We start from the raw sequence: 246,105 nt of genomic DNA on the forward strand, positions 1-246,105 counted from the left end.
CAGAGTTATTTCTTCTTCCCGAGAAGGGGCCTGGTGCTGTTCCCCCGTTTCCAGAGTGTTTCCTATCATTGTCCTCACCACACTCAGAAGGGATCGGTCATCCCCTCTTTTTCTGAGATCAGTCCCTTCCTCCTTTCCAGTTTAAGGTCGACCCCTGCAAGGCTTCGGTGACCCCCATAGATAGAAGTACCAAAGACCCCCTGTGTCCCTTGCCCCCAGCTGAGCAGAGGGGAAGGCAAAAGACTCAGCTCACACCGCGAAGATGGGGAGAAACCGAAACTAGCTGTTAAAGGAACCCACTATGTCACATGAGAAAATCATTTAGGGCCGGTCGCGGTGGCTCATGCTCGTAATCCCAGAACTTTGGGAGGCCGAGGTGGGTTATCATATGAGATGAGAAGTTCGAGACCAGCCTGGCCAACATGGTGAAAACCCGCCTCTACTAAAAAACACAAAAATGAGCCGGGAGTGGCGGTATGCGCCTGTAATCCCAGCTACTCCAGAGGCCGAGGTAGGAGAACGGCTTGAATCCCGGAGGTGGAGGTTGCAGTGAGCTGAGATCACACCACTGTATTCCAGCCTGGGCAACAGAGTGAGACTCCATCACAAAAAAAAAGAAAAGAAAAAGAATTTGCCAGTTAACTACAAAATTTTTAAACAACTTTTATATATACTCAGTTAAGGCAGACAAAACAAATCTCTGATTATTTCATTCACTGAGCCAATATTAATTTTATTTATTTATTTATTTATTTTTTGAGAGGGAGTCTGGCTCTGTGGCCCAGGCTGGAGTGCAGTGGCCTGATCTCGGCTCACTCTAAGCTCCACCTCCCGGGTTCACGCCATTCTCCCGCCTCAGCCTCCTGCAATATTAATTTTTTGAGACACTTCCACACAGATTTACATTTTTAAAAAATTGTCAGGTGTGGTGGCTCACGCCTGTAATCCCAGCACTTTGGTAGCCTGAGGTGGGTGGATCACCGGAGGTCAGGTGTTCGAGACCAGCCTGGCCAACATGGTGAAACTATGTCTCTACTAAAAATAGAAAAATTAGCCAGGCACGGTGGTGGGTGCCTGTAATTCCAGCTACTTGGGAGACTGAGGCAAGAGAATCGCTTGAACCCGGGAGGCAAAGGTTGCAATGAGCCAAGATTGTACCATTGCACTTCACCTGGGGGACAAGAGTAAAACTCCCTCTCAAAAAAAAAAAAAAAAAGAAAGAAAGAAAGAAAGAAAAGAAAAAAATTATTAAGGTGATATTAACATAACATGTATCAGCTAATATTTCTTGAGGGGCTTTATGCTAATGATGCACAAAACAAATATAGACCCTGCTCTCATGGTGCTTATAGCTTAACTGGAAAGTTGAACATTAACATTACAACTACAAAATGAATACCTCATACATTGTTGTGGTATGAGGAATGGTGAGGTGGAGGCTAATTTACACTAAAGGGTCAGGAAGGCTTTGAGGATGTACCATTTAAAAGGAAACTTAAGAGTTGGGCACGGTGGCTCACGCCTGTAATCCCAGCACTTTGGGAGGCTAAGGCAGGCAGATCACAAGGTCAGGAATTCAAGACCAGCCTGACCAATATGGTGAAACCCTGCCACTACCAAAAATACAAAAATTAGCCAGACATGGTGGTACATGCCTGTAGTCCCAGCTACTTGGGAGTCTGAGGCAGGAGAATCGCTTGAACCCAGGAGGCGGAGGTTGCAGGGAGTCAAGATCACACCACTGCACTCCAGCCTGGGCGACAAAGCGAGATTCTGTCAAAAAAAAAAAAAAAAAAAAAAAAAAGATTGCGCCATAAAATCAGTTACAACCCTGAGCAGGGGATAGGGTGCTGGTGCTCACAGGAGGGCTTGTCCTTTAAATAGGGAACTTCCTCAAAGCATGTGCACTTTTATTTGATTTATAAGAAATATCATTTAGTCCGAAGTTTTAAAGAATGCTCTTTTTTTTTTTTTTTTTAAACAGAGGTTTGCTTTTGTTGCCCAGGCTGGAGTGCAATGGTGAGATCTCGGCTTACCACAACCTCCACCTCCTGGGTTCAAGCTATTCTCCTGCCTCAGCCTCCCAAGTAACTGGGATCACAGGCATGTACCACTACGCCCAGCTAATTTTGTATTTTTAGTAGAGATGGGGTTTCTCCATGTTAGTCAGGCTAGTCTAGAACTCCCCAGCTTAGGTGATCCACCCACCTCAGCCTCCCAAATTGCTGGTATTACAGGCGTGAGCCACCCCACCTGGCCCACAGAATGCTACCTTTAAAACTAGGAACAAGCCAGGAGCTCATCCACTCTTATTCCTTTTCTAACTTTTTCTCTGGAAATAGTTCCTCTTTCACCCAGAGGCCCACAAGAGGGTGCTGTCTGCCTTTTAGATGGAACTTCCTGACTCTGCCCTGAGGGTATTCATCTCTGAGCTATACCTCCCGGGTTCAAGTGATTCTCCTGCCTCAGCCTCCCGAGTAGCTGGGATTACAGGCACACGCCACCATGGCCAGCTAATTTTTGTATTTTTAATTAAGATCGGGTTTTGCTATATTGGCCAAGCTGGTCTCGAACTCCTGACCTCAAGTGATCCACCTGCCTCAGCCTCCCAAAATGCCAGGATTGCAGGCATGAGCCACTCCCCCAGCCTATTTATTTATTTATTTATTTTAAGACAGTCTTGCTCTGTCACACAGGCTGGAGTGCAGTGTTGCAATCTTGGCTTACTGCAACCTCTGTCTCCTGGGTTCAAGTGATTCTTCTGCTTCAGCCTCCTGAGTAGCTGGGATTACAAGCATGTGCAACCGCACCTGGCTAATTTTTGTATTTTTAGTAGAGATGGGGTTTCACCATGTTGGCCAGGCTTGTCTTAAACTCCTGACCTCAGGTTATTTGCCTGCCTCAATGTCCCAAAGTGCTGGGATTACAGGCTTGAGCCACTGCACCCAGCCTTATTTTATTTTAGAGTCAGGGGTGGCTGGGCGCGGTGGCTCAAGCCTGTAATCCCAGCACTTTGGAAGGCTGAGGCAGGCGGATCATGAGGTCAGGAGATCGAGACCATCCTGGCTAATACGGTGAAACTCTGTCTCTACTAAAAATACAAAACATTAGCCGGGCGTGGTGGCGGGCGCCTGTAGTCCCAGCTACTCAGGAGACTGAGGCAGGAGAATGGCGTGAACCCAGGAAGTGGAGCTTGCAGTGAGCCGAGATCGCGCCACTGCTATCCAGCCTGGGCGGCTGAGTGAGACTCTGTCTCAAAAAAAAAAAAAAAAAGAGAGAGAGAGTCAGGGGTATCGCTGTGTTGCCCAGGCTAGAGTACAGTGGTGCAATCATAGCTCAATGCAGCCTCAAACTCCTGGGCTCAAGTGATCTCCTGCCTCAGCCTCCCAAAGAGCTGTGATTACCAGCATGAGCCATTGTACCTGGACAGCCTGTGAATTTTACTGATTTATTATTTTTATTTTTGAGGCGGAGTCTTACTCTGCTGCCCAGGATAGAGTGCAGTGGTGTGATCTTGGCTCACCGCAACCTCTGCCTTTCGAGTTCAAGTGATTCTCGTGCCTCAGCCTCCTGAGTAGCTGGAATTACAGGCATGTGCCACCACCCCCGGATAATTTTTGTATTTTTTGGTAGAGACAAGGTCTCACTACATTGCCCAGACTGGTCTCCCAACTCCTGAACTCAAACTATCTGTGCATCTCGGCCTCCCAAAGTGTTGGGATTACAGGCAGGAGCCACCGCATCTGGCCCAGCCTATGAATTTTATTTATTTATTTTTTATTATTTTTATTTATTTATTTATTTTTTGAGACGGAGTCTCGCTTGGTCGCCCAGGCTAGAGTGCAGTGGCGCGATCTCCGCTCACTGAAAGCTCCGCCTCCCAGGTTCATGCCATTCTCCTGCCCCAGCCTCTCGAGTAGCTGGGACTACAAGTGCCCACCACTAGGCCCGGCTAATTTTTTTGTGTGTGTTTTTAGTAGAGATTGGGTTTCACCATGTTAGCCAGGATGGTCTTGATCTCCTGACCTCGTGATCCTCCCGTCTCGGCCAAGGTGTGTGTCAAGGTGACACACACCTGTAATCCCAGCACTTTGGGAGGCCGAGTCAGGGGATCCCTTGAGCCCAGGAGTTCAAGACCAACCTGGGCAATATGGCAAAACCTCATTTCTATAAAAAATACAAAAATTAGCTGGGCATAGGGGCACACATCTGTAGTCTCAGCTACTCAGGAGGCTGAGGTGGGAGGATCACTTGAGCCCAGGAATTCAGCGTTGAAGTGAGCTGCTATCTCTCCACTTCAGCCAGGGCAACAGTGTAAGACTTTGTCTCTGAAATAAAAAAGAAAAGAAAAGAAAAATCGAAAGAGAACTATTAAGGAAGTAAAAGATACATTTGGTTGTGTCTAAATTTACGAGGCCGCACGCGGTGACTCACGCCTATAATCCCAGCACTTTGGGAGGCTGAGGTGGTTGGATCACTTGAGGTCAGGAGTTTGAGACCAGCCTGGACAATATGGTGAAACCCTGTTTCTACTAAAAATACAAAAATTAGCTGGGTGTGTTGGTGCTTGCCTGTAATCCTAGCTATTCGAGAGAGGCTGAGGCAGGAGAATTGCTTGAACCCTGGAGGAGGAGGTTGCAAAGCTCCATCTTGAAAAAAAAAAAAAAAAAAGTAGGCTAGGCACGGTGGCTCATGCCTGTAATCCCAGCACTTTGGGAGGCCGAGGCGGGCGGATCACCTGAGGTTGGGAGTTGAGACCAGCCTCACCAACATGGAGAAACTCTGTCTCTACTGAAAATACAAAATTAGCCAGGTGTGGTGGCACATGCCTGTAATTCCAGCTACTCGGGAGGTTGAGGCAGGAGAATTACTTGAACCCAGGAGGCAGAGGTTGCTGTGAGCCCAGATCCTGCTATTGCACTCCTGCCTGGGCAACAAGAGCAAAACTCTGTCTCAAAAGAAAGGAAAAAAAAATGAGCTTGGGGAGCCCTGGGAGATGTGACTAGGAATTAGCTCCTTGTCTTCCAAGGCAGCTGAAACTGAAGGACAACTGTGTGGCTTGCCTATGGGGAGAAAGATGCCCTACATATCAAAACGCGATGGGCAAAGATTACAAACTGGTTTCAAATGCCAGCCCTAAGTCAAAGAGGAGTGTGTTTCAGGAGAAGAGCCCTTTCTGGCCCCAGGTTTCAGGCCTCCAGCCCAGAGCCAGGGTGAAAGACACTAGTTAGTCTGTTCTTTATTTTCCTTGGAAAGTTACAGGGTTACTTATCAACAAAATAACTGTCCATCCGGTGGGGAAGTGCCATCCGGTGGCTTCTATGTACAGGCCATCCCTGGGAACCACATTTCCAGAGGGGGCCTCCCCCTGAGGCCCCCATTGGCCCCCCTCCCAGGTATCCAAGAACAAATCACAAGGTGAGGGCTGCCAGCGTGGCTGGGTGGGTGGGACCCAGGCCTGCTACCAGGCCAGAGGGTTTGGGGGCCTCTCTCCTGGAAGCCTGCTCTTTCCACACCCCCTTTCCCAGCCAGGCTGTCTTGGACACTCCTGGGGCTCCGCTGAGAGGCACATGATTCCCGCTTTGGACTTCTTTGGGAGATGTCATGTTAACACTGAGGCATCGCGGCCTCCCTTCCCGGAAGATGGGTTATTTGCAGTGCTGTCTTTTCTTTTAGTCCCGGTTTTTGTACAAAAACAACGATACTCCCCATTGGACTGTATTTTTGCCCAAGAAACAAAAGTGCCTCAACAGGTACAGTTCTGTTGGTCGATCTGCTTCCGGCAGGGCTCCATGGTGACAGCCACGCCCACCCCGCTCCGGCCCGATGTCATTCGGGTCACCTCGCTCCAGGTGTCTGTATCTGGGTCGTAACACTCCACACTGTCCAGGAACGTGTGACCATCATAGCCTCCTGCAGGAAGAACAGAAGGGACAGTCACCACCTGTCACACCACATCCAAGAGCAGGGGACAGAAAGAGGGAGAAGCAGCTGTGAGATGCAAAAGCAGGCCGGGCGCGGTGGCTCACGCCTATAATCCTAGCACTTTGCAGGGCTGAGGCGGGAGGATGGCTTGAGGCCAGGAGTTCGAGGACAGGCTGGGCAACATAGCAAAACTCTAGTCTCTTACTGAAGAAAAAAAAAGAAGGCCAGGCGCAGTAGCTCACACCTGTAATCCCAGCACTTTGGGAGACTGAGGTGGGTGGATCACTTGAGTCCAGAAATTTGAGACCAGCCTGGGCAACATGGTGAAACCCCATCTCTACCAAAAGAAACATAACAATTTAGCCAGGTGTGGTGGTGCGCGCCTGTAGTCCCAGCTACTAGGGAGGCTGAGACAGGAGAATCACTGGAACCTGGGAGGCAGAGGTTGCAGTGAGCCAAGATTGCACCATTGCACTTCAGCCTGGGCAACACCAGCAAAACTCTGTCTCAAAAAAGTAAAATAAAAATAAATAAAAACAGCCGGGCGCGGTGGCTCACGCCTGTAATCCCAACACTTTGGGAGGCCGAGGTGGGCGGATCACAAGGTCAGGAGATTGAGACCATCCTGGCTAACATGGTGAAACCCCGTCTCTACTAAAAATACAAAAAAAAAAAAAAATTAGCGGGGCGTAGTGGCAGGTGCCTATAATCCCAGCTACTCGGGAGGCTGAGTGAGGAGAATGGCATGAACCTGGGAGGTGGAGCTTGCAGTAAGCTGAGAGTGCGCCACTGCACTGGTGCTCCAGCCTGAGCGACAGAGCCAGACTCCGTTTCAAAAATAAATAAATACATAAATAACATTAAGCCGAGTGTGGTGGCTCACGCCTGTAATCCCAGCACTTTGGGAGGCTGACGTGGGCAGATCACCTGAGGTCAGGAGTTCAAGACCAGCCTGACCAGCATGGTGAAACCCCATCTCTACTAAAATACAAAAATTAGCAAGGCATAGTGGTGGGCACCTGTAATCTCAGCTACTTGGGAGGCTGAGGGGGGAGAATCACTTGAAACCAGGAGGCGGATGTTGCAGTGAGCCGAGATCGCGCCATTGCACTCCAACCTGGCAACAGAGCGAGACTCCTGTCTCAAAAAAAGAAAAAGCCCTGGTGCGGTGGCTTAGGCCTGTAATCCCAGCACTTTGGAAGGCTGAGGCAGGTGGATCACGAGGTCAGGAGTTGGAGACCAGCCTGACTAACATGGTGAAACCCCGTCTCTACTAAAATACAAAAAATTAGCCAGGTGCGGCGGCACGTAGTCCCAGCTACTCAGGAGGCTAAGACAGGAGAATCACTTGAACCCAGGAGGCGGAGGTTGCAGTGCGCTGAGATCATGCCATTGCACCCCAGCCTGGGCAACATTGTAAGACTCCATCTCTTTTTTTTTTTTTTTTTTTTTTTTTTTGAGACTCAGTCTGGCTCTGTCGCCCAGGCTGGAGTGCAGTGGCCGGATCTCAGCTCACTGCAAGCTCCGCCTCCCGGGTTTACGCCATTCTCCTGCCTCAGCCTCCCGAGTAGCTGGGACTACAGGCGCCCGCCACCTCACCCGGCTAGCTTTTTGTATTTTTTAGTAGAGACGGGGTTTCACCATATTAGCCAGGATAGTCTCGATCTCCTGACCTCGTGATCCGCCCGTCTCGGCCTCCCAAAGTGCTGGGATTATAGGCTTGAGCCACCGCGCCCGGCCGGCTCCATCTCAGAAAAACAAACATTAGCCGGGTGTGGTGGTGCGTGCGTGTGGTCCCTGCTACTTGGGAAGTTGAGGCAGGAGGATGGCTGGAGCCCAGGCGGTTGAGGCTCCAGCGAGCTGTGATCGCACCACTGCACTCAGCCTGGGCAACAAAGCGAGACCCTGTTTCTAAGAAAAAAAAAAAAGGAAAGCAAAAAAGCAAAAGCAGCCACAGTCCACAAGAGATGGGGCTAGTCAGGACTCTTCCCCGCCCCCAGGGCCTCACCAAGGACGTAGATTCTCCCCTGGTGGACAGTGATCCCCAGGGCACTTCGCCGGTGCTTCATGGGGGCTACGAAAGTCCACGTCTCTGTTTCCACATCATAGCGCTCCACGCTGTTCAGCTGGTCCTGACCATCATAGCCCCCGGCAGCATAGATACAGTTGTGCAGGACGCAGACGCCTAAAGGGCACCGTGCAGAGAAGGTGACTCTGGAGGACTGGCTTTGGGAGCCCCAGCCATCACCTCCTTGAGGGAGACCTTTCCTCTCTCCTCTCCCTTCTCACCCTCAGAAATGAAGCAGGGAGAGAGAGAAGCTTGGACTCTATCAGAATCCAGTGCTTCTGTGGTTGCCCCAGGGTGAGGGCTGCAACAGGGGGTCTCTCCCAGGCCTGGCTCAGCTTCACCCCAGGATGGTGGGGTGTTCCTGGATGCTCCTCCCCACCACCCCACCCACCTGCCCCGCTTCGGATGGTGTTCATCGCTGCGATCATTCGCCACTCGTTCCTCTCTGGGTAGTACCGCTCAGCTGAATTCAGGCGGTTTGTCCCATCAAAGCCCCCCACGGCATAAAGCAGACGATTGAGGACGGCCACGCCCACCCCGATCCTTCGTGTCAGCATTGGGGCCACCAAGTGCCACTCATCCCGCTCTGGCTCATACCTGCAAGGGCGTAAGAAAAATGGGGACAATGGCCATTATAGCTGACCTTCGTGGAATACTTAAGGGTCTGATACCCCTTTTTTCCCTTTTTTTCTCCCTTTAAAGAGACAGGGTCACCAGGCGCAGTGGCTCGTGTCTGTAATTCCAGCACTTTGGGAGGCCGAGGAGGGCGGATCACCTGAGGTCAGGAGTTTAAGACCAGCCTGGCCAATATGGTAAAACCCTGTCTCTATTAAAAACACAAAAATTAGCTGGGTGTGATCTCGGGTGCCTGTAATCCCAGCTACTCGGGACGCTGAGGTGAGATAATTGTTTGAACCTGGGAGATGGAGGTTGCAGTGTGCTGAGATCGTGCCACTGTACTCCAGCCTAGGCGATAGAGACTCCGTCTCAAAAAAAAAAAAAAAAAACCGAAACAAAACAAAAAAAAGAGACAGGGTCTTGCTCTGTTGCCCAGGCTGGGGTGCAGTGGCACAATCACAGCTCACTGAAGTTTCAAACATTTTTTTTTTTGAGGTGGAGTGCAATGGTGAGAGCATGGCTCACTGCAACCTCCGTCTCCTGGGTTCAATCAGTTATCCAGCCTCAGCCTCACAAGTAGCTGGGATAACAGGCACCCGCCACCATGCCTGGCTAATTTTTGTATTTTTAGTAGAAATTGGGTTTCTCCATGTTGGCCAGGCTGGTCTCGAACACCTGACCTCAAGTGATCTGCCTGCCTCAGCTTTCCAAAGGGCTGGGATTACAGGCATGAGCCACCACGCCCAGCCTGCAGCTTCAAACTCTTGAGCTCAAGAAACCCTCCTGGCTCAGCCTCCTAAGTAGCTGGGACTACAGGTGCACACCACTGTGCCCACCTCCACTAGAACTCTAGTGCTCGCAGTCATTCTCTAAGGACTAAGGTATCAGCAACTCCATTTTCCAAATGAGGAAACTGGGCATCCTAGCCATCAATTGCTCAAGTTCAAAAACACATCTGATGGCCAGGCGCGGTGGCTCACGCCTGTAATCCCAGCACTTTGGGAGGCCGAGGCGGGCGGATCGCGAGGTCAGGAGATGGAGACCATCCTGGCGAACACGGTGAAACCCCATCTCTACCAAAAATACAAAAAAATTAGCCGGGTGTGTTGGCGGGCGCCTGTAGTCCCAGCTACTCGGGAGGCTGAGGCAGAAGAATGGTGTGAACCCCGGGGGCGGAGCTTGCAGTGCGCGGAGATGGCGCCACTTCACTCCAGCCTGGGCAACAGAGCAAGTCCGTCTCAAAACAACAACAACAACAAAAACAAAAAAACAAAAAAACAAAAAAACCCACATCTGATAAACCCCTAGTGGCTCAGCCATATCCCCCACTTCACAGATGACAAGATAACATCTCAGAAAGGAGAAATCACACATTCAGCATCACTCTTTAATGCTCAAATAGTCCTTGAGGTCCGGCACAGTGGCTCACGTCTGTAATCTCAGCACTTTGGGAGGCTGAGGTGGGAGAATCTCTAGAGGTCAGGAGTTTGAGACCAGCCTGGCCAACATGGTGAAACCCCATTTCTACAAAAAAAAAAAAAAAAAAAAAAAAAAAAAAAAAAAAAAAATTAGCCAGGCGTGGTGGAAGGCACCTATAGTCCCAGCTACTCCGGGGGCTGAGGCAGGAGAATCACTGGGAGGTGTGGTTGCAGTGACCCAAGATGGAACCAGTGCACTCCAGCCTGGGCAGCACAGCAAGAGAGACAGGGTCTTACTCTATTGCCCAGGCTAGTCTCCTGGACTCAAGCAATTCTCCCACCTCAACTTCCCAAAGTCCTGGATTACAGGTATGGGCCACGGCTCGTGCCCAACAATTTCAAACTGATGAAACTTTTTCCAAATCTGCACAAAGGAACCGTATGGGTTTATGACAGTCCCCTAAGCATTTCCCAGCTCCAGGCACAGAATCTAAGGTCACGGACTAGAGCTCTCCAAGGAGCTTAGCTTCGTCCTGAGGCCTCCACTCAGGAAGAATCCTCGGATCTCAGTGTCTTAGGACTTGCCAGGAGCAGGACCCTCAGAGCCCACGCCCAGGACCTGCCACTCACCTCTCCACACTGTTGTGGTGGATGCAGCCGTGGGAGCCGCCGACTGCATAGATGTGCCCATCGATGACCCCCACCCCGATGCGGTTGCGCGGCACGCTCATGGGGGCGCAGGGTGACCACTGATTGGTCATGGGGTTGTAACAATCCAGGGCGCTGGAGTCGGTGTTGCCGTCGGGGGAGTTGTTCCTGCCGCCCACGGCGTACAACAGCCCGCCCACCACGCAGCCAGCTAGGCCGCTCCGTGGCACCTGCAGGTCCGCCAACCGGAGCCAGGTGCCGTCACTGGGGTTGTAAGCCTCCAGGTAGCTGAGCGACTGTCGGAAGTAGCCGCCCGCGGTGTAGATCAGGCGGCCCACCTTGGGCGCCCGGCAGGGCATCACCTGCGTGGGCTTGTGCAGGGTGAGCTCCTCAAAGATCTTGACCAGGTAGTCCTTGCAGCGGGAGTCGGACTGCAGGATCTCACACTTCTGCAGCTGCATCTGCAGAAAGTTAGGCGTCAACGAGTGGCAGCGCACGGCCCGCAGCAGCGCCTGGACATAGAACCGTCGCTGTTCGCAGTCGTACTTGACCCAGTTGATGCAGGCGTGGAAGACCTCGGACTCGCAGCGCACATTCAGGTCGTCACGGCTGATGAGAGTCACCAGTTGGCAGTGGGACAGGTTGAAGAACTCCTCTTGCTTGGCCACCTGCAGAGGGCGACAGTGGGAAGGGCTGACTCCCGAGTCGCCCCCACACCTCACCAAGCAGGACAGGGATGAGTAACTCACCACTGCGGCTGACAGTCTCAGCTTCCTCATCTGCTAAATGGGGATTCAAATAATAGGAACCGCATACATTGTGATGACTAAATGAGTTAATACTGCTGGGCGCGGTGGCTCAGGCCTGTAATGCTAGCACTTAGGGAGGCTGAGGCTGGCGGATCACGAGGTCAGGAGTTGAGAGATCAGCCTGGCCAATATGGTGACACTCCATCTCTACTAAAAATATAAAAATTACCTGGGTGTCGTGGCACACGGGTGCCTCCCAGCTACTGGGGAGGCTGAAGCAGAAGAATCGCTTGAACCCGGGAGGCGGGAAGTGGAGGTTGCAGTGAGCCGATATTGCACCACTGCACTCCAGCCTGGGCGACAGAGCAAGACTCCGTCTCAAAAAAAAAAAAAGAAAAAAAAAAAGGTTAATACTATGCACCAGGTATGTCATTAGGACTCAGGGAAATGGGCAAAGACTCAATAGATCGTGTATCCTGGGTTATCATTTGGTTTTGGTTTTTGTTTGTTTTTTGAGAGGGAGTCTCTCTCTGTCACCCAGGCTGGAGTGCAGTGGTGTGATCTAGGCTCACTGCAACCTCCGCCTTCCAGGTTCAAGCGATTCTCCTGCTTCAGCCTCTCAAGTAGTTGGCATTACAGGCGCCCACCACCATGCCCAGTTAATTTTTTATTTTATTTATTTATTTTGATATGGGGTCTTACTCTGTTGCCCAAGCTAGAGTGCAGTGGTGAGATCTTGATTCACTGCAACCTCCACCTCCAGGGTTCAAGTGATTCTCCTGCCTCAGCCTCCCAAGTAGCTGAGATTACAGGGGTGTGCCTCCACAGTGGCTAATTTTTTTGTATTTACTTTTAGTAGAGACGGGGTTTCACTATGTTGGCCAGGCTGGAATTTTTATATTTAGTAGAGATGGGGTTTCTTCACGTTGGCCAGGCTGGTCTTGAACGCTTGACTTTAGGTGATTCATCCATCTCAGCGTCCCTAAGTGCTGGGATTACAGGTGTGAGCCACCGGACCTGGACTGTTTTTGCTTTTGAGACAGGCTCTGTCACCTAGGCTGGAGTGCAGTGGCACGATCATAGCTCACTGCAGCCTTGAACTCCTGGGCTCAAACAATCTTCCCACCTCAGCTTCTTGAGTCGCTGGGGCTACAGGTGTGTGCCACCATGTACAGCCAATTTTCATATTTTATGGTAGAGACGGGGTTTCACCATATTGGTCTGGAACTCCTGACCTCAAGTGGTCCACTCCCCTTGCCTTCCAAAGTGCTGGGATTACAGGCATGAGCCACTGCACCCAGCACTGGTCTTAAAATCTTTTTTTTTTTTTTTTTGAGATGGAGTCTCGCTCTGTCGCCCAGGCTGGAGTGCAGTGGCACAATCTCTGCTCACCGCAAGCTCCGCCTCCCAGGTTTACACCATTCTCCTGCCTCAGTCTCCCAAGTAGCTGGGACTACAGGCGCCCGCCACTACGCCCGGCTAATTTTTTGTGTTTTTAGTAGAGACGGGGTTTCACTGTGTTAGCCAGGATGGTCTCGATTTCCTGACCTCATGATCCACCCGCCTTGGCCTCCCAAAGTGCTGGGATTACAGGCGTGAGCCGCCGTGCCCAGCCAGTCTTAAACTCTCAAGCTCAAATGATTCTCCTACTTCAGCCTCCTGAGGATTACAGGTGTGCATTATCATACCTGGCTTGGTTTTTGAACTCTAAGAATATGTTACTTATTTTCTCTGAGTTTATTTTTATTTTATTGTGTGTGTGTGTGTGTTTTGACAGAGTCTTGCTCTGTTGCCCAGGCTGAAGTGCAATGGCGCGATCTTGGATCACTGCAACCTCTGCCTCCCAGGTTCAAGCGATTCTCCCACCTCAGCCTCCTGAGTAGCTGCTATTACAGGCACCCGCCATCATGCTCAGCTAATTTTTTTTTTTTTTTTTTTTTTTTTTGTATTTTTGTAGAGACAGGGTTTCCCTAGGTTGGTCAGGCTGGTCTTGAACTCCTGACCTCAGGTGATCCACCCACCTCGGCCTCCCAAATTGCTGAGATTACAGGCGTGAGCCACCGCACCCGGCCTCTGAGTTTTTTGTTTGTTTCTTTCTTCTTTCTTTTTTTTTTTTTTTTGAGATGGAGTCTCGCTCTGTTGCCTAGACTGGAGTGTAGTGGTGCGATCTTAGCTCACTGCAAGCTCCAACACCTGGGTTCACACCATTCTCCTGCCTCAGCCTTCCGAGTAGCTGGGACTACAGGTGCCTGCCACCACATCCGGCTAATTTTTTGTATTTTTAGTAGAGATGGATTTTTACCGTGTTAGGGAGGATGGTCTCGATCTCCTGACCTTGTGATCCACCTGCCTGGGCCGCCCAAAGTGCTGGGATTACAGGTGTAGCCACCACGTCCGGCCTCTTTTTTTTTTTTTTTGAGATGGAGTCTCACTCTGTCATCAGACTGGAATACAGTAGCACAATCTCGGCTCACTGCAACCTCTGCCTCCTGGGTTCAAATGATTCTCCTGCCTCAGCCTCCCAAGTAGCTGGGACTACAGGCGCGCACCACCACACCTGGCTAATTTTTATATTTTTGGTGGAGACGGGGTGTCTGAGTTCATTTTTTAAGAGACAGGGTATTGCTCTGTCACCCATGCTGGAGTGCAGAGGTGCCACTGTAACCTTGAATTCCTGGGCTCATGTCATTCTCCTACCTCAGCCTCCCAAAGCTCTGAGATTATATGCACGAGCCACCTCACCCATCTTGTTTTTTAAAATGAAATCATTTTCTAAAATGGCAAATGGACTAAAAAAGGAAAAAATAAGCCATTAGGAGAGAATGTTGTGGAAAAAAACAAGTGGCAGGTCTGGGCCAGCACAGTTGTTCCTGCCTGTAATCCCAGCACTTTGGGAGGCCCAGGCAGGCGGATCACCTGAGGTCAGAAGTCCGAGACCAGTCTGGCCAACATGGTGAAACCCTGTCTCTACTAAAAACAAAAAAATTAACCAGGTGTGGTGGTGGGCACCTATAATCCCAGTTACTGGGGAGGCTGAGGCAGAAGAATCGCTTGAACCCAGGAGGCAGAGATTGTAGTGAGCTGAGATTGTGCCACTGCACTCCAGCTTGGGCAACGTAATGAGACTCCATCTCAGGAAAAAAAAAAAAAAAAAAGTGGAAGCTCTGAAGAAACCAGCATGAGTTGATGAGTTGGAATTTTGATCCGATCACTTTATAGGTGTGTGACTTGGGCAAATCTCTGAAATGCTCCATGCCTTGGTTTTCCTCCTCTGTAAAATGGGATTATATTAATGGCCACCTCAAAGTAAGGCTACTCCTAGGGTATACAAAGCCCTGGATAAATCTTTCTTGTAGCCAGGTGTGGTGGCTTATGCCTGTAATCCTAGTACTTTGGGAGGCCGCGGTGGGGAGACTACTTGAGTCCAGGAGTTTAAGACCAGCCTGGGCAACATAGTGAGACCTCATGTCTACCAAGAAAAGATACAAAAATTAGCCAAGCATGGTAGCTCACACCTGTAGTCCCAGCTACTCAGGAGGCTGAGGTGGAGGGATCACTTGAGTCCAGGAGCTGGAGTTTGTAATAAGCAGAGATCCTGCCACTGAACTCCAGCCTGGGTGACAGAGCAAGACCCTGTCTCCATTTAAAAAAAAAAAGGGGCCAGGTGCGGGGGCTCACACCTGTAATCCCAGCACTTTGGGAAGCCAAGTTGGGCAGATCACTTGAGATCAGGAGTTCCAGACCAGCCTGGCCAACATGGTGAAACCATGTCTCTACTAAAAATATAAAAAGTAGCCAGCATGGTGGTGCACGCCTGTAATCCCAGCTACTTGGGAGGCTGAGGCATGAGAATCTCTTGAACCCAGGAGGTGGAGGCTGCAATGAGCCGAAATCTTGCCACTGCACTCCAGCCTGAGCAATAGAGCCAGATTCAGTCTCAAAACAAAGGGGGGGGTAGGGGCCGGGCGTGGTATCTCGTGCCTGTAATCCCAGCACACTTCAGAAGGCCAAGGCAGGCAGATCACCTGAGCTTAGGGATTAGAGACCAGCCTGGCCAACATGGTGAAACCCCGTCTCTACTAAAAATATTTTTTAAAATTAGCCGGGCTTAGTGGTAGGTGCCTGTAATCCCAGCTACTCAGGAGGCTGAGGCAGGAGAATTGCTTGAACCCAGGAGACAGAAGTTACAGTGAGCTGATATGGTGCTACTGCATGCCAGCCTGAGTGACAGAGTGAGACTCCATCTCAAAAAAAAAAAAAAGTTGTCAGGCACTAGTCTATATGACCAATTTTAATCTAGTACCCCATGCTCATACAAACACAAGAAACACCATATATGTTTCTCTTACTCTACAGACCACTTTTCTAGAAGTTCTAGTGCGGGCCCTAGAACTAATGCCTGAGAGCCCTGGGGCATCTGATCAATCCCACATGTAACATAGAGGGTAGGAAAGAATCTATCCCTGAAGGAGAGAAATGCAGACCAGTGTAACATCCATCCCCAGCTGGTACCAGCCAATGGGGGACTTAGAAAATTTCCAGGAAGGGCCGGGTGCAGTGGCTCAAGCCTGTAATCCCAGCACTTTGGGAGGCCGAGACGGGCGGATCACGAGGTCAGGAGATCAAGACCATCCTGGCTAACACGGTGAAACCCTGTCTCTACTAAAAACTACAAAAAACTAGCCAGGCGAGGTGGCAGGCGCCTGTAGTCCCAGCTACTCGGGAGGCTGAGGCAGGAGAATGGCGTGAGCCCGGGAAGCGGAGCTTGCAGTGAGCTGAGATCCGGCCACTGCACTCCAGCCTGGGCGACAGAGCGAGACCCCGTCTCAAAAAAAAAAAAAAAAAAAAAAAAAATTTCCAGGAAGGAACGCCAACACATGGAACTCCCGAAGGGTTGGGGCCTGGGGCACTGCCCTGCTTGCCTAGGCCAAAGGGTAGTACTGCCTCGTAGGATGGTTGGGAACAGTCAATGATGCAAAGGATGTAAATCACTTAGAAAAGGGGCTGGCCCACAGTAAGGGCTGAATAGCCACTTCTTGGCCTGGTGCTGCTACGGTGCTTCATACCTGTAATCCCAACACTGTGGGAGGCCAAAGTCAGAGGATTGTTCAAAGCCAGGAGGTTCGAGATCAGTCTCAGCAACATAGCAAGACCCTGTCTCTACAAAAAAATTTAAAAACTAAAAAAATTAGCCACGCGTGGTGCTGCATACCTATAGTCCCAGCTACACAGGAGGCTGAGGTAGGAAGGCCCCCTTGAGCCCAGGAGTTGGAGGCTACAGTGAGCTATGATGGCACCACTGTACTCCAGCCTAGGGACAGAGCAAGACCTCATCTCTTCAAAAACTTTTTTTTTTTTTTGAGACAGAGTTTCGCTCTTATTGCCCAGGCTGGAGTACAATGGTGCAATCTCAGCTCACTGCAACCTCCACCTCCTGGGTTCAAGTGATTCTCCTGCCTCAGTCTCCCGAGTAGCTGGGATTACAGGCATGTGCCACCACGCCTGGCTAATTTTGCATTTTTAGTAGAGATGGGGCTTCTCCATGTTGGTCAGGCTGATCTTGAACTCCTGATCTCAGGTGATCTGCCCACCTCAGCCTTCCAAAGTGCTGGGATTATAGGCATGAGCCACTGCACCAGGGCTTTTTTTTTTTTTTTTTTTTTTTTTGAGACAGAGTCTCGCTCTGGAGTGCAATGGTGCAATCTCAGCTCACTGCAACCTCCACCTCCCCGGTTCAAGCGATTCTCCTGTCTCAGCCTCTCAAGTAGCAGGGACTATAGTCATATGTTACCACATCTGGCTAGTTTTCTTTCTTCGTATTTTTTTTTTTTTTTTTTGAGACGGAGTCTCGCTCTGTCGCCCGGGCTGGAGTGCAGTGGCCGGATCTCAGCTCACTGCAAGCTCCGCCTCCGGGTTTACGCCATTCTCCTGCCTCAGCCTCCCGAGTAGCTGGGACTACAGGCGCCCGCCACCTCACCCGGCTAGTTTTTTTTTTTTTTGTATTTTTTAGTAGAGACGGGGTTTCACCATGTTAGCCAGGATGGTCTCGATCTTCTGACCTCGTGATCCGCCCGTCTCGGCCTCCCAAAGCGCTGGGATTACAGGCTTGAGCCACCACGCCCGGCCTGTATTTTTAATAGAGATGGGATTTCACCATATTGGGTCAGGCTGGTCTCAAACTCCTGACCTCAGGTGATCCACCCGCCTCAGCCTCCCAAAGTGCTGGGATTACAGGCGTGAGCCACGGGGCCCTACCCTCTCTTGTCAATTTCTATAGATAATTTCCTTCAGAGAAACGAAAATGAAACCAAAAACGGTATAAGGATATTGCGTGGACCAAAGAAAACATGACTAAGGTTCGGGCTTACAGCTTGCAGCCTGTCACGGGTGTCCAATAAACATTTGCTGACTGTCCGAAAGGCTGGGCTGCCCCAGGATTTGGCTGCTGTTCACTGCACTCTGTCCCTACCTTTGACCCCAGAGAAACCAGGGAGCCCAGGGACACATGAAGACCTCACCTTCCCTAGCTGTTCACCAGTGTCCCCACATGTGTAGACAAGGAACTCAGAACCCCAGTTGTTTTTTAATTTTTTTTTTTTTTTTTGAAACTGAGTATCACTCTGTCGCGCAGGCTGGAGTGCAGTGGCCTAATCTCGGCTCACTGCAACCTCCGCCTCTCGGGTTCAAGTGATTCTCCTGCCTCAGCCTCCTGAGCAGCTGGGACTACAGGCGCTCACCATCAGGCCTGGCAACTTTTTATATTTTTAGTAGAGATGGGTTTTCGCTATGTTGGCCAGGCTGGTCTCAAACTCTTTACCTCAGCTGATCCACCCGCCTCAGCCTCCCAAAATGCTGGGATTACAGGCGTGAGCCACCACGGCTGGCCCCAGTTGTTTTTTTTTTTTTTTTAGACTGAGTTTCGCTCTTGTTGCCCAGGCTGGAGTGCAATGGTGTGATCTTGACTCACAGCAACCTCCGCCTCCCGGGTTCAAGCGATTCTCCTGCCTCAGCCTCCCGAGTAGCTGACATTACAGGCATGCGCCACCATACCCAGCTAATGTTTTTGTATTTGTAGTAGAGACAGGGTTTCTCCATGGTGGTCAGGCTGGTCTCAAACTCCCAATCTCAGGTGATCCGCCCGCCTCGGCCTCCCAAAGTGCTGGGATTACAGGCTTGAGCCACCGCGCCCGGCCCCCCGTTGTTTTTTGTTTATTTGTTTGTTTGTTTAGAGACAGGGTCTCATTATGTTGCCTGGGTTGGTCTTGAACTTTTGGCTTCAAGCAATCCTCCCACCTAGGCCCCCCAAACTGTGAGGACTACACCACCGTGCCCAGCCCAGAACCTCCTTTTTCTCCAGGTTCCTGCCTTCACATCTCAAGGGGAGACAGTGATGAGCACTCGTCCATCCCTGGTCCTCCTGACACTGCCCCCAGCCCCACCTCCCCGCTCACCTCCCCAAAATGCATGTAGATGTACTCCCGGGCACGCTGGTGCAACTCCACACAGCCAATCTGCTCGGCGAAGTTGGCGATGCCGATGGCATTGCTGGGGTCCAGCTGCTGCACTAGGAAGTCACTGCAGGCGCGGACAACGCTGTCGATCTGGTACATGACAGCGCCATTCATGACGTGAAGGACACACTTCTCGCCCATGGAGATGGAGGCCGTGTAGGCGAATTCGATGAGGCGCTCCATGACCTTGGGGTGGATACCCTCAATGGACACCACCTCCATGCCCTGCTCCCGCAGCCCGTTGGTGAACATGGCCTTGAAGACGGGGCTGGATGAGGCTAGCACCACCTTGTGGGCCATGAACTGGGCAGCAGGCGCGTCCTGGTACTTGACCTGCAGTGTGACGTCACACAGCTGCTGGCTGAGCCGCAACTCGTTCATGATGCCGAAGGCCTGTTTGGTATGATCCTCCAGGGTGTAGCTGAAGGTGCGGTTGCCATGCTGGGAGGGCGTCACCTCCGCCTTGCACTCAGTGGAGGCATACATCACCGCGTCCCCTGCCCCCTCAGGGCACTGTGACCGCAGGGGCAGGAATCGGCTGCAGGCCCCAGCCCTGCTAGGCTTGGGATCTGGCTGCATGGGGTTCCAGAAGATAAGCAACACCACCACCTCTGGCACTCAGGGGCCTGGAGGGAAGAGAGCACAGGGTAGGGGCAGGGGTTGGGGCTGGGCCAGCACCTGCAGGGTCTCCTTTTGTAAGATAAAGCAATTCCTAGGTCAGTTTTCCTGCAGAGTAGGTGAAGCAGAGTCCATTTGCAAATTTGCAAACATCCCCCTGACCTGACCAGCCCAAGAGCCCATCTTAAAACATAGGTGAGGTCATGTCTCTCCCCTGCTCTGGATCCTCCAATGCCTCCCACAGTACCTAGTAAAACTGAACTCCTCAACAGCCTTCGAAGCCCTACACAATTAGCCCCTGACACCTCTTCCCATTGATCACTCTGTTTCAGTAATCTGGTGGCCTTTCCCTTTCTAGAGCATGTCGGGCTCATTCCTTCATTTGCCTCACCATTTATTGGGCACCTACTGTATGCCAGGCACTGATCTGGGTGCTGAAGACACAGCAGTGAGCAAAACACACAAAAATCCTACCCTGCTGGAGCTGACACCTGCAGGGAGGAACAATCATAAACTAAAATAAGCAAGACCTGGAAAATCAGCTTCATGAAGAAAATTACAACAGCATTGTGACAATGTGAGAATCAGGTGCAGTTTTTTGTTGTTGTTGTTGTTGAGATGGAGTCTCACTCTGTCACCCTGGCTGGAGTGCATTGGCTCGATCTTGGCTCACTGCAACCTCTACCTCCCGGGTTCAAGCGATCCTCCTGCCTCAGCCTCCTGAGTAGCTAGGACTACAGGCGCCCGCCACCACACCCAGCTAGTTTTTACATTTTTAGTAGAGACTGGGTTTCACCATGTTGGCCAGGCTGGTCTCAAACTGCTGACCTCAAGTGATCCGCCTGCCTTGGCCTCCCAAAGTGCTGGGATTATAGGCGTAAGCCACCGTGCCTGGCCCTGGGTGCAGTTTTTTAAAATCTGACAGACCAAGTTTCTTTGAGAAGGTGAGGTTAGAGCTGAGACAAGGATGAAAATTATTATAAAGTGGGAGGCTGGGGAATAGTTTTCCAGGCAGAGGAAATAGCAAGTGCAGTGGCTCAGAGGCTGAGACAGTCAATCTGGAGAATTGAGAAGGAGTGCAGTGAGAGCTAAGGACTTAAGGAAGGGTTTCATGGAAACCCCTGGAGCCTGGAGGGCCAGGAGATGAGTTATGTGTTTTGTGTTTTGTTTTTCAAGACAGAGTCTCACTCTGTTGCCCAGGCTGGAGTACAGTGGTGCGATCTTGGCTCACTGCAACCTCTGCCTCCCAGGTTCAAGATATTCTCAGCCGGGTGCGGTGGCTCACGCCTGTAATCACAGCACTTTGGGAGGCTGAGGTTGGCAGATCATGAGACCATCCTGGCTAACATGGTGAAACCTCGTCTCTACTAAAAAATACAAAAAATTAGCCGGGCATGGCGGAGGGCGCCTGTAGTCCCAGCTACAGGGGAGGCTGAGGCAGGAGAATGGTGTGAACCCGGGAGGCGGAGCTTGCAGTGAGCAGAGATAGCGCCACTGCACTCCAGCTTGGGCAACAGAACAAGACTTGGTCTCAAAAAAAAAAAAAAAAGATATTCTCATACCTTGGCCTCCTGAGCAGCTGGGATTACAGGCACCAGCCACCATGATGGGCTAATTTTTTGTATTTTTAGTAGAGATGGGTTTCACCATATTGGCCAGGGTGGTCTCCACCTCCTGGCCTCAAGTGATCCCCCTCCTCGACCTCACAAAATGCTGGGATTACAGGAATAGGCTGCTGTGCGCAGACCTGAGTTATGTTTTGAAAGGAGTGGGGGATCTCCAAGTGGTTCCCCACAAGTGGATCTGCAAGTTCTCACTCCCCTCTTTCTGGCGCTCCACTCAGAGTCCCCTCTTCCCTGTTCTATTGTCATCACTGCGCTTGTCAGGAACTGAAATGACCTCCTTTGCTTGTTTGTTGATCGACTGTCTCTCGTCCCCGGCCCCAGCGCCTCAAATGGCAGGGAACCCTATGTAGGTTGGCGTCGGGCCAACCCTCTCCTGTGCCTCCCGCCTGGGGCCTGGCACTGCGCAGGGGTCAGTACACGGGTGGTTGGCTAAATGCCCGTGCCACCGTGCCTGCCAGAGCGGCCTCCTCCACCCTCCCTGGGTGCCACTCGGCCCCCCCTCCGGTGCCAAGGCCCTGGGCTTGCGTCTTGGTCTTTGGCCAATCGGTCAACAATGCCCCTTGGGCATCGGGCACTTCCCCCACCCTACAAAGAGACAAGTGGGCGACTGCGCATGCCCCTCCTGAGCCGCCACCAGGCCCAGAGAGGCGAGGAAGTGACCCCGCCGCGGCGTCTCGGCTGCCAACCCCAGAACGCAGATCGAGCCCCCAACGCCTCGGAGCCCCCAGGCCTCTGTCTGCTCCTCGCCTCCGGGTTCTCTCGCTCGGTTTCCGCCGCTCCCGGGCCACCCCGAGAGTTGCACAGTCCAACAAAAAGATTGGACCCAGGCCTCGCCCTCCTGGCCCTCCGAGTCCTGGCGGGGAACTCAGAGGCTCCCTGGGCCGTGGCGCCCTGTTTCCTGGTCTCCGGGCACGACGGCAGGGGCGCTCGCGGCCCGCGATGCCCGCAGCCCGGGCACATCCCGCCTCACTCACCCCGCCATGGCCGCGCTCCGGCTCCGCCTCCACCGCCGAGCCTCGGCGCCTCCATCGCTGCGCGTGGGGGAGGCGCGGAGCGCGCGCAGGTCACCATGACTAAGCAGAGCCGGGCGCCCGCCTTGTCACAATAAAAGTCCCCGGGCCCTGGCCTCGGGCGGTAGGGACCGCGGAGGGCCGCTCCCCAGCCCCCGCCCACGCCTGCGGTCGCCGAGCTGCGCGGCCACCACTGCTCCCAGCATGGCCGCGGGGCGGGGGCATGCGGCCCTGGGCGCGCTCAGCCGCGTGGTCCGAGTCGCGGGGAGTCTGAACCCCGAGTTCCAGATCCGCGCGTCCTGGCCCGCACCGGGGATGGGGTGGACACCCCTCCCCGTCGCTGCTGCCGGAGCGCTCACCTCGGCCACCGGGTCGCCTCCGTAGGGGGTCCCTCAGGGTGGGGATGCCCGGGGCGCGCAGGGGCTCCGGGTAAGGCGATGCCACCCGCACACTTCGCTTCCGGGAAGCCCGGGGTCCATGGCCCGGTCCGGGCGATTCCTTCCTTACCTTGGCTGTAGGAGACCCGCGGGCGCCTCCGCCGTCGGGGGACCTCGGCGCCAGGGCTGCGTGGCCTGCGGGGTCTCGGTTGTCGGTTGGGGAGAGGCCTCGGGACGCCCGAAAAGGAGGCGGGGAGAGGGCGGAGAGGGCGCGGCGGGGAAGGAGCGGCGATTCTCCCGCCCTTCCCGCAGGTGCCCGGCGCCCGTCGGCGAGGAGTGGGGCATCGGGCGGGGACGCACAGCCAGGCCCCCCTTCTCACTGTCTCTTCCATCTCCTGGTTTCGTCGCCGGGCGTCTCCTGGCGGGGCTGCGCGCCACCACCTGCTATTTTAACGACGCACAGCGCCTGCCTCGTAGTCTGGCGGCCACAGGATCTAGGGAAAATTGTCTACCTCGCTGGGTCTGTCTGTCTGTCTGTCTGCCTGCCTGCCTGCCTGCCTGCCTTCCTTCTTTCTTTCCTTCCTTCCTTCCTTCTTTCCTTCCTTCCTTCCTTCCTTCCTTCCTTTCTTTTTTTCCTTTCTCTCCCTCTCTCTCTCTTCCGTTAGAGACAAGGTCTCGCTCCGATCTGCACGCCCAGGCTGGAGTGCAATGACCATCGCGGCTCACTGCAGCCTCCAGCTCCTGCCCTCAAGCAATCCTCCCACCTCAGCCTCCTGAGTAGCTGGGACCACAGACACGGGCCACCACACCCGGCCAATTTTTAGGGTTTTTTTGTTTTGTTTTGTTTTGTTTTGTTTTCTGTAGAGAGGGGGGTCTCCCGATGTTGCCCAGCCTGGTCTTGAACACCTGGGTTTAAGAGATTCTCCCTCCATCGGCCTCCCAAAGTTCTGGGATTATAGGTGTGAGGTGTTGGGTCCAAGCCCCAGGTTTTCCGTGTGTGTGTGTGTGTGTGTGTGTGTGTGTGTGTGTGTGTGTGTGTGTTTAATTGACACTGAGTCTCACACTGTCGCCTGGGCTGGAGTGCAGTAGCTTGATCTTGGCTCACTACAACCTCTGCCTCCCAGGTTCAAACAATTCTTCTGCCTCAGCCTCCCGAGTAGCTGGGATTACAGGTGCCCGCCACCATGCCCAGCTAATTTTTTGTATTTTTAGTACCGATGGGGTTTCACCATGTTGGCCAGGCCGGTCTCCAACTCCTGATCTCGTGATCCGCCCACCTCTACCTCCTAAAGTGTTGGGATTACAGGCGTGAGCCACCACACTCGGCCTTCCTTGTCTTTATTTTTGATTTACTTCCTATCAAGAGGCATGTGGCACCTGTCTTTGGGGGGCGGGTTCAAACCCTGGATCTGCCTCTTGCCAGTTCAGTGCCAGTGGGCGCTTACTTAGTTCTCTGTGGTTCAGTTTCCTCTCTGTAAAAGGTAATAATATAATAGCACCTACCTACCAGATTATCATTAAGACTAAATGCGGGGCCGGGCGCGGTGGCTCACGCCTGTAATCCCAGCATTTTGGGAGACCGAGGTGGGTGGGTCACGAGATCAGGAGATCAAGACCATCCTGGTCTTATCTTATAGCAGGGCATGGTGGCGGGCGCCTGTAATCCCAGCTACTCAGGAGGCTAAAGCAGATAACTGCTTGAACCCGGGAGGCAGAGGTTACAGTGAGCAGAGATCGTGCCACCGCACTCCAGCCTGGGCAACAGAGTGAGACTCCGTCTCAAAAAAAAAGGAAAAAAAAATTCATCTAAATGTCATCTAAATTATCATTACTTTAAAAAGATAGAGAGGCCAGGTGCAGTGGCTCATGCTTGTAATCCCAGCACTTTGGTAGGCCAAGACGGGTAGATCACCTGAGGTCAGGAGTTCGAGACCAGCCTGACCAACATGGTGAGACCCCCCCCCCCATCTCTACTAAATACAAAAAATTAACCGGGTGTGGTGGTGGGTAGGCAGAGGTTGCAGTGAGCCGAAATCCTGCCATTGCACTCCAGGCTGAACAACAGAGAGAGACTCCCTCTCAAAATGGAAAAAAAAAAAAAAAAGATAGATGGGGTTTCACCATGTAAGTGAATAATAAATGGAAACTCTAGGTCCCTGGAGCCTCCAGGGTGAATTTGAAAAACTGAACGTCCTGGCTCAGGATCTGGAAGGACTCACGTGTAGGGCTATGTTAGAGTTACCCCGCTACCCGAAATCCTTGTTGCGTGTAGTTGCGTGTAGCTGCAGTTCCAGACAGCTCCTCAGGGGGGCGCCCCAGATAGTCCGTGAAGACGTTGAGCGGCCAAGGTTGTAACCAGCACCCTCCTGGCACGTTGCAGAAAACAACCTCTCTAATATCTCTCAAAATCAAACCTACAGGTCCGGTGAGCCAGGTGCTTGTAGAGATTTATCCAAGGTGCATTCGCACATATACAGGAGGAAGCATGTGCACACACATTTATTGCATTATAATGCATATCATGGCAAAAGGACTGGATCCCATTCACATGTCCCTCTGTAGAGTCCTGGCTTAATCAGTGGTGGCACCTCCTTGCTAAGAAATACTATGCAGCCAGTTAAAAGGAGCAACACATTTACTGTATGGATATGTACCTAGATCTTCTATTTTTTCTTTTCTCTTTTTCTTTTTTGATTTTTTTTTTTTTTTTTTTTTTTTTTGAGACGGAGTATCACACTGTCACCCGGGCTGGTGTGCAGTGGTGCGATCTCAGCTTGCTGCAACCTCCGAGTCCCAGGTTCAAGCGATTCTCCTACCTCAGCCTCCCGAGCGGCTAGGATTACAGGGTTGAGCCACCACGCCCAGCTAATTTTTTGTATTTTTAGTAGGGACAGCGTTTCACCATGTTGGTCAGTCTAGTCTTGAACTCCTGACCTCGTGATTCGCCCGCTTCGGCTTCCCAAAGTGCTGGGATTACCAATGTGAGCCACCTCACCCGGACTCCTCTTTTATTTTATTTATTTTTTGAGACAGGGTCTTGCTCTGTCACCCAGGCTGGAGTGCGGTGGCACAATCATAGCTCACTTCAGCCTTGACCTCCTGGGCTCAAGTGATCCTGCTGCCCCAGCCTCCCAAGTATCTGAGACTACAGTCACTTACTACCACACCCAGCTAACTTTTTCTTTCCCCTGCTTTTTTTTCTTTCTTTTGTAGAGCTGGGGCTTCACCATGTTGCCCAGGCTGATCTCGAACTCCTGGGCTCAAGCGATCCTCCCTACTTGGCCTCCCAGAGTTCTGGGATTACAGGTGTAAGCCACCTTGCCCCACCTCTTTTTTTTTTTTTTTTTTTGAGACGGAGTCTGGCTGTGTTGCCCAGGCTGGAGTGCAGTGGCCTGATCTCGTCTCACTGCAAGCTCCGCCTCCCGGGTTGACGCCATTCTCCTGCCTCATCCTCTGGAGTAGCTGGGACTACAGGCGCCCGCCACCTTGCCCAGCTAATTTTTTTGTATTTTTAGTAGAGATGGGGTTTCACCATGTTAGCCAGGATGGTCTTGATCTCCTGACCTTGTGATCCACCCGCCTCAGCCTCCCAAAGTGCTGGGATTACAGGCGTGAGCCACCGCGCCCAGCCTTTTTTTTTTTTTTTAACAGGGTCTTGCTGTCACCCAGGCTGGTATGCAGCAGTGCAATCACGGCTCATTGCAGCCTCGAACTCCTGGCTCAAGCGATCCTCCTGCCTCAGTCTCCCAAGTAGCTGGGACCACAGGTGTATGCCACCACACTTAGCAAAGTTTTTTATTTTTTGTAGAGATGGTGTCTCACTATGTTGCCCAGTTTGGTCTCAAACTCCTGGGCTCAAGTGATCCTCCTGCTTCGGCCCTGCAAAGTGCTGGGATTACAGGCATGAGTCACCGTACCTGACCAGGCCTCCATTTTTCAAATGTAAAAAACCAGCCAGGCCCGGTGGCTCACGCCAGTAATCCCAGCACTTTGGGAGGCCGAGGAGAGCGGATCACCTGAGGTCAGGAGTTGAAGACCAGCCTGACCAACATGGTGAAACTTCATCTATACTAAAAATACAGAATTAGTGAGGCATGGTGGCGCATGCCTGTAATCCCAGCTACTCAGGAGGCTGAGGCAGGAGAATCACTTGAACCAGGAGGCGGAGGTTGCGGTGAGCCGAGATCACGCCATTGCACTCCAGTCTGGGCAACAAGAGCAAAACTCTGTCTCAAAAAAAAAAAAAAAAAAAAGAAGTGCTATGGACCGAATTATGCACCCCCACCCCCTTTTAGTGTGTTGTAGCCCTAACCCTCAATGGGATGGTATTTGGAGGTGAGGCCTCTGGGAAGTGATTAGGTCTAGATGAGGTCGTGAAGGTGGGAACCTCATGATAGGCTTAGTGTCCTTATAGGAAGACCACACTAGAGAGTGCTCTTTCTTTTCTTTTTCCTTTTTCTCTTTTTCTTGAGACAGGCTGGAGTGCAGTCGTGCGATCTCCCCGCTCACTGCAACCTCTGCCTCCCGGGTTCAAGCGATTCTCCTGCCCCAGCCTCCCGAGTAGCTGGAATTACAGATGTGTGCCATCGCACCCAGATAATTTTTGTATTTTTAGTAGAGATGGGGTTTCAACATGTTGGCCATGCTGGTCTTGAACTCTTGGTCTCAGCTGATCCACCTGCCTCGGTCTCCCAAAGTGTTGGGGATTACAGGCGTGAGCTACCTCGCCCAATCTGCTCCCCATTTCTTTCCCCAACATGTGGGAACACAGTGAGAAAGTGGCTGTCTGCAAGCTCAGAAGAGAGTCCTCGCTAGAACACAGCCATGCTGACATTCTGTTTTTTTGAGACGATGTCTTGCCCTGTCACCCAGGCTGGAGTGCAGTGGTGCGATCTCCACTCACTGCAACCTCTGCCTCCCAGGTTCAAGCAATTCTCCTGCCCCAGCCTCCCAAGTAGCTGGGATTACATATGTACGCCGCCACGCCCAGGTAATTTTTTGTATCTTTAGTAGCATCAGGGTTTCACCATGTTGGTCAGGCTCATCTCGAACTCCTGACCTTGTGATCCACATGCTTCAGCCTCCCAATGTGCTGGGATTACAGGCATAAGCCAAGACACCCAGCCCTTTTTTTTTTTTTTTTTTTTTGAGACCGAGTCTCACTCTGTCACCCAGGCTGGAGTGCAATGTCGCCATCTCAGCTCACTGCAACCTCCACCTTCCGGGTTCAAGTGTTTCTCCTGCCTTAGCCTCCCCAGTAGCTGGGATTACAGGCACCTGCCACCATACCCAGCTAATTTTTTTTTGTATTTTTGGTAGAGACAGGTGTTTCACCATGTTGGCCAGGCTGGTCTCAAACTCCTGACCTCAGGTGATCCACCTGCCTGGACCTCCCAAAGTGCTGGGATTACAGGGATGAGCCACAGTGTCCGGCCCCAGGCTGGCATTCTGATATTGGACTTCCTACCCTCCAGAACTATGCAAAAGTAATTACTGGAACTTAAGCCACCCCATCTATGATATTTGTTATGCAGTCTAAGCTGACTAAAAGCAAGATGTTACAAAATGTGTGGGTATTGCCAGGTGCTGTGGCTCAGATCTGTAATCCCAGTACTTAGGAGTCTGAGGCAGGTGGATCACTTGAGCTCAGGAGTTTGAGATCAGCCTCAAAAAAAAATTAGCTGTGTGTGGTTGTGAGCTGTGTTGTGGTTGTGAGCTCTGTGTTTGTGAGCCAGGTGTGGTGTGGGACATGTGGTCCCAGCTACTACATAGGAGGCTGAGGCAGGAGGAGTATTGCTTCAGCCCAAGAGGTGGAGGCTGCAGTGGGCCGTAATTGTGTTGCCCAGGCACTCCAGCCTGGGCAACACAGCAAGACCCGATCTCAAAAAACAAACAAAAAAATGTGTGGGTGTGCAATATTTTAGAAGATATACTTTTTTTTTTTTTTTTTTGACAGGTCTTGCGGTATCACCCAGGCTGGAGTGCAGTTGTGCAATCATAGCTCACTGCAGCCTCAACCTCTCAGGCTCAGGTGATCCTCCCACTCCAGCCTCCCCAGTGTCTGGGACCATAGGCATGTGCCACTATGCCCGGGTGATTTTTTTTTTTTTTTTTTTTTTGAGACGGAGTCTGGCTCTGTCGCCCAGGCTGGAGTGCGGTGGCCGGATCTCAGCTCACTGCAAGCTCCGCCTCCCAGGTTCACGCCATTCTCCTGCCTCCGCCTCCCAAGTAGCTGGGACTACAGGCGCCCGCCTCGTCGCCCGGCTGGTTTTTTGTATTCTTTAGTAGAGACGGGGTTTCACCGTATTAGCCAGGATGGTCTCGATCTCCTGACCTTGTGATCCGCCCGTCTCGGCCTCCCAAAGTGCTGGGATTACAGGCTTGAGCCACCGCGCCCGGCCAGCCCGGGTGATTTTTTTTTTTTTTTTTTTTTTAGACAGTCTCGCTCTGCTACCCAGATTGGAGTGCAGTGGCATGATCTCAGCTCCCTGGAACCTCTGCCTCCCAGGTTCAAGCAATTCTCATGCCTCAGTCTCTTGAGTAACTAGGATTACAGGCACCTGCCACAACACCCGGCTTTTTTTTTTTTTTTTTTTTTTGCATTTTTAGTAGAGATGGGGTTTCACTGTGTTGGCTAGGCTGGTCTCTAACTCCTGGCCTCAAGTAATTCTCCCGCCTCGGCCTCCCAAAGTGCTGGGATTACAGGCATAAGTCACCATGCCCAGCTCACCGGGATGATTTTTAAATCATTTCTAGAAACTGAGTCTCCCTATGTTGTGTGGGCCCGTCTCCAACAGCTGGGCTCAAAAGATCCTCCTGCCTCAGCCCCCCAAAATGCTAGGATTACAGGCGTGAGCCAACATGCCCAGCCAAGACATACTATTAAGTCAACAAAGCAACGTGCAGAACAGTGATAAATTTGTGCAAAAAGACAGGAGGTGTATTTACATTTCATTTTGGCAAGGCGAATCCACAGACTAGCTCTGGAGGGTCCCCAGGAGTCCCACCGTGATCGCCACAAGGAAGGGGAACTGGGTGTTTTTTTTTTTTTTTTTTTTTTTTTTTTTTTTTTTTGTGGGGGGATGGAGTTTCCCTCTTTTTGCCCAGGCCGAAGAGCAATGGCATGATCTCGGCTCACTGCCACCTCTGCCTCCTGGGTTCAAGGGATTCTCCTGCTTCAGCCTCCCTAGTAGCTGGGATTACGGGTGCACGCCACCATGCCAGGCTAATTTTGTATTTTAAGTAGAGACGGGGTTTCCCCGTGATGGCCAGACTGGTCTCAAATTCCTGACCTCAGGTGATCCGCCCGCCTCAGCCTCCCAAAGTGCTGGGATTACAGGTATGAGCCCACTGCGCCTGGCCGAACTGGGTGCTTTTTAAATTTTGAAGAAAACTCATAAGAGAGTGTGCCTGTGTTCCAACTGGTTGGTTTCCTGTGCGTGTGGCCTCCAGGGGCACTCTGAGCGTGGCCAGCAGGGACTCGGGGTCCCCCCAGTCTGGGGTAGCTGTCCCCAAAACATCGCTTTTTTTGTGGCTGCCTGCAGTTCCAAGGTTTCCCGGAAGGTGGAGCGCTGCAGTCTGAACCCAAAGCCAGACACCCCCCAACCCGGCCCCGGGGCCCATCCAGCCTTTCAGGGGTCAAGAATGCGCCTGGGGACATGCCCGGGCCCGGGGCCAGCACGTCTGGAGCCTTTTATGGGCACAAACGGCACCCTGGCATCGTTCCAGCCACGAATGCAGACCCCTGTGGGAGGGACTGTGCCTGGCCTTGCCAGACTCGTCTGGAGGGGTCAGATACCAAGCCGGTTTCTCCTGGGGCCTGAAGCTTAGGCTAATGTCCTGGCTCAGACACTGAGACAAGGTACTCCCTGCCTGGAATTTCCTCATCTGTCTAATGCAGATTAGGAAACCTACCTTGCAAGGTTGCTATAAGGCTGAAAAATAGGTGTGTCCCAGAACTATGCAGAGAACTAAGCAGGCAAAATGAACTCTTATTTTAGGCCGGGTGTGGAGGCTCACACCTGTATCCCAGCGCTTCGATTTTGTTGTTTTGTTTTCTGAGACGGAGTCTTGCTCTGTTACCCAGGCTGGAGTGCAGCGGCGCGATCTCAACTTACTGCAACCTCCAGCCTACCGGGTTCCAGTGATTCTCCCTCCTCAGCCTCCCGAGTAGCTGGGACTACAGGCGCGCAGCACCATGCCTGGCTAATTTTTTTTTTTTTTTTTTTTTTTTTTTTTTTTTTTTTAGTAGACGCGGAGTTTCACCATGTTGGCCAGGCTGGTCTCCAGCTCCTGACCTCTAGAGATCCGCCTGCCTCAGCCTCCCAAAGTGCTGGGATTACAGGTGAGAGTCACCGTGCCCAGCCTATATCCCAGCACTTTAGGAGGCCAAGGCGGGTTGCTTGAGCCCAGGAGTTTGAGACCAGCCTGGGTAACATGGTGAGAAATCATCTCTCAAAAAAAATTCAAAACATGTTTGGTGTGGTGCACCAGTAGCCCCAACTACTCGGGTGAGGGGTTGAGGCAAGAGGATCACTTGAGCTCAGGAGATGAGCCGTGATTATGTCAGTGTACTCCAGGCTGGGCGACAGAGCAAGATCCTGTCTCAAAAAGAAACAAAGAAACGGGCGGGCGCAGTGGCTCATGCCTGTAATCCCAACACTTTGGGAGGCTAAGGCGGGCAGATCATGAGGTCAGGAATTTAAGACCAGCCTGATCAATATGTGAAACCCCATCTCTACTAAAAATACCAAAAATTAGCCGGGGTGTGGTGACGGGTGCCTGTAATCCCAGCTACTCAGGAGGCTGAGGTAGGAGAATCTCTTGAACCCAGGAGTCGGAGGTTGTAGTGAGCCAATATTGTGGCACTGCACTCCAGCCTGGGTGACAAAGTGAGACTCCATCTCAAAAAAAAAAAAAAGAAAGAAAGAAAGAAAAAAGACTGTGTGCAGTGGCTCATGCCTGTAATTCCAGCACTTTGGGAGGCCGAGGTGGGTGGATCACGAGGTCAGGAGATCAAGACCATCCCGGCTAACACTGTAAAAACCCGTCTCTACTAAAAATACAAAAAAAAAAATTAGCCAGGTGTGGTGGCGGGCACCTGTAGTCCCAGCTACTCAGGAGCCTGAGGCAGGAGAATGGTGTGAACCCAGGAGGCGGAGCTTGCAGTGAGCCGAGATCATGCCACTGCACTCCAGCCTGGGTGACAGAGCAAGACTCTGTCTCAAAAAAAAAAAAAAAAAAAAAAAAAAAAGAGAGAAACCAAACAAACCTCTTATGTTTACCTAAAAGACATGATTTCATCACACAGGCTGAAGTGCAGTGATGCAAAAATAGCTCACTGCAGCCCTGAGCTCCTGGGTTCTGGAAATCCTCCTTCTTCAGCCTCCCCAGTAGCTGTGACTATAGGCATGTGTAACCACAACTGCCTAATTTTTGTAGAAATGGGGTCTCACTATGTTGCCCAGGCTGGTCTCAAACTCCTAGCCTCAATTGATCCTCCTGCCTCATCCTCCCAAAGTGTTGGGATTTGCAGGCATAAGCCACTGTGTCTGGCCTTATTTTGTTATCTTTTTTTTTTTTAGACCGAGTCTCACTTTGTTGCCCAGGTTGGAGTGTAGCTCATTGCAACCTCCGCCTCCCAGGTTCAAGGGATTCTCCTGCCTCAGCCTCCCAAGTAGCTGGGATTATAGGCGTGAGCCATCACACCTGGCTAATTTTTGTATTTTTGGTAGAGATGGGGTTTCATCATATTGGCCAGGCTGGTCTCAAACTCCCAACGTCAAGTGATCTGCCCACCTCGGCCTCCCAAACTGCTGGGATTAGAGGTGTGAGCCACCGCACCCAGTCTATTATTATTATTTCTTTTAATGAAGGGTCTGACACTGCGTTTGAAGAAATTTTATTAACTGGGCATGGTGGTGCACTCCTGTAGTCCCATCTACTAGGGAGGCTGAAGCAGGAACTCCAGGCTTGATCCTAGGAGTTCCAGGCTGCAGTGAGCTATAATTGTGCCCATGGAACTCCAGCCTGGGTGACAGAGCACAAGATCCCAACTCAAAAAAGAAAAGAAAAGAAAAATAAAAAAGAAATTTTATTATCACATAGGATTTGGCTGAGTCTCCCAGAGTCAAATGTGGGGATACCCTGCCCTTGGCATTGTCCTTGACAACTTTATTCCACTCTTACACTCAATTCCTCAGTAATTCTGTCTGCTGCCTCCAAAATCTATCTAGAATCCACCGGGTCTGGGCTTAACTGGAATCTCCATCGTTGTTCCTATGGCTCAGTGCAGCCCCCCTTCACCTTCTCTGGCTTTCACCCTCCGATGGAGGCCACAAGACGCCTGTGATCATCTGAATCAGGGCAAGTCCCTCCTCAGCTTAGAACCTTCTATGGCTCCCACCTTACTCAGAGCAACAGTGAAGTCCTCCATGTCACCCACAAGGTCCTTCCGGAACTTCTCCTTCAGCTCCTTGTCTCTTCCCATTCTCCCCTTCCATCCCTGCTCCCGGCACACGGGCATCCCTGCATTTCTTAGAACACACGGGCACATTTCAGCCTCACCGCCTTTGTGCATGCCATTCCCTCATCCTGAAATGCTTTTTCTTTTGGTCTTCCCAGGACAGAAGCCTCAGCTCACATCACAAGTCACTAGCTCTGCAGAGAGGCCTTCCCTGGCCACCATTGCCATCTCTGTCGTGTGTCACTGGAATCATCTCCATTATTTCATCACCGAGTTCTTTTCTGTGATCCCAAGCAGAACGTCAATTCCACGAGGACACAGATTTTTTTCTGTTTGTTCACTTTTGTGGGGTGTCGCTCCATAAATACATTTCCCTGCATCTTTTCCGACTGCACCTTCAGCTGCATTTCCTACAAATTCCTTTACGTAAAAAGAACAAGTGTGTAAAACTTGGGAGAACAGTCGTGGGCCAAGGATGTCAGTCTGCAGCCGGTGCTGGTACCAGAGTCCGGGCGGCTGTTGGTGCATCAGGGCTGCCTGTGATGCCGCTGGTGTCCCGCCCGTCGTGCTGGGGCGACGAGCGCTCCGAGCGGCTGAAGCTTCCATCCAGGCCCGGGGGCAGGCAGTCGCGCAGGCCCCCGGAAGCCTCAGCCGCGCTTCCCGACTTCTGGGAGCCACCCAGGCCTCTGCCGCAGGAGTGGCGGCCGCAGCAGAGGAGGCGCAGGATCGCGTAGCGCAGGTCGCGGTTGGTGAGCGTGTAGATGATGGGGTTCAGAAGTGAGTTGGCCATGGCCAGTCCCAGGAAGGGATCAGCCTGCAGGAGTACAGGACAGGCGCGCGCCGGGCACGCCACGTCAAGTAACAGCAGCAGGAAGAGCGGACCCCAACATGCCACAAAGGCCAGGAGCACCACGCTGAGCGTGCGCAGCAAGGCCAGCGAGCGCGGCTTGCGACGCGCCCGGGTCGAGGTGGTCCCTGCAGTACTGGGCCGCGTCGGTAGGCGCCGCGCGTTGGCGCGCACCTGGCAGTAGATGCGCGCGTAGAGCGCACAGATGGCGGCCAGGATGCCCACGAAGGCGAGCACACAGAAAAGCACGTAGGCCTTGGCGTACAGCGGCAGGACAGTGGAGCAGGCGTCCAGGCGACCCAGGCAGTTCCAGCCCATCGCTGGCAGAAGCCCGAGGAGCAGCGACACGCCCCAGGCCGCGGCCGCCATCGCCATCGTGCGCCCCCGACTGGAGACCGGCGCGGGCCCCCTGCGCGCCATGGTGAGGCTGCGCTCCAGCGCGATGGCCAGGAGGCTCAGCACCGACGCGGTGAGTGCCACGAAGACGCCTCCCTCCCGTGCGAACCAGAGCGCGGGCGACAGTCGCAGCGTGAGCGGCCCTGACAGTAGGATGTTGGCGGCGTAGGCGGCGCCTGCCAGCAGATCCGACAACGTGAGGCTGCCCAGGAGCAGGAACATGGGCGCGTGGAAGCGCGGGTGGCGTCCGAGCACCAACAGCACGGCCAGATTCTCTAGCACGATGAAGGCGCACACCGCCAGGCACACCACGGCGTCGGCGCGTAGGCCCGCACCGGGCTGGTAGCGCGCACCGCGGAGCTTGCCGGTGTAGTTGTAATGCAGGACGATGACCTCGCTCACCGGCGCCGGCCGCAGCAGCCCCGACTCCATGGGCCGCGCGCCCTAAGGCTGTTGGAGAGGCAGGATACCGTGTCAGGCCGGCTAAGCCGTAGGAAAGGGGCCCTATCCCCTGACTGTCACCCCACACACATGGGGTCCAAGGGGAGTTCAGGATGGAGGGATAGTGTCCGTGGAGACAGACATAAACACAAATAATATAACGAGGGCACAAGGTGACATACCAAAAAAAGGGATATTAATAACACATGCAGGCCGGGCGCGGTGGCTCACGCCTGTAATCCCAGCACTTTGGGAGGCCGAGACGGGCGGATCACAAGGTCAGGAGATCGAGACCATGGTGAAACCCCGTCTCTACTAAAAATACAAAAAATTAGCCGGGCGCGGTGGCGGGCGCCTGTAGTCCCAGCTACTCTGGAGGCTGAGGCAGGAGAATGGCGTGAACCCGAGAGGCGGAGCTTGCAGTGAGCCGAGATCGCGCCACTGCACTCCAGCCTGGGCGACAGAGCGAGACTCCGTCTCAAAAAAAAAAAAAAAAAAAAAAAAAAAAAAAAAAAAATAACACATGCATGGCTGGGTGCGGTGGCTTACGCCTGTAATCCCCTCCTGTAATCCCCGCCACGCACAGCCTGAGGCAGTGGCTCACGAGGTCAGGAGATCGAGACCATCCTGGCTAACACGGTGAAACCGCCCCCCCCCCCCGTCTCTAGTAAAAACACAAAAAATTAGCCAGGCGTGGTGGCACGCGCCTGTAGTCCCAGCTACTCGGGAGGCTGAGGCAGGAGAATCGTTTGAACCCAGGAGGCGGAGGTTGCAGTGAGCCGAGATCGCACCACTGCACTCCAGCCTGGGTGGCAGAGCAAGACTCTGTCTCAAAACACACACACCCCATCCACACACACACACACACGGCTGCGTGTGGTGGCTCACTCCTGTAATTCCAACACTTTGGGAGGCTGAGGCCCAGGAGTTCGAGATTAGCCTGGACAACATAGGAGGACCCTGTTTCTACAAAAAAATACAAAAATTAGCCGGGCGTGGTGGTGTGTGCCTGTAATCCCAGCTACTCAGTAGGAGTTTCAGCTGAGGTGGGAGGATCACTTCAGCCCGGGAGATCAAGGCTGCAGTCAGTGTTGATTGTGCTACTGTACTCCAGCCAGGGCAACAGAGCAAGACCCTGTCTCAAACACACACATAAAAGCAGGGAGTTCCAGAGACACACAGAATGCACACAAACACAACACACACAGAAAGAGATGCACAAATACAGCGACACACTACAAGGGCAAAACACACAGTCACACACCATCAGGGAAACTAAAAAATACATCATACAGGGACAGAGCGACACAGGCAGAAAAACACAGCGACCAAAATTCAGTCACACAAATACGGGGTCTCCCACCCAGTGGCACAGGCCACAGTTTCACAACCTCCACTCACACTAGCCTGGGGCCCAGTGCACCACACTCCACATTCTTGTCTCACTGCACACAAAGCTTTTTCCTGCCAGAACCCCCTCATCCACCCAAAAACCCCATGAGAAAGTTGCACCTTGGCCAGGCACAATGGCTTTCACCTGTAATCCCAGCACTTTGGGAAGCCGAGGTGGGAGGATCACTTGAGCCCAGGAGTTTGACACCAGCCTGGGCAAGACTTCATCTCTACAAAAAAAATTTAAAAATTAGCCAGGTGTGGTGTTATGCCCCTATAGTCCCAGCTACTCAAGAGACTGAGGTGGGAGGATCACTTGAGCCTTGGAGGCCGAGGCTGCCATGAGCCATGATCGCACCCCTGTTCTCCAGCCTGGGCAACAAGAGCGAAACTCCGTCTCAAAAGAAAAAAAAAAAAAAGCCTGATTCTATTCACTCATTTTACTAAGGTAGAGCCTGCGGACAGAAGAAAGGATCAACAAGAGGCAGACAGACTCTTACAGAGCGGCACACATGTCATTAAACTATAATAACATTCCTCACCTGCCTCTGTGCCTTTATTAATCCCCACTTCCTTTAGTCCTAATTTACAGATGAGAAAAGTGAGGCTCAAAAGAAATGCTTCGTGTCCAAGCAGGCGCAAAGGTTTCCATGCTCCCACACAAACATCCACCCACAAACAGTCCCCACGCAAGCCCCGATGAGAAAACCAAGGCATGGGGAGGGGAATGGATCTCTTTTGCACAAAGCAGGGACGCTGACATCCCAGAGAGCTTCAGTCACACACACACAATCAAGGCAGGCAAATATAGACGGGCAGGAAGTCGCTGGCTCACCCATGCTTGAGGTGGAGAGCCCAAATACAGGGAGACAGTTACACATGCTCTGATGGGTAGGCCACCCCCATAGGCCCAGCATGTCCGGCAGCAGGACTGAAGTATGGAAACTTGTAGGGGTCCGGCCAGGAGCGCGTAGCCAGGGGATTCCAGCCACCTTCACCCCGTATCCCAGGTTCTGCACCCAGCTGGGGAGCTCCCAGCTTCCCTCTCCCCAGAGGCCTCCAGAAAAAGTTCGAGGAACTCCCTGAAAGGAGTGATGCGCCTTTTTAGACCGGGAAAGTGGCCCCCAGGGCGACCCTCTCCAGGTCAGGCCCAGCCCCGCGCCCCCAACGGCCCCCAAGGGTCCAGTGCCGTCCACTCACTCTGAGCCCTGGTCGTGCGCCCCCCGCAGTCGCGCTGCCTTGAGCCGAGTGAGCGGACGCCGCTCAGGGGGCAGGGCTGGAGCTGGCAGGCGACAGGGCGGGTCAGCGAAGCAAAGGGCCGGCGGTCGCCAAGAGTTGCCCCCTCCCCTTGGGGCCCGGGCGCTCAGCCCATGACTGCCAGCCTGTGCCACTCGCCGCGGCACCGGAGCGCGCCCCGGCGGCGACTGGCACAGGCGAGCCCTCAGCTGCCCCCTCCGGGCCTGGGCTGTCCTCCCAGGGACGCTCCATCACGGTGGGAGGACACGGAGAGGCGGGAAAGGAGGGTTCTGCAGCAGGGCGGTCGCAGCCTGAGCCTCTTCTCCCCAGCAGAGGGGCCTCCTCTGTCCTGGGTGTCCGGGTACTGCGGCCTCCCCATTGCCCACCCACCTTTGAACTGAGCTCCCTGGGCTGCACGCCAAGGACGTCCCGTCGATGGTTCGGAGGGGTCTTCAGTGGGTTGCTTAGCAGGAGTCTTCAGTGGGGGCCACCTTAGCCTGAGTCCTCTTCCACCAGCAGATAGGTCCCCGCTGCTCCCGGGCACAGGCCCCTCCCAATTTCCCGCTCCCGCCCTCGGCTCAGGGCGAGTGGGGGTGGGGCAGGCGCGGGCAGGATTGTGATGGGAACTTGCCGCTCCTCAGATAAGGAGGGTCTGTCTCGCCCCACCCCCTGGATTCCGTGTTCCCCCGACCGATTCTTTCCCACTCTTACCGCTGACGACAAAGTGATTTACTCATTAATGGTGTTTCTGGGCTGTGTCCTTATCAGACAGTAAACCCCACCAGCGTAAGAATTTTTTTTCTTTTTTTTTTTTGAGACAAGATCTTGCTCTGTCGCCCAGAGTGTAGTGCAGTGGCATCATCATAACTCACTGCAGTCTCGACCTCCCCGGCTCAAGCCATCCTCCCATCTCAAGCCATCCTCCCATCGCAGCCGGCTGAACATAGCTGCTGGGACTCCAGTCGCTTGCCACCATGCCCAGATAATGAATGAGTGTCTCCCTCACTTCCTCTGTATCTCTCTCAGGAGGATCTCAGAGTCTCTCGTCTGCGTGTCTCTTTGTCTCTGCGTGTCTCTTTGTTGCTGTTTGTGGTGCTCTCCCACGCCTCTCCCAGGCCACTGCTCCTCCAAGGACCAGTCCTGCTGGCCCCGAAACGCCCCCACCCCCACTTCCCAGGAGCTTCCAGACGGTCCCAGCTCTTCCACCCTGAGATTCAGGAAGGGAGGCTAGGTCCTGCTGCTGCGACCTTCTCCAGGACTGTGCCTTTGCCCGTGATGCTTCAGGCCCTACTGGCCATGGGGTGGGGGGGCGGGGGTTGAGGGCGGCCCAAGAGAGATGAGCCAGAGGCTGAGAATAAGAGTGGATCGGGGATGCCCTCGTGGGAGGAAACTCAGGGGTCACTCAGGCCAGGTCAGGCCCCCATGTAGCCCCTTGGGGGTCCCAGCCCTCCCGCCCCCGCTGTTCACTGGGTAGGCAGAACCTTTCCTGCCTGCTCTGCTCAAAGACACAGCCAATGGGACATGCAGGGTGGGATGGTGTTCACCCTTCGGTGCCAGGTTCGCCACAGTCCTGTGAACCAAGTCAACTCCAGTAGTGCCCACTGGGATGAGCCCTGAAGATCTCCCAACATGGCTGTGCCTGGCACCCAGTAGGTGCTCAATAAATGACCTCCTTCTGTAAAGGGGAAACCGCACCCCAGGGTGGGGAGGTGGCTGCTTCACACCTCCCAGGCGCCAATCTCACCTCTCTCGAAAATGAGGCTCTTCCGGCTGTGGGTCCCGGGCGCAGCAACCTGCCTCTCCCGCTGCCTCCCTGTGCTTTCTTCCCACGAGTTGGGACCTTGGGGACTCAGGCTCCAGGATCTCAACAGATACTGGGAGTCCCATCCCTAACTGCCAGTCCACAATCCTGGCCACCGTTCTTAAAACTCAGATCACGTTTCTCTCCTGCTCCAAAACTCAGATCACGTTTCTCTCCTGCTCCAAACCCTCCAGTGGCTCCCTGTGTTTCTCAGAGTAAGTGATCAAGTCCTCAGTGAAGACCCCACAGAGACAAGGCCATGTGCGGTCCTGATCCGTCTCTTTCTTTTACTTCTGTGCCTCTCTCTGCTTCACTCTTCTTCTCCTGCCGGGCTCCTCCGAGCTCCACACACACTTCAAGACTTTTGAACTTGGGGGCCAGGTGGCCTAGAGCACCCTTCTCCCTTCCCCTTTACAGCTGGTCAGCTGGTCACTTCCTCAGAGAGGCCTTCCCTGATCTGTCCTTCATCTCAAATGGCAGTTGGCATTATCTGAAATCACTTTGCTTTATTTTTTTTTTTTTTATTTTTGAGTCGTAATCTCTCTCTATTGCCCAGGCTGGAGCACAGTGGCGTGATTTGGGCTCACTGCAAACTCCACCTCTGCAACCTCCGCCTCCTGGCTTCAAGCAATTCTCCTGCCTCAGCCTCTAGAGTAGCTGGGATTACAGGCATGCACCACCACGCCCAACTAATTTTTGTATTTTTAGTAGAGGCGGGGTTTCACCGTGTTGGCCAGGCTGGTCTCCAACTCCTGACTTCAGATGAACCTCCCACTTCCACCTCCCAAAGTTCTGGGATTACAGTCATGAGCCACCATGCCCGGCCACCTTGTTCATTTCATTTATTTATTCATATTTACTAATGTGTGTCTCTGACCTAGACCCTCAGCTCCAGGAAGGCAGGTCTGTCCCTGTGCCCAGATTCCTAAAGGTTAGGGGCTCACAGTCTTTTTGATCTCTCTTTTTTGAGACAGCGCCTCACTCTGTCATCCAGGCTGGGGCGCAGTGCCATGATCAGAGCTCCCTGCAGCCTTGACTTTCTAGGATTCAAGCAATCCTCTGCCCAGCTTCTGGAGTAGCTGGGACCACAGGTGTGAGCCACTGCCAAGGCGGGCGGATCATGAGGTCAGGAGATCGAAACCATCCTGGCCAACACGGTGAAATCCCATCTCTACTGAAAAAATACAAAAATAAATAAAAACAAAAATAAAATTGAGATAACTGCACCCACTCCAAGGTTGTTGTTGAAGAAGAAATGAAGAGCTGGAACAGAGCCAAGGTACACAATGAGAGCTCCACAAATGTTAGTGAAGGTATTATTGGTCACCACTGTATCCCCAAATAAGAACTAGGGCAATGGGCTCACAAGGAATCAGCCCCAGGCATTGCCACCACCTGCCCCCCCGATCCCTCCTCCCACACCCCACAGGCCAAACTGTCTCTTCCCGGGTGCAGGGTACTCCCGGCCTCTATGTTCCTGCCATACCTTGCAGCAGCCCGCCCGCCTGAAGCATGCCTAGGCCGGCACACCCGCTGGGCCGGTTCTGCTGCCAGCACCCTCACCCACAGGGGCAGCTCCACCCCCTGCTTGCTCTTGCAGAGCTGGGTCTGCACTTTCGAGAGTGCAAACTGCCTTCCATGGTACCCTCAGATCCCCTTCATCCACTTCCATTCCCACCCTCCCCACTCTCCCCACCTTTTTTTTTTTTTTTTTTTTTTTGAGACGGAGTCTTACTCTGTCACCCAGGCTGGAGTGCAATGGCACGATCTCGGCTCACTGCAACCTCCACCTCCTGGGTTCAAGCAATTCTCCCGCCTCAGCCTCCTGAGTAGTTGGGATTACAGGTGCACGCCACAATGCCCTGCTAATTTTTATATTTTTAGTAGAGACACGGTTTCACCATATTGGTCAGGCTTGTCTTGAATTCCTGACCTCGTGATCCACCCACCTTGGTCTCACAAAGTGCTAGGATTATAGGCGTGAGCCACCCCACCGGGTCTTTTTTTTTTTTTTTCTCTCTTGAGATAGGGTCTGGCTCTGCCACCCAGGCTGGAGTGCAGTGTGCAGTGATCTTGGCTCAGTGCAACCTCCGCCCGCTGAGTTCACCACCACAGCCTCCCAAGTAGCATGCACCACCATGCCCACCTACTTTTTTTTTTTTTTTTTTTGAGCTGGAGTCTCGCTCTGTCTCCCAGGCTGGAGTGCAGTAGCATGATCTCGGCTCACTGCAAGCTCCGCCTCCTGGGTTCACGCCATTCTCCTGCCTCAGCCTCCCAAGTAGCTGGGACTACAGGCACCCGCTGCCACGCCTGGCTAATTTTTTCATTTTTAGTAGAGACGGGGTTTCGCCGTGTTAGCCAGGATGGTCTCGATCTCCTGACCTCGTGATCCGCCCACCTCGGCCTCCCAAAGTGCTGGGATTACAGGCGTGAGCCACCGCACCCGGCCCCTTTTTTTGTATTTTTGTAGAGACAGAGTTTCGCGGTGTTGCCCAGACTGGTCTTAAACTACTGGACTCAAGCGATCCTGCTGCCTCAGCTTCCCAAAGGGCTGGGATTACAGGCATGAGCCACTGCACCCGGCCCACATTCCCTTTTCACAGTCCTGAAACTTAAATGTGACTGCAGGGAGGTGTGAACTGACAACTTTCCCACAGCCAGAGACCAGAGAGGCAGGGTTTGGGGGGCTCCAACTGGAGGCCGGAGGGTTAACTCCAAGTCACATGCAAAAGGCTTGTTTGTACAGCTCAGTGAGGTTTCACACTCAAACAGCTATCTGAACTGGACAGAAATGCTGTACTCTAGCCAGTAAATTTGTTTCTCTTAGAAGTACAAGGCAACAGGCTGGACGCAGTGGCTCGCACCTCTAATCCCAGAACTTTGGGAGGCCGAAGTGGGTGGATCACCTGAGGTCAGGAGTTCGAGACAAGCCTGACCAACATGGTGAAACCCCATCTCTACTAAAAATACAAAAATCAGCGGGACATGGTGGCTCACGCCTGTAATCTGAGGCAGGAGAATTGCTTGAACCGGGGAGGCAGAGGTTGCAGTGAGCCAAGATCGTGCCACTGAGCTCCAGCCTGGGTGACAGAGCGAGACTCCATCTCAAAAAACAAAAAGAAAAAGAAGTACAAGGGCAACGATTCTGAAAATGCTTTCATGGCAACAGTGAACAGATAAGTACATGTGCTGTGGATATGAATAACAGGTTTCATACTGTTGGGGGAAAAAGTGACAAATAAGTCAGGTGCTGCTGCACTGAGGTTATCAGTATGAGCTCAAGTTTATTTTAATAAATGGATAAGAAAATAAATACAGATATGTGACCAGGCACTGTGGCTCACACCTGTAATCCCAGCACTTTGAGAGGCCAAGTGGGAGGATCATGAGGTCAGGAGATCGAGACCATCCTGGCCAACGTGGTGAACGCTGTCTCTACTAAAAATACAAAAATTAACTGGGCGTGGTGGCACATACCTGTAATCCCATCTACTTGGGAGGTTAAGGCAGGAGAATCGCTTGAACCAGGGAATCAGAGGTTGCAGTGAGCCAAGATCATGCCACTGCACTCCAGCCTGGTGACAGAGTGAGACTCTGTCTCAAAAAAAAAAAAAAAAAAAAAAAAAGTTGGGCACTATGGCTCACGCCTGTAATCCCAGCACTTTGGGAGGCCAAGGCAGGAGGATCACGAGGTTAGGAGTTGGAGACCAGCCTGGCCAATATGGTGAAACCCCGTCTCTACTAAAAATACAAAAAAAATTAGCCAGGCAAAGTGGTGCATGCCTGTAGTCTCAGCTACTCAGGAGGTTGAGGCAGGAGAATCGCTTGAATCCAGGAGGCAGAGGTTGCAGTCTGCTGAGATCATGCCACTGACTCCAGCCTGGGCAACAGAGCAAGACTCCGTTTCAAAAAAAAATTCTTTTTTAATTAGAATGTAGTGATGGTTGCACCACTCTGTAAAATACACTAAAAACCGGCCGGGCGTGGTGGGTCACGCCTGTAATCCCAGCACTTTGGGAGGCCGAGGCGGGCGGATCATGAGGTCAGGAGATCGAGACCATCCTGGCTAACATGGTGAAACCCCATCTCTACTAAAAAAAATACAAAAAACTAGCCGGGCGTGGTGGTGGGCGCCTGTAGTCCCAGCTACTTGGGAGGCTGAGACAGTAGAATGGCATAAACCCAGGAGGCGGAGCTTGCAGTGAGCTGAGATCTGGCCACTGCACTCCAGCCTGGGTGACAGAGCGAGACTCTGTCTCAAAAAAAAAAAAAATTTTTTTTTAATTAGAATGTGGTGATGGTTGCACCACTCTGTAAAATACACTAAAAACCACAGTTGTATATTTCAAATGTGTGAACTTGATGACATCTGAATTATACCTCAATAAAGCTGTTAAAATTATATTTGACATTTGTCAAGTGGTTAGTTCAAGGCAGAGCAATGTGCTGATCTTTCTACACCACGTTACATTCCCACCCACAACATCATGTGAGAAGGAAAGGGACTTTTATGTCTCCATTTTATAGATGTCCCGGATTGAGATCTGAGAAGTTAAGCAAGTTGTCCACAGTCACAAAGTGATGGGGTGAACAAACTACAAAGGTCTGGCATTGGAGGCCTGAGGCCTGGCCACCTCGGGCTTCCCCTCCAGTCCCTTGCTCCTTCCTTGTCCTAAGCTCAGCTCACGGCACACTGCAATGATTTTAGTTTCTGCCACACAAACGTTCTTTCCAGCCTCCAGGCATCTGGATTTGGATTTGCTGGTTCAATCCTTCTGCCTGGCTGTTTTCCTTTTCCTTTTTTTTTTTTTTTTTCTTTTCTTTGTTTTCCTTTTTTTTTTCTTTCTTTTTTTTTTTTTTTTTTTTTTGAGAGGGAGTTTCTCTCTTGTTGCCCAGACTGGAGTGCAATGGTGAGATCTCGGCTCACCACAACCTCCGCCTCCCGGGTTCAAGCAAATCTCCTGCCTCAGCCTCCCAAGTAGCTGGGATTACAGGCGTGTGCCACCACACCTGGCCTGTTTCCCCTTTTCTTCCCATGCAGCCTGTGAAATGAATGTCTAAGTGTGAGGGCACAAGAGAGAGATGCAGAAAGAGACAGAGATAGAGGAAAGGTGCCGAGTCCAGAGCTCCACATCTTGGCCTGGGAGGTGAGGGGTGCCAGGGGCACCTGGAAGGGTTGCTTGGTGGGAACTATCTAGGAAATGCTTGGCCACCGACCCCCATCTATAGCATTTAAAGCCATCTCTCTTCCTGGGCCTGGAGTTTAAGCCGAGCTATAATTTAGGACACTCCTAGGAGGATGAGGTCTGATTTTCTCCAGGAGAATTCACCAGGCCTGGGGGTGAGCAGGTGGCAGGAGAGAAGCATGGCCCTGCCAGAGTCCCCTCACCACCTTGGGACAAGGTGGTCCCCTTCCCTCACTACCTTGCTGCTTTCTCTTCCTTTCTCCTTCCCAACTCAGAGCATCATCTCAGAGCCTTTTAGAACTTCTGATAGGCTGGACACGGTGGCTCATGCCTGTAATCCCAGCAACTTTGTGAGGCTGAGGCGGGCGGATCACCTGAGGTCGGGAGTTTGAAACCAGCCTGGTCAACATGGAGAAACCCCATCTCTACTAAAAAATACAAAATTAGCCAGGCATGGTGGCACACGCCTGTAATCCCAGCTACTTGGGAGGCTGAGGTGGGAGAATTGCTTGAACCTGGGAGGCGGAGGTTGTGGTGAGCCGAGATCACACCATTGTACTCCAGCCTGGGCAAAAAGAGCGAAACTCTGTCTCAAAAAAAAAAGAATCTCTGATAAAACGTACACTAGGGGCTGGGTGCAGTGGCTCACATCTGTAATTCTATCCCTTTGGGAGGCCAAGGTGGGTGGATTGGTTGAGGCCAGGAGTGCAAGGCCAGTCTGGGCAACGTGGCAAGACCCTTTCTCTACAAAATAAAAATAAATATTTTATATATATTCACTCGGCCTCCAAAAGTGCTGGGGTTACATGTGTGAGCCACTGCGCCTGGCCTTTTTTTGTATGTTTAGTAGAGACTGGGTTTCGCCATCTTGTCTAGGCTGGTCTTGAACTCCTGACCTGGTGATCCACCTGCCTCGGTCTCCCAAAGTGCTGGGATTACAGTTGTGACCCAGCACACCCAGCTATTATTATTATTTTTTAGAGACAGGGCCTTGCCTTGCCGACCAGGCTGGAGTACAGCAGTGTGATCCTAGCTCACTACAGCCTCCAACTCCTGGGCTCAAGCAATCTTCCTCCCTCAGCCTCCTGAGTAGTTGGGACTACTCCCTATGCTTGGCTGGGCACAGCAGCTCATGCCTATAATCCCACTATTTTGGGAAGCCAGGTGAGAAGATCACTGGAGCCCAGGAATTGGAGACTAGCCTGGGCAACATAGTGGGACCTCATTTCTACAAAAATACTAAAGAATTAGCCAGGCGTGATGGGGAGCGCCTGTGGACCCAGTTACTCAGGGGGATAAGGTGGGAGAATTGCTTGAGCCCGGGAGGCAGAGGCTGCAGTGAGCCAAGATCATACCACTGTACTCCAGAGTGGCTGACTGAGCAAGACCATGTCTCAAAATAAATAAATAAATAAATAAACAAACAAAGGAAAAAATAAAACCCATACTCGTTTAGCAGTCACTCCCATTCCCCCACCTCCCAACTCATGGCAAGTGTGAATCTGCTTTCTGTCTCTATGGATTTGCCTTTTTTTTTTTTTTTTTTTTTTGAGACAGACTCTTTTTTTTTTGAGTCAGAGTCTCGCTCTGTCGCCCAGGCTGGAGTACAGTGGCATGATCTCGGCTCACTGCAAGCTCCGCCTCCTGGGTTCACGCCATTCTCCTGCCTCAGCCTCCTGGATAGCTGGGACTACAGGTGCCCGCCACCATGCCCAGCTAATTTTTTTTTTTTTTTTTTTTTTTTTTTTTTTAGTAGAGATAGGGTTTCACCGTGTTAGCCAGGATGGTCTCTATCTCCTGACCTCATGATCCACCTGCCTCGGCCTCCCAAAGTGTTGGGATTACAGGCGTGAGCCACCGCGCCTGGCCGAGACAGACTCTTACTCTGTCCCCCAGACTGGAGTGCAGTGGTGTGATCTCGGCTCACTGCAACCTCCGCCTCCCAGGTTCGAGCAATTTTCCTGCCCCAGCCTCCCGAGTAACTGGGACTACAGGCACCCACCACCATGCCCGGCTAATTTTTGTATTTTTAAAAAAGTGAAGATGGGGTTTCACCAAGTTGGCCAGGCTAGTCTCGAAAGCCTGGCCTCAAGTGATCTGGCCGCCTCAGCCTCCCAAAGTGCTGGGATTACAGGAGTGAACCACTGCACCCGGCCAAGGATTTGCCTATTTTCAACATTTTATATCAGTGGAATCATATAATTTATTGTATTCTGTGACTAGCTTCTTCCACTAAGCATAATTATTGAAGGTCAACTCACATTGTAGAATGAATCAGTACTTCATTCCTTTTTCTTTTTGAGATGGAGTCTCATTCTTGTTGCCCAGGCTGGAGTGCAGTGGCACGGCGGGATCTCAGCTCACTGCAACCTCTGCCTCCTAGTTTCAAGTGATTCTCCCTGCCCCAGTCTTCCGAGTAGCTGGGACTACAGGCACACACCACCACACCCGGCTAATTTTTGTATTTTTAGTAGAGACAAGGTTTCACCGTGTTGGTCAGGCTGGTCTCAAACTCCTGACCTCAGGTGATCCACCCACCTTGGCCTCCCAACGTGCTGGGATTACAGGCATGAGCCACCTTGTCTGGCCCTTTTCTTTCTTTCTTTCTTTTTTAAATAGAGATGGGGTCTTGCTATGTTGTCCTGAACTCATGGGCTCAAGCGATTCTCCCACCTGTGCCTCCCAAAGTGCTGGGAGCTCACAGGAGTGAGCCACCGCGCCCAGCCCAACTTCATTCCTTTTTATGGCTGAGTAATATTCCATTGCACAGACAAATATAGGACATTTTAGTTGCAGTCAAACTCTAAGTTCCTTCCTTCCTTCCTTCCTTCCTCCATTCCTTCTTTCTTTCCTTCATTCCTTCCTCTCTCTCCCTTTTCTTTCTTTCTTTTTTTTTTTTTTTTTGAGATAGGGTCTCAATCTGTTGCACAGATTGGAGTGCAGTGGCGTTGTTATCCTGGCTCACTGTAACCCCAAACTCCTCAGTTCAAGTGATCCTCCCACCTCAGTCTCCCGAGTAGCTGCAACTACAGGCATGTGCCACCACACCTGGCTAATTATTTATTTATTTATTTATTTTTGAGACGGAGTCTTTGCTTTGTCACCCAGGCTGGAGTGCAGTGGCCTGATCTCGGCTCACTGCAAGCTCCGCCTCCCGGGTTCACACCATTCTCCTGCCTCAGCCTCCCGAGTAACTGGGACTACAGGCGCCCTCCACCATGCTCAGCTAATTGTTTTTTTTTTTTTTTTTTTTTTTTTGAGACGGAGTCTCGCTCTGTCGCCCAGGCTAGAGCGCAGTGGCCGGATCTCAGCTCACTGCAAGCTCCGCCTCCCGGGTTTACGCCATTCTCCTGCCTCAGCCTCCCGAGTAGCTGGGACTACAGGTGCCCGCCACCTCGCCCGGCTAGTTTTTTGTATTTTTTAAGTAGAGACGGGGTTTCACCGTGTTAGCCAGGATGGTCTCGATCTCCTGACCTCGTGATCCACCCGTCTCGGCCTCCCAAAGTGCTGGGATTACAGGCTTGAGCCACCGCACCCAGCCTTGTTTTTGTATTTTTTAATAGAGACGGGGTTTTCTGGCTGGGCGCGGTGGCTCAAGCCTGTAATCCCAGCACTTTGGGAGGCCAAGACGGGCGGATCACGAGGTCAGGAGATCGAGACCATCCTGGCTAACACGGTGAAACCCCGTCTCTATTAAAAACTACAAAAAACTTGCCGGGCGAGGTGGCGGCGCCTGTAGTCCCAGCTACTCAGGAGGCTGAGGCAGGAGAATGGCGTGAACCCGGGAGGCGGAGCTTGCAGTGAGCTGAGATCTGGCCACTGCACTCCAGCCTGGGTGACAGAGTGAGACTCCGTCTCAAAAAAAAAAAAAGAGACGGGGTTTCACTGTGTTAGCCAGATAGTCTTGATCTCCTGACCTCGTGATCCGCCCGCCTCAGCCTCCCAAAGTGCTGGGATTACAGATGTGAGCCACCACACCCGGCCTACAACTGGCTAATTTTTTTGTATTTTTTGTAGAGACAGGGTTTCACCATGTTGGCCAGGCTGGTCTCGAACACCTGGGCTCGGGTGATTTACCTGTCTCAGCCTCCGAATTGCTGAGATTACAGGCATGAACCACTGTGCCCAGCCTAGACCGTTTTCTAAAGCAATGGCACACTGGCAGTCATGGTGGCCCATATCTATAACCTAGCACTTTCAGAGGCTGATATGGCGGGATCACTTGCCCCCGGGAGTTCTAGAAGAGCCTGAGCAACATAACGAGACCCCCATCTCTACAAAAAATAAAAAATTAGCCATGGTAATGTGCACCTGTAATCACAGCTACTCAGGAAGCTGATGTGGAAGGATCACTTAAACCCAGGAGTTCTGGGTTACAGCGAGCCATGATCACACCACTACACTTCAGTCTGTGCAACAAAATGAGACCCTGTCTCTAAAAAAAAAAAAAAAAAAAAAGACAAAAGAAAAAGAAGGAAGAAACTCATTTAATTTTATTTATTTATTCGAGACGGAGTCTTGCTCTGTTGCCCAGCTGGAGTGCAGTGGCGCAATCTCGGCTCACTGCAATCTCCGCCTCCCAGGTTCAGGCCATTCTCCTGCCTCAGCCTCCGGAGCAACTGGGACTACAGGCGCCCGCCACCACCCCCGGCTAATTTTTGTATTTTTAGAAGAGACCGAGTTTCACCGTGGTCTCAATCTCCTGACCTCGTGATCCGCCCACCTCAGCCTCCCAAAGTGCTGGGGTTACCGGCGTGAGCCACTGCGCCCAGCCAGTGAGACCCCATTTCTAAAAAAAAAAAGGAAAACATTACCCAGGGCTGGTGGTGTGGTGATGGGTGCCTGCAGTCTCAGCTACTCAGAAGGCTGAGGCAGGGAGGATCGCTTGAGCCCAGGAGTTCAAGGCTGTGGTGAGCCATGTTCACCTTACTGCATTCCAGTGTGAGCGACAGAGCGAGATCCTATCTCAAAAAAAGTAGAAACAGGCTGGGCATGGTGGCTCATGCCTGTAATTCCAGCACTTTGGGAAGCCAATGTAGGTGGATCACCTGAAGTCAGGAGTTCAAGACCAGCCTGACCAACATGATGAAACCCTGTCTCTACTAAAAATACAAAATTAGCTGGGCATTGTGGCACATGCCTGTAATCCTAGATACTTGGGAGGCTGAGGCAGGAGAATCGCTTGAACCCAGGAGGCAGAGGTTGCAGTGAGCCGAGATCATGCCACTGCACTCCAGCCTGTGCGACAAGAGCGAAACTCTGTCTGTTGATCATACAGTGATCAATAGATCTGCACCCACAGTGCGGTCCATCTTTCTTTTCTTTCTTTATTTTTTTTTTTTTTTTTGGGGTTGGGGGGCAGCGGGGGTTAAGGTCTCAGTCTGTTGCCCAGGTTAGAGTGCAGTGGAACACAGTTTATTGCAGCCTTGACCTTCTGGGCTCAAGTGATCCTCTTCCGTTAGCCTCCCAAGTAGCTGGGACTACAGGCATGCAACACCATAGCCAGCTAATTTTTTCATTTTTAGTTTTTGTAGAAATGGAATCTCCACATGTTACCCAGGCTGGTCTCGATCTCCTGGGTTCAAGTAATTCACCCACCTTGGCCTACCAAAGTGCTGTGATTACCGACATGAATTCACTATGTTACCCAGGCTGGTCTTGAAAACTCCTGGCTTCAAGGGATCCTCCAACCTCGCCCTCCCAGAATGTTGGGATTACAGGTGTGAGCTATCATGCCTGCCAAACAGCATACATTCTTTTTATTGCTTTAATAAAAATGCAATTTTATTTCCCTTTGAAGAATACAATTGAGAAGTATAATTATTATGATGTATAATTTCTCCAACTGGGGGTAATTGCTTTTTTTTTTCTTTACTTGATTTTTTTTTTTTTTTTTTAGCCAGAGTCTCACTGTTGCCCAGGCTGAAGTGCAGTGGCACAATCTCGCCTCACTGCAACCTCCTCCTCCTGGGTTCAAGCGATCCTCCTGCCTCAGCCTCCCGAGTAGCTGGGACTACAGGCGCCTGCCACCAGGCCAGACTCATTTTCTTTTCTTTTTTTTTTTGAGACAGATTCTTGCTCTGTCACTCGGGCTCGGTGCAGTGGCACAATCTAGGTTCACTGCAACCCCCGCCTCCTGGGTTCAAGCCATTCTCCTACTTCAGCCTCCCCAGTGCTGGGATTACAGGTGTGTAACACCACGCCCAGCTAATTTTTGTATTTTTAGTAGAGACAAGGTTTCACCATATTGGTCAGGCTGGTCTCGAACTCCTGACCTCATGATCCACCCACCTTCCCCTCCCAAAGTGCTGGGATTACAGATGTGAGCCACCGCACCGGGCCCTAATTTTGTATTTTTAGTAGAGAACAGGTTTCACCCTGTTGGCCAGGCTGGTCTTGAACTCCAGACTTCAAGTGATCTGCCTTCCTTGGCCTCCCAAAGTACTGGGATTACAAGCATGAGCCACTGCACCCAGCCTCCAGTGTCTAGGAATGTGCCGTTTGTCCTACCGGGGTACATTTCCTTCCTCTCTTTTTTTGGCTCCTACTCATCCATTAGATTCCATGATAGACATTTCCAGCATAGACAACAATCCATTGAATGAAAAACTGCCATTTGCAGATAGCTGGCTCTCCTGACTAATTCTGACCATTGAAGTAGGAGTGAAGTGACATACATTATTCTATATGTCAGTCAGTTCTGAACAGAGGCATCCAAAAACTTATGCATGGCTCTCCTGTCTGCCTCTTGCTCCTCTGTGGTAACTGAAGCAGAGCATTTCAGATAGTGCATCCACAAGATGATGGGAGACTTGTCATCCTGGGCTCCTGAATGACTGTGTGGAGCTGAGCCCCTGCCAGCCCATATATGATGCATTGCCTGAGGAAGAAATCAACTTTGATTGTGTTAAACCACTGAGCTCTGGACTTGTTACTGCAGCAAATCTTGACCTATTCTGACTGATACAGAACCCAACTTAAATGTGGCTTCCTCCGAGAAGTCCTCCTGGATCACAGCCCCCAGACTCAGTTTTTTTCCCCTTTTGTAAGCTTGTATGTTCCTACTTGATTATTACTGCAAACATAACTGTGTAATTATTTGTGTAATGAGTTCATCAGCTCTATGCTCCACCCCATGTCCAAAACCCCAAGGGGAGACAACAGTGTGGATTTTCCATTGCTGCAGCCCAGACTCAAAATAGTGTCTGGTGCATAGTAGGTACCCTGGATACATTTGTTGAATGAAAGTTTTGTGACGGGGTGTAGTGGCTCATTCCTGTAATCCCAGAACTTTGGGAGGCCAAGGCAGGCGGATCACGAGGTCAGGAGTTGGAGACCAGCCTGGCCAATATGGTGAAACCCCGTCTCTACTAAAAATACAAAAGTTAGCTGGGCATGGTGGCACGCGCCTGTAGTCCCAGCTACTCGGGAGGCTGAGGCAGGAGAATCACTTGAACCTGGGAGGTTGAGGTTGCAGTGAGCCGAGATCGTGCCACTGTACTCCAGCCTGGGCAACAGAGTAAGACTCTGTCTCAAAAAAAAAAAAAAAAAGAGAGAGAGAGAGTTTTGCATCCTTTCAGCCAAAGGCAGCAAGGCCAGGCACAGTGGCTCATGCCTGTAATCCCAGCACTTTGGGAGGCTGAGGCCGGCCGATCATCTGAGGTGAGGAGTTCAAGACCAGCCTGGCCAACATGGCGAAACCTCGTAATAGTACAAAAATTAGCCTGGGCATGGTGGTGCAAGCCTGTAATCCCAGCTACTCAGGAGGCTGAGGCAGGGGAATCGCTTGAATCCTGGAGGTGGAGGTTGCAGTGAGCTGAGATTGCACCACTGTACTCCTGCCTAGGCAACAAAGTGAGACTCCATCTCAAAAAAAAAAAAAAAAAAAAAAAAAAAAAAAAAAAAAAAAAGCAGTAATTAGCAGGACTCATTTCTAGAACATCATTCATGTAACCCACAGGGTAATGGATGCGTGAGAGGTGGGACAGGATGACCCCAGAAACAGGGGAAGTTTGACAAGGAACATGATCTATCGTGAGAAAGTGCCTATCCATGTAGTTTTCGTTTTCTTAAAGGCTGTAATTTGTCCCAACAACTGCTCTGCCTGGGAGGGATTTCCAGGCATGATTTATTTCACTAAGAAGCATGGGAACTGGGTGGAGATGCACGGAAACATTTTTTGAATTGTTGAAAGGCCCAGGATAAAATTCATGCACAGACATCACAATGCAGTCAGCAGAAGGAAATGTTATCTTACTGGGTTCTACTCAAGGGCAGTTTTGAGTCAGTGCCCTAATGCCACCATACTGATCTGTTTTCTCAACTCTATTAGGGAATACTTGACATGTAATAAGCGGCACATACTTAAAATATTCCATAGTGGAACATGGGGGCACATGCCTGTAATCCTTGCAGCTCGGGAGGCTGAGGAGGGATGATCACTTGAGCCCAGGAGTTCGAGGCTGCAGTGAGCTGTGGTGGCACCATTGCACTCCAGCCTGGGTGACAGAGTGAGATAACAATAATAAAATAAATTAGCTGGCCGGGCGCGGTGCCTCACGCCTGTAATCCCAGCACTTTGGGAGGCCGAGGTGGGTGGATCACCTGAGCTCAGGAGTTCGAAACCAGCCTGGGCAACATGGTGAACCCCATCTCTACTAAAAATACAAAAAATTAGCCAGTCGTGGCAGTGTGCTCCTGTAGTCCCAGCTACTTGGGAGGCGGAGGCAGGAGAATTGCTTGAACCCCAGAGGCAGAGGTTGCAGTGAGCGGAGATGGTGCCACTGCCCTCCAGAGTAAGATTCCATCTCAAAAACTAAAAATAGGCCGGGCGCAGTGGCTCACACCTGTAATTCTGGCACTTTGGGAGGCCAAGGCGGGCGGATCATGAGGTCAGGAGATAGAGACCATCTTGGCTAACACAGCCAAACCCTGTCTCTACTAAAAATACAAAAAATTAGCCGGGTGTGGTGGCGGGTGCCTAGTAGTCCCAGCTACTCGGGAGGCTGAGGCAGGAGAATGGCGTGAACCCGGGAGGCGGAGCTTGCAGTGAGCCGAGATCACCCCACTGCACTCCAGCCTGGGCAACAGAGCGAGACTCCATCTCAAAAAATAATAATAATAACAATAATAAATAAATAAATATAAAAAATAAAATAAATTGTCTGGGTGTGGTGGTGCCTGACTGTAATCCCAGCTATTGGGGGAGGCTGAGGCAGGAGAATTGGGAGAATCATTTGAACTGGGAGACGGAGGTTGCAGTGAGCCAAGATCGCAGCACTACACTCCAGCCTGGGTGGCAGAGCAAGACTCCATCTCAAAATAAATAAATAAAATAAAATAGTCTAGTCCCTGTACATCTTCTCCAACACTTGTTAAGGTTGGTGTTTCTCATTTTAGAGGTTCTAGAGGATTTTGGGGGGGTATCTGATTTCCTTGTTATTTTGAATTTCCCTGATGGCTAATGATGTTCAGATTTTTTTTTTTTTTTTTTCCCACAGAACCAACAAGTCCAACTTTTTTTTTCTTTTTGTAGAGACAGAGTTTTACTATGCTGTGCAGGCTGGTGTTCAACTCCTGGCCTCAAGCAATCCTCCCACCTCGGCCTCCCAAAGTGCTGGGATTATAGGTGTGAGCTACCAGGCCCAGTCTGTTTTGTTGTTGTTCTTAACAGAGACCAGGTCTCACTCTGTCACCCAGGCTGGAGTTAGTGGCATGATCTCAGCTCGTCACAACCTCCGGCTCCTGGGCTGAAGTGATCTTCCCACCTCAGCCTCACAAATAGCTAAGACCAGAGACATGTGCCACCAAGCCCGCCTATTTTCTTTTTTATTTTATTTTATTTTATTTTATTTTATTTTATTTTATTTTATTTTATTTTATTTTATTTTATTTTATTTTTTTGAGACGGAGTCTCCCTCTGTCACCCAGGCTGGAGTGCAGTGGTGCAATCTCGGCTCACTGCAAGCTCCGCCTCCTGGGTTCACGCCATTCTCCTGCTTCAGCCTCCTGAGTAGCTGGAACTACAGATGCCCACCACCACGCCCGGCTAATTTTTTTGTATTTTTAGAAGAGACGGGGTTTCACTGTGTTGGCCAGGATGGTCTCAATCTCCTGACCTTGTGATCCACCCACCTCAGCCTCCCAAAGTGCTGGGATTACAGGCATGAGCCACCGCGCCTGGCCTATTTTTTTAATTTTTATTTTTGTAGAGGCAAGGTCTCCCCATGTTGCCCAGGTTGGTCTCAGACTTGAACTCCTGGGCTCAAGCATTCCTCCTGCCTCAGCATCCCAAGTGCTGGGATTATAGTCATGAGCCACTGTGCCTGGCCATAATGGATATTCTTTTTTTTTTGAGACAGGGTCTCTCTCTCTCTGGTACCCAGGCTGGAGTGCAGTGGTGCACTCACAGCTCACTGCAGCCTCCACCTCCTGGGCTTAATCCTCCCATCTCAGCCTCTGGAGTAGCTAGGACTACAGATGAGTGCTACCCTGCCCAGCTTTTTTTTTTTTTTTTTTTTTTTTTTTTTTTGTAGAGACCACGGTCTCACTATATTGCCCAGGCTGGTCTCAATCTCCTTGGCTCAAGTGATCCTCCTACCTTGGCCTTCCAAAGTCCTGGGATTACAAGTGTGAGCCATTGCACCCAACTAAGAGTTTTGTTCTTACGGCCGACTTAGAGACTCACAAGCAATGACACAGCTGATTAGGAATGACGGTATGTGTGATCAGGTGGACCTGAGAACACACACAGGGTGACTTGCCCAAGCTGGAGGTCAGGACAGGCCTCTGAGCTGTGGGTGGGCAAGCTGAGGCCTGCTGGAGAAGAGGAAGAAACAGACTCCATTCATTTCCAGGCTTGCAGTAATTAATTAGCACAGACTGGGTGGTTTAAAACAGACATGTATTGTCTCACAGCTCTGGAAGCTAGAAGTCCAAAGTCAAGGTGATGGTAGAGCTATGCCCTGTCTGAAGGCTCTGGAGGGGAATTCATACTTGGGGCCTTCCTGGCTTCCCGTGGTTTTTTTGTTTGTTTGTTTTTGAGATGGAGTTTCGCTCTTGTTGCCCAGGCTGGAGTGCAATGGCACAATGTTGGCTCACTGCAACCTCCACCTCCCGGGTTCAAGCGATTCTCCTGCCTCAGCCTCCCTAGTACAGGCGCCTGCCACCATGTGCAGCTAATTTTTGTATTTTTAGTAGAGACAGGGTTTTGCCATGCTGGCCAGGCTGGTCTCAAATTCCTGGCCTCAAGTGATCCGCCCACTTCAGCCTGCCAAAGTACTGGGATTACAGGTGTAAGCCACCATGCCCCACCCATTTGACAAAATGTTTTCAAATTAGTCATGCGCGGTGGTGTGCTCCTATGGTCCCAGCTACTCGGGAGGTTGAGGCAGGAGGATAGCTTGATTCTTGTAGTTGGAGGCTGTAGTGAGCTAGGATTACACCACTGCACTCCTGGGCCACAGAGAGAGATCAGGTCTCTAAAAATTAATCAGTTAATCTGCAAAGACCCTATTTCCAAATAAGGGCACATCCACAGATACCTGGGCTTAAGACTCCGCATGAATATTTGGAGAACAGAGAATTCAACCCACAATCCAGGCTGACCTGTGACAGTGACAGTTATTTGGTATCCAAAGTGTGGCTACAAGTTTGATCTTGGAAAGCCTGGGACAGCCCAGCCAGGGGGTTCCTGAGGTGCAGGTGCCTGGTGACTGGCTTGTTTAAAGGCACAAACCTTGCGGGAGCAGGAGGAGGAAGACAGAAGAGGAAGGGAAGAAATTGTTGAGAGACCTGGGTCAGTCTCACCAGACTGAGTGCAGAAGCCGAAGACCCCTGGCCCCTACACTGGGCTCAAAGTGGTCAACTCCACAACCAGGGGCGGTGGCTCACACCTGTAATCCCAGCACTTTGGGAGGCTGAGGCAGGTGGATCACATGAGGTTAGGAGTTCGAGACCAGTCTGCCCAACGTGGTGAAACACTGTCTCTACTAAAAATACAAAAATTGCTGGGCGCGGTGGCTCAAGCCTGTAATCCCAGCACTTTGGGAGGCCGAGGTGGGCGGATCACGAGGTCAGGAGATTGAGACCATCCTGGCGAACACGGTGAAACCCCGTCTCTACTAAAAAAATACAAAAAACTAGCCGGGCGAGGTGGCGGGCGCCTGTAGTCCCAGCTACTCGGGAGGCTGAGGCAGGAGAATGGCGTAAACCCGGGAGGCGGAGCTTGCAGTGAGCTACGATCCAGCCACTGCACTCCAGCCTGGGCGACAGAGCAAGACTCCGTCTCCAAAAAAAAAAAAAAAACAAAAAACAAAAATTAGCCAGGTATGGTGGCAGGTGCCTGTAATCCCAACTACTCGGGAGGCTGAGGCAGGAGAATCACTTGAACCCAGGAGGCGGAGGTTGCAATGAGCCGAGATTATGTCACTGCACTCCAGCCTGGGCAACAAGACCAAACTCCAACTCAAAAAAAAAAAAAAAGTGCTCAACTCTAACAGAGTGTGGTGGTGTGTGCCCATGGGAGGCTGAGGCAGGATCGTTTGAGCCCAGGAGGTCAAGGCTGCAGTGAGTACTGATTACACTATTGCACTGCAGCCTGGGTGACCGAGACTCTGTCTCAAAAATAACACTAGGGCTGGGTGCAGTGGCTTCTGCCTGTAATCCCAGCATTTTGGGAGGGTGAGGCAAGCGGATCACTTGAGCTCAGGCATTTGAGACCAGCCTAGGCAACCTGGAGAAATGGTCTCTACTAAAAATACAAAAAATAGCAAGGCATGGTGGTGCACGCCTATAGTTCCAGCTATTTTAGAGGCTGAGGTGGGAGGATCGCTTGAGGTCAGGAGATCACGGCTGCAGTGAGCTGTGACCACACCACTGCACTCCAGTCTGGGTGACAGAGCGAGACCCTGTCTCAATAAAATAAAATAAAATAAAATAAAATAAAATAAAATAAAATAAAATAAAATAAAGTAAAAATACTACATTTTTAAAGTGGTCGGCCAGCCGCGGTGGCTCAAGCCTGTAATCCCAGCACTTTGGGAGGCCGAGACGGGCGGATCACGAGGTCAGGAGATCGTGACCATCTTGGCTAACCCGGTGAAACCCCGTCTCTATTAAAAAATACAAAAAATTAGCTGGGCGAGGTGGCGTGCGCCTGTAGTCCCAGCTACTCGGGAGGCTGAGGCAGGAGAATGGCGTAAACCCGGGAGGCGGAGCTTGCAGTGAGCTCAGATCTGGCCACTGCACTCCAGCCTGGGCGACAGAGTGAGACTCCATCTCAAAAAAACAAACAAACAAACAAAATTAACCTAGCATGACGGCACGTGCCTGTAGTGCTAGCTACTCAGGAGGCTGAAGAGAGAGGATCCTGGAGCCCAAGAGGTTGAGGCTGAAGTAAGCCATGATCGCCCCACTGCACTCCAGCCTGGGCGACAGAGACCTTGTCTCTATTTCATTACATGTTGAGATGATAACGTTTTGGATGCATTGGGATATATGAAAAGAATTATTAAAATTGATATCACCTGTTTCTTTTTACTTTTAAAAAATGTGGCCAGTAGAACATTGAAAATTATATTTCATGTTATTTTTCTACTGGATTGTACTTCTCCAGTTTTGGGGTATTTTTTTTTTTTTTTTTTTTTTTGGTCTGTTTGTTTTTGGGTTTTTTGGTTTTTTTTAAAGGAGTCTCAGTCCTGTTGCCCAGGCTGGATTGCAGTGGAGCAATCTCAGCTGATTGCAACCTCCACCTCCTGGGCTCAAGCAATTCTACTGCCTTAGCCCCCCGAATAGCTGGTACTACAGGTAACCACTACACCTGGCTAATTTATGTATTTTTAGTAGAGACAGGGTTTCATCACGTTGTCTAGGCTGGTCTCGAATCCCTGACCTCAAGTGATCCGCCCGCCTTGGCCTCCCAAAGTGCTGGGATTACAGGCGTGAGCCACAGCCCCCGGACTCTTCTCCAGATGTTTTTTGGCAAGATGGAATTTGTTTATAAAAATACCTTTCTTTTTTTTTTTTTTGAGACGGAGTCTCGCTCTGTCACCCAGGCTGGAGTGCAGTGGCTGGATCTCAGCTCACTGCAAGCTCTGCCTCCCGGGTTTAGGCCATTCTCCTGCCTCAGCCTCCTGAGTAGCTGGGACTACAGGCGCCTGCCACCTCACCCAGCTAGTTTTTTGTATTTTTTTAGTACAGACGGGGTTTCACCGTGTTAGCCAGGATGGTCTTGATCTCCTGACCTCGTTATCTGCCCGTCTTGGCCTCCCAAAGTGCTGGGATTACAGGCTTGAGCCACCGCGCCCGGCCTTAAAAATACCTTTCTAAGCTGAGTGTGGTGGTGTGTACCTGTAATCCCAGCTACTCGGGAAACTGAAGTTGGAGGATTCTTTGAGCTCAGGAGTTGGAGACCAGCCAGGGCAACACAGCAAGATCCTGTCTCAAAAAAAAAAAAAAAAACCCAGCTAGGTCCTTCTAGCTGTTTGTGGATTTGAGGGGTCAGATGCAGCAGCTAAGAGACCAGGGACTGTGATGATGGATGCTGGACCCAGGAGGACAGTGGTGGGAATGAGAATAACAAGAACAGTCATAATTTACACTGACGTGGTGAAGACCATGTGCCTGGCACTGTTCTAAGCATTTTGCATAATCATTTCATCCTACTCCCAAACACTAGAAGGGAGTCAGTATCCCTACCCCATTTGGCAGATAAAGAAACTAAAGCAGTGGCCGGACACCGTGACTCATCCCTGTAATCCTAACACTTGGAGAGGCTGAGGCAGGAGGACCACTTGTTCCCAGGGATTCGAGGCTGCAGGGAGCAATGATCGCACCATCACACTCCAGCCTGGACAACAGAGTGAGACCCCATCTCTCAAAGAAAAAGGAACTGAGGCAGAGAGTGGTGAGGTCACTTATCTGAGTAATTTGGCTGCAGAGTCTACACTGAGCGCAGAAGCCAAAGATCCCTGGCCCTACACTGGGCTCAAAGTGGTCAACTCCAGAGCAATGTGGTTGTGTGTGCCCATGGTCCTAGCTACTCAGGAGGCTCAGGCAGGATCACTTGAGCCAGGAGGTCAAGGCTGCCGTGAGTCCTGATTGTACCACTGAACTCCAGCCTGGGTGACAGAGTGAGACTCTGTCTCAAAAATAATACAGCTGGGCACAGTGGTTCATGCCTGTAATCCCAGCACTTTGAGAGGCTGAGGAGGGCAGATTCCCTGAGGTCAGGAGTTCGAAACTAGCCTGGCCAACAGGGCAAAACCTGTCTCTACTAAAAATACAAAAAATTAGCTGGGTGTGGTGGCGCACGCCTGTAATCCCAGCTACTCGGGAGGCTGAGGCAGGAGAATCACTTAAATCCATGAGGTCGAGGTTGCAGTGGGCCGAGATCGCGCCACTGTACTCCAGCCTGGGCAACAGAGTGAGACTCTGTCTCAAAAAAAAAAAAAAAGGGAATTGGGGTTGGATGCAGTCTTGAGGGTGGGGCCCTCGTGATGGAATTAATGCCCTGACAAAAAGAAGAAGATACATGAGACCTTTCTGTCTCTCCACCTACCTGCACCAAAAAAAAAGGTATGTGAGGACTGGGCACAGTGGCTCATGCCTGTAATACAAGCACTTTGGGAGGCCAAGGTGGGAGGATTCCTTGCACTCAGGAGTTTGAGACCAGCCTGGCCAACATGGCAAAAAGATACAAAACTGAGCAGCGCATGGTGATATGTGGCTGTGGTCCCAGCTACCTGAGAGGCTGAGGTGGGAGGATCTGCTTGAGATCAGGATGTCTTTTCTTTTTTTTTGACAGAGAGTCTCCTTCTGTTGCCCAGGCTGGAGTGCAGTGGCACAATCTCAGCTCACTGCAAGCTCCGCCTCCCAGGTTCACACCATTCTCTTGCCTCAGCCTCCTGAGTAGCTGTTACTACAGGTGCCTGCCACCACACCTGGGTAATTTTTTGTATTTTTAGTAGAGATGGGGTTTCACCATGTTAGCCAGATGGTCTCAATCTCCTGACCTTATGATCCGCCTGCCTTGGCCTTCCAAAGTGCTGGGATTACAGGCGTGAGCTACCGAGCCCGACCGAGACCAGGATGTCAAGGCTGCAGTGAGCCAAGATCATGCCACTGCACTTCAGTACTGGCAACAGAGTGAGACTGGGAGAAAAAAAGAAAAATAAAAGAAGAAAGAAAGGAAGGCATGAGAGAGGACACAAGAAGAGAAAACCAGCTGGGCGCAGTGGCTCACGCCTGTAATCCTAACACTTTGGGAGGCCAAGGCAGGCAGATCACTTGAGGTCAAGAGTTTGAGACCAGCCTGAGCAATATGGAGAAACCCCGTTTCTACCAAAAATACAAAAAATTAGCCAGGTGTGGTAGTGGGCGCTTGTAATCCCAGTTACTTGGGAGGCTGAGGCAGGAGAATTGCTTGAACCTGGGAGGCAGAGGTTGTGGTGAGCCGAGATCGCCCCATTGCACTCCAGTCTGGGCAAAAAGAGCAAAACTCTGTCTAAAAAAAAGAAAAAAGAAAAAAAAAGAAGAAGAAGAGAATCCCACGAAGAACCATGCTGGCACCCTGATCTGGGACTTTCCAGCCTCTAGAACTGTGAGAAACAAAGGTGTGTTGTTTCAGCCCCCAAGGCTATGGTATTTGTCAAAGCAGCCCAAGGCGACAAAGACAGTAAGGTTGTGATAACTACTCCCGTATGGGTAAAAAAAAAAAAAAAAAAAAAAGGAAAGAGAAGGAGGCCAAGGGTGGAGATGGGGGAGAATTTTGAGAGTGGTAATCATCGTGCAAGGGTGATATTTGAATAAAGACTTGCATCCAGGCACAGTGTCTCACGTCTGTAATCCCAGTACTTTGGGAGGCCGAGGTGGGTGGATCACTTGAGGTCAGGAGTTTGAGACCAGCCTGGCCAACATGATGAAATTCCATCTCTACTAAAAATACAAAAATTAGCTGGGTGTGGTGGCACGTGCCTGTAATCCCAGCTACTCAGGAGGCAGGAGGATCACTGGTGCCCAGGAGGTCGTGGTTGCAGTAAGTTATGACCGCGCCACTGTACTCCAGCCTGGGCAACAAAGTGAGACCCTGCAAAAAAGAAAAAAAAAAAAAGAAATAAATAAAGATCTGAAGGAGGTGAAGGAGAGCCATGGTGAGAAACACGGTCCAGGCAGAGGGAACAGCAATTGCCAAGACTCTGAGGTGGTACTGGATCTGTTGAGTTTGAGAAAGGGCGCACTTGGCTGGTTGCAGTGGCTCACACTTGTAATCCCAGCACTTTGGGAGGCCCAGGCGGGTGGATCACCTGAGGTCAGGAGTTCAAGACCAGCCTGGTCAACATGGTGACATTCCCTCTCTACTAAAAGTACAAAATTAGCTGGGTGTGGTGGCCCACACCTGTAATCCCAGCTACTCCAGAGGCTGAGGCAGGAGAATCGCTTGAACCTGGGAGGCGGAGGTTGCAGTGAGCTGAGATTGTGCCATTGCACTCTAGCCTGGGCTATAGAGTGAGACTGTCTCAAAAAAATAAAAGAAATCAATAAATTAATAAATTAAGGAAAGAGAAAGGGGTCAATTGTGATTGAAGGGGTCTGGGAGGAGACGGGAAAAGAGGAAAGTCAGAGGTGACTGACCCTTTTGTGCCTTCTTCTTGGATCACACCCTCATTCAAATATTTCTCTTACTTCCTCCTAAGAGCTGAGGACGGAGCCCTGGGGCTGGCCACTAGAGGCCACCCTCTCCATGGCTCACAGGGTCACTGCATTGTCATCATGCAGTTGGCTCTCACTGAGCCCCAACTGTTCCTCAAATACCACTCCAAGCATTTTACATGGATAAATTCAGCTCATTCCCATACATCTTTAGGAGTTAGATGCATTTAAAATGTTTTCCTGGCTGGGCGAAGTGGCTCATGCCTGTAATCCCAGCACTTTGGGAGGCCGAGACAGGCAGATCACCTGAGTCAGGAGTTTGAGACCAGCCTGGCCAACATGGTGGAACCTTGTCTCTACGAAAAATACAAAAATTAGCTGGGCGTGGCAGTGTGCGCCCATAATCCCAGCTACTCGGGAGGCTGAGGCAGGAGAATCACTTGAATCTGAGAGGTAGTGGTTGCAGTGAGCCGAGATCGCACTACTGTACTCCAGCCTGGGCAACAAGAGCGAAACTCCGTCTCAAAATAAATACATAAATAAATAAAAATAAAATAAAAAATAAAAATTGTCCCTGGCCAGGTGCGGTGGCTCATGTCTGTAATCCTAGAACTTTGGGAGGCTGAGGGTAATCGTTTCAGCCCAGGAGTTCAAGATCAGCCTGAGCAACACAGGAAGACTCTATTTCTACAGAAAATTTTTAAAAATTAGCCAGGGGTGGTGGCACGCGCCTGTAGTCCTGGCTACTCAGGTGGCTGAGGCAGGAGACTTGCTTAAGCCTGGGCAGTTGAGACTGCAGTGAGCCGTGATCAGGCCACTGCACTGTAGCCTGGATGACAGAGCAAGACCCTGTCTCAACAACAACCACCAAAATATGTTTGGGCCTTGCAAGATTAGAGAAAAAAAAAATTAAACAATAAAAATAAAATAAAATATTTTCCTGTAGTCTCAGCTACTTGGGAGGCTGAGGCAGGAGGATCACTCGAGCTAAGGAGTTACAGGCCAGCCTGGGCAACATAGAGAGAGCTTGTCTCTATAAAAAGTTAATTGAGGCCGGGCGCGGTGGCTCAAGCCTGTAATCCCAGCACTTTGGGAGGCCGAGACGGGCGGATCACGAGGTCAGGAGATCGAGACCATCCTGGCTAACACGGTGAAACCCCGTCTCTACTAAAAAATACAAAAAAATTAGCCGGGTGAGGTGGCGGGCGCCTGTAGTCCCAGCTACTCGGGAGGCTGAGGCAGGAGAATGGCGTTAACCCGGGAGGCAGAGCTTGCAGTGAGCTGAGATCTGGCCACAGCACTCCAGCCTGGGTGGCAGAGCGAGACTCCGTCTCAAAAAAAAAAAAAAAAAAAAAAAAAAAAAAAAAAGTTAATTGATTACTTTTTAAAATAAAGGTTTTTTTTCAGCCTTATTGAGGTATAATAGACATACACAAAACCATGCACATTTTAAGCATACAATCTGATGAGTTTTCACACCTGTTAAGTCACTATTACAGTCAAGATACTGAATTTATCCACAGAATAAATAAATAAATTCTATTTATCCACAGAATAAATAAATAAATAAATTTATTCCTGCCTGAGGTGGTGGCTCATGCCTGTAATCCCAGCATTTGGGAAGCTGAGGTGGGAGGATCTCATGAAGCCAGGAGTTTGAGACCAGCCTGGACAACATAGCGAGACCTCGTATCTACAAATAAAATTTAAAAAATTGACCAGGCATGGTGGCTCCTGTCTGCTGTCCCAGCTACTCTGGAGGCTGAGGTTGGAGGATCATTGTTGGAGGCTGCAGTGAGCTATGAAAGCACCACTGCACTCCAGTCTGGACAACAGAGCCAGATCCTGTCTCGATAAAACGAACACTGAAAAAAACCTCCCTGGCGCACTTTATTCATCCCTCCCTCCTGCGCCTGCCTACCCGTGGATTTTTTTCCCTGTGCATGATTCTCATGAAGATTCGTCTATGTTGTTACGTGTATTCCAGCCCTATTTTGCACATGAGGAAACTGAGGCACAGCGGCGTGACTTGCCCCGGAGGTCACAGTAGTCGATTTGGTCCCAGCCCAGGGCGGGTTCTGGGTCCGCAGCCCGCGCAGGTGCGCTCGGGTGGCGGGGCGGGCGCGGCAGGTGCGCAGTCTCACCTGGACGCCTGCCCGGTCAGTCCTGGACCTAAGGGCGGGGCCAGGGGCGGGGGCTCCCCAGCTCTGCTGCCTCTGATAAGGGCCTGAAGAGACTGTCGCACTCCTGGCGGTGTGATAAGGCGGGCGTGGGGAGGCCGTGGGGAGGCGTCCAGGTTTGAGGTCCGCGCCTGCCGACCCAGGATCGGGGCAGGAAAGGCGGCTGGGGCGGGGAGAGGGCGGGGAGGGGCGGGCCGTCTGGCTTGGCCACGCCCACCGTCATCCGGGGTCCTGGCCCGCTAAGATGGCGATGGCTACGGGAGCTGAAGTGGCGCCTGGTGCCGGGCCCGGGACCCTGGGGACGGGGGCCGAGTAGCGCCTTCCCAGGGCCCCGTGAACCGGCCGCGGGTCGCCCTTGGGGGGCAGCGACCACAGGCCCCCACCCGGGCCCTCGGTCCGCCCTCCCGGCGCGTCCATGAACTCAGTGTCGCCGGCCGCCGCGCAGTACCGGAGCAGCAGCCCGGAGGACGCGCGCCGCCGGCCGGAGGCCCGCAGGCTGCGGGGTCCCCGAGTCCCAGACCCCAATGGTCTGGGGCCCACCGGAGCCAGCGGCCTCGCTCTTGGCTCTCCCGGGGCTGGCCCGAGTGAGCCGGACGAAGTGGACAAGTTCAAGGCCAAGTTCCTGACAGCCTGGAACAACGTCAAGTACGGTGAGGAAGGGGCCCGGAGATCGTGGAGGTATCGGGAACCTTTGAGGAAAACCAGATCCCGGTCCTGCCAGTTATCCCACCCTTGTTCCCATCCTGAGTCACCTGTGGGTCCTCTCCCTGCCCTGCCCAGGGTGGACCTGTGGCAGGTCCAATAGACAGTGTTTTCAAGCTCCGCCCATTCCCCTGTGTGACCTTGGGCAAGATCCTTTCATTCTTGGCGCCTCAGTTTTTGCCCCTCTCTGTAAAATGGGTACAATAATCAGAACTGCCTTCCTTCATCCTGAATTGATGGTGGACACTCCTGTAAGTGTCACTGGGGGCCCCACCTCCTACTTAGAGGGCTGTTGCACGGAGTCCCCAGAGCCACCCCGGAGATAGGAACTAGGATCGTGCCCATTTCACAGATGGGGGAATGGAAGCGCTGTTGCTGTCATGCAAGTGCTTCATCTCGCTGGGCGCTGCCCCTACGTCTCCCCAGGTTGGGCGGTTAAAAGCCGGACCAGCTTTAGCAAGATCTCCAGCATCCACCTCTGTGGCCGCCGCTACCGTTTCGAGGGCGAGGGTGAGCTGGTGGTTGGGACCTGGGTTGGGGGAGGCCTCACTGCCCGAGTGTCCCTGGTGGCAGCTGACAGACCCGCTCTTGTAGGTGACATACAGCGTTTCCAGCGGGACTTTGTGTCCCGCCTGTGGCTCACTTACCGCCGGGACTTCCCACCCCTTCCTGGGGGCTGCCTGACCTCGGACTGTGGCTGGGGGTGCATGTTACGCAGTGGCCAGATGATGCTGGCACAGGGCCTGCTGCTACATTTCCTGCCCAGAGGTGAGCAATGGCAGGGAAGGTGTGCACTCAGAGTACAGGGTCAACCGCCATATCAGCAGTATTAGAATTACTTGCAAACTAAGAGTTCAAAGTCACGTTAGAATTGTGTGTCAAGTAAATTTCGGAGAGATGAGAGTTGTTTATAAGAGTTTCAGCCGAAACGGCGGCTCATGCCTGTAATCCTAGCACTTTGGGAGGCTGAGGCGGGTGGATCCCTTGAGGTCAGAAGTTCAAGACCAGCCTGGCCAATATGATGAAACCCCATCTCTACTAAAAATGCAAACATTAGCTGGTTGTGGTGGCTCGCGCCTGTAATCCCAGGAGGCTGAGGTGGGAGAATCGCTTGAACCCAGGAGGCAGAGGTTGCAGCGAGCCGAGATCGTGCCACTGCACTCCAGCCTGGGCAACAAAGGGAGACTCTGTGTTAAAAAAAAAAAAAAAAAAAAAAAGAGTTTCACCGGGCACAGTGGCTCATGCCTGTAATCCCAGCACTTTGGGAGGCTGAGGTGGGTGGATCATGAGGTCAGGAGTTCAAGACCAGCCTGGCCAAGATGGTGAAACCCCATCTCTACTAAAAACACAAAAATTAGCTGGGTGTGGTGGCGGGCACCTGTAATTTGGGAGGCTGAAGCACAGAATTGCTTGAACCAGGAAGGTGGAGGTTGCAGTGAGCCGAGATCCGTGCTACTGTACTCCAGCCTGGGCAGCAGAGCGAGACTCCATCTCAAAAAAAAAAAAAAAGTGTTTTGGCCGGGCACTGTGGTGCATGCTTGTAATCCCAGCTACCTGGGAGGCTGAGGTGGGAAGATTGCTTGTGCCCAGGTGTTCAAGGCTGCAGTGAACTATGATCCTGCCACTGCACTCCAACCTAGGTGACAGAATGAGACTCCAGCAACAATAACAGGTCGGGTGTGGTGGCCCATGCCTGTGAGCCCGGCACATTAGTAAGCTGAGGCAGGAGGATCGCTTGAGCACAGGCGTTTGACACAGCCTAGGCAACATGACAAGACTACTGTCTCTACGAAAAAATTTTAAAAATTAGCCAAGTGTGGTGGCATGTGCCTGTGATCCCAACGACTCAGGAGACTGAGGCGGGAAAATCTGTTGAGCTCAGAATTTAAAGGCCGTAGTGAGCAGTGATCGTGCCACTGCACTCCAGTCTGGATGACAGTGAGATCCTGTCTTTATTTATTTATTTTATTTATTATTATTTTTATTTTTGAGACTGAGTCTTCCTCCATCATCCTGGATGAAGTGCAGTGGAGAGATCTTGGCTCACTGCAGCCTCTGCCTCCCAAGTTCAAGCAATTTTGCCTCAGCCTCCCGAGTAGCTGGGAGGTGCCTGCCACCATGCTTGGCTACCTTTTGTATTTTTTTTTTTATTAGAGAAGGGGTTTCACCATGTTCGCCGGGCTGGTCTTGAACTCCTGGCCTCAAGTGATCTGCCTGCCAAAGTGCTGGGATTACAGGCGTGAGCTACCGTGTCTGGCTGAGATCCTGTCTTTAAGTAACAAAAAGTAAAAAATAAGGATAAGTATAAGTTTCAGGAATATGTAAATTCTGTTGAATTACGGGGTTCAGGAGCATTCGCATTGTGTGCGGTGCATGTGTAGATGGGACCTCTGCCCCCGACACACTAGCACTGTTTGACTATGTGCTCCATTCCACCAGACTGGACATGGGCCGAGGGCACGGGCCTGGGCCCCCCTGAGCTGTCAGGGTCAGCCTCACCTAGCCAGTACCATGGGCGTGCCCGCTGGATGCCCCCACGCTGGGCCCAGGGTGCCCCTGAGCTGGAGCAGGAACGCCGGCACCGGCAGATTGTGTCCTGGTTCGCCGACCACCCCCGGGCCCCCTTTGGCCTACACCGGCTGGTGGAGCTTGGGCAGAGCTCAGGCAAGAAGGCAGGTGACTGGTATGGGCCATCGCTGGTGGCACACATCCTCAGGTGAGGGCCGCTGCAGGGATCACGGGAGTTGCTGGGTACCAGCAGGCACTCAGGCCTTCCCTCCTGCCCCCAGGAAAGCCGTGGAGAGCTGCTCCGAGGTCACCCGCCTGGTGGTGTACGTTTCTCAGGACTGCACAGGTAAGGGGCTGGAGCCAAGATCACGGGGGTCCCACCCTGAGCCAGACTCTGCCTCACCCGATTCTTAGAGTTCATCTTCCTCAGAGGCTGGAACAAGTTCTGGGGCAGAGGGACACTGGGGAAGGATGCAAGGCCCATGCAGTAGGAGATAGTCCCTCTTCTCCATCTCTCGCTCTGGAACAAGAAACTTTAAGGGCTTCTCCTCGAGTGATAGAATAGAGACATAAGGGCAGGTATGGTGGCACACACTGTAGTCCCAGCTACTCAGGAGGCTGAGGTGGGAGGATTGCTTGAGCCCAGGAGTTCGAGGTTACAGTGAGCTGTGATTATGCCATTGCACTCCAGCCTGGGTGACAGAGTAGGATCCTGGCATAAAATTAAAAAAAAAAAAAAAAAAAGAGGCCCGGCACAGTGGCTCACACCTATAATCCCACCACTTTGGGATGCCAAGGCGGGTGGATCACCTGAGGTCAGGTCACTCTGTCACCCAGGCTTAAGTGCAGTGGCACGATCTCGGCTCACTGCAACCTCTGCCTCCTGGGTTCAAGCGATTCTCCTGCCTCAGCCTCCCGAGTAGCTGGAACTACAGGCACACACCACCATACCAGGCTAATTTTTCTATTTTTAGTAGAGACAGGGTTTTACCATGTTGACAAGGCTGGTCTTGAACTCCTGACCTCAGGTGATCCGCCCACCTCAGCCTCCCAAAGTGCTGGGATTATAAGCTTGAGCCACTGTGCTGAGCCCCTGTAAAATTTATTTTTTTATTTTTTTTGGAGACAAGGTCTCACTCTATCACCCAGGCTAGAGTGTAGTGGCACAATTTTGACTCACTACAACCTCCGCCTCCTGGGTTCAAGTGATTCTTCTGCCTCAGCCTCCTGAGTAGCTGGGACTACAGAAGCATGCCACCATGCCCGGCTAATTTCTTTTTTTTTTTTTTTGTATTTTTAGTAAAGACGGGGTTTCACTATGTTAGCCAGAATGATCTCGATCCCCTGACCTCGTGATCCACCTGCCTCGGCCTCCCAAAGTGCTGGGATTACAAGCATGAGCCACCATGCCCGGCCACTCCTGTAAATTTTTTATGCAAGATTGTAGGTGTTTGGGACAAGATTCGATTTTCAGAGAACCACATCTCCAAAACGGGTCTAATCTACTTCTCTAGGAGCACGAAATGGGCTTATGTAGCTGCAAGGCAGGGGGCAGGAGAATGGGCCCAAGTAAACGGGACTGGAGGAGGAGGGACACACCAGGATGTTTGGTTTAGGGGCCGAGTGCCCAGTGCTCCAGTTTCTGTATTGGCAAACCAAGGCTGGAGTCACTGAGGACCTGTCAGGCCTGGGGCTGGGGAGGAGCTTGAGAGAACAGTCTCTACCTCTTTCCACTGTATATACTTTTGGTCTACATCCCAGGGCCTCAGTTGCCCTGTAAAATGGGGATGTCCACACCTGCTTGTAGGTCCTGGGATTTTCTGGGGGGCACTAGAACTATGATTAGTGATGACAGTGTTGCCCACTGAGAAATTGCAAGGGCGAGGTTGAGTCCCTGGGGTTAGAGGGCCACGCTGGGGCTTGAAGGGTGGCAAGAAGGTGACCTGTTGCCGTCCCGTCCCGTCCCTCCAGTGTACAAGGCGGATGTAGCACGCCTGGTGGCCAGGCCAGACCCCACAGCCGAGTGGAAGTCTGTGGTCATCCTGGTGCCCGTGCGACTGGGTGGCGAGACTCTCAACCCCGTGTATGTGCCCTGTGTGAAGGTAGGTTCAGCTGAATTCTAGTACACCTCCACCTGGGAGCCCTCCAGACTTGTTTAGTTTAGGTTAGGGCTGCTGTTTTATGCAGCCCTCATCCTTCTCTTTTTTTTTTTTTTTTTTTTTTTTGAGACAGAGTTTTGCTCTTGTTGCCCAGGCTGGAATGCAATAACATGATCTCAGCTCACTGCAACCTCCGCCTCCTGGGTTCAAGCGATTCTCTTGCCTCAGTCTCCCAAGTAGTTAGGATTACAGGCATGCGCCACCACGCCCACCTAATTTTGTACTTTTAGTAGAGACGGGGTTTCACCATTTTGGTCAGGCTGATCTTGAACTCCTGACCTCAGGTCATCTACCCTCCTTGGCCTCCCAAAGTGCTGGGATTACAGGCGTGAGCCACCGCACCAGCCATCCCTTTTTTTTTTTTTTTTTTTTTTTGAGACAGAGTCTTGCTCTTTCGCCCAGGCTGGAGTGCAGTGGCTCAATCTTGGCTCATTGCAACCTTCACCTCCCGAGTTCAAGCAGTTCTCCTGCCTCAGTCTCCCAGGTAGCTGGGACTACAGGCACGTGCCACCATGCCCGGCTAACTTTTGTATTTTTAGTAGAGATGGGGTTTCGCCATGTTGGCCAGGCTGGTCTCAAACTCCTGACCTCAGGTGATCCACCTGCCTCAGCCTCCCAAAGTGCTGGGATTACAGGCATGAGCCCCCGCGCCTGGCCCATCCCTTCTTTTTTGATACCGTGGAGCACCTGCTATGTGTGCTCCCCACTGTCCCGACTGCTGGGGGTTCAGAGGGGAACAAAACAGGCAGGAATTTGGAGTGTGCCTGCTAGGAGCAGACATTCTGATGGGAGGATGCTCAGCAGTGGCTCTGTAACCAAAGTGGCATCACCACTTGGAATGAAGCCAGGCACAGTGGCTCACACCTGTAATCCCAGCACTTTAGGAGACCGAGGCAGGAGGATCGTTTAAGACTAGCCTGGGCAACATAATGAGACCCCCATCTCTACACAATTTTTTTTGAAAACAGAGTCTCGCTCTCTTGCCCATACTGGAGTACAGTGGCACCGTCTCAGCTCACTGCAACCTCCGCCTCCCAGGTTCAAGCAAGTCTCCTGCCTCAGCCTCCCAAGTAGCTGGGATTACAGGCGTGTGCCACCATGCCTGGCTAATTTTTGTATTTTTAGCAGAGATGGGGTTTCCCCATGTTGGCCAGGCTGGTCTCGAACTTCCGACCTCAGGTGATCCACACACCTCGGTCTCCCAAAGCGTTGGGATTACAGGCATGAGCCACCGCGCCCAGCCTCTACACAGATTTAAAAAAACAGTAACCCAGTGAAGGGCAGATGAGGGTAGCAGCAGAGCCTAGAAAAGCCCCTCTGCAGCCACCAGGCAAATGAGGAGCCAGAGGAGAAGTGCTCCAGGGAAAAGGAACAACAAGACAGAGACACTGAGGCTGGAAAGTCCCCTGTGTATTTGCCTCCAAATAAAAGCCAGTTCTCCCAGTGGCCCACGGAGCCCGGCACTATTTGTCCCCACCACCTTCTTGAGGTCATCTCCCACCTTGACCTCATATCCTTCTCCCACACTCTGCTCCAGCCACAGAGGCCTCCTCACCTATTTCAGACACTCCTGCCTCAGGGCCTTTGCACTTGCTGCCCCTGCTGCTTGGAGTGCTCTTTCAGCAGTGATGCAGGTGACTTCTTTTGTGTGTGTGTGTGGTTTTTTTTGTTTTTTTTTTTGAGACGGAGTCTCGCTCTGTCACTCAGACTGGAGTGCAGTGGCACAATCTCGGCTCACTGCAAGCTCTACCTCCTGCGTTCACACCATTCTCCTGCCTCAGCCTCCCAAGTAGCTGGGACTACAGGTGCCTGCCACCACTCCTGGCTCATTTTTGTATTTTTAGTAGAGATGGGGGTTTCACTGTGTTAACCAGGATGGTCTCAATCTCCTGACCTCGTGATCCTCCCGCCTCGGCCTCCCAACGTGCTGGGATTACAGGCGTGAGCCACCGCGCCCAGCTCCTTTTGTATTTTTTATTAGTTATTTAAATATTTGTTCGTTTATTTTACTAACACTAACCATCAAAAGAAATCCTTCAGCTCTTTCCATCATCTCTCAGTAGGGGCTATCCTGACTCTCTTGTTTATTTATTTATGATTGATTGATTCAGAGTCTTTGTTAGCCAGGCTGGAGTGCGGTGGTACAGTCTCACCTTATTGCAGCCTTGACCTCCTGGGCTCAAGTGATCCTCTCACTTCAGCTCCTGAGTAGCTGGGACTACAGGCGCACATACCACCACTCTCAGCTCATTTTTTTTTTTTGTAGAGACAGGGTCACACCATGTTGCCCAGGCTGGTCTTGAACTCCTGGACTCAAGTGATCCTCCTACTTCGGCCTCCCAAAGCACTGAGATTACAGACATGAACCACTGCTTGGCTCCTGTTTTAAAATATTTTTGCATGGGAGGTTTTCCAGTGAGAACCAGAAAACCTATGAGACAAATTCTAAAAGAGTGATAATGTTTGACCTCCTTACTTAAAATCACAAGGCTCCCTTCCCTCTTTTATTCTTTTCCATATAGTTAATCACCTCTAACACATGAGATACATCATGTAATTGACTGGGCATCGTGGCCCACGCCTGTAATCCCAGCACTTTGGGAGGCCGAGGCAGGTGGATCACCTGAGGTCAGGAGTTCAAGACCAATCTGGCCAACATGGTGAAACTTCGTCTCTACTAAAAATACAAAAATGAGCTGGGCGTGGTGGCGGGTGCCTGTAATCCCAGCTACTCAGGAGGCTGAGGCAGGAGAACTGCTTGAACCCAGGAGGTGGAGGTTGCAGTGAGCCAAGATTGTGCTACCGCAATTCAGCCTGTAATCCCAGCACTTTGGGAGGCCAAGGCGGGCAGATCACCTGAGGTTAGGAGGAGTTCCAGACCACCCTGGCTAACATGGTGAAACCCCGTTTTTATTAAAAATGCAAAAAATTACCCGGGCGTGGTGGCAGGTGCCTATAATCCCAGCTACTTGAGAAGCTGAGGCAGGAGAACTTAGGAGGTGGAGGTTGCAGTGAGCCGATTGGGCCACTGCACTCCAGGGTGGGTAACAGAGTGAGACTCTGTCTCAAAAAAAAAAAAAAAAATCATGTAATCGTCTTCCTTGTTAGTCTCTCACACTAGGATGTCAGCTCCTGAGGGCAAGGGTCTTGTGGTCTTGATCACTGCTGCCCTCCAGAGGCTGGGTTCTCAACGGAGGAGGCGTTTGCTAAGCGTTTGTTGAGTGGCTGCCTGACAGCACCTGCCCACCCTCCTCCCTGCAGGAACTTCTGCGTTGCGAGCTGTGCCTGGGCATCATGGGCGGGAAACCGCGACACTCACTGTACTTCATTGGCTACCAAGGTAGGCCCACCCCCTCCTCACTCCCCCCACGCCCCACCGCACCCCCACTCACACCTGCACCCCCTGCAGATGACTTCCTGCTGTACCTGGACCCTCACTACTGCCAGCCCACTGTGGATGTCAGTCAGGCCAACTTCCCCCTGGAGGTGAGTGGGAGCCCCAGTGTATGGTTGGGGCCGTGGCGGGTGGGCGGCAGGGGCCTGAGCCTCCTTCATCTGTCTGCCCCAGTCCTTCCACTGCACCTCGCCCCGCAAGATGGCCTTCGCCAAGATGGACCCAAGCTGTACTGTGGGCTTCTATGCTGGAGACAGGAAGGAGTTTGAGACACTCTGCTCAGAGCTGACCAGGGTGAGCAAGAGGAAAGCTGGAGTAGGGTGAGGGGGGCAGTCGGGCAGGGCTGGGGGTGAAAGAGAAACAGAGGCCTCGAGTCCAGCAGAGCTGGGGTGCTGCTTCCAGGCTGGGGGTCCACCCCTGAAAAGGTGGGAATGCCAAAGCCAACTGTTAGGTCAAGGCCGTCCTGCGAGTTGAGGGCGTCACCCCTTGGAGGCAGCTGTATCCAGGGGCTCAAGTGGTGGGAAATCTGTCTCTTGGCCCTGCTGTCCAACCAGGGCTCTACCCTTATGGGGGCAAGAGATGGCCACCAGCCCTTCCGGGCACCCACCTTCTGGTCACTGGAAGGGGAATGTGGGTTTTGCAGCAAAAATCCCATGACTGTCAAGTCTCTGGCCAAGCTGGGTCACATGCTCATGGTTGAGCCAATCACTGTGGCCAGGGGATGGAGGGTGCTGATTGGCTGCCCTGTCTTGGAGAGGTGGTCCTGAGAAGCACCTGCTAAATAAACCTGGGCTAAGGAACATGGCTTGGCACTGTTTGTGGCTGAGCCTGTCTCCCTCCTCCCGCCAGGTCCTCAGCTCCTCCTCAGCCACAGAGCGGTACCCCATGTTCACCCTGGCCGAGGGCCATGCTCAGGACCACAGCCTGGATGACCTCTGCTCCCAGCTCTCCCAGCCTACACTCCGGCTCCCTCGCACAGGGCGGCTCCTCAGGGCCAAACGCCCCAGCTCTGAGGAGTTTGTGTTTTTATAAAGGGAGGGGATGAGGGAAAAGATGCAACACTATTTATTTTTTTATTTATGTCATGTCGAGTGTGGGATCTTGAGCTCTGGCAGTGAGAACTTCCTGTTCTCAGCCCCTCAAGCCCAGCTGCAACCAGTCTGGGGCCATTCAGCCAGGGACAGAGCCCATGCACCTGTCTCCCACCAGCGGGGCCCTCCTGGCAGGGTAGGGAGGGAGGACTCCGGGCACCCCCCTCAGGGCCTGACTCACGTACTGTAGTTTGCACTGGACGCCCGGGCCCTCCCTGTCCCAAAGCCCCCTAGGGGGAACTGTGGCTGCTGGGGGCCAATAAAGTTGTGTGACTTGATCGTGGGTGTGGCTGGGCGCAGCGTTCTAAGGGGATGTGGGGTCTGGGAGGTGTCTCGAGATGAGAGTTCTAAGTCACGGGAAGTTTAAGTCAGCCTCAGTTTCCACATCCATAAAATGGGACGATTTCCTTACCCGCAGCTATACGTGTTTAATTTTTTTTTTTTTTAAGAGACAGAGTCGCTTTGTCGCCCAGGCTGGAGTGCAGTGGTGCAATCATAGTTCACTGCAGCCTCAAATTCCTGGCCTTAAGTGATGATCCTCCTTCCCCAGCCTCCTGAATAGCTGGGACTACAGGCATGTGCCACCACATTTTGTAGAGATGGAGTCTCACTGTGTTGCCCAGGCTGGTCTCCAGTTCCTGGGCTCAAGCAATCCTTTCACCTCAGCCTCCCAAAGTGCTGGGATTACAGGCGTTCTGGCCACAGATGAGAGGTTCTCTGCAGCAGATGGTACTTGTGGGTGCGAGACCTGTCCAGGGCTTGATTTGAGGGGAGGAGCCTGAGGCCCCTGCCTGCTCCCAGTGCTCAGGAGCTGTTCTTGGGCCCCTGTTTCCTCCGCTGCCGGCCCAGCTGGCGGAAGTACAGCCGTTTGGGGTTGAGGCCAAAGGCCTGCAGTCTCTGGCGGCTGAACTCGCGTCCACCAAGCATCACAGTGGGACCAAGCAGCCGTGCCTTCTTGGCCCTCCTCTGCCTCTGGGGGGCTGGCTTCTTGTGGAGTGATACAGGGGCCTCCTCTTCCTGTGCTGGGGGACTCTCCGGCCGGGGTCGCTTCCCGCCAGCCCCATCAAGCACTGGCAGCTGCCTCTGTGGGCCGGCTTCGTCTCTCTGTGGCTTCCCTGTGGCTTCCGCGGGCGTCTCTGCCCTGAGGGAGAAAAGTCAGGGCTCAGCCCAGGCCTGTCAAGATCAGGCCCATTCCTGAGCACGCATGCCCCATTTTACAGGCAAGGAACAGAGGGGCATAGTGAAGCAGCCGTGCAGCGACCGAGGGCCTGCCTGGGATTCAGACCTGGGTCTTAGGCCACAGCCAGGACTTCTCTACGGAACCCAAAGGCTAGATTGTGAGGCTGAGGATTCTGGTATTTGTGCCTGGGCCTGCCCTAAACTAGTCACATCAATTAAGTCATTTTAGCTTTTTTTTCCTTAGAGACAGGGTCTTGCTCTGTCACCCAGGCTGGAGTGCAGTGGCGTTACCATAGCTCACTGCAGCCGCCAACTCCTGGGCTCAAGCAGTCTTCTGCTTGAGTCTCCCAAAGTGCTGGGATTATAGATTGGAGCACAACCTGGCCTCATTTTAGCTTTAAATAAACTGTGCTTCTATCACCCCTGCCTTCTAGACTGGGTGAAAGCAATCTTAATAACAGCTAAGACCTATGGGGCATTTACCATATCTTAATAATTTTACGAGAATTAACTCATTTCATCCTCGGCAACCTGATGAGGCAGAACCGTCTCTATCTCCATCTTATGAGAAAGAGGCCCAGAGAGGGGTAGCGACTTGCCCAAGGTCACACAATGATGGTGCCCATGTAGGATTCTAGCGCAGGTCTCAGAGCGGGGGGCGCTGCATTCCCAAAGTCATGTAACAAGAGGCTGACAGCCAAGACTCAAGCCTGGGCCTGGCTGGCTCCCACCCACGCTTCCCCAGCCAGCACTGCTTACTCTTCTCGGCAGAGTGACTTGAAGACCTGCCGCTTTTTCCATGAGTTCTGGGCCTTCTGGCTGTATGCCCGCTTGTCCTGCAGCTCCTCCTGCTCTGACCTGCAGTCAGATGCCCCTGTGTTAGGTGCCCTGGGAAGTACCCGGGGCTGCCCACGCTGCCCTCAGCGCACCTGGCCCCGCCCCGCCCCATCACCTGTACATGCAGGTCTTCTTCAGGGAGCACCACCGGTTCAGCTCCTTATCGTCAGCAGCAAGGATCTGCGTGGGGAGAGTGGGGACCTGCTGTGATATTCCCCAGGCGGGGTCTTCCCTGAGCCTAAGTCACGTCATTAGTCAAAACGGTAATGCTGCTACCACCCAGCAGGGCTGCCATGGTGGCCAGAGACAGCTGATCTCTACAGAAGCCAATGTTTTTTGTAGAGGTCAGCAGATGGGGTAACCGAGGCTCAGAGAACGGATTCTTGCCCTAGGCCATGTGGCTGGGAAGTTGGCTGAATTGATTCCAGTTTGAGCTGTCACCCATACCCAGCCATGGCCTCAGAACGGGCAGGGGTCGCTGCCAACCCCCAGGCTTCCTAGTTACATATGAGGCTGTCATTCCCAGCCTCCAGGCCTGTTTCCAAACCTACTGGAAGGGCATCAGAAAGAGGAAGTGAGTGAATGCCGATGATATAATCTCAGTACACATCAGCTATTTTTGCTGACCATGAAAACGGTCACGCACCTTCAGCTGTCATCAGTCAGGGATAGTAGGTGCCCGCAGCCTGGCAGTGCCACACACTTTGGTCTCATTTCTGTTCCTTCCATAGTCACCAAAGTTGGGGTGTTATCAATTACTGTCTCATTTTACAGATGGGGAGTTGAGGCACAGATGGGGGAATCACTTGTCCAAAGACACAGCTGGTGAGTAGCCAAGCCAGGGCTTGAACCCACCTGGGCCCTCTGGTTCCAGAGGACACCAAGTCTTTTGTTGAGACAGGGTCTCACTAGGTCGCCTAGGCTGGAGTGCAGTGGCAGACTCCCAGCTCACAGCAGCCTCAACCTCCTGGACTCAAGCAACCTTCCTGCCTCAGCCTCCCATGTTGCCCAGGTTAGTCTCAGAACTACTGGGCTCAAGTGATCCTCCCGCCTCAGCCTCCCAGAATACTGGGATTACAGGTGTGAGCGAGTGTGCCCAGCCCTGCTACCAAGTCTTACCAGCCAGACTGCTGCTGATACATACTGACAGGAATAAAAGTAATATTGGCTGGGCCTGGTGGCTCACACCTGTATTTCCAGCACTTTGGGAGGCTGAGGCAGGCAGATCACATGAGGCCAGGAATTCGGGATCAGCCTGGCCAATATGGTAAAACTCGTCTGTACTAAAAATACAAAAAGTAATTGGGCATGATGGCACATGCCTGTAGTTCCAGCTACTTGGGGAGGCTGAGGCAGGAGAATCATTTGAACCTGGGAGGCAGACTTTGCAGTGAGCTGAGTTCGCACCACTGCATGCCAGCCTGGGCAACAGAGCAAGACACTGTCTCAATCAACCAATCGATCAAAAAACAAACAAAAATAAAAAGTAATATTGGCTGGGTGTGGTGGCTGACACGCAGAATCCCAGCACTTTGGGAGGCCAAAGCAGGAAGCTTGTTTAAGCCCAGGGAGTTCAAGACCAGCCTGCACAACATGGTAAAACATCATCTATACAAAAAATATTTTTCTTAATTAAAAAAAATTAATTGGGCTTGGTGGCACATGCCCGTAGTCCCAGCTACTTGGGGGGCTGATGTAGGAGGATTGCTTCAGCCCACGAGGTTGGCACCACTGCACTCCAGCCTGGGTGACAGAGCGAGACTATGTCTCAAAAAAAAGAAGTAATATTTACAGGGCGTGCCACAGGCGAGGCACTGTTTTAAGCCCCCACCTTGTAGAAGGTAGTAATATTACCTTTGGGGCAAGGTAATGTTATTAGTACTGTCATTAGGACTATTAGCATTTCTTTTCTTTTCTTTTCTTTTTTTTTGAGATAGAGTTTTGCTCTGTCACCCAGGCTGGAGTGCAGTGGTGCAATCTCAGCTCACTGCAACCTCTGCCTCCTGAGTTCAAGCGATTCTCCTGCCTCAGCCTCCCAAGTAGCTGGGACTACAGGCGCCAGCCACCATGCTTGGCTAATTTTTTTGTATTTTCAGTAGAGACGGAGTTTCACCATGTTGGCCAGGCTGGTCTCGAACTCCTGACCTCAGGTGATTCACCTGTCCTGGCCTCCCAAAGTGCTGCAGCCTCCCAAAGACGTGAGCCACCGCACCCAGCCGAATATTACCATTTTCAAGATGAAGAAAGAGACTGCCATGTGTGGCATTTCTGAGCAACAGAGATCGGGTCAGGGCCAGCTCTCTACCCCTCCGGCATACCAGGTGCCCTCTGCAGTGTCTCTGCCTGCCCAGGGCCCTTACCTCCTCAGTGCTGAGGCCAAAGTCGCAGGGCACCACGGTGCGGTACTTGAAGCGACAGGGCAGGTCATCGATGATGTCCTCGTAGTCCAGCCGGTAATACTCATCCAGGTACTCCTCGAACGTCTTGTCCCCTGCTCGAGACAGAGCCAGGCTGCCGGGCTGTGCCAGGTCTCGTGGAGCCCCCTGCCCACCCACGGCCTGCCCACCTGGGCCTCACCGGGTTCGAACACAGGCTTCTCCTGCCCCACGGCCGTGGCGAAGGGCGACTTGCGCTTCTTCTTGCCCGTCGAGGGGGCTTCACGCTTTTTTCGCAGCTGGCTGGGGTCGTAGTCAGCATCCATCTGCCAGGAGGCACAGGTCAGATCCCACCAGCCCTCCGTCAGGGCCCCTGGGACTCCCCCAACCCGTGACACCTACGTTGAAGTTGGGGTCCTCACAGTGTAGCTCCTGCTGGCTCCAGTCTCCCTCCTGCTCAGGCCCGTCCCACGTGTCCCAGTTCCAGTCATCTGGATGCAGAGAGAACAGACAGGTGGGGCCAGTGTGGGACCTTGGGCTTTAGGCCCAGTCCCCAGTCCCCAATCCCCAGCCCAGTGCCTCAGCTGATCTCACCTTCAAGCCCTTCCTCTTCCTCAAATTGCGGCTTCTCCTCCTCCACGGCCCCGTAGTACTCGTCCCCAAAGCACTTCTGCAGGGTCAGGGCTGGGGGTTACCAGGGCCCACTCGAGACGGAGGAGCTGAGCCCCCACGATGCCAGTGAGCCCCTCCGTGGCAGCTTTATTCCTGCAGCTCGTGGGACTCCCCAGAGCCCTCCCAGGACCTAGCTCCTGAGGTCGGGGAACCCTGCATGTCCAGGACCTTCCGCCAACTGCCCTGCTCTCTACCCTGTGATGTACTGGCTGCCATTCAGTTCCACACATCCACAGTCTGCCTTCCTACAGGCCTTTGCCCCTGCGGTGCCCAACACCTGGTGTACTACTCAGGTCCCGGGTCTTTTTTTTTTTTTTTGAGACAGAATTTCGCTGTTGTTGCCCAGGCTGGAGTGCAATGGCACTATCTCGGCTCACCGCAAACCCCTGCCTCTTGGTTTCAAACAATTCTCCTGCCTCAGCCTCCGGAATAGCTGGGATTACAGGCATGTGCCACCACACCCGGCTAAGGTCTTTTTTTTTTTGAGACGGCGTCTCACCCAATAGCCCAGGCTGGAGTACAATGGTGCTATCTTGGCTCACTACAACCTCCACCTCCCAGGTTCAAGCGATTCTCTGCCTCAGGCTCCCGAGTAGCTAGGATTAAAGGTGCCCGCCACCATACCCCAGCTCATTTTTTATCTTATAGAGATGAGGATTCTCCATGTTGGCCAGGATGGTCTCTATCTCCTGACCTTGTGATCCGCCTGCCTTAGCCTCTCAAAGTGCTGGGATTACAGGCGTGAGCCACCGTGCCCAGTGAGAGCCACGTTTGTGTGAGCTCAGTGTCATGGTGGGCCGGGATGAAGGCCGCACCTGCATGAGCTGGTCGTGCTGGGCAGGGTCGAAGTCGTCTTCAAGATCCCCCTCCTCGAGGCCCAGCGTCTCATTGCCTGTGACTTTCCGCAGCTTCTCCAGCTTGGCCAGAATCTCCTTCCTCTTCAGGTTCTTCAGCTGCTTGAGCTCTTCCTGCTTCTTTGCTTTCTCCTGCAGGCCCAGGCAGAGGGAGGGAGGACATGGGCTTTCCTGCAGGGCTGGGGGGTCCTCCGCGGCTGGCCGCCCTCACACTCACCCTCTTCTTTCGCTCCCGAGTCTCCTCCCTCTTCTCCTTCCTGCGCTCATCCTTACGGCGCACGGAGGACGCGATGCTGCGTGGGTAGGTCTTGACCTAGGGACAAGCAGAAAAGCCCAGAAGGCCGCAGGGATGGTGTGGAGTTCCCTGGGCCTGGACCCCGGGGGCCGAGTCCTCCCCAGCCCCAGCCACACACCGATGCTGAGTCCGGCTCCTCGAAACGGAAATTGTACTTCTGTTCGAAGTCCTCCTGTTTCTTCAGAAACAGCTCCCCCTCGTCTGAGGAGTCGTCCACAGCCAGCTGGACTGGGGGGCCGGGGACCCTGAGGAACAAGATGTGGTGACGCCAGGGGACCAGCCAAGCGAGGTCGAGCCCCCCTTTCCTGCACGCCTGGGTACGAAGCATACGAACTCATTTAATCCTCGCAAGAACCCTACAAGGTGCACGCTGCTATTGTCCTCATTTTACAGATGGGGAAACTGAGGCATGGAAGTCTCAAAGCAGAACCAGGATTTGTGGCAGTGCCACCTGGCTCCAGAGCCTACACTCTGTGGCCCTGCCTTGCAGAAGACTAACTCTGCCACCCTGTGTGAAAAAAAATACACACAGTGCCCTCTGCCTCCTGGCCAGTGCCACCTGGGGATACGTCAGGAAGCGCACCCAAAATCTAGGCCCTGGGGAGAGGCAGTGGCTCACCCCTCCTCCTCCTCCTCTTCCTCCTCATCTTCCTCCTCCTCGTAGCGTTTGTTGAGGATGTAATCCCGCAGAAACCGCTCCCCTTCATCCAACTCAGGATCGTTCCAGTATTCCTTGAGATGGGTCTGGGGGTGACAGGAGACAGGACTCTGGTCAATGCGGGACAGGGAAGGAGGGCAGGCGTGCTCACCACGTGGCCCTCACAAGCCAGCCTCTGGAGTAGGTGACATTAGCCCCATTTTGGTTTTTTATTTTTTTTATTTCAAGACAGGGTCTTGCTCTGCCGTCCAGGTGAGAGTACAGTGGTGTGATCATAGCTCACTGCAGACTCAACCTCCCGGGCTCACAAGATCCTCCCACCTTAGCCTCCCAAGTATCTGAGACTACAGGCGCGTGCCACCATGCCTGGCTAATTTTTTCATTTTTTTGTAGAGTGGTTTTGCTGTTGTTGCCTAGGCTGGTCTCAAACTCCTGGCCTCAAGCAATCCTTCTGCCTTGATTTCCCAAAGCACTGGGATTACAGGTGTGAACCACGGCGCCCAGCCTATCCCCATTTAAAGAGATGTAGGAGCTGAGGCCCAGAGATGTGCACATCCCATCTTCAGAGAGTTACTTTCTGTAAATAGGTTGGACGGATTCAGAACACACAGTCTACTCCATCAGCGACCATGCGTGAGAACTCACCAGTTCCTTCAGGGACTCTGGGTTCCGAATCTCTTTCTGTCCCTTCAGCCACTCGATGTAGTCGGCCTCCTCCTGGGCCTGGGGGAAAGCTAGCACTGAGCATCTGCAGATGCCCAACCACTTGCTGCCCTGTCCCCAGCAGTCCAGTCAGGCCCTGGTACCCACCTTTTCCTGCCTGGTTTTGGCACGTTTCTGCAGCAAACTGGAGCCGCCCTCCCCAGCGCTGTCCTCGTCTTCACTGTCCTCCACAAATGCCCGGAAGCTGCCCACGAGAGAAAACAAGCCTCAGGACAGACAGGCGGGCCCCTGTCTGCTGCCCCAACATTTATTTTGTAGAGCTGTAGTCTCACTATGTTGCCCAGGCTGGTCTTGAACTCCTGGGCTAAAGTGATCCTCCCTCCTCTGCCTCCCAAAGCCCTGGGATTACAGGCGTGAGCCACCTCACCGGGCCGGCTGCCCCAAAATTAATCCCATGTACTAAGCCCTGAGCTCTCCTGTCAACAAGCTCAGAGCAGTGCTGTGATGTTATTAACCCCGTTTAACTGATGAGGAAACTGAGGTACATAGAAAGTGACAGAGCTCAATTTGAACCCATCCCTATCCAACCCTTGAGCCTCAACTTTCCTCCATTGGGCCATTCCCACCCCCCCAGCCTCACCTTTCCTTGAGCTGTTTCTGTTCCTCCACATAACTTTGCGACGATGTCTCCTGCAGAGAGGGGCAAAGGTCTCAGGCCAGCCCTGGGCTCCTCAGCCCCCCAAACCAGCCTCCACCCCACCCACCTGGAGTCTATGATTGGAAGTCTCCCTGTCTGAGTTATCCTCGTCGACATATTTGCTGTAAAGGAAAAGTGGGGTCTTCAGAATGTATCTTCCAGGGCCCAGCTGTCCCCACGCCCATGTGGAGCGGCTATTCCAAGCAACAGCTGGCGGGGGTCATCAGAGGGCTATGGAATCACTGAGGCCCCGGCTCTCAGGGGTACCTGCGATTTGGGTGGGTTTCCAGCCTTTTTTTTTTTTTTTTAATCTTTTCTTTTCCAATCCTGGGTGACAGCATTTCTTTTTTGGAGCCAGAGTCTTGCGCTGTCCCTCAGGCTGGAGTGCAGTGGCATGATCTCAGTTCACTGCAACCTCCACCTCCCCGATTCAAGCGGTTCTCCTGCCTCAGCCTCCCCAAGTAGCTGGGACTACAGGCTCCCGCCACCACATCTGGCTAATTTTTATATTTTTAGTAGAGACAGGCTTTTGCCATGTTGGCCAGGCTGGTCTCAAACTCCTGACTTCAGGTGATCTGCCCGCCTCAGCCTCCCAAGGTGCTGGTATTATAGGCATAAGCCACCATGCCTGGCCTTTTTTCTTTTTGAGACAGGGTTTTTTTCTGTTGCCCAGGCTGGAGTGTAGTGGCCTGATCATAGCTCACTGCAGCCTCCATCTCCTGGGCTCAATCCTCCTGCCTCAGCCTCCTGAGTAGCTGGGACTACAGGTACACATCATCAGGCCCAGCTAATTTTTAATTTTTTTGTAGAGGCGGGGTATGTTGCCCAGGCTGATCTCAAACTTCTGTCCTCAAGCGATCCTATTGCCTCAGCCTACCAGAGTGCTGGGATTATGGGCATGAACCACCATGCCCAGCCCAAGTTGCCAGCTTTTTTCCTCTCCTGCCCCTAAGACCCCCATAGACCTGACAGGGCTGGGAACCAGCGGGTGGGGATGTGGGCCTTCTCCATACCCTGCCTTCTCCAAGACAACCTTCCTCTCGTAGTCCTTCAGGTACATGGGCCGCACTTTCTTCTGCTTCTCCAAGGCTGCTGGCTCCTCCTCGCTGTCCGATGACGATGCTGTTAACCCACCAAAAGACACCTGCCATCACCCACAACCCCCTTCTTTCCCCTGGCAGAGAATCCCACAGGGCAGGGCCAGGATTAGACAAAGGATTCAAATCCTGAATCCACCAATTCCCAGCTGACTAAGAGTATTGTGCTTCTCACCATCTGGTGGGGTTGGGGTCATTCAGTCCGCAATTCCTGCTTTGATTCTGCCCGCATCGGCCTCCCAAAGTGCTGGGATTACAGGCGTTAAGCCACCGCGCCCAGCCATTATTATTATTTTTTGAGACAGAGTCTCGCTCTGTTGCCCAGTGCATGATGTGATGTCGGCTCACTGCAACCTCCGCCTCCCAGGTTCAAGCGATTCCCCTGCCTCAGCCTCCTGAGTAGCTGGGATTACAGGTGTGCACCACCATGCCCAGCTACTTTTTGTATTTTTAGTAGAGATGGGGTTTCACCATGTTGGCCAGGCTGGTCTCGAATTCCTGACCTCAAGTGATCCTCCCGCCTCAACCTCCCAAAGTGCTAGGATTACAGGCATGAGCCACCATGCCCAGCCTGATTAATTATTATAATTAATTTTTTTGAGAGTTGGGGTCTTACTCTTGCTCAGGCTGGAGTGCAGTGTAAATATCCTAGCCCACTGCTCACTGCAGCCTCGAACTCATGGGCTTAAGCAATCCTCCCACCTCAGCCTCCCGAATACCTGGGACTATAGGCACATATAACCAGCCATGCTCAGCTGAGTTCTGAATCTTTTGTAGAGATGGGGTCTTGCCGCCAGGTGCAGTGGCTCATGCCTGTAATCCCAGCACTTTGGGAGGCCAAGGCGGGTGGATTACCCGAGGTCAGGAGTTCAAGACCAGCCTGGCTAACATGGTGAAACCCCGTTTCTACTAAAAATATAAAAAAGTAGCTGGGCGTGGTGCCATGCACCCATAATCCCAGCTACTCAGGAGGCTGAGGCAGGAGAATCGCTTGAACCCCGGAGGCAGAAGTTGCAGTGAGCCCAAATCGTGCCATTGCACTCCAGCTTGGGCAACAAGAGCAAAACTCTGTCTCAAAAAAAAAAAAAAAAAAAAGCTAGGCACAGTGGCTCACGCTTGTAATCACAGCACTTGTAATCACACGCTTGTGATCACGCCCACTTTGAGGTGGGCGGATCACCTGAGGTCAGGAGTTCGAGACCAGCCTGGCCAACATGGAAAAACCCTGTCTCTACTAAAAATACAAAATTAGCTGGGCGTGGTGGCACATGCCTGTAATCCTAGCTACTCAGGAGGCTGAGGCAGGAGAATTGCTTGAACTTGGGAGGCGGAGGTTGCAGTGAGCCGAGATCGCGCCTTTGCAGCCCAGCCTGGGCAACAAGAGTGAAACTCCGTTTCAAAAAAATAAAAAAAGAGATGGGGTCTTGCTATGTCACCCAAACTGGTCTCAAATTCCTGGCCTCAACTGACCCTCCCACCTCAGCCTCCCAAAGTGCTGGGATTAGATGCTTGCACCACCTGCCCAGCCTGGTGGAGTTGAAATCATTCAGTCAGCAATTGCTAAATTGAACAGTGCCAAGAACACAGTCATTAACCCCACCACCAAGTAATAACCTAGGCTCTGCTAAGGACTTGTGACTTGTGAAGCAATTCATTCAACAGTCAAAACAGATGAATTGTGTAAACTGGGTAAATCCTAATCTATCCTTAAAACAGCCCTGAGGAGCGATGCTACCGTTAGATATACTTTACAGACAGGAAAAGAGGCTCAGAGAAGTCACTTCTCTGAATCCATTCAGGAAAGGACCCCGGATTCCGTTCCTGAGGAAGGAGAGGCTTAGACAGGAGTGGCCCCTGACCTGTTCTGTTATAGAAGGTGGCATCTTTCTGATAAATGCGGGGGTCCTTCTTCTTCAACAAGGAGAGCGTTTTGTAAAAGTCTCGCTCCTGCTGGGGGTCAAATTCCTAGGGCAGGAAAAGGGTTGGGGATAGGTTTCAGAAGGGAGGTAATAAGAGCCCTGGCACCAGCACGTGAGCTCAGCGTAGGGATTAGGATGGAGGGAGCGGGGATCTGGCTGGGGAAGAGAGGCAAGCGGTCAAACAGCAGGAGAGAGAGGGGCCCTCTTGGGGTGGGCAGGGGCAGGCCACAGGTAGATACAGGATATGGGTAGAGGAAAGTGAGGGGCAAGGAGAAGGTAATTCCTGGAGAAGACAAGGACTTGACAAGGGGCAGGTGGGCCGAGGGCACAAGGGAGACAGCGGGGAGGGGCTGGGCCAGATAGTACAGTGGGGCCAAGATCAGGGCTGCTGTGAGAAGTTGGGCGCCCCACGTGGCGCAAGGAGTACACTAAAAAATGGCTAGACTCTTGAGGATGAAAGGGGAAAGGGGGGTTCTTGGGGGACAGAGTCGCCCCACACATCGGAGTGGACAGGTGGATGTTGGCAGGGGGTAGAAAATAAGGGGGATTTGGCTCTCCTGGGGAGAGGGAGGGCGCTGTCTGTCCCTCATGGGATGGGGAACGGGGGATGGACGCTCCCGCAGGGCGCTCTGGGATTGGGGGTTGCCCCCCTGTCTACATCGGGGTCGGAGTGCAGTGGGGGGGCTTGGACGGCTCAGCACGTCCAGGACGGGGCGCGGACGCGCACCACGCGCTCGTCGCTGGAGTCCGACTCGGAGCTGGAGTCGCTGCCGCTGTCCCGGTCCCCGTAGCGATCCTTCACTGCGGGACACAGATGGGACGCCCTCCAGGTCAGCCGGCGGGACCAGCTCGACTCCCCACTTCCCAACTGCCCATCGCGCGCAGGCTCCCGCGCGCATGCGCCCCGGACTCACGCCGCTGCAGTTCCTCGCGCTCCCGGTAGCGGTTGTACCGCGCGGCAAACGCCGTGTTCACCCGCAGCTGCGACGACCCGCGCGGTTCCGGCATGGCGGCTCGGTGGCCCATTGCGCACGCGCATTGAGGACGCCCTGGACGGGGCGGGGCCGCCCTCGGTCCCGCCCACATCCACTTTCAAAAGAGGTGGACCGCGCCTAACCCCGCCCCTGGCTTTTCCAGGATCCTCTTCGCCTCATGACCGCAGTCACCGCCCACCGCTACGCCCCTGCGGGGAAGGCCGCGGCCACCGCCCACCCGCCCCACCCCCTGTGCTCCGGGCACCCAGCTGACATCTGGGGGCCCTTTCTCCACTCGCGGTTTCCTGCTTCCCTTCCGTTCTGACAGCGAAAACCGCTGCCCCACCCAGCTCACTCACCCTGGCGCCCTGGGAATTACTATTCTCTCCCCTCACCCACCGCATCCACGATCCCCGACCCCTGTCCTCATCCCCATCAACATCCGGGATGTGTAACGCTCCATCCCAGACTCAAAAATCTGAAGCCACCCGCGCTGTGATCATGCACAAGTCTTAATTTAATGGGTAAAAACATTAAATTATTACAACATTTTTTTCCAATAAAGCATAATAAATAGAATCCATTTCTTTTAAAACGCTGTACAAGAGACTGGAAAACAAGCTTCCAACAGAATATGAATAACTCATTCTACCTTCTTACTGATTTGGGACTCTCCCCCCACCCCCTATGCCCGAAGCAACGTGCACACTTCAGGTCTCTGAGCACAGCCAGCCAAGGTCACCAGGTTCTAGGCTCCCTGGAGGTGATGACTTCACTCTTAAACGCTCTGCCCTTGGGTCTTGTCTGAGGGCCCAGCAGCCTGGGGCGCAGAAGAAACTGAACCGTTTAGGTGGCTGTGGCCTGCAGGAGCCCTTCTCTGTCCAACACACCAAAAGGAGTGAGAAAAACAAATGAGAAACGTCCCCCAAATACCCACACACCCCGAAAACCAACACCTATAAGCCACAAACTGGTGCTCCTCCCCTACTGCGGCAGTGGGCAGGAGAAACAAGAAGAGAAAGTGTTTCTTCCCCTCTCTTCTGATACATAACCCCACGGGGTTCTCTTCCTGGAGAGAGTGACCCCAGATCACAGCGGGGCCACCATGTGCCCCTGCAGGATGTCCACGAGGTCCTGAGCCCCTCTCTGCAGTGCCAGCTCCAGGGGTGTGAGACCCCTGGCATCCCTGCGATGGAGATCAGATTCAGCCGCCAGAAAGCTGACCACGGCAGTGTGACCCTCTTGCACCGCCAGATGGATGGGAAGTGCCCCGGTGCCATCAGGCGCGTTGACATCAGCCCCGTGCTCCACTAGGACCTTCAGGGTGTCCAGGAATCCAGTGCGGGCTGCGTCATGGACTGGACTGGTGCCGGAGGTGTCCTGGACATTGGGGCTGGCACCTTGCTTCAGCAACTCCAGGGCGATGGCAGTGCTGCCAAACATCATGACCTGTGTGACGGACAGAGGATCAGGAGGTCCTCAAGGGAGGGGGTTCCAAAAAACGGGTTATTGGAGAGAGAAGGGTCATCCAGAAAGAGGCATCTCCCAGGAACAGGAAATGCCAGAGAAGGGGTCCTCTAGTGAACGGAGAAGCTGCATAAGCCCCCAGGGGACTGTTTGAGATGCAGAGAAAAAGTTCTCCTGGGAATAGGGACCCCCTCAAAAGCTGGTCACTCCCTTAAGAATGAGACCCCCCAACCCAGAGAACAGCCCCCATGGAAACTTTCAAGGAACCTAAGACTCTCCCCCAAGGGACCAAAGACGCCCCCCGATATGGGCAATCACCAGGAAATATAAAATCCCCTCCAGGAAATGGGCCCCCACAGATGGAGAACTACCCCCAAAGAATTGATAGTCCTCATAAGGGAAAAGAGATGTCAAAGGAAAGCGAACCCTACCCCCTTCTCCAGGAAATAGCCTCCTCCTATATAATGGTGATGTCACCTCAGAGTACCTGAGAGCTCCCTTCAAGAAGCGGGATTCCAAAAGCAATAATAAGAGAAGAGAAACGAGACTCCCCTGTAAACTGTCTCCCAGGGAATATAGGGATGTCCTGCGATCTGACACTGTTCCTCCACTGGGGCCCCCACACTATAGCTAGGATCCGCATAATCTTTAGGAATGAAGACCCCACCCCCAAGTAACCAGATATGTCTCAGAGAGCCCCCTACAAAATGAGGAACCCCTGGAGACAGGACCTCTCCTTCCAGAGATCGGATCTCCCCATAGAAGCCCCAAGAAACGTGAGCCGTCCCCATGGAAACGGTATCCAAAGGAGCTGAACCCGCACCTACGGAATAAGAACCTCCCCAGGGAAAGCGAATCTTCGGCACTCAGAGAACCAGGACTCCTCCCAGAGAAGATGCTAAAAAGCTTTCCCCTCCCCCCACAACCTAGCCTCAACCACCACCCACCTTCGAAAGGGGACCGTGGGGGAACAATGAAAGCCTAGAGAAGAAGGACTGGTTTCCAGTGGGTCACCACCAGGGCCAGGAGACCAGAGGAGAGGGGCTCTGGGGTCTCGATCCTCACTCCGCCGAGCCGCCCCGCCCCTGACCTGGGCCGGCCCGGCCTCACCTGCAGCGCCGTCTTGCCGAAGCGGTTGAGGGCGTCGGGATGCACCAGCTCGCGGTGCAGAAGGCGGCGCACCTCCTGCACGTCGCCCCGGGCCGCGGCCCCACTCAGCCGGTCGCCGGAGCGGACCTCCTCCAGCAGCATGTCGACACTGACGGCCTGCGAAGCCCCCCGCCCCGCCCCAACCCGGCGCTGTCAGCACGGAGCAACCGGCGGGCGCTGGCCCGAGCAGCCCTCCCGGGATGCGGCCGCGGTGCGCCCGGCTGCGCTGCACTCCCGGCCGGGCTCCCCAGCCCAAGACCCCGGCCCTCCCAGCGGGCTCCTCCCCCTGTCAGCCGGAGGCAGGCGAGGGGCTGGGAACTGGGCCCAACCCTCGGCCGCCCGCGGGGCCCGGCCCGGCGCCCGCCCCTTGGGGGCCGGGTCTCCCCCTAACTCACCCTCCCTCCTCCTTGCCGGGCGGGGTCTGCTCTGAGCCTGCGCCGCCGCCGCCGCCGAGGCAGCAGCCAGGGGGCGGAGCCAAAGTGCTCCCGGCCACGCCCCGAACGCCGCGGATTTGTTTTCTTACAAACTCGCTACTGTGTAGCGGATCAGCCTTGCCCGAGGCGCGACCTTACGGCATTCCTCCCGCAGAACCTGCATAACCAATGGCTGCGCGTCGCCGGGGAAATTTCGAGCTCGGCGTGAAACGCGTCGTTCCTGATTGGTCAGAGCTCAGCAACCGATGGACCGCCGGCAATGGCGGGGTTTTCGGTTTTCAAATGAACCCGGCGGGCGGGAAAGACGGCGGCTTTAACTGACCCAGGGAGAAAGGTCAGGGGCAGGGTAGCGCGGGCTGCTCTGGGACCTCGGCGCCTCCTGGGGGAAGGGAGGCAGGACTGGGGCCACCCAATCCGAGGTCCCACTACTAATAGACATTCATTGGCCCTTACTACGCGCTGGTTGCTTTATTTCATTCATTCATTCATTCACTGTGTGCAGGGGTTGTCCTGGGAGCTGGACGCACACATTCAAGCAACTAAATAATATTAGATAGTGTCAAGCGCCGTGAAGAAAGGGAAACGGGGAGACGGGGTGGATGAGGAAGGGATCACCCTGACTGGCTCAGACTGAGCCAGGAGGAAAGGAGCCTGCAGCTGCCACGTGGGAAGGCCTGGGAGGGCATAGTCGCAGCCAGACAGGGACTCAGAGATCTTCGCTCAAAGATTTACTTAGTACCTCCTAGAGGTGCCCGAGTGGAGAGCACGCCGGCGGCCCCTGCTGCAGGGACACCTATGGTCTGGGGCCAGAGACGATAATTTTTTTTTATTTATGTATTTATTTTTAAGTCAGGGTCTCACTCCCGTCACCCAGGCCGGAGTGCAGTGGTACTATCACAGCTCACTGCAGCCTCGACTTCCCCGGCTCAAGTGATCCTCCCGCCTCAGCCTCCCGAGTAGCTGGGATTACAGGGCACACTACCACGCCTGGCTAATTTGTATTTTTAGTAGAGACGGGTTTTCACCATGTTGCCCAGGCTAGTGTTTTTTGTTTGTTTGTTGTTTGTGTTTTGCTTTTAAATACTTTTTTAAAAAAAATTTGGGGTTCTTGCTATGTTGCCCAGGCTGGTCCCGAATTCCTGGGCTCAACGGATCCTTCTGCCTTGGCCTACAAAACTGTTGGGATTACAGGCGTGAGTTCCAGCGCCCCGCCAATAGTTAAATCTTTTTTTTTTTTTTTTTTTTTTTTGAGGCGGAGTCTCGCTCTGTCGCCCGGACTGGAGTGCAGTGGCCAGATCTCAGCTCACTGCAAGCTCCGCCTCCCGGGTTCACGCCATTCTCCTGCCTCAGCCTCCCGAGTAGCTGGGACTACAGGCGCCCGCCACCTCGCCCGGCTAGTTTTTGTATTTTTAGTAGAGACGGGGTTTCACCGTGTTAGCCAGGATGGTCTCGATCTCCTGACCTCGTGATCCGCCCGTCTCGGCCTCCCAAAGTGCTGGGATTACAGGCTTGAGCCACCGCGCCCGGCCGTTAAATCTTTTTAGAGTGGTAGAGGCGACTGACCCGATGAGCCTAGCCGTTGAAACAGAAAGGCAAAGAGGGCCTCCCTGAGGAGGTGACATTTGATTTGAGACTTAAAGGTGAGGGAGGGAGACTTGTGGTTATATGGGGAAAAGCGTACCAGCTGGGAGGCACAGCAGATGCTGAGGCCCAGAGGTGGGAGTGTGCCTGGTGTGGTACAGAGGAGGGGAGAGCAGGTAGGTGGGGGATCGGGGTGGCAATTGTGCAGATCAAGCCGTGGCTTATTATTATTTTTTTTTGAGACGGAGTCTCACTCTGTTGCCCAGGCTGGAGTGCAGTGGCGCAATCTTGTCTCACCGCAAGCTCCGCCTCCCGGGTTCACGCCCTTCTCCTGCCTCAGCCTCCGGAGTAGCTGGGACTACAGGCGCACACTGTCACGCCCCGCTAATTTTTTTGTATTTTTAGTAGAGACGGGGTTTCACCGTGTTAGCCAGGATGGTTTCAGTCTCCTGACCTTGTGATCCGCCCGCCTCGGCCTCTCCAAAGTGCTGGGATTACAGGCATGAGCCACCGCGCCTGGCCTTTTTTTTTTTTCTGAGACAGAGTCTCTCTCTGTTGCCCACGCCCGACCAGACCATGACTTTAATAAGATAGAAATGCCGAGCGCAGTGGCTCACGCCTGTAATCCCAACACTTTGGGAGGCTGAGGCAGGTGGATCACCTGAGGTCAGGAGTTCGAGACCAGCATGGCCTACATGGTGAAATCCCGTCTCTATTAAAAAATACTAAAATTGGCCTGGCGCAGTGGCTCACGCCTGTAATCCCAACATTTTGGGAGGCCAAGGAGGGCGGATCATGACGTCAGGAGTTTGAGACCAGCCTGACCAACATGGTAAAACCCCGTCTCTACTAAAAATACAAAAATTAGCGGGGCATGGTGGTGCGTGCCTGTAATCCCGCTACTAAGGAGGCTGAGACAGGAGAATCACTTGAACCTGGGAGGTGGAGGTTGCAGTGAGCAGAGATCACACCACTGTACTCCAGCCTGAGGGACAGAGCGAGACTTCGTCACAAAAAAAAAAAAAAAAAAAAAAAAAAAGCTGGGCACAGTGGCTCATGCCTATAATCCCAGCACTTTGGGAGGCCGAGGCGGGCAGATGATGAGGTCAGGAGTTCACCAGCCAACATGGTGAAACCCCGTCTCTAATAAAAATACAAAAATTAGCTGGGCATGGTATTGGGCGCCTGTAATCCCAGCTACTCGGGAGGCTGAGGCAGGGGAATCACTTGAACCCGGGAGGCGGAGGTTGCAGTGAGCCGAGATCGCACCGCACTCCTCCAGCCTGAAAAAAAAAAAAAAAAAAACAAAAATTAGCCAGGCGTGGTGGTGGGTGACTATAATCCCAGCTACTCTGGAGGCTGAGGCAGGAGAATTGCCTGAACCTGGGAGGCAGAGGTTGCAGTGAGCCGAAATCAGGACACTGCACTCCAGCTTGGACTACAGTGAGACTAGCTCAAAAAAAAGAAAAAAGAAAAAAGAAAAAAGAAAAGAAAAGAAAAGAAATGAAAGAAAGAAGCGATGCTAACACACGCCCTCTAGCGGCTTTTGGGGGAACAGACTGGAGGTGGGAAGCAAATCAACAGCAGAGGACCAGGGAGATGGGGGAACAGACTGGAGGTGGGAAGCAAATCAACAGCAGAGGACCAGGGAGATGACCCGGGACTGAGGAATGGACACGTGTTGCCCACTTCAGTAATGTCCCCATTCAAAAAGCACATAGACAGCTGCTAGATTCATCTTTTTAATGACATCCTAAAATTCAGAGGAGGAGCCAGCGGGGCCTCTGGGCTCAGCAGCTGTGAAGAAGGGACGCGCAACACCTGCTAAGGCAGGCCGTTGCGAGAAGGCACTCGCGAGGGGGACTTCAAGCCCCTCTTCTATTTCTTCATGTAAAATCAAGGGGACGGGGAAAGCTCTAAGGGCGAGGGAAGCAGAGAGAGTTTCTCTCCCAGCCTATGGAATAAGGAAGATGTGAGGAAGGGGCAGGTGCTGGGAGCAAGAAACTGCCAAATCCAGGACCTGCCTTCACACAGACACACACAGCCCACACCTTCCCTCCCTCTAAAATCTGCATCTGGGGCTGTAGGGAAGCCCCGTGTTCGAGCCCCCATCTCTTCTCCTAGCTGGTACGAAGTTGGTAATCTGCAGAGAAAGAATGAGGAGGGGCCATCTCAGAAATGGGGAGGGGGGCCAGTCACAGTGACTCACACTTACAATCCTAGCACTTTGGGAAGTCGAGGCGGGCAGATCACTTGAGGTCAGGGGTTCCAGACCAGCCTGGCCAACATGGTGAAACCCCATCTCTATTAAAAATAAAACATTAGCTGGGCACAGTAGTCGGTACCTGTAATCCCAGGTACTTGGGAGGCTGAGGCATAAGAATCGCTTGAACCCGGGAGGTGGAGGTTGCAGTGAGCTGAGATCGTGCCACTGTACTCCAGCCTGGGTGACAGAGTGAGACTCCATCTCGAAAAAGAAAAGAAATGGGGAGAGGGGGAAGGAAGAGGGACAGCCTCCCACACCCCCTCAATGTATCCCCTATCCCAGCACTTATGATCAACAAGGCTAAGAATGGGGCTAAACACACGCACTGTAACCATAGCAACAAAGTGGTTTCCAGGCAGTAGTTGGGAGTGCTATAGGTTCAGCCCCTTCTCCAAATTCACCACCACCCTAGAGCTGACAACTGCCCCCGCTTTTTTTTCCTTTTTTGAGCCAGGGTCTCACTTTTGCCCAGGCTAGCGTGATCACAGCTCACTGCAGCCTCGACCTCCTGGGCTCAGGCGATCCTCCCACCTCAGCCTCCTGAGTTGCTGGGACTACAGGTGTGCACATCACACCTGGCTAATTTTTTCTTTTTTTTTTTTTTTGAGAGGGAGTCTCGCTCTGTCGCCCAGGCTGCAGTGCAGTGGCCGGATCTCAGCTCACTGCAAACTCCGCCTCCCGAGCAGCTGGGACTACAGGCACCCGCCACCTCGCCCAGCTAGTTTTTTGTATTGTTTAGTAGAGACGGGGTTTCACTGGGTTAGCCAGGATGGTCTCGATCTCCTGACTTTGTGATCTTCCCGTCTCGGCCTCCCAAAGTGCTGGGATTACAGGCTTGAGCCACCGCGCCTGGCCCCCGCACCTGGCTAATTTTTATACTTTTTTGTAGTGCAGGGGTTTTGCTGTGTTGCCAAGGCTGGTCTGGAACTCCTGAGCTCAAGCGGTCCTCTCACCTCAGCCTCCCAAAGTGCTGGAATTACAGATGTGAGCCACCACACCCAGCCAACTGCCCCCATTTTAAAGACGTGCAAACCAAGGCCCAGGGTGCCATGACAAGAAGGGGCCGTTTGCTTTTCCTTTTTTTTTTTTCTGAGACAGGGTCTCTGTCGCCCAGGTGGGGTGCAGTGGCACGATCTCAACTCACCGCAACCTTCGCCTCCTGGGTTCAAGCAATTCTGCCTCAGCCTCCTGAGTAGCTTGGATTATAGGCACGAGCCACCAGGCCTGGCTAATTTTTGTGTTTTTAGTAGAAACAAGGTTTCACCATGTTGGTCAGGTTGGTCTCCACCTGCCTTGGCCTCCCAAAGTGCTGGGATTACATGCGTGAACCACCACACCTGACCCTCGTTGGTTTTCTGAGCTAGAATGTGGTGGAACCCCCCGAGTCCCTACCCACTGCCTTTGCCTCACCCCATTGTCCCCAGGAGCTGGGCTCCTTACCGCCACTCTGGGTGATGTAGCGAACCCAGGGCAGGGCCTGGTAACCACTCTTCTCAATGATCTTCATGTATCGGACCTAGAAGGGAATGAAAAGAAGTGGTCCAGGATTGCAGGAGGGAGGAGGCCAGGGCCAGGGAGAAAGAGATGGCTTAGGCCAAGGGGCTACATGGCACAGGCTGGGATCGATGAGGGGACATCGCATGGTCTTGGCGGGACAAGGTGGCACAGGCAAGGGAATGGTGAATGGCTTTGGAGGGGGAGAAGGGACAGAAGTGAACAAGCCAGTGGGGAACGAGGTGGCACAGGCCGGGGGAGAGGGAGCTCAGACTGTGGGCAGATAAAGGTAACACTGCTCTAGGAAAAGACCAGGCAACCTTCAGAGGAGTGTTGACACAGGCCAGGGGACTGAGGTGACTCAAGCCAAGGGACAGGAGAGAGGGGAACCCACCAAAGTCAAGGGGAGGAGCCTCCCTGCCAGCTTCTCTCACCTGGATCCCAGAGACAGTGAAGTAGGGGATCTCAAACTTGACCCCGATGGGGGGCCGGCCCTCCACCTCCTCCTTTTCCACGCTGGGGAGGCCAAAGTGGGCTCGCATCAAGTACTCCTTGCCCCCCTGAGGGAACATGGGGGCATTAGGCACACCAGGGCCCCCCTACGCTCCTGAGACCTTCCTTACAGCAACCCCTGGAGCAAGATCTGCTCACAGCCCATTTCACAGACAGGAAAATAAACGCTCTTTAGCCTGGGCAACATAGTGAGATCCCATCTCTACAAAAGTTTAAAAATTAGCTGGGTACAGTGGAACACGCCTGTAGTTTTGGCTACTCGGGAGGGTGAAGCAGGAGGATCCCTTGAGTCTGGGAGTTTGAGGCTGCAGTAAGCCGTGATCGCACCACTCCACTCCAACCTGGGTGACACTCACGAGGGAAGATTCTGATTGCAAAACCCAATCAGGGTTTTTTTTCTTTTTTTAACTACCATGTCCTGTTTTACAGGCACTGACGATCCACCTCTCCCAAGATCACAGGGACAAACTAAAACCTCTAGCAGCCAATGGATGTGGGTCACCTGCCCATTTCACAGACGGGCAAACTGAGCCTCCTTAAGTGAAAATGGGCTTCCCAAACCCACCCAGCTCAGCAAAGCAATAGTGAGGAAGTTGAACCCAGGGCTGGTTTCCTTGAGACATTGGCAGGGGGATATTTAAATCCACTCACTTCCCGTCATGGAAGTTTACCCATCTGTGAAATAGACTGGCCTGGTTTCTAGCTTGATCACTCCCACAGAATGATCACTTGCATACATATGTACCTCTCTGATTTATTTGTATTTCTTTTTTCTTAAATTCTTTTTTTTCTTGAGACAGAGTGTCACTCCGTCACCCCGACTGGAATGTGGTGGCGCGATCTCGGCTCACTGTAACCTCCACCTCCCAGGTTCAAGTGATTCTCCTGCCTCAGCCTCCTGAGTAGCTGGGACTACAGGCACGCGCCCCCATGCCCGGCTAATTTTTGTATTTTTATTAGAGACGGGGTTTCATCATGTTGGTCAGGCTGTTCTTGAACTCCTAACCTCAGGTGATCCACCTGCTTCAGCCTCCCAAAGTGCTAGGATTACAGGTAGGAGCCACCACGCCCGGCCTCTTAATTTTTTTTTTTTTGAGACGGAGTCTCGCTCTGTCACCCAGGCTGGAGTGTGCAGTGGCACGGTCTCAACTCACTGCAACATCTGCCTCCCGGGTTCAAGCAATTCTCCTGCCTCAGTCTCTTGAGTAGCTGGGATTACAGGCATGCACCACCATACCCAGCTAATTTTTTTTTTTTTTTTTTGAGACGGAGTCTCGCTCTGTCGCCCGGGCTGGAGTGCAGTGGTCAGATCTCAGCTCACTGCAAGCTCCGCCTCCTGGGTTTACGCCATTCTCCTGCCTCAGCCTCCCGAGTAGCTGGGACTGCAGGCGCCCGCCACCTCGCCCGGCTAGTTTTTTGTATTTTTTTAGTAGAGACGAGGTTTCACAGTGTTAGCCAGGATGGTCTCGATCTCCTGACCTCGTGATCCGCCCGTCTCGGCCTCCCAAAGTGCTGGGATTACAGGCTTGAGCCACCGCACCCGGCCCACCCAGCTAATTTTTATAATTTTAGTAGAGACGGGGTTTCACCATGTTGGTCGGGCTGGTCTCGAACTCCTGACCTCGTGATCCACACACCTCTCAACCTCCCAAAGTGCTGGGATTTCAGGTGTGAGCCACTGCGTCCACCTCCTCTTAATATTTTTATGGAGGCAGGGTCTCACTGTGTTCTCCAGGCTGGTCTCCAGCTCCTGGGTTCAAACAATCTGCCATGTCAGCTTCTCAAAGTGCTGGCATTCCAGTCATGAGCCACCACACCTGACTGGGTCTCTGATTTACTCTCTGCCTTGTTCTCATGCCTCCTGGGCAGCCCCTACACTACTCCAGTTCCCTCCACCCCCAGATCCCCCACCGCTCCCTGATGCTTACCGGGAAGGACTTAATACTCCAAATCACGACGTTTCTCTCTGGCACATACTTGGCGCTGCCCACACTGGTCTTGAATCTGGGGGAGTCGGCATCGCTGGGTACAGGCACAGATATCTCCACACCGTTGGCCACTGACTGTTTCTTAAACTGCCCCTTGGCCTGTCAGGGGAGCATGAAGAATTCGCTTGCTCATCCTTCAAATATTCACCAAGCCCTTTTTTTTTTTTTTTTTTTTTTTTTTTGAGATGGAGTCTCGCTCTGTCGCCCAGACTGGAGTGCAGTGGTGAGATCTCAGCTCACTGAAAGCTCCACCTCCTGGGTTCACGCCATTCTCCTGCTCAGTCTCCCGAGTAGCTGGAACTACAGGCGCACGCCACCACGCCCGGCTAATTTTTTTTTTATATGTTCAGTAGAGATGGGGTTTCACCATGTTAGCCAGGATGGTCTCGATCTCCTGACCTCGTGATCCACCCACCTCGGCCTCCCAAAGTGCTGGGATTACACGTGTGAGCCACCGCGCCCGGTCAGACTTTGTTTTTTCTTTTTTTTTTTGGAGATGAGGTCTAGCTCTGTCATCCAGGCTAGAGTGCTTGTCTCACTGCACCCTCCTCTTCCTGGGCTCAAGCAATCCTCCCACCTCAGCCTCCCAACTATCTGGGACTACAGGCACTCACCACTGGGCTAATTTTTGTATTTTTTGTAGAAACAGGGTTTCACCATGTTTGCCCAGGCTGGTCTCAAAGTCCTGGGTTTAAGTGATCTAATCACCCCAGCCTCCCAAAGTGCTGAGATTACAGGTGTGAGCCACCGCGCCCACCCGAAATCATGCACTGTTAATAAGCATTCCCCCAAGGCCCACCTTGACCATGATCTCCACGCGGCTGTGCGAGAACTTCTCAATGACAGACTCAATCCAGATCAGTGGCTTGACCTGTGGGAAGAAGGGGGGAGTTCTTAGAGACTCCAGGGTCACTCTCTCTTTTTTTTTTTTTTTTTTGAGATAGAGTCGCTTCTTCACCCAGGCTGGAGTGCCATGGTGTGATCTTGGCTCACTGCAACCTCCACCTCCCGGACTCAAGCAATTCTCCTGCCTCAGCCTCCCCAGTAGCTGGGATTACAGGCATGTGCCACCACGCCCGGCTAACTTTTGTATTTTTAGTAGAGACAGGGCTTCACCCTGTTGGCCAGGCTGGTCTCGAACTCCTGTCCTCAAGTGATCCACCCGACTCAGCCTCCAAAAGTGTTGGGATTACAGGCGTGAGCCACCGCGCTGGGCCCAGCGTCACTCTCCAGCCTACCCCATCCTACCCTACCCATACGTGGCTGGACCCCGCCTCACCTGGGTGCTGAGGCGGTAGGACATGAGCTCAAAGTCACCATCAGGCGGGATGAAGGAGATGGTGCGGTCATTGTCAAAGCGGGAGAGCCGCACGCACTGGTGGAATTTTACATCCTCCAGCTCTACCGATTTGTTCTTGCCACCTGAAACTCAGAGTGGAGAGTGCAGAGTGACCCTGGGGACCAGGAAAGCATCCCTATCCCTACCTTCCCTGCCCACCACTATCACCGATTTCACATATGGGGAAACTGGGGCCCAGAGAGGATGAACAAAAACTGGGAGAGTAGAGCTGGAATCTAAACCTAGCATCTGTACCCACAGGGCCTGGCTTTTTTTTTTTTTTTTTTTTTTTTTTTTTTTGAGACGGAGTTTCACTCTTGTTGCCCAGACTGGAGTGCAATGGCACGATCTTGGCTCACCGCAACCTCCACTTCCCGAATTCAAGCAATTCTCTTGCCTCAGCCTCCTGAGTAGCTGGAATTACAGGCATGTGCCACCACGCCCGGCTAATTTTGTATTTTTTGTAGAGACAGAGTTTCTCCATGTTAGTCAGGCTGGTCTCAAACTCCCGACCTCAGGTGATCCTCCCGCCTCGGCCTCCCAAAGTGTGGGGAAAAGAAAGAGAGATCAGCCTGTTACTGTGTCTATATAGAAGGAAGCAGACATAAGAGACTCCATTTTGTTCTGTATCTCTGTTTGAGATGCTGTTAATCTGTGACCCTACCCCCAACCTTGTCCTTGCAAGAGACATGTGCTGTGGTGACTTAAGGTTTAAAGGATTTGGGGCTGTGCAGGATGTGCTTTGTTAAACAAGTACCTGAAGGCAGCTTGCTGGTTAAAAAGTCATCACCATTCTCTTAATCTCAACTACCCAGAGACACGTACACGGCCAAAGGTCGCAGGGACCTCTGCCTAGAAAAGCTAGGTATTGTCCAAGGTTTCTCCCCATGTGATAGTCTGGAACAATGCTGTTAAAAGGTTTATGGAGATGTTTCCATATGTATATCAAGGCACAGCATTTTCCTTTGAACTTATTCATGTCACAGAGATCTTTATCCATATGTCTTACTGCTAATTTTCTACCTACAATGATCCTATTATCCTGCTACTTCCTTTTCTTTAAGATGGTAAAGATAATTATCAATAAATACTAAGGGAACTCAGAGACCGGTGCAGGCGTGGGTCCTCTGTAAGCTGAGCGCCGGTCCCCTGGGCCCCACTTTTCTTTCTCTATACTTTGTCTCTGTGTCTTATTTCTTTTCTCAAGTCTCTTGTTCCACCTAACGAGAAACACCCACAAGCGTGGAGGGGCAGGCCACCCCTTCACCAAAGTGCTGGGATTACAGGCATGAGCCACTGTATCTGGCAGTGTCTGACTTTTAAATATGATGCTGAGGCCGGGAGTGGTGGCTCACACCTGTAATCCCAGCACTTTGGGAGGCCGAGACAGGTGGATCACAGGGCAAAGAGACCGAGACCATCCTGGCCAACGTGGTAAAACCCCGTCTCTACTAAAAATACAAAAAAAAATTAGCAGGGTGTGGTGGCACTTGCCTGTAGTCCCAGCTACTCGGGAGGCTGAGGCAGGAGAATCGCTTGAACCCAGAAGGCAGAGGTTGCAGTGAGCCGAGATCATGCCACTGCACTCCAGCCTGGTGACAGAGCGAGACTCCATCTCAAATAAACAAATAAATAAGATGCTGAGCCAGGCACAGTAGTTCACACCTGTACTCCTAGCACTTTGGGAGGCCAAGGCAGGAGGATCGCTTGAGGCCAGGAGATTAGACCAGCCTGGGCAACAAAAGCGAGACCTCCGTCTCTATAAAAAATTTAAAAAGTAGGTGGTCCATGCCTGTGGTCCCAGCTACTCGAGAGGCTGTGGTGGGAGGATCACTTGAGCTTCGGAGGTCAAGCCTGCAGTGAGCTATGATTACACCACTGCACTCCAGCCTGAGCGACACAGCAAGACCCCATCTCTAAATAAATAAATAAGATGCTATTATGTCTCCTCCTCCCAGTAGGATGTCATCTCTGTAAGAACGAGAGTTTGTCTTTTTCTTCACTGCTGTGTCCTCAGAGCCTAAAACTGCAACTGGCACCCAGCAGTCGCTCAATGATGAAACAGCCTTTTCAAAGTCAACTGCTGGCTGCAATACTGGCCGTGACCAGCAGATGGAGAGGGAGCGCTTATTTCAAAACCGGCCGCGATTCTAAGTCCCCACGTGGGCCGGGTTTGCGACTCCCCTGTGCACTTCTCAGAAGAAAGGTCCCCTAAATACTTACGGCCAGTGAGCTCGAAGAGCACGCGGTCATTGAGGCCCAGCCGTAGCTCTGGCATTCCCGACAGAAACACCTTGAGCTTGATGGTACCAACGATCTCGCTCAGCAGGACGCTGCCGTTGGCGTTGACCTGAGGATGGATGTGGGGGGTGGTCAGCAGGCATCCAGCTCCCTCTCCCGCAGCCAGGCTCTGGAAGGGGTGCCGGGGAGTTATGCGGGCTCACCAGCAGGTTGACAGACTCTATGACATCAATGAAGACCTCGTTCTTCTTATACTTGATACCCTCAGAGCGCCAGGACACAGCGTTAGTGACAGTGGGTGGCACCCGTGACTTGCCTGTCTCCAGCTTGTTGCTCTGCTGAGTGATGTACCTGGAGTGAGGGCGGTAGGGACAAGCAGCTGGACACAGGGACACCTCTGTGGACCTCCTCCAGTTACTTATACCCACAGTCCAGCCTGCCCCCAGGGGTCCACTCACTCCTGCAGGATCTTGCTGTCAGTTGTCTGCGGGAAGCCAAAGTCCATGAGCTCATCCAGCAACTCATAGACGATGACAAAGTTGTCCCGGATGCTCTCCTCCTCCAGCTCCTTGAAGTATTCGCAGAATACCTGGGGGTCAGGGGAGAGAGACACCCACAAAAGTGTGGCTAAGGGCTGAGCACAGTAGCTCATGCCTGTAACCCCAGCACCTTGGGAAGCCAAGGCACAAGGATCACTTGAGGTGAGTTCAAGACCAGCCTGGGCAACATAGTGAGCCCCTATCTCTAACAACAACAAAAATTGTATTAGGAGGTCGAGGCCTCAGTGGGCCATGAGGATGCCACTGCACTCCAGCCTGGGCAACAGAATAAGATCCTGTCTCAAAAACAAAAAAGGCTGGGCATGGTGGCTCATGCCTGTAATCCCAATAATGGGAGGCCGAGGCAGGCAGATCACTCGAGGTCAGGAGTTTGAGACCAGCCTAGCCAACATGGTGAAACCCTGTCTCTACTAAAAATACAAAAATTAGCCAGGCATGGTGGCACCTGCCTGTAATTGCAGCAACTAGGGAGGCTGAAGCAGGAGAATTGCTTGAACTCAGGAGGTAGAGGTTACAGTGAGCTGAGATTGTGCCACTACACTCCAGCCTGGGCAACAAAGCGAGACCCTATCTCAAAAAAAAAAAAAAGAAAAGAAAAGAAAAAGTGTGCTGAATGCTTGAAAAAGTAGGCAAAAAAGGCTGGCTGTGGTGGCTTTTTTTTTGAGACTAAGTCTCACAGTGTTCCCCAGGCTAGAGTGCAGTGGTGAGATCTCGGCTCACTACAACCTCCGCCTTCCAGGTTCAGGTGATTCTACTGCTTCAGCCTCCCCAGTAGCTGGGATTACAGGTGCATGCCAGCATGCCCGGCTAATTTTTGTATTTTTAGTAGAGACAGGGTTTCTCCATGTTGGCCAGGCTGGTCTCAAACTCCTGACCTCAAGTGATTTACCCGCTTCAGCCTCCAAAAGTGCTTTGATAGAGGCGTGAGCCACCGCGCCCAGCCTCTACTAAAAAAATTTTTTTAATTAGTGGGACATGGTGTCTCAAAAAAAAAAGAAAATAAAGAAACGAGCCAGGCATGGTGGCTCATACCTGTACTCACAGCACTTTAGGAGGCTGAGGTGGGTGGATCACCTGAGGTTAGGAGTGTGGGTGGATCACCTGAGGTCAGGAGTTTGAGACCAGCCTGGCCAAATACAAAAAATTAGCTGGGCGTGGTGGCACATGCCTGTAATCCCAGGTACGCAGGAGGCTGAGTCAGGAGAATCCCTTGAACCCAGCAGGCAGAGGTTGAGGTGAGCCAAGATTGTGCCATTGCAGCCTGGGCAACAAGAGCAAAACTCTGTCTCAAAAGAAGGGAGGGGTCCAGGTGCGGTGGCTCATGCCTGTAATCCCAGCACTTTGGGAGGCCAAGGCAGGAGGATTACTTCAATCCAGAAGTTCTAGACCAGCCTGGGCAATATAGCAAGACCCCGTCTCTACCAGAAAAAAAAAAAAAAAAAGAAGGCCCAGAGAGATCTGGGAAGGCTTCCTATCAGAAAAGGATCTTGAAAGAGGCTGGCAAGAGGGGTAGACAGATAGACCAGTCAGCCAATGGGAGGCTAGTACCTACCTCTATTGTCTTATACAGGAAGGAGTACACCAGGGAGGCATTGGCGTTCTTCGACGTGGTGGCCACCACTGGGGGCAGCAAGGTTAAGGAAAAGGTGCCATTTATGGAGGAGTAAATGGAATACCGACCCTGAACCTCCACCCTGTCCCTTGCCACCACCCTCATCTCTACCTGCCCCTGCCCCCTAGCCTGAGCCACAGAGATGTGCTGGGCAACGCCTGTCCTCAGCCCACCCTCTCTCAGCCTGAGCGGCCACCATCGCCGATACCCCCCACACCCACCCCCAGGGACACCACGTGGGGTGGATACAGTAGAGGTTGCTGTGTTTGATCCATAGGAAGTGGACCTGGCCATGGCTCAGCAGCGGGGCCAGGGCACCTTCCTCCTCCCTCTGTACCAGCAGAGGCATGAAGTGCTCAATCTTGCTCATGGCCACATCGCCCTTGTAATTGCGGCTGATCAACGGCTGAGGGTGGGAGGAAACGACCCGGTCACCACCAGCATCTAGGAACCTACCACGCTGCGGGGGCACAGTGCCTGGTTCTGACCCTACTTCCTAGCTGAGGGGCTTGGGCAAGGCTCTGCCTCCTTGTGCCTGTTTCCCGCTCTGTAAGATGGGAGTGTGATGACAACAGCTAAATGGGTCTAGGACCCTCACTAAGCGCCAGGCTGTGTTTTAGTAAAGAGTAGGTGACGGCTGGACACAGTGGCTCATGCCTGTAATCCCAGCATTTTGGGAGGCTGAGGTGGGTGGATCATTAGGTCAAGAGATCAAGACCATCCTGGCCAACATGGTGAAACCCCGTCTTTACTAAAAATACAAAAAATTAGTCAGATGTGGTGATGCGCACCTATAGTCCTAGTTACTCGGGAGGCTGAGGCAGGAGGATCACTTGAACCTGGGAGGCGGAGGTTGCAGTGAGTCGAGATCACGGCACTGCGCTCCAGCCTGGTGACAGAGCAAGACTCCGTCTCAAAAGAAGAAAGAGAAAGAAAGAGAGAAAGCGAGGGAGGGGGGGAAGGCAGGCAGGCAGGCAGGCAGGAAGGCAGGCAACTAAAACAAGAGTAGATGTTTGCTAACTTAGTTCTTGCCACAACCCTGTGGGGTAGATGTTATCATCATCTCAATTTTACATAGGAGAAGTGAGGTTAGAAACCATGTCCGTTGGAAGCATATGGAAACTGGGGATTGATCTAAGGCATCCTGGGTCCAGAATCCCTGCTGTTGCCCCAGACTTCATTTGCACCAAAGTGGGATTATTTAAAAAAAAAAAAAGAAAGAAAAAGAAAGAAAGAAAAGTCCAGGTGCAATGACTCACTCATGTAATCCCACTGCTTCGGGAGACCGAGGCAGGAGAATCGCTTGAGGCCAGGAGTTTGAGACCAGTTTTGGCAACATAGCAGGATCCCTCTACAAAAAATTTCAAGAATTAGCTGAGCATGGTGGCCTGCACCTGTGTAGTCACAGCTACTCTGGAGTCTGAGGCAGGAAGATCGATTGAACCTAGGAGGTTGAGGCTGCAGTGAAGTGTGATCATACTACTGCACTCCAGCCTGGGCAACAGAGTGAGACCCTGAAGAAAAGAAGGAAGGAAAGGAAGTAAGGAAGGAGAAAGGAAGGAGGAAGGAAGGAAAGGAAGGAAGGAAGGAAGAAGGAAGGAAGGAAGAGGGAAGGAAGGAAGGAAGAAGGAATTAATGTAAGGAAGCAAAGGGGAAGAAGGAAGGAAGGAAAAGGAGGAAGGAGTAAGGGAAGAAGGGACGGAGGAAGGAAGGAAGGAATGTAGAGACAGGAAAGGAAGGAGGATTAAAGGTTAGAGAGAAAAGGAAAGGAAGGAAAGGAAGAAGGATAAAAAAAGGAAAAAGAAAAATGATTGTTCGTATGATCGTGCCTGGTAGTCAGGAAGCCACCCATAATAGTGAACACTTCTGGCTGGGTGCGGTGGCTCACACCTTTAATCCCACTACTTTAGGAGGCTGAGGCAGGTGGATCATGAGGTCAAGAGATCAAGACCATCCTGGCCAACATGGTGAAACACCGTCTCTACTAAAAAAATAAAAATTATGCCGGGCGCGGTGGCTCAAGCCTGTAATCCCAGCACTTTGGGAGGCCGAGACGGGTGGATCACGAGGTCAGGAGATCGAGACCATCCTGGATAACACGGTGAAACCCCGTCTCTACTAAAAAATACAAAAAAATTTAGCCGGGCGAGGTGGCGGGCGCCTGTAGTCCCAGCTACTCAGGAGGCTGAGGCAGGAGAACGGTGTGAACCCAGGAGGCGGAGCTTGTAATGAGCTGAGATCCGGCAACTGCACGCCAGTCTGGGCAACAGAGCGAGACTCCGTCTCAAAAAAAAAAAAAAAAAAAAAATGAATTAGCTGGGTGTGGTGGCACGTGCCTGTAATCCCAGCTACTCGGGAGGCTGAGGCACGAGAATCACTGGAACCCAGGAGGTGAAGGTTGCAGTGAGCTGAGATCACACCAGCCTGGTGACAGAGCGAGACTCCATCTCATAAAAAAAAAAGAGTTACTACTTCCAAGGTTGTTTCATCCAGCGTCTGAACAGGGAGGACCCATGGCAGATTCTCAAACATCTTAGTTCTCACTATTAATATTAACGGGGGCCGGGTGCGGTGGCTCAAGTCTGTAATCCCAGCACTTTGGGAGGCCGAGACGGGTGGATCACGAGGTCAGGAGATCGAGACCATCCTGGATAACACGGTGAAACCCCGTCTCTACTAAAAAATACAAAAAAATTTAGCCGGGCGAGGTGGCGGGCGCCTGTAGTCCCAGCTACTCAGGAGGCTGAGGCAGGAGAACGGTGTGAACCCGGGAGGCGGAGCTTGTAATGAGCTGAGATCCGGCAACTGCACGCCAGTCTGGGCAACAGAGCGAGACTCCGTCTCAAAAAAAAAAAAAAAAAAAAATGAATTAGCTGGGTGTGGTGGCACGTGCCTGTAATCCCAGCTACTCGGGAGGCTGAGGCACGAGAATCACTGGAACCCAGGAGGTGAAGGTTGCAGTGAGCTGAGATCACACCAGCCTGGTGACAGAGCGAGACTCCATCTCAAAAAAAAAAAGAGTTACTACTTCCAAGGTTGTTTCATCCAGCGTCTGAACAGGGAGGACCCATGGCAGATTCTCAAACATCTTAGTTCTCACTATTAATATTAACGGGGGCCGGGTGCGGTGGCTCAAGCCTGTAATCCCAGCACTTTGGGAGGCCGACATGGGCGGATCACGAGGTCAGGAGATCGAAACCATCCTGGCTAACACGGTGAAACCCTGTCTCTACTAAAAATACAAAACACTAGCCGGGCGAGGTGGCGGGTGCCTGTAGTCCCAGACACTTGGGAGGCTGAGGCAGGAGAATGGCGTAAACCAGGAGGCGGAGCTTGCAGTGAGCTGAGATCCGGCCACTGCACTCCAGCCTGGGAGACAGAGCGAGACTCTGTCTCAAAAAAAAAAAAAAAAAAAAAAAAATTAACGGGAGGCCAGGAGCGGTGGCTCACACCTGTAATCCCAGCACTTTGGGAGGCCGAGACGGTAGGATCACGAGGTCAGGAGATCGAGACCATCCTGGCTAACATGGTGAAACCCCGTCTCTACTAAAAATACAAAAAAATTAGCCGGGCGCAGTGGCAGGCACCTGTAGTCCCAGATACACGGGAGGCTGAGGCAGGAGAATGGTGTGAACCCGGGAGGCAGAGCTTGCAGTGAGTGGAGATCATGCCACTGCACTCCAGCCTGGGCAACAGAGAGAGACTCCATCTCAAAAATAAATAAATAAAAAATAAATAAATATATATATATTAATGGGAATATTATTTTCACCGCCACTCTTATTTTGGCTATTAAATGACAAGACAGGCTGGCTGCTGTGGCTGACACCTGTCATCCTAGCACTTTGGGAGGCTGAAGCAGGGGATAGCTGGGGCCCAGGAGTTCAAGACCACCCTGGGCAACATAGCAAGACCCCATCTCTACAAAAAAATAAAAAATAAAAATAGGCCAGATGTGGCCGGGCGCAGGGGCTCGCGTCTGTAATCCCAGCACTTTGGGAGGCCGAGGTGGGTGGATCACGAGGTCAAGAGATTGAGACCATCCTGGCCAACATGGTGAAACCCCATCTCTACTAAATATACAAAAAATTAGCTGGGCGTGATGGCACGCACCTGTAATCCCAGCTACTCAGGAGGCTGAGGCAGGAGAATCACTTCAACTCGAGAGGTGGAGGTTGCAGTGAGCCAAGATCATGCCATTGCACTCCAGCTTGGGCGACAAGGTGAGACTCCGTCTCAAAAAAATAAAAAATAAAAATACAAAAATTAGCCAGGCATGGTGGCACACACCTGTAGTCCCAGCTACTCGGAAAGCTGAGGCAGGAGAGTTGCTTGAACCTGGGAGATGGAGGTTGCAGTGAGCCAAGATGGAGCCACTGCACTCCAGCCTGAGTGACAGAGCAAGACTCCATTAAAAAAAAAAAAATTAAAAATAGCTGGGCATGGCTGGGCACGGTGGCTCACGCCTGTAATCCCAGCACTTTGGGGGGCCAAGGCGGGTGGACCACCTGAGGTCAGGAGTTCAAGACCAGCCTGCCCAAGATGGTGAAACCCCATCTCTACTAAAAATACAAAAAAATTAGCCTGGTGTGGTGGTGGGCACCTGTAATCCCAGCTACTCGGGAGGCTAAGGCAGTAGAATCGCTTGAACCTGGGAGGCAGAGGTCGCAGTGAGTCAGATAGCACCACTGCACTCCCGCCTGAGTAACAAGAGTGAAACTCTATCTCAAAAAAAAAAAAAAAAAAAAAAAAAAAAAAGCCGGGCATAGAGGGGTCAGCCAGCAGCCCCAGCTACCCAGGAGTTTGAGACCAGCTTTGGCAACATAGCGGGATCCCTCTGCAAAAAAATATCAAGAATTAGCCAGGCATGGTGGCCTGCACCTGTGTAGTCACAGCTACTCCAGAGACTGAGGCAGGAGGATCGCTTGAGCCTAGAAATTTCAGGATGCAGTGAGCTATGATTGCACCACTACACTCAAGCCTGGGAGACAGCAAGAGACCCTATCTCCAAATTTAAAAAAGACAAGAGGAATAAAAGGACTTCAGGAAGAGGCAAGGCAGCCACAGATCCAGGGAGTTAGAGGCCCCTGTTCCAGTTGCCTTCCCCAGGTATTAACACTGTGGATGCCGACGGTGACGGAGATAATTTCAATTTGCTGAGTCCCTAATATTTCCAGAAAAGCCACTGTGCTAAGTAGTTTACACGCAGCGAGTTGTATTAATTCTCATTGGGTGGGGACCTCTGTTGCTCCCATTTTTACATACAGAGAAACTGAGACCCTGGGAGGCGAACGCCTTGGCCTCAGGCACAAAGCGAGTGAATGCTGGAGGTGGGATTTGACCCGGGATTTCCAGGGATTGCGGGGACGGGGTGGGGGGGGGTGTTCCCAGGCCCATTGCTGGGGCCTCCGTGGCCTGCGCGGAGGGGTCGCCCCTGAATCCCCGGGAGCGAGACCTCACCTGTCCGTCTCCCAACTCCTCATGCCCAGCCTCACCTTGCCCTTGACGTCGAGAATGAAGACAGCCGAGGCGGACATGGTGGCGGTTGAGGGACCTAGCAGGCGGGGAGGGAGCGCCAGGAGGCGACGGCGGCGCCGCTTCCTTCTTCCTGCGGAAGCGCCTGCGCCCAGGTGAGAGCCCAGGTGTGTGCGTCTTAAAGGGGAGGCGGCCAGGTGAGCAGCGCTGTCGGCCAACGTGAAGACCGCTGCGGGGCCAGGAGAGGTACTGCGACTTCAGATGCGTCTGCTGCCCCCCTTCACTTTCCCTAGCCACCCAGCAGTAATGACGGGTGGAGACCCCAGACCAGTCATCCATCCTTCCATCCATTCATTCATCCTTCCTTTCATTCATCTATCCATTCATCCATCCATCCATCCATCCTTCCATTCTTGCATTCATTAATCCATCCATTCATTAATCCATCCATGCATCTACTCATTTAGCCATTCATTAATCCATCTTCCATCGATTCATTGATCCATCTATCCATTCGTCATCCATTTATTCATCCATTTTTGCATTCATTTATTTATTCATCTATCCATTATCCATCCATCCATCCGTTCATTTATTCATCCATTCATTCATCCATTCTAACATTCATCAATTTATTCATCTATCCATCCATCCATCCGTTCATCCATTCTTGCATTAATTTATTCATCTAAACATTCATCAATCCATCCATCCATTCATCCATTCTAGCATTCATTAATTAATTCATATATCCATTCATCCATTCTTGCATTAATTTATTCATCTAAACATTCATCAGTCCATCCATCCATCCATCCATCCATCCATTCATCCATTCTTGCATTCATTAATTAATTCATCTATCCATTCATCCACCCATCTATCCATCCATTCATTCATCCTCTCATTAATTCATCCATCCATTCATCTTGTTTCTCCTCTGTCTCACCCACACATGTCAGCCCCAATACAACAGGGACTTTGTCTTGTTCATGTTTATGTCCCTAGTGCTCAGCACTGAGTGCTCAAAATTTGTCCAATTCATTCATTCACTCATTCATATAATAAATTTTACTGGTGAATTTTACTGAGTGAATTTGAAATACTAATTCATTCAGTAACAGGAACTGTGGACCAGGACAAATGTACTTGCTTTTATTATTCTTACAAATTACTCTTATTCATTCCAAAAAACCTTTTTTTTTTTTTTTTTTTTGAGATGGAGTCTCGCTCTGTTGTCCATGCTGGAGTGCAGTGGCGTGATTTTGGCTCACTGCAACCTCTGCCTCCCAGGTTCAAGCAATCCTCCTGCCTCTAGTAGCTGTCATTACAGGCAAGTGCCGCCACACCCGGCTAATTTTTTTTTTTTTCTTTTTTTTTGAGACGGAGTCTCACTCTGTTGCCCAGGCTGGAGTGCAGTGGGGTGATCTCGGCTCACTACAAGCTCCGCCTCCCGGGTTCACACCATTTTCCTGCCTCAGCCTCCGGAGTAGCTGGGACTACAGGCGCCCGCCACCGCGCCCGGCTAATTTTTTGTATTTTTAGTAGAGACGGGGTTTTACCGTGTTAGCCAGGATGATCTTGATCTCCTGACCTCAGGTGATCCACCTGCCGCAGCCTCCCAAAGTGCTGGGATTACAGGTGTGAGCTACTGCACCCAGCCATAAAACCGTTTTTTGTAGAGACAGAGTCTCACTCTGTACCCTAGACTGGAGTGCAGTGATGCAATCATGGCTCACTGCAGCCTCGACTTCCTGGGCTCAAGCCATCCTCCTACCTCAGTCTCCCTAGTAACTAGAACTACAGGCACAAACCGCCACACCTAGTTAGTTTTTTTTTTGAGACAGAGTTTTGCTCCTGTTGCCCAGGCTGGAGTGCAATGACAAGATCTCGGCTCACTGAAACCTCCGCCACTCAGGTTCAAGCAATTCTCGTGCCTCAGCCTCCCACGTAACTGGGATTACTGGCATGAGCCACTACGCCCAACTAATTTTTTTTGTATTTTTGGTAGAGATGGGGTTTCTCCATGTTAGTCAGGCTGGTCTCGAACTCATGACCTCAGGTGATCCACCCGCCTTGGCCTCCCAAAGTGCTGGGATGACAGGCATGAACCACCACGCCTGGTCACACTTAGCTTTTTTTTTTTTTTTTTGAGATGGAGTCTCGTCCTGTCACCGAGGCTGGAGTGCAATGATGTGATCTCTGCTCACTGCAACCTCTGCCTTCTAGGTTCAAGCGATTCTCCTGCCTCAGCCTCCCGAGTAACTGGGATTACAGGTGTGCGCCACCATGCCCAGCTAATTTTTTCTATCTTTAGTAGAGATGGGGTTTCACTATGTTGCCCAGGCTGGTCGTGAACTCCTGACCTCATGATCCACCTGCTTTGGCCTCCCAGAGTGCTGGGATTACAGGCGCGAGCCACTGTGCCTGGCCCACACCTAGCTAACTTTTTTTTGGTTGTTTTTGTTTTTTGTTTTAGATGGAGTCTGGCTTTGTCACCCAGGGTGGAGTGCAATGGCTCAATCTCTGGTCACTGCAACCTCTGCCTCCCAGCTTCAAGCAATTCTCTGCCTCAGCCTCCCAAGTGGCTGGGATTACAGGTGCCTGCTACCACACCCAGCTAATTTTTTTTTTTTTTTTTTTTTTTTTTTGTATTTTTAGTAGAGACGGGGTTTCACCATCTTGGCCAGGCTGGTCTTGAACTCCTGACCTTATGATCCACCCACCTCAGCTTCCCAAAGTGCTGGGATTACAGGCATGAGCCACCGCGCCCGGCCCACCTAGCTAATTTTTTAATTTTTTGTAGAGATGGGGTCTTTGTATGTTGCCCAGGCTGGTCTCAAACTCCTGGGCTCAAGTGATCCTCCCACCTTAGCCCTCCAAAGTACTGGGATTACAGACGTAGTCTGAGCCACTGTACCTGGTTTGTGCAGATTAAATGAGTTATTCTGTGCGACGTGGTGTTGGAAGGGAACTTGGAAGCTGACTGTCAACCATGTCGCTGAGAAGGAGGAGGATGAAGATGATGATCTGGATGATGATGTAGCAGTTGAGAGCACAGATGCTGGGTTTAATTCTTGACACCACCACACACTGGCTGTAAGGCATGGGCTGGTGATTGCACCTGCTGTGCCTCAGTCTCCCCTTCTGTTAAATGGGTATAACAGCCATGGTGCCCTATCCTGCAATTGCATAGCCAAATGCTTGGCACAACCCCTAGCTCCATGCATGTTTCGTGCACACCAGCTACTGCAGACCCAGATTCCACCCCTTGACTTTCCTTTTTTTTTTTTTTTTTTTTTTTTCTGAAATAGAGTCTTGCTCTGTCACACGGCTGGAGTGCAGTGGTTCAGTCTCAGCTCACTGCAACCTCCACCTCCCAGGTTCAAGCCATTCTCCTGCCTCAGCCTCCTGAGTAGCTGGGACTACAGGTGCACACCACCACGCCTGGCTAATTTTTGTATTTTTATTAGAGACAGGGTTTCACCATGTTGGCCAGGATGGTCTCAAACTCTTGCCCTCGTGATCCACCCACCTTGGCGTCCCAAAGTGCGGTAGTTTCGAGGACAGGGCAGAAGGAAAGGGAAAGTAAACCTCAGCCTTGCTCAGAACCACCTTGTTTGGCTGAGGGAAGGAGATGTCCTTCAGGGCCTCCAAGGAGCAAGACTCAGCCTACCCAGACCTCACCTGTCCTTTCCCCAAACACTGCCCCCAGCCCTTTATCAGCCGCTGGAGGTGCGGACTTACAGAACAGCAGCTATCAGGATTATCCATTTGCCTCTCCACCTGAAATTAACATCAACATTGACAGCAGCAGTGCACTTTAATGAAAACATTATCATCCTGGCCAGAAGCAGTATTTTTCACGCCTGTATCCCAGCACTTTGGGAGGCCAAGGTGGACAGATCACCCAAGGCCAGGAGTTTGAGACAAGCCTGGCCAACATGGTGAAATCCCGTCTCCACTAAAAACACAAAAATTAGCCAGGTGTGGTGACGCATGCCTGTAATCCCAGCTACTTGGGATGCTGAGGCAGGAGAATCACTTGAACCGGGAGGCGGAGGTTATAGTGAGCCGAGATTGCACCACTGCACTCCAGTCTGGGTGACAGAGTGAGACCCCATCTCAAAAAAATAAATAAATAAAATGAAAAATAAAAAGTTATCATCTGGCACAGGTCTCCTTTGTGCCATCTTAGAAAGTCAGAAGCAGGGACACAGAGAGGTGAAGGCACCTGCCCAAGCCCGCGGCCACACAGCCAGGAGGGAGTTGAGCCAGAATTCAAATCTGAGTCCCGGGATTTAACAGTCTGGTCCCAGCCTGCTTCTGTCTACTTTGCTATATTGCTGGATGCAAATATTACTGTTAGTAACACTAACTCTGGCTTAAAGGGTGCTCACCCTAAGTGAGGGTGGCCCTAAATGTCTCCCATGTAGGAATCCTCAAGACAATCCCTTGAATTAGGGAAGCCTATTATCTTTTATTTATTTATTTATTTATTTGTTTATTTATGACAAGGACTTGCTTTGTCATCCAGGCTGTAGTACAGTGGTGCAATCACGGCTCACTGCAGCCTCAATCTTCTGAACTCAAGAGATCCTCCCATCTAGACCTCTCCAGTAGCTGGGACTGCAGGTGAGCACCACCATTCCCGGCTAATCTTTAAATTTTTTGTAGAGATGGGGTCTCGGCCGGGCGCGGTGGCTCAAGCCTGTAATCCCAGCACTTTGGGAGGCCGAGACGGGCGGATCACGAGGTCAGGAGATCGAGACCATCCTGGCTAACATGGTGAAACCCCGTCTCTACTAAAAATACAAAAAACTAGCCGGGCGACCTGGCGGGCGCCTGTAGTCCCAGCTACTCGGGAGGCTGAGGCAGGAGAATGGCGGGAACCCGGGAGGCGGAGCTTGCAGTGAGCTGAGATCCGGCCACTGCACTCCAGCCTGGGCGGCAGAGCGAGACTCCGTCTCAAAAAAAAAAAAAAAAAAAAAAAAAAAAAAAAAGAGATGGGGTCTCACTACGTTGCTCAAGCTGGTCTTGAGCTCCTGGCCTCAAGCCGTCCTCCCACCTCAGCCTTCCAGAACACTGGGATTACAGATGTGAGTCACCTCCCCCAACTCTATTATATTCATTTGACAGATAGGGAAACTGAGACCCTGAGAGGGTAAGTGATTTTTACAATGTCATCCAGTCAGAAGAAGGAGAGCTGGGATTTGAGCCCTGGAAAGCACAAGATTTTTTTTTTTTTTTTTTTTTTCTGAGACGGAGTCTCGCTCTGTCGTCCAGGCTGGAGTGCAATGATGCGATCTCGACTCACTGCAACCTCCGCCTTACGGGTTCAAGTGATTCTTCCGTCTCAGCCTCCCAAGTAGCTGGGACCACAGGTTTGTGCCACCATGCCCAGCTAATTTTTATATTTTTAGTAGAGATGGGGTTTCGCCATATTGGCCAGGCTGGTCTCGAACCCCTGACCTTGTGATTGGCCCACGTTGCACGTTGGCATCCCAAAGTGCTGGGATTACAGGCTTGAGCCACTGCGCCCGGCCTTTTTTTTTTTTTTTCTTTTTTTGAGACAGAGTTTTGCTCTTGTTGCCCAGGCTGGAGGCCAATGGTGCAACCTTGGCTCACCATAACCTCCGCCTCCCAGGTTCAAGGGATTCTCCTGCCTCAGCCTCCCTAGTAGCTGGGATTACAGGCATGCACCAACATGCCCGGCTAACTTTGTGTTTTTAGTAGAGACAAGGTTTCTCCATGTTGGTCAGGCTGGTCTCAAACTCCCAACTTCAGGTGACCTACCCACCTCAGCCTCCCAAATTGCTGGGATTACAGGGGTGAGCCACTGCAACTGGCCTTGATTTTTTTTTTTTTTTTTTTTTTTTTTTTTTTTTTTTTTGAGGCAGGGTCTCTGTCACCCAGGCTGGAGTGCAGTGGTGTGATCTCAGCTCACTGCAACCTCCACTTCCCTGGGTTCAAACAATCAAGCAATTCTCCTACCCCAGCCTCCTGCACAGCTGGGACCACAGGTGCGTGACCACCACACTCAGCTCATTTTTATACTTTTCGGTACAGACAGGTTTCACAGTGTCGCCCAGGCTGGTCTCCAACTCGTGGACTTAAGTGGTCCACCTGTCTCAGCCTCCCAAAGTGCTGGGATTACAGGTGTGAGCCATCTCGCCCAGCCTAAACCCCAAGACTTTATGTTGCTTCTGTCCAAAGGAGGGGGGCGGTCCTTCATGCTCCCAGCAGCTGTCTGCTGAGGTCACCTAGGGGGATGCAGTCACTGCTAGGTCTTCACCCCAGCCTAGACATTGCTGAACCTCAAAATAACTCGTCTCCTGGCGACCAGGCGCGGTGGCTCACGCCTGTAATCCCAGCATTTCGGGAGGCTGAGGCGGGTGGATCACCTGAGGTCAGGGGTTTGAGACCAGCTTGGCCAAAATGGTGAAACCCTGTCTGGACTAAAAATACAGAATTAGCCAGGTATGGGGGCGCATGCCTGTAGTCCCAGCTACTCGGGAGACTGAGGCAGGAGAATCACTTGAAACCGGGAGGCAGAGGTTGCAGTGAGCCAAGATTGCGCCACTGCACTCCAGCCTGGGCAGTAGAGTGAGACTCTGTCTCAAAAACAACAACAACAACAACAAAATAAAGAACTCATCTTCTGGGTCTCTGAGATGTTTTCAGGCAGTAAACAGAACCCGAAAGTCTGGGCCCAGTGCCCTGGAATCTGAAGCTCCAGGCCTGTTTAGCATGAAAAATTCATGAGCCCAAAAGCTTCCTTGGGGTCAGAGAACAGAGCAGCTCTGTGTGCAGGCTCTGCCTGCCCCGCCTGCCCCACCTCAGTGGTGACCTCCCCCATCCCCCTGAGGCTGTGGCCTTGTCCTAGTTCCTTCTGGATGCCTGGAGCCTCCCCCAGCCTCTCCCAGGGACCATGCCTCGAGGCCCTGTCCACAATCCCTTCTCCATACCACCAAAGGGATCTCTCTGAAACTCAATTATTTTTTGACTCTCACTCACTCTCACATCCTCTATGGCCCCCCCATTGCCCTCCAACCACCCCCACCTGGCACAGTCAGCTGCTGACCCCTGCCACAGGACACCACCTGAACCTGCTGCCCCAGACACCCTAACTTCCCGAATTTCAGTTCCTCTTCTGCTGTTTCAAGCCATCCTCCCACCTCAGCCTCCCAAGTAGCTGAGACTACAGACATGTGCCACCACAGCTGGCTGGCCACTTTAGCCATTTTGAAGTACACAGTTTGGTGGCATTAAGCACTTTAATGCTCATGCAACCATCACTACCATCCATCTCCAGAACTTTCTCATCTTCCCAAAAGAAAACTTGTCCCCATGAAACACTCCTCCTCCCCCTCCCAACCCCTGGCACCCACCATTCTTCTTCTCCTTCTTTTTTTTTTTTTTTTTTTAATTATTTTGAGATGGAGTCTCGCCCTGTTGCCCAGGCTGGAGTGCAGTGGCGCGATCTCAGCTCACTGCAGCCTCTAGGTCCTAGGTTCAAGCAATTCTTCTGCCTCAGCTTCCCGAGTAGCTGGGATTACAGGTGCCCATCACCACACCAGGCTAATTTTATTTTATTGTTTATATTTTATTTATTTATTTTATTTATTATTATTACTATTATTTTTTGAGACAGAGTCTTGCTCTGTCACCCAGGCTGGAGTGCAGTGGTGTGATCTTGGCTCACTGCAAGCTCTGCCTCCTGAGTTCACGCCATTCTCCTGCCTCAGCCTCCCGAGTAGTTGGGACTACAGGTGCCCGCCATCATGCCTGGCTAATTTTTGTATTTTTTGTAGAGACAGGGTTTTGCCATATTGGCCAGGCTGGTCTCAAACTCCTGACCTTAAGTGATCCACCCACCTCGGCCTCCCAAATTGTTGGGATTACAGGTGCAAACCACTGCACGCAGCTACTCAGGAGTCTGAGGTGGGAGGATCACTGGAGCATGGAAGATCGAGGCTGCAGTGAGCAATGGTTGCACCACTGCACTCCAGCCTGGGTGACAAAGCAAGATCACATCTTAAGAAAAGATTGTGCTGGCCGGGCGCGGTGGCTCAAGCCTGTAATCCTAGCACTTTGGGAGGCCGAGACGGGCGGATCACGAGGTCAGGAGATCGAGACCATCCTGGCTAACACGGTGAAACCCCGTCTCTACTAAAAATACAAAAACTAGCCGGGCGAGGTGGCGGGCGCCTGTAGTCCCAGCTACTCGGGAGGCTGAGGTAGGAGAATGGCGTAAACCCGGGAGGTGGAGCTTGCAGTGAGCTGAGATCTGGCCACTGCACTCCAGACCCGGCGACAGAGCGAGACTCCGTCTAAAAAAAAAAAAAAAAAAAAAAAAAAAAAAGAAAAGATTGTGCTGAGCCAGTTCCTGAGAAAACAACAAAACACAAAACAAAACAAAAAAAAAAAAAAAAAGAAAAGACAAAAGTTCCCTCCAGCAGAGATATGAGAGGAAAAGAAAAAAATGTCCCCTGTGACATCCCCATACCCCAATCTTCGCCCCTCTCATAACCACTGGCTCATTCAGATCTTTTTCAGCTGGGTTACATGCAGGCCTGTGTGTGTGTGTGTGTGTGTGTGTGTGTGTGTGTGTGTGTGTGTGATAGTGTACCCTCTTTCTCTCTCTCTTTCTCCCATACCATATAAGACTATACAACTTGTGGACAGGCACAGTGGCTCTCGCCTGTAATCCCAGAACTTTGGGAAGCAGAAAGGGATGGAGAACTTAAGGCCAAGAGCTCGAGACCAGCCTGGGCAACATGGCAAAAAAAATCTGTCTCTACTAAAAATATAAAAACTGGCCAGGCTTGGTGGCTCACACCTGTAATCCCAGCACTTTGGGAGGCTAAGGCAAGTGGATCACCTGAAGTCAGGAGTTTGAGACCAGCCTGGCCAACATGATGAAATCCTGTCTCTATTAAAAATACAAAAGATTAGCCGGGTATGCTGGTGGACCCCTGTAATCCCAGCTACTCGGGAGGCTGAGGCAGGAGAATTGCTTGAACCCGGGAGGCAGAGGTTGCAGTGAGGTGAGATCTCACCACTGCACTCCAGCCTGGGTGACAGAGCGAGACTAAAACAAAACAAAACAAACAACAACAAAATATGTATATAGAGAGATTAAGCTGAGCATGGTAGTGTACACTTGAAATCCCAGCTACTCCGGAGGCTGAGGCACATAATCGCTTGAACCCAAGAGAAGGAGATTGCAGTGAACTGAGATCGCACCACTGCACTCCAGCCTGGGCAACAGAGAGAGACTCTGTCTTAAATAAAAAAATAAATACTACTTGCTATTATCACTCAACAATATGACCTGGACGCTACTCCGGAAAGCATGTGGTTGAAGGGGAAGGAAGTGTGTCTGGGGTGTAAAGTCGAACTCCCTGGGTTCAGATCCTTGCAGAGTCACAGGCTCATTATGTTACTATCGGTAAATTATTTCATCTCTCTGGGTCACTTTCTCCAATTGGAAAATTGTTATAATGATTTAATATAGAGTGCTTGGGCCAGATGCGGCAGCTCACGCCTATAATCCCAGCACTCTGGGAGGCCGAGGTGGTGGATCATGAGGTCAGGAGATCGAGACCATCCTAGCTAACACAGTGAAACCCCTTCTCTACTACAAATACAAAAAATTAGCTTGGCGTGGTGGCTGACGCCTGCAGTCCCAGCTACTCAGGAAGCTGAGGCAGGAGAATTGCTTGAACCCGGGAGACAGAGGTTGCAGTGAGCTGAGAGCACGCCACTGCACTCCAGCCTGGCTACAGAGTGAGACTCCATCTCAAAAACAAAAACAAACAAACAAACAAACAAAAAATATATATATATATATACACAGAGAGAGAGAGCGCTTTACTGGGGGAGCCAAGATCGCGCCACTGCCCTCCAGCAGCCTGGGTGACAGAGCGAGACCTTCGCTCAAAAAAAAAAAAGGGTGCTTGGCCAGTGTGGTGGCTCATGCTTGTAATCCCAGCACTTCAAGAGGCCAAGATGGGCAGATCAATTGAGGCTAATGAGACCTGGTCTCTATTTCGAAAAAAAGAAAAAGTTTAAAAAATAATAATAATCTAAAGCACAGGCCGGGCATGGTGCCTCACGCCAGTAATCCCAGCACTTTGGGAGGCCGAGGCACGTGGATCACAAGGTCAGGAGATCAAGACCATCCTGGACAACCTGGTGAAACCCTGTCTCTACTAAAAATACAAAAAATTAACCGGACGTGTTGGCGGGTGCCTGTAGTCCCAGCTACTCAGGAGGCTGAGGCAGGAGAATGGCATGAACCCGGGAGGCAGAGCTTGCAGTGAGCCGAGATAGCACCACGGCACTCCAGCCTGGATGACAGAGCGAGACTCCGTCTCAAAAAAACAAACAAAAAAAAACACCTAATGCCTTGTCTGACACTAACTAAGCTTTCTATAAACATTTACTCTCTTTCCTTTCTTTTTTTTTTTTGAGACCGAGTCTCGTTCTGTCGCCCAGGTTGGTGTGCAGTGGTGTAATCTTGGCTCACTGCAACCTCCAATTCCCAGGTTCAAGTGATTCTCCTGCTTCAGCCTCCCAAGTAGCTGGCATTACAGGCATGTGCCACCACACCTGGCTAATTTTGTATTTTTAGTAAAGACAGGATTTCTCCATGTTGGTCACGCTGGTCTCGAACTCCCAACCTCAGGTGATCCTCCCACCTCGGCCTCCCAAAGTGCTAGGATTACAGGTGTGAGCCACTGTGCCTGGCCTTAGAGACAAGTTTTCATCATGTTATCCAGGCTAGTCTTGAACTCCTGACCTCAAGTGACCCTCCTGCCTCCCAAAGTGCTGGGATCACAGGTGTGAGTCGCCACTCCTGACTGTAAACATTCACTCTTATTATAATCTGCAGGCCCACCTCCTTGTTTCTTAAACGATTTAAAAAATTCTCATTTTGAGATGTAACATATATTTATTTATTATTATTATGATTTATTTATTTATTTTTTTTTTGAGACAGTGTCTCACTCTGTCACCCAGGCTGGAGTGCAGTGGTGTGATCTTGGCTCACTGCAACCTCCGCCTCCTGGGTTCAAGCAATTCTTCTGCCTCAGCCTCCCAAATAGCTGGGATTACAGGTGCACACCACCACGCCCGGCTATCTTTTTTTTTTTTTTTTTTTTTTTGTATTTTTAGTAGAGACAGGGGTTTCACCATATTGGCCAGGCTGGTGTTGAACTCCTGACCTCATGATCCGCCCACCTCGGCCTCCCAAAGTACTGGGATTACAGGTGTAAGCCACCGCGCCCGGCCTGTTTATTAAGGCCTCACTTTATTGCCCAAGCTGGTCTGGAACCCCTGGGCTCAAGCAGTCCTCCTGCCTCAGACTCCCAATGTGTGAGAGACACTGCACCCATGAAAATGTAACATACGTATATGTTATATACGTATGTTACATATGTATATGTTATATACATATATACATTATGTTATATACGTATGTTACATTATATATATAGTGTGTGTGTATATGTGTGTGTATACATACACATATATATTTGCATCATAAATGTTATTCCCGACGTGGGACAGATTCCTTTCATGCCCCTAGGTGAATCACGTGGTACCCTGGAAAGACCTAGGAAGGCCTCCCTCTCACCATCTCCAGGGAGGTAGTGAAAACGGCAGGTGCTGTGGACTGGGAAGGCTTTGGAGTTTCCCAGCCTACCTCTTCTCCCTTTCTCAACCAAGGATACCTGTTCCCTATTATTCCTCTTATCCACTCTTCCCTTTTTTAAAAAACCCCACAAAACCATCATCAGTAAAAAACACAAAGAAAGCCTCTTCAAGTATTGGGAGTTAGGGGTCCTGGGCTGGGACTTGGGATTATAGGTCACCAAGGAAGAGGGAGGGGAAGAGAAGGAGGGGCTGTCCCTACTGCTGGCTTTCTTCTTTGCTGCATGCTGTAGCAACTGCGTGTCGACCTCCTCTGCTGACAACTGCACATACAGGACCACTGAGCCTGGAATGAAGCAGTCCTTTTTTAAAATTTTTTTTGAGACAGAGTCTCACTCTGTCGCCCAGGCTGAAGTGCAGTGGCATGATTTCAGCTCACTGCAGCCTCCGCCTCCTGGGTTCCAGCAATCCTCCTGTCTCAGCCTCCCAAGTAGCTGGGATTACAGGCGCCCGCCACCATGTCCAGCTAAGTTTTATATTTTAGTGGAGATGGAGTTTTGCCATGTTGGCCAAGCTGGTCTCAAACTCCTGACCTCAGGTGATCCACCTGCCTTGGCCTCCCAAGGTACTGGGATTACAGATGTGAGCCACTGCGCCCGGCCCAGACATTCTTCACTGATAAAATGTGAGGCTGTTTCTCAAGGTGTGTAACCCTGATGTCAGCTCATTTGATGTTGAGATACTCATCCACCAAATAGAGGGTGCCCCAGACATTCAGGTCATCCTTGAGTTCCACGACCACATTCTTGCCCACAAGGGACTTGAAAAATGAATAGAAGAGCATGATGCTGGCGACCTGACCAGGAAAAGCAACACATATTTTATTTTATTTACTTATTTTGAGATGCTGTCTCACTCTTTCACCCAGGTCGGAGTGCAGTGGCACAATCTTGGCTCACTGCAACCTCTGCCTCCCGGGTTCAGGCAATTCTCTGCCTCAGTCTCCTAAGTAGCTGGAATTATAGGTGCCCGCTGCTGTGCCTGTCTAATTTTTTTTTTTTTTTTTTTTTTTTTGGTATTTTTAGTAGAGACGGGGTTTCACCAAGTTGGCCAGGCTGGTCTTGAACTCCTGACCTTGTGATCCACCCACCTCGGCCTCCCAAAGTGCTGGGATTACAAGCACGAGCCACCGTGCCCGGCCAGCGACACATATTTTAAAAGGGCAGACGTTGGTTGGGCACAGTGGCTTATGCCTATAATCCCAGCACTTTGGGAGGTTGAGGTTGGTGCATCACCTGAGGTCAGGAGTTCGAGACCACCCTGGGCAACATGGCAAAACCCTGTCTCTACTAAAATACAAAAATTGCCACTGCACTCCAACTTGGGCAACAGAGCAAGATTCTGTCTCCAAAAAAAAAAAAAAAAAAAAAAAAAAAAAAAGGCGGAGGGGAGTGGGGGTGAGAAGGTCAAGTATTCACAAACTGAACTAAGGTATGAAACTGAACTGCAATTCTGTTTCCATTGCCCAGAAGCTGCTCCTGTCATCCCAGTAGTTATTACCGTTCCAAAAGTCAGCCATTGATCTATGTTCCGTTACTATAGGTTGGTTAGCAATGCCTGTTCTAGAACTTCAGAAAAAAGTGTGTGGCTTCTTTCACACAGCATTATGCTTTTTGGGGAGAGATTTATCCATATTTTTGCCTGTATCAATAGTTTATTCCTGGACCAGGCGCTGTGGCTCACACCTGTAATCTCAGCACTTTAGGAGGCTGAGGCAGAAGGATCACTTGAGACCAGCCTGGGCACCCATAGGGAGACCCTCCTCTCTATAAAAATTTAAAAAATTAGCTGGGTATGGTCAGGTGCGGTGGCTCACGCCTGAAATCCCAGCACTTTTGGAGGCCGAGGTGGGCGGATCACCGGAGGTCGGGAGTTCCAGACCAGCCTGACCAACATGGAGAAACCCTGTCTCTACTAAAAATACAAAATTAGCCGGGCTTGGTGGCACACACCTATAATCCTAGCTACTCAGAGGCAAAGGCAGGAGAATCACTTGAACTTGGGAGGCGGAGGTTGTGGTGAACTGAGATCACGCCATTGCACCACTGCAATCCAGCCCGAGCAACAAGAGTAAAACTCTGTAAAAAAAAAAAAAAAAACTAGCCAGGCATGATGGTGTGTGCCCATAGGTCCAGCAACTTGGGAGACTGAGGCAGGAGGATTACTTGAGCTGAGGAGGTCAGGGCTTCAGTCAGCTATGACTGCACCATCACACTCCAGCCTGGGCAACAGAGCAAGATCTGTCTCTAAAGAAAAGAAAGAATAAAATGTTCATTCCTCATCACTAAGGAGAATCCCATGGTACAGGGATGGTTTGCTTCACCATTAATCAGTTAATGGGTATTTGGGCTGCTCCTAGTTTTTCTGCCCATTATGAATAAGGATACTATAAAGCTGCCATGAACATTTATATGAATGTCTCTGTGGGTTTTTTCTTTTCTTCGCTTATACTTTTCTTGGGCATATACCTAGGAATGCAATTTCTAGGGCATTAACTTTGCAAGAAACTGCCAGATCGTTTTCCAACTGGTTGTGGCATTTTATATTCTCACCAACAGTGTAGGAGAGCCCCCATATGCTTCCCATCTTCCTCAACACTTGCTGCGACCAGTCTTTTTAATTTTAGCTATTCAGGTGGGAGTGCAATGGTATCTCATCGACATTTCAATTTACATTTCCCTGATGACTTTGTGCATTATTATTATTATTATTATTACTATTATTATTTTGAGACAGGGTCTCACTCTCTCACCCAGGCTGGAGTGCAGTGATATTTTCACACATTTTTTTTCTTTCTTTTTTTCTCTTTGAGACAGAGTCTCACTTTTTGCCCAGTTCTGTTTCCCAGGCTGGAGTGCAGTAGCGTCATCTCGGCTCACCACAACTTCCACCTCATTGGTTCAAGTGATTCTCCTGCCTCAGCCTACTGAGTAGCTAGGATTACAGGCATGCGCCACCATGCCAGGCTAATTTTTTGTATATGTAATAGAGACGGGGATTCTCCATGTTGGTCAGGCTGGTCTCGAACTCTTGAGTTCAGGTGGTCCGCCCACCTCGGCCTCTCAAAGTGCTGGAATTACAGGCGTGAGCCTCCGCGCTCGGTCTGTTTTCACCCATTTTTTCCACAACAGCTGTCGAGGCTACAGGGAACACCTCTTGGTTACTACATCCCGTGCACACACACCTGCAGTGGTTTGTCCAGGGTCAGTGCCAGACAGGAATCGCACCGGGTGAACATGACTTGGATTTACTCTTTCTGCCAGAAAACATTCTGCTTCAAAGCATTTACTCCCCTGATTTTGTGTTGTCAAACTCTAAAATTCTTACCAATCTGATGAATGAAAATGGCATCTTTTGGTATGTTCAGTGGTACACAGTGATCAATATTTACCTATCAATTATTTATCTATCCATCATTTATTATTATTATTAATTATTATTATTATTTTGAGACAGGGTTGCCAAGGCAGTGGAACAATCATAGCTCACTGCAGCCTCAAACTGCTGGACCCAAGTGATCCTCCTACCTTAGCCTCCCGAGTAGCTGAATTACAAGTGTGCATTACCAAACCCGGCTAATTTTTTTTTTTTTTTTTTTTTGAAACGGAGTCTCGCTCTGTCGCCCAGGCTGGAGTGCAGTGGCGCGATCTCGGCTCACTGCAAGCTGCGCCTCCCGGGTTCACGCCATTCTCCTGCCTCAGCCTCCCGAGTAGCTAGGACTACAGGTGCCGGCCACGCCTGGCTAATTTTTTTGTATTTTTAGTAGAGACGGGGTTTCACCGTGTTAGCCAGGATGATCTTGATCTCCTGACCTCGTGATCCGCCCGCCTCTGCCTCCCAAAGTGCTGGGATTACAGGCGTGAGCCACCGCGCCCGACTAATTTTTTAAATTTTTTTGTACAGACGAGAGTCTTCCTATGTTGCCCAGGCTGGTCTGGAACTCTTTGGCCCAAGCTATTCTCCCGCCTCAGCCTCCGGAGTGGCTGGGATTACAGGCCCGCGCCACCACGCCCAGCCTCAATATCTCCTTGACGATGAAATGCATAGATGAGTGAATGAATGAATGAATGAATGAATGACAGACCTCTCTTTGCTCACGGTGCACACCCTCAAGAGGGTTACTTGAGAGCCAAGACTGGAAACAAAGGTTGGGGCCCCACCCATCCCGGGCCAGGACCCGCCCCCGGGACCCGGCCCTCGCCCGCTCGAGGCTCCCATTGGAAGAGGCGCGCGGGGGCTGGCCCGGCGGGCGGGGCGGGGCCGGGGCCCGGGGCGGGGCGCTGCAGCCCGCGGAGCCTCCCGCCCGCCCGGGCTGGGGTCGCGCTGGCTCGGACTCCGCTCCCCGCCCCGCCGCGGCCATGGAGGACGAGCGGAAAAACGGAGCCTACGGTAGGAGCTGCCTCCGGTCAGGGGCCGCCTCTGCTGACTTGGGGGTGGGAGGACCTTGAGCCAGGGGGACATCTGAGACCCTAGGCACCCGCACTGCCGCTGGAGGGCCCTCCGCCCTCGGGCCTCCGCATCCCACACTGCGCGGATCCCACGCCCCCTGCTCCAGCCGGGTCGCCGCGCGTCCCCTCCCCGGGAGCCCCAGCTCCCCCTCCGGCTGATGGGCCGGTGCTCACGGCGCATGCTCCGCCCGGGGAGGTCCCGTTATCTGGGTGGCTCAGATGGCGGGCGGGGGAGGGGAGGCGCGGCGCTCCGGGCTCAGAAAAGAGACAGGGCCCTGACTTCCTCAAATCCCCCTCCTCTTCCAAACCCCTTTGTCCACTTCTTCCTCCTGCCCCTTTCCGCCAGAAGTAGCCGTCCAGGGCTTTTAGCCAGATGGGGAAACTGAGGCAAGACTGGGCAGACCGAATACCCAGCTGACAGCCCACCAGGTCTGGCTAGCCGCCTGGAAACGGCGGAAAGAAGGGCATCTTTGGTGAGGGGGCAGGAAGGAAGCAGGAAACAATTGAGAAACTTTACCCTCCCTGTGCAAGAGGCTAGGGGCCCCCACCTCCCGTTTCCAGAGGTGCTGGCGGCTGGAACTTCCTCCGGCGAACCTCTTGGGGCGGCCTCAGGCATTTGGCCCTGGGGATGGGCCCAGGATGTGGGCTTCTCTATCACCAGCGCCCTGTGGTGCCACCCTCCCCTGAATTCCCACGGTGGGGGGAGTTGCCATCCTTAGTTTCTCCTTTCTCTTCTCCATTTTGGGTCCCCAAGACCCAACTCAGCCCCAGCCCCATGTGGTACACCCTGGGGGCAAAGAAGCACTGTCGCGCCCCTCTTTGTGTGACAAGAACTTCCTGGAAACTGTGACACTGAAGGGCCTTGGGGAGGGGGCCGGAAACTGCTCGAAAATATTCAAGAAAAACAAGTTGGGTAGAGCTGTGCCTCTCTGCCCCCAGGGACTGTATGGCCTCAGGAGGCTACCGGGAGTGACAGATCGGGGAGGCTGGGACCTTCCCTGCAGAGCCCAGTCAAGGGGAGGCAGCAGTACCTGGCCACCTCCCAGCACCCCCTTCTCGATTGAAGCTGCCAGCCCAGTCCTCTGGAGGGACCCCCTTGGTCTTGATTTGGGCTCAAATCCCAGCCCCAGCGGCTACGGGTGCTGTGTGTCCCTTGGGTGTGGCAGGCTGTCTCTCACCTGAGAGTCTAAGCCTGAGGTTCCAGCCAGGTCTTGCCTGCTTGTGGGCAGCATCTGAAGGGGGTCTTGGGTCTCTATGAAGTTTGGCTGGGACAGGGACGAGGGGCAGAGTGGACAATGATATGATTCACCCAGCCTTGAATTTGGCCAAAGGATGGAATTGAGCTGTGGACGGAGCTGGGCAGACCTCCCAGGCCCACACATGAGACAAGGGACCCCGCCAGACAGAGCTTGTTCTGGGCTTAAGGGAGTACCTTCAATCAACAAATATTTGTCGAGCACAATTTAGGCAGGGGTCTAGACACTGGAAACTCAGCAGTGAATAGAGCGGTGAAATCCTTGACCGCAGGGAGTAGTCAAGGGAAGGAATGTGTAATTTTAGGTTGTAAGTTGTGAAGCAAAGAACGGGACATCTTGTGATCTTGTGTGGCAGAAACAGCAGTGATTATTTTAGGTTACTAAGGGTTGGAGGTTGAGCCAGCCGTGGGAAGATTTAGGGGAAGTGTGTTTCACGCAGAAAGAACAGCAAACAAACCGCATAGTTACTTAATTATATTTTGCCGTGGAGCCAGAGGGGGCATCTGGTTTGATTGCTTGAGGTAGGAGTTTTGCTTAGCTTGGAGTAGTCCCTTCACATCAGAACCAAAAACCTGGGGGCCCTGGACTGGCCCATGAAGTCCCTGATAGATGAAGGGAGCTTTAGCGAGCTTTCCCCTAGGGATGGTGTGGAAGAGTGACTCACTTATCCTACCCTCCTGCCCCAGTGGCTTCCCATCCATCGTGAGTTTAGGGACTGACATCAGACAAACCCAGGCTCTGACACTTAGGAGTCATGTGGCCCTGGGTGAGTCCGTGACCTCTCTGAAGGTCTGTGTCTTCGTCTACAGGACTCGGTGGACCACACTCACTGGTAGAGGAAGCATTTTGCATGGGCTGGCAAGCTCGATGTGCTCAGGAGGCCTCTGGGACTGGTATTACTGAGGGCATGGCTTTCCCCTGAGCTGATGGAGAAGCAACCTCAAGGCATTGACTTGGGTGAGACCAGGTTGGGCAGGAAGTACATTCCTCAGCAGAGATCATATCTAAAGGAAGGCAGCAGTTCCGAAGGAAATGGGGAAATGGCTCTGGGCCCCGGCGGATGTCAGCAATGGGCACTGCCATCCTTTCCAGCCAGCCCGCCCTTGGCAAGAGCAGTGCAGAAAAAGATTCTGGAATCTAAAACAATAAACTCTGAACATGGAGAAATAAAACTAGGGTCGGCAGGGGGACAGTAGTGATGCTTATTTAAAAAAACGGACTCTTGCCAAGTGCGGTGGCTCACACCTGTAATCCCAGCAGTTTGGGAGGCCAAGGCGGGTAGATCACTGGAGGCCAGGAGTTCGAGACCAGCCTGAGCAACATGGTGAAACCCCATCTCTACTAAAAATACAAAGTTAGCCAGGTGTGGTGCATGCCTGTAATCCCAGCTACTCAGGAGGCTGAGACAGGAGAATCGCTTGAACTTGGGAGGCGGAGGTTGTGGTGGCCACAATCTCAGTTGTAGCCAAGATTGCGCCATTGCACTACAGCCTGGGCAAAAAGAGTGAAATTCAGTCTCGAAATGAATAAATAAATAAGAAAAACACAAAAAATTAGCGTGTCTGTAGTCCCAGCTACTTGAGAGGTTGAGGCAGGAGAATCGCTTTAACCTGGGAGGCAGAGGTTGCAGTGAGCCAAGATGACGCCACTGTACTCCATCCTGGATGACAGAGCGAAATTCCATCTCAAAAAAAAAAAAAAAAAAAAAAAAAAAAGGACTCTTGGCCAGGCAAGGATTACAGGCTCATGCCTGTAATCCCAGCACTTTGGGAGGCTGAGGTGGGTGGGTCACTTGAGGTTGGGAGATCGAGGTCATCCTGGCCAACATGGCGAAACCCCATCTCTATTAAAAATATAAAAATTAGTCAAGCATGGTGGTGCACATATGTAATCCCAGCTACTTGGGAGGCTGAGACAGGAGAATTGATTGAACCTGGGAGGCAGAGGTTGCAGTTAGCTGAGATGGTGCCACTGCACTCCAGCCTAGGCCATGGAGCGAGACTCCGTCTCAAAAAACAACAAAAACCAGACTCTGGCTGGACAGTCGCTGATGCCTGTAATTCCAGCACTTTGGGAGTCCCAGGTGGGAGGATCGTTTGAGCCCATGAGTTTGAGACCAGCCTGGGCAATACAGTGAGACCCTGTCTCTACAAAAAATTTAAAAATTAACAACGTGGCGGTGCTCACCTGTGGTCCCAGCTACTTGGGAGGCTGAGGTGGGAGGATTGTTTGAGCCCAGGAGGCAGAGGTTGCAGTGAGCAAAGATAGTGCCATTGCACTCCGGCCTGGATGACAGAGGAAGGCCCTGTCTCAAAATAAAAAACAGATTCGGCCGGGCGCGGTGGCTCAAGCCTGTAATCCCAGCACTTTGGGAGGCCGAGACGGGTGGATCGCGAGGTCAGGAGATCGAGACCATCCTGGCTAACACGGCGAAACCCCGTCTCTACTAAAAAATACAAAGAACTAGCCGGGCGAGTTGGCGGGTGCCTGTAGTCCCAGCTACTTGGGAGGCTGAGGCAGGAGAATGGCGTAAACCCGGGAGGCGGAGCTTGCAGTGAGCTGAGATCCGGCCACTGCACTCCAGCCTGGGCGACAGAGCGAGACTCCGTCTCAAAAAAAAAAAAAAAAAAAAAAAAACAGATTCCAGCTGGGTGCGGTGGCTCATGCCTGTAATCCCAGCACTTTGGGAAGCCGAGGCAGGCGGATCATGAGGTCAGGAGATCAAAGTCAGGAGATCCTGGCTAAAATGGTGAAACACCGTCTCTACTAAAAATACAAAAAATTAGCTGGGCGTGGTGGCGGGCACCTGTAGTCCCAGCTACTCGGGAGGCTGAGGCAGGAGAGTGGCGTGAACCCGGGAGGCGGAGCTTGCAGTGAGCTGAGATCCGGCCACTGCACTCCAGCCTGGGCGACAGAGCGAGACTCCGTCTCAAAAAAAACAAACCTCCCCCCCAAAAAACAAAACAAAACAAAAAAGCAGATTCCCTTGTCCCATTTGCCAGAATACAATTCAACCTGCAGTGAGGCCCTGGCACCTGATTTAAATATATATACATATGGCCGGGTGTGGTCGCTCACGCCTGTAATCTCAGCACTTTGGGAGTCCGAGGCAGGTGGATCACCTGAAGTCAGGAGTTCAAGACCAGCCTGACCAACATGGTGAAACCCTGTCTCTACTAAAAATACAAAAATTGGCCAGGCACAGTGGCTCACACCTCTAATATTAGAACTTTGGGAGGCTGAGGCGGGTGGATCACCTGAGGTCTGGAGTTCGAGATCAGCCTTACCAATATGGTGAAACCCTGTCTCTACTAAAAATACAAAAATTAGCTTGGCATGGTGATGTGCACCTGTAGTCCCAGCTATATGGGAGGCTGAGACAGGAGAATTGCTTGAACCCAGGAGGCAGAGGTTGCAATGAGCTGAGATTGTGCCATTGCACTCCAGCCTGGGTGACAAGAGTGAAACTGTCTGAAAAAATAATTATATATATATTAAAATATATCGGCCGGGCACGGTGGCTCAAGCCTGTAATCCTAGCACTTTGGGAGGCCGAGACGGGTGGATCAAGAGGCCAGGAGATCAAGACCATCCTGGCTAACACGGTGAAACCCCGTCTCTACTAAAAAATACAAAAATCTAGCCGGGTGAGGTGGCGGGCGCCTGTAGTCCCAGCTACTCAGGAGGCTGAGGCAGGAGAATGGAGTAAACCCGGGAGGCGGAGCTTGCAGTGAGCTGAGATCCGGCCACTGCACTCCAGCCTGGGCGACAGAGCGAGACTCTGTCTCAAAAAAAAAAAAACAAAAACAAAAACAAATATATATATATATATATATATATATATATATATATACACATACACATATATATGTATGTATGAAAAGGTTGTTACTTGCCGCTATTTTCTTTGAAAGGGATAATACAGTCACTTGCTTTAAATACAAAAGATGCTATGGTTTTATGATGAAAGTTTCCCTCTTGCTGTCTTACCCTGGACCATACTTTATTCTTTGTTGTTGTTGTTTATACGCAGGGTCTCACTCTGTCGCCCAGGCTAGGCTAGAGTGCAGTGGTACGATCATAGCTTACTGCAGCCTCAAATTCCTGGGCTCAAGTGATCCTCCTGCTTCTGCCTCCTGTGTAGTTCAGACTATAGGTGCGTGCTGTGATACTCAATTAATTTTTTTTTTTTTTTTTTTTAGAGGCAGGGTCTCACCATGTTGCCCAGGCTGGTCGTGAACTCCTGAGCTCAAGCAATCCTCCTGTATTGGCCTCCCAAAGTGCTAGCATTATAGGCATGAGTCACCACACTCAGAGTTTTATTCGTTTATTTGTTTTGCCTAATATATATTGGAGATGATCTCATGTCAAAACCTCCAAAGCTTCCTCAATCATTTATTGTTATTATTATTTTATTTTTGTAAGAGACAGGGTCGCCTGGCGTGGTGGCTCACTCCTGTAATCCTAGCACTTTGGGAGGCCAAGGCGGGCAGATCATGGGGTCAGGAGATGGAGACCATCCTGGCCAACATGGTGAAGCCCCGCTTTTTTTTTTTTTTTTTGAGACAGAGTCTTGCTCTGTCTGCACACCCATGTGACATCTGTCTCCCTCCAACACATGTGGGCATCTCATACTCGGTGCAGCGGCATCCAAGCTTTTTTTTTTTTGAGACACAGTCTCACTCTGTCGCCCAGGCTGGAGTGCAGTGGCGCAGTCTCGGCTCACTCCAAGCTCCACCTCCCGGGTTCATGCCATTCTCCTGCCTCAGCCTCCCAAGTAGCTGGGACTACAGGTGCCTGCCACCACACTCGGCTAATTTTTTGTATTTTTAGTAGAGATGGGGTTTCACCGTGTTAGCCAGGATGATCTCGAACTCCTGACCTCGTGATCCACCCGCCTCGGCCTCCCAATGTGCTGGGATTACAGGCGTAAGCCACTGCGCCCAGCCACCCCGTTTCTACTAAAAATAAAAAAATTAGCCGGGCATAGTGGCGTGCACCTCTAGTCCCAGCTACTTGGGAGGCTGAGGCAGGAGAATCACTTGAACCCAGGAGGTGGAGGTTGCAGTGAGCCGAGATTGCGCCACTGCACTCCAGCCTGGGCGACAGAGCGAAACCCTGTCTCAAAAAATAAATAAACAAACAAACAAACAAACAAACAAACAGACAGACAGGGTCTTGCTATGTTGCCTTGGCTAGCCTGGAACTCCTGAGTTGAAGGGATCCTCCCGCCTCAGCCTCCTGAGTAGCTGGGACTGATTACAGGTGTGTGCCCTGGCTCCCAGCACAATCTTTTTTCACAGTATCATAGAATAGTACATTTGTGGATGGACTGTCTTTTATTTAGCCAATCAAAGGGAATATTTATTTTAAACATTTTTTTGAAGTAGGAAATACATACATAAAAGGGCATAGATCTTAAATATATGAGGCTGAGGCTGAAGGAGCTTTCTTTTTTTTTTTTTTTTTTTTTTTTTGAGACAGAGTCTCGCTCTGTTGCCCGGGCTGGAGTGCAGTGGCCAGATCTCAGCTCACTGCAAGCCCCGCCTCCCGGGTTTACGCCATTCTCCTGCCTCAGCCTCCCGAGTAGCTGGGACTACAGGGGCCCGCCACCTCGCCCGGCTAGTTTTTTGTATTTTTTAGTAGAGACGGGGTTTCACCGTGTTAGCCAGGATGGTCTCAATCTCCTGACCTCGTGATCCGCCCGTCTTGGCCTCCCAAAGTGCTGGGATTATAGGCTTGAGCCACCGCGCCCGGCAAGGCTGAAGGAGCTTTCACAAGGTGAACACCTCATCTGGCCAGCACCCAGATGAGGAAAAAAGAACATTTCCAGGGCCCTGTCATGTGCAAGAAGGGCCTCTCTGTATTAGTTTTATTTTATTAGTACACATACACACATACATATATATATATTTTTTTCTTTTTTAATTTGAGACAAGGTCTCACTCTGTCACCCAGGGTGAAGTGCAGTGGTGCAATCTCAGCTCACTGAAACCTCTGCCTCCTAGTTTTAAGCAATTCTCCTGCCTCAGCCTACCAAGGATCTGGGACTACAAGGTTCAAGTTACCATGCCTGATTAATTTTTGTATTTTTTGTAGAGACCAGGTTTTGCCATGTTGCCCAGGGTGGTCTGGAACTCCTGGGCTCAAGCTATCCACCTGCTTCAGCCTGCCAGAGTGCTGAAGCTAGAGGCTTGAGCCACTGCACCCAGCCTACCTTTTTTTTTTTTTTTTTTTGAGATGGAGTCTTGCTGTGTCGCCCAGGCTGGAGTGCAGTGGCGCGATCTCGGCTCACTGCAACCTCCGCCTCCTGGGTTCAAGCAATTCTTCTGCTTCAGCCTCCCCAGTAGCTTGGACTACAGGCACGTGCCACCATGCCCGGCTAATTTTTGTATTTTTGGTAGAGACAGGGTTTCACCATATTGGCCAGGCTGGTCTTGAACTCCTGCCCTCATGATCTGCCCGCCTTGGCCTCCCAAAGTGCTGAGATTACAGGCGTGAGCAACCACGCCTGGTCCAGCCTACATTTTAAATTGAAGTGTAATTTGGTGTTTTTTACTGTTGTTGTTGCTTTTTTCTTTTTTTTTCAAGACAGAGTCTTGCTCTGTCGCCCAGGCTGGAGCGCAGTGGCATGATCTCAGCTCACTGCAACCTCCGCCTCCTGGGTTCAAGCGATTCTCCTGCCTCAGGCTCCTGAGTAGCTGGGATTACAGGTGCACCTCACCACGTCCAGCTACTTTTTTGTATTTTTAGTAGAGACGGGGTTTTGCCATGTTGGTCAGGCTGGTCTCAAACTCCTGACCTCAAGTGATCCACCCGCCTCAGCCTCCCAAAGTACTAGGATTACAGGCATGAACCACTGCGCCTGGTAAAGTATAATTTACATACTAAAAAACCACACATTATTAGTGTTTTTGTAGAGATGGAGTCTCGTTATGTTGTCCAGGCTGGTCTTGAACTCCTGGGCTCAAGTGATCCTCCCATCTCAGCCTCTTAAAGTACTGAGAATACTGGTATAAGCCACTATGCCCAGCCCGTAACTCTTTTTAAATGTACAGATCTATGATGTTACATTTATTTATTTATTTATTGAGAGAGAGTCTCGCTTTGTTACCCAGGCTGAAGGACAGGGCACGATCTCGGCTCACTGCAGTCTCTGCCTCCTGGGTTCAAGTGATTCTCGTGCATGAGCCTCACAAAAAGCTGGGATTATAGGCACGCACCACCATGCCTGGCTAATTTTTGTATTTTTAGTAGAGATGGGGTTTCACCATGTTGGCCAGGCTGGTCTTGAACTCCCAACCTCAAATGATTCTCCCACCTTGGCCTCCCAAAGTGCTGGGATTACAGGCGTGAGCCACCAAGCCCGGCTAATGTTACTTATATTTAGATTGTTGGGTGCTGGCCTGTTTTTGTAAGGCTGGTGGGCTAAGAATGGCTCCTTTATTTTTAAATGGTTGTAAAAAAAGAAAAAATATATATATGACAGAGATGATATGTGAACCACAAAGCTTAAAATCTTTAATATCTGGTCCTTAACAGAAAACATTTGCAGAGCCCTGGTAGAGAATTCTCCCTAGAGACTTTTCTTTTCCTTATTATTTTTTTTTTGAGATGGAGTTTCGCTCTTGTTGCCCAGGCTGGAGTGCAATGGCGTGATCTCAGCTCACTGCAGCCTCTGCCTCCCGGGTTCAAGTGATTCTTCTGCCTCAGCCTCCTGAGTAGCTGCGATTACAGGCTCCTGCCACCACGCCTGGCTCATTTTTGTATTTTTAGTAGAGACGGGGGTTTCACCATGTTGGCTAGGCTGGTCTGGAACTCCTGCCCTCAAGTGATCCACTTGCCTCGGCCTCCCAAAGTACTGGGATTACAATTGAGAGCCACCGCACCCCGCCAAGACTTTTCTTTTTTCTTTTGCCATTTCCCATTCAATCCCCAAAGTGAGCATTTTATTTATTTATTTATTTATTTATTTATTTATTTACTTACTTACTTACTTACTTACTTACTTACTGGTTGAATTTCTGGGCTCAAGCAGTCCTTCCCCTTCAACCTCCTGAGTAGCTGGGACTATAGGCATGTGCCTCTATGCCAGGCTAGAGAGCATTATTTTAAAATATGATTTTAGGTTGGGCACGGTGCCTCATGCCTGTAATCCCAGCACTTTGTGAGGCCCAGGCAGGCAGATCACGTGAGGTCAGGAGTTCAAAACCAGCCTGGCCAACAGGGAGAAACCCTGTCTCTACTAAAAATACAAAAATTAGCCGGGCGTGGTGGCACGTGCCTGTAATCCCAGCTACTTGGGAGGCTGAGGCAGGAGAATCACTTGAACTTGGGAGGCGGAGGCTGCAGTGAACTGAGATGGCGCCACTGTTCTCCAGCCTGGGGGATAGAGTGAGATTCCATTTCAAATAAATAAATAAATATGATTGTATAAAAATGAAATAAAATATGATTTTTAAACTCTTGGTCAGGCCCGTGAGCTGGAGTACAGCCTGGGCAACATAGCAAAACCCTCATTTCTACTATAAAAATAAACAAGGCTGGGCGCGGTGGCTCACCCCTGTAATCTCAGCACATTGGGAGGCTGAGGTGGGTGGATCACGACATCAGGAGCTTAAAACCAGCCTGGCCAAGATGGTGAAACCCCATCTCTGCTAAAACTACAAAAATTAGCCAGGCGTGGTGGCAGGTGCCTGTAATCTCAGCTACTCGGGGGGCTGAAGCAGGAGAATTGCTTGAATCTGGGCAGCAGAGGTTGCAGTGAGCCGAGATTGTGCCACTGCACTCCAGCCTGGGCAAGAGAGTGAGACTCCATCTCAAAAAATAATAAACAAACAAACAAACAAACAAGAGACCTGGTGCAATGGTTTACTCCTGTAATCCCAGCTGTTTGTGAGGCCAAGGTGGGTGGATCGCTTGAGTCCAGGAGTTTGAGACTAGCCTGGGCAACATTGCAAAACCCCTTCTTCCCAAAAATATACAAAAAATTAGCTAGGCATGGTGGTTCATGCCTGTGGTCTGAGCCACTCTGAAGGCTGAGGTGGGAGGATTGCTTGAGCCTGGGAGGCAGAAGTTGCAGTGAACCGACATTGTGCCACTGCACTCCAACCTAGATAACAGAATGAGACCCTGTCTCAAATATGCAAGTAAACAAATAAACTCTTACATAATAAAATTAATAAATTCCCTCTGTTCTGGCAGGGGGACTAAAATCTAATTATAAGTAAGTCCTCAAGTCCATGGAAGATTTTAGCTTTCCACGTGAAATAATCTTCTACAAATCTTTGGTTAACTGTTTTCACCTCAGAGGTAGCTCAGCCAAGAAGTCTCCTTCCAGATTGTGACCTATTAATTTCTGTTTGTGTGTGGCATCTGGATCTTTTTAAAGCTTCTTAGGCTGAGCTGGGTGTGGTGGCTCACTCCTATAATCCCAGCACTTTGGGATGCCAGGGCGGAAGGATCACTTGAGCCCAGGAATTTTATACCAGCCTGGGCAACATAGTGAGACCCTGTCTCTACAAAAAAAAATAAAAATTAGCAGGGCGCGGTGATGCATGCCGGTAGTCCCATCCACTAGGGAGTCTGAGGTGGAAGGATCACTTGAGCCCAGGCGGTCAAGGCTGCAGTGAGCTATGATTGTGCCCCTGCACTTCAGCCTGGGCAACAAAGGAGACCCTGTCTCAAAAAAAATAAAAAACGTTAAATGTTTCTAGAAGCAAATCTCTGGTTTTGTGCCTAGCACAGTCTAGCATACAGTAGGAGCTCTATCTTTTGCCCTTAACCCTTCTGAGCCTCCCCACCCAGATGCTGTCCTCAAACCCTTTGTCAACAGGAGGTGTCTGGGCAGCTGGCAATGCTCATTCCCCAGGCACAGACTTCTGGGAAGGCAGAGGCCAGCGGCTGGCTGTGTGGGTGAGGCTTTGGGTTGCTGCAGCCCCTGGGGACTTGGCCAGTGTCCGGAAGCTGTGGGGGCTGGGTGGCATTTGATGTCCTGGCACCAGCACTGTGACTGGGCAGGCTGCAGCAGTTCTCTTATCACCCACACCCACTGCACTGGGTGGGTCAGTCATCACAGCCAGCAAGGCTGGCACCCGAAGGCTGCCTCCCCCAATCCTGGCCTTGTCCAACAGCTCGATTTTCCCAATTTTTCTTCCACACCATTGCTGCAAGATTATCTCTGCTTCTCCTAGTACCTGCCGAGGAAAAGGCCTGGGTGGGCTTCAGCAGGGCGTGGGTTTGATTCCTGGCTGTGTTCCTCTCCAGCTGTGTGGTCCGAGCAAGCAGCCTCAGCGTGCCCTTCGTGAAATGGGATCACACTATTGGTTAGTGGGGATAGGAGGAGTTGTTTTTGTTTTGTTATTTTTATTCGTTTGGTTTATTTTTATTTATTTATTCATTTATTTTTGAGATGGAATCTTGCTCTGTCGCCCAGGTTGGAGTGCAGTGGTGAGATCTTGGCTCACTGTAAGCTGTGCCTCCTGGGTTCACGCCATTCTCCTGCCTCAGCCTCCCGAGTAGCTGGGAATACAGGCACCCGCCGCCACGCCCGGCTAATTTTTTGTTTTGTTGTGTTTTGTTTTGTTTTTGAAAGGAGTCTCGCTCTGTTGCCAGGCTGGAGTGCAGTGGCGCAGTCTCGGCTCACTGCAACCTCTGCCTCCTGGGTTCAAGCGATTCTTCTGCCTCAGCCTCCCAAGTAGCTGAGATTACAGGCACCTGCCACCACGCCCAGCTAATTTTTGTATTTTTAGTAGAGATGGGGTTTCACCACATTGGCCAGGCTGGTCTTGAACACCCGACCTCGTGATCACCCACCTCGGCCTCCCAAAGTGCTGGGATTACAGGCATGAGCCACCGCGCCCGTCCGGTTTCATTTTTTTTAGAGACAGGGTTTCTGCCACCCAGGCTGGAGTGCAGTGGCATGATCACAGCTCACTGCAGTCTCTGCCTCCCAGGCTCAAGCAATTCTCCCACCTCAGCCTCCTGAGTAGCTCGTACCACAGGCACGCACCACCATACCCAGCTAATATAGTTATTTTTTTGTTTTTTCTTTCCTTTTCTTTTTTTTTTGAGATGGAGTCTCGCTCTGTCATCCAGGCTAGAGTACAGTGGCACAATCTTGGCTCACTACAACCTCTGCCTCCTGGGTTCAAGTGATTTTCCTGCCTCAGTCTCCCGAGTAGCTGGGACTATAGGCGCCCACCACTACGCCCGGCTAATTTTTTGTATTTTTGGTAGACACGGGGTTTTACCACGTTGGCCAGGCGGGTCTCGAGCTCCTGACCTCAAGCGATCTGCCTGCCTTGGCTTCCCAAAGTGTTGGGATTACAGGCGTAATCAACTGCTCCTGGCCAACTTGAAGACTTTGGAAGGGTATAGTGGCTCATGCCTGTAGTTCAAGCACTTTGGGAGGCCAAGGCAGGAGGATTGCTTGAACCCAGGAGTTTGAGACCAGCCTGGGCAGCATAGCGAGACCCCATCTCTTTAAGAAACATGGAAGAGGGAGGTAGCAGAGTCAGAGGAGGACATGGAACAACGAAAGCGAGGTGAGTTTGATGTGATTGCTGGCTTTAAAAATGGAAGAAGCGCCCAGGAGCCAAGGAATGTGGGTGGCCTCTAGAAGGTGAAACAGGCAAGGAAACAGATTTTCCCCTAGAATTTCCGAAAGAAACACAGCCCTGCCTATACCTCGATTGTAGCCCAGTGAGACGCATTTTGTACTTCTGCCCTCCGGAGCTGTGAGATAATAAATTTGTGTTTTTAATTTATTATTATTATTACTATTGTTATTATTTTGAGACGAGTTTTGTTCTTGTTGCCCAGGCTAGAGTGCAGTGGCGCGATCTCGGCTCGCTGCAACCTCTGCCTCCTGATTTCAAGCGATTCTCCTGCCTCAGCCTCCTGAGTAGCTGGGATTACAGGCACATGCCACCACGCCCAGCTAATGTTTTGTATTTTTAGTAGAGATGGGGTTTCACCACGTTGGCCAGGCTGGTCTCAAGTTCCTGACCTTAGGTGATCCACTTGCCTCGGCCTCCCAAAGTGCAGGGATTACAGGCATGAGCCACCATGCCCAGCCATAAATTTGTGTTTTTTAAGCCACCAAGGCATTGGTGTCTTGTTACAGCAACCATAGGAAATAATGCAGTTGACCCTCAAACCACATGGGTGTGAGGGGCACTGACCCCCTGTGAAATTAGAAATCTGTGTATACCTTACATTTTTGTAGAGATAGGGTTGTGATCTGTTGATCAGGCTGGTCTCGAACTCCTGGCCTCAAGAGATCCTCCCACCTTAGCCTCTCAAAATGCTGGGATTGCAGGTGTGAGCCACCATGCCCGGCCTGCATATAACTCCCTAAAAACTTAATTAGTGATAGCCTACTGTTGATTCTTAGCCTTACTGGTAACATGGAGGTCAGGAGTTTGAGACCAACCTGGCCAACATGGTGAAACCACATCTCTATTAAAAATACAAAAATTGGCCGGGCACGGTGGCTCAAGCCTGTAATCCCAGCACTTTGGGAGGCCGAGACGGGCGGATCACGAGGTCAGGAGATCGAGACCATCCTGGCTAACACGGTGAAACCCCGTCTCTAGTAAAAAAATACAAAAAATTAGCCGGGCGAGATGGCGGGCGCCTGTAGTCCCAGCTACTCAGGAGGCTGAGGCGAGAGAATGGCGTAAACCCAGGAGGCGGAGCTTGCCAGCCTGGGCGACAGAGCGAGACTCCGTCTCAAAAAAAAAAAAAAATTAGCCAAGCATAGTGGTACGCACCTGTAATCCCAACTACTTGGGAAGCTGAGGCAGGAGAATCGCTTGAACCCTGGAGGTAGATGTTGCAGTGAGCCAAGATTGCGCCACTGCACTCCAACCTGGGCGACAGAATGAGACTCCGTCTCAAAAAAAAAAAAAAAAAAAAAAAAGAAGAAAAGAAAATGTTACTAAGTTGGTGCAAAAGTAACTGTGTTTTTTTGCCATTCCTTTTAATGGAAAAAATATTAAAATGTAAGGAAAAGAAAATACATTTATTATTCATTAAGTGGAAGCGGATCATCAAAAAGGTTTTCAGAGGCTAGGCGTGGTGGCTCACACCTGTAATCCCAGCACTTTGGGAGGCCAAGGCAGGTGGATCATTTGAGGTCAGGACTTCAAGACCAGCCTGCCCAACATGGTGAAAACCCTGTCTCTACTAAAAAAAAAAAAATTAGGGGCCAGGTGCAGTGGCTCATGCCACCTGTAATCCCAGCACTTTGGGAGGCCAAGGTGGGAGGATCACTTGAGGTCAGGAGTTTGAGACCAGCCTGGCCCACATGGTGAAACTCCATTTCTACTAAAAATACAAAAGTTAACTGGGCATGGTGGCTCACACCCGTAGTCCCCGCTACTCAGGAGGCCGAGGCACAAGAATCGCTTAAACCCAGGAGGCAGAAGTTGCAGGGAGCTGAGGTCACACCAGTATACTCTAGCCTGGGCAACAGAGGGAGACTCTGTCTCAAAAAAAAAAAAAAAAAAATGGTCTTCACATTGAGTGAGCTGAGGAGGAGGAAGAAGGGAAGGTGTTGGTCTTGCTGTCTCAGGGGTAACAGAAGCAGAAGAAAATTGTGTTTAAGGGGATCCATGAAGCTCAAACCTGTGTTGTTCGAAGGTTAAGTGTCCATTGACTTGGGAGCTTGGGTCTGCTGATTGCAATCTTTCACACCATGGGCATCTTCTGTCTCTCTAGACCTCAGTTGATCCGTCTGTCAAATGGGGATAATGATAGAAGTTGCTGTAAAGATGAAATGAGGTGGGCTGGACATGGTGGTTCACACCTCTGATCCCAGCACTTTGGGCAGCCAAAGCGGGATTGCCTGAGCCCAGGATTTAGAGACCAGCCTGGGCAACATAGCGAAACCCTGTCTCTACCAAAAGTACAAAAATTAGCCGAGCATGGTGGCGTGTGCCTGTAGTCCCAGCTGAGGTGAAGGATCACTTGAGCCTGGGAGGTCGAGGCTGCAGTGAGCTACGATGGTGCCACTGCTTTCCAGCCTGGGTGACAGTGAGACCCTATCTCCAAAGGAAAAAAAAAAAAAAAAACGGATGAAATGAAGTGAACCATGTAACATTTTGTTATTTTATTGATTGAGCGATTGATTGAAATAGAGTGAAACTCTGTTTCAACATACACAGTGAAAAAGACAGGGTCTCATTCTGCTTCCCAGGCTGGAGTGCAGTGGTGCAATCTGAGCCCTCTGCAACCTCTGTCTCCTCAAGCTCAGAGTTTCTCTCACCTCAGCCTCCCAAGTAGCTGGGACTACAAAGGTATGCCACCACGTCCCGTTCATTTTTGTTGTTGTTGTTTTGTTTTGTTGTTTTTGTAGAGACGAAGTTTTGCCTGTTGCTTAGTCTAGTCTTGATCTCCTGGACTCAAGCAATCCACCCCCCTTGGCCTCCCAAAGTGCTAGAATTACAGGATTCAGCCACCATGCCCTGTCTCTATTTTTACTTTTTTTTTTTTTTTTTTTTGAGGCAGAATCTCGCTCTGTTGCCCAGGCTCGAGTGCAGTGGCCGGATCTCAGCTCACTGCAAGCTCTGCCTCCCGGGTTTACGCCATTCTCCTGCCTCAGCCTCCCGAGTAGCTGGGACTACAGGCGCCTGTCACCTCGCCTGGCTAGTTTTTTGTATTTTTTAGTAGAGACGGGGTTTCACTGTGTTAGCCAGGATGGTCTCAACCTCCTGACCTTGTGATCTGCCCGTCTCGGCCTCCCAAAGTGCTGGGATTACAGGCTTGAGCCACTGCGCCCGGCCATATTTTTACTTTTATTTTTGGAGACCGGGGCCGGGCGCGGTAGCTCACGCCTGTAATCCTAGCACGTTGGGAGGCTGAGGTGGGCAGATCACCTGAGGTCAGGAGTTCAAGACCAGCCTGGCCAATATGGTGAAACCACGTCTCTACTAAAACTACAAAAACTAGTCAGGCATGGTGGTGGGCTCCTGTAGTCCCAGCTACTCAGGAGGCTGAGGCAGGAGAATCACTTGAACCCGGGAGGCAGAGGTTGCAGTGAGCCGAGATCCTGCCACTGCACTCCAGTGTGGGAGACAGAGTGAGACTCTGTCTCAAAAAAAAAAAAAAAAAAAAAAAAAAAAACAGAGACCGGGTCTTGCTCTGTTGCCAAGGCTGTACTGCAATGGTGCCATCACAGCTCACTGCAGCCTGTAACTCCTGGGCTCCAGTCACCCTCCCACCTCAGTCTCCCTGGCAGCTGGGACTACAGGCATGGACCACCATGCCCAGCTTGTTCTTCTTCTTCTTTTTCTTTTTTTTTTTTTGAGATAGATTCTCTCTCTTGCCCAGACTGGAGTGCAGTGGTGCGATCTTGGCTCACTGCAAGCTCCACCTTCCGAGTTCACACCATTCTCCTGCCTCAGCCTCCCGAGTAGCTGGGACTACAGGCACCCGCCACCACACCCGGCTAATTTTTGTATTTTTAGTAGAGACGGGCTTTCACCATGTTAGCCAGGATGGTCTCCATCTCCTGACCTCATGATCCGCCTGACTCAGCCTTCCAAAGTGCTGGGATCACAGGCGTGAGCCACCATGCCCAGCCGCACCTGGCTAATTTTTTGTGTGTATTTTAGTAGAAACAGGGTTTCACCGCGTTGCCCAGGCTGGTCTCGAACTCCTGAGCTCAGGCAGTCCACCCACTTCGGCCTCCCAAAGTAATAGAATTACAGGCTTGAGCCAACGTGCCTGGCCTTTTCTTCCTAGTATACATTCAGGGCTACTGAGTAAAGAATTTATCCTTTCCCTGCAAATTCTACATGTATCATGTATACAATTCTTTTTTTTTTTTTTTTTTTTAGACAGTGTCACACTCTGTTACCCAAGCTGGAGGGCAGTGGCACAGTCACAGCACCCTGAAACCTGAACCTGAACCTCCTGGGCTGAAGTGATCCTCCCACCCTAGGCTTCCCCAGTAGCTGGGACTACAGGTACATCCTACCCAGCTAACTTTAAAAAATTCTGGCCAGGCACAGTGGCTCATACCTGTAATCCTAGCACTTTGGGAAGTCGAGGCGGGTGGATCGCTGGAACTCATGAGTTCGAGACCAGCCTGGGCAACATGGCAAAGCCCAGTCCCTACAAAAAATACAAAAAATTAGCCGGGTGTGGTGTTATGTGTCTGTAGTCTCAGCCACTTGGGAGGCTGAGGGAGACTGGCTTGAGCCCAGCGGGTAGAGGTTGCAGTGAGCCGAGATTGTGACACTGCACTCCAGCCTGGGGGGCAATAGAACCAGACCATGTTTCAAAAAAAAAAAAAATTTTTTTTTTTTTTTGAGCCTCAGAGCCTACTTTGGCTCGGGAGGCTGCTTGATTTGCAATATAAATTTTTTTTTTTTTTTTTAGAGATGAGGTCTCAATATATTGCCCAGGCTAGTGTTGAACTCCTGGACCCAAGCAATTCTCTTGCCAAATGTTGGGATTACAGGCGTCAGCCACTACACCTGGCCTGAGATTCATTTAAGTATAAAATTAGCAAATCTCTGCTGGACGCAGTGGCTCACACCTGTAATCCCAGCACTTCCGGAGGCCGAGGCAGGTGGATTACCTGAGCTCAGGAGTTTACGACTAGCCTCGGCAACACATTGAAACCCCGTCTCTACTAAAATACAAAAAATTAGCTGGGCATGGCGGCGTGTGCCTGTAGTCCCAGCTACTTGGGAGGCTGAGGCAGGAGAATCGCTTGAACCCAGGAGGCAGAGGTTGCAGTGAGCCGAGATCACGCCACTACACTACTCTGCGCTGGGTGACAGAGCGAGACTCCATCTAAAAAAAAAAAAAAAAAAAAAATTGCAAATCTCAAGCCTGGGCAACATAGTGAAATCCTATCTCTACAGAAAAATCCAAAAAATATTAGCTGGGTGCAGTAGTGTGTGCCTGTAGTCCTAGCTACTTGAGAGGCTGAGGTGGGAGGATCACTTGAGCCCAGGAGGTGGAGGTTGCAGTGAGCCAAGATTGTGCCACCACACTCAGCCTGGGCAACAGAGTGAGGCTTTGTCTAAAAAAAAAAAAGAATTCCCAGGCACTGTGGCTCATGCCTGTAATCCCAGCACCTTGGGAAGCTGAGGTGGGCAGATCACCTGAGGTCGGGAGTTTGAGACCAGCCTAGTGAACATAGTGAAACCGTGTCTCTACTAAAAATACAAAAATTAGCCTGGCATAGTGGTGTGTGCCTGTAATCCCAGTTACTCGGGGGGGTGGGGCTGAGGCAGAAGAATCACTTGAACCTGGGAGGCAGAGGTTGCGGTGAGCCAAGATCAGGCAACAGAGCAAGACTCCATCTCAAAAAAAAAAAACACACACACACACAAATTAATTTTTAAAATACGTACCTTTGGGGAATTCTAGGCTGTGTTTTTCTTTTCAGTGTTAACTCTATATACATGGATTATATCTTGTGGCTATTCATTCAACAAACACTTATTAAATGTCTGTTTTACGCCAGGTGCTATGCTGTATACTGGGGACGCAGCCTGAATGAAAGACACATAAGTCCCTGTCCTTATGCAGGCAATAGGCAAGAGGGTAGATAATTAACAATCAATAAGCAAATGTGTAACGTGTCAGATGGTGATAAGAAGCAAAATTTATCACATCTGTAATCCCAGGGCTTTGGGCGGCCAAGGTGGGAGGAAGGCTTGAGCCCAGGAGTTTGAGACCAGTCTTGGGCAACATAGCGAGACCTTGTTCTACAAAAAATTTTAAAATTAGGCAGGCATGGTGGTGCGTGCCTATAGTCACAGCTACTTGGGAGGCTGAGTGAGAAAATCACTTGAGCCCAGGACGTTTAGGCTTCAGTGAGCTATGATTGCTCCACTGCATTCCAGGCTGAGTGAGAAAGCAAGACTCTATTTGATAATAACAACAAGCAGAAAGTCATAGGGACCAGGTATAGTGGCTCACGCCTGTAATCCCAGCACTTTGGGAGGCCCAGGTGGGCAGATCACTTGAGGTCAGGAGTTCGAGACCAGCCTCGCCAACGTGGTGAAAGCCCGTCTCTACTACTAAAAATACAAAAATTAGCCGGGCACGGTGGTATGTGCCTGTAGTCCCAGCTACTTGGGAGCCTGAGGCAGGAGAACCGCTTGAACCTGGGAGGCAGAGGTTGTAGTGAGCTGAGATGGCACACTGCACTCCAGCCTGGGCAACAGAGCGAGACTCTGTCTCAAAAAAGAAAAAAAAGAAAGAAAAAAAATGAAAGAAAAGAAAAGGTCATAGGACTGAGAGGAAAGGGACGGTGGGTTTTTTGTGTGTGCGTGGGTTTATTTATTTATTTATTTATTTTTGAGACAGAGTCTCGTGCAGTGGCGCAATCTCGGCTCACTGCAAGCTCCACCTCCCGGGTTCACGCCATTCTCCTGCCTCAGCCTCCCGAGTGGCTGAAACTACAGGCGCCCACCACCATGCCCGGCTAATTATTTTTGTATTTTTAGTAGAGACGGGGTTTCACCGTGTTAGCCAGGATGATCTCGATCTCCTGACCTCGTGATCCGCCCGCCTCGGCCTCCCAAAGTGCTGGGATTACAGGCGTGAGCCACCGCGCCCGGCCGTGGGTTTTTTTTTTTATTTTTATTTTTTTTATTTTTTATTTTTATTTTTATTTATTTATTTATTTTTTGAGACGGAGTCTTGCTCTGCCGCCCAGGCTGGAGTGCAGTGGCCGGCTCTCAGCTCACTGCAAGCTCCGCCTCCCGGGTTCACGCCATTCTCCTGTCTCAGCCTCCCGAGTAGCTGGGACTACAGGCGCCCGCCTCGTCGCCCGGCTAGTTTTTTGTATTTTTTTAGTAGAGACAGGGTTTCACCGTATTAGCCAGGATGGTCTCAATCTCCTGACCTCGTGATCCGCCCGTCTCGGCCTCCCAAAGTGCTGGGATTACAGGCTTGAGCCACCGCGCCCGGCCGGGTTTTTTTTTTTTAGATGGAGTCTTGCTTTGTCACCCTGGCTGGAGTGCAGTGCCAGGATCTTGGCTCACTGCAGCCTCGACCTCTTGGTCTCAGGTGGTCCTCCCACCTCCACCTCCCAAGTTGCTGGGAGTACAGGTATGTGTCACCACACCTGGCTAATTTTTTTATTTTATTTATTTATTTATTTTTGAGACAGATTTCGCTCTTATTACCCAGGCTGGAGTGCAATGGCGCGATCTCGGTTCACCTCAACCTCCGCCTCCCAGGTTCAAGTGATTCTTGTGCCTCAGCCTCCCGAGTAGCTGGGATTACAGGCATGTGCCATCTTGCCTGGCTAATTTTTATATTAGTGGAAATGGGGTTTCTCCATGTTGGTCAGGCTGGTCTCGACCTCAGGTGATCTGCCCACCTTGGCCTCCCAAAGTGCTGGAATTATAGGCGTGAGACACTGCACCTGGCCTCACCCGGCTCATTTTTGTACTTTTAGTAGAGATGGGGTTTCACAGTGTTGCCCAGGCTGGTCTCGAACTACTGGCCTCCAGTGATCTGCTTGTCTTAGCCTCCCAAAGTGCTAGGATGACAGGTGTGAGCCACCAGGCTCTGTCAAGGTGATATTTCAGGTGAGGCCTGAAGGCAGTGGAGTTGTATGGACGTCTGGGAGAAGAGAATTCTAAGCAGAGGGACTGAGCAGCTAGTGCAAAGGCCCTGAGGTCGGACCATGCCTGCTGAGTGTGGGACGTACCCAGGAGGCCAGTGAGGCTGGAACAGAGTGAGCCATGAAAAGAGAGAGGAAGCGGGTGAGGGCAGGAAGGTGACAGGGCAGATCATGCAGGGCCTTGTGGGCTGTGGCGAAGAGTTGGGCTTTTTCCTCGGAATGAGGTGGGAACCATGGAGGTTTCTGAGCAGAGCAGGGATGTGCCCTGGCTTACGTGTGCACGGATGTCTCTGGCCACTATAGGGAGAATAGAAAGTGTCTGTGTTGGTCCGGGCGGGAGATCACAGGGCTGTGTGAAAGCGTGGGTGCTTGAGGAGCAGGTGAGAAGAGGTTGGATTCTGGATAGCTCTGAAGGCAAAACTGATCTCAAGCAGAGAGGTAGCCCAGGTTCCTGGCCGGAGCACGTGGGAGGATGGAGCTGAGTCACTGCATAATCAGAGGCTTGGGCGGGCCAGGCGCGGTGGCTTACACCTATAATTACAGCATTTTGGGAGGCTCAGTTGGAAGGATCCCTGAGGCCAGGAGTTCCAGACCAGCCTGGGCAACATTGTGAGACCCCCGTCTCCACTAAAAATACAAAAAATTACCTGTGTGTGGTGGTGCATGCCTGTGGTCCCAGCTACCCAGGAGGCTGAGGTGGGAGGATCACTTGAGCCCAGGAGGTCAAAGCCACAGTGAGCTGTGATTGTGCGACTGCACTCCAGCCTGGGCGACAGAGTGAGACCCTGTCTCAAAAACAAAAAAGCGGCCGGGTGTGGTGGCTCACGCCTATAATCCCAGCACTTTGGGAGGCTGAGGCGGGCAGATCACGAGGTCAGGAGATCAAGACCATCCTGGCTAACACAGTGAAACCCCGTCTCTACTAAAAATACAAAAAATTAGCTGGGCGTGGTGGCGGGAGCCTGTAGTCCCAGCTACACAGGAGGCTGAGGCAGGAGAATGGCGTGAACCTGAGAGGCGGAGCTTGCAGTGAGCTGAGATTGCCCTGCTACACTCCAGCCTGGGCGACAGAGCGAGACTGCGTCTCAAAAAAAAAAAAAAAGCTTGGATCCCGCCGCACTGAGTATGAGATGCCCTCCTGTGTTGGGGGGAGACAGATGTCATATGGGTGTGCAGCTCAGAGACAAGGGTTTCCTAAGGGCTCAATTTTTGGGATTCCTCAGTGTGAAACTGGTGGGTGGGGCCTGAATAAAATGTCCCCAGGGCACCCCGTGTAGTTGGGAACGGGAGAGACCTGTGGCTCGCTCTCTTTGTCCGCGGCTTGGAATGGGTAGGGTGGGACCAGCTAGCCTTTGGGCTGCCAGAGACTTCTAGAACCACAAGGCTTCTTTTGGAGTCTGGGTCACCCCAGGGCATGACTTGGTGCCTCGGGCCTCGCTTGTGGTCCAGGTGTTTAGACAGGGCCCCTCTGCTGGAGGCAACTAGGAGGAAGGCGCCGTTTTTTTTTTTTTTTTTTTTGAGACTGCGTCTCGCTCTGTCGCCCAGGCTGGAGTGCAGTGGTGCGATCTCGGCTTACTGCAAGCTCCGCCTCCCGGATTCACGCCATTCTCCTGCCTCAGCCTCCGGAGTAGCTGGGACTACAGGCTCCCGCCAACACGCCCAGCTAATTTTTTGTATTTTTAGTAGAGACAGGGTTTCACCGTGTTAGCCAGGATGGTCTCGATCTCCTGACCTCGTGATCCGCCCGTCTTGGCCTCCCAAAGTGCTGGAATTACAGGCATGAGCTACTATGCCTCGCTGAGAGGGAGCCTTTTTAAGGATAAGCTGAGTTAGTGACCAGAATCCTGCCTGCGAGTCCTAGAGTCTAAGGCAGCAGCAACAATTATTGGACACCAACTGTATATGATCACGCTGACTGTATAACCTCATGCTGTCTGTGTACTCCCAACACTAAATGTATATTCCTGCTGAGGATACCTCCACACCACCTGTATAACCCATGTTAACCAAATAATCAGCTGCACTATAAATATCTATAAATATTCAAGTAGGGGCAGGTTGCGGCATGGTGGCTCATGCCTGCAATCCCAGCACTTTGGGAGGCTGAGGTGGGAGGATTGCTTAAGGCCAGGAGTTTGAGACCAGTCTGGGTAACACAGTGAGATCCTGTCTCAATTTTTATTGTATTGTATTTTATGTTTTTTGAGACAGAGTCTCGCTCTGTCGCCCAGGCTGGAGTACAGTGGCATAATCTCGGCTCATTGCAAGCTCCGCCTCCCAGGTTCAAACAATTCTCCTACTTCAGCCTCCCCAGTATCCGGGATTACAGATGCCTACCACCACGCCTGGCTAATTTTTGTATTTTTAGTACAGACAGGGTTTTGCCATGCTGGCCAGGCCGGTCTTGAACTCTTGACCTCAGATGATCTGCCCGCCTTGGCCTCCCATGGTGCAGGGATTACAGGCGTGAGCCACCGCGCCCAGCCCGTCTCTATTTTTAAAAATAATAATAATGAGGCCGGGCGCAGTGGCTCAAGCCTGTAATCCCAGCACTTTGGGAGGCCGAGACGGGCGGATCACGAGGTCAGGAGATCGAGACCATCCTGGCTAACATGGTGAAACCCCGTCTCTACTAAAAAATACAAAAAACTAGCCGGGCGAGGTGGCGGGCGCCTGTAGTCCCAGCTACTCAGGAGGTTGAGGCAGGAGAATGGTGTAAACCCGGGAGGCGGAGCTTGCAGTGAGCTGAGATTCGGCCACTGCACTCCAGCCTGGGCGACAGAGCGAGACTCCGTCTCAAAAAAATAAATAAATAAATAAATAAATAAATAAATAAATAATAATAATGAAAATAAATACACAAGCGGCCTCAAAGTTGGGAGATACTGGCTGTGCTCAGTGGCTCATGCCTGTAATCCCAGCACTTTGGGAGGCCAAGGTGGGTGGATCACCTGAGATCAGGAGTTTTGAGACCATTCTGACCAACATGGTGAAACTCCGTCTCTACTAAAAATACAAAAATTAGCCGGGTGTTACGGCACGTGCCTGTAATCCCAGCTACTCCGGAGGCTGAGACAAGAGAATTGCTTGAACCCGGGAGGTGGAGGTTGCAGTGAGTCGAGATTACGCTACTGATCTTCAGCCTGGGTGAAAGACTGTCTCAAAACACACACACACAAAAGTTGGGAGATACAATGAGACTAGTTTTATTTTATTTTTTAATTTTTATTTGTTTTTTGAGACAGAGTCTCACTCTGTAGCACAGGTTGGAGCGCGGTGGTGCAATCTCGGCTCCCTCAACCTCTACCTTCCTGGCCCAAGCAATTCCCCTGCCTCATCCTCCCGAGTAGCTGGGATTACAGGCCCACGCCACTAAGCCCGGCTAATATTTTTGTATTTTTAGTAGAGACAGGGTTTCCCGTGTTGGCCAGATGGGTCTCGAACTCTTTTTTTTTTTTTTTTTTTTTTTTTTTGAGACGGAGTCTGGCTCTGTCTCCCAGGCTGGAGTGCAGTGGCCGGATCTCAGCTCACTGCAAGCTCCGCCTCCCGGGTTTACACCATTCTCCTGCCTCAGCCTCCCGAGTAGCTGGGACTACAGGCGTCCGCCACCTTGCCCAGCTAGTTTTTTGTATTATTAGTAGAGACGGGGTTTCACCGTGTTAGCCAGGATGGTCTCGATCTCCTGACCTCGTGATCCGCCCGTCTCGGCCTCCCAAAGTGCTGGGATTACAGGCTTGAGCCACCGTGCCCGGCCTTGGGTCTCGAACTCTTAACCTTAGGCAGTCTGTCCACCTTGGCCTCCCTAAGTGCTGGGATTACAGGCATGAGCCATAGCACCCAACCAGTGAGACCAGTTTTAGTACGCAAAGGAATATATAATCGGCATGTGGGTGGATAGCTGGTGTGGGGGTATACAGTAGGCATAGGGGTATACAGTAGGCATGGGGGGTGCGGCCAGCTGTACCCTGCTGGTATACTCCCATAGTATACACCCATGATGGCTGTATACCTCACACAAGCTGTATACCCTTCACCTCTACTATACACCCACAAACAGATTACGTGCCTCTGATAATTATATACATCCATGTTACCTGTGGCTTCACTGACCATATGCCCCATACTTGCAGCACCCCATACCTGCTCTGTACCCCTATATTGATTGAACACCGTTACAGTGATCATACAGTATACCCATCGCCAACTGTGAACCCTGATACTAAGTATATACCCCGGTATGCAATGCCTGATCTATGCAGTGTTTTTCTTTTTTTAGATTGTTTTTAAATTTAATTAATTAATTAATTAATTAATTTGTTTATTTTTTGAGACAGAGTCTTGCTCTGTCGCCCAGGCTGGAGTGCAGTGGCGCAATCTTGGCTCATTGCAACATCCACCTCCTGGGTTCAAGCGGTTCTGCTGCCTCAGCCTCCCAAGTAGTTGGGGCTACAGGTGCGCACCACCATGCCCAGCTAATTTTTGCATTTTTCGTAGAGATGGGGTTTCACCAAGTTAGCCAGGATGGTCTCGATCTCTTGACCTCATGATCTGCCCACCTTGGCCTCCCAAATTGCTGGGATTACAGGAGTGAGCCACCACACCCAGCCTATTTTCTTTTTTCTTTCTTTTTTTTTTTTTGTTTTTGAGACAGTCTCACTCTGTCCCCCAGGCTGGAGTACAGTGAGGCAATCTTGGCTCATTACAACCTCCACCTCCTGGGTTTAAGCGATTATCCTGCCTCAGTTTCCCAAGTAGCTGGGATTACAGGCATATGCCACCACACTGGCTAATGTTTGTATTTTTAGTAGAGAAGGGGTTTTGCCATGTTGGCCGGGCTGGTTTCAAACTCCTGATTGCCGGTGATCCACTCACCTCAGCCTCCCAGAGTGCTGGGATCACAGGCGTGAGCCGCCGTGCCTGGCCTATGCCTGCTCTTTGAGGTCAGTTTTGGTTTCATACTTTAGCCTCATTTTGCAGTTGAGGAAACTGAGGCTTAGGGAAAATAAGGCCTTTGTAAGCATCTTCTAGTTCAGAGGGTACAGAAGGAGCATTTGAATTAAGGGCAACCCAGGAGGATGTGGGCTTCAGAAGGGTGGAGATTGGATCTCTCTGGTTCCTCACTGTATGTGGTGCCCCGCCCAAGGCCTGTACCCACTAAGGGCTGAATAAATGCTTGTTCTAAGGCCACGCCCAGTAGTGCAATTTGGGGGACCACGGTGGGAGGAGCCCATGAGTCCAGGAGTTAAAGATGAGCCTGGGCAACATAGCAAGATCCCATCTCTACAAAAAAAATTAAAAATTAGCCGAGTGCAGTAGAGCACCTGTAGCCCCAGCTACTTGGGAGGCTGAGTCAGGAGGATAGCTTGAGACGAGAGGTTTACACTGCGATGAGCTGTGATTGCACCACTGCACTCCAGCCTGGGCAACAGAAGGAGATCCTGTCTCATTAAAAAAAAAAAAAAAAAAAAAAAAAAAAAAAAAAAAAAAAAAAAGGCAGACAAAAAGAAAACTCATTTTCTGCACAGGTTGGAGAAGTTTTCAGCCCCAACACTCCACAGTTGGTTGTCTGGGTTTGGGCCGTGGTCCCTTTTCCCGCCCAGTGCCTCAGTTTCCACACCTGCAAAACGGAGCCACAGAAACGCTCTTTCAGGGTGGCTAGGGGTTCTGGGCGGTGTCGCCCGGTGGCGGGGTGTTCCCAGGGTGAAGCCGCAGGGTTCTCGGGTGGGGGCGGGGAGGGCTAAATTCGGCCGGCCGGTGAGTGGCGGGAGCAGCTGCCGCCCCGCCCGCGCCCTCCCGGGTCCCACAGTCTGGGCAGCTGCCCAGCTTGGGCCGGTCTGACCGGTTTGGGCCGCCCCGCCTGGCGCTGTGCTGGGAGGAGCCGCCGCCAGTCGCGCGGTCAGTGCCTCCCTCCAGACTCGGGAGGGCCGAGGGGGCGCGGGAGAGAGCGCGGGCGGCCGCCGGGGCTGGTCGCCTGCAGGGATGGGGGACGAGCGGCCCCACTACTACGGGAAACACGGTAGGCAGCGACCCCCGTCCGCAGCCCCGGGCCGACCCCTCGGCCCCTCGGAGGGGCCCTCGAGAGAACATGGGGCGCAGGGAAGGGGGCTGGAGGGGGAGCGCAATTGCAAATCTGCGCCTGGAGCCTCCCTACCATCAGCCAGCCTCCCTCACCCCACTTTTCCCCCGGAGCCTCGCAGATGACCCTCCTTACTCTCCCCCACCCAAAGGACCTGCCCCTGTAACCCCCTCTGCCTGGCACTGCTGCCAGCGCCCCCTTCCCCCTATCCCATCTCAGACCTTCCCCGTCTCCACCTGGTTCCCTGGTGGCCACCATTTCAGCCCACTTCCCAGTGGGTGGCCGCCAGTTAATAAATTTGTTCACAATTAGTGATTCCTCCTTCCTCCCCTGTCCTGGCCTGCCAGGACTGGGGGCTTGGGTGTGGTCACCTGGAGGTGGGTGAAGCAGAAAATTCCACAGGTCTCTGAATTTTATTCTTGCCGAGGCAAAGACACCCCTAGAGGCTTTTGGGAGGGGGGCTCTCCCAGCCCTGTCTTGGTTCAGGTCTCCAACCCCGTCCATGTTAATCTTTTTGACTTTCAGGAACGCCACAGAAGTATGATCCCACTTTCAAAGGACCTATTTACAACAGGTAAGGGCTTTGGGTTTTGGAGGGTTCTCCTGCTAATACTACCCCAATCCCTGTCTCTTCACACACCCCACCCCCGATCTGTTCTCCAACAGACTGGTGACAAATACTTGAAACTTGTTTTGTTTGTTTGAGACGGAGTCTTGCTCTGTCACCAGGCTGGAGTGCAGTGGCGGGATCCCCACTCACTGCAACTTTCACCTCCCAGGTTTAAGCAATCCTACCACCTCATTCTCCCGAGTAGCTGGGATTACAGGCATGTGCCCGGCTAATTTTTTGTTGTTGTAATTTTAGCAGAGTTGTTTGGCTGTGTTGCCCATGCTGTTCTCGATCTTTTGAGCTCAAAGCGATCCACCTGCCTTGGCCTCCCAAAGTGCTGGGATTACAGGTGTGAGTCACCACATCTGGCCTGGACTTAATTTTTATCATGTTCGTATTATTTATTTATTTATTTATTTTTGAGATGGAGTCTCACTCTGTCACCCAGAGTGGAGTGGTGCAAACTCAGCTCACTGCAACCTTCACCTCTCAGTTCAAGCGCTTCTCCTGTCTCAGCCTCCCAAGTAGCTGTGACTACTCAGAGGCTACTCAGGAGACTGAGGCAGGAGAATTGCTTGAACCTGGGAAGTGGAGGTTGCAGTAAACTGAGACTGCTCTACAGTACTCCGGCCTGGATGACAAGAGTGAGACTGTCTCGAAAAAATAATAACGAAAAAATAAACTGCAGCCAGGCACGGTGGCTCACACCTGTAATACCAGCACTTTGGGAGGCCAAGGTAGGTGGATCACTTGAGGTCAGGAGTTCAAGACCAGCCTGACCAACATGGTGAAACCCTGTCTCTACTAAAAATACAAGAATTAGCCGGGCGTGGTGGCGGGCACCTATAATCCCAGCTACTTGGGAGACTGAGGCAGGAGAATCGCTTGAACCTGGGAGGTAGAGGTTGCAGTAAGCTGAGATCGTGCCACTGCACTCCAGCCTGGGCGACAGAGTGAGACTCCCTTTCAAAAAAAAAAAAAAAAAAAAAGACTGGCTTGGGCAACGTAGCGAGACCTTATCTCTACAGAATATATATAAATTTAAAAAAATGTATGGTGGTGTGCACCTTTAGTCTCAACTACTCGGGAAGCTGAGGCAGGAGGATCACTTGAGCCCAGGAGTTCGAGGCTGTAGTGAGCTATGATCGTGCCACTGTCCTCCAGCCTGGATGACAGAGTGAGACTCTGTTGCACAAAATTAAAAAATGAAATGAAATAAAAATAAAAATGCATGTGCCTTTGGTACGGCATTCAAACCACTCAGGAAAATTTGTCCAAATAATACATGGATGAGGGTGTTTGCAGAGGACAGATGGGCCCATGGTGCACACGGCACCAAGGCTTCTCCAAATGCTGCCCCTCTGCTCCCCAGGGGCTGCACGGACGTCATATGCTGTATATTCCTGCTCCTGGCCATTGTGGGCTACGTGGCTGTGGGCATTATAGGTGAGTAGAGAATGGGGCAGAACTTGGAGTTCCAGGGTGGGCGGAGGCAGCCATAGCCTCTGGAGTGGGAACACGGCTGGATCTCAGGAGTGGTAGTGTCTCAGTATCCCTGGATCTTTCCACAGCCTGGACTCATGGAGACCCTCGGAAGGTGATCTACCCTACTGATAGCCGGGGCGAGTTCTGTGGGCAGAAGGGCACAAAAAACGAGTGAGTTGACTCCTTGGGGCCTGGAGGGGCTGGGGAGGAGGGGGCAGAAGGTTCTAGGCATTCCCCATCTCCCTAAGTCTAGTTAACAAGTGCTTACAGGCTGGGTGCAGTGACTCACACCGGAAATTCCAACACTTTGGGAGGCCGAGGCAGGAGTATTGCTTTAGGCCAGGAGTTCGAGACCAGCCTGGCCAACATGGTGAAATCCTGACTCCACTAAAAATACAAAAATTAGCCGAGCATGGTGGCACACACCTGTAATCCCAGCTACTTGAGAGGCTGAGGCAGGAGAATCACTTGAACCCAGGAGGCAGAGGTTGCAGTGAGCCAAGATCACGCCACTGCACTTTAGCCTGGGGGACAGAGCGAGACTCAGTCTCAAAACAGACAAACAGCCGGGTGCGGTGGCTCACACCTGTAATCCCAGCACTTTGGGAGGCCAAGGTGGGCGGATCACGAGGTCAGGATATCGAGACCATCCTGGCCAACACGGTGAAACCCCGTTTCTACTAAAAAAAAAAAATACAAAAAATTAGCGGGGCGAGGTGGCGGGCGCCTGTAATCCCAGCTACTCAGGAGGCTGAGGCAGGAGAATGGTGTGAACCCGGGAGGCGGAGCTTGCAGTGAGTGAGATCGTGCCACTGTACTACAGCCTGGGCGATGGAGCGAGACTCTGTCTCAAAAAAAAAAGCACGCAAAAATTAGGTGGACGTGGTGGGGGCGCCCCTCTGGTCCCAGCTACCCAGCAGGCTGAGGTGGGAGGATCGCTTGAACTGGGAAGCCAAGGCTACAGTAAGGTTTGATTGTACCATTGCACTCCAGCCTGGATGACAGAGCGAGACCTGGTCTCAATAAAACAACAAGAGGCCGGGCGCGGTGGCTCAAGCCTGTAATCCCAGCACTTTGGGAGGCCGAGACGGGCGGATCACGAGGTCAGGAGATCGAGACCATCCTGACTAACACGGTGAAACCCCGTCTCTACTAAAAATACAAAAACTAGCCGGGCGAGGTGGCGGGCGCCTGTAGTCCCAGCTACTCGGGAGGCTGAGGCAGTAGAATGGCGTAAACCCGGGAGGCGGAGCTTGCAGTGAGCTGAGATCCAGCCACTGCACTCCAGTCCGGGCGACAGAGCCAGACTCTGCCTCAAAAAAAAAAAAAAAAATAAATAAATAAATAAATAAATAAAACAAGAAAACAAGTACTGATAAAAGTTCTATCACCCTCAGCCACTAGTCTAGTCCTTGGGGACACACAGCTCTAAATGAGATAGTAAGCATCCTGTTCTCTGGCAGCGCACATTTTAAGGGCAAGAGAGACTGAGAGGGGACAGTCCTGGATCAGACGTCAGGTGGTGATGAACAGGTGAGACAGCAGAGCAAGCATAGCCTGAGTGGCGTCACTTCTTGGCTCTGTGACCTAGGGCAGGTGTCTCAATCTCTCTGAACCTCATTTTCCTCATCTCTAAAATGAGGATCATAACGGTCCCATCCTCATGGGGCTATTTTGATGGTTAGATGTACCAGTACATGTACAGAGCTTAGAATGCCACCTGGCATCGCTGGGCACGGTGGCTCACACCTATAATCCCAGTACTTTGGGAGGCTGAGGTGGGAGGATCAATACCAGCCTGGCCAACATGGTGAAACCCCGTCTCTACTAAAAATACAAAAAAAGGCCGGGCGCGGTGGCTCACACCTATAATCCCAGTACTTTGGGAGGCTGAGGTGGGAGGATCAATACCAGCCTGGCCAACATGGTGAAACCCCGTCTCTACTAAAAATACAAAAAAAGGCCGGGCGCGATGGCTCAAGCCTGTAATCCCAGCACTTTGGGAGGCCGAGACGGGCGGATCACGAGGTCAGGAGATCGAGACCATCCTGGCTAACACGGTGAAACCCCGACTCTACTAAAAATACAAAAAAAAAAAAAAAAAAACTAGCCGGGCGAGGTGGCGGGTGCCTGTAGTCCCAGCTACTCGGGAGGCTGAGGCAGGAGAATGGCATGAACCCAGGAGGCGGAGCTTGCAGTGAGCTGAGATCCAGCCACTGCACTCCAGCCTGGGTGACAGAGTGAAACTCCATCTCAACAACAACAACAAAAAATACAAAAAAATTAGCTGGGCACTGTGGTATGTGCCTGTAATCCTGGCTACTCGGGAGGCTGAGGCAGGAGAATTGCTTGAACCTGGGAGGCAGAGGTTGTAATGAGCTGAGATCATGCCACTGCACTCCAGCCTGGGCAACAGAGCAAGACTCCATCTCAAAAAAAAAAAAAAAGAATGGCACCTGGCATAGAGTTGCTGCTGCTGCAGCTTTTAAATTATTATTATTATTATTATTATTATTGTGAAACAGATTTTGCTCTTATTACCCAGGCTGGAGTGCAATGGCGCAATCTCGGCTCACTGCAACCTCCATCTCCCGGGTTCAAGTGATTCTCCTGTCTCAGCCTCCCGAGTAGCTGGGATTACAGGCATATGCCACCATGCCTGGCTAATTTTTGTGTTTTTAGTAGAGATAGGGTTTTTGCATATTGGTCAGGCTGGTCTCGAACTCCTGACCTCAGGTTATCTGCCTGCCTTGGCTTCCCAAACTGCTGGGATTATAGGTGTGAGCAACCACACCCAGCCTATTATTATTATTACTATTATTATTATTATTTTGACACAGTATCTCACTCTGTCAGCCAGTGGCAGGATCATAGCTTGCTACAGCCTGGAACTCCTGGGCTCAAGCAGTCTTGCCACCTGGGCCTTCGAAAGTGCTGGCACAAGACAGGCCTAAGCCACCCTGCCTGGCCCTATATAAAACACCTTTTTTTTTTTTTTTTTTTGAGACGGAGTCTTGCTCTGTCACCCAGGCTGGAGTGCAGTGGCGCCATCTCGGCTCACTGCAAGCTCCGCCTCCCGGGTTCATGCCATTCTCCTGCCTCAGCCTCCCGAGTAGCTGGGACTACAGGTGCCCGCCAACACCCGGCTAATTTTTTTTGTATTTTTGTAGAGATGGGGTTTCACTGTGTTAGCCAGAATGATCTCAATCTCCTGACCTCATGATCCGCCCGCCTTGGCCTCCCAAAGTGCTGGGATTACAGGTGTGAGCCACCGTGCCCAGCCCATCTTTTTTTTTTTCTTTTTGAGACAGAGTCTCACTCTGTCACCCAAGCTGGAGTGCAATGGTGCGATCTTGGCTCACTGGAACCTCCGCCACCCAGGTTCAAGCAATTCTCCTGCCTCAGCCTCCTAAGTAGCTGGGATTACAGGTGCCCGCCACCACACCCAGCTAATTTTTTTGTATTTTTAGCAGAGACGTGGTTTCTCTATGTTGGCCAGGCTGGTCTCGAATTCCTGACCTCAGGTGATCCACCTGCCTTGGCCTCCCAAAGTGCTGGGATTACAGGCATGAGCTAACATGCCCAGCCACAGAAAATATCTTTTTTTTTTTTTTTTGAGACGGAGTCTGGCTCTGTCGTCCAGGCTGGAGTGCAATGGCCGGATCTCAGCTCACTGCAAGCTCTGCCTCCCGGGTTTATGCCATTCTCCTGCCTCAGCCTCCCGAGTAGCTGGGACTACAGGGGCCCGCCACCTCGCCCGGCTAGTTTTTTGTATTTTTTAGTAGAGACGGGGTTTCACCGTGTTAGCCAGGATGGTCTCGATCTCCTGACCTCGTGATCCGCCCGTCTCGGCCTCCCAAAGTGCTGGGATTACAGGCTTGAGCCACCGCGCCCGGCCACAGAAAATATCTTAAAGGAAACAACAGTCCGGGCACGGTGGCTCATGCCTGTAATCCTAGTACTTAGGGAGGAGGATTGCTTGATGCCAGCCTGGGCAACATGGTAAAACTCTGTCGCTACCAAAAATACAAAAAATTAGCCAGATGTGGTTGCACACGTCTGTAGTCCCAGGTGCTCAGGAGGATGAGGTGGAAGATCACTTGAGCCCAGGATCACTACAGGCTGCAGTGAGCCAAGATTGTGCCACTGCTCACCAGCCTGGGCAACAGAGAAAGACTCTGTCTCAAAAAAAAAAAAAAAAAAAGAGGCCGGGGGCAGTGGCTCACGCATATAAACCCAATACTTTGAGAGGTCGAGATGGGTGGATCACCTGAGGTCAGGAGTTCGAGACCATCCTGGCTAACATAGAGAAACCCCATCTCTACTAAAAATACAAAAATTAGCCGGGCTTCATGGCAGGCACCTGTAGTCCCAGCTACTCGGGAGGCTGAGGCAGGAGAATTGCTTGAACCCGGGAGGCAGAGCTTGCAGTGAGCCAAGATCGCACCATTGCACTCCAGCCTGGGCGACAGAGCGAGACTCTGTCTAAAAAAAAAAAAAAGGCCGGGCGCGGTGGCTCAAGCCTGTAATCCCAGCACTTTGGGAGGCCGAGATGGGCGGATCACGAGGTCAGGAGATCGAGACCATCCTGGCTAACCCGGTGAAACCCCGTCTCTACTAAAAAATACAAAAAACTAGCTGGGCGAGGTGGCGGGCGCCTGTAGTCCCAGCTACTCGGGAGGCTGAGGCAGGAGAATGGCATAAACCCGGGAGGCAGAGCTTGCAGTGAGCTGAGATCCGGCCACTGCACTCCAGCCTGGGTGACAGAGCGAAACTCCGTCTCAAAAAAAAAAAAAGTTTACTATAGGGTGGTTAAGAAGTCTTAACAGGTTGGGTGTGGTGGCTCACACCTATAATCCCAACACTTTGGGAGGCCAAGGCAGGTGGATCACCTGAGGTCAGGAGTTTGAGACCAGGCTGGGCAACATGGTTGAAACCCCATCTCTACTAAAAATACAGAATTAGCCAGGCTTGGAAGCGGGCACCTGTAATCCCAGCTACTCGGGAGGCTGAGGCAGGAGAATCGTTTGAACCCAGGAGGCGGAGGTTGCAGTGAGCCAAGATCGTGCCATTGCACTCCAGCCTGGGCAACAAGAACGAGACTTCGTCAAAAAAAAAAAAAAAGAAGAAGAAGAAGAAGAAGTCTTAACAGTTTCCGTTCTCCCTTCTCCAACTCCAGGAACAAACCCTACTTGTTTTATTTCAACATTGTGAAATGTGCCAGCCCCCTGGTTCTGCTGGAATTCCAATGTCCCACTCCCCAGGTAACCTGTCCCCACCATTCCCTTTTTCCTCTCCTCACTTTCCATGCTTTTCTCCCTGTGAATGTGGGCTGGGACCTCTGTCCTAAGCGGTCTGTCCCAACCCCACCCAATCCCTTCCTTCTCCCCTCCCAGATCTGCGTGGAAAAATGCCCCGACCGCTACCTCACGTACCTGAATGCTCGCAGCTCCCGGGACTTTGAGTACTATAAGCAGTTCTGTGTTCCTGGCTTCAAGGACAATAAAGTGAGTTGTAGACTGTCCTGAGAGCCCAGGTATGGGCAGCGGCAGTGTACTAGCCTTGGGGACCCACCTGCCTCCATCTCTCTTGGCAGGGAGTGGCTGAGGTGCTTCGAGATGGTGACTGCCCTGCTGTCCTCATCCCCAGCAAACCCTGTGAGTCAGGGGATCCCAGGAGACTCAGGTGGGGACGGGGAGGCTGTGCAGAGGCTCAGCCTGACTGGTCCCATCCTCTGCTCCATTCAGTGGCCCGGAGATGCTTCCCCGCCATCCACGCCCACAAGGGTGTCCTGATGGTGGGCAATGAGACGACTTATGAGGATGGGCATGGCTCCCGGAAAAACATCACAGACCTGGTGGAGGGCGCTAAGTGAGGAGATTGGCGCACCACACCGGGGTCGCACTTTCCTGGGTGGGACAGGCATCCCCTGGGGTTGACCGGATCACGGAAGAGGGTCTGACCTGAGCCTTGGTCTCCTTCCCCCAGGAAAGCCAATGGAGTCCTAGAGGCGCGGCAACTTGCCATGCGCATATTTGAAGATTACACCGTCTCTTGGTATTGGATTATCATGTAAGTCAGGAGGGAAGGGGCCTCTCCCCTGGCTGCCCCTTCTAAGCCTGGCCGGGGATGGAGTCTGTTCATGACTATTTTCTTTTCCCCAGAGGCCTGGTCATTGCTATGGCAATGAGCCTCCTGTTCATCATCCTGCTCCGCTTCCTGGCTGGTATTATGGTCTGGGTGATGATCATTATGGTGATTCTGGTGCTGGGCTACGGTACGTTACCCCCTCTCCGTGACTCCTCTTTCCTGAATCTGAACACTGCCCTGCCCTTTCCCGTGGAAATGGCCCATCAGGGAAAAAAAAAAATGTCAGGCTGGGTGCAGTGGCTCACACCTGTGATCCCAGCACTTTGGGAAGCCAAGGCGGGCAGATCACCTGAGGTCAGGAGTTCGAGACCAGCCTGACCAACATGGAGAAACCCCATCTCTACTTAAAATACAAAAATAGCTGGGCGTGGTGGTATATACCTGTAATCCCAGCTACTAGGGAGGCTGAGGCAGGAGAATCGCTGGGAGGCGGAGGTTGCGGTGAGCCGAGTTCACGCCATTGCACTCCAACCTGGGCAACAAGAGCGAAACTCTGTCTCAAAAAAAAAAAAAAAGAAAAAGAAAAAATGTCTCAGCACTGTAATTAAGGATGCATACTATGGTACCAGAATAGCAGAGGTTCAAATCCTGGCTTTGCCAATTCCTTGGGCAAGTGCCTCAACCTAACTGTGCTGCAATTTCTTTTTTTTTTTTTTTTTTTTTGAGACCTAGTCTCACTCTATCGCCCAGCCTGGAGTGTAGTGGCGCAATCTCTGCTCACTGCAAGCTCTGCTTCCTGGGCTCACACCATTCCCCTGCCTCAGCCTCCCAACTGGCTGGGACTACAAGCACCCACCACCATGCCCGGCTAATTTTTTGAATTTTTAGTAGAGACGGGGTTTCACCGTGTTAGCCAGGAGGGTCTCGATCTCCTGACCTTGTGATCCACCTGCCTCTGCCTCCCAAAGTGCTGGGATTACAGGCATGAGCCACCGCGCCCGGCCTCTTTCTTTTTTTTTTGAGATGGAGTTTCGTTCTTGTTGCCCAGGCTGGAGTACAATGGCGCGATCTTGGTTCACCGCAACCTCCGCCTCCCGGGTTCAAGCGATTCTCCTGCCTCAGCCTACTGAGTAGCTGGGATTACAGGCATGCACCTCCACACCCGGCTAATTTTGTATTTTTAGTAGAGACAGGGTTTCTCCATGTTGGTCAGGCTGGTCTCGAACTCCCGACCTCAGGAGATCTGCCCGCTTCAGCCCCCCAAAGTGCTAGGATTATAGGCGTGAACCACCGTGCCTGGCCTGCTTCAGTTTCTTTCTCTGTAAAATCAGGGTAATTTATATTTCTAGTTGGTACACTAAATGACAAGGAGGTAATGTGCAGATAAAATATGTGTAGGGGCCTGTTTAGTTCAGGCCTATGGAATCCAGAGGCACAATATTGTGCTCAACAAAACAATGCTTCATATTTTGGATTTTTGTTGTTTTTGAGTTGTTGTTTTTTGTTTTTTTTGAGACAGAGTCTTGGTCGCCCAGGCTGGAGTGCAGCGGCGCAGCCTTGGCTCACTGCAAACTCCACCTCCCGGGTCCAAGCAATTTTCCTGCCTTCGCCTCCTGAGTATCTGGGATTACAGGTGCCCACCACCATGCCTGGCTAATTTTTTTGTATTTTTAGTAGAGACAGGGTTTTACCATGTTGGCCAGGCTGGTCTCAACTTCCTTGTGATCTACGTGCCTTGGCCTCCCAAAGTGCTGGGATTACAGACATGAGCCACCATGCCCAGCCTTGATTTGTTTTTTGGGAAAGAGTCTCACTCTGTCACCCAGGCTGGAGTTCAGTGGCATAATCACAGCTCACTGCAGCCTTGACCTCCTGGGCTCAAGTGATCCTCCCATCTTGGCCTCCCGAGTAGCTGAAACCACAGGCATGCACCATCATGCCTGGCTAAATTTTAAATATTTTTGTAGAGACAGGCTCTCCCTATGTGGCCCAGGCTAGTCTTGAACTCCCTGAGCTTGAGCAATCCTCCCACCTTGGCCTCCCTAAGTGTTGGGATTACAGGCATGAGCCACTGTGCCCGGCCCATATTTTGATTATTCCTTGAACTTTCCTGGAAGAAAAATGCTTGGTAGTCCAATCTGAGGACACTCATAGTAAAATATTCATATTAATAGTGGTTTCTAGCCTGGCGCAGTGGCTCACGCCTATAATGCCAGCAATTTGGGAGGCTGAGGTGGGTGGATCACCTGAAGTCGGGAGTTCAAGACCAGCCTGACCAACATGTAGAAACCCCATCTCTATTATTATTATTATTTATTTATTTTTTTTTTCTTGAGATAGAGTCTCGCTCTGTCACCCAGGCTGGAGTGCAGTGGCGCAATCTCGGCTCACTGCAAGCTCCGCCTCCTGGGTTCACGCCATTCTCCTGCCTCAGCCTCCCAAGTATCTGGGACTACAGACGCCTGCCACCATGCCCGGCTAATTTTTTTTTTTTTTTTTTTTTTGAGACGGAGTCTTGCTTTGTCACCCAGGCTGGAGTGCAGTGGCGCAATTTTAGCTCACTGCAAGCTCCACCTCTTGGGTTCACGCCATTCTCCTGCCTCAGCCTCCCTTGTAGCTGGGACTACAGGTGCCCGCCACCACACCTGGCTAACTTTTTGTATTTTTAGTAGAGACGGGGTTTCACCGTGTTAGCCAGGATGGTCTCGATCTTCTGACCTCATGATCTGCCTGCCTCGGCCTCCCAAAGTGCTGGGATTACAGGCGTGAGCCACTGCGCCAGGCCTTATTATTATTTTTTTTTTGAGATGGAGTCTCGCACTGTTGTCCAGGCTGGAGTGCAGTGGCACAATCTCAGCTCACTGCAACCTCCGCCTCCCGGGTTCAAGCAATTCTCCTGCCTCGGTCTCCTGAGTAGCTGAGATTACTGGCCCCCACCGACATGCCCGGCTAATTTTTTTTTTTTTTTTTTTTGTATTTTTGTATTTTTAGTAGAGATGGAGTTTCACCATGTTGGACAGGCTGGTCTCGAACTCCTGACTTCGTGATCTGCCCACCTTTGCCTCCCAAAGATTACAGTTGTGAGCCACCACACTCAGCCAACCCCATCTCTATTAAAAATACAAAATTAGCTGGGCGTGGTGGTGCATGCCTATGATCCCAGCTACTTGGGAAGCTGAGGCAGAAGAATCACTTGAACTCGCGAGTTGGAGGTTGCCGTAAGCCGAGATTGTGCCATTGGACTCTAGCCTGGGCAACGACAGTGAAACTCCGTCTTAAAAAGAAAAGAAAATAGTGGTTTCTAGGCAGGTCTTGGTGGTTTATGCCTGTAATCCCAGCACTTTGGGAGGCTGAAGCAGGAGATTCATTTGAGCCCAGGAGTTTGAGGATGCAGTGAGCCATGATCAAGCAACTGCATTCCACCCTGGGCAACATGGTGAGATCCCACTGCCAAAAATAAATTTAAGGCCAGGCACCGTGCCTCACACCTGTAGTGCCAGCACTTTGGGAGGCTGAGGTGGGTGGATCACTTAAGGTGGAATTCGAGACCAGGCTGAACAACATGGTGAAACCCCATCTCTAATAAAAATACAAAATTAGATGGGCATGGTGGCACACACCTGTAATCCCAGCTACTTGGGAGGCTAAGGCGGGAGAATCTCTTGAATCTGAGAGGCAGAGGTTGCAGCAAGCTGAGATCATGCCATGGCCCTCTAGCCTGGGCGACAGAGTGAGACACTGTCTCAAAAAAAAAATTAAATAAATAAATAATAACAATAATTTTTAAATTATCTGGGGGCTGGGCACAGTGGCTCCCGCCTGTCATCCCAGCACTTTGGGAGGCCAAGGCGGGCAGATCATGAGGTCAGGGGATTGAGACCATCCTGTCTAACAGGATGAAACCCCGTCTCTAGTCAAAATACAAAAAATTGGCCAGGCTTGGTGGTACGTGCCTGTAGTCCCAGCTACTTGGGAGGCTGAGGCAGGAGAATCACTTGGACCTGGGAGGCAGAGGTAGCAATGAGCCACGATCACGCCACTGCACTCCAGCCTGGGTGACAGAGAGAGACTTCGTCTCAAAAACAAAAAAGAAAAAAAATTAGCTCTATGCACCTGTAGTCTCAGCAACCTGGGAGGCTGAGGTGGGAGAAAAGCTTGAGCCCAGGAAGCTGAGGCTGCAATGAGCTATGATGGCACCACTGCAGTCCAGCCTGTATGACAGAGGTAGACCCTGTCTTAAAGTAATAATAATATACTCAATACAACCAAAAAAATAGTGGTTTCTAGCTGGGTGTTAGCATTTTAGGTAGCTTGATTTTTTTTTTTTAATTTTATCTCCCAAAGTGCTCCGATTACAAGCATGAGCCACCACACCATGCCTGTCTTTTTTTTTTTTCGAAACGGAGTCTCACCCTGTCGCCCAGGCTGGAGTGCAGTGCAGTGGCGCAATCTTGGCTCACTGCAACTTCTCCTTCCCGGGTTGGAGTGATTCTCCTGCCTCAGCCTCCCAAGTAGCTGAGACTCAGGCATGTGCCACCATGCCCAGCTAATTTTTTGTATGTTTAGTAGAGACGGGGTTTCATGGTGTTAGCCAGGATGGTCTCGATCTCCTGACCTTGTGATCCACCTGCCTTGGCCTTCCAAAGTACTGGGATTATAGGTGTGAGCCACTGCGCCCGGCCAAGCCTGTCTTTATTTTATAATTATAGTTTGCAAGCTAAGAAGAATGCTGAAAATTTCTAATGCTGCTCTACATATTAATACCCAGGCCACTCCCGTGAATCACTGTTGTAAGGTGGCGAGGGGGTCAGAGAGAGGTCTTAGCCATGCAGCATCCTGACACCTGCTCATTCATTCATTCATTAAACAGCTATCCTGGCTGGGCATGGTGGCTCACGCCTGTAATCTCAGCACTTTGGGAGGCTGAGGTGGGCGGATCACCTGAGGTCAGGAGCTGGAGACCATCCTGGCCAACATGGCAAAACCCTGTCTCTACTAAAAGTACAAAAATTAGCTGGGCATGGTAGCAGGCACCTGTAATCCCAGCTACTTAGGAGGCTGAGGCAGGGAGAATCTCTTGAACCCTGGAGGTGAAGGTTGCAGTGAGCCCAGATCGTGTCGCTGCACTCCAGCCTGAGTGACAGAGTGAGCCTCCGTCTCAAAAAAGAGAAGTTGCCGGGCGTGGTGGCTCAAGCCTGTAATCCCAGCACTTTAGGAGGCCAAGACGGGTGGATCACGAGGTCAGGAGATCGAGACCATCCTGGCTAACCTGGTGAAACCCCGTCTCTACTAAAAAATACAAAAAACTAGCCGGGCGAGGTGGCGGGCGCCTGTAGTCCCAGCTACTCGGGAATGGCGTGAACCCGGGAGGCAGAGCTTGCAGTGAGCTGAGATCCGGCCACTGCACTCCAGCCTGGGTGACAGAACGAGACTCCATCTCAAAAAAGAAAAAAAAAGAGAGAAGTTAGACCATGGCAGCACATGATTATGATTCCAAGTAGGGGGAAAGGGTTCTTGGAAGGTCTCCTGTGAAGGTGACACTTGAGCAGAGACCTAAAGATGTGTGGGATCCAGCCATGGGGAGAGAATGCACCGGGCGGTGGAAACTGCAAGTGTAAAGTCCCTGAGGCAGGGGCTAGAAAAGGCAGCCACTCAGCCTCGATGTTTGCTTCTGTTAAATGTGGGCAGTTGTAGCGCTTTGCAAAGTTTCAGGAGGCATTGGTGGACTGAGCTTGTGGTTTCCCCCATGCAGGAATATTTCACTGCTACATGGAGTACTCCCGACTGCGTGGTGAGGCTGGCTCTGATGTCTCTTTGGTGGACCTCGGCTTTCAGACAGATTTCCGGGTGTACCTGCACTTACGGCAGACCTGGTTGGCCTTTAGTGAGTCACAGTCTCCCAATCCTGCCCCCACATGAGGCCTTGGAGGGAGTGGGGAGCCCAGGTGGCTCAGCCTTTGCCCTTTGCAGTGATCATTCTGAGTATCCTTGAAGTCATTATCATCTTGCTGCTCATCTTTCTCCGGAAGAGAATTCTCATCGCGATTGCACTCATCAAAGAAGCCAGCAGGTGGGGGCCAGGGTGCCAGGGGTCAGGATGGAGCCGTCCCTAGAGTTGTGTCTTTTGCCCTGATGCCTGTGTCTCTGCTCCTCCCTAGGGCTGTGGGATATGTCATGTGCTCCTTGCTCTACCCACTGGTCACCTTCTTCTTGCTGTGCCTCTGCATCGCCTACTGGGCCAGCACTGCTGTGTATCCGCCCCCAGATACCAATCTCCGACCCTGGGGATGGCTAAAGACCAACTTTGCCCAGAAGTGACCTGCGTCTTAGGGACAGGGCTGGAAACTGGTGGGATAATGGATTCTTTCCCACGAAAGTCCCTGGGGTCCTCAGTCCTAAACCTCTGCTTCCTTAATGAACCTCCAGTTTCCTGTCCACTTCCAATGAAGCGGTCTATAAGATATTTGATGATAGCTCCTGCTCACTTACTGCAAAAACCTGCAACCCAGAGGTGGGCGTCCCCAGGGTGGGGAGGGCAGGTATTGCCCAGAAGGCCCCGGATGATTTTAAACCTCTCATGTCCCCTTGGAAGTTCAGCAAGCAATTGGCTCTAGTTGCATGTCCTGTGCTGGGTGTGGGGGAGGACGCACGGTGGGGAAGAGACTCTCTAACTGGATTGAACAACTTCCCAGGACAACCTGGCTTCCTCTCTTCAACTTGCCCTGGCCTTCACCCTGGGTGCTAAATCACCCATTTTTCCCTCCTTCCTTTTTTTTTTTTTTTTATGAGACAGAGTCTCACTCTGTCGCCAGGCTGGAGTGCAGTGGCATGATCTCAGCTTCCTGCAACTTCCAACTCCCTGGTTCAAGCAATTCTCCTGCCTCAGCCTCCTGAGTAGCTGGGATTACAGGCACACACCAGCACGCCAGGCTAATTTTTGTATTTTTAGTAGAGACAGCGTTTCACCATGTTGGTCAGGATGGTCTCGATCTCCTAACCTTGTGATCCACCCGCCTCTGCCTCTCAAAGTGCTGGGATTACAGGCGTGAGCCACCTTGCCCGGCCCATTTTTCCCCATTTCATTTCCTGTCTCCATTCCCTCTTCTTGACCCCAGTGATGGCCACTTCTTGTTTCTAGAATTCCTTCCTTTGCACAAGCTGTGTTCTAAACCCTTAGTGCCTTCACTTAACTCTGATCCTTATGTCTCCTGTCCTACCTCATGGTTTTCCTGGCCCCACACCTGATGCTCAGAGCCCACTGTGAACCCCTGGCGCCTCTTTTTGGACTCGGTTCTCTCTTCTCTCCCACAGACCTTCCCCTCCTCCAATGAGTCCCGCCTATGCCCCAATGCCCGTTGCCAGTTCGCCTTCTACGGTGGTGAGTCGGGCTACCACCGGGCCCTGCTGGGCCTGCAGATCTTCAATGCCTTCATGTTCTTCTGGTTGGCCAACTTCGTGCTGGCTCTGGGTCAGGTCACACTGGCCGGGGCCTTTGCCTCCTACTACTGGGCCCTGCGCAAGCCGGACGACCTGCCGGCCTTCCCGCTCTTCTCTGCCTTTGGCCGGGCGCTCAGGTAGGCTGGCGTTGCGGGCAGGATGGGGTGGAGGACAAGGCCTGGCCCAGCCACCGACCACCCCCTCGGCCCGCAGGTACCACACGGGCTCCCTGGCCTTTGGCGCGCTCATCCTGGCCATTGTGCAGATCATTCGTGTGATACTCGAGTACCTGGATCAGCGGCTGAAAGGTACGGCCCACCCACGGCTCGCATTAGCTCCTGTTGGGGGACAAGGCTGAATAGCAAACCAGGATTGGTTCTTGCTTGGAGGTGGGCGGTGCCAAGATCATAGAGCAGTGATGGGTTTCTGTCTATGCGGCGGGGGAGCTCAGGAGTTGGCGTGATTGGGTCCTGCGATGGAGGAGCAAACCAGAGAACCTACTGGGTGGAATTCTTGCTGTTGAGGGGACAGGCCCAAGAGGCCTGGCCCACCATTGGTTATTGCTAGAGTGAATTGGAGTGGGATATATTTGCGCTGAAGGAAGCAGGAATAAAACTGGTTTATTAGCTGAGCGCCGTGACTCACGCCTATAATCCCAGCACTTTGGGAGGCTGAGGCGAGCGGATCACCTGAGGTCAGGAGACCAGCCTGGCCAACATGGTGAAACCCCATCTCTACTACAAATACAAAAATTAGCCAGCCATGGTGGTATGCGTGTCTGTAGTCCCAGCTACACGGGAGGCTGAGAGAGGAGAATCACTTGAACCCCAGAGGTGGAGGTTGCAGTGAGCGGAGATCGAGCGACTGCACTTCAGCCTGGGAAACAGAGCGAGACTCCATTTCAAAAAAAAGAAAAAAAAAAACAAAACGGGTTTATTTTTCTTAGAGGAAGGGCTGTGGGGCTGGGATTGATTGTACTTTGCTTTAGAGACAGGATCTCTCTCTGTCGTCCAGGCTGGAGTGCAGTGGCACCATCATGGCTCACTGCGGTCTCAAACTCCTGGGCTCAAGTCCCTGTCTCTTTGACAGCATGGACTCAGGAGACCTGGACATTGGCAAGTGTGTGTGATACGGAAGAGGGGATCCCTTCCAAGTCAGGCGGTGTCCCCTCACTTCTGCATCCTTTCCCTTGTCTTCCAGCCGCAGAGAACAAGTTTGCCAAGTGCCTCATGACCTGTCTCAAATGCTGCTTCTGGTGCCTGGAGAAGTTCATCAAATTCCTCAATAGGAATGCCTACATCATGGTGAGTGGGCCTGGGACCCCAACCAACCCACCAGCTCCTGCTGGGTGAGAGGACCACCCCCCATGCCCACCCAGTGGGTCTGATCTCTCCCTCCCACTCTCCTCCAGATTGCTATCTACGGCACCAATTTCTGCACCTCGGCCAGGAATGCCTTCTTCCTGCTCATGAGAAATATCATCAGGTCAGGACTCAGCACCATCTTCCTCCTGCCACCTCCCTCTTCCCCTAGTCCCTGAAGCCAGCATTAATACCTGCCCCTCACTGTCCCCTGCAGAGTGGCTGTCCTGGACAAAGTTACTGACTTCCTCTTCCTGTTGGGCAAACTTTTGATCGTTGGCAGTGTGGGTGAGTGCCGCCTACCTCGCCTCTCAGAGTGTGGGAGCCTGATTTCTGTCTTCTGTGATGGGTGTCATCTTCTTAGAAGGCTGTTTCCTATATCCAGAACCCTTCACCATCTTGCTTTCTTCTCCTTCTTCAGGGATCCTGGCTTTCTTCTTCTTCACCCACCGTATCAGGATCGTGCAGGATACAGCACCACCCCTCAATTATTACTGGGTTCCTATACTGGTACGGACCTCTGGGGAGAGATGGGGGTTTGGGAAGAAAGAGGTGTTGGGATTTGCTTGGTCTTCTTTGACTAGACAAATGTGGATAGAGGTCAGAGGTGGGGAATTGATTATTTATTCAGACCACAAACTTTTTGTTAGTTTTTGCATCAGAGTCTTGCCCTGTTGCCCTGACTGGAGTGCAGTTGTGCAATCTTGGCTCACTGCAACCTTTGCCTGCTGGGTTCAAGCGAATTCTCAAGCTTCTACCTCCCGAGTAGCTGGGATTACAGGCGCCTGCCCCGACACCTGGCTAATTTTTGTATATTTATTTTTTAATTTTAATTTAATTTAATTTAATCTTTTTTTTTTTTTTTCTTTTTTGAGACAGACTCACTCTGTTGCCCAGGTTGGAGTGCAGTGAAACGATCTTGGCTCACTGAAACCTCTACCTCCCTAGTTCAAGCGATTCTCGTGCCTCAGCCTGTTGATTAGCTGGGATTACAGGCACACGCCACCACACCTGGCTAATTTTTTTTGTTTTTTTGAGACAGAGTTTCACTCTTGTTGCCCAGGCTGGAGTGCAATGGGGTGATCTCGGGTCACTACAACCTCCACCTCCCGGGTTCAAGCAATTCTCCTGCCTCAGCCTCCTGAGTAGCTGGGATTACAGGCATGTGCCACCACGTGTGACTAATTTTATATTTTTAGTAGAGACGGGGTTTCTCCACGTTGGTCAGGCTGGTCTCGTACTCCCAACCTCAGGTGATCTGCCCGCCTGGGCCTCCCACAGTGCTGGGATTATGGGCATGAGCCATCACACCCGGCTAATTTTTGTATATTTATTTTTTAATTTTAATTTAATTTAATTTAATCTTTTTTTTTTTTTTTCTTTTTTGAGACAGACTCACTCTGTTGCCCAGGTTGGAGTGCAGTGAAACGATCTTGGCTCACTGAAACCTCTACCTCCCTAGTTCAAGCGATTCTCGTGCCTCAGCCTGTTGATTAGCTGGGATTACAGGCACACGCCACCACACCTGGCTAATTTTTTTTGTTTTTTTGAGACAGAGTTTCACTCTTGTTGCCCAGGCTGGAGTGCAATGGGGTGATCTCGGGTCACTACAACCTCCACCTCCCGGGTTCAAGCAATTCTCCTGCCTCAGCCTCCTGAGTAGCTGGGATTACAGGCATGTGCCACCACGTGTGACTAATTTTATATTTTTAGTAGAGACGGGGTTTCTCCACGTTGGTCAGGCTGGTCTCGTACTCCCAACCTCAGGTGATCTGCCCGCCTGGGCCTCCCACAGTGCTGGGATTATGGGCATGAGCCATCACACCCGGCTAATTTTTGTATATTTAATAGAGATGGGGTTTCACCATGTTGGCTGGGATGGTCTCAAACTCCTGACCTCAAGTGATCCGCCCGCCTCGGGCTCACGGAGTGCTGGGATTGCAGGTGTGACTCACCACCCCCGACCTCGGACCACAGACATTATTGAGCACCTACTGTGTATTTGGCATTGAGGTGGAGGGCTTCCCTCTAAAGGCCTTAGAGTTTGGGGGTAAACAGATATTCTTCCATAATGATATTGGTGAATGTATGATTGCAGACTGGGATACGCCACTAGTCTGTATAGCACAGGGAACTGTTTGAACCTGTGGTGGAGGATCTGGGCAGGTGTGGGGGTCCAGGTGGTGCCATGCAGGTGATGCTGGATCCGAGATCTGAAGCTGTAGGCAATATCTAGGCAGAGGGAATGGCAAGTACAGTGGCCCTGAGGTGCGAGTGTGCCAGGAACAGTAAGGAAAGCAGTGGGTCAGATGTGGAAGGAGTAAAGGAGTGGAGATAGGGACCGGGTGCGGTGGCTCACACCTGTAATCCCAGCACTTTGGGAGGCTGAGACAGGTGGATCACTTGAGGTCAGGAGTTTGAGACTAGCCTGGCCAGCATGGTGAAACCCCATTTCTATAAAAAAATAGAAAAATTAGCCAGGTGTGGTTGCAGGCGCCTGTAGTCCCAGCTACTCGGGAGGCTGAGGCAGGAGAATTGCTTGAACCTGGGAGGCAGAGGTTGCAGTGAGCCGAGACCACGACACTGCACTCCAGCCTCAGTGACAGAGTGAGACTCTGTCTCAAAAAAAAGAAAAAAAGGTGGAGATATGGCCAAGGAGGTAATAAGGCTGTGGAGTGATTGAGCCTTCATTGCAAGGGCAGTATTGTATCTCAGTGTAGGTCTTGAAGCCCAGTGACCTAGTTTCTTGTCTTAGATCCTCTATTTGCTAGTTCTCAGATGAGGAAGAGTAGTCTTGGGCAAGTGATTTAATCCTTCTAAGGTCCACTGACTTTTTTTTTTTTTTTTTTGAGATGAAGCCTTGCTTTGTCGCCCAGGCTGGAGTGCAGTGGAGTGATCTCTGCTCACCACAACCTCCACCTCCTGTGTTTAAGCGATTCTCCTGCCTCAGTTCCCCTAATAGCTGGGATTACAGGCACATGCCACTGTGTCCGGCTAATTTTTGTATTTTTAGTAGAGATGGGGTTTCACCCTGTTGGTCAGGCTGGTCTCAAACTCCTGACTTCAGGTAATCCACCCACCTCGGCCTTCCAAAGTGTTGGGATTACAGACACGACCCCCTGTGCCTGGCCATGATTTCATTGTATTGAATTTGTATTTTATTTTATTTTTATTTATTTATTTATTTTTTGAGACGGAGTCTTGCTGTGTTGCCCAGGCTGGAGTGCTGTAGCGTGATCTTGGCTCACTGCAAGCTCCACCTCCTGGGTTCACGCCATTCTCCTGCCTCAGCCTCCCGAGTAGCTGGGACCATAGGTGCCTGCCACCACGCCTGGCTAATTTTTTTGGATTTTTAGTAGAGACAGGGTTTCACTGTGTTAGCCAGGATGGTCTTGAACTCCTGACCTCGTGATCCACCTGCCTCAGCCTCCCAAAGTGCTGGGATTACAGGCATGACCCACCACGCCTGGCGAATTTTTATTTTAATATAATAGAGATGGGCCAGGTGTGGTAGCTCACACTCTACTATAATAATAATAATAATAATAATAATAATAATAGAGGCAGGGTCTCCCTCTATTGCCTAGGCTGGTCTCGAGCTCTGGGCTCAAGGGATCCTTCTGCCTCAGCCTCCCGAAGTGCAAGGACTACAGGTATGAGCCATCACACCCAGCCAGGTCCACTGACTTCAGTCAACAAATGTTTATCTAGCAGCTACTAAGGCCCTGTGAGTCTTCAGATTGCTAGGGATGTAGCAGTAAATGGGACTGAGTCTAGTGAGGATGTGGGCATTAAACCTGGAAAGCCCTCAACATGCATAAAATTGCAGCTGCACCAAGAGCTCAGGAGGGGTGCCCAGTGCTAGGAGGACATAAAATAGGCTCTAGAGGCTGGGCATGGTGGCCCACACCTGTAATCCAGCACTTTGGGAGGCCAAGATGGGTGGATCATGAACGTCGCGAGATCGAGACCATCCTGGCTAACACAGTGAAACCCCGTCTCTACTAAAAATACAAAAAAATGAGTCAGGTGTGCTGGCATGTACCTGTTGTCCCAGCTACTCAGGAGGCTGAGGAAAGAGAATCACTTGAACCCGGGAGGTGGAGGTTGCAGTGAGCCGAGATCGTACCACTGCACTCTAGCCTGGACGACACAGCAAGATTCCATCTCAGGAAAAAAAAAAAAAAAAGGCTCTCAGTCAGACACACGGGCTCACATGTATAATCCCAGCACTTTGGGAGGCCAAGGCAGGCAGATCGCTTGAGCTCAGGAGTTTGAAACCAGCCTGGGCAACATGGCAAAACCTCATCTCTACAAAAAAAAAAAAAACAAACAAAAATTAGCTGGGTATGGTGGCACATGCCTATAGTCCCAGCTACTTGTAAGCCTGAGGTGTGAGTATCAGTTGAGCCTGAGAGGTCGAGGCTGCAGTGAGCTGAGATGGAGCCACTGCACCCCAGCCTGAGCAACACAGTGAGACCCTGTCTCAGAAAAAAATAAAAATAAAAATAGAAAAGCCCACTGTATGTGTCATAGGTGGTTTCCTGGAGGAGGTGGGACTTGAGAATTTGCTCTTTGAGCTGAAAGCAGAAGGTTGATGAGGGATAAATTAGATTTAAGTCAGGGCAATAGCACATGCAGAGGCCCAGGGGTTAAATAAAGCAAGGATGAGACTGGGTGCGGTGGCTCATACCTGTAGTCCCAGCACTTTGGGAGGCCAAGGTGGGCGAAACTCTTAAACCCAGGAAGGGTAATAGATAATGTGGCAGAAACCCATCTCTACAAAAAATACAAAGGTTAGCCGGGCATGGTGGTGCACATCTGTAATCCCAGCTACTCCGGAGGCTGAGGTGGGAGGATCACTTGAGCCCAGGAGGTAGAGTTTGCAGTGAGCCGAGATCATGCCACTACACTCTAGCCTGGGCTACAGAGTGAGATCGTGAGACCCTGTCTCAAAAAAAAAAAAAGGCCAGATGCGGTGGCTCACGCCTGTAATCCCAGCACTTTGGGAGGCCAAGGCAGGTGGATCACCTGAGGTCAGGAGTTTGAGACCAGCCTGGCCAACATGGTGAAACCCCATCTCTACTAAAAATACAAAAATGAGCCTGGCGTGGTGGCACATGCCTGTAGTCCCAGCTCCTCAGGAGGCTGAGGCAGAACTGCTTGAACTCGGGAGACGGAGGTTGCAGTGAGCCGAGATCACACCATGGCACTCCAACCTAGGCGACAGAGTGAGACTCCGTCTCAAAAAAACAAAAAAAAGAGAGAGAGGGAGAGAGAGAAAGAGGGCTTTGTATGGATCGCGGGGCCCTGCCAGCGGGGGTGAGGGGTTGGCATGTCATTAATCCAAAGAGGGTTTCTCAGCAGGGGAAGGACGTGGTCCCAGCGTAGGAGAGACACAGTGGGTGGGGGCTGCTCGGGGAAGGATGCGGAGCAGGGACGGCTTGTTTCTCCTTGCCCAGACGGTGATCGTTGGCTCCTACCTGATTGCACATGGTTTCTTCAGTGTCTATGGCATGTGTGTGGACACGCTGTTCCTCTGCTTCTGTGAGTGACCCCTCACCCCAAACCTTGCTGGGCCCTGAATCGCTTCTTCCCACTGGGCATCACATCACCCTCCAACGGGGCAACACGGTCGCCTGCCCCCAGCTTCCCCGGGGCTTGGCTGTCCCTCGTCCTGGGTCCCCAGCCTGTCTGCCTGGGTTCCTTTTGTGCTTAGAAGCAACTCCAACTTCCTGTCCACTTGCCCAGGCTGCAGCCTGGACGCTGCCCTGGAGCCCACCCGCGCTTCGCACTTTCTGGCTTTGACGGGGGAGGATCTGTGGCTGCCACTAACTCTGGTTTCTCCAACTGTTTTTTTTGTTTGTTTGTTTTTTTCGTCTCTCTTCCTCTCCTCCATGCCTGCTGGCTTCCCTGTTCTTCCCTGCCTCCCTCTTTCCCTCCCTTCCTGACCACCCCATTTTCCCCCTGCCGGTTCCCGGGGGGAGCCCAGGTGAGGACCTGGAAAGGAATGACGGCTCTCAGGAGCGACCCTACTTCATGTCGCCCGAGCTGAGAGACATCCTGTTGAAGGGGAGTGCGGAGGAGGGGAAGCGGGCGGAAGCCGAGGAGTAGAGAGTGAGGGAGGCTGGCGTGGGGGCCAGGTTTCCTCCATGTAGATTGGGGGTGCATGAAGCGGGGGGGGCTTCCTGGCCTGGGAGTGTGGGGATCCTGTGTGTTCCTCGGAGCCCACTACAGTCTGCCCCTCTCTGGTCCCAGTGTGTCTGCTTTCTAACCCTCTGAGGCTTCTCTGTGACCCTTGTCCACCTACCCTGTCCCTGGAGGCCCCTGCCCGTGGGCTCCCCTCATGCCTCCTGCTCTGGGACCTCTCTCCGCAGTGGAGGACCTGGAGAGGAATGACGGCTCGGCCGAGAGGCCTTACTTCATGTCTTCCACCCTCAAGAAACTCTTGAACAAGACCAACAAGAAGGCAACGGAGTCCTGAAGGCCCCGCGCTCCCCACCCCTCAAGGAGCCTCACGCCACAGGGTGCTCAGTAGCTGGGTCTGTTCCCGCAGCCCCTTGGGCTCACCTGAAGTCCTATCACTGCCGCTCTGCCCCCTCCCCATGAGCCAGATCCCACCAGTTTCTGGACCTGGAGAGTCTGGGGTATCTCCTCCTTATGCCAAGGGGCGCTTGGAGTTTTCATGGTTGCCCCTCAAGACTACGAGAAATGAGTAAAAACCCAGTGGGGCCTCTTGCTGTCTGGGACGGCAGGTGGCCCGACCTCGGCAAGCTCCCTCATGCTTCCTGCCCCCCGCTTACACGACAACGGGCCAGACCACAGGAAGGATGGTGTTTGTGTCTGAGGGAGCTGCTGGCCGCAGTGAACACCCACGTTTATTCCTGCCTGCTCTGGCCAGGACTGAACCCCTTCTCCATACCTGAACAGTTGGCTCAAGGACCACCAGAAGCATTTCTTTATTAGTATTATTTTTTAACCTGGACATGCATTAAAGGGTCTATTAGCTTTTTTTCCATCTGTCTCAATAGCTGAGATGGGGCCGCCAAGGAGTGCCTTCCTTTTGCTCCCTCCTAGCTGGGAGTGACTGGGGTGGGAGTGTGTGTGCCCAGGAGGGAGTATCTCCTGGCTGGGAAGGAGGGAGAGGGAAGGAGACTTTTGCTTGCAGGGGTTGGCAGTGGAGAGCGGGCTGGAGAGGAGATCGCTAATAGCTGTTTAATGGAAACCTGCTGGGCTGGAGGGAGTTAGGCTGAATTTCCCGACTTCCTCTGCCAGTTATTGACACAGCTCTCTTTGTAAGAGAGGAAAGAAACTGAACCCACGCGAGGGATGATTTCAGGGGGAGAGGTGGAGGGCAGATGCCCTGGGCAAACCAGGCCCCCCTGCCCACACACCTCACTTGATGATCCTTTTGCCAAACTTGTCGAACTCAGGGGACCTGGCTTCCCGGTTGCCCCTCTGCCATATTCCAAGGCCCCCTCAGACTTCACGTCTCTGCTCATCAGCACTGTCCCAGGATCCTGAAGAGGGAGAACCCCCGGCCCCAGGGGAAAGAAGGGGGGGTCTCCCATTTCCTGTGTCTGCGCCAGCCCTGCCCCCATTGAGTCTGCACACCCCTGCGTGTAACTGCATTCCAACCACTAATAAAGTGCCTATTGTACAGGTCCAGGCCTGGTGTGTTTGTGGGGGGGGCAGTGAGCCAGTGGGCGGCTGGTAGGGGGAACCCCAGCTTCCAAGGCCCTAGGAGTCTCTGAGCTGTGGCGATTCTCTCAAAAGGCAGGAGGAGGGGGCAGGAAACCCACTGGCTGCTGGCTCTGCCTGAATTCCAACCTTCAGGCAGCTCAGATTTCCCCTGATTAGGCCCTAATCCCTGGATGCCAGAAGGCAGAGGGAGCCTGTCCACCTCCCCATCACCCATCCTGGACACGTGTCCCCAGGGCCCAGGCACCTGAGGTCCTGCAGTCTATGCTCTCCAGCTACTTTGGATCTGCGAAGGGACCGCCCTTGGGGTGGGCCCTGCTGCCTGGAAGCTCGCTGCTGCCCCCTCGTGCCAGCTGCCTGTGTCACTCACCCCCAGACAATACGCCCCAATATTTCAACTGTTTTTGCTCTCCACTCCCCCTTCTCGGGGAATTTTTGTTCAATATCCACTTTTTTTTTTTTTCAGACAGTCTTGCCCTGTCACCCAGGTTGGAGTGCAGTGGTGCAATCTCAGCTCACTGCAACCTCCGCCTCCTGGGTTCAAGCGACTCTCATGCCTCAGCCTCCCAAGTAATTGGGATTATAGGTGCATGCCACCACGCCTGGCTAATTTTTTTGTGATTTTTAGTAGAGACGGGGTTTCGCCATGTTGGGCAGGCTAGTCTCGAATTCCTCACTTCAGGTGATCTGCTTGCCTTGGCCTCCCAAAGTGCTGGGTTTACAGGTGTGAGCCACCTCGCCCAGCCTTTTTTTTTTTTTTTTTGAGACAGGGTCTCACTCTGTGGACGAAGCTTAAGTGCAGTGGTGCAATCATGGCTCACCGCAGCCTCAGGTGATCCTCCCACCTTAGCCTCCCGAGTAGCTGGGATGGCAGGTACACACCACACCTAAGTTTTGTATTTTTTGTAGAGATTGGGTTTTACCATATTGCCTGTGCTGGGTTTTTTTTTTTGTTTTTGAGACAGAGTCTCCCTTTGTGGCCCAGGCTGGAGTGCAGTGGCACAGTCTCAGCTCACTAAACCTCTCGGGTTCAAGTGATTCTCGTGCTTCAGCCTCCCGAGTAGCTGGTATTACAGGCACTCACCACCACATCCAACTAATTCTTTTTTTTTTTTTTTTTTTTTTTTGAGACGGAGTCTTGCTCTGTTGCCCAGGCTGGAGTGCAGTGGCGTGATCTCGGCTCACTGCAAGCTCCGCCTCCTGGGTTCACACCACTCTCCTGCCTCAGCCTCCCAAGTAGCTGGGACTACAGGCGCCCATCACCACGCCCGGCTAATTTTTTGTATTTTTAGTAGAGACCGTGCCACTGCACTCCAGTCTGGGCGACAGGGCGAGACTCCATAAAAAAAAAAAAAAAAAAAAAAAAATAGCTCCTGGCAGCCAGGTGCAGTGGCTCACGCCTGTAATCCCAGCACTTTGGGAGGCTGAGGAGGGTGAATCACGAGGTCAGGAGTTCAAGACCAGCCTGGCCAACATGGTGAAAACCTACCACCACTAAAAATACAAAAATTAGCCAGGCATGGTGGCATACACCTGTAATCCCAGCTACTTGGGAGGCTGAAGCAAGAGAATTGCTTGAACCCAGGAGGGAGAGTTTGTGGTGAACCAAGATGACACCATAGAACTCCAGCCTGGGCAACAGAGCAAAACTGTCTCAGAAAAAAAAAAAAAGAATGGTGGTACGATACATATAGCATAAAATTTGCCATCTCCATCTCTTTTTTATTAAGCGACTGGGTCTCACTATGTTACCTAGGTTGGCCTTGAACTCCTGGACTGAAGGGATCACCCCGCCTCAGCCTTCCGAGTAGCTGGGATGACAGGCACTCGCCACAGTGCCTGGTTTCTGTTTAATTTTTCGAGGAACCACCATAGTGTTTTCTGGCTTCATGCTTTGGCTCCACTTTCTTCTAGGTTGGCTTCACTGTCTGCCAAGTTCCTTTATCTGGGTATATTCCCTGCCTCCAATCACACTGTGCTGTGATAGTTAATTTTAGGTGTGAACTTGGCTGGATTAGAAAATACCCAGATTTGAGCTGTGATGTAAAAATAAGACAAAGAAAAAAAAAACAGTGGCTGGGCTCAGTGGCTCGCACCTACAATCAGCATTTTGGGAGGCCGAGGTGGGCAGATGGCTTGAGCTTGAGTTTGATGGAGACAAGCCTGGGCAACATGTGGAAAGCTTGTCTCAACAAAAAATATGAAAATTAGCAGGGTGTGGTGGTCACGCGCATGTTGTCCCAGCTACTCAGGAGGATGAAGTGAGAGGGTCACTTTAGCCCAAGAGGGGCAGTGAGCTTAGATCACACTGCTGTGCTCCAGCCTGGGTGACAGAGCAACACCTTCTCTGATAAAGCATTACTTCTGGGTGAGCATCATCCAATCTGCGGGGCTCCGATAGAACAGAAAAAGGAGGCCGGGCGCGGTGGCTCAAGCCTGTAATCCCAGCACTTCGGGAGGCCGAGACGGGCGGATCACGAGGTCAGGAGATTGAGACCATCCTGGCTAACACGGTGAAACCCCGTCTCTACTAAAAAATACAAGAAACTAGCCGGGCGAGGTGGCGGGCGCCTGTAGTCCCAGCTACTCGGGAGGCTGAGGCAGGAGAATGGCGTGAACCCGGGGGACGGAGCTTGCAGTGAGCTGAGATCCGGCCACTGCACTCTCAGCCCAGGCGACAGAGCGAGACTCCGTCTCAAAAAAAAAAAAAAAAAAAAAGAACATAAAAAGGAGAGAAAGGATTTTCCTCCCCAGAGCTGGGACACTCTCCTCCTGTCTTGACAAGACTTATACCAGTGATCCCTGCTTCTCAGGCCTTCGACCTTGGACTTGGAATTACACCATTGGTGTCCCTGGCTCTGAAGCTTTAGGATTCAGACGGAGCCTCGCTACTGGTTTTTCAGGGTCTCCAGCTACTGGAGCTACTGGCTTTAGGGTCTGCAATGTGTGTGGTAGGACATCTCAGCCTCCATGATCACATGAGCCAATTATCCTAATAAATCCCCTCTCATCTACCTGCCTCCTATTAGCTTTCTTTGGAGAAATCTAATAATACACACATCATACATTTTCCTGGCTCTCTCTCTTTTTTTTTTTTTTTTTTTTTTTGAGATGGAGTCTCCCTCTGTCGCCCAGGCTGGAGTGCAGTGGTGCGATCTTGGCTCACTGCAAGCTCCGCCTCCTGGGCTCACACCATTCTCCTGCCTCAGCCTCCTGAGTAGCTGTGACTACAGGCGCCAGCCACCATCCCCGGCTTTTTTTTTTTTTTTTTTTTTTGTATTTTTAGTAGAGACAGGGTTTCACTGTGTTAGCCAGGATGGTCTTGATCTCCTGACCTCGTGATCTGCCTGCCTTGGCCTCCCAAAGTGCTGGGATTACAGGCATGAGTCACCACGTCCAGCCACATTTTCCTGGCTTTAAGATGAGAAGTCTTCTCTTTTTTTGAGACAGAGTCTTGCTCTGTCACCCAGGCTGGAGTGCAGTGGCATGATCTCAGCTGACTGCAACCTCTGCCTCTCAGATTCAAGCGATTCTCCCACCTCAGCCTCCCGAATAGCTGGGATTACAGGGGCCTGCCACCATGCCCGGATAATTTTTGTATTTTTAGTGGAGATGGGGTTACACCATCTTGGCCAGGCTGGTCTTGAACTCTTGAACTGTTGCCACCCACCTCCGCCTCCCATAAGTACTGGGATTACACGGCCATAGAAGTCTTTTCTTGCTCCTAAGTCTCAGGCCTGGAGCTCACTGACTCTGACCGACCTGATTATATCATTTACTCATTGTAAATCGAGTCAATCATTGTGGTCAAGGTATGGGTCTAGTTTGGGAGTCAGGCAGTGGGGACCTGCCATCTGGACAACAGTGTGATGGAGAGGAATGGTTCCCCAACGACTGTGGTCATCCCAGTGTCCATCCCAGAGTGGTAACCAGTGTCCACCTTGGGGGGAGCAAGAAGGGAACAGGCATATGACAAAAAGCTTTCAAGTGGGAAGTTAACTGGGTGTGATTGGGAGAGCCGGTGGAATCTTTCAAGATGAGGAAGACAATGAATACAGAGGCTGTAAGGACAGCAGAGTCACTGAGAGTGACAGGACCTGTCTAGACAGAGGGATTGCAAGAGGGGGATGACCTCAATCTTCAACCAAAGGGCGGAGGGAGGGAAGAGAGAAGGAACAGCCAGTTGACAGATGATGTCACTAAGGCAAGGAGGGGAGAATGGTGTTGTATACAGGGTTTGTGACCACTGAGTGGTGGAACGGCAAGGGCAGAGGTGGGAGGTTGGGTCAGGATAGCAGTTCAACAAGACAGGGCAGATGGCATCTTGCGTCTTCCATCCTTTATGGTGACCAAGGACTAGGAGCCTAATGGATGGGGTTTATTGGAAGGTTGGCCTGAAAACTTCTTTAAAAAAATTTTTTTCTTTTTTTTTTCTTAGACACAGTCTCGATGTCACCCAGGCTGGAATGGGGGGTGGCTCAATCTCGGCTCACTGCAACCTCTACCACCCAGGTTCAAGGAATTCTCGTGCCTCAGCCTACCGAGTAGCTGGAATTACAGGCACTGGCTATCATGCCCAGCTAATTTTTGTACTTTTAGTGGAGACAGAGTTTTATCATGTTGGCCAGGGTGGTCTTGAGGAAAACAAGAATACAATTATGCATCTCTGAAAATAAAACTTTGTAGAGTTGGCTGGGTGCAGTGGCTCACACTTGTAATCCCAGCACTTTGGGAGGCCAAGGCGGACGGATCACCTGAGGTTGGGAGTTCGAGACCAGCCTGACCAACATGGAGAAACCCCATCTCGACTAAAAATACAAAATTAGCCGGACATGGTGGCACATGCCTGTAATCCCAGCTACTTGAGAGGCTAAGGCAGGAGAATCACTTGAACCTGGGAGGCGGAGGTTGCGGTGAACCGAGATCGTGCCATTGCACTCTAGCCTGGGCAACAAGAGCGAAACTCAGTCTCAAAAAAAAAACACAAAAAACTGTACAATGGCTGCTAAGAGGGAGGAAACTGGGTGTCTGAGGAAGACTTTGTGGTCTCATATCTTTGGTACATTTGACATATCATGTGACTATGCTACCTATTAAAAATCCACAGTAAAATGTAAATAAAATAGCAGAGGGTACAGCATGCACTCTTTTTTGAGACAGGGTCTAGCTGTGCCATCCAGGCTGAAGTGCAGTGACTCCATCATGGCTCACTGCAGCCTGGACCTCCACAGCTCAAGCGATCCTCCCACCTCCTTCTCCCAAGAAGATGGGACTATGGGCACAGGCCATCACGCTCTGCTAATTTTTGTAGAGACTGGGTTTTGCCATGTTGCTCAAGCCGGCCTCAAACTCCTGGGCTTAAGGGATCCTCCAGCCTCAGCCTCCCAAAGTGCAAGGATTACAGGCGTGAGCCACCATGCCCGGCCAGGCACTCATTTTTGTAATTGTTGCGGGAAACACAGGACCAGAGAGACCAACATGGGAAACAGGAGGATTTATTTAGGTATACACAGCTCAGTGGATTCATGTCTGAAAAGCTGAGCATTGAACAAAAACTGAGTGTGGTTTTTTTTTTTTTTTGAGACGGAGTCTTGCTTTGTCGCCCAGGCTGGAGTGCAGTGGCGCGATCTCGGCTCACTGCAAGCTCCGCCTCCCGGGTTCACATCATTCTCCCACCTCAGCCTCCCAGTAGCTGGGACTACAGGCGCCCACCACCATGCCCGGCTAGTTTTTTGTATTTTTAGTAGAGACGGGGTTTCACCATGTTAGCCAGGATGGTCTTGATCTCCTGACCTCGTGATCCACCCACCTCGACCTCCCAAAGTGCTGGGATTACAGGCTTGAGCCACCACGCCCGGCCTGAGTGTGGTTTTTTTTTTTTTTTTTTTTTTTTTTTAGACAGAGTCTCGCTCTGTCGCCCAGCCTGGAGTGCAGTGGCTGGATCTCAGCTCACTGCAAGCTCTGCCTCCTGGGTTCATGCAATTCTCCTGCCTCAGCCTCCCGAGTAGCTGGGACTACAGGCGCCCGCCACCTCGCCCGGCTAGTTTTTTTGTATTTTTTAGTAGAGACGGGGTTTCACCGTGTTAGCCAGGATGGTCTCGATCTCCTGACCTCATGATCCGCCCATCTCGGCCTCCCAAAGTGCTGGGATTACAGGCTTGAGCCACCGCGCCCGGCCTATCTGAGTGTGGTTTTTATAGGCAAACTTACAGAAGCAAAACAAAAGCAGTTAATGACACAGTGACAGGTCATGTAATCTACAGCATAACTGTTGACTTAGCATAACTTGTGGCTTTGCACAGCTGTTGGCCTTGCAGCTGCATCGAAAGAAAAACAGAATCTACAAATCTTACTAAATATAAGCATTGGCAAACACAGTCATAACTAATGGTTCAGAGGAGAGACAGTAAAGGAATTTGTTTTTCTTTTCAACTTTGCTCCGGAGGAGGGTGTCTGGAGCCCATTCCTTTGGTCTCGACTTTTCAGTGCTATCTTATAAGCATTCAAGGACACCACACTTTTAAGGACAAGGCACTCGGTCACGGGCGCCTTTACTGATGTGAGCTGGCTAAGCAGAGGAAAACTTGGTCTTCTTTTCTTTTTAACCCTTGCCTTGCCACATAATCACATCTTTACACTTCAATTTTTTTTTTTTTTTTTGGAGATAGGGAGTTGGAGTCTTGCTCTATCGCCCAGGCTGGAGTGCAGTGGTGCCATCTCAGCTCACTGTAACCTCTGCCTCCCAGGTTCAAAGTGATTCAAGCCATTCTTGTGCCTCTGCCTCCTGAGTAGCTGGGATTATAGGCGCACACCACCACACCGGGCTAATTTTTTTTTTGAGGCTGAGTCTCACTCTATTGCCCAGGCTGGAGTGCAATGGTACAATCTCAGCTCACTGCAACCTCTGCCTCCTGGGTTCAAGCAATTCTCCTGCCTCAGCCTCCCAATTAGCTGGGATTACAGGCGCCTGCCACCACACCCAGTTAATTTTCGTATTTTCAGTGGAGAGGGTGTTTCACAATGTTGGCCAGGTTGGTCTCGAACTCCTGACCTCAAGTGATCCGCCCACCTCTGCCTCCCAAAGTGCTGGGATTACAAGCGTGAGCCACCACGCCCAGCCAGGAAACCCACTTTCAACACATCCTTGCTCTTATCTTTTTTTTTGAGACAGAGTCTCGCTCTGTTGCCCAGGCTGGAGTCCAGTGGCACGATCTCCGCTCATTGCAAGCTCCGCGTCCCGGGTTCATGCCATTCTGCTGCCTCAGCCTCCCGAGTAGCTGGGACTACTGGCGCCCGCCACCACGCCCGGCTAATTTTTTGTGTTATCAGTAGAGACAGGGTTTCACCGTGTTAGCCAGGACGATCTTGATCTCCTGACCTCGTGATCCGCCTGCCTCGGCCTCCCAAAGTGCTGGGATTACAAAGGTGAGCCACCGCGCCCGGCCTTCCTTGCTCTTCTTGCTCCAAATCCTGGGAACATTTGAATCAACAGGCGGGCATCTGTCAAACCTTCCTAGCAACTACGCCTGCGGATGGCCAACCTGACCCTGGCAGAGCGTGGGGTTTAGTTTAAGCAGATTGTACATCGGGGACCTCATAAGGCGCCTGGGAGCATTCAAGAACACCACGCTTTTAAGGACAAGGCACTCGGTCACGGGCGCCTTTACTTCGGAGCTCCTTGCTGTTGCTGGCGGGGCGTCCGTTGAGTCCCAGCCCCAACTTTCCCAGGAACTGGCCGTGAGCCCTCTAGTGAGATATATTTTGGCCTGGGCCTCAGTTTTTCCATCTGTCAATCGGGAAAGGGGAAAGCGGACTGGAGGGTCCCGACCAGGTCGGCTGTAGCCTTCGGAAGCTACGGCCCGGGGAGGCTACACCAAGGCAGGTCCGTGGGACGAAAGAACGCGGGCGCTCATCGGCGCCGGTCACGGGATCAAGGGACAGCAACGAGGAGACGCTGGACCTGGCCATTCCTCGCACGCATCTCTGACCTTCTGTGCCTCTCAAGAGAGATGCGGGAAGCAGAGCCACCTCCACTGTAGCCCGAAAGTCTCCGGCCAACATACCGCCAATAACAAGCTACACAAGCGTCTAAGCCTCTCAGAGCCATTTCCGCTAACGTACTCAGGGCGACGGGCGTAAGATGGCGGCCGCGCAGGCGCGAAATGCTACAGCCATGGGTAGGCTCCGCCTCTTACGCTCGCCTTGCATCACGTGGTAATGGCCGCTCAAAAACCGCCTTAGCGAAAACCAGAGCGTGACCTCGTCACGTGATGGAGGACTCCCAATACGGCAAAGGGAAGGCGCCAAAAGTTCTTGTCAGATGGCGAAGGAAACTGCGAAACTCGCCATTGTCATATGATAGAGCAACCTATCGAAAGCGGAGGGAAAGGTGCCGAAGTCACGTGACTATGCACGCAAACACCCAGGCTTGTACCACGTGATAACACACGCCCACCCCAAGACGCCCCCTATCTCTTTTCGCTCCTCCCTCCCATTTGGGTTGGGCCTGCGTCGAGGCGCAACGCGGCGTCAAAGGGGGCGGGGCTTCAGCTGATCACGTGTTCCCGCACCTCCCCGGCGCGCGCCTGCCCGCCCGCCCGCTCGCCCCCGGTCCGGACTCCTCCTCCTCCTCTTCTCGCCATTGCAGTTGGACCCAGCAGCCCGGCGCGCACCGCGTGGCTTTTGGGGGGAAGACCCCGGCGGGCTGTGGCAGGAGGGCGGCGGCGGCGGCTGCGGTCGAAGAAGGGGACGCCGACAAGGTAAGCGTCAATGTGGCGGCGGCCGGGCCCGCTCCCGCCTCTGCCCTTCCCCCCGCCCGCCTTCCTCACCGAGGTCCCCACCGAGGGTTCGCGGTGACAAGGCTGGAGGGGTCCCGCGCTCGCCGCCTCCCCCCGGTCCCCTCATCCCGGCGGCTGACCGGTTCCTCCCTTGCCGGCCTCGCTCCCGCGCTCGGCCGTTAACTCTCCTCCATTGTGCGGAGGAAACAAAATGGCGGCGGCGGCGGCGGCGAGGACTCGGTGCGCGCGCAGCCGCTCCCCCCCACACGCGGCCCCTCGGCCGGCGGCGGCGCCACGCGCGGGGGGTGCGCGCGCACCGGGCCCCCGGCCGCCGCCTCCCCTGGGCCGGGCTTTGTCTGTTGCGGCCTCCTGGGAACGCGCGCACGTGCCTGGAGCACACACCCCCTCGGGTCCCGAGCTTCGCGGCGGGGCGACCCCCCTTTCTCACTCCTCACTTCTCTCCTATTCCCTCCTCCTCTTTGTCCCGGTCCCGCCCCCGGTTCCAGGAGAGTCCCAGGTTCCTGAGGCGGGAAACGTCGCCTCCTTTGTCCTCACAGGGCGCGGAGAGGCGGACCCCTCCTTGGAAGCCCCTTCCCACGCGGACTGCAGAAGAAGCCTTTGTGGGTTCGTTGGGTTTCCAAATCTCTAGTCAGCCAGGCCTCTCTCAGATCAGGGTCCAAACTTGCAAGTGTTTCAGCTTTCTTTTTCTTTAGTTCGTTTGTTTTCATTTTTGAATGTTTTTCCAGATTGTATTTGCTTTCCCTAGAACGGCAGTCTGCTTGGGTGCAAGCTTGGGCCCCGAAACGTGGATGCTTAAAACCCCTTTCTACCTTTATTTCTCCTCGTAGTTGAGCGATTGAGATTCTCGAGGTTACGCAGGAGGTTCTGCCCCAGTTAATCTACCGCCTGGATGAATTATTTGGGGTGTACGGCGGTCTGCCTGCTCTTCCCCCAGTTCAGTGACCAAATTTGAGGAGAGTAAGGGATCTCTTCTTCAAATTTCCAACATTGATTGCCAGTTGCTGCTTAGGTGACATGGATCAGCAACGAAGCATCAGTTTCAGTGGCATCCTTTTCTGGACTCCGGTAATTCCGGTAATTCAATGATGCTGAATCTCTTTCAAGATTTTGCTTACTTGGAAATGAGCGGTGTGATGGCATATTTGTGGTCCACGTGGAATCGCGAGGTGCCATCCGAAGTTAGGATTAAAATTTAGGACTTTTTAAGCTCTCTTTTCCTCAGGTATTTGTGGTTGGGAATCTCCATGGATTGCTCGGAGTGCTGCCACTATGCCTTGTGCTTGATGCTTTGTGTGTGGTCTTGTGGGATGTAGTTACAGCAGCCGCCCAGACTGTGAATGAAGTATGGGAACCACGGCCTCATTCACAGCTGGAAAGCAGGGGGAGGCCGCAGGACACTGGCAGGTGCTCCTCTCCCTGTTCTGTGGTGCCGGGGCCCCTTGCCTGTGTGAGTGGCTCGTGGTCCCTGGGATTTGTGAATGGAATCTGCAGGCCCCAGTGTTGCTTGGAATATTCTTTAGTTCAGACTGGAGGCTGGCCATGAGTGCCAGGCTTGGCCTTACCCCCACTGGGCGCTATTTATCAGTCTCCCTATCTTCCTGGAGCTCAGCCGCCTCTTCCTGGAGCTGAGAGGTGCCTAATTGTTTGTGGTTTTTCTGATTGAACTTGTTTGGTGCCTCTAGGCAAAAATTCCTTTGGCTCCTTCTAGTATTTGCAGAGTCTTGAAGGCCCATATTCCTGAGCATGAGGAGTCTTAAGTCTGTGTTTTATTTTTCCTAAATTCTTCATGTTAAATATTACATTGACAAAGGACAGCTACTAATATTTTGATCACACAGACATATACGGTGCTCCCTGGTTAAGGCCTCCAGGTAGGGGACAGGTAGAGTCAGTGATGGGGAAGAAGTCTTCCCTAAGTCCCTTTCCTTTGGGTACACAGTAGACTTCCCTTTTCTTCTTCAGGCTTTAGCAAGATGTGGGGGTTAGAAGTCTTCTATTCTGGGAAAAGCCTTTAGTCGTTTTCTTTGGGCTGGGGCCTGTTCTCTTATGGACTGTTTTCACCCTCTTTGTCGGTTTCTTTTGATTACCTTTCATGGCTCCAAAGGAGTGATTCCTTCCCCCATTTATACCTCTTGGACTTGCCATCCTGCTACATTTTGTCAGCAAGTTAATTCACCTTGTGCAGTTTTGAAAGATGTGTAAGGCCGGGCGCGGTGGCTCAAGCCTGTAATCCCAGCACTTTGGGAGGCCGAGACGGGCGGATCATGAGGTCAGGAGATCGAGACCATCCTGGCTAACACGGTGAAACCCCGTCTCTACCAAAAAATACAAAAATCTAGCCGGGCGAGGTGGCGGGCGCCTGTAGTCCCACCTACTCGGGAGGCTGAGGCAGGAGAATGGCGTGAACCCGGGAGGCGGAGCTTGCAGTGAGCTGAGATCTGGCCACTGCACTCCAGCCTGGGCGACAGAGCAAGACTCCGTCTCAAAAAAAAAAAAAAAAAAAAAAAAAAAAAGAGAGATGTGTAAGTGTTAACATTTAGTATTAGCAGTTATGGCCCAGGAAATTGTGAGCTTTTTATTTGAATCTTGCTGTGATTGAACCTTTGCAGGAACTAGGATTTTCTAGGGTTTGTTTGTTTGTTTGTTTTGTTTTGTTTTGTTTTGAGTCAGAATTTAGCTCTTGTTGCCCAGGCTGGAGTGCAGTGGTGCGATCTCGGCTCACTGCAACCTGTACCTCCTGAGTTCAAGCGATTCTCCTGCCTCAGCCTCCTGAGTAGCTGGGATTACAGGCATGCTCCACTACACCCAGCTAATTTTGTATTTTTGGTAAGACGGGGCTTCTCCATGTTGATGAGGCTGGTCTGGAACTCCCGACCTCAGGTGATCCACCCGCCTCCCAAAGTGGTGGGATTACGGGAGTGAGCCACCACTCCCAGCCTTCTAGGTTATATTTATTGGATGCTTTTTATGTTAACTAAGTTTTAGCAGAGAAAGATTTGATTTGTTTTCCATCAGGAGGTTTGAAATCTGAGGCAGATAGTGGTTTGAGTGGCATCTTTGCACAATGAATGAGTAAAGAGATTTGGGGCCTGGGAGGCATGAGGCAAACTTTAGTTTACTGCTGAAGCATTTGTCCATTTTATCTGAAACAAGTAGCTTTCCCGTCTGTATAATTATACAGAGTAAGCTGGTGTGGAAATAATTGTGAAAGTAGAGTAGGCAGGTGGGTGGTGGTTGGAGGCCTCATTGGTGTGCTGATTTTTTTTTTTTTTTTTTTTTTTTTTTTTTTTTTTTTTTTTTTGAGGCGGAGTCTCGCTCTGTCGCCCGGACTGGAGTGCAGTGGCCAGATCTCAGCTCACTGCAAGCTCCGCCTCCCGGGTTTACGCCATTCTCCTGCCTCAGCCTCCCGAGTAGCTGGGACTACAGGCGCCCGCCACCTCGCCCGGCTAGTTTTTGTATTTTTAGTAGAGACGGGGTTTCACCGTGTTAGCCAGGATGGTCTCGATCTCCTGACCTCGTGATCCGCCCGTCTCGGCCTCCCAAAGTGCTGGGATTACAGGCTTGAGCCACCGCGCCCGGCCAGGTGTGCTGATTTTTAAGAAATTTTTATGATATTTATGATCTCAGAATCCTTGTGAAACTTTTCCATGGAACACTTCACAGGTGATTCCATTATAAATAGCAATTGGTGGCCAGGTGCTGTGGCTCACGTCTGTAATCCCAGCACTTTGGGAGGCCAAGGTGGGCGGATCATGAGGTCAGGAGTTTGAGACAATCCTGGCCAACATGGTGAAACCCCGTCTCTGTCTCTACTAAAAAAAAAAAGAAAAAAAAAATACAAAATTTTCCGGGTACGGTGGCACACACCTGCGGTCCCAGCTACTTGGGAGGCTGAGGCAGGAGAATCGCTTGTACCTAAGAGGCGGAGGTTGCAGTGAGCTGAGATCGTGCCACTGCACTCCAGCCTGTGTGATGGAGCAAGACTCCGTCTCAAAAAAATAAAAAATGGCAGTTGGAAATTCAGATACATTTAGCATCAGCTGTATTTAGGCGTTTTGTAAAAGTGATGTCCGGTTAAAATTTAATTTTTTTTTTTTTTGAGACAGGGTCTTGCTCTGTCACCCAGGCTGGAGTGCAGTTGCATGATCTCCGCTCACTGCAACCTCTGCCTCCCAGGCTCCAGAAGCAATCCTCCCACCTCAGCCTCCCAAGTAGCTGGGATCACAGGCACATGCCACCACACCCGGCTAATTTTTTGAATTTTTTCTAGAGACAGGGTCTTTCCATGTTGCCCAGGCTGGCCTCAAAACTCTTGTGCTCAGGCAATCTGCCCACCTTGGCCTCCCAAAAAGCTGGAATTACAGAAGTGAGCCATCGCTACTGGCCAGAATTTAATTTTTTTTTCTTCTCATTAAATGTTTACATAGTGAAGAAATTGAAAATGTAGCTACTAGTTTATTATTATTTTTAAACTTTTAAACCAATTTTATTTTTCTGTAGAGACGGGGTCTATGTAGCCCAGGCTGGTCTCAAATTTCTAGGCTTAAGCGATCCTCCTGTCGCAGCCTCTGAAAGTGCTGGGATTACAGATGTGAGCCGCCTTGCCCAGTGGCACTCATTTTAAAACAAAAATGTGTTCATTGTCTGAGGGCCATTCTCTTGTGGAATATGTGATCACCATGGATCATTTAGTCACAAAGTTGAATGTGTATTACAGTATGTAAATTTGCTCCAAATTATTATTATTATTGTTTTTGAGCCGGAGTCTGCTCTGTCGCCCAGGCTGGAGTGCAGTGGCACCATCTCGGCTCACTGTAAGCTCCGTCTCCCGGGTTCATGCCCTTCTCCAGCCTGAGCCTTTTGAGTAGCTGGGACTACAGGCGCCCGCCATCATGCCCAGCTAATTGTGTTTTTAGTAGAGACGGGGTTTCGCCGTGTTAGCCAGGATGGTCTCAGTCTCCTGACCTTGTGATCCGCCTGCCTCAGCCTCCCAAAGTGCTGGGATTTCAGGTGTGAGCCACCGCGCCCAGCCAATTTGCTCCAAATTATTTTTATAATTTTAAGTGGTAGTGAGAAGTTCTACTTGGCAGTGTGAAGTCCGTAATTTTCCGTGAACATGTGTGACAGTTGTCCTTACCTTTTTGAGGCTTTTGTTTCAAAAAGCTGAAGGTTAAGGTCTTAGATAAAGATAAAAAGTCTTGGAGATGAATTAGTCTTCCAGGCCACTTTTTTTCCTGCTACTTGTCTATAAAACTACTTTCTCATATCAGAGTGTTTTTTTTTTTTTTTTTTTTTTTTGAGACGGAGTCTCTGTCATCCAGGCTGGAGTGCAGTGGGATGATCTCGGCTCACTGCAACCTCTGCCTCCTGGGTTCAAGTGTTTCTCTTGCCTCATTTTTCTTGCATCAGCCTCCGGAGTAGCTAGGATAACAGGCACCCACCATCACGCCCAGCTAATTTTTTGTATTTTTAGTAGAGATGAGGCTTCATCATTTTGCCCAGGCTGGTCTCAAACCCCTGATCTCAAGTGATCCGCTGCCTCAGTCTCCCAAAGTGCAGGGATTACAGGTGTGAGCCACAGCGCTCAGCCTAATTTTTGTATTTTTTTTTTTTAAGTTTTGTATTTTTAATAGAGACTGAGTTTCGCCGTGTTGGCTAGGGCGATCTTGAACTGGCCTCACTCAGGTGATCTGCCCGCCTCGGCCTCTCAAAGTGTTGGGGTTACAGATGTAAGCCACCACACCGGGCCTGCAGTTATTTCAAAGTAAAAAGGTTTTACTTCATCCTTTGCTACTAAACAGTTCATATTTGAATGTTAATATTTAATGTCCATGTGAGAGATGGTCTTTTTTTAAAAAAAAAAAAATCTTAACGAAAAATACAGTTCTAGGAAAAAGTAAACATTGAAGTATACACTAAGTTAAAGAAACAAAAAAAAAAAACCAAGGCTTCACTCTGGGAATACATGGGGAAGGATTGCCTCTGCCTCCGGCCAGATATGGGAGGATCTCTCAACCATGCTTCCCTCGCCCCCTTGCTGCCTGAGAGCATGCTGGAAAGAGGGTTTGATAATTCCCACGTGAAGTCATGTTGAATGTTTTTCTGTGGTGGCAGATTTTAAAGCATTTCTGTTGGTTCATCCAAGAGCAGTTAATGTTTTTCTTTTTTTTTCTTAAGGACTGGCCCTCATTATGTTGCCCAGGCTGGTCTTGAACTTCTGGTCTCAACAAATCTTCCTGCCTCGGCCTCCCGAGTAACTGGTATTACAGGCATGCACAACTGTACCCAATTTAATCCTCTTCATACGTTGCATTTGTAGTAGTATGTTCACAAAACATTTCCGCATAGTGCCACCTGTAATCCTTGCTGTCTGCAGCCCGAGGCAGGTAGTATTTTCATCCTTATTTTTCACCCAGCACCAGAAAGGTAAGCGATTTGCTGTAGGGTCCCAAAGCTGCCAAGTTGGAGAGCCCAGGGGCAAATTCCAGGCTTCTAACTCTAGGACTGTGGGCACTCCACAACACTAGTGAGCCTGGAGTCCTGGGTCTCCAGAAACATTTGAGGAACAACTTGTATTTGCCAACTGTTTTTTTTGTTTTTTTGTTCTTTTTGTTTTTTTTTTTTTTTTTGAGATGGAGTCTAGCTCTGTCGCCTAGGCTGGAGTGCAATAGCACGCTCTCGGCTCACTGCAACCTCCGCCTCCTGGGTTCAAGCGATTCTCCTGCCTCAGCTTCCTGAGTAGCTGGGATTACAGTCGCGCGCCATCGCACCCAGCTAATTTTTGCATTTATAGTAGAGATTGGGTTTTACCATGTTGGTCAGGCTGGTCTCAAACTCCTGACCTCATGATTTGCCCACCCTGGCTTCCCAAAGTGCTGCGATTACAGTCATGAGTCACCGCGCCCAGCAGTATTTGCTAGGTTTTTATTTTGTCAAGGAAAATATATTTAAATTAGTGATCATTCACCATTTCCATTTTTCGTGAGTAACAAGATTGTCTTTATCACCAAAACTATAGGAATAAGATAAAGGACAGTCCTTTAAGTTGAAAATATTTATTAAAATCTTTATTTCTGGCTGGGCACTGTGGCTCACGCCTATAATCCCAGCACTTTGGGAGGCCGAGGGTGGCGGATCACTTGAGGTCAGGAGTTCAAGACCATCCTGGCCAAAATGGTATAATCCTGTCTGCACTGAAAATACAAAAATTAGCCAGGAATGGTGGTCTGTGGCTGTAATCCCAACTACTCGGTAGACTGAGGCAGGAGAATTGCTTGAACTCAGAAGGTGGAGGTTGTAGATGAGCTGAGATCACACCACTGCACTGCAATCTGGGTGACAGAGCAAGACTCTGTCTCAAAAAAAAAAAAAAAAACCACTTTATTCCTAACTTTGATGTAGTAACACTGTTGCAGTCTGAACCCTGAACCATTGCACTGGACTTCACGTTGTTAAATATTTCAGAATGGCATTGATAGCAAGATTTTAGACTGGCATTGCTGGGATTACAAGCGCGCACACCGGGCTAATTTTGTTTTCTTAGTAGTGTTGGGGTTTCTCCATGTTGGTCAGGCTGGTCTTGAACTCCCAACCTCAGGTGATCCGCCCGCCTTAGCCTCCCAAAGTGGTGGGATTACAGGTGTGAGCCACTGTGTCTGGCCAGTTGCTTTCTAAGAATAATTTTCAGTGTGCCCTTGATGGCGTGAATCTGTCAAAGTTTAAGGAGTCACCACGACTCCTAGCTCGAGAGTATCATTTCAGCTCACAGCCCAGGATGGGCCAGCTCCAGAGGTCAGGAAACCAGGAGGTGGGTTGAGTCTATGTAAATTTCAAAGCCTAATTTGGTCTCTCTAAGGCGAATATCCACTTCAGGACCATTCGCTAGAGTGGCTGGGAAGGCTGTAAGATTTATGAAATACCCTGAAGACAGGTGGGGCCATACCTGTGAGGGTGTTGCGACTGTACCTGTCCATTCCACAAACATCTGTTAATCCACTCATGCTCAACTAACTTGGGCATGTTTCTTTTCCAACAACAAGTGCCATAAATCTCACAGTGTAATTAGTGAGAGGTCAGAAAGATAGCCATTGCACCACAAACATAATGTTCTGTGGTTGAAGCTTCTGTAACTGCATGCTGTGGGTGGGCTGGATTCAGGAACAAAAGAAAAACGAATCCCTGTGTGTTAAACCATCCCAAACCACCAAGAAGTCACGTTTATTTTATTTTATTTTATTTTATTTTATTTTATTTTTGAGACGGAGTCTCGCTCTGTCGCCCAGGCTGGAGTGCAGTGGCCGGATCTCAGCTCACTGCAAGCTCCGCCTCCCGGGTTTACGCCATTCTCCTGCCTCAGCCTCCCGAGTAGCTGGGACTACAGGCGCCGGCCACCTCGCCCAGCTAGTTTTTTTTTTTTGTATTTTTTAGTAGAGACGGGGTTTCACTGTGTTAGCCAGGATGGTCTCGATCTCCTGACCTAGTGATCCGCCCGTCTCGGCCTCCCAAAGTGCTGGGATTACAGGCTTGAGCCACCGCGCCCGGCCGAAGTCACGTTTAAAATCGCGATACTTCACTTACCACTTGATCCTGCCTTGAGTTTGTTTTCAGAGAAGCTGCATGTTGCTGGTGCCCAGGATTGAATCATAAAAATTGTAAGAATAGTCATTGCTGGTGCCAGGTTTGAATAAATGTGGTTGCAAGAACAGCATTGTTCATCGTTTCGCAGCTTTCATTTAAAGTTAGATTGGTAGGGGCAGCGGAGTGTTGCTTGTGAGTGGGTGCTGTAGGCTTCTTGCCAGCAGTGTGCCTCACTAAAAGTCCTCTTGAAAGGGAAGTTTCTGACCAGGCGTGGTGGCTCACGCCTGTAATCCTAGCACTTTGGGAGGTCGGGACCATCCTGGCTAACACGGTGAAACCCTGTCTCTACTAAAAACAGAAAAAATTAGCCGAGTGCAGTGGCAGGCGCCTGTAGTCCCAGCTACTCTAGTCCCAGCTACTCGAGAGGCTGAGGCAGGAGAATGGTGTGAACCCGGGAGGCGGAGCTTGCAGTGAGCCGAGATAGCACCACTGCTCTCCAATGTGGGCGACAGAGCGAGATTTCGTCTCCAAAAACAAATTTTTTTGTAAATTTTGTAAAAAAAAAAAAAAAAAAAAATCGGCTAATTTTTTTGTATTTTTAGTAGAGATGGGGTTTCACTGTGTTAGCCAGGATGGTCTCAATCTCCTGACCTCGTCATCCGCCTGCCTCTGCCTCCCAAAAAAAAAACAAAAAGGAAAGGGAGGTTTCTGCTCATCCTGAAGATTCCTGGATCAGTTAATGAGACAGATTCCAAGAAGCTGGCTTGGATGTCAAATTTGTCTTGGGCTCACAGAGAGAAATGGGTTTGTTGCCTTGAAAAGGAGCAATAACTGTAGTTTTTAAACATTTGTTTTAGTTCAGATAATTACTACTCTTACTCATTTGTCCACGTGAGTCGGAAAGCATTGCTGCCGTTGCCTGGTCTAAGGGAGGAGGACCCAGGCATGTAAGGGACTACATGCTGGCCAGTTGTGGTCAGAGCCAACTGGAGGCCAGCAAGGCCCTTCAGGGGTCTTTTCAAGGGTCTGCCTCAGGCAGCAGAGGAAGGTGAAGTGAGGCACTCGTTATAGCAAGGGCACACCCACGGTTCTCGTTTTGAACAGTGAAGAGAGCAGATGGAAAGCCACATGCAGGGCATTTGCTGAAGACAGGTGTGTTGGGGGCGTGTGTGTGTCCTCTGAGGCATTTTGGATGGGATGATATTTTGACCAAATGATACATTGTGCTTCAGTGGTTGGTGGGTGGCTTTTTTTCTTTTTTTCGAGACAGAGTCTTGCTCTGTCGCCCAGACTGGACTGTAGTGGCGCGATCTCGGCTCACTGCAAGCTCTGCCTCTCGGGTTCACGCCATTCTCCTGCCTCAGCCTCCTGAGTAGCTGGGACTACAGGTGCCCGCCACTACACTCGGCAAATTTTTTTGTATTTTTAGTAGAGATGGGGTTTCACCGTGTTAGCCAGGATGGTCTCGATCTTCCTGACCTCGTGATCCGCCTGCCTCTGCCTCCCGAAGTGTTAGGATTACAGGTGTGATCCACTGCGCCTGGCAATGGGGTGGTTTTCTACCCCTAACTCTAGTCTGTCACATGGCGTTTTTATTAGATTGTCTGTATCAACTGGGGGTGAACTTTAGTCTTTTAACAGTTTTCAGAGTATGAAGTTTGGATGTAAATTCTAATATGAGAAATTAGTTTCGTTTTTTTTTTAAGTATCTTTATGGACATGGATATATATAAATTTAATGTGTCAAATCTGTTTTATTTTAGTAACATCTTTTGAAAATCTTCAAACATACAAAAAAAGGTGATACAATTTTAGTGAACACTCAGGCCAGGCGCAGTGGCTCACGCCCGTAGTCCCTGCAGTTTGGGAGGCCGAGGCGGGCCGATCATTTGAGGTCAGGAGTTTGAGACCAGCCTGGCCAACGTGGTGAAACCCCCATCTCTACTAAAAATACAAAAATTAACCTGGCATGGTGGTAGGTGCCTGTAATCCCAGCTACCCGGAAAGCTGAAGCAGAAGAAGTGCTTGAGCCTGGGAGGTGGAGGTCACAGTGAGCCAATATCACGCTACTGCACTCCATTCCAGCCTGGGGAACAGAGTGAGAGTCCATTTCAAAAAATAATAATAAAGAATTTAAGCTGGGTGCAGTGGCTCACACTTTTGTAATTCCAGCACTTTGGGAGGCCGAGGCAGGCGGATCACTTGAGGTCTGGAGTTTGAGACCAGCCCGACAAATGTGATGAAACCCCGTCTCTACTAAAAATACAAAAAAGAAATTGCCAGGTGTGGCTGGGCGCGGTGGCTCACACCTGTAATCCCAGCACTTTGGGAGGCCGAGGCAGGAGGATCATGAGGTCAGGAGATGGAGACCATCCTGGCCAACATGGTGAAACGTCTCTCCTAAAAAAACAAAAAATTAGCCGGGTGTGGTGGCACATGCCTGTGGTCCCATTTACTCCGGAGGCTGAGGCAGCAGAATGGTGTGAACCTGGGAGGCGGAGCTTGCAGTGAGCCGAGATTGCACCACTGCACTCCAGCCTGGGCGACAGAGCAAGACTCCCTCTGGAAAAAAAAAAAAAAAAATCCACGTGTGGTGGCGCATGTCTGTAATCCCAGATACTTAGGAGGCTGAGGCAGGACAGTCGCTTAAACCTGGGAGGCAGAGGTTGCAGTGAACCCAGATCATGCTATTGCACTCCAGTCTGGGCAACAAGAGTGAAACTGTCTCAAGATACGATAATAATAAAATAAATTTAATGAACACGTACCTATATACACAGCCTAGGTTGTGCTGTGGGCATTTAACTGCTTGTGTTTTACCTATTTGTCCATCCACTTATAGTTCTCTTCACTTGATTGATTGATCAGAGACAGGGTTATACTTTGTTGTCCAGGCTGGAGTGCAGTGGTACAATCATAGCTCAGTGCTGTCTCAAACTCCTGGGCTCAAACAGTCCTTGCGTCTCAACCTCCCAGAGTGTTGGGGTTATAGGCATGAACCACTATGCCTGGCCTCATTTTTTTTTTTTTTTTGAGATGGAGTCTTGCTCTGTTGCCCAGGCTGGAGTGTAGTGGTGAGATCTTGGCTCACTGCAGCCTCTGCCTTCCTGATTCCAGTGATTCTCCTGCCTTAGCCTCTTGGGTAGCTGGGATTACAGGCGCTTGCCACCATGCCCGGCTAATTTATATATTTTTAGTAGAGACAGGGTTTCACCATGTTAGGCTGGTCTCAAACTCTTGACCTCAGATGATCCACCCGCCTCAGCCTCCTGAAGTGTTGGAGTTACAGGCATGAGCCACTGTGCCTGGCCACTTTATTTTGATGATACATTTCAAACTAAGTAGCAGAAAGTTGCAAGTCTTCCCTCTACATATTATTAACTATATTTATAGTTCTTTTTTTTGGGTGGCGGGGTACAGGGTCTCACACACTGTTGCCCAAGCTAGAGTACAGTGGCACAGTCTTGATTCACTCCAGCCTCCCATCTACTGGGCTCAAGTGATCCTCCTCCCTCAGCCTCCTGAGTAGCTGAAATTAATGGGCAGGTGCCACCACGCCCGGCTAATTTTTTTTTCTTTCTTTTTTTCTTTTTTTGAGACGGAATTTCGCTCTTGTTGCCAAGGCTGGAGTGCAGTGGCGTGACTTTGGGTCACTGCAGCCTCCGCCCCCTAGGTTCAAGCGATTCTCCTGCCTCAGCCTCCCGAGTAGCTGGGATTCTAGGCATGCACCACCAATGTCCTGCTAATTTTGTGTTTTTAATAGAGACGGGTTTCTATTTCGCCATATTGGCGAGGTTGGTCTTAAACTCTCAACCTCAGGTGATCCACCCACCACAGCCTCCCAAAGTGCTGGGATTACAGGTGTGAACCACCACGCGCAGCCTATCTGGCTAATTTTTTTTTTTTTTTTTTGAGACGGAGTCTCGCTCTGTTGCCCAGGCTGGAGTGCAGTGGCTGGATCTCAGCTCACTGCAAGCTCCACCTCCTGGGTTTACGCCATTCTCCTGCCTCAGCCTCCCGAGTAGCTGGTACTACAGACACCTGCCACCTCGCCTGGCTAGTTTTTTGTATTTTTTAGTAGAGACGGGGTTTCACTGTGTTAGCCAGGATGGTCTCGATCTCCTGACCTCGTGATCCGGCCGTCTCGGCCCCCCAAAGTGCTGGGATTACAGGCTTGAGCCACCGCGCCCGGCCCTATCTGGCTAATTTTTAAAATTTTTTTTAGGGACAAGGTCTCATTATATTGCCGAGGTTGGCCTTGAACTACTGTGCTCAAGTGATCTGCCTCCCTCGGCCTCCCAAAGTGCTGTGACTACAGGCATGAGCCACTGCTCCTGCCTCACTTTATTTTTATGAGGCGTTTCCAACTAAATAGCAGGAAGTTGTAATCTTCCTTCTTACATAGTAACAAGAATTTAGTATTTATTTTCAGTTGGATTTTTATTTTTTTCTTTAAAAAATTTTTTTGTAGATTCACTCAGGCTGGTCTTGGACTCCTGACAAATGCTCCTCCCAACATGGTGAGCCACCATGCGCAGTCTCTTTATTCTTTTTAAATAATGCACAGATGTTTAGTATACCAGTCAGTGAATTCGGGCCACTGCATATACCCAACCCTTGTCAGGAGGGAGAGTGTAACCTTCACCTCAGAAAGCTTGGGAGGGCCCCTTCCCATGTGATCCCTGCCACCGTCCCCTAGAGGCTGTCCCATCACTGATTAGTTTTGCTTATTCTAGAACTTCACATAGGTGGAAGCATGATTCTTTTTGAATTTGTCTGACATGTAGCCAGTGAGATACCTCATAAGTCAGCTCCCATGTCCTCAGGATAAGACTGTTCTAATCACCAGCGCTTTGTTGCTTTCTGGCGCTCCAGTAGGATCCAGGCTCACCTGGTATATCCCCTGCTGCAGATTACGATCCACCTCTCCCAGGAGCTTCTTTCAGTAGATTTTTGTTGTGGTGGTGGTGGTGGTATATTTTTATTTACTTATTTTGAGACATTCTTTCTCTGTGTCACATAGGCTGGAGTGCAGTGGCGCAATCTCGGCTCATGGCATTCTCTACCTCCCCAGTTCAAGGAGATTGAGGAGTTCAAGACCAGCCTGGCCAACATAGTGAAACCCTGTCCCTACTAAAAATACAAAAATTAGCCGGACGTGGTGGCACGCACCTTTCGTCCTAGCTACTTGGGAGGCTGAGACAGGAGAATTGCCCGAACCTGGCAGATGGAGATTACAGTGAGCCAAGATCGCACCACTGCACTCCAGCCTGGGTGAGAGAGAGAGACTCTCTCAAAAAGACAAAAATAGTTGGCCATGCATGGTGGCTCACACCTGTAACCCCAGCACTTTGGGAGACTGAGGTGGGAGGATCACTTGAGCCCAGGAGTTCGAGACCAGCCCACACAACATGGCGACACCCCATCTCTACAAATCATTTTTTTAAAATGTATTACCGAATTTTTATTTTATTTTATTTTTATTATTATTATTTTTTTTTATTTTTTTTTTTTTTGAGACGGAGTCTTGCTCTGCCGCCCAGGCTGGAGTGCAGTGGCCAGCTCTCAGCTCACTGCAAGCTCCGCCTCCCGGGTTCACGCCATTCTCCTGTCTCAGCCTCCCCAGTAGCTGGGACTACAGGCGCCTGCCTCGTCGCCCGGCTAGTTTTTTGTATTTTTTAGTAGAGACGGGGTTTCACCATATTAGCCAGGATGGTCTCGATCTCCTGACCTCGTGATCCGCCCGTCTCGGCCTCCCAAAGTGCTGGGATTACAGGCTTGAGCCACCGCGCCCGGCCTATCGAATTTTTTTTTTCTTTCTTTTTTTTTTTTTTTTTTGAGACGGAGTCTCGCTCTGTCGCCCAGGCTGGAGTGCAGTGGCCGGATCTCAGCTCACTGCAAGCTCCGCCTCCCGGGTTTACGCCATTCTCCTGCCTCAGCCTCCCAAGTAGCTGGGACTACAGGCACCCGCCAACTCGCCCGGCTAGTTTTTTGTATTTTTTAGTAGAGACGGGGTTTCGCCGTGTTAGCCAGGATGGTCTCGATCTCCTGACCTCGCGATCCACCCATCTCGGCCTCCCAAAGTGCTGGGATTACAGGCTTGAGCCACCGCGCCCGGCCCTATCGAATTTTTAAAACATGCACAAAAGAGTTACAGTATCCGTCACCCAGCTTCAGCAGCTGTCATGTTCTGTAGTCTTGTTTTATCCTTCTCTACTATCTGCTCCCTGGTATATTTCAGAGCAAATACCAGGTATATAATTTCAGCCATAAATTTGTCTTAAATATGTGTGGAACAGTTAAAGGTGGTTCTTTACAGCACAACCACAGTATTATTCCCCTAACTGAAGTAACTGCAATTCCTTCATAAGGATTCACTTCATGAACAAGATTCCCAGTGTCCTTGCGACTATCCAGGGAAACCACAGCCAAGGGAATTGGCTTGGCAGAATCAGTGGGGAATGAAGGCCCTTTGGAGTTTGACTCTGGCTTGGTGAAGAGACATGGGAGGTGGAGGAGAGGGTGCCCTTTGCACACACATCACTCACACCTGGCCCTCGCTGCAGCCTGGGGAGGCAGATTTTTTCAGCAGTAGGATCTGGTACCGGTTGTTAGGTCTGTGGGATATGTGCTGCATGCTTCAAGTAGGTTGACTTGTTTCATTTTCGTAGTCCTGCCGAGGGTAGAGGGGCTGCTTCCATGTTGCTGATGCAAGAAGGAAGCTAGTGGGCTGGGCAAGTGGAGTTTCAGGTCCAAGTCTGTGCAGAAGCTTTCTCTGGACGATCGATCGAGTGGCTCACCCCATGGTGTGAGTCTCAGGCGCATTGAGTCACTGAGCCCAGGGACTGGCTTTCTGCCCTTTTCATCCATGCCCCCCTCACACTCCTCCTCTCTTGCATCCCTCCCCTGTCATGAAGCCTTTGACCCCACCATGTCCTGTTGCTGGGCTCTGCAGGCGTATCATTTGACCCCTAGGTTTTTTTTGTTTGTTTGTTTTAATGAGACAGAGTTTTGCTCTTGTTACCCAGGCTGGGGTGCAATGGGGTGATGTTGACTCAGTGTAACCTCCGCCTCCCTGGTTCAAGCAATTCTTGGGCTTCAGCCTCCTGAGTAGCTAGGATTACAAGCATGTGCTACCACGCCCGACTAATTTTTTGTATATTTAGTAGATACAGGGTTTCACCATGTTGGCCAGGCTGATCTTGAACTCGTGACCTCAGGTGATACCCCTGCCTTGGCCTCCCTAAGTACTGGGATTACAGGCGTGAGTCACCGTGCCCGGCGACCCCTAGGTTTTATTTATTCATTTATTTATTTTGAGGTGGAGTCTCTATTGGCCAGGCTGGAGTGCAGTGGCACAATCTCAGCTCGCTGCAATGTCTGCCTCTTGGGTTAAAGCTATTCTCCTGCCTCAGCCTCCCTAGTAGCTGGGATGACAGGTGTGCGCCACCGCGTCCATCTAATTTTTGTATTTTTGGGAGAGACCGGTTTCACCATGTTGACCAAGGTGGTCTCAAATTCCTGACTTCTTCTTCTTCTTTTTTTTTTTTTTTTTTTTTGAGACAAAGTCTCGCTCTGTCGCCCAGCCTGGAGTGCAGTGGCGCAATCTCGGCTCACCGCAAGCCCTGCCTGCCGGGTTCACGCCATTCTCCAGCCTCAGCCTCCCGTGTAGCTGGGACTACAGGCGCCCACCACCGCACCCGGCTAATTTTTTGTGTTTTTAGTAGAGATGAGGTTTCACTGTGTTAGCCAGGAGGGTCTCAATCTCCTGACCTCGTCATCCGCCTGCCTCAGCCTCCCAAAGTGCTGGGATTATAGGCGTGAGCCACCTCACTCAAGCACCCTTAGGTTTTTAAGTTTGGGATGTTTAGATTTTGCAGTTAGATTTTGCTAGGTAGTCCTGGGTATTTTGGGAAGGTCTTGTTTTGGCCAGCATGTCAGAATTTATCCTTGATGCTTGGGCCTTTTCAGGTTTGAGCCTGCTCTGCTGGCTGGGAACTAGTTTAGTCGGAAGGGGCTGGCAGTTGCTTGTAGGGGGTAGATTCATCTGGTATGTATTGTGCTGATGGGGTTTTTTGGTTGTTTACTCATTTGGAAGATTGCAGTATGGACCAGACTGTTTGTGTAGAGTGGGAATTGAGTAGGTTGGAGTCGGCATGATACTGAGACCGAAATAGTAATTATGGCTTAGTTTGTCCTGAAAGATTCTGTTGTGCACTTCAGTTGTCTTAGCATCTTCAGAGTTGAACCTGCTGTGGTTGTCGTCGTCCACCTGATATTTCAGATACTTACTTTTCGGGAGGTTCGCTCTTTCTCATTTTACAGAAACCTTTTGGGACCCTTTGCCACATGTCTTTCTTCCATCTCTTCATTACTGTCAGGGATTAGAGCTCCTTCCCTCTCTTTTCCTTCTCCAAGCACCAAGATTTTGATGTAAACCTTTTTTTTTCTTTTTTTTTTTTGGAGATGAAGTCTTGCTCTGCCACCCGTGCTAGAGTGCAGTGGTGTGATCTCTGCTCACTGCAGCCTCCGTATCCTGGGCTAAAGCGATATTTGTGCCTCAGCCTCCCAAGTAGCCAGGACTACAGGTGCCCACCACACCCAGCCAATTTTTGTATTTTTGGTAGAGATGGGGTTTTGCCATGTTCGCCAGGCTGGTCTCAAACTCCTGACCTCAAGTGATCCACCCGCCTCGGCCTCCCAAAGTGGCGGGATTACAGGCGTGAGCCACTGTGCCTAGCCTGATGTGAGCATTTCTACCTGTAGTGTTTTTTGGAGACCTGTTAATATTTTCATACTTGTAAAAATGGGCATATTTATGTAAAGGAAGATAAAAAAGAAAGTAAAATACCATCTGAGTGTCTGTAGGCCTGAAGTCAGATCAGATTTCTTGAAACCATCTGTTTTCATTTTTAGAGTGTTACGTAGTTAATGCCTTGGCTTAGCAGTGGTTACTTGGAAATAAAGATGTGTCCTGCTGTGTTGACAGGCCCTTCATGAGGCAGCACACATGTCATTCTTGCTACTGTGTACCTGGTTGCTAAAATAAATCCTACTATAAGTTATATGAAACTAAAAAAATTTTCTGATCTTATAGAGCTGAAGTATTGATAACACCAAGGAAATCTATCACGATCTGAAAAGATAAGCAAAAGTTTGATTTCCAGACACTACAGAAGTAAAAATGGTAAGTTTTTGATCACAGATACTGTTTCTTCACTCATGTACAGAGACGTTTGTAACCTTTTCCAAAGCATTTGATTCCATTACCATTTTTATTAGCTCTTTTGGATTATAAAGTAATATTATCTATTCTGTATTCCATTCTGTCTCCCACTGCCCGGACACAACAGCTGTTCAGTTTGCTTGTTCCTCCTTGGTCCTTCAGTTGTGCTCCTGCAGGCTTGGTTTTTACACACAAGCGATATAGCATCGTTCGGAATTGTGCAGCTTAAAAGATGAATGTTGGGCTGCTTGCTCTCTTTACATCATTTTTAACTTAATTCTCACATCCCTAGCGTCCAATGCGAATTTTTGTGAATGATGACCGCCATGTAATGGCAAAGCATTCTTCCGTTTATCCAACGCAAGAGGAGCTGGAGGCAGTCCAGAACATGGTGTCCCACACGGAGCGGGCACTCAAAGCTGTGTCCGACTGGATAGACGAGCAGGAAAAGGGTAGCAGCGAGCAGGCAGAGTCCGAAAACATGGATGTGCCCCCAGAGGACGACAGTAAAGAAGGGGCTGGGTAAGTGAGGTTTTCTGTCGTCGTTTTCTTTCTTGTAGAGAGGGTAGCCAGGGTAGGGGTTGGTACCTGTTTTCTTTTTTTTTCTTTTTGAGACGGAGTCTCGCTTTGTGGTCCAGACTGGAGTGCAGTGGTGTGATCTCGGCTCACTGCAAGCTCCGCCTCCCGGGTTCACACCATTCTCCTGCCTCAGCCTCCCAAGTTTAGCTGGGACTACAGGCGCCCACCACCACGCCCAGCTAATTTTTTTGTATTTTTAGTAGAGATGGGGTTTCACCCTGTTAGCCAGAATGGTCTCGATCTGACCTCGTAGGGTAGGGGTTGGCTCCTGTTTTCTAAGAGACTCCAGCCTGTCTTGGGACCTCTGGGTCGTGGTCAGACTGAATTCCTCACTGAGCTGGATGTTGGTCTGTCCCTCAGGGAACAGAAGACGGAGCACATGACCAGAACCCTGCGGGGAGTGATGCGGGTGGGCCTGGTGGCAAAGGGCCTCCTACTCAAGGGGGACTTGGATCTGGAGCTGGTGCTGCTGTGTAAGGAGAAGCCCACAACCGCCCTCCTAGACAAGGTGGCCGACAACCTGGCCATCCAGCTTGCTGTAAGTGTGGCTGTCACTGCCGGGTAGGTGGGTGGTTGGTAGACGTGCTGGTTGAGGATGTGGGGCCCAGGAAAAAGTGTCCAGCTAGGCCATGCTCCAAGAAGCACATGCCAGACTTGCCCTGGCACTTGCTGTGCATGTGTCTTCTCAGTAGGTGACGAGCAGGACACCAACAAGCCACTGAGCTTCTGTGGAACCTGACTGCAGGGGTCATAAGGACCCCGTGCTTGTTTTGTGCCAGGCAGCACACAAGCCGAAGATCATTGGGCATAAACTTCACGTCTAGGCTCCATTGGATGGATAGCTAGATAGATAGCAGAGTTGTTATCTCTTCCATTGGATCCAAAGCTAAATGTAAAGAATTGTTTTTTTTCTTTTGAGATGGAGTCTCAGTCTGTTGCCCAGGCTAGAGTACAGTGACTCGATCTCAGATCACTGCAACCTCTACCTCTGAGGTAGATGATTCTCCTACCTCAGGCTCCCAGGTAGCTAGGATTACAGGCGTGCACCACCACACCCAGCTAATTTTTATATTTTTAATATAGACGGGGTTTCACTGTGTTGGCCAGGCTGGCCTCTAACTCCCAACCTCAGGTGATTCATTCATCCATCTCAGTCTCCCAAAGTGCTAGTATCACAGCCGTGAGCCACAGCACCCAGCTGAAAATTTTTTGTATATGTTTATTTTATTTTTATAAATAGAGAGGGGTTCTTGCTGTATTGCCCTGGCTGGATTCAAACTGTTGCCCTCAAGCAGTCCTCTTCTCCCCAGCCTCCCACAGTGCTGGGATTAGAAGTGTGAGCCACCACACACTTTTTTTTTTTTTTTTGAGATGGAGTCTTACTCTGTTGCCTAGGCTGGAGTGCAGTGGTGCAGTCTTGGCTCACTGCAACCTCTGCCTCCTGAGTTTAAGCGATTCTCCTGCCTTAGCCTCCCAAGTAGCTGGTACTACAGGCACGTGCTGCTACGTCCAGCTGATTTTTGTATTTTTAGTAGAGATGGGGTTTCGCCATGTTGGCCAGGGTGGTCTCGAACTCCTGACCTCAAGCCATCTGTCCACCTCGGCCTCCCGAAGAGCTGGGATTACCGGCATGAGCCACCGTGCCTGGCCAATTTTTTTTTTTTTTTTTTTTTTTTTTTTTTTTTTTTTTTAAAGATAAGGAAGGTCTTGCTCTGTAGCCCAGGCTGGAGTGTGGCAGGGCAATTATAGTTCATTGCAACCTCCACTTCCAGGTCTCAGGTGATCCTCCCATTGCAGCGCCCTGAGTAACTAGGACTACCGGCATGTACTACCACTCCCAGCTAAAAGATCTTTTTTTTTTTTTTTTTTTTAAAAACCATGTATTTGTTTCATTGTGAAAGTATTGCATAAATAATGGTCTCTGTTTATTGAGTGTTTACTAAAGTCAGGCCCTCAACCAGATGTGCTCTTGATGTGTGTTATTTCATCTTCCTCTAAGTGGGACAGATGATGTGACAGAGCTGCAGGGCAGCTGAGGAATAGATCCCAAGACCCACAGCTGGGCTGTTTGGAGAAATTAGAACCTCTGCCAGGTGTTGCCTCCTCAGGACACAGTCCCCCTGTATTTATGTATAGGATAAGCAAAAAAGAAGTGTACAAGCATCTTTGAATCTTTGACAGAGTCTTGTGTCATCCAGGCTGGAGTGCAGTGGCATGAACTTGGGTCACTGCACCCTCTGCCTCCCCTGGCTCAAGTGTTCCTCCCACCTCATCTTCCCGAGTAGCTGGGACTACAGACGTGCGCCACCACACCCAGCTGTTTTGTGTGTATGTGTGTGTGTAGATGAGTTTTTGCCGCGTTGCCTAGGCTGTTCTTGAACTCTTGATCACGGGCCTGAGCCACCATAGCCTTTGAATGTTTTAGTCTTATTCCTTAGAAAGAAAAACCTGATTTACTCACACAATGCAGATTTGTATTCTCTCACATGGGACTGACAATTTTAGGTTCAGGACAAAACTTAAAATGTGGAGCTAATGGAAGTGCATTAGATACTTCTGAGGAGCCATTGAAGATGAAGCTGTGAAATTTTTGTATGATAATTTTCTTTTTTTCCTTTTTCTTTTGAAAGTACATCAGCATAGTGATAATTCTTTTTCTTTTTTGAGACAGTCTTGCTGTCACCCAGGCTGGAGTGCATTGGTGTGATGTTGGCTTACTGCAACCTCCGCCTCCTGGGTTCAAGCGATTCTCCTGCCTCAGCCTCCTGAGTTGCTGGGATTATGGGTGCCCTCCACCAAGCCCAGCTAATTTTTGTATTTTTAGTAGAGCCCACATTGGCCACGCTGGTCTTGAACTCCTGACCTCAGGTATTCTGCCTGCCTCTGCCTCCCAAAGTTCTGGGATTACAGGCGTGAGCCACTGTGTCTGGCCCATAGTGGTAATCGGGGGTTGGGGGAGGCAGGCGGGGGGAGCGGGATGGAGTTTCACTCTTGTTGCCCAGGCTGGAGTACAATGGGGTGATCTCAGCTCACCACAAAACCCGCCTCCTGGATTCAGGCAATTCTCCTGCCTCAGCCTCCTGAGTAGTGGGGATTGCAGGCATGCACCGCCATGCCTGGCTAATTTCGTATTTTTAGTAGAGATGGGATTTCTCCATGTTGGTCAGGCTGGTCGCTCTGTCACCCAGGCTGGAGTGCAGTGGCGTGATCTCTGCTCACTGCAAGCTCCGCCTCCCGGGTTCACACCATTCTCCTGCCTCAGCCTCCCGAGTAACTGGGACTACATGCGCCTGCCACCGCTCCCGGCTAATTCTTTTGTGTTTTTTTTTAGTAGAGACGGGGTTTCACTGTGGTCCTGATGGCCTGAACCTCGTGATCCGCCCACCTCGGCCTCCTCAAGTGCTGGGATTACAGGCGTGAGCCACCGTGCCCACGCCCCCCCTGCCCCTTTTTTTTTAAAGGAGACAGGGTCTCTTGCTCTGTTGCCCAAGCTCGGGTACAGTGGTGCAATCTCAGCTCACTACAGCGTTGATTTTCTGGCCTCAAGCAATCCTCCCACCTCAGCCTCCTGAGTAACTGGGACCACAAGTGTGTGCCACCATGTCTGGCGAATTTTTAAAATTTTTTGTAGATATGAGGTTTCACTATGTTGTCCTGGCTGGTTTTGAGCTCCTAGCCTCAAGCTATTTGCTTGCCTTAGCCTCCCAAAGTGCTAGGATTACAGGCATGAGCCATTGAGCCTGGCCAGTAATTATTCCTTAAAGATGAAAATAATAGGGATTTTAAAAATCATTTCTAGTGGTTCCTTAAGAGGAATGAATCACCCCCCTGCCCTGATAACTTTTGGCAGTGTCTGTTGACAGCGTGGTGGTGGGGTGCTGTGGTGCTGTCAGCACCTGATGGGTGAAAATCAGTGATGCTGCTCAACACCCTATCATGTGCAGAGTAGCTCCCCCAACCAAGAATTTTCCAGCCCAGAAGTTCAGTTGTGCTGAAGTTGAGAAATCCTGTTTCAGATGTTTTCAATGTATTTATTCTCTTCCCAATATACTTAGCTTCCTTCAGCAAAAATATTTAAAAACTTGAATTTTCTTTTCTTTTTTTTTTTTTCGAGACTGTCTTTCTCTGTCCCCTGGGCTGGAGTGCATTGGCACAGTCTCAGCTCACTGCACCCTCTGCCTCTGTGCTTCAGCCTCCCAAGTAGCTGGGATTACAGGCGCCTATCACCACGCGTGGCCTTTTTTTTTTTTTTTTTTTTTTTTTTTTTTTTTTTTTTTTTTTTTTTTTTTTTTTTTTTTTTGAGACAGAGTCTCGCTGTGTCTCCCAGACTGGAGTGCAGTGGCGCAATCTTGGTTCACTGCAAGCTCTGCCTCCCGGGTTCACGCCATTCTCCTGCCTCAGCCTCCCAAATAGCTGGGACTACAGGCGCCCGCCACCACGCCTGGCTGATTTTTTGTATTTTTAGTAGAGATGGGGTTTCACCGTATTAGCCAGGATGGTCTGGATCTCCTGACCTTGTGATCCACCCGCCTTGGCCTCCTAAAGTGCTGGGATTACAGTCATGAGCCACCACGTCCAGCCTATTTTTTTAAATTTTTAGTATAGACGGGATTTCCTAATATTGGCCAGGCTGGTCTTGAACTCCTGACCTCAAGTAACCCGCCCGCCTCGGCCTCTCAGAAGTGCTGGGATTACAGGCGTGAGCCACCGCCCTCAGCCAAAAGCTTGAATTTTCTTTGTCACGTTATATACAATGGTATCAAGAATAAGGATAGTTGTGAGGGTCGTTGTAGATGTGCATTTGCAGCAAGTACATACTTTTAGATGCATCATAGGATACTGCACACTGGCTATTTTACTGCACACAGGTTTTATTCCACATTGTCTGGCTGCTCATCCCAGCATGGAAGTAGCAGTGGCTGGATGCCCACTCTGCAGTGTCCTCCGCTTTCCGCGCAGTGTCTGGTTGAGGCTTCCAGCAGCCTTGTGGTGTAGTTCATGTCATTAAGTCCATTTTACAGATTAGAGCCGTAAGTCTGAATGAGAGATTTATCCAAAGTTAATTACCCACTAAAGGGCAAAAGGAGGAAAGGAGGGTCTCCTCCTCCTGGATCCTAAACTCTTTGCCATTGCTTTTCCTTTTTTTTTTTTTTTTTTTTTTTGAGATGGAGTCTCACTCTTGTCACCCAGGCTGGAGTGCAGTGGCACGATCTCAGCTTACTGCAGCCTCTGCCTCCCAGGTTCAAGTGAGTCTCCTGCCTCAGTCTTCTGAGTAGCTGTGACTACACGCGTCTGCCATTGCGCCCAGCTAATTTTTGTATTTTCAGTAGGGATGGGGTTTCACCATGTTGGCCAGGTTACGCCTCAACCTCCCAAAGTTCTGGGATTACAGGCGTGAGCCACCGCACTTGGTCTAACAATGCTTTTTTGTTTGTTTGTTTTTGTTGTTTTTGAGACAGAGTCTCTCTGTTGCCCAGGTTGGAGTGCAGTGGCGTGATCTCGATTCACTGCAAGCTCTGCCTCCTGGGTTCACGCCATTCTCCTGCCTCAGCCTCCCAAGTAGCTGGGACTACAGGCACCCGCCACCACGCGCAGCTAGTTCTTTTTGTATTTTTAGTAGAGACAGGGTTTCACTGGGTAGCCAGGATGGTCTCGATCTCCTAACCTTGTGATCCTCCCACCTCGGCCTCCCAAAGTGGTGGGATTACAGGTGTGAGCCACTGCACCTGGCCTAACATTGCTTTTTTGTTTGTTTTTATTTTTTGTTTTTATTTATTTTTTGAGACTTTCGCTGTATTGCCCAGGCTGGACTGCAGTGGCTTGATCTCAGCTCACTGCAAGCTCCGCCTCCCGGGTTCACGCCATTCTCCTGCCTCAGCCTCCCGAGTAGCTGAGACTACAGGCGCCTGCCACCACACCTAGCTAGTTTTTTGTATTTTTAGTAGAGACGGAGTTTCACTGGGTTAGCCAGGATGATCTCCATCTCCTGACCTCATGATCTGTCCACATCGGCCTCCCAAATTGCTGGGATTACAGGCATGAGCCACCGTGCCTGGCCTTACCATTGCATTTTTAAGCCCCTTTTTGAAATTGCTTCTTTCACTAGTTACCCCCTCTCTCTAGTACCCAAAACATGGCCCCAAAACCTGGACAGTTAGAGAGATCCTGACACCCCAGGTGAAGTCACTTTTGGGACATCATACCCAAGAAGTTGGCCTTTCTGCTGCAGGAATAGGTGGAGCCAGATAAAATTGTTGATTGCTTTGATGAGAAAGTGTTTTGAAAGTTGCGTTTTGTTTTTTAGGCTGTAACAGAAGACAAGTATGAAATACTGCAATCTGTCGACGATGCTGCGATTGTGATAAAAAACACAAAAGAGCCTCCATTGTCCCTGACCATCCACCTGACATCCCCTGTTGTCAGAGAAGAAATGGAGAAAGTATTAGCTGGAGGTAGGGAGGCCGAGACAGGCTGGCAGGGCTTTGAAAACGTGGTGTTCCCTCACTATTCAAATGTGCTATTCAGTTTTAGACTGCTTTGGTAAAAGGCTACGTTGTAGATTGACCACCTTTACTCTGAGATCACATCTCCCGTTGGCTTTGAGTACTTGGGAGTTTGACAAAACGGTCACACTAAAAGTGAGTAGCACTTTTCGTAGGGGACTGCACCATTTTCCTTTAACTTCATCCTTGAACATTCTCAAACGTGAATGTGGAAGTTGCTTTTCCGTGGAGCCGTTCTCTGGCTGTGGAGAAGTGTGTCCCTGGTGATTCTGTGGTTTTAAAGATGAGACAACCAGACGGTTTCTGCATGAGCACCACGTTGGAGTTTACCAACAGCCTGTGCTGCAGCTGAGCTGAGGGCCTCTTCGTTTGTCCTCTGCCGTGGCTCTTATCATCTAAAGTGACAGAAGCACAAAGAGCTGATACAGAGTTTTGGATAAAGTTTAAACAGTTGTCCAGTTTTTCAGACTACCTCGTTGGACCTCGCACTAATAATGTGCTCACAGTCCATGGCCCGCCCCTCGTGTGCCTGTCTTCAGGCCTTATCCAAACCCCTGGCGTGCAGATGGCAGAGAAGACTGACGCTTGGCTTGGCCGCAGCATAGGCTGGCATAGCGCCCTTGTTGCTGTTTACCTTTGGTTCTCATAGCTGATTCCGACTACCAAAGCCCTTCTAGTTGATCAACGTAGGGACGCTGGACCTTTGACCAACAGGACTCTCTCTGTCAAGGGCTGGGGCTAGGGCAGTCCCGCCTGGTGGGCGGAGTTGGTCCCCTTTGCCGCATATGCCTTGGGATGGCTGTTGTGGGATGCAGAGAGGGAGTTCCTTTCCTCTCTCCTGGCCTTTTTAATTTTTTTCCTATTGAACATTTTAGCATAGCTAATTTATTGGGAGAACATGGGGAGGAGGCAAGGGAAGAGGATTAGAAGATAGGCTCCACCTATCTCTCCCCTCCCTCATGAGATTATTCCTTTTAGAATAACTCCCCACTTTTGTTTTTATGTTTGTTTTCTTTTTTCTTTTTCTTTCTTTTTTCTTTTTATTTTTTATTTTTGGATGGGGCCTCCAATTTTTACAATTTCCTCACAGGGCAGAGTTCAATGTGCTCTAGTTTCTCCTTCCCTGGTCCAGGGTGGAGATGAATTCAGCTTCTGGGAAACTCAGCTGCCCTTTAGAAAGCTGCCACATCCCCTTTCCACCTGACAGAAACCCCTTGGTCAAACTGTGCCTTGTCTTCTTATTCCATCCATGAATAGAAACGCTATCAGTCAACGACCCCCCGGACGTTCTGGACAGGCAGAAATGCCTTGCTGCCTTGGCGTCCCTCCGACACGCCAAGTGGTTCCAGGTTTGCATTTTGTTCTTCTCTTTGTCTTTTGGTAGAGAATTCCTAAGTTTTAACTTGGCTAACTGTCACCATAAAGATTCCTTAACATTGACGATAGCCGTGCCGAGCTTAGCACCTGCGGTTCCGCAGGTCCTAAAGGAGTGCACCTCAACAAATTCGACCCCAAAAGAGGCTGAGACTGAGTTGGTGGGCTGCTGCTGCTGCTTTGTGTTAAGAGTAACACTTTCTTGTACACCTACTGAGATTGCGGCTGGCCACACCCTTGGTGGTCTCCATCGTTGACTGTTTACCCTTGGCAAAGCAGCACCGTGACACTTGTGTTGTTCATGTTGACCGGTGCCCTGGGCGGTGCCTCAGACTGAAGAGCCTGTGTTTTGTTCCCCTAGGCTCGAGCCAACGGACTGAAGTCCTGTGTCATTGTGATCCGGGTCCTGAGGGACCTGTGCACTCGCGTGCCCACCTGGGGTCCCCTCCGAGGCTGGGTAAGGCATGTTGCTATGGCTACTAGGGGATGGTGTGTACAGAGTCTCTAGGATATCCCAGGAACACTTGATGATCACGGAGCCAGAGTGGCCCCTTGACATGTGGCTGGTGTGTACTCTCCAGAGCTGCCTGTGGAGCTGCTCCTGCTTGCCCCACCTGGGGTTGGGGTTGGGACAGTGTGAGTCAGGGTTCTTTGCAGGGGTCTCACGGCTCAATCCCAGGAGGAGGCTGGCCAGGAGGTGGGAATGATCCCTCTGGGAAGGTTTGCAGATGCTCTCACGCAGGACCAGTTCTTACCAGCTGTCGCTTTTTTTTTCAGCCCACAGTTGGGGTGGTTTTTATATTTGTAAATAAATGGTTAGATTTTAAGTATGAGATACTACATTATAACCTCAGCTTGGTCTCTGAACTCACACAGCCTGCAGGATGTCATGTCTGGTCCTCCCTGTCCTAGGTGCCCTGGCTCAGGCTTAGCCCTGAGGCTTTGACTTTACCTGACTGGATGGCTATGAGTCCCACGTGTGCCCTGACCCACTCATCTAGTGACAGCTCCCTAGTGGCGGCCGGCCTCATCCTGTAGGCTCTTGGCTCACTGTCCCTCTTCCCTTTCAGCCTCTCGAGCTCCTGTGTGAGAAATCCATTGGCACGGCCAACAGACCGATGGGTGCTGGCGAGGCCCTGCGGAGAGTGCTGGAGTGCCTGGCGTCGGGCATCGTGATGCCAGGTTGGGGCCTTGTGCTTTGCAGGTTGCAGGGAAAGGACAGGGTTCCAGGCCGCCTCTTGGCGGGTACACTGACTGGGTTAGGACAGCAGCAGCCCCATGTCCACTCCCTAGAGCTGAAGCATGTGACTACCCTCTGGCACCATCATATCCAGCCCTGACCGGGTCCGCAGCCGTCATTCAGAGGGCGGATCCGGGGCAGTGGTGACCCACTCCCACGTGACTTTCTTGCTCTGAGACACTTGTGAATTATTTCTGTCAAGGGCTGGACGCCGAGTGGGTCACCGAGCTAGGCATGTTTTCCAGAGCTGGGTGTGGATGGGGCGCGGGGGGTAACACACCTAGTTCCCTCAGCCAGCACACCTCTTCAGAGATGCTAAAAGATAATCCTCTGCATATCTTCCTTGTTTCCTGCCTTCAGATGGTTCTGGCATTTATGACCCTTGTGAAAAAGAAGCCACTGATGCTATTGGGCATCTAGACAGACAGCAACGGGAAGATATCACACAGAGTGCGCAGGTATAGTCATCGCCATTGCCACCGTGCGCCCTGACCCAGTCTGTAATCACTGGCTTCCAGTTCCATTACTGGGTATTCCCAGGGTAGCCCCTGGACTCGTAGGCTCAGGTCGGGGACTGAAGGCAAAGGAATCGTGTCTGATACAGGGCGCCCCAATCTGGGCTGCTTCTTTCCCCTGGTGCCATGCCTGGTTGTCGTCTGCCCCCTCCCTTGGCTTGCTCGAGTGCCATTTTCGGACACTGAGTGGTGCTGGGAGATGTGTTTGCTGTGCGGACTGCTCCGGGGGACCTTCCCCTGCAGGCTACCACATGGCTCCGTGTGGCAACCAGTCCCCAGGTTGGGGTCTCCTGTATTCCTCTGGAAGGGGGGTGGTCACAGGCTGGCCTTCCCCCACAGCAAGGCTGGACTTGAGCAGTCAGGCTCTCCCCTGGCTGGTGGGGGACCCCTTGCTGTCGTAGAGGAGACCATTAGCAGCCCTTCAGCTCTGCCCCTCCTCAGAAGGCAGTAGTGAGCGCACACTCCATGACTGGGAGCACAGGGCAGCTGAGTCAGAGCCTCTTCCCCTTCTCCAGCACGCACTGCGACTCGCTGCCTTCGGCCAGCTCCATAAAGTCCTGGGCATGGACCCTCTGCCTTCCAAGATGCCCAAGAAACCAAAGAATGAAAACCCAGTGGACTACACCGGTAAGCCCACGGCGGTTGCCTGATGGCTGGGGCTCCAGGAAGAGTGGCCATCTGCATCTCTCAGCCATGACCTGCTCTCTCCTTGCAGTTCAGATCCCACCCAGCACCACTTATGCCATTACGCCCATGAAACGCCCAATGGAGGAGGACGGGGAAGAGAAGTCTCCCAGCAAAAAGAAGAAGAAGATTCAGAAGAAAGGTACAGGCCGGGCGCGGTGGCTCACGCCTGTAATCCCAGCACTGTGGGAGGCCGAGGCGGGAGAATCGCTTGAGCTCAGGAGTTTGAGACTAGCCTGGGCAACATGGCGAAACCCCGTCTCTACAAAAAACACAAAAATTAGCTGGGTGTGGTGGCACACCTGTAGTGCCAGCTACTTGGGAGGCTGAGATGGGAGGATGACTTGAGCCTGGGAGGCGGAGGTTGCAGTGAGCAACTAACTGTACTCCAGCCTGGGCAACAGAGCGAGACCTTGCTTAAATTCAGTGTTGAAAGATTTTAAAAACTAAATAGATAAAAAAACAGGAAGGTGCAGACATCCCCTCATGCTGCTGTTTTATCCATCTGGTCCTGTGAAGGCTCACCCTGAAGCTATAGGGAGCGCCTGCTTTTGTTTCATTTTTCTTACTTGTGATTTCTGAATCCTTTAACAATGATGAGGCATGATTGGGGTTGTAGAAGATGAGTAGGATGATGGTGCCACAGCTGGAGGCCACAGGAGAGGTGCAAGCTGGGTTCAGTTTGTGTGGCTGCCCCACCCACTGTGTTACGCCACAGAGGCAGGCCCGGGGGTTAGGATCGGCAGAGCTCTCTCGTGGAGACCTGCCATCGTGCTGATCCAGAGCCACCTTGGTGTTCTCTCTGTAGAGGAGAAGGCAGAGCCCCCCCAAGCTATGAATGCCCTGATGCGGCTGAACCAGCTGAAGCCAGGGCTGCAGTACAAGCTGGTGTCCCAGACTGGGCCCGTCCATGCCCCCATCTTTACCATGTCTGTGGAGGTTGATGGTAATTCATTCGAGGCCTCTGGACCCTCCAAAAAGACGGCCAAGCTGCATGTGGCCGTTAAGGTAAGTGTGGCCAGCGTCACTGTCTTATAATAGCAGAACCATGATCTTTGTTTTGGGCCCCATATGAGCCATTGTCTCTCAGGGAGGGCATGTAGATCCTAAAAACACATATAGTTAGATGACGGCTATTTGCAGGTCACATGTGCCAAGAACGCCTTCCGGCTGTGGCTGGCAGGCAGAGGGGTCCCCAAACATGGTTGGACATTAGGGCCTCCTGAGAGCAGAAGCTGAAAGGAAACAACCCTTCTCCAGATGGCTTTCTGGGTGGGTGCCTGTAGGCCATGGGGAGGCCCTGCATGCATGGCTCCCAGGCTGAGCCCTGCTTCACTGGGACCTTGGGGGTCTTGCTACCTCTGCAGGTGTTACAGGACATGGGTTTGCCGACGGGTGCCGAAGGCAGGGATTCTAGCAAAGGGGAGGACTCGGCTGAGGAAACTGAGGCGAAGCCAGCGGTGGTGGCCCCCGCCCCAGTGGTAGAAGCTGTCTCAACCCCTAGTGCGGCCTTTCCCTCAGATGCCACTGCCGAGGTGAGCACATGGTGGGTGCTGGGAGTGACGGCCAGGACAGAGCGGGGAGCCATGTGTCCTGTCAGTGAGGTGGTTACTGGTCCTTGTTAATTTGCCCCAAAAAGCTGACCTTTTAGGCCAGAAGCCCGCATAGGAAGCTGGGTGCTGCCCTACAAGCTGTGTCGGGGAGGGCCTTGTGAGTGTTGTCTCAGCATCCTGGGCTACATTGGGGTGGCCCTGGGTTGAGAACATGATGTTCAGAGGGGAGGCACAGGGAAAGGCCACATTGCTGGAAGGCCTTCACTAGAGTCAGTGGAGACTGTCTGGCAAGGACGGGCAGTGTATGAGGAGCAGAGGCCCCGTCTCAGTCCTGCTGCTCCTCCTGTGTGGCTGGAAAGCCCATAGCTGAGTTTGTCGGTCGTCTTTTCTATTTTCCCTGAGAACGTAAAACAGCAGGGGCCAATCCTGACAAAGCACGGCAAGAACCCAGTCATGGAGCTGAACGAGAAAAGGCGGGGGCTCAAGTACGAGCTCATCTCCGAGACCGGTGGCAGCCACGACAAGCGCTTCGTCATGGAGGTGCGCGGCCTGGAGCTGCCTGCTGGGGCAATCCCATAGGGAGGCCTGGGGTCCCCCTGCCCCTAGAGGGAGGCACTGGGTCACCTCTGTCTGCACTTTCCAGGTTGAAGTGGATGGACAGAAGTTCCAAGGTGCTGGTTCCAACAAAAAGGTGGCGAAGGCCTACGCTGCCCTTGCTGCCCTAGAAAAGCTTTTCCCTGACACCCCTCTCGCCCTTGATGCCAACAAAAAGAAGAGAGCCCCAGTACCCGTCAGAGGGGGACCGAAATTTGCTGCTAAGGTGAGCAGTGGCCCTTGAAACTCCTGGCTCAGGCATGGGTTCTCCTGCAATGTGAGCACAAAGGGAATGTCACTTCCCTGTGTTTTTTTCTAGCCACATAACCCTGGCTTCGGCATGGGAGGCCCCATGCACAATGAAGTGCCCCCACCCCCCAATCTTCGAGGGCGGGGAAGAGGCGGGAACATCCGGGGACGAGGGCGCGGGCGAGGATTTGGTGGTGCCAACCACGGAGGCTACATGAATGCTGGTAAGGGCCCTCGTACTGCACTGTACCCATCTTCCCCATGTGCATGCTCTGGGAACAAGTGTGGGGGGCCCCTGGGGTGGGCCTGAGACACTGCTGGTCCCCGGTAACCCTATCTTTCCCCTTCCAGGCGCTGGGTATGGAAGCTACGGGTACGGAGGCAACTCGGCGACAGCAGGCTACAGTAAGTGTGTTTCTCTCTGTCTGACCTGGGAAGCAGCCGCAGTGTAGCTTCTGGGCCTGAGTTAGCAAAGGGCGGCCAGAGCAGCCTCGAGGAGGCTGTAGGAGGGGCACACACCTTTTTGCGGTGAATAGGTCATATGGCCCTCGACCCCCCCCCTCCCCGCCCTGCAGTGGGATTGATTGTGTTAACACACAAACTCGTGTAACTGCAAAGTTCCTTAAAAGTTAGAATTTTAAATTTCTCTGCTTTAAGCCATGCGAAGCACCAATCTTATGAATACGCTTTTCCGGCCAGTGCACAGCTCTTGTCTTGAGAAGGAGCCTTCATTGGGGGGTTACAGGAGCAGAGAAATCTAAAACATGAATTTCAAATGTGGCGCTCTGTGCCCTTTTTCAAAAGAATTCTAATTTCTTCTCTCTGCTCTGTCTCCCCCTTTTGTAGGTGACTTTTTCACAGACTGCTACGGCTATCATGATTTTGGGTCTTCCTAGAGCGTCTAAAAGTATTGCACACAAAATCAACTTTTTACTCCAATTTCCTCCAACTCCAAAACCCAAAGTGTCCGTGCTGTGTCCCTGTGCTTCACTGGGTTTCTCAACCGTGGCTTTTCACCGCAGCTTGTCTGAAACTCTTAGCCTGCAGAATTTAAGACAATGGCAGTTTTTATCGTGATTTGCCTTTGAACTTGGTCCTATTGAAGTTCATTCACACTAAGTGGAAAACAATTTTTTCAGAGAATGTATTTTTGTGCAGAATTGCACAGAATTCTAGAGACAGCGTTGTTCGGCATCAAGGCAAAAGCCCACCTTTGCTTTTTATGGAAAGCATTACTTTATTTAAAGAGACAGACATTGACGCATTTTAATCTACCTTTGTCTTAATTTACAGCAGGTTTTGTATGAATTTTTAACCTTTTAACAAACTCCCAAATCTGGTTGATGCCTTTGACAGTGATGAAAACGATTTCACCACATCTGAATCCAGAGAAACCGGCTTTTTTCTTATTACGAGCATGTGAAAACGTTGGGAACGTGGGGAATTGTGTATTGCGCTGAATTAGCTTCTCCCGCCTCTTGTAATGCTCTGGTGGGTTCTTGTTTGGGAATGCAATGTTTTATGGCTGGTTTAGCTAGAGAGTGAACTCTCAAAGGTATCAAAACTGTGCTTCCATTATTAGTGCAAGAAACAGACAGGCTTTAAGGGGTAGATGACGTGAAATTTTGCAAGTCTTAATTACAGCTGCAGATGCATGGGATTCTGGATTTTTTTGTTTTTAGTTTATTGGGACTTTTTGTTTTTTTTTTTTTTGAGACGGAGTCTCGCTCTGTCACCCAGGCTGGAGTGCAGTGGCCGGATCTCAGCTCACTGCAAGCTCCGCCTCCCGGGTTTACGCCATTCTCCTGCCTCAGCCTCCCGAGTAGCTGGGACTACAGGTGCCGCCACCTCGCCCGGCTAGTTTTTTGTATTTTTTAGCAGAGACGGGGTTTCACCATGTTCTCCAGGATGGTCTTGATCTCCTGACCTTGTGATCCACCCGTCTCGGCCTCCCAAAGTGCTGGGATTACAGGCTTGAGCCACCGCGCCCGGCCTATTGGGACTTTTAATCAAGGAGAAAGAACTGTGATGTTCCCTGCTTCTCTAGTAAAGGGCTGGCTTTTCCTTGGGCAGAGGTAGTGCTGCTGCGTGTGCAGCTGCCACAGACTCCAAATGCATAGAAGTTTCCGTCTACAAACACACACAGAGTCATTCTGGCTCTTTACTGAGGCCCCTGTTTTCTGGCAGGTGTCCTCCTTGGAAACTGGTTTTGGCTCTGATCAGTGGTTAGTTTTTGCAGCAAAGCCTGCGTCTGTGTTGACTTGCAAGATTTTGCGTTTATTCAGGCAAAAACTGGTCAAAATGGTTACTACGTGATTTGTTCCCAGAGGTTTGAAACATTCAGTGAAACTTTTTAAAACTTTGATTGCATGATGTATTTTTTTTTTTTAGAAAGTTATTGTTTGAGAATAATGTCTTTTTATACCAGGAAAATAGTTATCCTGAATGACGTTGAAAACTCCCCCTCCCCTTTATTTTTTTTTAATCAATACATGTGAAAGTAACAAGCCCTCGGCCCTTGCGTCTTCATTCATTCCCGGCTTCAGGCGGGGCGAGGTGGTGTGCTCAGTGCAGGACACTGGGGAAGCTGGGGCAGTGGGGCTGTGGGGTGTGGGTCCTGGGTCCTGGTCGGGGTGTTCTGAAGATCCCATCCTCCCAGTCTCCTCGCTGAGCTGCCGCATGTTCGCTTTCTGGCATTGTGGGACACGTCCTCCCCCTTGGTGTCTTGGCTTTGTGATGGGGGGCGAAGGAGGAGGCCTGCCTGAAGAACACAAACCGAAGGTTGCAGATAGTTCTGTCCACGTTGTGTAGGCAGCCCACCACACCAGCGTGGGGTATACATCTCCAGTGGGTGGAGGCACGTGAGGACTCCCAGTTACCCCACCCAGGAGGCGGTGGGCCCTTGGTGTCCTCAATCTGGGAAGGAAGGACAGGCAGTGTGGGAGCCTCCCCTTCCGTCCCACCCACCCTGGGCCTGGCGGTCTGGGCAGCTTAACTGGGCAAAGGTGGCTGCATTCACAAGCCGACCTGCTCTGAGAGCCCAGGAACTCAGCTGCACCTGCTGAGCGCTTGGGCGTTGCCCAGCTTGGCTGGAGAGCTACCACCATGAACTGGCCTCCCGCCTCACCCACCCTCTCAGCCTTCCCACGCCCGTTTGTGGAGACCCCCTCTGTGGGGCTCCCTTGCAAGGCTTGGGGTGCAGCATTCCCTCAGCCAGTGCCATCCCCTTTGTTCCACTCAGGCCTCTGGTGGGGCTGTGTATTGACAAACCTAGTTGATCAGAAGTGGGGTCTCGCTGCTACATTTTCAGCTTGCAGCTGAGAATGTGGTGGCTGCACTGCACGCTCTCAGCCCTGCTGCTCAGTCCCATGTGCACCCAGCAGCTGTGCTGGGGACAAGGAAGGGGCGTTGGGGACATCAGGGCTGTAGGTCTAGGCCTCACCTGGTGGCTGTCCTGGCCCCAGCCGTGGCCAGTCTTCCCCCACCAGCCAGGCTGGGGCTTGCTCACATCCTGAGTCACATGCTTGCACGAGTATCACAAGGGAGGTGCCTGCATCATTGACTAAGTCTCGATTTGTCTTCCATGAACCAAACCAGCTCAGACCAATTGGTCTCAGGATGATGACGGTCCAGGGGCCTCTTTAAACAGTATCTCTTGGGGACCTCCAGGCCTGTGCCTATGGAGCCTGTTTCCAGCACAGCAGGGAGGAGGGGGGTGGCCGCTGCTTCTCTGGGGCTTTGCTTTTCCTGTCGCCATTGGGGATCTCTGGGTAGCCGTCAGCTAGCTGTGAATGTCGTCCTGCGCTCGGAGTCCATCTCATTGTAATGTTGACATCCACTGCAAAAGCTGCTGGCGCGTGCTGCTTGGCAAAGCCCCATTGTTGTCATCAGCTGCTGGGTGAGTGGAGCTGAAGGCTGGGCCAGCCTGAATGGCTGCGCTAAGGACGGGAGCCACTGCTCCTGTCCCTCCTTGTTCTGCTGCCTCTGACCTGGGCTTGTGGGTCAGCCTTCAGGACCCATGGCTGCCGCCTGCCCTTCCCTCCCTTCTCCCTGCCCTTTCCCGTCCTCCGCCTGACCCACTGCCTCCCTGTTTAGGTCAGTTCTACAGCAACGGAGGGCATTCTGGGAATGCCGGTGGCGGTGGCGGCGGGGGCGGTGGTGGCTCCTCCGGCTATGGCTCCTACTACCAAGGTGACAACTACAACTCACCGGTGCCCCCAAAACACGCTGGGAAGAAGCAGCCGCACGGGGGCCAGCAGAAGCCCTCCTACGGCTCGGGCTACCAGTCCCACCAGGGCCAGCAGCAGTCCTACAACCAGAGCCCCTACAGCAACTATGGCCCCCCGCAGGGCAAGCAGAAAGGCTATAACCATGGACAAGGCAGCTACTCCTACTCGAACTCCTACAACTCTCCCGGGGGCGGGGGCGGATCCGACTACAACTACGAGAGCAAATTCAGTGAGTTGGCTTCCAGAACTCCTTGGCTGGGCCAGGGTCCAGGCCCCAGCAATGCAGCCCACGGAGTGGCGGAAGCTCGGCACTGCCCAGACCTCTGGCCAAGGGCCTTAGGAGGAGGACACGTGGTGTTGGCTGTGGGCGGGTGCTAGGAAGATGGGGCGTGGGGCCCCATGGTGCTGTCTCTGCCACTTTCTCTGGTGTGTTCTCCGAAGGCAGGGATAGCTGAGGCCTCTGTCTCTAGGCCCTGGCTGTGGGTGAGGCTGCAAGGTGACTTCCTGGGACTTGATCTAGAGAGTTTTGCATCCAGCCCCTGCAAGAGCCTGATCTCTCCGCCACCGCCTCTCCCGCTTCCTCATGCACAGACCCAGCAGGCCCAGGCTGCACCAGTGGCCCAGTGGGGCTGAGTAGGTGTGTCCTTGGGACCCAGCAGCTCTCAGCAGCAGGTCAGGGACTTGACAGAGGCTGCACTGGGTGTGTGGGTCAGAAGGGGGTGCCGTTTGTCTGGTGCTACTGGCTGAGGAGAGGCAGCTGCTGGGGTCTCGTGCACTTCCTCAGCTGCTGCTGGGAAGTTTGGGCTGCAGGAGCAGTTGAGAAGGCACCCCACAGCAGGGCTTTGGAGCTTGGTGACCAGCCCAGCCCAGCCCAGGGCCAGGTGACCCTGCAGGGCTGCAGCTGGCTCCTGGCACTTATCTGTTGGGGTGATGTGCAACATTGAAGCAGGCAGGGAGAAGAGTTAAGAGGCCCAGGGTCTGGGCCAGGGGCTGGCCGCGTCTGAGGCGCACCACAAGGCCCCTGGGCCGCCCCAGGTGTGTGTTTCCTGGGGCCCCTTAACCACCCTGTCTTCTTTCCCCCAGACTACAGTGGTAGTGGAGGCCGAAGCAGCGGGAACAGCTACGGCTCAGGCGGGGCATCCTACAACCCAGGGTCACACGGGGGCTACGGCGGAGGTTCTGGGGGCGGCTCCTCATACCAAGGCAAACAAGGTGGGCCTGGAGCCCCTGGTGGCACAGCATGGGGGCCCGGCACCTGCTGTGAAGCGGGATGTGGACCTGGTGGGAGCAGATGGTAGTGTGGGCAGGGCTGCAGTGGCAGGTGGGCCCTGTGAGAGAGAGGACGCACTTGGGTGCACTGGCAGCTGCTAAGGCTTTCGGGATCGGCCAGAGAGCCAGCAGTGTCCCCACTCTTAACCCCTGGTACCTGTGTGAAATGTGGGTGACACTGAGGCCAAACAGCTGTTCCCCTGGTTCTGGCCAGTAGCTCAGCCGTGGGCTCAGGTAGCTTCCCCCAGAAACAAGGGTCACAGTGGTCCCACGTCTCGGAGTCTTGGTGTCAGCCTTATCCAGTAATGTGTAGTAGGCAGGCAGAGCCGCATAGGAGGCCACGAGTCTTGCCCACCTGCATCCTGGCCGAGTCTTGGGTGTGGGCTGCCTAACCTGAGCCCCGCTGGCTGGGCCCCTCGGCTCTAACCCACCACTCTCTCTCCTAGGAGGCTACTCACAGTCGAACTACAACTCCCCGGGGTCCGGCCAGAACTACAGTGGCCCTCCCAGCTCCTACCAGTCCTCACAAGGCGGCTATGGCAGAAACGCAGACCACAGCATGAACTACCAGTACAGATAAGCCCCCGCGGGGCGGAGATTTCTACCTTCTGCACTTACTCCCCATCAGAAGATCGAGTTTTATGCATCACAGTTAACATGTCAGCTGGCCCTCCAGGCCCCCGCCCCCACCCCGTCCACGTTGCTGTGTCGTGAGGTGCAGCGGGTCACCCTGTGGCCCGTCCTGTGACCCATATTTAGCCGTGTTTGGGACTCCGTGTCTTCAATGGTTTGTTAGTTGCCATTACAACTTTGTCTGGGTAGAGTTTTTGAGTTCTTGCAGTTCAGTATCCCTCTGTCTATTCACACTTGGTGTTAGTGGTAACTCAGTTTGTCTTTAAATAGTTACGGAAGGGATACGTCATTTGTTAATGCTTTTGTGAAGTGAGTTACACGAGCTTTCTGTATTTTAATGCTTTAGTGTTTCAGTTTTATAAGTGAAGATTTTATTTTAAAAACCAGTGGGAAAGAGTGGGGGGTTTCTTTTTATGTCTGGGTCATTCAGGCAGTACATCTGAATTGAGCTGAATGTAGACAAATAAAGAAAAACAAAACTGCGCCCGTCTTAGGCCTGGGTGTCTGACCCACCAGCAGCGCAAAGAGCAGGTTTCCCCGCTCTGTCCCTGCTCGGGGAAAGCAGGGCGGGCCAGCAGGATGCTCCCTGGTCCTTAGAGAGGGTCCAGTTCTGGCCTTCTAAACGTTTTACTCATGCTCAGCAAAGGCTGGTTGCTGGTCTCCTGGGCTGTGTAGACCCGGTGTCCCACCAGGCTCCCACCATCCACAGAGGGGCTCACAGTGCCCATTCTGGTCTTGGGGAACCCATCCCAAAATAGGCAGGCTTTTTCTGCTCCCTGATTTTGGTGTAGTTCTAAGTACACCAGTGATGTCCTCTGTAGGGGCGTGCCTGTGGTGGAACACATAACCCAGTTAGAAAAAGAAAGGGCAGGTGAGGCCTGGGTAACCCCAGCCACGGATCGTCAGTGGCTGGAGGGAGCTTCGTGTCTGTGCTGGAGCTGCAGCCTGCTCGCCATCTGGAGGCTCGGCAGAGTGGGGAGTTGCGGTTCTCACACCAGCAGATTTCCCTAGAGCGTGATTCTCCCATCTGAGGCAATCTCGCCTCCCAGGGGAAATTTTGCAATGTTTGGAGGATGTTGTCACAGCTAGCAGGTGCTCTGGGATCTAGTGGATACAGGCCAAGGATGCTGTCAAGCATACTATGTTGCCCAGAAGAGTGGCCCACAGCGGGGACCTGCCCTATGGAAATATCAGGAGGTGGAGACCCCACGCTAGAGCAGCCCTTCTAGCTTCACCTTGCCTGGGGAGGGAGGAGGAGCTCTGGTTTCAGGGCATTGCTGGGATTGCCTTTCCCCAGGATTCCTGTCGGCCATCCAGGAAGAACTGTACTTGCCAAGCCTGGGACCACACATCTACAGAGATCCTGCTTTGCTGACCTGAGCCCCACGCCTTGGTCTCCTGTGCTTGGGTAACCATGGCCACTGGGAAAAGCGAGGACCATTTTTGACTCAGAATCTATTCAGCTAATGTAGAATATCAAGTGTGCTTTCGAAGGACGAAGATTTGCTTTCTTGGAGAGGTGAAAGAACAAGTTGTGTGCTAGAAAACTTTTGAGGGATTCTCATTTGTGTTAGAGCAGAGGATGTCCCAGATACCAAGTGGTTCCTCCTAGGAAAGGGTGGGAGAAGAGGACCTGAAGTACCCTACGATCCTAGCAGTGCACAGTGGAGGAGGGATGAGGATGGATGAGTCCTACCCCCAATTTTGATAGGATGTGTTTATGTCCTGTCTCCTCTCCTGGACGTATTAAGGGGTTGGGACAAGAAGAGACTCCTGTGAGATCAGCAGACCTTGTATTTGAGTAGAGAATACCAGCCTGTAACACCCATGGAGAGGGACGCCTCCTGGCCCCACCTGCCAAATACCTCCAAACTCCAGGCAGGCACCTGCATTCTCAACACAGGACTCCTTCAGTTTCCCACTCAGTGGTTGCTACCACGGTCGTTTCTGAATGCAGACCCACCATGAGGGACAGATTCCATCCGCCCGCCCTGCTGCAGATCTGCCACACAGCAGGCACGTGTCTGGAGAGAACAGCTCCGGGCACAGCATCCTTGGAACCCTCACTTCGGTCAGGGGCCTCACCAGTGCTGATGATGCCGTCATGCCGCTTGCCTGTGACAGTATCCCAGCTACAACAGGACGCTGGGTTCAGGAAGATGTGGCTATCACCTTGAGCACTGACAGTGGCCTTCCGGGCCAGTTGCCTTCCAAACCCAGGAAGCTGACCTGCAGGAGGGCCTACAGATGGGCCCAGGAAGAGCTAGGCAGCAGTTGGCTTGTGATGAGACACCCCGACGCTTTGGGTGGACGGTGTCCTACATGAGTTGATAGGATGGGGTGCTTGGTGGATGGGCCATGGAGGTCCTTGAGTGGGAACTGGGTGCACACCATCCCAGAGGGCTCAGGATGCCCCAGGAGGGAAAGAAGGGCAACAGACTACACGATTGGACATGTGTGGTTGGCTAGGATGAAGTTGGAGGGAGGGGTGGGGGATTGGTACTGATTCCAGGGAGGAAGTATTGGGGCTTGATGAACTATGATGAAAGGAGGCCTCTGAGCCATAACAAGGGGCATATCCAGGATTTCCGCCACCCTGGATTTAGTAGAGCCAGTAGGCCCTGGTTGTCACTCTGGGCAGGGATGCTGTCAGCCCTGAGGGTTGCCACCCACCTGTTTGTTGCCCTCTGTACTGGCAGGGAAACATACACCCCTTGTCTCACCACCAACTTTGCTCATGTAGTCAGTAGGGCTGGCCCTGCCCCAAGGACTCACTGCATGTACCCGGACCCCTAGGCCTGGCCTTTGCAGCAGAGGTGGCAGCTTCTGGATTCCAGCTGCAGCTGTGAGCCCCATGCTGGCTGTGCACTGCACGGGCCTGAGACCGCTGGATACAATGTTGGGCAACAACTCAGCCAGCCTGATGGCAGGCTCAGAGGCTCGCTCTAACCCATCCCAGAATAAATGGAGACTTCATGTGTTCATTGTTTCATTCACTCAACATGCGTTCGTTCATTTTTTTTTTAAGAGAGACAGGATAGACCTGTAATCCCAGCACTTTGGGAGGCCGAGGCGGGCAGATCACGAGGTCAGGAGATCAGGACCATCCTGGCTAACATGGTGAAACCCCGTCTCTACTAAAAATACAAAAAAATTAGCCGGGCGTGGTGGTGGGCGCCTGTGGTTCCAGCTACTCAGGAGGCTGAGGCAGGAGAATGGTGTGAACCCAGGAGGCAAAGCTTGCAGTGAGGCGAGATCATGCCACTGGACTCCAGCCTGGGCAGCAGAGCAAGTCTCCATCTCAAAAAAATAGAAATAAAAGAAGATACTGTTCTGTCATCCAGGCTGAAGTGCAGTGGCATCATCATAGCTCACTCCAGTCTTGAACTCCTGAGAGCTCAAGCAATCCTCCTGTCACAGCCTCTGGAGTAGCTGGGACTACAGGGCTGTTCCTCCATACCTGACTACTCTTCTTGTAGAGGTGGGTCACCCAGCCTAGTCTCAAACTCCTGGACCTTAAGAAACTCAGCTTCCCTATAGTGGCTGGGATGACAGGCAGTGCCACTGTGCCCTGCTGTCCTGTTTATTATTGAGTGATGATTACATGTCAAGTCTGGTGCTGGTTGCTGGGAACGCAGTGATGAACCTGCTCCCAACCCACATGGCTCTTCAGGCACAAAGAGGGCTGTGTCACAGTGGGACAGGGAGTGCCTGTCAAGGGTTTCCCCTGAGGTGAGAAAGGATGGGTGAGTTGGACCCAGGAGTGTTAGGAAGGGAAGGGGAGGCCAGGCAGAGGGAATAGCTTGAGCAAAAATTCAGCTGGGGTATGAGGATGGGCTTTTAAGAAGCTGAAGTCAGGTGGGTAGAGTATTTTGGATGCAAAACGAAGGAATGCTGGGAAATGAGGCTGGAGGTCAGTGGGATCTTGAGGGCCCCCAAGTGGAGGGCCAGGCACAGGAGTTCTTGCTTGCTTTCTAAGGGCAGTGGGGAGCCATGGATTCTGACCTGGGAAGACCTCAGGCCCTTTCAGGCTTCCCAAGAATATTACTTATTTATTTTGTTGGCCAGGCTGGAGTGCAATGGCGCGATCTCAGCTAACCGCGATTCTCCTGCCTCAGACTCCTGAGTAGCTGGGATTACAGGCATGTGCCACCACGCCTGGCTAATAGTGTATTTTTAGTAGAGACAAGTTTTCTCCATGTTAGGCAGGCTGGTCTCAAACTCCCAGCCTCAGGTGATCCACCTGCCTCGGCCTCCCAAAGTGCTGGGATGACAAGTGTGAGCCACCACACCCGGCTATTTATTTTTTAAGATACAGTCTTGCTCTGTCGCCAGGCTGGAGTGCAGTGGAGCGATCTCCGCTCACTGCAACCTCCGCTTCCCAGGTTCAATCAATTCTGCCTCAGCCGCCCAAGAAGCAGTAACTACAGGTGTGTGCTATCATGCCCAGCTAATTTTTGGTTTTTGGTTTTTTTTGAGACAGCCTTGCCCTATCGCCCAGGCTGGAGTGCGGTGGCATGATCTCAGTTCACTGCAACCCCCGCTTCCTGGGTTCAAGTGATTGTCCTGGGTCGACCTCCCCAGTAGCTGGGATTACAGGTGTGCACCATCCCATGTCTGGCTAATTTGTATTTTTAGTAGAGACGGGGTTTCGCCATGCTGGCCAGGCTGGTCTCAAACTCCTGACCTCGTGATCCACCCGCCTCGGCCTCCCAAAGTGCTGGGATTACAGGCGTGAGCCACACCACGCCTGGTCAACGAAAAAAATTTTTTTTTTTTTTTGAGACGGAGTCTGGCTCTGTTGCCCAGGCTGGAGTGCAGTGGAGTGATCTCGGCTTACTGCAACCTCCGTATCCCAGGTTCAAGCTATTCAGCTGCGGCCTCCCGAGTAGCTGAGTGAGATTACAGGCACCTGCCACTACACTTGGCTAATTTTTGTATTTTTAGTAGAGACAGGGTTTCACCATGTTGGCCAGGCTGGTCTTGAACTCCTGACCTTGTGATTCGCCTGCCTCAGCCTCCCCAAGTGCGATTACAGGCGTGAGCCACCGCGCCCCGCTGAAACAGTATTTTTTAGACAGGGTCTTGGTCTGGTGTGCAGTGGTGCCATCATGGCTCACTCATCCTGAGTATCTAGGACTACAGGCCACACTGCCTGGCTAATGTTTGTTTTTCTTCATAGAGGCAGGGTCTCAGGTTGGTGTCCAATTCCTGCCTCAAAGTGTCCTCTCTTCGGCCTCACAGTGTTGGAATTAACAGTTGTGAGCCACTGTGCCTCAGTACGGTTGTTTTGGTTGGTGAGCTGAGTAGGTGTGTGGGAGAGGTAAGAATAGGGGCCCTGGAGACCACAAGAGGCTTGAGTTCTGGAACATCAGAGCTGAGGTTTACAGTGATTTTTGCGGCCGAGTACACTGGTTTTGATAAGGGAAGAGCTCCCAGACTCGAGGGTTAAAAACGGTATGTCAAAGAAAAGGGGCCCATCTCACTTCTCAGGGAGACGATCATTCTCTCCACGGAGTAACCAAGAAGTCCATGAACTCCCAACTCGGGCCAGTGCGTTTGTCTTCTCAAAAGATCGGGCGCCTAAGGTCATCTTGCTTGGCAACGGGGCAGTAGGGTGGCAATGTCACAGAAGGATAGTTCACACACGTCCGATGAATAAACTGGAGAAATCCTCCAGGATACCGAAATGACCACCCAAACTCAGGGCTCCAAGGACCCTTACTTCAGCAAAACCCCTAACTCCCGTCTCCCAAATGTTCTCTATTCCTCAGTCAGTGCTCAGAAGTCCGTATTCTGGACCCAGGACCTCAGCACCCACTCCCTAAGGCCAACCACGTAGTCCCCTATTTGGGGGCTGTCCTGAGCAGTCGCGGGCGATCCCAGAGAAGGCAAGGTTGGGGATCTAACAGCCCCGGTCACGCACCTGGGATGCTGCGTAAGCCTCCAAGTGAAGAGCGCGGAAACCGCCCCAGGCCCAGCCGCTACAAACCACCGCTTCCAAACTTCCCGCTGGTCCCTAGGCTGCTCCGGGTGCCCACCGCCCCTTCCTTCCTTGCGCAATTAACAAGCTCCGACTCCAGATGGAATTTCGCAGGCCCCGCCCTGTGTATAAATTCTCTTCGTCCTGGGGTTGTCAACAACCTTTTTTTTTTTGGAGACGGAGTCTCGCTCTGTCGCCCAGGCGGGAGTGGAGTGGCGCCATCTCCGCTCACTCAGTGCAACCTCCGACTGCCTGGTTCAAACAATTCTCCCGCCTCAGCCTCCTGAGTAGCTGGGATTACAGGCAAGCGCCACCACGCCCGGCAACAAACTCTTCTAATTGGCCGCACTCGCTGGCCCCGCCCTCACAGAGTGTGCCACTGCGTGGAGCGCGCCGCTTCTCATGGGACGTTTACGCAGGCTCCGCCCCCTGAGCGGCCGCGTTCCTGGTCTCCAGGCAACGCCTGTGGCGCTGTCCACCGTGCTGAAGTCTCACACCAAGCACCGCCTCTAGCTGCAGGTTCACGGCGCCCCCAGCTCTCCCAAAAGGGGCCACTAAGCCTCCGCTGCGCCCTATCCCCAGTTTATCTCTTGGTGATAGTTAGAACCCACTCCCTTCCACGCTGACTGACAAAGCCCTACTGTCTCATCCAGCTCAGAGGAAAACCCGAGGCTTCCTACGATTTTGTGCCGTCACCTCCACACCCTCATCTGCTCGCCTCCAGCCACACTGACCTCCATGCTGCACAGCTGACAATCCAGACACATTCTCACCTCCAGGCCTTTGCTCTTAACTGTTCCCAAGGCCTGGAATGCTCTCTCCGATTCGGCATGACTCCTCCATCCTCCTTTCAGGCCTTAACTCAAATCTCACCTTCTCAGTGAGCCCAGCCCTGACTATCCTGTCCTACTGAACACATTGACCTCTCTATATATGTATATATGTATGTATATAATTTTATTTTTAGTGTTTTCGAGACAGGATCTTGCTCTGTCTCCCAGGCTGGAGTGCAGTGGTGCAATCACCTCCGGAGGTGGAGGTGCAGCTGGGATTACATGTGTGCAGCACTGCGTCCGTATAATTTTTATCTTTAGTACAGACGGGGTTTTCACCATCTTACCCAGGATGGTCTCCAATTCTTGGGCTCAGGTGATCCACCTGCCTCAGCCTCCCAAAGTGCTGGAATTATAGGCGTGAGCCACTGCATCCGGATTAGAATATATATTTTTGGCCGGGCGCGGTGGCTCAAGCCTGTAATCCCAGCACTTTGGGAGGCCGAGACGGGCAGATCACGAGGTCAGGAGATCGAGACCATCCTGGCTAACATGGTGAAACCCCGTCTCTACTAAAAAATACAAAAAACTAGCCGGGCGAGGTGGCGGGCGCCTGTAGTCCCAGCTACTTGGGAGGCTGAGGCAGGAGAATGGCGTAACCCGGGAGGCGGAGCTTGCAGTGAGCTGAGATCCGGCCACTGCACTCCAGCCTGGGCGACAGAGCGAGACTCCGTCTCAAAAAAAAAAAAAAAAAAAAAAAAAAAAAAAAAAAAAAAAAGAATATATATTTTTTAAGTGGGTGGATTAAGCCTCTTGTTGATCATTGTTGAAGTCGGGTCATTGGTTACAAGGTGATAACTATGCAATTCTCTGTACGTTTGTCTATGCTTGAAAAGTGTGTAATAGAGAATGTCGGGTGGCACCGTGATCTCCAGGAAGGGCAGAGAACCAGCATTGGGGGCTACACAGCCAGTGATGGTACCCCACTGTCCACCCCAGGCATAGCCCAGTGAAGAAGCCTCTGTCACAATGACTAAGTACAGAGACTAGTTGATGCCACAAGGATTACTGTGGCTGGACACCAGATGTGCAACCACCTATAAATTTCCTGAGTGTAGCTTCAGTTTTGATATAAACTGTTCTTATTTTCATGAATCTCTGTAGCGTGGATGTAGCTGCCTCCAACCCCTGTCCCTAGTGTTTTCTAGCCCAAGGGCCTGTTTCTCCTTACCACTGGCTTTTGATCCAAATTGTGAATGGCAGGACCTGAGCTTGTGCAGCCTGGCAGCAGGGCAGGCTGGGAAAGTAACTGTCAATTATAACTTCTATGGAAAGGCAGACTTAGCCTTAACAGATATGACATTCTCACAATGCAGGGGAGTATGATGGGGGTCAGGTGTTAGGTGGCCAAGGAAAGCAGGGGTTATACTAGCCTCAGAACAGCAAATCCAGGCAACCCTTAATCCAATCAGCCATTCATCCAATCATGGTGATTGCATTCTAAAATGCAGAGGATTCCCTCCAACATTCCAGAAGCTTCTGATAACCAAGAATTGCAAGCAGGTCAGAGCTCCAAGAGAAGTTCACCCAGAAAGGAAAGAGGCTCACATTGATAAGATAATGAAATACAGTTTTTGGAACCTAAACCACAGAGCGGCAACATTGGCTGCACACAGAAATTCCTTGAGGCTTGAAACAAACAAAACTGATGACTGAGTCATCCTCATAGATTTTCTTTCTTTTTTTAAAGAGATGATCGGCCAGGTGCAGTGGCTCACGCCTGTAATCCCAGCACTTTGGGAGGCCGAGGCGGGTGGATCACCTGAGGTCAGGAGTTCGAGACCAACCTGGCCAACATGGCAAAACCCTGTCTCTACTGAAAATACAAAAAAATTACCTGGGCGTTGTGGTGGGCGCCTGTAATCCCAGCTACTTTGGGAGGCTGAGGCAGGAGAATTGCTTGAACCCGGGAGGTGGAGGTTGTAGTGAGCCGAGATTGCACCATTGCACTCCAGCCTGGCTGACTCTAATTTCTGGCCTCAAGCAATCCTCCTACTTCATCGTCCCAAAGTACATAAGCTGCTCACCATAGATTTTAGTTTAAGTTGTCTGGGCATAGAGATAGTTACAAAATCCACAAGTGGCTGGGCGCAGTGGCTCACGCCTATAATCCCAGCACTTTGGGAGGCCGAGGAGGGCAGATCACCTGAGGTCAGGAGTTTGAGACCAGCCTGACCAACATGGAGAAACCCCGTCTCTACTAAAAATACAAAATTAATCGGGCGTGGTGGCCCTTGTCTGTAATCCCAGCTACTAGGGAGGCTGAGTCAGGAGAACCACTTGAACCTGGGAGTCAGAGGTTGCGGTGAGGCAAGATCACATTATTGCACTCTAGCCTGGGCAACAAGAGTGAAACTCTGTCTCAAAAACAAACAAACAAACAAAAAAAACCCCACAGGTAATTCCATGTGCAGCCAAGAGTGAAAAACAGTGGTTCTGAAACTTGAGTGGGCATCAGAATGAGATAGAAGGCTTGGCAAGAAGCAGATTTAAACACATATTGGCCAGGCACTGTCGCAATCTTCCTGCCTCAGTCACCCAAGTAGGTGGAATTATGGGTAACTTTTTAACATTTTTTTTTTTTTTTTTGCCATGTTGCCCAGGCTGGTTTCTAACTCCTGGGGTCATATGATCCACCCACCTTGGCCTCCCAAAGTGCTGGGATTACAGGTATGAGCCACCGTGCCTGGTAAACGTTTTTGAAAAATAAAAATATTAGCTGGGCACGGTGGCTCACGCCTGTATCCCAGCAGTTTGGGAGGCCTAAGTGGGTGGATCACTTGAGGTCAGGAGTTCAAGACCAGCCTGGCCACCATGGTGAAACCTCATCTGTACTAAAAAGAAATAGCTGGACGTGGTGGCTCACACCTGTAATCCCAGCACTTTGGGAGGCCAAGACGGGCGGATCACCTGAGGTTAGGAGTTCAAGATCAGCCTGTCTCTACTAAAATACCTGTCTCTACTAAAATACAAAAAAATTAGCTGGGTATGGTGGCGCATGCCTGTAATCCCAGCTACTTGGGAGGCTGAGGCAGGATAATCACTTGAACCTGGGAGGCAGAGGTTGTAGTGAGCCGATATCATGCTATTGCACTCCAGCCTGGGCAACAAGAGCAAAACTGCATCTCAAAAAAAAAAAAAAAAAAAAAAAAAAAAGGCCGGGTGCGGTGGCTCACGCCTGTTATCCTAGCACTTTGAGAGGCCGAGGTGGGCGGATCACGAGGTCAGGCAATCAGGACCATCCTGGCTAACACGGTGAAACCCCATCTCTACTAAAAATACGAAAAATTAGCCGGCTGTGGTGGTGGGCGCCTGTAGTCCCATCTACTTGGGAGGCTGAGGCCGGAGAATGGCATGAACCTGGGAGGCAGAGCTTTCAGTGAGCTGAGATTGTGCCACTGCACTCCAGCCTAGGCGGCAGAGCGAGACTCCGTCTCAAAAAAAAAAAAAAAAGGCCGGGCGCGGTGGCTCAAGCCTGTAATCCCAGCACTTTGGGAGGCCGAGACGGGCGGATCACAAGGTCAGGAGATCAAGACCATCCTGGCAAACACAGTGAAACCCCGTCTCTACTACAAATACAAAAAACTAGCCGGGCGAGGTGGCGGGCGCCTGTAGTCCCAGCTAATTGGGAGGCTGAGGCAGGAGAATGGCGGTAACCCGGGAGGCGGAGCTTGCAGTGAGCTGAGATCCGGCCACTGCACTCCAGCCTGGGCGACAGAGCAAGACTCCGCCTCAAAAAAAAAAAAAAAAAAAAAAAAAAAAATTAGCCAGGCATGGCAGCCGGCACCTGTAATCCCAGCTGCTTGGGAGGCTGAGGTAGGAGAATCACTTGAACTCGGGAGGTGGAGGTTGCAGTGAGCTGAGACTGTGCCACTGCACTCTATCCTGGGCAACAGAGTGAGGCTCTGTCTCAAAAAAAAGAAAAAGAGGCCGGGCGCGGTGGCTCAAGCCTGTAATCCCAGCACTTTGGGAGGCCGAGACGGGCGGATCACGAGGTCAGGAGATCGAGACCATCCTGGCTAACACAGTGAAACCCCGTCTCTACTAAAAAATACAAAAAAAACTAGCCGGGCGAGGTAGTGGGCGCCTGTAGTCCCAGCTACTCGGGAGGCTGAGGCGGGAGAATCACTGGAACCCGGGAGGCGGAGCTTGTAGTGAGCTGAGATCCGGCCACTGCACTCCAGCCCGGGCGACAGAGTGAGACTCCGTCTCAAAAAAAAAAAAAAAAAAAAAAAAAAGAAAAAGAAAAAGAAAAGAAAAAGTAAAGAAAGGATGAGTGTTGTAGACAAAAGCAGGTGCAAAGGCCCTGAGGTTGCCTTGCTGGTGGGCAGGGGTGTTTTCCAGGTGTGGCCTTACTAAGGATGCCCCACCCTCTGGGCAACTGGCATCCTTATCCTTTCTTACAAGATAGGAGGCTTGAGGTTCTCAGAGACACCGTCTTGGCCAGAGTAACCCAGTTTAAGACAATTGAAAGGACGTCTTCTGGGACAATAGCGCTCTCTGCTGGCCAGGACAGATATCAGATCCAGTGGTAATGATAACAATTACTATACAATATTGTATATTATTATTATCTTTTTTTAGGGTTTGGGTCTCACTCTGTTGCCCAGCCTGGTGTACAGTAGCCCGATCATAGCTCACTGCAGCCTCCAACTCTTCAGCTCAAGTGATCCTCCTGTCTCAGCTTCTCGAGTAGCTGAGACTACAGGAGCATGCCACCACACCATGCTAATGTTTTTGGGTTTTTTTGTTTTTGTCTTTGATTTTTGAGATGAAGTCTCGCTCTTTCGCCTGAGGCTGGAGTGCAGTGGCGTGATCTCAACTCAACTCTGCCTCCCGGGTTCAAGCGATTCGCCTGTCTCAGCCTCCTGAGTAGCTGGGACTACAGGCATGCACCCCCATGCCTGACTAGTTTTTTTATTTTTTTTTAGCAGAGGGGAGGTTTCACCATATCGGCCAGGCTGGACTCGAATGCCTGACCTCCAGTGATCCACCCACCTTGGCCTCCCAAAGTGTTGGGATTACAGGTGTGAGCGCCTGGCCCATACCCTGTTAATATTTAAAAAAAAAAATTTTTTTTAGATGGAGTTTTGCTCTTGTTACCCAGACTGGAGTGCAATGGCACAATAGTGGCCCACTGCAACCTCTGCCTCCTGGGTTCAAGCAATTCTCCTGCCTCAGCCTTCCGAGTAGCTGGGATTACAGGCATGAGCCACTATGCCTGGCTAATTTTGTATTTTTAGTAGAGACAGGGTTTCTCCACGTTGGTCAGGCTGGTCTTCAACTCCCAACCTCAGGTGATCCGCCCGCCTCGGCCCCCCAAAGTGCTGGAATTACAGGTGTGAGCTACCGCACCCAGCCACACCCGGTTAATTTTTTTTTTTTTTTTTAGACGGAGTCTCACTCTGTCGCCCAGGCTGGAGTGCAGTGGCGCGATCTCCGCTCACTGCAAGCTCCACCTCCGGGGTTCATGCCATTCTCCTGTCTCAGCCTCCCAAGTAGCTGGGACTACAGGCTCCCACCACCACGCCCGGCTAATTTTTTGTATTTTTTTTTTTTTTTTTTTTTGAGACGGAGTCTCGCTCTGTCGCCCAGGCTGGAGTGCAGTGGCCGGATCTCAGTTCACTGCAAGCTCCGCCTCCCGGGTTCATGCCATTCTCCCGCCTCAGCCTCCCGAGTAGCTGGGACTACAGGCGCCTGCCACCTCGCCCGGCTAGTTTTTTTTTTTTTTGTATTTTTTAGTAGAGACGGGGTTTCACCATGTTAGCCAGGATGGTCTCGATCTCCTGACCTTGTGATCCGCCCGTCTCGGCCTCCCAAAGTGCTGGGATTACAGGCTTGAGCCACCGCGCCCGGCCTAATTTTTTGTATTTTTAAGTAGAGACAGGGTTTCACAATGTTAGCCAGGATGCTCTTGATCTCCTGACCTCATGATCTGCCCGCCTTGGCCTTCCAAAGTGCTGGGATTACAGGCAAGAGCCACCGCACCCCGCCACACCTGGTTAATTTTTTATTTTTATTCTTTTTCGAGACAGAGTCTTGCTCTGTCACCTAGGCTGGAGTGCAGTGGTGCAATCTCAGCTCACTGCAACCTCAGCCTCCCGGGTTCAAGTGATTCTCCTATCTTAGCCTCCCGAGTAGCTGGGATTACAGGTACTCGCCATCACACCCGACCAATTTTTGTTTTTTCAGTATTGACAGAGTTTCACCCTGCTGGTCAGGCTGGTCTCGAACTCCTGACCTCATGATCTGCCTGCTTTGGCCTACCAAAGTGCTGGGATTACAGGTCTGAGCCACCGTACCCAGCCAATTTTTTAATTTTTTGTACGGACGGGGTCTCGCTATATTACTCAAGCTGGTCTCAATCTCCTGGCCTTAAGTGAACTTCCTGCCTTGGCCTCTCAAAGTGCTGGGAATGCAGATTTGAGCCACTGCACCTGCCGGGGGTTATATAGTTATATATTATGTTTTGTTTTGTTTTGTTTTTGAGACAAAATCTTACTCTGTCACCCAGGCTGGAGTGCAGTGGCAAGATTACAGCTCCCTGCAGCCTCATGAGCCTCAACCTTCCAGGCCTAAATGATCTTCCTGTCTCAGCCTCCCAAGTAGCTGGGACTACAGGCTCACATCACTACACTGGTCTAGTATTTTGTTACTTTTGTAGAGACGGGGTCTCTTATGTTTCCCAGGCTGGTCTCAAACTCCTTGCCTTAAATGACCCACCCTCCTGAGCCTCCCAAAATGCTGGGATTACTGGCGAAAACCACTGTGCCTGGCTTTATTTATTATTATTATAAATGGAACACAACCACCACTCAATAAATCTGTGACCCTTTCTCCCCTTGCTGCATGGAGTCTGGCGCTAGTCGGGTATGTATATATAGGTATACGCTGAATGAATGAAAGAATAATTGTGGCCAGGTTCTGAGCCTTAGCCTCTTCTATAAATCTGGGATTCCTTATTTAATTTTTATATTTTTTGAGAGGTCTCACTGTGTCGCCCAGGCCGTAGTGCACTGGCGTGATCACAGCTCACCGCCTCATCTGTCTCCTGGGTTCAAGTGATCTTTTCGCTTCAGCCTCCCAAGTAGCTGGGACTACAGAGGGCGCCAGCGTGCCGGGCTAAATTTTTTGTTTGCTTCGTTTGTAGAGACGAAGTCTCATTATTTTGCCCAGGCTGGTCCCGAACCTCTGGGCTCAACTGATTTACCGCCTTGGCCTCCCAAATTGATGGGATTACAGGCGTGAGCCACTGCACTCAGCCTCCTCCTTTTATTGAATAAACTAATGCTAACTGAACCTTTAATATGTGCTAGGTCCTGTACTGATCTCTTGGTACAAAACAATGAACAAGATGCAACAAAAGCGCCACCAATAACTCACTGCAGCCTGGGCCAAGCACTGTGTAAAGATCTATACATCATCCTTATTCAATCCTTACAACGTCTTTATGCCGAGATGCTGTAATTCGCCACATTTTATGCAAGAGAAAATTATGGCTAAGAGATTCTCTGATTGTAGCTCGAAAGTGCTAGGGATGGGATTCGTTCCCAGCGCGATTTTGATTCGTCGCTTTAGCGTGTTGCGGGTATGAGTTAAGTGGGCGCCCAGCCAGGACCAGGGGTTCAAATCCGTTGCCATGGTCCCCCGACGCTTTCCCGGGCTCCAGAACTGGGTCGCGCTGTCACGTGACAGCAACCAACATGGCGCCGCCCACTATGTGGCATGGCCCACGTGGTTCCGACAGTCAAGATGGCGGGAGTAGCCACCCAGGCTTCCCTGGAGTCGGCCCCACGGATCATGCGGCTAGTGGCCGAATGCAGCCGCTCCAGGGCCCGGGCAGGCGAGCTGCGGCTGCCTCATGGGACAGTGGCAACTCCTGTGTTCATGCCAGTGGGCACGCAGGCCACCATGAAGGGCATCACGACCGAGCAGCTGGACGCTCTGGGTTGCCGCATCTGCCTGGGCAATACCTACCATCTGGGTCTAAGGCCGGTGGGTGGGCTCTGCCCGCGCGGGGAGGCGGCGAGGCGTGGGGAGCCATGGAGCGTCCTCCAGGCCCGGACACTCCTCCCAAAGTCAATCGACCAGCCGTATTGAGCGCCCCCCCATGACCAGGCCTTGTGGTGGGCGTGAAAGAGCAGCGGGGACTAAAGCTGGCCAGCTCTGTCTCTCAAGAAGGGCCCCCAGGGACGCTGTCACCCCTAACCTGACACTTTCTTCTATCAACCCAGGGACCCGAGCTGATCCAGAAAGCCAACGGTCTCCACGGCTTCATGAATTGGCCACATAATCTGCTAACGGTGAGCTGAGGAGAGAGCCGGCGTCCTAGGGCGCTTCTCTGGAGTGAGGGGCCCCCCATCTCCACCCCCTGACAGCCTTGCGGTGGGGTTTCCCTTAGGACAGCGGCGGTTTCCAGATGGTGTCGCTGGTGTCTCTGTCCGAGGTGACTGAGGAGGGCGTCCGCTTCCGCTCTCCCTACGACGGCAGTGAGACCCTGCTGAGCCCGGAGAAATCCGTGCAGATCCAGAACGCGCTGGGTGAGAGGACCCTGGCGAGCCGCCCCCTTACCCTGTCTGTCAGGGGGTGAAGGTGACACAGGGCCTGTTCTTTAGGTGTTGTGTGGCTTTGAGCAGGTCACTCCTCGCTGAGCTTCAGTTGAACCAACTCAAAGCGGGGGTAAATAGTAGCAGGTCTTTGGTAGAATTGTTGACAAGTACATATGAGATGATGTCCGTAAATCTCCATGCCAGCCATGTAGTAGCTTAAGTATTATTATTGGCCGGGCGCGGTGGCTCAAGCCTGTAATCCCAGCATTTTGGGAGGCCAAGACGGGCGGATCACGAGGTCAGGAGATCGAGACCATCCTGGCTAACACGGTGAAACCCCGTCTCTACTAAAAAAAAAATACAAAAAACTAGCCGGGCGAGGTGGCGGGCGCATGTAGTCCCAGCTACTCGGGAGGCTGAGGCAGGAGAATGGCGTAAACCCGGGAGGCGGAGCTTGCAGTGAGCTGAGATCCAGCCACTGCACTCCAGCCTGGGCGACAGAGCTAGACTCCATCTCAAAAAAAAAAAAAAAAAAGGATTATTATTGCAATTTTTCTCTCATTAGCAAATTAAGACTGGACGTAGAAGCTCATGCCTGTAATCCCAGCAATTTGGGAAACTGAGGTGGGAAGATCACTTGAGGCGGGGAGTTGGAGACCAGCTTGGGCAATACAGGGAGACCCTGTCTCTACCAAAAAAAAAAAAAATTAAAAAAACAAATTAGTTGTACAAATACCTGTTGAAATAATGGTGGCAACAAGAGGATTGGGGAGGCTTTAGGCTCCTCCCATATTCTCAATATCCTTCCTTTTTTTTTTTTTTTTTTTTGAGGACGAGTTTCGCTCTTGTTGCCCAGGCTGGAGTGCAGTGGTGCGATCTCCGCTCACTGCAACCTCCACCTCCTGGGTTCAAGCGATTCTCCTGCCTCAGCCTGCTGAGTAGCTGGGATTACAACTGCTTGCCACCATGCCCAGCTAATTTTTGTATTTTTCGTAGAGACGGGGTTTCACTATGTTGGCCAGGCTGGTCTCAAACTCCTTTTTTTCTTTTTTTTTTTTTTTGAGACGGAGTCTTGCTCTGTCACCCAGGCTGGAGTGCGGTGGCCGGATCTCAGCTCACTGCAAGCTCCGCCTCCCGGGTTCACGCCGTTCTCCTGCCTCAGCCTCCCGAGTAGCTGGGACTACAGGCACCCGCCACCTCGGCCGGCTAGTTTTTTGTATTTTTAGTAGAGACGGGGTTTCACCGTGTTAGCCAGGATGGTCTCGATCTCCTGACCTCGTGATCCGCCCGTCTCGGCCTCCCAAAGTGCTGGGATTACAGGCTTGAGCCACCGCGCCCGGCCTGGTCTCAAACTCCTAACCTCAGGTGATTCACCTGCTTCAGCCTCCCAAAGTGCTGGGATTATAGGTGTGAACCACTACGCCCGGCCCAATATCCCCATTTCTTGATAAAGACGGTTAACATTTTCTCAACCTTGTAAAGAACCACGGCAACACAGGGTCAACACCCCTCTTCCCCTCATCATTCTAATAAATTGATGCTGTAGGGAGGAGGAAATATTTTTTCTTCTTAGATTCATGACTGAAGTCTCTATAACAAAAGCCCCTATTAGAAAAGAAGCCCTGGGCTGGGTGCAGTGGCTCACGCCTGTAATCCCAGCACTTTGGGAGGCCTAGGTGCGATCACGACTCACTGCAACAGCTGCCTCCTGGTTCAAGCAATTCTCCTGCCTTAGCCTCCTGAGTAGCTGGGATTACAGGTGCCCGCTACCACACCCAGCTAATTTTTGTATTTTCAGTAGAGATGGGGTTTCATCATGTTGGCCAGGCTGGTTACGAACTCCTGACCTCAAGTGATCTACCCATCTTGGCCCCGCAAAGTGCTGGGATTACAGGTGTGAGCCACCGTGCCTGGCCCCTTTTTTTCTTTTTTGAGACTGAATCTTGCTGTCACCCAGACTAGAGTACTGTGGCGTGATCTCGGCTCACTGCAACATCTGCTTCCCGGGTTCAGGCAATTCTCCTGCCTCAGCCTCCCGCGTAGCTGGGACTTCAGGCGCACGCCACCATGTCCCACTAATTTTTGTATTTGTAGTAGAGACAGAGTTTTACCATGTTGGCCAGGGTGGTCTCGAACTCCTGATCTCAAGTGATTGGCCCACCTTGGCCTCCCAAAGCACTGGGATTACAGGTGTGAGCCACCACGCCTGGCCTGTGTTTTTTTATTTTGATTTGTTTCATCTGTTTGTTTTCTTTTCTTTTCTTTTTTTTTTTTTTTGAGACGGAGTCTTGCTCTGTCGCCCAGGCTGGAGTGCAGTGGCTGGATCTCGGCCCACTGCAAGTTCCTCCTCCCGGGTTCACACCATTCTCCTGCCTCAGCCTCCCGAGTAGCTGGGACTACAGGCACCCGCCACCTCGCCCGGCTAGTTTTTTGTATTTTTTAGTAGAGACGGGGTTTCACTGTGTTAGCCAGGATGGTCTCGATCTCCTGACCTTGTGATCTGCCCGTCTCGGCCTCCCAAAGTGCTGGGATTACAGGCTTGAGCCACCGCTCCTGGCCTGTTTATTTTCTTAATAATGGAGATGGGGGTCTCCCTGTGTTGCCCAGGCCGGTCTCGAACACCTGGGCTCAAGTGATCCTTCTGCCTGGGCCTTCCAAAGTGTGTGGATTGTAGGTCATCAGGTTTCATTTTATGCCACTAAGCCACTATGCTGTGCTCAGTGACTCATGCCTATAATCTTAGCACTTTATTTTATTTTTCTTTTTGAGACGGCGTCTCGCTTTGTTGCCCAGGCTGGAGTACAGTGGTGTGATCTCAGCTCACTGCAACCTCCGCCTCCTGGGTTCAAGCGATTATCCTGCCTCAGCCTCTCGAGTACCTGGGATTACAGGCATATACCACCACGTCCTGCTAATTTTTGTATTTTTAGTAGAGACAGAGTTTCACTACGTTGGCCAGGCTGGTCTCGAACTCCTGACCTCAAATAATCCACCTGGGTCAGCCTTCCAAATTGCTGGGATGACAGGCGTGAGCCACTGCACCCGGCTTTTTTTTTTAATGTTTTTTTTTTTTTTTTTGACACAGCCTTGCTCTGTCATCCAGGCTGGAGTGCAGTGGCACAGTCCTGGCTCACTACAACCTCCGTCTCCCAGATTCATGCGATTCTCCTCTCTCTGCCTTCCAAGCCCTGAGACTATAGGCACGTGCCATCACACCTGGCTAATTTTTGTGTTTTTAGGAGAGATGGGGTTTCACCATGTTGGCCAGGCTGGTCTTGAACTGCTGACCTCAGATAGTCTGCCTGCCTTGGTGTCCCAAGTGCTGGGATTATAGGCCTAGTCACCGCACCCAGCCAGCAGAGCCCTGCTGATGGAAGTTTGGTTTCCCGGTCTTGCTGTGGCACACCACATAGCAAGGAATCCCTTTGTACATTTTAGGATTTTATTTTATGTAACAGGATAGGATTTTAAGCTGGGGAGAGGCAGGAACAGAGGCACATTTTGTAAAGCTCCTTCTGGCTGTTGTATAAACAGACTGGGAAAGCCACGTGGGCGTTAGCAAGACGGGGAATGGGGGGATGCTCTTGGGGAAGTCCAACTTGAACCCATGTGATAGGAGGCTTTCCCCAAGCACTGCGGGCTTTCCCAGTGATGTTGCCCCCATCTCACCATCAGGATCGGACATCATCATGCAGCTGGATGACGTGGTCAGCAGCACCGTGACTGGGCCACGTGTGGAGGAGGCCATGTACAGGTGTGTACATGCTGTGTGCATGTGGGGGATATGTGGGGGGAGGGGATCCTGGTCCCTGTAGCCTTGTCTCCTACCCCCTCACCAGGCCCCTGGGGCTTGTGACTGGGGCCCTGTTGCAGGTCAATCCGCTGGTTGGACCGGTGCATTGCAGCCCATCAGCGGCCGGACAAGCAGAACCTCTTCGCCATTATCCAGGGTGGGCTGGACGCAGATCTCCGGGCCACCTGCCTTGAAGGTAGAGCCATGCGCTGGCAGGCCCAGGGCTTGGCCATCGAGGAGGTCCCCACATGAGCCTGGCACATGGTGGAACTGGATCGCTAATGGGTGGAAGGGCACTGCGCTAGAAAAAATAGCCGAAGCAAAGGCTCTCAGGCCACATGCAGTAGAATGTATTGAGAGAATGGCCGTGATTCCAGTAGTTAATAGTCTTCTAGTTTTTTTTGTTTGTTTGTTTTTGTTTCATTTTTGAGATGGAGTCTCAGGTGATCCACCCTCCTTGGCCTCCCAAAGTGCTGGGATTATAGTCATGAGCTACTTCGCCCAGCCTATTTATTTATTTATTTATTTTCCTTTTTTTCTTTTTTTGAGATGGAGTCTTGCACTGTCGCCCAGGCTGGAGTGCAGTGACACGATCTCGGCTCACTGCAACCTCCGCCTCCCAGGTTTAAGCGATTCTCCTGCCCCAGCCTCCCGAGTAGCTGGGACTACAGGCGCCCGCCACCTCGCCCGGCTAGTTTTTGTATTTTTAGTAGAGACGGGGGTTTCACCATATTGGCCAGGCTGGTCTCAAACTCCTGACCTTGTGATCCACCCACCTTGGCTTCCCAAAGTGCTGGGATTACAGGGGTGAGCCACCGCGCCCGTCCTATTTATTTATTTTTGAGACAGGGTCTTACTCTGTTGCTAATGCTGGAGTGCAGCCCAGACCCGGGTTTGAATCCAGCCTTTGGCATATGTGGCCTTGGACTAGTGGTTTAAGCCCTGCAGGCCCCAATTTCTTCTTGTTTCAGGCAAGTTGAACAATAGTACAATTCTGCAGCCCCTTCTCTGTCATCCAGGTCCTCAGAGCGAAAGTCTAAAATCCAGAACATTGGCCTGGTGCCGTAGCTCACACTGGAATCCCAGCACTTTAGGAGGCCATGGCAAGCGGATTGCTTGAGGCCAGGCATTTGAGACCAGTCTGGGCAACATAGCGAGATCCTGTCTCTAAAAAAAGAGAATTGGGCCAGGTGGGCTGGCTCACGCCTGTAATCCCAGTACTTTGAAGCCAGTACTTTGAGACCAGTACTTTGAGGCCAGGAGTTCGAGACCAGCTGGCCAGCATGGTGAAACCCTGTCTCTACTAAAAATACAAAAATTCGCCAGGCGTGGTGCTGGGTACCTGTAATCCTAGCTACTCAGGAGGCTGAGAGCTTGAACCCGGGAGGTGGAGGTTACAGTGAGCTGAGATCATGTCTCTGTACTCCAACCTGGGCGACAGAGCAAGAATCCGTCTCAAAAAAAAAGAAAAAAAGAAAATTAGCACGCAAGCATGGGAGTGCATGCCTGTGATCCTAGATACTTGGGAGGCTGAGGTGGGAGGATCACTTGAGCCCAGGGGTTGGTGGCTGCAGTGAGCTATGATGACACCACTGTACTGTAGTCTGGGCAACACAGTGAGACCCTGTCTCAAAAAAAAAAAAAAGAAAAAAGAAAAAACTTAGAATGCCCTAAAAAATGCAACTCATGGCCGGGCGTGGTGGCTCAAGCCTGTAATCCCAGGACTTTGGGAGGCCGAGACGGGTGGATCACAAGGTCAGGAGATCAAGACCATCCTGGCTAACATGGTGAAACCCCGTCTCTACTAAAAATACAAAAAAAACTAGCCGGGCGACCTGGCGGGCGCCTGTAGTCCCAGCTACTCGGGAGGCTGAGGCAGGAGAATGGCGTGAACCCGGGAGGCGGAGCTTGCAGTGAGCTGAGATCCGGCCACTGCACTCCAGCCTGGGCGACAGAGCGAGACTCCGTCTCAAAAAAAAAAAAAAAAAAAAAATGCAACTCATTTCATTGCTAACCTGGATCTCTCATTTTTTATCCCAGTTGTTATAAGTCTTCACATATTTTTATTTTCATTTATTTTTTACTTTTCGAGATGGAATTTCATTCTTGTTGTCTAGGCTGGAGTGCAGTGGCACCATCTCAGCTCACTGCAACCTCTGCCTTCTGGTTTCAAGCGATTCTCCTGCTTCAGCCTCCCGAGTAGCTGGGATTACAGGCACCCGCCACCACGCCTGGCTTTTTGTATTTTTAGTAAAGATGGGGTTTCACCATGTTGGCCAGACTGGTCTCGAACTACTGACCTCATGATCCACCCGCCGTGGACTCCTAAAGTGCTAGGATTACAGGCATGAGCCACGCTCCCAGCCTATTTTTATTTTTTAAATTTTACTTTGGCCGGGTGTGGTGGCTCATGCCTGTAATCCCGGCACTTTGGGAGGCCGAGGTGGGCGGATCCCCTGAGGTCAGAAGTTTGAGACCAACCTGCCCAACATGGCGGAACCCTGTCTCTATTAAAAATACAAAAAATTAGCCGGGCATGGTGGCAGGCGACTGTAATCCCAGCTACTCGGGAGGCTGAGGCAGGAGAATCACGTGAATCCGGGAGGCGAAGGTTGAAGTGAGCCAGGATCGCGCCACTGCACTCCAGCCTGGGCAACAAGAGTAAAACTCCATCTCAAAAAAAAAAAATTTAAGTTCTGGAATACATGTGCAGAACGTGGAGGTTTGTTACATAGCTATATATGTGCCATGGTGGTTTCCTGTACACATCAACCCGTCATCTAGGTTTTACACCTTGCATGTGTTATGTATTTGTCCTAATGCTCTCACTCCCCTTTCCTCCACCAAGTCTTCACCTATCTTGTTGCACAAATATTACAGTGTTTGATGACAGGCTATTGGGTGTTTTTTGGGGGTTTTTTTTTGTTGTTTTGTTTTGTTTTGTTTATGAGATGGAGTCTCGCTCTGTCGCCCAGGCTGGAGTGCAGTGGGGTGATGTCAGCTCACTGCAACCTCCGCCTCCCGGGTTCAAGCGATTATCCCGCCTCAGTCACCTGCGTAGCTGGGACTACAGGTGCCTATTACCACGCTGGACTAATTTTTTTTTTTTTTGAGACAGAGTTTCACTCTGTCGCCCCCGCTGGAGTGCAGTGGCGTGATCGTAGCTCACTGCAAGCTCCGCCTCCCAGGTTCACACCATTCTCCTGCCTCAGCCTCCCAAGTAGCTGGGACTACAGGTGCCCACGACCATGCCTGGCTCATTTTTTGTGTTTTTAGTAGAGACGGGATTTCACTGTGTGAGCCAGAACGGTCTTGATCTCCTGACCTCATGATCCGCCCTCCTCGGCCTCCCAAAGTGCTGGGATTACAGGTGTGAGCCACCACGCCCGGCCATGCCCAACTAATTTTTTTTTTTTTTTTTTTTTTTTTTTGTGAGGCGGAGTCTCGCTCTGTCGTCCAGGCTGGAGTGCAGTGGCCGGATCTCAGCTCACTGCAAGCTCCGCCTCCCGGGCCCACGCCATTCTCCTGCCTCAGCCTCCGGAGTAGCTGGGACCACAGGCGCCCACCACCGCGCCCGGCTAATTTTTTTGTATTTTTAGTAGAGACGGGGTTTCACCATGTTAGCCAGGATGGTCTCGATCTCCTGACCTTGTGATCCGCCCGCCTCAGCCTCCCAAAGTGCTGGGATTACAGGCGTGAGCCACCGCGCCCGGCTAATTTTTATATTTTTAGTAGAGACAGGGTTTCACCACCTTGGTCAGCCTGCTTTCGAACTCCTGACCTTCTAATCCGCCTGCCTTGGCCTCCCAAAGTGCTGGGATTACAGGCGTGAGCCACTGCACCCGGCCCTTTTTCTTTCTTTCTTTTTTGAGACAGAATCTCGGTCTGTTGCCCAGGCTGGAGTGCAGTGGCGAGATCTTGGCTCACTGCAAACTCCACCTCCCAGGTTCAAGCTATTCTCCTGCCTCAGCCTTCTGAGTAACTGGGACCACAGGCATGCACCACCATGCCTGGCTACTTCTCGTGTTTTTAGTAGAGGCAGGGTTTCACCATGTTGGCCAGATTGGTCTTGAACACCAGACTTCAAGTGATCTGCTTGCCTCGGCCTCCCACAGTGCTGGGATTACAGGTGTGAGCCACTGCGCCTGACCTGACAGCTGTTGTTACTCAGCATGTGGGATATTTACTGTTCTCAAATCCGGAAAATTCCGAATTCTGAAACACATCTGCTTCCAAGTTTCAGCTGAGGGACTGTGGGCTGTGCCTCTTCTGAGGACTGAAGAAAGGGGTCTTGCATACAGCAGGCACTCATAAATGTTAGCTGAGATCAGCAGCAGTCCCAGCCCCTAGACAGACAGACAGACTGGTGAACCCTCTCCTCCATCTCCCTCTCCGTCTCTGTCTCTGTCTCTGCCTCTGTCTGTCTCTCTGTCTCTGTCTATTTCTCTGACTCTCTCCCTGAGCGACTCTGGAAGTCTGGGCAGGGTCTGTTCTGGGATTGTAGACCAGGCACATTTCCTCTTCTGTAGCCCTCATCTTACCCTGTACCCTCAGAGATGACCAAGCGGGACGTGCCTGGCTTCGCCATCGGGGGCCTGAGTGGGGGTGAGAGCAAGTCGCAGTTCTGGCGGATGGTGGCGCTGAGCACCTCTCGGCTTCCAAAGGACAAGCCCCGATATCTGATGGGGGTTGGGTATGTTGTGGATAGGGGAGCTGGAGACCTACCTGTGGGGAGTGGATTCCTGGGGACCCCCTGCCCTGCTTGGGGGGGTGGCATTTG

General features: G+C 51.5%; 9 protein-coding genes, 1 non-coding gene and 1 pseudogene across 29 annotated transcripts in view; 4 read left to right on the forward strand and 7 right to left on the reverse strand.

The window, feature by feature from the left end:
- Window positions 1-5,214: 5,214 nt before the first annotated feature.
- On the reverse strand, window positions 5,215-23,084 carry KEAP1 (kelch like ECH associated protein 1). 4 transcript variants are annotated; one of them, XM_010373767.2, is made up of 6 exons: window positions 22,698-23,084; window positions 18,878-19,563; window positions 10,660-11,345; window positions 8,385-8,590; window positions 7,934-8,110; window positions 5,215-5,913 (listed from the first exon to the last, which is right to left on the reverse strand). In XM_010373767.2, exons 2-6 carry the CDS (start codon window positions 19,514-19,516, stop codon window positions 5,747-5,749), a joined length of 1,875 nt encoding a protein of 624 aa, XP_010372069.1. In that variant the 5' UTR covers window positions 19,517-19,563; window positions 22,698-23,084; the 3' UTR covers window positions 5,215-5,746. The 4 variants fall into 4 exon arrangements, with proteins under 4 accessions (XP_010372069.1, XP_010372068.1, XP_030791419.1 ...); XM_010373766.2 differs by lacking the exon at window positions 22,698-23,084 and adding an exon at window positions 22,155-22,348; XM_030935559.1 differs by lacking the exon at window positions 22,698-23,084 and adding an exon at window positions 21,867-22,138.
- Window positions 23,085-32,641: 9,557 nt separating this feature from the next.
- On the reverse strand, window positions 32,642-38,159 carry S1PR5 (sphingosine-1-phosphate receptor 5). Of its 6 annotated transcripts, XM_030936766.1 has the most exons (5): window positions 37,735-38,159; window positions 37,309-37,390; window positions 36,944-37,190; window positions 36,254-36,338; window positions 32,642-34,725 (listed from the first exon to the last, which is right to left on the reverse strand). In XM_030936766.1, the coding sequence occupies exon 5, from the start codon at window positions 34,705-34,707 to the stop codon at window positions 33,511-33,513; it is 1,197 nt and encodes a 398-aa protein (XP_030792626.1). In that variant the 5' UTR covers window positions 34,708-34,725; window positions 36,254-36,338; window positions 36,944-37,190; window positions 37,309-37,390; window positions 37,735-38,159; the 3' UTR covers window positions 32,642-33,510. The 6 variants fall into 6 exon arrangements, with proteins under 6 accessions (XP_030792626.1, XP_030792629.1, XP_030792628.1 ...); XM_030936769.1 differs by lacking the exon at window positions 37,309-37,390; XM_030936768.1 differs by lacking the exons at window positions 36,944-37,190; window positions 37,309-37,390.
- A 26,219-nt stretch (window positions 38,160-64,378) lies between these two features.
- Window positions 64,379-74,292, forward strand: ATG4D (autophagy related 4D cysteine peptidase). Of its 2 annotated transcripts, none has more exons than XM_010373761.2 (10): window positions 64,379-64,810; window positions 65,289-65,372; window positions 65,457-65,630; window positions 67,302-67,578; window positions 67,652-67,716; window positions 69,342-69,472; window positions 72,791-72,869; window positions 72,939-73,015; window positions 73,098-73,217; window positions 73,773-74,292. In XM_010373761.2, the coding sequence occupies exons 1-10, from the start codon at window positions 64,576-64,578 to the stop codon at window positions 73,953-73,955; spliced, it is 1,425 nt and encodes a 474-aa protein (XP_010372063.2). In that variant the 5' UTR covers window positions 64,379-64,575; the 3' UTR covers window positions 73,956-74,292. The 2 variants fall into 2 exon arrangements, with proteins under 2 accessions (XP_010372063.2, XP_010372064.2); XM_010373762.2 differs by having other exon boundaries at window positions 64,380-64,810; window positions 65,215-65,372.
- LOC115899409 lies at window positions 71,933-71,994 on the reverse strand. Its single transcript, XR_004059122.1, has one exon. It is a non-coding gene; the product is annotated as a U7 small nuclear RNA (small nuclear RNA).
- Window positions 73,966-86,306, reverse strand: KRI1 (KRI1 homolog). Its single transcript, XM_030936102.1, has 19 exons — window positions 86,175-86,306; window positions 85,988-86,061; window positions 85,201-85,306; window positions 83,258-83,366; window positions 82,312-82,366; window positions 82,188-82,237; window positions 81,695-81,791; window positions 81,530-81,607; window positions 80,846-80,970; window positions 80,345-80,471; window positions 80,149-80,244; window positions 79,893-80,063; window positions 79,000-79,075; window positions 78,808-78,896; window positions 78,608-78,731; window positions 78,391-78,521; window positions 76,146-76,210; window positions 75,953-76,051; window positions 73,966-75,155 (listed from the first exon to the last, which is right to left on the reverse strand). The coding sequence occupies exons 1-19, from the start codon at window positions 86,284-86,286 to the stop codon at window positions 74,819-74,821; spliced, it is 2,121 nt and encodes a 706-aa protein (XP_030791962.1). The 5' UTR covers window positions 86,287-86,306; the 3' UTR covers window positions 73,966-74,818.
- Window positions 86,307-86,728: 422 nt separating this feature from the next.
- On the reverse strand, window positions 86,729-89,273 carry CDKN2D (cyclin dependent kinase inhibitor 2D). Its single transcript, XM_030936705.1, has 2 exons — window positions 88,812-89,273; window positions 86,729-87,683 (listed from the first exon to the last, which is right to left on the reverse strand). The coding sequence occupies exons 1-2, from the start codon at window positions 88,950-88,952 to the stop codon at window positions 87,324-87,326; spliced, it is 501 nt and encodes a 166-aa protein (XP_030792565.1). The 5' UTR covers window positions 88,953-89,273; the 3' UTR covers window positions 86,729-87,323.
- Window positions 89,274-92,594: 3,321 nt separating this feature from the next.
- AP1M2 (adaptor related protein complex 1 subunit mu 2) lies at window positions 92,595-108,493 on the reverse strand. 2 transcript variants are annotated; one of them, XM_030937081.1, is made up of 12 exons: window positions 108,374-108,493; window positions 103,128-103,284; window positions 102,819-102,886; window positions 101,165-101,295; window positions 100,910-101,057; window positions 100,689-100,815; window positions 98,406-98,554; window positions 97,926-97,997; window positions 97,067-97,225; window positions 95,060-95,185; window positions 94,572-94,647; window positions 92,595-93,008 (listed from the first exon to the last, which is right to left on the reverse strand). In XM_030937081.1, the coding sequence occupies exons 1-12, from the start codon at window positions 108,413-108,415 to the stop codon at window positions 92,986-92,988; spliced, it is 1,278 nt and encodes a 425-aa protein (XP_030792941.1). In that variant the 5' UTR covers window positions 108,416-108,493; the 3' UTR covers window positions 92,595-92,985. The 2 variants fall into 2 exon arrangements, with proteins under 2 accessions (XP_030792941.1, XP_010372061.1); XM_010373759.2 differs by having other exon boundaries at window positions 98,406-98,548; window positions 108,374-108,492.
- A 6,091-nt stretch (window positions 108,494-114,584) lies between these two features.
- On the reverse strand, window positions 114,585-120,861 carry LOC115899243 (annotated as a pseudogene).
- Window positions 120,862-124,345: 3,484 nt separating this feature from the next.
- On the forward strand, window positions 124,346-176,109 carry SLC44A2 (solute carrier family 44 member 2). 5 transcript variants are annotated; one of them, XM_030935468.1, is made up of 23 exons: window positions 124,353-124,466; window positions 126,591-126,738; window positions 151,986-152,034; window positions 153,443-153,516; window positions 153,642-153,726; window positions 158,735-158,819; window positions 158,952-159,062; window positions 159,152-159,212; window positions 159,303-159,426; window positions 159,544-159,627; window positions 159,720-159,832; window positions 165,398-165,529; window positions 165,616-165,715; window positions 165,804-165,896; window positions 166,072-166,156; window positions 166,957-167,219; window positions 167,296-167,390; window positions 168,283-168,386; window positions 168,494-168,567; window positions 168,661-168,731; window positions 168,865-168,953; window positions 173,906-173,990; window positions 174,436-176,109. In XM_030935468.1, exons 2-23 carry the CDS (start codon window positions 126,708-126,710, stop codon window positions 174,555-174,557), a joined length of 2,130 nt encoding a protein of 709 aa, XP_030791328.1. In that variant the 5' UTR covers window positions 124,353-124,466; window positions 126,591-126,707; the 3' UTR covers window positions 174,558-176,109. The 5 variants fall into 5 exon arrangements, with proteins under 5 accessions (XP_010372058.1, XP_030791328.1, XP_010372060.1 ...); XM_010373756.2 differs by lacking the exon at window positions 126,591-126,738 and having other exon boundaries at window positions 124,346-124,466; XM_010373758.2 differs by lacking the exon at window positions 126,591-126,738 and having other exon boundaries at window positions 124,366-124,466; window positions 174,821-176,109.
- Window positions 176,110-184,677: 8,568 nt separating this feature from the next.
- On the forward strand, window positions 184,678-225,163 carry ILF3 (interleukin enhancer binding factor 3). Of its 6 annotated transcripts, none has more exons than XM_010373749.2 (20): window positions 184,678-184,903; window positions 202,617-202,706; window positions 203,038-203,267; window positions 203,685-203,862; window positions 209,629-209,776; window positions 211,085-211,176; window positions 211,563-211,658; window positions 212,272-212,383; window positions 212,802-212,899; window positions 213,472-213,583; window positions 213,672-213,782; window positions 214,449-214,648; window positions 215,008-215,175; window positions 215,596-215,733; window positions 215,837-216,013; window positions 216,107-216,260; window positions 216,388-216,441; window positions 220,132-220,494; window positions 221,349-221,477; window positions 221,981-225,163. In XM_010373749.2, exons 2-20 carry the CDS (start codon window positions 202,704-202,706, stop codon window positions 222,112-222,114), a joined length of 2,697 nt encoding a protein of 898 aa, XP_010372051.1. In that variant the 5' UTR covers window positions 184,678-184,903; window positions 202,617-202,703; the 3' UTR covers window positions 222,115-225,163. The 6 variants fall into 6 exon arrangements, with proteins under 6 accessions (XP_010372051.1, XP_010372053.1, XP_030791182.1 ...); XM_010373751.2 differs by having other exon boundaries at window positions 215,608-215,733; window positions 221,981-222,648; XM_030935322.1 differs by lacking the exon at window positions 221,349-221,477.
- Window positions 225,164-236,716: 11,553 nt separating this feature from the next.
- The window catches only part of QTRT1 (queuine tRNA-ribosyltransferase catalytic subunit 1), a 10,372-nt gene continuing 983 nt past the window's right edge, over window positions 236,717-246,105 (forward strand). Inside the window, exons 1-6 of the mRNA XM_010373748.2 lie at window positions 236,717-236,978; window positions 237,218-237,286; window positions 237,385-237,523; window positions 241,208-241,286; window positions 241,406-241,521; window positions 245,880-246,018. Coding sequence (XP_010372050.1) covers window positions 236,736-236,978; window positions 237,218-237,286; window positions 237,385-237,523; window positions 241,208-241,286; window positions 241,406-241,521; window positions 245,880-246,018 — 785 coding nt within the window. The 5' untranslated portion in view covers window positions 236,717-236,735. The remainder of the gene's footprint in view (window positions 236,979-237,217; window positions 237,287-237,384; window positions 237,524-241,207; window positions 241,287-241,405; window positions 241,522-245,879; window positions 246,019-246,105) is intronic.

Source organism: Rhinopithecus roxellana, chromosome 8 (assembly GCF_007565055.1).
Source record: "Rhinopithecus roxellana isolate Shanxi Qingling chromosome 8, ASM756505v1, whole genome shotgun sequence".
In the NCBI taxonomy this organism is placed as follows: Eukaryota; Metazoa; Chordata; class Mammalia; order Primates; family Cercopithecidae; genus Rhinopithecus; species Rhinopithecus roxellana.

Bases quoted from the DNA above. Each gene is read 5' to 3' on its own strand.
- KEAP1 (XM_010373767.2), bottom strand. From the start codon at position 19,516: ATGCAGCCAGATCCCAAGCCTAGCAGGGCTGGGGCCTGCAGCCGATTC. The intron at 11,346-18,877 runs GTGAGCGGGGAG...CGCCCTCTGCAG, and splicing joins TCTACATGCATTTTGGGGAG to GTGGCCAAGCAAGAGGAGTT. The intron at 8,591-10,659 runs GTGAGTGGCAGG...ACGCCCTTGCAG, and splicing joins CACCACAACAGTGTGGAGAG to GTATGAGCCAGAGCGGGATG.
- S1PR5 (XM_030936768.1), bottom strand. From the start codon at position 34,707: ATGGAGTCGGGGCTGCTGCGGCCGGCGCCGGTGAGCGAGGTCATCGTC.
- ATG4D (XM_010373761.2), top strand. From the start codon at position 64,576: ATGAACTCAGTGTCGCCGGCCGCCGCGCAGTACCGGAGCAGCAGCCCG. The intron at 64,811-65,288 runs GTGAGGAAGGGG...ACGTCTCCCCAG, and splicing joins CTGGAACAACGTCAAGTACG to GTTGGGCGGTTAAAAGCCGG. The intron at 73,218-73,772 runs GTGAGCAAGAGG...TCCTCCCGCCAG, and splicing joins TCTGCTCAGAGCTGACCAGG to GTCCTCAGCTCCTCCTCAGC.
- KRI1 (XM_030936102.1), bottom strand. From the start codon at position 86,286: ATGGGCCACCGAGCCGCCATGCCGGAACCGCGCGGGTCGTCGCAGCTG. The intron at 80,971-81,529 runs GTGAGTTCTCAC...TGTCACCCCCAG, and splicing joins CAGAGTCCCTGAAGGAACTG to ACCCATCTCAAGGAATACTG. The intron at 78,522-78,607 runs GTGAGGCCCAGG...TGTCTCGAGCAG, and splicing joins GAAGCCTGTGTTCGAACCCG to GGGACAAGACGTTCGAGGAG.
- CDKN2D (XM_030936705.1), bottom strand. From the start codon at position 88,952: ATGCTGCTGGAGGAGGTCCGCTCCGGCGACCGGCTGAGTGGGGCCGCG. The intron at 87,684-88,811 runs GTGAGGCCGGGC...TCCGTCACACAG, and splicing joins TCGGCAAGACGGCGCTGCAG to GTCATGATGTTTGGCAGCAC.
- AP1M2 (XM_030937081.1), bottom strand. From the start codon at position 108,415: ATGTCCGCCTCGGCTGTCTTCATTCTCGACGTCAAGGGCAAG. The intron at 101,058-101,164 runs GTGAGTGGACCC...CCCTCACTCCAG, and splicing joins GACAGCAAGATCCTGCAGGA to GTACATCACTCAGCAGAGCA. The intron at 93,009-94,571 runs GTAAGGAGCCCA...CTTTCTCTGCAG, and splicing joins CTACATCACCCAGAGTGGCG to ATTACCAACTTCGTACCAGC.
- SLC44A2 (XM_010373754.2), top strand. From the start codon at position 151,364: ATGGGGGACGAGCGGCCCCACTACTACGGGAAACACG. The intron at 153,517-153,641 runs GTGAGTAGAGAA...ATCTTTCCACAG, and splicing joins CGTGGCTGTGGGCATTATAG to CCTGGACTCATGGAGACCCT. The intron at 173,991-174,435 runs GTGAGTGACCCC...GGGGGAGCCCAG, and splicing joins CACGCTGTTCCTCTGCTTCT to GTGAGGACCTGGAAAGGAAT.
- ILF3 (XM_010373749.2), top strand. The intron at 213,584-213,671 runs GTAAGCCCACGG...CTCTCCTTGCAG, and splicing joins AAACCCAGTGGACTACACCG to TTCAGATCCCACCCAGCACC. The intron at 221,478-221,980 runs GTGGGCCTGGAG...TCTCTCTCCTAG, and splicing joins CTCATACCAAGGCAAACAAG to GAGGCTACTCACAGTCGAAC.